Source organism: Drosophila ficusphila, unplaced genomic scaffold (assembly GCF_018152265.1).
Source record: "Drosophila ficusphila isolate 14025-0441.05 unplaced genomic scaffold, ASM1815226v1 contig_414, whole genome shotgun sequence".
In the NCBI taxonomy this organism is placed as follows: Eukaryota; Metazoa; Arthropoda; class Insecta; order Diptera; family Drosophilidae; genus Drosophila; species Drosophila ficusphila.
The window spans coordinates 238,404-460,067 of record NW_025064328.1 but is presented as its reverse complement, the minus strand read 5'-3'; the positions used below and the strand labels follow the sequence as shown (position 1 = coordinate 460,067).

At 40.8% G+C, this 221,664-nt stretch overlaps 14 protein-coding genes across 38 annotated transcripts; 9 read left to right on the top strand and 5 right to left on the bottom strand.

The window, feature by feature from the left end:
- Positions 1 to 1,553: 1,553 nt before the first annotated feature.
- LOC108095217 (5-hydroxytryptamine receptor 2A) lies at positions 1,554 to 59,219 on the top strand. Of its 3 annotated transcripts, none has more exons than XM_017196232.2 (11): positions 1,554 to 1,894; positions 26,214 to 26,883; positions 27,305 to 28,003; positions 30,902 to 31,035; positions 33,636 to 33,745; positions 46,100 to 46,289; positions 46,355 to 46,492; positions 51,867 to 52,103; positions 56,658 to 57,509; positions 57,852 to 57,973; positions 59,000 to 59,219. In XM_017196232.2, exons 2-10 carry the CDS (start codon positions 26,859 to 26,861, stop codon positions 57,948 to 57,950), a joined length of 2,484 nt encoding a protein of 827 aa, XP_017051721.1. In that variant the 5' UTR covers positions 1,554 to 1,894; positions 26,214 to 26,858; the 3' UTR covers positions 57,951 to 57,973; positions 59,000 to 59,219. The 3 variants fall into 3 exon arrangements, with proteins under 3 accessions (XP_017051721.1, XP_017051720.1, XP_017051722.1); XM_017196231.2 differs by having other exon boundaries at positions 1,554 to 1,898; XM_017196233.1 differs by lacking the exons at positions 1,554 to 1,894; positions 26,214 to 26,883; positions 27,305 to 28,003; positions 33,636 to 33,745 and having other exon boundaries at positions 30,963 to 31,035.
- LOC108095101 lies at positions 31,313 to 33,506 on the bottom strand. Its single transcript, XM_017196039.1, has 2 exons — positions 32,782 to 33,506; positions 31,313 to 32,455 (listed from the first exon to the last, which is right to left on the bottom strand). The coding sequence occupies exons 1-2, from the start codon at positions 33,430 to 33,432 to the stop codon at positions 31,313 to 31,315; spliced, it is 1,794 nt and encodes a 597-aa protein (XP_017051528.1). The 5' UTR covers positions 33,433 to 33,506.
- A 1,454-nt stretch (positions 59,220 to 60,673) lies between the features above and the next one.
- Positions 60,674 to 68,295, bottom strand: LOC108095234 (beta-glucuronidase). Of its 3 annotated transcripts, none has more exons than XM_017196258.2 (9): positions 67,976 to 68,295; positions 63,038 to 63,441; positions 62,597 to 62,909; positions 62,005 to 62,542; positions 61,803 to 61,946; positions 61,656 to 61,740; positions 61,423 to 61,599; positions 61,141 to 61,279; positions 60,674 to 61,075 (listed from the first exon to the last, which is right to left on the bottom strand). In XM_017196258.2, the coding sequence occupies exons 1-9, from the start codon at positions 67,977 to 67,979 to the stop codon at positions 60,909 to 60,911; spliced, it is 1,971 nt and encodes a 656-aa protein (XP_017051747.1). In that variant the 5' UTR covers positions 67,980 to 68,295; the 3' UTR covers positions 60,674 to 60,908. The 3 variants fall into 3 exon arrangements, with proteins under 3 accessions (XP_017051747.1, XP_017051748.1, XP_017051749.1); XM_017196259.1 differs by lacking the exon at positions 67,976 to 68,295 and adding an exon at positions 65,818 to 65,891; XM_017196260.2 differs by lacking the exon at positions 67,976 to 68,295 and adding an exon at positions 64,693 to 64,765 and having other exon boundaries at positions 63,038 to 63,387.
- A 604-nt stretch (positions 68,296 to 68,899) lies between these two features.
- Positions 68,900 to 72,877, top strand: LOC108095183 (exostosin-3). Its single transcript, XM_017196169.2, is given in 4 exon segments — positions 68,900 to 69,204; positions 69,412 to 69,537; positions 69,594 to 71,088; positions 71,091 to 72,877. Coding segments are annotated over 4 exon segments (2,910 nt in total). The 5' UTR covers positions 68,900 to 68,982; the 3' UTR covers positions 72,158 to 72,877.
- A 426-nt stretch (positions 72,878 to 73,303) lies between these two features.
- Positions 73,304 to 76,517, bottom strand: LOC108095184 (ankyrin repeat domain-containing protein 13D). 2 transcript variants are annotated; one of them, XM_017196170.2, is made up of 7 exons: positions 76,280 to 76,515; positions 76,022 to 76,154; positions 75,656 to 75,970; positions 75,275 to 75,591; positions 74,953 to 75,048; positions 74,151 to 74,893; positions 73,304 to 73,625 (listed from the first exon to the last, which is right to left on the bottom strand). In XM_017196170.2, exons 1-7 carry the CDS (start codon positions 76,370 to 76,372, stop codon positions 73,409 to 73,411), a joined length of 1,914 nt encoding a protein of 637 aa, XP_017051659.1. In that variant the 5' UTR covers positions 76,373 to 76,515; the 3' UTR covers positions 73,304 to 73,408. The 2 variants fall into 2 exon arrangements, with proteins under 2 accessions (XP_017051659.1, XP_017051660.1); XM_017196171.2 differs by lacking the exon at positions 73,304 to 73,625 and adding an exon at positions 73,658 to 73,910 and having other exon boundaries at positions 76,280 to 76,517.
- Positions 76,518 to 76,881: 364 nt separating this feature from the next.
- LOC108095185 (lysophosphatidylserine lipase ABHD12) lies at positions 76,882 to 80,634 on the top strand. Of its 2 annotated transcripts, XM_017196172.2 has the most exons (6): positions 76,882 to 77,021; positions 77,311 to 77,395; positions 77,703 to 77,736; positions 78,563 to 78,781; positions 79,115 to 79,233; positions 79,449 to 80,634. In XM_017196172.2, the coding sequence occupies exons 4-6, from the start codon at positions 78,696 to 78,698 to the stop codon at positions 80,477 to 80,479; spliced, it is 1,236 nt and encodes a 411-aa protein (XP_017051661.1). In that variant the 5' UTR covers positions 76,882 to 77,021; positions 77,311 to 77,395; positions 77,703 to 77,736; positions 78,563 to 78,695; the 3' UTR covers positions 80,480 to 80,634. The 2 variants fall into 2 exon arrangements, with proteins under 2 accessions (XP_017051661.1, XP_017051662.1); XM_017196173.2 differs by lacking the exon at positions 78,563 to 78,781.
- Positions 80,635 to 80,914: 280 nt separating this feature from the next.
- Positions 80,915 to 104,275, top strand: LOC108095193 (protein enabled). Of its 9 annotated transcripts, none has more exons than XM_017196198.2 (11): positions 80,915 to 81,060; positions 81,484 to 81,618; positions 91,916 to 92,033; positions 99,212 to 99,533; positions 99,595 to 99,827; positions 100,359 to 100,611; positions 100,771 to 101,520; positions 101,625 to 101,783; positions 101,840 to 102,061; positions 102,115 to 102,235; positions 102,298 to 104,275. In XM_017196198.2, the coding sequence occupies exons 3-11, from the start codon at positions 92,029 to 92,031 to the stop codon at positions 102,324 to 102,326; spliced, it is 2,094 nt and encodes a 697-aa protein (XP_017051687.1). In that variant the 5' UTR covers positions 80,915 to 81,060; positions 81,484 to 81,618; positions 91,916 to 92,028; the 3' UTR covers positions 102,327 to 104,275. The 9 variants fall into 9 exon arrangements, with proteins under 9 accessions (XP_017051687.1, XP_017051686.1, XP_017051688.1 ...); XM_017196199.2 differs by lacking the exon at positions 80,915 to 81,060 and adding an exon at positions 81,133 to 81,149; XM_017196197.2 differs by lacking the exon at positions 80,915 to 81,060 and having other exon boundaries at positions 81,075 to 81,618.
- Positions 104,276 to 111,535: 7,260 nt separating this feature from the next.
- On the top strand, positions 111,536 to 121,164 carry LOC108095189. The gene is given in 16 exon segments (XM_017196187.2): positions 111,536 to 111,714; positions 111,921 to 112,179; positions 112,181 to 112,459; positions 112,957 to 113,079; positions 114,020 to 114,121; positions 114,181 to 114,360; positions 114,828 to 115,037; positions 115,594 to 115,805; positions 116,330 to 116,747; positions 117,087 to 117,113; positions 117,342 to 117,542; positions 117,642 to 118,014; positions 119,154 to 119,253; positions 119,319 to 119,426; positions 119,572 to 119,727; positions 120,776 to 121,164. Coding segments are annotated over 15 exon segments (2,742 nt in total). The 5' UTR covers positions 111,536 to 111,714; positions 111,921 to 111,975; the 3' UTR covers positions 120,825 to 121,164.
- An 8,590-nt stretch (positions 121,165 to 129,754) lies between these two features.
- LOC108095129 (cytokine receptor-like) lies at positions 129,755 to 131,824 on the bottom strand. Its single transcript, XM_017196069.2, has 2 exons — positions 130,737 to 131,824; positions 129,755 to 130,680 (listed from the first exon to the last, which is right to left on the bottom strand). The coding sequence occupies exons 1-2, from the start codon at positions 131,822 to 131,824 to the stop codon at positions 129,867 to 129,869; spliced, it is 1,902 nt and encodes a 633-aa protein (XP_017051558.2). The 3' UTR covers positions 129,755 to 129,866.
- A 931-nt stretch (positions 131,825 to 132,755) lies between these two features.
- On the top strand, positions 132,756 to 187,014 carry LOC108095158 (mitogen-activated protein kinase kinase kinase kinase 5). Of its 6 annotated transcripts, none has more exons than XM_017196101.2 (15): positions 132,756 to 132,900; positions 133,441 to 133,806; positions 169,392 to 169,812; positions 174,623 to 174,721; positions 175,231 to 175,529; positions 176,266 to 176,353; positions 176,713 to 176,776; positions 179,589 to 179,627; positions 182,106 to 183,441; positions 183,655 to 183,781; positions 183,845 to 184,198; positions 184,844 to 185,287; positions 185,347 to 185,568; positions 185,633 to 185,759; positions 185,825 to 187,014. In XM_017196101.2, the coding sequence occupies exons 2-15, from the start codon at positions 133,681 to 133,683 to the stop codon at positions 185,922 to 185,924; spliced, it is 3,846 nt and encodes a 1,281-aa protein (XP_017051590.1). In that variant the 5' UTR covers positions 132,756 to 132,900; positions 133,441 to 133,680; the 3' UTR covers positions 185,925 to 187,014. The 6 variants fall into 6 exon arrangements, with proteins under 6 accessions (XP_017051590.1, XP_017051591.1, XP_017051589.1 ...); XM_017196102.2 differs by having other exon boundaries at positions 133,359 to 133,806; positions 183,848 to 184,198; XM_017196100.2 differs by having other exon boundaries at positions 133,359 to 133,806.
- A 143-nt stretch (positions 187,015 to 187,157) lies between these two features.
- LOC108095169 (ribosomal RNA-processing protein 8) lies at positions 187,158 to 188,453 on the top strand. Its single transcript, XM_017196133.2, has one exon. The coding sequence runs from the start codon at positions 187,213 to 187,215 to the stop codon at positions 188,278 to 188,280; it is 1,068 nt and encodes a 355-aa protein (XP_017051622.1). The 5' UTR covers positions 187,158 to 187,212; the 3' UTR covers positions 188,281 to 188,453.
- A 298-nt stretch (positions 188,454 to 188,751) lies between these two features.
- Positions 188,752 to 205,028, top strand: LOC108095168 (protein 4.1 homolog). 6 transcript variants are annotated; one of them, XM_017196132.1, is made up of 17 exons: positions 188,752 to 188,860; positions 189,121 to 189,356; positions 195,025 to 195,068; positions 195,369 to 195,565; positions 196,141 to 196,586; positions 196,647 to 196,799; positions 196,862 to 197,220; positions 197,899 to 198,020; positions 198,738 to 198,767; positions 199,183 to 199,345; positions 199,406 to 199,458; positions 202,271 to 202,837; positions 203,437 to 203,658; positions 203,765 to 203,869; positions 203,979 to 204,134; positions 204,362 to 204,472; positions 204,536 to 205,028. In XM_017196132.1, the coding sequence occupies exons 4-17, from the start codon at positions 195,419 to 195,421 to the stop codon at positions 204,599 to 204,601; spliced, it is 2,700 nt and encodes an 899-aa protein (XP_017051621.1). In that variant the 5' UTR covers positions 188,752 to 188,860; positions 189,121 to 189,356; positions 195,025 to 195,068; positions 195,369 to 195,418; the 3' UTR covers positions 204,602 to 205,028. The 6 variants fall into 6 exon arrangements, with proteins under 6 accessions (XP_017051621.1, XP_017051616.1, XP_017051617.1 ...); XM_017196127.1 differs by having other exon boundaries at positions 199,814 to 202,837; XM_017196128.1 differs by lacking the exon at positions 198,738 to 198,767 and having other exon boundaries at positions 199,814 to 202,837.
- A 6,753-nt stretch (positions 205,029 to 211,781) lies between these two features.
- Positions 211,782 to 213,570, top strand: LOC108095250 (protein windbeutel). Its single transcript, XM_017196278.2, has 2 exons — positions 211,782 to 212,221; positions 212,892 to 213,570. Exons 1-2 carry the CDS (start codon positions 211,946 to 211,948, stop codon positions 213,387 to 213,389), a joined length of 774 nt encoding a protein of 257 aa, XP_017051767.1. The 5' UTR covers positions 211,782 to 211,945; the 3' UTR covers positions 213,390 to 213,570.
- A 541-nt stretch (positions 213,571 to 214,111) lies between these two features.
- Positions 214,112 to 214,691, bottom strand: LOC108095110. The gene is given in 3 exon segments (XM_017196048.1): positions 214,112 to 214,201; positions 214,256 to 214,573; positions 214,632 to 214,691. Coding segments are annotated over 3 exon segments (468 nt in total).
- Positions 214,692 to 221,664: the final 6,973 nt, after the last annotated feature.

Here is a 221,664-nt window from a genome sequence, read left to right as displayed (position 1 = left end):
CTTTGCCCTCAGATGCGAGACAGGTGATTATGCATATTTTAAATGGTCAGCTTCCATCATCGGGCAACGCTTTTCCGCTTTCCCTCTAACGGCATGCTGTCTCGTTCCATTCATGTCAAAGCCTTTTTTAATGGCCAATGAGCCAGCGTGAAATCGGTTAAGCAAAAGCTGGGCAGACGGACGTTTGATATTGAACAGATGAAAAGCGGCAAATAAATTCATTATTTGGCTTGGCCCTCGATTTGTTATTGGATCTGCCGGCGCTGAAATTTTGATTACATTTTTTTTCCCGCAAATTTCTGTTTGCGATTCTGACAGTTTCCCATAATTGATTAATCATCGACAGCGGACAGAGAAGCGTGCTCTCGAAAAATAAAAACTATTTTTCTTCTTTGCGCTGAATATTTTTGGCAAGCATTATGAGAAATTGCGGCGAAGAGCCAGAAAATTCCAAATAAACGAAACACAGCGAGAGATAAAAGAGAAAAATGGGAAATGCATAATTATGAATTAGTTATTGGCCATTAAAACGGAGGAGGAACTGCAGAGCAGAGAAACTAAAAACGGAAGCCAAATACAGTGCGAAAGTCCAACTCAATTAGAAAGTGGGTATTTTAAATTCACTAACGAGCGGAGATTTCTTTTAGACAAATAGACAATTTAGTTTATTTATTCTCGCTAACTTTTTGTATTTTTTTCTATCACGCAAATTTGTGCCAGCATTTATGGTTTGTTTGTTTGTGGAAGTTTATGAAATTGTACTTGTTGCTCGTGCAAATTTTTTATTTGTACAATGTTTTACTTTTACCATATGTGACAGAGTTGGCAATTGGACAATACTACGAACCATTGTGTCGGTAATTTTGACTTATTTGGAGAGACCACAACTTTTATTTGTTTTTTTAATTTTGCGAAATAATAGCATTGAATACTAAGCTTATTAGATCAAAGATTTTTTCCAGCGGTTGAAGAATTTGTATTTAAACAAAGATTCCAATAAAAAAATAAAAAAGAAATTCTGCAATCATAACTTGTCAAACAAATGGAATAAAAATTCAAAAAAATTTTTTGGCCGCAAGAAAATTGAGGAGATGGGTAAAATTATTTGTTGCTAAGGTCGTTAAGTAATGGTGAAATAGATACACGATATCACAAAAATGTTTTGGCTTTATATACTGTTTAACTTATCAAAACTATAGAAGGGAAAATGGGGTGAGAATACCTGTCGCTGAGGCCGTCAAGGATACATGGTCAGAAGCGCCTATCAGTTGGCCGTCGAGCCTATCCCAACAACTGATAAGAAGGATAAGAGAGAGTGGGAGAGTTGCGAACGGCTCGCTCTTCGGCAGAGAGAAAGTCTCCACAGGGCTAAGAGAGCGCCATAACGGGACTTCGTGTTGGCCAGGAACCAGCGAAGCCACCTTCGCGCCTTGGCTATGACGTAGCTCTGCCGCGGCCGCTGCTGCTGCCTCTGCCTCTGCCGACGGCGGCAGCGGACGCTTGCTGCTGATAAACAGTTTTCGTTTATCATCAGTTTGTCGATGGCACAGCGCGCAACTGGACGTACTTTCGCATCTTGCCAATGGCATCAGCCCAACTGCCAGGCGACTGACTCGCGTTTGCCACTCCTGCCTCTGTATGGGTGAGCCCAACCAGCTTGTGTGTGTGTGCGGTGTCCCTGTGTGCGCGTCAGCGGGTGTGTGCGTTTTGGCCAACTTTAAACGCTCTTATCAGCGCGCGTGTGAAGCATGAGCTTGGTGCAAACAAAGTTTTGGCGGCATTTTCAATTAATGCCAATGCTAGCAAAAGCCAGCGAATATTTGACAAAAAACCCCATAAAGGAAAATTGAAAGCAGCTCTTTTTTGGCTTTTGGAAGAGGAGCAAAAAATACATGTATGTAAGTCAAAAGAAAAAATTCCATTAGCTGATCTTAACCAGATATGAATATTGAATAAGAGTACACATGCTGCAAAAATAAAATAAAACAAGTGAATAATCAAATAGAAAAGAGTACAATAAAATTTTCAGAAGTCAATGTGATGGTACGATAATGAATTGCAAAAACCTAAAGGCTTAAAAAAGAACCTATTTAATAATTTCAATTCATTCAAATTTAATGAAATTTTTTAATGAAAGACAAACTTGTAATTAGTTTGAAAGCCACAGGTAATTAAATAAAAGAGGGTCGATCTGCAACACAAAATAATAAGATGAAAACGCAATTAAAAGAAAATGCATTTTGCGGGAAACATAATAATTAAAAAAATGTTATTTAATTAATTACCTAACTAATAAGGCTTAAGCAAAATAAAAAAAGCTGTTGAATACAAAGTGAGGTAATATAATAAGCAATTATTCGTGGAGCTTTGTTAACAAAAGCAGAAAAATATAAGTTAGTAAAATATGCTTATCTACTTTTATAAGCCACGAAACATGCAGCGAAACTTTGAGCGAACCAAATCACAGGTAGTTCTTAGAAAAGTTTTTGGATAATGCAACTAGCAAAATATATCTGCAGAAATAAAAAAGAAGAAATAATTAGATGAAAATCTGTGAATCAGAAAATGCAAAAGTAAATATATTTCAATAAAAACCAGTGCATATATATTTGGCAAAATAAATAAAACTTATTTAATGAGCCTAAAATGACTTTGCAAAATTTCACGATACCGATGGCTTTTGTTATGTAGTTCTAATTTCGTCTGGCTGTGGATAGATTTCACTTTTACCTGGAAAATTTCCATGCATATTTGATTGGCAGACGCGGCGGTATAATTCATTCCACGAAATTTTTCCATTATTTTGCGGTTCAAAAAATTGCACAGCCCAACATGGAAAAAATTACGAAAAATGCGCTGCGACTTGAAAAGTCAAAAATTATGTAAATGCAAAACATTCTGTGTTGCTCTATGCATGTAAACAATTTTTTGCACCATTATGCGCCATCAAGTATGCAAAGATATGTTGTTCCAGAGCGCCGGGCTAACCCCCTCTCCCATCCAGTTCCATCCATCCACCAAGATCTGAAGGAGAGGGATGAGGCGATGGGTTGGACAGGTAGTCACTCACCTGAGTCGCAGGCTGCGGGCGGCTTTTGACATGCCAGCCAGCGTGTAGAACATCAGAATGTTTAGATTTATGTGAGCCAGTGACAGCTGCAGGCGCAGATCCAGATTGTCTGGTAGGTTTGGGACACGATGAGGATGTGGCCCCTAAGCTGCTCCCTGCTAATCCTTCAAACTGTGCAAATCACTTTTGGCAGTTCTCTGGTTCTTTGGCCCTCGTTCCCCTCCTCGCTCCTTTGGCCCAAAGTTGAAAGTTTTCTGTGATGTAATCGCATTTGCTCCGGCTGTCTCTTTAATTAAATTTAAGAGACTGACAAAAAAATAAGCAGAGCTGCCTGCCTACGGAGCGTGCAATATTTAACTTTCGAGTTTTGCATTCAATTCACGCACCAAAACTTGGCCAACACACACACACACACACACACACAGAAACTCACACGAGTTCTGGGAAACGGTTTCTTGGCTCGATTTTACTAGGAGATGGGCAAATCCCCGGCATGCTTTTAGTTGACAAAATATGCGCCTTTGGCGCTAAGTTTTTCTGGGCGACATTTGTTACTTTTATTTACGCACACGCAAGAACACTTAAAAAAATATATTGACAATTGTTATATAAATACTTTTTATAATACCTACTATCCACCTACATGATTCAACTCTTTTGAAATGGAATGGTAATTTAGACTTATGTCTCATTATATCAAATAAAATATCATCAACTTAAAGGAAACATCTCAATGGATACGAAACTCAATGGTTTCTTTTTCTGTGCAAATGTTCTCCCTCTGGCAAATAAGATTAACGTTTCAACTGAAGCCGTGGCTCAAAGTAGTGAGCCCCATAAAAAAGCAGAGAGCGGGCGAGACCTTAACCCATGCTATAACCCAAATATAAACCACAGTCAACGAGGCACACACATGCCCGAGGTGTTTCATTCATCATCAAGTGGCAAAGTGGCACGTTCCGCTCTCCAGCTCTCCAGCTCCGTCTTTATACGCATCCTCCATTCCCCACTCCACGAGTGGCTTTATGTGCAACTTTTCCTATATTATGCGAACAATGTTTGAAACTTTGCTGGCTGCCTGTTGGGTCGCAAATCTAATGCACAGACCCTTGGGCCCGGTTCCTCTCGCTCACTGTGCATAATTTAGGGTTTAAAATTTTTTATTGCCTACATTTGGGCGTTGGCTGCGGCAATGAGCCGAGTTTTACGAGTCAGTCGGTGAGCTGCATTAATCCCCTGCAGCCATCAAATGAGCTCAGCGTCCAACGTGCTGCGGCATAAATTAAACAATTGCCAGCCATGTGTTTGACCAGCGGCGAATTACGCATACGCCGCGTTGGTCGCCTCGCAAAAAAAAATCCCCAACAGATCCCACTTTCCGGCGGACAAAAGTTGTGACGCCTGCTTAGCCTAAGTCTGTTTCTATCCAGCCTAAGAATTGTTTTGTATTAAATTCGGTACTGACCCAGAAACTTTTAAGCAGCTTAAATGTTAATTAATTTCAAAAAACAACCAAATTTGTGGAAGTTTCGCAAATGGTAATGGAACTGTCAACGCTTGCGGGGTAAATTGTGTACCTTCAAGTGTACAAGATATATATTTTTGGTGCTGCTACATCCGACTCCATTAACATTTAATTTTCGCCAGCGCTCCATTTTAATGCGAGAGCCACTTCAACTTTGAGTTGGCTACGATGAAATAAATTACAATCAAATGGCTGCGCCACCCAGTGAAATGTGCGGCCGCAGCAGTAAAGTTTAATATTTCTGCCTTTAAAAGGGCAGAAATTATTAAAAAATTGTGCAATAAAGGGGAAAAGGACAGAAGGGAGTGGGAGTGGGAGGGGGAGGAAAAGGAGAAGGTCGACGAGTGACGGCTGAAGCGAGACGAAGAGTAGACATTAACCTGATGCGAAACCGGCAGCAGCCGAAAAATGTTTAGTCGTAAACATATTAAAAGCTACTTTGCATAAACTTGGCCCGTCAAGGATTCGCCTTCTTATTTTCAGAGACCCTGCTCCGCGAAGGGGACACATTGCCATTTGCGATTTATTGAAAAGGGAAAAGCGAACGGTAGCAAACGGCAGGAACCCATAAAATTCTCCGAAAAGGGGGAAAAATCGGAGGAAAGTCGGGGGGAAGAAGAAGAAGCGAACAAAAGAAAAGCCAAAAAACTCTGACGGCCGCTTGACGACCTGACGACGAGTCGTCAGTTAGAAAGGTGGAGCTCGTGGGTGGGGTCACCGCCATTCACTCTTTATTAGGCCGGCCAGCTGGCTGGTTAAAGGCTTCATTAAAAACCCATTTCCTGCACAAATGTTTTCGCCAAAAGTCCAAGTCCTAGATCGACGAAATGCATCGCAAGCGTTTCTGGAAAAAGGCCAATATACTTTGCATTTGAAAGGCAGCTGTCAGAGTGGCGAGCGAAAAACAAACAGTGCTGGCACTAGAATGCGAGTTTGTATTCAAGCCGACTATAAGTTGCGAAAACAATATCAAATTCCAGTGAATATCGATAGAAGACAGGAGCAGAAAAATTGGAATTTCATTTCATATGAATGCGGAAATAATTTGAAATTCTTAAAGAACTCTATAATATTGTAAAAATAATTTGTTCCTTTAAATAGCTTTGAAGGCTTCAAAAACTAATAAGCACAATAAAACTTGTAACATAATTTTTTTCCTTTTATGTTTTTTAAGTTGTGAAAGATAAATAACAAATATGATTACGTATTACTATATTCAAAACAGAATACATTGAAAAACCAATTAAAAATTATATCAGTACACACGATTTAGTACAACGTTAAATTACACTAAAGCTTATAACTGCGTAAAGTCCGACTTTATAACTTTACCATAAGGGCAAGTTCTCCGCAATTCAGCAAAGTTCGAGTCCCCCATTTTAAAATTGACTTTAAAGAGGGCCCGTATATACGTATATGTTTCTGTACACTAGGAGCTTAGTTGATCAAAGCGGCAGGGGCGTCGACTTATTTATATTTTGCGACGGCGTTTGCGTGTCAGCTGGTGTCAAAGCGCGGCTAAGCAAAATATTTACAATGCAACGGAGCGCGATAAAGTGGGGCGACATCAAACGTACGGAGGGGCCATCCCGCACTATGGATGCAAAGATAATGCCGGCGGGGCAGTGATCTGTCTGTGAGTACATAATCAAGTTTCAATTTGGAAACAACTCCGAGGAGTGTCTGGAATTTTAAGCATAGCTCGCAACAAACCGAATTGGCCTAGGACCTGCGTGTGTGTGTATGTGTGTGTCAAAATGGAAAAGCGAAATGGAAAAACACGGAGAAAAAAAACAATAAATGGAACTAGAATGAAAGAGCGGCAAAGCCAGCGAAATGTACACAAAAGGCTGCACTTGACAGGGGCCAGTGGCCGTGTGCCAGGATATGGAGGACATGGTGGAACCCGTGGACCCACACACACACATCAAAGCACAGGCTACACGCATCGATGGTCCTGCTGCTGTTCCTGCAACATATAGGGCCAGTAGAAACACCGAAAAAAACATATACGTGGGTTAATTATTCAAAAGTTCTTGAAAAAAGGTGCTACGGTTTATACATTTATACAATGTCAAAATATTAAACAAGTAAAAAGGTGTGTCATGGGTACCTTTTCAATGCAACTATTTTTTGTGCAAACGATCACAGTTTATTATAAAAAAATAAATCTAAAATAATTTGTTGAGGTAATTTCTTCAATTATAAAAAAATTTATTCATTCATTTCTTCATTTATAAAAAAAAAGATATAATTTCATTTATAGAAAATATAGAAGTTAATAAGAATACTTTTAATATCAAACTCAGAGCCCGTAATATTTTTATATAAGTAAAACTTGAATTATCTTAGCTTCTTTTCTTTTCCATAAAGATAGTGGAAAAAGATTTTATAAAGACGTTCATAAAGAAACCCATTTAAGTTATAACATATTTAAGACGCAAACAGTTTGCCTCTGTTAACAGTGGATTTAATTTGAGTTAATGACCCACCGAGGTTGTGTTTTTCCGCGTGCAATGTCCAGTTCATTATGCCACTGGAACAGTTTAATGTCGCTTAAAGGGGCGCTGCTGCCGCAGAAGAGCGCGAAACAAAACCGCAAAATATGGTGGAAAGAAGGAGAGAAAAGATGAGGGAAAGAGAGGGGAAAAAGGCGGATGCCTGAGGCCGTCGCAAGGGTTCTGGCTGCGGACAATGGCCGCTCCACATTGTGACTGGTTGGTTGGTTGTGTGTGTGAGAGTGTGTGTGCGACTGTTTGCATTATAAGCAATTTTCCATTTTTCGTTCCATTTTTCGGCTCTCCGCTCCTCGAAGTTTACGCCCGGCGCTTTGTTACACGCTGACAGCCGGCTACTATGAAAGCGAAACGTAATGAAAATGGCAACAAACAAAATAATTGAAATTTGGTTTAGCGCTGAGCATCCATGGCAGCACAGAAAACCATGACGAAAAAAACAGAACCAAAAAGATTGGCCAAATGAGAACGAATGCCAGAACAAAAGGCGAGCGAAAGGCAGACGGAGATGGCCAAAAGCGAGCGTCGGCTAAGACGGCTCTTTAAAGCCCTCAAAACGAAGGAAGAAACGAAGGCGGAAAAACCTCAAGCAATAAGCCAAGGCGGGTTTCCCTCTACCAAGCGGATAAAAGGCGGGGAAAATGAGGGAAAAGCGAGCAATGAGCAGGATGACAATGTCCTCGTATTGTGTGCAGATTTGTCAGTTGATTTTGTTTTTTCTTTTTTATTCCCTTTTTTATATTTCCTTTTTTTTTTGGATTTTTTCGTGCCCGTCGCTGGAGAAACTTCTTCGGCCGTTGCAAATTAAATTTTCCAATTCGCAACGCCCATTCTTCTGCCTTATTTTCTTCGCCTTCTGGCTTTGACTCCGACTTTGGGCGTATTCAATTTTCTAATTTCGTATAAATTTCCAGGGAAGACGGAATTATCTTAACCGCAAACAGCAAGACCTGAGCTTTGTCGAAATTAGAAAAGAGGACCACCGCCATCAGGAGTCTTAGGGAACTTCAATTTCGCACGTTGAGCGTAATATGCTCTCCAAAAGATAAGTCCCCTCGGGGTTCTTCAGGCAAAAATGTGTCCAATTTCTTTTGAGTTTGAAGGCAAATATGATACAAAAATATTTTAACCGGAGCAAAATATTTATCTCGCTACTAATGCGACTGAGTCCTTTTAAGGACCCTATCATCTTCAGACTCTTACACTGACGCACAAATGCAAAATGACAAAATAAATTCACTTCACTTCGTGCCCAATTTTCCGGCCAGCAACAAAATGGGAGCATGCCAAAGTGAAAGCTCTGCAAAACGAGATTCCAAAACGGATCTGCTGCGATTTGAACTTGCCCAACGTCTCGGCTTCCTCTGATTTTCCTCCGCTTTCGCAACGCTTTTCCGCCGCCCCTGACATCTCCACCTGCCAGCCAACACACATTTGCATTTGGATTTTCCGCTCCTGCCTCCTGTCTTTGGGAGTATTTTCCCATGCATAATTTAAAGCGTTGCCAGCTTTTCGGTTGCGGCCCTTAAAGAAAATCCTCGGATTGACCCACGTTCCGCATCTTCGACTGCGGCGAGGCGCATCTAAAGCCAGACCAATTAGTCGGGTATATATATAATTGATTCGACTAATTGCCGCTGTAACAGGTGCACGACCAGGGTCATTACAAATCCGAGTCTAATTGTAGCCAAAGGTAATTGCTTGTATCAATGCGAACATCTCGTGCTGCAGCTTGTCGGGCTAATTCCAGTTGGGCTGGAAAATTGGGTGGCCTCTCCACTTTTTTCTTCATCAGCTCGTCATCTTTGAACAGCGGCAACATTGCATCAAGCATGCAAAAAGTGTTTTTCGCTCTGCTTTTCCGTAATTTGGCACAAGTCTAGAGCCCAATGCTGTTGACCTTGGGTTGTATGTTTGCTAGTGCCACGCCTATTGAAAGGCAACCCACCGACCGCCCCGCAAAACCCACCGCCCCATAATCATCATCATATACCGAAATTCTTGGCTTGCCATCAAACGCAGACTTTTTAATGGAAACGTGTTTGTTTTACCAAATGTAAAATGGCCAAAAAGAGAAGAGCTCGTAAATTGCAATCCGCACAGAGAGTGCCAGAGTGAGATGGCAATATCTTATGTCTGCCTGCAGCATATGTCAAAATTTTATGGCCGCCGCACACTCACACTCACACACACGCGAACACACGAACACACACACAAAGAAAGAGTAAGAGTGGAGCCGTAAAATTAACAAAACTAGAAGCACAAATTACAGTAACATCATCCACTTTCCCTTGGCACTTTATCGTGATTCGGTATTGTTGTTGCTCCAGAGTTTGACGCTTCCCATAGTATATATATATACACATAAATATGCACAACTTTGCCTTCGATGTTTTATGGTCAACAAAACTTTTCGCTTTTTTATGGCCTGCCACCAAAAATTATGGCTGATAAATAAAGACCGAAAATAGATCGACAAGCGAAATACCCGTCTAAATGGGTGCGCAAGTATTTTTATTATGAGCGCTTAACTATGTGGAATTACATTTATCACAAGTAAGATCAAAGTTTTTATTAACTTCAGATCTAAGCTTAAGTTTATTTATTTTTGGTAAGGTAAAAAGTATACAACTATCCGAAGGTTTTTACCCAATCCTAAATTCTTCCTAATTTCATTTGATAGCTTTTATAATATTTCTTACGAAAAATAGTATTTGTATTTCACAATTTCTGAATTAAAATCCTCTTTCTCTGCCCAATATACCTCGAATTATTTCTCCTTCCTTCTTGTCATTAAATCAAAATTTATGGCGCTAAACTTGCGATCAGGTAAAGTTTTGTGTGACTTCAAAGTGAGCACTGCCATCGTCAACTGCACTGGCAAAAGTTTGGCTTTAATTGCGCCGCCAGGCAGCAGAGACATTTGAGTTAATTATGCCTCGATTTGGCTGCGAGTAAACAAAGTAATTAAAAAGCAAACATGCTGTTGATGATACTCGCACTCCTCCACAGACGGCAGACGGCAGATGGCAATTGTCGGAGATGCGCAGCGCCTTTCGCCTAACTTATTTATGTTGGCCGACGGTCGGGGCACGCATTAATGTTAATTATTGAGGCAAGTGACAATTTGAGTGATTTCAGTTGGACGACAAAGCAAACGAGCTGCGAGCAGCGAGCAGAAAAAACAATCAGAGGCACAAGCGCTGGATGCCAGGCCATGCCAGCAAATCATTTTGACCAACACTTTTTGGCTTTGGCCAGAGTTGGGGGAAGTGTCCTGTCATTTGTTATCTGCTCACTTTGACATATAGCTACAACCAAAAGCATTTTCCGCACACTCCAGCGCAGCCGTTCACGTTTTTTTCATACTCTTGCAAAGGGTATTGTAAAAATGGTTGGTTATGATATGTGAACTACCTTTTTTTCCGCAATCAAATATTTAATTGCCGCCCTTAGTTGGAAATTTGCAAAGGCGTGAATAGAGCAATGAAAAATTATACGGGTAAAAAAATAAAAACATTTCCACGAATGCAATTTAACGTTGAACGGAAGAAATATAAACTCGTTAATGGTGTAGCAAACCTTATAAGTATAAACAATAACAATAGAAAATAAATTAATATAAAAAAGTAATAATTCACAATGCTTTTAATTTTGTACCACAGTCTTTGGAGTCTTTAAAGAAATTCTTTTAAAATAGGAACTTATAAAACCTTAAATAAATTGCATTACAGTTTTTTTTTAGAAGAAATCCTGCTCGCGTGGCATTTGTTCCATGCCCGCGGGAAATTCGAAAAGGGCATTTGAATTTTCGGTTCCACGGAGTTCTCTCATTTTTGCAACGTTTTTTGTATTCTCCTTTATTGTATTGCGACAACGTGGTCGCAGCGTTTTCACGCGCAGACACATTGCCAATTACGCCCCCACAGCCCACATATTTCCCGCTCCCGCCCCCACACACACGCATACACGCACACCCATATGCAAGATTGATAGGGAGGAAGGTAAGGGGAAAATGGCAGAAAGCGGGGAAAAACGAGAATGAATCGTGAGAAATGTCAACACTGTGACATGGCAAAGTGGAAATGGTAATTGCGTGTTAATTGCTTTACGCGTTCCAAGTGCTTTCACCATTCGCACGGGCTTCCCACTTTTGCGCCTATATGTTACCTACACACTAACCCTAAGCCCCCCATTTTCCACATATCCTAGTGTGTATGTGTGTGTGCTTCTGGTAGCCAGGCAACGCAACTAATCAATCTGCCACTGCATTGCGTCCACGGGTCGAGATTCATCCATTTTCAGATGCATCCAACATCGATGCCTGCAATCGCAAATTGCGTTTGTCGGCATTGCTGTAACACGTTGCGTATGAGCAATGTGTGTGTGGCCATCAAAAGCAATTGATTTTCTAGTCGTGTCGAGGGAAAGAGTGAGAAAAACAGAGGCGAACCTGGTACTTTAATATTCAATCAATTCCGAGAATGTGAGCTGCGTTATGCACATTACTCATACGACGTGTGAGCGCAGAACTTTCGCAAGTGTTCGCCATTTCATCTGAATACTTCGTTAGGGCTGGCAATAATTTGATCAAGAAATTCGAGGAAGGTTTCACAAGCCCAACACAAGTGCATACAACACATTTCAGCGAATAATTTTCCAAAGGAATTCGGAATTCTAAGTGGCTAGCATTGCTACGCAGTTTTGCTTAAGAACACAACGAAAGTTTGTGGCCATCAATTTTTTAAATGCTCTTAGAACATAAAAAAAAAGGTATTAACACACTTACAATACATTTATTTTGTATTTTTGTTTATTCAACGTTAGTAAGCATATCGAAAAAAGATCTTGCCCAATAAATTAATACCACAATCCAAATCCACTAAATTTCATTGGCATTAACAATACAGAAATGATTCGGCTACAAATTCATTAAGTACATCTGTGATTAGCCGGGAGCCATTTGGTTATTGACTTGGCCGCTTAGCTTAACCCCCCACATTCCCCCATCCAACGACACACCTGAGGATATCATTTGGCGTCACATGTTGACATGTGTTGAACCAGTGCTCCCCTAAGAACGTTATGACTGTCAACATGTTTATTATTCACCTGTGCATGAGCACAGAGGCCAAGTTATTAAAACTTTGCCACATTACCGGCGAGTAAGATGATGACGATGGCGGATGAGAGGCGAAGTAGGAGCAACTGAGGACAAACAATTGGCAAACACATTTTGGTAGAAGCAAAAAATGTAATAAAAGTTCACAAAATGCGACGTGTTTGCTTAAGTATTTTTCAGTCGGCGGAACGGGAAGTGGAAATTCTACCGACTACCTTCGGCCGTGCTGATTGTGATAAATGCGACAAAGACATGTGTAAAATATGCTTCATGTGCGTTATTATTGCGTTTTATGGTCCTTGGGAAGGTTAAGGGCCCCCGGAAAAGCACACCTGTTTGTCCTGTGACAAACGCATTCCAAGCTGTCGCTGCTGACTTGTCGAAATGTTTTCCAAGTGTTTGGATATTTTCCCTTCGCAAAGATATTTCACGAACGACAGGAATTCGTTTTTTAATTATAAGTACTTCCACTCCATAAGTATTTCCGCTTGAGTGGGACTCTTGTGTGGATCACTGCGGTCTCCAGGGTGAGAAGTGAGCATTCGGTGGGCTGGCAAAAAGTCATCTATCCCCACGGTCACATAATCCATAACTGAGAGCAAACATCGGCGGGCAAAGCACACAGAACGTAATCAAAGGAAGCCTCAAAAAGTCAAAATAAAAAACACTGGGAAATAAACAAAACAGATTCCCTAGAGAAGAAACTCAGCAAAAAAAAACACAAAAAAACGGGAAAAGCAAGAGCCAAATTTCACAACTCGAATTGTTTACGCAAAATACTCGCACTCGTAATGCACACAAGCTCACAGATTTTTATATGGATTTTTATATACAAACACATAAGCCAAAGAAGACATAAAGCATGTTTGCCTGGCATAAACGCAGAAGTTAAACCAAAAAAAAAGAAGAGACACACACAGAAAGATGAAAAGGACGAGGAGCCAAACATTTTAATAATAGCAGAAAAGGCTGAATGCCCGAAAAACGACGCCGCGCCCAAAAGGCCCTTTCCACTTTTCAATGGGGACGGCTTGTTTATGATGGAAGCCCAAAGTCAATCCGCACCCTATACATCCTCATCCCCACTTAAATCCCTTTCCCTCGAAACCCTTTTTCTGTGTGTGATTCAAATGGTTTGTAGTCCGTCTTTTGAGAGATTTCCCGCTTTGGGAAGAGCTTTGGTCCAGCTGCAATTAAACTGAGAGAGTGGTAAAATTCCCACAGACCAAATACGAGCCTACCTTTTAAGCCTTTAATGCGGCAGCGTGCTGGAGTTATAAAGATTTTATTAAAAATTGATTGGCAGCTGCTCCTGAGCTTTAAAATGCCAAATGTTAATCTTAATAAAATACGCAAATATCACATTATTGCGAATATTAAATTGTAACGAAATAGCTTGCAGGCGAAGGTATTAAATGTGATTTATAAATTGTGAAATGTATTAAATTTCTCAATAATATTTAAAATATCAAAGGTTGTTACAATTTTAAAGCTATTAAAGCAGTTAATATTGAATTGATAAATATGTTTTCGATACTCCAAAAAAATGTGCCCATATAACTTACTCTTCCTCAACAAGGTTTAAACTTCATAATAGCCAACTTGTGACAAAAGTGAAGTAGACAAAACAAAAGGATGTTTAAATTGAAGCACTAACTGAAGCCCTTAGGCTTAGCTAAATTTTCAAAGAAACATGGACAATGAAATATGACAAATGTTCTTTTGGCTTCTACAGAATAATAACAAAGACATTCTATTTATTTCTTTGGTTTATTATTCAAGCTTCTATCTGATATGGCACATGTCGCAGTTCTTGGTTTGTTCAGTACCTGAAGAAATACTTTTCAAAGCTTTGAATCTTTTTTCCATATGCACATTTTTCAGCTCCCTTTTCGAGCATAATCAATTAAGCAAAGTGCACTCGACTGCGCGGGAAAAAGGCAACTGGTAGAGTAATGCAAATAAATGTGGCTGGAATTTAGCAAACGGCATACGCGGCGTATACGCAATGTGAGAGCCACTCTGCCCTTTTTCGACTTGCTTGCTTCATATTTCATTTGAATTCTGTGAGCATTTTTTGTTCACAGCACTTAAGTCTGCCGTTTCATAAAATAAACCATTAAAACGAAACGAAACAAGCTGAAGTGGGCGGCAGTCGCCCATTAATTGCATTTTAATTAATTTCTGTACCCCACTGTAAACTCCACAGTATGCTGCATATGTAATTACTGCTGCTGGAGCGTTAATTGCTCCGACCAGGTAACCAGCTGCGACTCTTAATGCACATCGTCTGCACTTAGCTTAAGTATATACACACACGAAGTGCACACGCCAGTTGTGTGTGTGTGAGTGGATCCATTTGGTCCTAAGTTAAAGTCAACTTTTGACATTTGCCATTTAAATCGCCACTGTCCAAACACAATGAGGTTTATTTGGCTCCGGTCTTGCACTTGGACTTGGATTCCCGGTCAAGGTCCCGACATTTCGCATTCATTGCCTTCAGCTCCATGGTCTCATTCTCCTCCCCCGCATAATAATGCAATTAAAACTGTCAAGCCAAGTGCTCGAGCAACAGTTGCAGCTGCAGCTGGCGGTCAGAAAAACAATAATCAGGTGAGCCAGGGTCAGAATCTGAGCTAAAACTAAATCCCTGGCTATGGAAAGGCCCAGCAGAACTGAAATAGAGCTGCAAAGTTGGCCAAAGCCTAGACTACTATCATGCTCTCCAGCTGGCCCTGGCCCTTGGCCACGTCGAGCAAATAAACAAACAATTAAAAATAAAAGCGCCAGAATAGGAACTACTAAGTGTAGGGGAAATCAACAGGGGGCTCACAACGAAGATGGAATATGCTTGTAAAAAAGGGGAAGTCATTTTATTTAAATTAAAAACTACAGGGGTTTTCTAAAGCAACTTTCATTCAATAATTACAAGTATTTTGTAATTACAGGTATTGCCTTATTACAAGCTAAATATATATTTAAAGTAATATTACCATTTAAGAAATATTTCTTAAAGATTTAATATAATTTGACACTAAACACGAAATATATTTTGATGAATAATACAAGTATTTAAGGCTTATCCAAATTAAGCGTGCTCTAAGCTAATAATAGAATTTATTTTGGGATTTTCCCTGCCCAATTAACAAGGTGATAAAACTAGTAATACCTTAATAAAGCGAGCAGGATAGTCGGAATCCCCATAGAATAAGTGTTGTTGTCTGTTGGCTCTGCTGTACTTTCGCTTTGTGAGTGTTTTTCTCCCTAGTTTTTTTTCCCCTAGCTCACCAGGTAAACAGAGAAGTGGCAGCGAACCACACAGACACAGGTGAATGTGTTGAGCCAGCGACTTAAAGTGCGTAAATGAGTAAAGCACACACATACAGACACCGGTGCAGGGGGCTGAAAAAGTGGGAGGAAAATGGGAAGGTGAACGGCAGGAACAACAACATAGTGTGGCGCTTATTATGCGTATACTTAACATTTATTTTTGCCAGACAGACTGCCTTTGCAAGTATTTGTGTGTGAGTGTAAGAGGACGTACATACACACACAAAGACAAAGTCACTGAGACAGAAACACAGATACGCGCACACACATACACATGCAGGGGCAGAGCATAAATCTCATCGTGCATTCATCAATGTCAAGCCGCAAGTTTGCTTTTCATTTGTTATGGCTTTGCTGCCTGTTGGTATGCGTGCGAATCTACGGATTTGTGTGTGTGCGTGTATCTGTGTGTCGGTTGTATTGTTTAGCACATAAAATGCCAGTGGCTGCATTGAAATTTTTACGAGAGTGGTTCAATGGTTTTGGCAAGAAAATAAAACAGTAGCACGATAAATTAAGATAACAACATGCTAAAAACTTTATCAAGAGGAGAGTGGAAAGCATCACTTAACATAATTGTTTTAAACTATTACCACTTTGGTTTATTGACATTTTAGATTTCCCAATAAGAGTAATAAAGGCACTTTACTGATTCTAATCCAACACACCTCGGTCAAGGATTTGCGGTTAAGGACGTTTATTGTTTCGCCATCGCATTTGGACCAACTTATACTTACTCTCGGTTATTTGCTGGCCAACACACACACACCCACTCACCAACGCCTTGAACTTCGGCTGGGAAATGGCCAAGGTGGAGTGATTGTGTATGTGTGTGTGTGTGTGTGCGACTAGAGCTCAAGCAATTGATTTGCATATGTTGCTGCCTCCCGGAATCCCAGAGTTCTGTAAATCGAGGCACACAAGTAACGTACAACAAGTGCAACAAAAATGGCTGCCTCTTAAAACTTCATGGCATTGGCAGTAAAAACGACAATTGCCGAGCGCAACTGTTCATAAACATTGAGTGCAGCTTTGCAACTACAACAACAACTACAACTACAGCATCAGCAAACAATGACAAGGCCATTCGAAGGGGGCGTCGAGTGGGGGTTTTGTAGTTGGGGAATGGGAGGAGCTGGCTGCACAAGTCGATTTTATTTAATTGCGCACAGCCACAAAATGCAGCCCCTCCCTGGGAACGCCCAATGTCCCCACAGCCCGAAGTAAACCTCCCCCTTTCCCCACTTTTGCCCAACCAATATTCTGGTTTTACGAGCGCCGGGCGCCAGATTCAAAGCAGCCCAGCTATCGCCTCCGTCGACATGAGCGCACACACATTAAGCAGCTCAGCACGGGTATCTCCCGCCGGACTACACTGCAAAATCGGGATTATGGGGATTAAGTATGGATTTATCATCCTTCGAAAGTCCATTCAAATATCGGGTATAGGTGCAGACGTAGTCTGTTAATCGGGGCTTTAAAATATTTCCTAAGCTCTCGGAAAGTTTACAACCAGAAAACGCAACGACATTTTTTTATGCGGATTGTAGGGTAACTTACGATTAAATACAAAATACAATAAACAGAATTTTGTGGAATAGTTTTTCTATACTTTTAAAAGGGTATTTTGATTTTGCCAAGAGAGAAAAATAAATAATTGGTAAACCAATTTTGCTATTGCTAATTGGTAAACTATTTTGTCTTCTTATAAATAGGTTGCTTATAAATACAAACAAAATGTTTGGCTTCTTATTTAAATATTTTTATAATTGGACAAGAAAAGGCACTTGAATTTGACTTTGATTTTATCATGGCTATTTTTATACCCAGAAAAAAGTTTAAGAACATCTTGACATGTCCGAAAATGACCCTTTTTTTTCTCTGCACCCATGATGCCCGAAATAAGTTGACAATGGCTGGAATTGAGCCAAGCCCCGACAGTTCTACAAGGGCCTCAATTTTCGCTGGCTACGATTTGCAATCGGCGAATCGGGGCGCCGGACTTGGGTACTTTTCTAAAGTGATTGTAGCTGGCTGCCCAGCCCTTCGGCTAGATGTGTAGATGTGCACTTAAAGCAGACTCTAAGAATTCCAAAGCAGAGAGGGCCGGGCATTACCGCTTTTCAATTTCAATCGCATGCAAATGAGTCGGGTCGATGGTTGATCTCGCTGGCGGCATTTGATGGCTTCGCACCTCCGAGTCAGGCGATTCAATTGAAACGTTTCGCAGCCAACAAGCTTCAAAACAGCCGGAAGCGCAACTCACTCGAGTCATTTTGGGGCCACCTAACCGAAAAACAAAAAAAAAAAAAAAACAGAAAAAAAGGAAGAAAAAAGCAGGAGGAAGAAAAACCTGAGGTCCTGGAAAAAAGTATAACAAGCAAGACAGCAAATCATTTGTAAACACTTGAGAGCACGAAGGGAGCGGAGAAGCCAAAACACAAATCAAAAGATAAACGGTCTACCGGGGAGGCAAAGATGAAAAATTGAATTGCCGGGCGGCAGGAGAGAGAGGGACATTGGTCGAGGGACCAGGACACGGGATCCCAGGACTCGGGACTCAGGACTCGGGACAGCATGTTGCGTAAATAAAGTGCGAATTTCCAAAAGCTGTGCAGACAAATGAGCGACCACTCAAGATGACAAGTGACCGTCCATGATCGAGGGCAGCGGCAAAGCGGGCAAAAGCTTCGAAAAGTGGGTGGGGGGAGGGGGGTAAAAGCGGGAAAGCGTGGACCATCAGCAGCTGCCCAGCGCCATCTGTTAGTGTCAAACATATGAGGAGAAAACGGGAGTGGAAAGACGCCTTCGGGGTTATGCCAATGAAGCTCTGTCGACCGAATGGGAGGGAACAGAAAAAACTTTGCAATATAAAACACAGCACCAGGCGAAGAAAACGAAATTCCCCAATAGCAAATTGAAAAAAATTCCTCAGAAGCAGAGCAAAAAGTTTGCCATTTTTCGGCGGAGAAACTTTGGGCTCTGCTTTAAATGTCGATAAAAGTTTTCTCGGACGCTATGGTAATAATATTTACCCCATACCCAGGCACCGTCCAGCACCACCCAGTACCACTGAGAACCACCCCATCAAACCCCATCCAGAGTAACAAGTCCTGCGGGCTGCTGTTTCGCTTAATCTGTTGGATTGCTATTTTCAATAACGATTATTAGCCGCATCCAGCGGATACAAGGAATCTCCCTCGGGCTCCGCTGGCCGTTCTGTTTACTGTTTATTGAAATATTCAACATATTTAGCCCGGACCGGCGCAGAAAACTTAATTAAATATATTAAAAGCTGATTAATAACAAAATGAAAATCAAACATCAGACCGCCGAAGGCAGAAAATTTCCTCATTAATATTAACAACTTAATTAAAGCCAACGCCACCCACATTTCCGCCCATCGAGTTGTCCAACGTCTGGGCCGATTATATTTGCAATTATGCAAAGTAGCTGCTAGTTGGATGCCGTTGCTGTTACTGTAGCTGTTTTTTCTTTGTTTTTGTTGCTGTTGTTATTGTTGTTGCTTTTGGTGGCCAAGGCTGTCAATGCGTGCGCAAAGTTTAATATTAATAAATTTTTAATCAAAGCCTCGCCGGGGCGTCAACCTGTGTGAAGTGGTTGCGGTGGTGCCGGCGGCGCTTTTAGGACTCAGTGGTGCTGCTGCTGGTAGTGTTGGTGGTGGTAGTGGAAGTGGAAGTGGTGGCAAGGTGTCTGACAAACCGCCTGCGGTGCAGGTGGCTTAAACGGAGGAAGCCGCCAGTTTCAGTCAGAACAGTGGTCAAGCCAATTAAGGTGGAGCTTTTAAAGCAACTAAGGAATTAAATGTTCTTTTAGGACTTCAAGAAAAGTCTGAGAACAGTGAAAAGAAATTACTATATGTGGAAAATGTAGGTTTAAATAAATGCAAGAATTGCTTAAGCTTAGTTCTTAAGCAAATAATACACCAAAAAATGTTTAAGTCTCCTCAATTTTATAAATGTATGCAACATTTAAACGAAGATAAATTCTTAAGCGTTTCTTTTCACTTTAAACTCGAATGTCTCGGTTCAAATAACTTATGTAACAGAACGTTTCTCAAAATATCGTGGCAGTAACTTTTGCTGACGTTTCCTGTGTTAAATGCAGATTCAATACCACTTTTCACCCCTTCAAAATCAAAGACCCCCGCCATTTGTTTCACGTTTATTTGCATGAGAAAGAAATCACGTCACACACGTGGCCGACACACAAATCTTTGAGCCGCCGCTACCTTTACACATACATAAACATCTTGGCACTGGCACACATACTCATACTCGTACATCTTTTTTATTTTCGTAAATTGTGCGCAAAAGCGTAAAATCATCTTTATAGGGGGCGTCTGCTGGGGTTTGGGGATCTCCTTGTCTGCCAACCACCTACGGAAAAGAGCTCACGTTTCCGAAATGGCGTAGCCTTTGAAGGAGTATCATCTCCTTGCAGGGGCGAACGCAGACAATAATTAAGGAAGGCAGTTTTATTCAAAAGAATTGTGATGGTGATAAGTTTTTGAAGCGGAAACTCGCGTATAAACATAAATTTAAGACAAAAACGCACACAGGCACTTCTTGACTACAATTGATTTGGGTTATTTGTTTTATTAAGAAAATCGTACTTATTAATCCTTAAAAATTACTGATTTATTTTGAACCAATTTAAATGTTTTTTCTGAAAGTTAATTTGTTTTAAATTGTTGATAGAAATTATTATATTATACATTTTTAAATAAATGCTATAAATCACCTTTTTAGCCGTTTTTTTTTATTAAAATAAAAACTAAAAAATGTGGGACACTTGGAGAAGTTCCCTAACCCCGAAAGCCCCTGCATTTAGTTGCACTGGAACTAATTGATCGAGAAGTGTGAAAAGTGGCCGCCACTCCCTCACAAAGTTTCAGATGCCTGCTGCATCATGCATAATGCAAAAAAGCGGAGAGCACAGATGCAGCTTGCAACATTACCTGCATATCGCAAAAAGAGAAAGTGCAGCTGACAAAAGGGGAAAACAGGGGGAAGTACAAAAAGCATGTCAAGTTGTGGCACATTTAAAATTTATGCCAGACTTTCTCACACTCTCTTTCCGCGGCGTCGGTGAAAGGAAAAGGGCTGGCTACTGGCACACGCACATGGCTCATAAATTTTTATTGTGTGGCAAAGATGGCCCACCCTCCCTATGAACCATGCCCACTGACTCCCATTCCTCACTTGGCTAACCAAAATAAACAAAAATCCCCAGCACACTTTTGGGAGCGCAAAATGAAAACGGAGAACGGAACGGAACGAAGCGGACAGGATATCTAGGATGGGGGCCCAAACACAAAGTAATGAAGCAAAGTGCCTTCGCACGCCATTCAGGACGAAATCAACTGGTCGAGAGCCGGAGTGCAGTTGCCAGAGTTGAGTTTTTTTCCTGTTGCTGTTGTTCTTGCTGTTGTTGTTGCTGTTGGTGTTGTTGGTGTTGTTGTTTTTGGCATGGCCCGGCGGCAAATAAATTCATTTCACTGTCTGGAAAACGTCAGGGCGTCGAGCAGCGCATCGGGACTGACGTATGGACGTGGACGGATGCCTTGGCCTAGACATGGTGCAGGAAGTGTTATTTAAATGCAGGATATTGTATGAGGAAATTTATTATCGTGCCGCCGTCCTCCTGACATTAAGGAAAATATTGAGATATATATACGGGCGGTGTGCTGCCGCTGGAGAACGATGCTCAAAAGTAATTAAAAGCCAACAATTCCGGGCAATATATTTTATTATGGGCCGCGGCATTGTTTCACAAATTCTTTTAATTCAAGGGTCCAATAAGCGACTTAAATTTCAACCGGCGTACACAGCTTAAATGTTTGATGGGCTTGTGGTAGCATGCATCAAAAGTTTTGGTTGTAACGAAATATTTAATCGAATTACAATTCCGTTTGATGGCCGACATGGACAACATTTGTTTTTAGCATTTGTTTGTTTTAGATACATATTTAAATATTTCACAGGCCAAACTTTAAGCCGACCAAAGTAAAAAACCAACGAGCAATTCTTTGTCTGTTCGATTTTACGGATAAAAAATTGAAATGGATATTTACCCTGAAATAGGAAGAATATTGGTAAATATGAAATACAAGCTTAGCTTGAATATTGGCATCAAAAAGTGTGGTTTTTTGCTAAGAAATAAATCATAAACTTCAAAAAAGCAATGCAATTACTAATAAATTTATTTGTATTTAAAGAACACAGAAAAAATTGTACGTTTTTTCACGCATATCATGCGGAATACTCTATTTTTTTTACATCCAGAGTATTTTTAGTTTCGACTTTTACAATCTGCATTCGCTTACCCCTTTTAAGTACACTTTTTTCATCTGTGAAGCAGATAAAAAATGCATTGCATATTATTTATTTCACGCCCGCGTTCAGAACATGAAATAAGCTGGAATTTAAATATTTGCATACTCCTATGTTCTCTTTTATTTGCATTGTTTAACATTGTTAGGACACGAAGGGGAAAAAGCGGAAAAAGATGGGCGAGTGACAATTTGTTTCTCTGGTGAAAAGCTTGCGCTTGAATAATTGAACAAAAGCTGCTGGCAATTGAATATTAATGAGCAATTAGCGGAGGACCCTCGACAAACACAAATAGCTACAAAACTAAGCCAAATGCAATTTGCATGGTCAACACTGCGTATGGGCAATATTTATGGGGAACGCACCACACGAAAGAGCCATAAAACTTGCCAAAGAGTTAACCAAGGTGCCAACACAGACTCAAGCGGTATAAATTATTTGCAGTAGACTGATTGGCAAAAGCAATTGCAGGCGGGCGGGTTGGTATTGCAATGGAAATGGAAAATGTGAAATGGGGAAATGGGAAACAAAACCGGGCTAGCAATCCAACTGAAGCTGTATACGTATACATAACAGCTGCAGCCGCAAAAGAGTGAGTGTGGACAGTCGGGCGTGGGAAATCGAGATGGAAAAACTAAGAGGAAAAACTAAAAGCGGTGGGTGGGAGGAGAATGGGTGGGTGGATGGTCGGTGCGGTGGAACAAGGAGGCCAATGAAACGGCCTTTCAGGACATGGGAACAAGGCGCAAACACTCGACTGCAAAGATAGAGAAAAATGGCGCATGAAATGAAGCGGAAATGGTGCAAAAAGGAGCCCAACAACAACAACACTGCAAAGGGGCAAAGCGGAACCGGAAGTGGGTCTTGGAATGCCAAGAAAGTGGCGGAGAGGAAGGGACGGTCGGTCGGCAGCCACTTACAGAGCTGAACTAATATGTACATTAGTATCTTTTGAATGCATGCGAACAACTGATAAATGTCTGGTCATGTCTGTATCTGTATCTGCACGCACACACATAGATACTTTTGTGTGTGTAAGCTTGTGGTGAATGAAATCGAGCGTCGCATGAAAAATGTATGCCATTTATTTTACTTTATTTTAGTTTGCCCCGCCGCCATCCGCTTGCCCCGATCCCTTTTCACGTACAGCAAACATCTGGCATTGGCAAGGGGCAAACAATGAGACATTGCTTTGGCTTGCATTCGGAAAACTGCACTTTGATGGGCCACACACACACTTTCGGATCGCACACATAAAGGCAGCAATTGTGGCATGTGTCAGTGGAGGAGGGTGGCTTGAAAAGTTCTGACAGAGAAGGTTAATTTGAATGTAGTTGTGGTACCCACATGCTGATATTGTTTGGTACATTGCAATTTATATTGTAAAAGGGAAACATTATACAAAATGAGAAAAAAAAATCGATCAAAAAAGGAATAATAAACTAATGATCAGTTTGTAAAATATTCGAATAACCAATTCAACAAGGTAAACCACTAATAAATTGGATAAAAATAACCAAAGTTGTAGGTTTAGCAGTGCACGGATCTGGTTATTTTCCTGCTAATCTATTTTTTCAAATTTGATTTTCACTTGCAAGTCCCCAATAATTACCAAATTTTTAAAACTTATTGAATGGTTTGGACTTGCAACTTATGCCACAACCCTCTCGTTTTAGTTATTTACTTGATTTATGACTTGGTGGGGTAAACAACCAAGGCAAAAAGAACGAGTGCCTGGGAACGGTTACCCAGCAAAAGGCGGCATCCACAACTATTGCATAGATAGGCAATTTTCGTAATTGCTGCGATGCGGATGCGAATGCGAATGAGTGGGTGGATCGGGGGGCGTGTAATGGGGATGGGGGGATGACATGGTCAGGGGCAGAGTGCGGTGAACCAAAGTTGATTTATAGCCGTGTGCGTCCTGTGCCGCTGCTTCAAAGGACACACTGCATAAATATGCGATAAGCCCGACAATAAAAAGCGAGTGACATTCCCACACACTCAAACTCGCACTCTCACATCGCTGACACGAACATAGATACAGAAACAGTTGGCATACACTTGCATAATGTATGCAGGCGACTGCCGGACAAGTTGCGAACCGCAACAAGTGCACTCAACATGGCCAAAAGGGGGGAGTGGCAAGAAGGGGATATGGAAAGGGAAGGGGGAGGGGCAAGGGGCGGGATCATACAGGTGCGGCTGGGTGTGCATTTAAGCGACATGTGTCGTCTTCACACTCAACTGCACTTCAAACGAACTCACCTCACGTAACCAAGTCCTAAACTCTGCGCCAACTACAGTGAATGCTGCCTAACCAACGTTGCTAACAATATATATAAAATATAAAATAAAAAAAGGTTTTAATATTTCATCCTATTTTAACTTATAATTTTTATGCTTTGCCTTTTTAATAAACGCTTCTCATTAAAAACCTTCTCTCTTGAGTCTGTTTATCCTTTAAAGTTTCCGTCCAATTATCTTTGAGCAAATTTTAATTATGAAGGTTTGATTTTTGTTTGAAAGGTTTTTAAAAAGTTTGACTTAGAAAAGTTTACCCGTAGCCACCTTGAACTGAAGTGGACTGGCATAAACTTCCGCATTAAATCGACTTTGAACTTGAAAGCGTTAGTTACACGGCCACTCGGAAAAGCGCATGCTGGCATTTGAAGGTTATTATGGCCGGAACTTTCTGAACGCACCTTGAACGAAGGCTTTTCTCTACACAGAAACCCCAGGTTGTTGCGTAATAAGGCCTCTTTGCTCCTCGCCTTCACAAAGTGATGAAAGAGGAGTTTCTTTTGTAGTTCTTCTCTTTTTTTGGAAAATTGCACTCACAGGCTGCCTTTGAAACGAAGGCTTAAAAGCATATATGTCAGAAAAAAGGTAATGCAAGTGGCTGCTAATAAAGTCAGGTGGAAATTCAAAAGGACAAGTAAGGATTCAAAAACTCTCAAGTACCAACAGTTTTTTCCTTGCAACAATTCCATAGAAAGGAAAGTAGACAAGTAAAATGTTTTTTAAACGTAAAGTACAGAAGTTTTCCATTCCAAAAAATGTTGGCAAAATTCTCCAAATACCCCTTTTCTTTAAACAATAAAACAAAGTACGATTTATAATATTGGGGTCCTGTTGTCAGATTTCATTCTTGTCTATCTTCTTTTATTTCTCCTCAAGGCTAGAAGAAGCCATATCATAGAGTTGGCAATATTCCTACTGCTGACCTAGAGTACGATCCTGGGACCAGGACTATAAACTCCATTGGCATTAAACATGCAACATTCTCGCTTTGGGTTTTATGGCGCCGCAATGTGTACTATAAGCATACACAACACCCACACACAGTTGTGGGTAAAATATTTTTCTACAAAAATACAACTAGAAACTTGAAATAATATTTTATTCTGCAGAACTAGTGAACCAATTAATATTATAATTACTTATCCAAAAAGCAAAAAAATACCCCTCTCTAACCCTAAACTCTTAAATAATATAAATAATTAATTGCAACAAAGACAAAACTGAGAAAGTTAAATATTAACTATTCAGCTCTTTAACACTGTTTTCATACTAAACTATAATACTTATATTTTTATTAGCAACTCATTTAATTACTAACATGTTGACCGTAGTTGTAAGCATACACTTGTAACTAAAAGCGATGACATTTTACCAGGACGGCTTCGCTCCTGGGTATTTTCCTTTCTTGCTCTTATTTTTATGCGTTTTAAATTTATTTTGCTGCCGCTGTCGCAACATGGGGACAATGAGTGGGGAGGAGGGGAAAAGCGGGGGGCGGAAGAAGAGAGGAGCCGTTGGCAATGGCGCCTGTCGCACGCACGCAAAACTTCCGCCAGTCACACACACACACACTTGAACACATTTACGCATACGAGTTCATGTGTGTGTGTGTGTATGGCCTGGGGCATAAAAAAAGGAAAAAGGAAAATAAAGAAAACAGCGCTTGGCTTGCCAGTCTTCATATTTATTTATCGTGCCAAGTGATTCTGTGTAATTGCAGAAATTGCGTTAAATTATTTAACAAGCGGGCGCAGCAGCAGCATTTCAAATTCATTTACACTTCACGCACATTGGGGAGAGGAAATTGAATACAATAAATTTCGCAGCCAAAAATGCCACAGACCTGCAGGAAATTATTTTCCACCAAACACAGGGGAGACAGCAAACAAACAAAAAAATGGGCAGCCACAGAAATTCAATTTGCTATTTATTAGCTAGTATTAGTAATCTGTGTACGAAAATTGATTGTATAATTGTGTTTTTATTGCAGAGTGCATACACCAGAAGGCAATCGGATGCGAAATTTACTTCAAGGATATGAAAATAGCACATCAAATGGGCCATAAACACACGACAGCAAACGGAAGAGCTTAAATAAACCAAAAAGAGTACAAAACAGCAGCAGCAGAAGCAACAAAGCCAAGTCGGCAACAATCAACAGCACAAAAGCAACACACTGCCAAAGAGAAATCTACCAAAGAAAAAAAAAGCAAAAAAAAAAAAAAAAAACACTGCACAAATAAGGGGAAGTCGGAAAGAAAAGTGAAAGCCAAAAGCCGAAATTGTAAACGCTCCATGTAAACACTTGAAAGCTCGTTAGGATAATACATCCTGCCCGGCACCAAGCACACGCTGGCACAAAAAAAAAAAATAGAAAGAAAGGGCAGCGCGGAGAAAGTAGGGAAAGTGTCACCATGCGCCGTCCCGCGTGTCTGAGTGGCCGCCAGCTGAAACAACGGCACCACGCCCACGAGCACCCGCCCACCCACACAGACACACACATGCGCCAGCAGGCCATTGCCATTGCCATTGCCGTTGCATAGTCGCGCTTCCGTTTCCGTCTACTCCTCATTTCCGCTGCGGCTGCAATTAAGCGAAGCAGAGCATCCCGAAAAACACACCGAATATCCACAAAATGGCGCACGAGACCAGCTTTAATGGTAGGTATCCATGGAAATTCTGGCAAATGGGCCATTAAATAGACATTTTATTTCAAGCTAAATTTGTGAGTCCTTAAGTGGCGAAAATGTGTTTCAACAACAATTAAGAGCAAAAACCCTTGCTTAACTATTTAGTGAATGTATTCAAATTCGTTAGTATTCCAGATAAAATATTTCATTTTATTATTTAAGTTTAAAGTATCGATCCATTTGCCTAAATCCACTTTCTTTTTATATACAATTAATAAACAGAAGAATGAGTAAAGCTTAAATTAAATACTACTCTTAGGGCATTTTTGGATTCAAGCAATTGATTTTCTTAAAGCAAGCTTTTTAATATTTATAAATATTTTCTTATTTTACTAAAGGCAGAATAAAAGCACCCCATTATATCAAATTCTATTTCTTTTTTTACAATCAGATGCGCTCGACTACATTTACATAGCGAACAGCGTAAACGACAGGGCCTTTCTGATAGCCGAACCACATCCGGAGCAGCAGGGCCTCGATGGCCGGGAGCAGGACGAGGAGGAGGAGGAGCAGCAGCTGGAGGACATGGCGGTCACGGAGGACGTCCAGCTGGAGGACACCAATAACAACAACAGCGACCGCTACTACAGTTCGGGTAAGAGACGCGGGAATTTCATTAGTTCCCTGGCGCTGAAACCACCGCCCACCGATGCCAGCACCACCACCACCACCGGTTCCCCATTGGCCACCGCCGCTCTGGCAGCAGCCGCTGCAAGTGCCTCGGTGGCAGCAGCGGCTGCCAGGATAACGGCCAAGGCGGCACACCGGGCCCTGACGAGCAAACAGGACGCAGGATCTGCGCCGGCATCCTCGCCAGCCCTTCAACTGATCGACATGGACAATAACTACACGAATGTGGCCGTTGGCCTCGGGGCCATGCTCCTCAACGACACGCTCCTCCTCGAGGGCAACGATACCAGCTTGTTCGGTGAGATGATGTCGAATCGCAGTGGCCAGCTGGATCTGGCCAACGGAAGTTCGGGCCTTAATTTGACCACCAGCAAGGTGGCCGAGGATGATTTCACGCAGCTGCTGCGAATGGCCGTCACATCGGTGCTGCTCGGCCTGATGATACTGGTAACCATAATTGGTGAGTACTCACTGAAAATCGAACAAATAAGACCTACACTCGAAAAATAAAATGAGTAAAGTAAACCAATATTTTAAAATGGCCCTGTCCTTATGTTAAAGGAAAACATATTTTTTATCCTAAAACCTCTGGCAGTTATTATTATTACTATACAAAATCTTTTAAACGTTCACTGCTCATAATTTTTTTAAGTAACTTAATAAGCGATTCCAAAACCCAAATCTAAGCTTAAATACCATTAGCTTTGTTTCTGAAAATAATCATTTATTTTATAATATTTTAAACTAATTAAACCTTGACTTCTAAACTCATTTGAAATATTATTTTGAGTGTAAGCCAAAGCCCAAACATAGACATAATTATTTCAGACCTCATCCCGGCCGAAAGCCCCCAAAGTAAATTCCTCGAATGCCAGTCTCAGGCACGCGCCTGCTGCCTGCCTCCAAATCCGTGGGGAATATGGCAAACAATTCAATAAGGAGGACCCAGGGGGAGTCGAGGAGGCGGGGCCGTCGGCTTCAGTTGTAGATAATAAAATACGCGTAACTGATATTTATGATACTGGCAGGGCATTTTATATTATTTATTATTGTTGTTATTATGGCTCAGATGCTGAAGCAGCAGCAAAAGCAGCAGCAGCAGCAGTAGCAGTAGCAACATCAGCTCAGTCTCAGTTATTAATAAGGCAGCTCAATGACGAGGAACGAAAACCGGAATGGGCGGGGCGTTCGCATTGGGAACAAGAATGAGAACGAGAACAAAAGTGGGAAAGGGGCCGTCTTTTGTTGTTGGCTACATTCATTACACGCATTTAGCCATAAATCCGATGGCAAACAAACCGGCATCCATCTAGGCAAAGACATGCCGCATTAAAATTGACAGTCAATCAATCAATCACAGTTCCCCGCCCATCGCATTCCAATTCCAGCGCAAAACTTTATGTTCACGTTGTAAAATCCAAAACAAAATGTATAAAAATCAGGCAGTAACAAATGAAAATGAGGCGGCAAGGAGGCTAAATAAGCAAAGCAGCCGGCTGAAATTGATTTCATTAAATTAAGTAGATTTCATTTCATCTCATTTCATTTAAAACGTCCAACAGCCAAACAGCACAAAAGTCAAGAGGCAAATAAAAATAACGAGCGCTGAAAAGTATGCTACGATTCTTAACTTCACTCCCAAAGGATCCGAGCTGATTTCCGCCCAAAGCCATTCACATGTCTCGCTTCCTCTCACTTTGTTTTCATTTTGATTTCCTACTAATTTCTGTTTATTTAGTTTTTCCTCTTCCGCCGGTCCTTTCTTTCTTTCCCAGCGATTCTGTCCCATTCCGCCTTTTAGTTTTCCTTTCCTTTTCGCTGAGCTTGTCTCGCTTTTGAACTTCTGCAGTTTTCGTCGCCGTCCAAGTGGGACGGCACCAGCATTTAGCATTTAAAAAGAAAATGCTAATGAGTCTTAATGCTAATTTTAGCAAGATTGCTTCACGCTTTTGGCCACTGTGTGCTGCACAGAAGAATATAAAAAGTATCCGGAACGAAATGTCGACCGTGGGGAATGCCTAAAAATATACGAATTCAATGGTAATATTTTTTGACCCACTTGTTATTCGTTTTAAAACTGATTCGGTTGGAACTTTAAGGGTAGCAATTATTTATTTTTGAACAAAATTGAGAAAATAGATTTGGGTTAAGTTTTTGAATTAAATGGTGATTTAAATTTTTAAGGCACTATGTGAGTAGAAAAAAGTTTAAGAATTTTGATTTATTATAATCTAGTAAATTACAATCTATGTTAGTCGTAAACGAAAGTACATTTAAGTATGTTATAGTTTTATTCCAGTCGTTTTTGGTTTAATTTTATTATAACCAATAATAAAATCACCAATATAAATCAACTTGATAACATTCAACTTGTTTTGTTTATCTTTCACTTAGTGTATACCTTTCCTTTTAAATATACCTTTTGGCGATTTAAGAACAAAAAATTGTAAAGCCTGAAACCATTTTGGGACGCAGTGAGTTGACCCGTGAGAGGACACTACGTGGAACTCAAAAACGCAAACAGCTGGCAGGCATGAGGCTTGTCTACTTGCCTTCACTTTGACACTCAAGTATCTAATTGCATGCGCCTTGCAAGTATGTGTGTCTGTGTCTGTATCTGTGTTTGTGTCTCCAGGCAGGTGGTTTGAGCGCGTGCAAGCCCTCCTGCCGTCGACTGTCGGCGGATTCAATGCCACAAATTGCATGTCTCGCACCTGTAGTGGCTGGGCTTTCTTTTGCAGCCTCAAGTGCGCCACAAGTAGTCGGTGACAGTGGCGGAAAAGCGACGGCGGAGGTAGTGAAAAAGTAGAGAAAAGTCAAGAAAAATAAGCGCACCGGCAGACATCAAAGGTGGTAGTTTCCCATACCCCCTTTCCTCCCCTCAAATCCCCACGAGAGCTCAACCCCCCAACGTCAATTTCACACCCTTCGTCCTGATACTGCGGGCTTTTGGCAAAGTTTACGACAGCGCGATTAGCTCATGTCGTTTATTTTGGCTTTTGTGAACTTTGTCTTTGTCTGCCAGCTCTGTTCGAGTGCAACTGGAATTGCAACAGTGCAATGCTGGGAGACAAGCTTAATAAGATTCCCATTTCATTGGTCGCCCCGCTCTCGGCCATCCGAGGAAGTTTGCCAATTCCGAAAAACTTTATCTGTTCCGCTGCGGTTCTTGGTTTCGTTTCGTTTCATTTTCAGTCATCAGCTGCAGCTCGACTTGAATCGAAAACTTTTTGTCTCGAGTCAATTTTCGCAATTAGGCTGCCGAAAGCCCGACAACACAAAAACCAAAACCCAACACCCAACACCCAATTCGATTTGCGCTCTTCATTTGATTAAGTTCAACCTTCGATCATTGCAGGCAATGTCTTTGTCATCGCGGCCATTATCCTTGAGCGGAATCTGCAGAACGTGGCCAACTATCTGGTGGCCTCGTTGGCCGTCGCCGATCTCTTCGTGGCTTGTCTAGTGATGCCCCTGGGAGCCGTTTACGAGGTGAGTAGAAGGTGTCCAAGAAAACAATGGTGGTGCAGGGATTTATTAAACATTTAACCACGAACAAGCAAACACAAGCATCCATTAGTAGAGCAAATATCTCCGTGCACATTTATTCAATAAATATTTTTGTTGCTGTGGCACAATAGCAGACATTTAAAACACATAAAGTATCTAAGGTAACATTCAATGAGTTAAAACTTGTAGCTTACACCAAACTGAGTTATTTCTTCAGGATATTAACAGTTTTACATATTTTATTCCCTCAAAACATATTTTACTTCCAATATATTTTCAAAAGCACTTCCATAACAAAAACTATTACGCTGAAAGTCAAGAGAGAAACATAAATTTTAAATATTGCTGCATAAAATTCAAATGTAAGAGGTTTGAAACTCCTTTCAGTATCCAATGGCAATGATTTCAAGTTTCCTAACTCACGGACCTTATCGAAACTCATTTGTAGCCATTTATGTGGGAGTCCGGACTCATAAACACTTAAAAAGTATTCCATAAAGACGAACTTTAGCGGCGACCTTGGAGAAATAGGAATTCGCATCTGGTGGGTTTTTGAGCAGAGTTCCTCGCCGGCGATCATGAGGGGTTTGTTATTCATTCGCTCTTGATAAAGTTGTAACAAGTTCCAGTTCGGCGTTCGTATTGCATAGGCATAGCTTTCGTTCAAGCTAGTGACATGGTTAAACATAGTCGACTGATTTACAACGACTACAAGATCCAGGAGCGAACTGAGGACCACGTCATTTTCAAAGGCCTGTAGAACAGATGAATCGTCTGTCATAATTTTGAGGCCACTCGCTCGAAACGTTTCCGCATTTGTGATCTCAGGCTCAAAAATACCGGTTGTAAGGGAGGTTGAAAATACGGAAATATTTGCACTTATGAGTAGTCCAACGAAGAAGAATATTATTACTTCCAAAATCTTTTCCGACAACGGCATTCGATTCAACTGCGCGGCGGGAACAGGAATTCCTAGGTAAAAACGAAAGGTGCTCAAAAGTGAATGAAAAAAATCTCTTCGACGATAGCCGAAGTACTTGACCAGAAAGATGCCCAAACATGAAAACATAAAAATCCTTTGAGCTTTTTGGGGAAAACCCCTTTCTACAAATCTGTGCAAAGGAATCCGTCTTCGATTCGAAACTACCAGGCAAATCCTTGAGTAAGCCACCACTGGACTATACTTAAGGCTGGAGTTGTCCACCAAATTGGCTATCACATCCACGGGCTGATCACTTGGCCTCAAGGAAATGTCGTCCTCGTATTTCTGCCGTCCCGGCATCACAATAATATCCATGGTGACATTTAGGTGGCGCATGAACTCAACCATCATCAATCCAGTGGTTCCGGACAAACTAATATTGCCACCGCCAGTCACATCTGCTTGTTCCGATGAGTTGTACTGCAAAAAAATCATTTTAGTGTTGTAGTATATAATACGTATATAATACAACTTACAAGTGACTCCCGTTTAACACAAACATGTTAAATTGCACATTATTTTGGTATTTTAGCATAATTATATGTAAGAGTTTAAAAAAACATATTTATGACGTATTTATTTGATAAATTTTCTGATTCTTTCCATACATTATTTTGGGAGAAGGCTTTTATTTTATGTATATTAATTAAATTGTTTTATACCAAAAATAAATTAATTTAAACGGAAACCATTTAAAATTTTCTAAACTGAGCCTTATAAAAAAAAAAAATAAAATTCACACTTACCCAAAAAATTGATGGGAAATCATTAACAACCTGAAGGAGAAACCTGTGGTTATCCCGTCGGATTGCTGTCGATAGGGTGGTTGAAAGGTCGACTGGACTGGTATGCACACCTCCCAAATAATAGTAGGACCACAATTCCAACTCAGACTCGCCGCGAATAATGATCATTGCCCGATCAAACCACAGATCCCAGCAAAGCTCGAAAAACTTTTGAATGGATTCCTTCTCAAATCTTTTTTCCACATCCAGCGGAGCGTAGATAAATATAAAGACCTTTTCGATATGACGAAGTTCCGGGTCATCGAGAGCGGCGAGTGTTGGATCATCGAAGCCAGTGAAGAGAACTACCGCCAACATTTCGGCAAATAGATATCGGTGTTTAACCGGTCCAAGATCAGATCCAACGCAATAAATGGGCAATGAAAACTCATCCATAAGTAGTTGTTGAACTGAAGGCCTCTGATCAAAGTGACCCGTATACAGAATAATGCTGTTAATTCCCATGTCCTCCTGCATTTGCTTTGCCAGATCGAACAATAAACTTATTTCGGGGTCCAGTTTGTGGTCCACTTCTGCGACTGGAACCTGAAGTTGGCTGCCAGCCAGGAGGCCAAGGAAAATTAAGTTCCGTATGCAGAGACGAGTCGCCATGGCTCCTTTTCAACTTTGACCCAAACTGAGCTGAGTTGACCCTTTTTAAAGCCTCGCAACCCTTGTTTGCTTTGTTATTAGAAGCCATTACATTTTACACTCCACACTTTGGGAGCATCAAATTTAATAAGCCATCAACTTTTATTGTCTATTTGACTAACCAGCTTTATGGCCACCCACTCCTCTCTTTTCATGCGCCATAGATCAGCCAAGGTTGGATACTTGGCCCGGAGTTATGCGATATCTGGACCTCGTGCGATGTCCTCTGCTGCACAGCCTCGATTTTGCATTTGGTGGCTATTGCCGTGGATCGGTAAGTAATTACTTAGCCACCCCTCGTTCTCAGTTCTTGATAAATTGCCCCAGAAGTCTGCTTGTAAGTGGCGTGTAAGACAAGGCGAGTGGAACCCCTCCCCGAATATATATAATATATAGATGTATCCGCAGTTATCTATGTGAAAATGTGGCAGCTTGTGTTTGAGTTAAGCGAATCAATCAATCAAGTTTTTAACATGTCAAATCTCTTTACAAATCCAGTAATGTACTGAAAAAAATAAACCTAAAGCTGGTAAATATCTTGTAGCAAAACCACAAGCCGAATGACGAATGCTCTGCAATCGCAGAGCTATTTGTCATTAAAGAAAGTGCCCCATTTATGGAGACTCATGCATGAAGTTCAAAGACACTTGAGGTTTCTCCGCAGTTTCTGTTTCCCATTTCCTCCTTTTTTCCCGCACTCAACTGCCATCCGATGGCTATATCAATTTAAAATACATATATTCTCTGCCCTGGCATATGGTAACCATACACATATGGGAACATGGCTGGCTGCATGCCATCAATCAATTTGCAGCAAACATTTCAATCAATCGATTAAAAAACAGAACGCAAAACGGCAAACAACAAAGAGTAAAAGTGGGGGCAGTGAAAAACGAATTGCATTATTCACTTGGAAAAAGCAGTGGGGTGGTGGCACTATGAACTCGTTGTCGATTCGAATGTCAATTTTATTGTCAAGCATCCAATGCCAGCTAATTTTCGTGCACTTGCCGCCAGTGACAATGGCAGTGGAAAAATGTTTTCCACCGCAGCGGAAAATGTAAGGAGGGGAGAGAAGGAAAAACGCTGGTGTGGAAATATAGTTGTCCTGGCTGGCAGTTTTATGGCCACTTAGCTGCAAGATTGGTGCAATTTTCCAATCGGCCCACACGGCGTGTACGTAATGCAGTTCGAATTGCTGCGACCCATGACACTTTGGCCTGTTGTGTGTTTAATGAACACTCAAATGCAAAGGCCGGAAACCAGTCACTCCCACTTCCCTTTCCACGGTCCAATAGTATACCTCACCCCCAAGGACATAGTAATTTCCAAATTGTTTGCTGCACTTGACCGGGTAATTCCGTTTTATTAGGAACAGGGCTGCGAGCCGCGGGTTTCCAGCTGCCGTTGGCCAATTCCCGCATGAGCTGAAATTATATGGTCGCATTAATTGGCTAGGCTGAGGGTCGATGCGGGCCAATTATTTGGCGGTTTCAATAAGAGCGACCGACCTGCCAACCGAGCCATAAATAATGCAAATCGCTTTCTTTACCGCTGCAATGTGGCGTATACGCAATATGCGGGGAGCAGCTTATTAAAATTCGACCGGGAGCAGGCAAAGAAAAAATGTGTCAATACGTCAATAGTATAATGCTCTCAAATAATCTAAACATTATTTGATAAAATAAATACAATACAAATTAAAAAAATATATTTTTAAGTTGGAGAACTAAATATGTAGGTATTTATAATTTTTCATGTTTCAATTCAAATTTTTTTCTCTGTAGAAAAGCAAATAGAAGAACTGTTGTTTGTATTTCTGACTAATTAATGCATTAAAATGACTCGAAACGGTGACGCATCTGTGAAATATGTTTAGAAACACTAAGTGGCATTTAAATTAAATTAAACTTCAATCAAATGTGCTTTCAAAAACTATCATTTTGAGCGTGGGCGGGGAACTGGTCTTCGGTCAGGTACAAAAGAAAAAAAAACCCCGAAAATTCCCGTTGATGCCCTGTGATGTGGCTGTCAATTGGCAAATTGAAGTGCTGGCTCCGCAAATTGCCTGTCAATAAACAAAGCCAAGTGATGCTTAGATTTCGCATGCATATCAATCAGCCGAAGCCCGGGCTTTAACATTCCGGCACTTCAGCAGAAAGAACGTCCCTATCGTTGGCACCTCGAAAAACGCCACTCGCCTGTCAGCTGGACACCGAAAAGAATGCCCAAGTCCCACTTCACATTATGATTGTACTCGTACTCCACTCGTATATCTATCTATACGTTGGACCAGGACCAATGGACCAATTCCATTTCTGGTCGCAAAAGTATGCAAATGACGAGGCATGACAGCAGCGTTGATGATTCGCCCGAGTGCCAAATCATCGTCAAGATAAAGGACCCCCAACTCAGGACCAGACTTTTGGGATGAAGATGACTCGCTTCCGGCTTCGGAGTTGGGGGAAACAATTACCCGAGCGAGGACTTAGGGGCACATTTTATTTGTTAGTTGTCACTAGATATTTAAAATGGAAAGACTTTGTTTTATCACCAAATGAAATGAAAATTAATGTGCTTTTAAGCAAGCAGCAGGCGCTTCCTGCAGGACGAAACGAGATGGGAGCAGTGCATTAATAAATTAAGTTTGTCAAATGGTCCCCGACTCAGGGCGCCCAAACAGGATGATAAATAGTTGCCGACATTCGACTATAATAATATTTGCAAGTATTTGCCGTTAGGACGGCCAAATCGTTGACAATGCGTTGCCGGAACGGAGGGGAGAAATGGTTAACATTTTCCGAGTTCATTTTCCATGTCAGTAATTTTTAAGCAATTAAGACAAAGTGCCAACAGTATTTACAGAATCTGGAGATCGGAGGGGTTACCGAAGGGCGAGTGGCAAATAAAACAAAGAAGGCGAAAAGGAGGAGCGGCTGAACTGAACAGCAATGCCAGGGAATTTTTCCTTTTAGTATTTGCTAGCACAATAAGGCCTATAGGTACACAGAAAAACAGAAACATTAACGAGTACATAAGGAATGCATAAATACGATTGGATATCCTTTTCACTTTCAACAAATTGTTTGCTCACTCATTATTTTACAATTAGGTAAATATAAAATAAGTTTTATTTATCAAAGTTATATTCTACAATTATTATCTTTTCTTATAAAATTTTATTATCCAACATGCACAATCAAAACTGCTAGTGGAAACATTAGCTTAGACTTTGTGAAATAACAAATTTGAACTTCCAAAATTTTTCTGAGTGTAATAAAAGCAACCGAAAACTGGGAGACCGCGCCGGCAAATGGCGCCCGGACATTAATCTTCATGGCACTGACCCAACGTTTCGGCCGATCCTGCCGAATTCTGTTGGCCGCCGGAATATATGCACATATAGAACAGGCCCTCGTGCACACACACACTTATACACTCATACACTCCACGCTCGATGTGCATAAATTTTATGGTCTGCATGCGGCTGACGTCATTATTAGTGGCAGCACACGAAACCAACTACAACGGCAACGGCAACGGCCTCACCGAATGATAAATGCCTCGCGGCTTTGCCTTCCACGTTGGTGGAAACCATTTAAATGGCAAGTTCTCGCAGCGGCCCAAAAGGCGGCTTCATCTTCTCCACACCCGAACCCAGATCATGGCACTATTCCGATTGCTGACTGCTAACCGCATTGACCAACAGTTTGTCGGCCATGTTGCTGCCGCTTTCGTGTTGCTCGTTCGCATCGCTGCTCATGTTGCTCGTATCGTTGCTACTGTTGTTGTTGCTGCTGTTGTTTTTGCTGCTGCTGCTGTTCACACATTTATGACATATTCAATTAAATTTCAATTAAGTTTACATAGTTTTTGTAAATATTTAACAATTTAGCACTTAAAACGTAATTACATGTTCATATTCGCTTCCATCGACGATGCTGCGGACTCCGAGTTGCCATCCTCGCAGTAATCGTCGATGTTGCTCTTGTTGTTGCCACACTCTAACCACAACTACGGTACAACAATAACGATAAAAACTACAACTGACACTGCGACCACTTCGTCCCATGTGCTGTGTGCCATGTGTAATTGTAATTGCTGTTGTCAGACGATTATTTTTTTGTTCGGCTTGGTCGAAAGCCAAGCACTGAATCGAAAAAAATCTGAAAATGGGAAGTGGTTAACATTTTCATGTAGCCGAATTTCCGGTCCAAGCAGGTTAACAATTTACTTAACTTAAAGGCTTTTCTGTATTAGATTTTATTAATAATAAACCACTTTCTTCTAATATGTTAAGGAAATTGCTTTCAAAGGAAATTACTTTTATATCCGAAATAGATTTTAAACGAATTAAATTTGCAAATATGTTTTAAAATACTATTAAACTTTTTTTTTAATTCCGCTGTTTTTGCTAATCGGTTTTAGGCATTTTAGTTAATGTTATTCAATTTGCCTCTAGGTAGTCATGTGGAATTTTTCTAGCTAATATTTTGATTCACTTAGGGCAAATGAGAAAACTTTTCGCCGCCACTGTGCACGCTCGGCTAAGTGCAAATGCACATTGTACTTATTTTACATAATTTTCATGCTGTCGCGTTGCGTTTTAGGCAATGGCTTCCGTACGCCAACCACCTCTGAACCCTTAACCCCTAAACCCCCACCTCTTAACCCTTGCAACCGCATTACCGCAACTTTCATGGACGGTGTGAAGAGAAGGGGCAACTTTTGTAATTGCACAAATGTTGGAACAATTTTTGGGACAACGGTAGCGGTCGGGCGGCGGACAAGCTCAGCTCAGCTGGCAGATTAGGGATTGGCCAGAACAAAAGCATAACCTTAATTAAATTGGCAGTTAAACAAACGCGTTTAACAGTATAATTAGTTTTCCTGGCCAACAGAGATTGAGACAAAGAGGTTGGCAACATGCAGTGACTACGCTTCATTTGCTTTACACATTTAATGTGTGTTATGTGTAATGTGTGTCTCTTCTCAAATGTTTAATGAGACAAAGTAGCAAGCTGGCGACGCAACACAGGGGCAATAACAACACAAACGGCAAAAGCCGAGGCAAACAAACGGAAAATCAACCGAGCAATAAAACCGGATATGTTACTAAGACATTTACGTTATCTCCTAATGCCTGAAACACTAAAACAAACCTACACATGCACAGGAAAAAAATAGGATACTTATAAAAATATTGAAATGGTTTTACAGTATTAGTACTCAGAAAATGTATTAATTATAAATGCAATATTTTAGGAATGTGATTACCAAGTATCAAAAATCTGTCCTATCAAAACTCATTTATTTTATTATGGGGTTTAATTATTTCAAACAAGTACACAAGTAATAAAAGCCATGTTCAATTGTTTAAATTCTTTCTGTGCACTCATGTGTATATGTGTTTTAAGATTGTATTAGTGTTACAACGACATTTGCAATGAGGTGTTTGTGACATTTAAAGCTGGGACTTCCTTTCTCCCCCACTCTCTTCTCTCCTTCTGATGAACTTGCAAACAGAGTCAAGTTCATAAAACAAACAAACCGAAATGGCTTTAAGTGCTGCCTTACGTGTGTGCGTGATTGCATGTGTATGCGTCAGTCTGTGTGTGTGTAAATTAGGGGCTTATTCCATCTCGATTAGAAGGGCTTGACATTATTCTAATGATTTATGCATTCGAGTGGCAACATCACAAAATGCCTCAATCAATATTTCCCAGCAAACACACGGCCATAAATGACCAATGTGTGTGTGTGTGTGTGCTTGGGAAACTCTTAATTATGCCTGGAGTTCGGCTTTTAAAGCTAAATGAAAGAATCGATTGCTGGCTTTTTGGGGCTGCTCAAATAACAACAAATTATTTGGCAATAACGAACGAAGTCGATTTCCAGTTCTGGGCAACTGTTTCCTCAATTTAATTGATTCTGCATCCGTTTCTGGAGAACTTTTCAAACGAAATGTCAGAGCAATTAGAAGACAAACTGCAAGAGACCGCAGAGTGTGTGTGTTTTCAACAATTTTATGAATATTTCCATTTAAACTGGCAAACCACGAAACCAAAATGGAGAGGGATACTGAGTGAGACACAGAAGCAAAACCCAAACAACCGCAGCCAAGATGAATTACAATTCTATAACTGTCACTGTGCGGCTAACCCCAAAAGTGCGTAATTTCAATTTGGCCAAGTTCTCTCGTTCGTTTCCACGTTTTTGCTTGTTTCGGCGCATAAATCAAAATAATGGCTACCCTGGGATGATTAATCAGTGCGAAGAGTAAATTGAATTTCGAATAAATCAAATCAAATAAAGGAAAAGTAAAAGGAAAAGCCAAGGGGGAAAGGCCACCTTGAAGGCGTGACCGAAGATAAATTAAAATTTTACAGTTAAATTAAAAGGCCAACCGAAGAGCAAATGCATTAGAGAACTACCAAAAAGCCTTTTCATTTTACTTTTGCCAGAGTTGCATTGAAAACTTTGTGGTTTTTATTAAGATATAAGTTACTGTGTGCGTTTGCGTTTGTATTTATTTTTGAGTTTAGCCCAGTTTGCCAAGCTAGCCATGTGATTAATGGTCGGTTTTCTGGGGCTCCTCTCGCACAAAACTTGTCCGGATTCAGGGGAAAACTTTGCCCGAAACCACAAGGACTTTCCCGGAACCGTAGCATGGCCAAAGCGAAACTCGAAGGCAAATAGCCAACTGAACGGGCCAAGAAGCCATCCAACCAGCCAGTCAGCCAACTGGTTAATTCATTGTTGCCCCTTGAACACGAAATTCCATTGAATCCCACCCGCTGATCCCCGAAGGAAACATGGAAATCCACTTTGTCAAGACTTTTGTCTTTGAATTGAACCCGGGGAAATGGTTTTCTAATTAGGGATTACATTTTCTCCTGACCCTCGGCGACCCTTGCCACATTGTTGCACCAGAAGCATTCAGCATGCAACATGCAAATTGCCGCATAATTATGCAAACCGGATTCAGGCGACGTCCGAGTAACGTCGACGATTAGGCTTATTAAATATAATTAAGTGGCCGCTCCGCGAAGTCTTTAGCCCGAGCACCGTAAACCTAATGGGCCACACAATTATGCAAATCGTTTGAATATGTTAAAACCTGTAATGGGCTTAACTTAACTTAATGGTCTAGAGCGATGGAATAATAAATTTAATGGCGGTTTTATTGATTTAAAACTATTTTCAACAAGTTTTTTGGTCTATTAAACTCAATTTAGCATAAAATATCCGTCATTATTTGGTAACAGAGAATTACTGTGATTACCTTTATGCAGCTATTAGCTATTTTTACAAAAATAATTTTTAGTTATTCAGAAATTGCACATTCTTGAAAATTGCTAGCTTAAACAGGAAGTTTATTTCGATCTGGGGTCCTGATTCCCAGGGCATTTTATGCTAAGCTTTTGGACGGGTGCATGCACCCAATTCAATGCAATGCAAATGAAAATGCGAAAAATAGACACACACACTGGAATAAAAAAAAGAAAAACAAGAGAAAAGCAAAGATTCAGACACGCATAAGGATTCGCAGGAAGCGCAGCAGGGCAGCCAGACAGTAATCAGCACACTTGGATGCACCCCACAAGCGCAAGGAGCCCAAGGATTCGCGGCGTTCAGGAGGCAGATGGAGGCAGGGGATTCCTTCTCGGGGAGCAGCCAGCAGACTCTGCCTGTCCTTTGTTTTCTTCTTGTAATTTACATAAGTTTTTCATGTGCCCAACGTCTTTTGTCTGCATGTGTGTGTAAGAGTCGTAAATTACAATTGCTTGCCTCCCTTTGGGGCACGCATAGGTTACGCACGTAACTCACACACACACTCGCACAGATGAGGACAAAAAAATAGTATATTACGTTTCTACTAACGTTAAGAGAGTTAATTACTAATGACATAAAGCATTGAGAAATATATAAATATAAATAATTTCGTTTCATTTGCTATATATATTTTTTCAAATCTGGTTTGTTTTTCACAACATTTTCTCGTGTCATAGGATTTAAAATAAATTTAAACAAAGGAGAAAATAATAATAGCTTTAAGTGACATTTGTCCGACCTCTTTTGTACCCAGACTAGGTTGAAGAAAGGGTCCTGTAATCAAAAAAAAGACGCATCCTGCACCAGCTGTGCAGCAACTAGAAAACTTTTACCGTGGCCCAGCACAATGTTTTATGGATAATTCCTGTTGCGTTTATTAAAAGAATAAACCAAAACTTGCCGCTGTTCTTTCTACTACTACGTACTATATGGGAAATTAACCGAGCTGAGAGAGAAAGTAGGAAACGGAAAGAGATGTAAAAGTTTATAAAGTATATATTTCAATAAGAATTTCAGACCGGAGGCGACGCAACAAGCACTTTGGCCTGCAATATTAAATTGTGCTGGCCAAAAAGAGCACTTCACTAGCAGAATGCGGTAATGCCGGCTGTCCATTTTCCCTGGAACTTGGCCACGTAAGCACGTTTTAAATTGAATTTCGCTGTGGGCCGGCAGCTTGTCAGCATAAGCGTCTCACTGAAAACCGGCGACCAGAGAAATGTGCCATCAAAACGAGGCCGAGTGGCAGTAATCCTTACGAGAAACAAAGCTACAACGAAAACGGAATAAGAGGAAGAAAGGAATTCAGGATGGAAAATTCCGTAGAGTAAACTTAACACCTCCAGTGGTCACATTAAATAAAATAATTAATTTGAACATTACTCATATTCCACTTTACTGCTCCAGTGCTTTTCATTATTTGGGTAAAATAAAAGAAATTTATTTAATTTTACATCTCATTAAAAAAAAAACTGATTAATCAGCAATCGCTCGACACTTTGTCTAATTTCCATATTAAATGCAAACGATGGCAACCTGAATGCACAATTTTTGCATGAAGAAACTGATAATACTAATTAGGAAAATTAATTTTTTATGTGCAAACCTAAAGGGCAATTATTTCAACAAATTTAACATTAATGTAGTTGTGGCCATTAATCTTCTTTTAAAGGTAAATACACACTATTTGTTTTTTTAAACACCAAGAATTTATTTGCCTTCAACTGCAAAATTCAACATATATATTTCATGTAGATCGATTAATGGCCTCCGCTGGCGTTAAAGAGTTTAATTACGAACCAGTTGGTTTCAAAAGAAACACAATATTTGAAAGAAAAAATAGGAAACCTATCCCTATCTATTGTTTACTCTAGCCATTGTTAAATGGGAAAGGGAGCAAGTAGTTTTGCAAAAATTTAATCATGCCACAGATGCCGCAGGGCTTAGAACAAAACAAAACTATTACCAGCACATGTGAGCCCATCAAGCCAACAATTTTCCGTTGTTCACAAAACAAAAACTCGACGACCAAAATGGGGCAGCCGCAGGTGAATAAAATCAACTTTTTGTTTATGCTTTTGTTTTTTATTCCCCGCTGTACGCTGAGCTGATTTCGAATGTAATGCAATCGATTAGCTGAGGGGAGACATCGATGAAATGAAAGCAAAAACCCCTTTTATATACGCAGAGAAAAAAATAAAAATAAAGCCATAAAGCATTATAAGCAAACAGCGGGCGACAGGCATCAAAAATGCATTGAAATGGGAATAGCAAAAAACACCATGAAGCGATCCATTGCGTAGATAAATATTGACTGTCACCACTTGACAATATATAAAATTTCAATTAATTATGGACAGCTTAAAAAGCCAATCGCGCTGCCTTTTGTTTTAAATGGATTTGTATTAATGAGTTTGTGGCCTGGTGGAAAATAATTTTCATTGCGCTCAACGGGAATTATTTATGGGATGATGATGGGAGAAAAGCTCTTTATGTTGTACATAATATAGCAAATAATTGAATTATTTTGCGCTCTAACTCTAAACAGATTTTCTAAAAAAAAGAGAGTGCAAAGTGATACTGCAAAAGATTAACCTACTCTAAAACATATTTTGCCAATTTATAAAATGGCATATGTAAAAAAATGCTGTGCACAGTGGGTTAAAAAACCCCATCACGCTTCACTTAAAAAGCACTCCCTCTACCATTTGTCGTTTTTCAATTTTCTCGTTTTAGGCAGCCATAAGAGTAATGACTTTCTTGTGTGCTAGGCGCGCAATTTTTAAATGCATTAAAAAGTGTTACACTCGAGTGCCGCACATTTATCACACACTTCGGCCCGAAAAAAAACATACTCAGGCATAGACGGGGCATAATGGAAAAATCACATTTAAATTGTTTGGCTCACAAATAAATTGTTATAATTCATCACTCAACTTAAGTTAGCGACAAACGTCGTCAGATACTCTCGCAAATTGATTGACTTCTATTCAATTGAATTTTAACGGCAGACGGAGCCGGTGGGCATATTTCATTCTATAACAAATTATTATCCGCTGCTCGTATGAGTTATATAAATTGCAAAACGGCAATACTTTGACGAAAGCATGACAGACACTTTATTAGGTTTCGCTATTAATTTGCATGGATTTTTCATTACGCATGCACGGCGTACACTGCGTTCTTTTGAAAAAGCCTCTTTCGGGAAAGTTAAAAAAGGAAACAAATACATAGATATATATTCACGCGGCGCACTGACAGCGAAATCACAAATTTCCATTAATTTTAAGCAGTCAATCAAAATTGCCGACTTGAAGTCGATTATATTATGCTAATGAATTCGGGGAGGAGAAGGCTGGCGGACTCTGAAGTTGTCCTAGACAGAGGGCACTCCGAAATGTACTGGAAGTAACCCCAGAAAATCAGTTTCATTCCAGGCAAAAGTCACCGGCCATCAGCAGTCGTCATGATTTATTGTTATTTATTATTTGCGCGGCCCACATGGCGTATGCGTGATGTAGGGGAGTCAGAAGGAATGGTTGATATAATACAGTGATCGGCTTATGTTTATCTTTTATATAACAATATAATTTAATGCAGATTTAGTCTGCGGAATTCCCGCAATTAAGTGACACATAATTGCTTTCACGCAGCACCATTAACAAATATTTATAAAGCTGTCATTTAAGTGCTCAATTGTAGACAAATTAAATTATGCTCTATGGCCGAAAGGGCACTCCACAACGGTTTACCCTTGCCACATACATATAGATCCCATCTATGGCTCATTTCGAGTGCTTAGTCAACTCATTTAATTGTTGATTTCAACTTACACGAGCGCACACACGAACGGGTAGACTTTCTCTGCCTTCTCGTCGAGGCAAAATAATATTTGTTTATGCAAATTGCATTTAATTAATACATAAACATGTGTTTGCCGTGGCTCCTGTCGATGTTAATGTTGTTTTTGCCTGCCACTTAAAGCTCTGCGGTCAGAGCGCGGTATCACGGTATCAGAAAATAAAGGAAACTGGAGCCATCGCTTGTTGGCATATGAGCAATTTTGGAAACTTGCGGTTTCTCGACGCTAATTCCCACAAGCCACAACACAGATGAGACATTTTTCTACGCTACAGAGCACTTTAAATTATGATAAAACAAACAAGTAATTAAGGATTCTGCTTTATACTCGAACCAACAATCTGAGGTGTTTGTTTTCTACCCTCATTTATCTAAATTTATTCGATAGGTCTTAAAGTATGAAAAACTTTAAAATATAATCCTATCCGTTTTGGTTGCTGTGTGAACACCATGGCTATTAGCAATTTAATGGCAGCATCATCAGCAGAAAGAGCACATTATACACAACGCTTCCAGAATAGTTCAACATATATAGCCTTTTTATATGTGTTCAAGTGTGTTAGAGACCACGTAACGTTTTAAAAACTCGTTTAGGAATGTTGTTCGGCGCAAACCAAATGGGAAACTAGTTTACAGACAAGCAGAGAAAGAAACAAGCGAATAGAAAATGCTCTCACCTCAGCCAGACAGCCATGAACAAAAATAGCCACTTCTAACACAATTTAAGCCAAAAAAGCTGGGATTAAATGGGCCAAAAGTAAAACCAAACACAGCTGAATGTGAGCTGAATTTTTGGTATCATTAAAGATGCTCTTAACCGTTCAGTTCGAAATGTTCTGTATCCACAGCCGTATCAATCAGTAGAGTAACCTTATTTTTCAACCTACACAAAATGGAAATTTAAAAAATGCCTCCCACATAGTCACACATACACTCGCACACACACAGCAACACACACAAAGAGCAACAACCATACGCAGACATACATAAAACATGTTTTGGCCCGCTCGGCAAATAGAAGGACCAACAACAAAGGTTGTTACAAAACGCTACGGAAAACTGTGAGACGGAAACTGAATATCGAACACGTTTCTTTACTTTGTCGCCCTGCCATATGGGTCTCTGCAATAGTGTGGGTGTGAGTCCTAAATATGTGTTTGCTTGCCAGCGCCTAGATTTATGCAGTATTTTATTTACACTTTTGCGGGTTCGGATAATGGAGTAACTAAGCGAGCATGTTTAAGTGGCCACAATTGTATAATAATTGCTAGGGGGGCTCAAATCTGTTTTTATTTATCAAGTTTAAGTTATATGAAACTGGTATTTCAATCATAAGTCTATGGCTTTAACAGAACTAATGTTTGATTACCCAAAAAAATTATTTACAACTTAAACTCGTAAACTCCTATAATAAATTTTACATTTTTTGCAGATACTGGGCGGTGACCAATATAGACTATATCCACTCGCGGACCAGCAATCGCGTTTTCATGATGATTTTCTGCGTTTGGACAGCGGCGGTGATTGTCTCCTTGGCGCCACAGTTTGGTTGGAAGGATCCCGACTATTTGCAGCGCATCGAGCAGCAGAAGTGCATGGTTTCGCAGGATGTGTCATATCAGGTAAAAAATATCTACGTTCTCTCCGTAAGAACCACTTATTATACTGACACCATCATGTTTTCCAGGTATTTGCCACCTGTTGCACATTCTACGTGCCGCTCTTGGTCATCCTGGCACTCTACTGGAAAATCTATCAAACGGCCCGCAAACGCATCCATCGTCGACGACCGAGACCCGTCGATGCAGCGGTCAATAATAATCAGGTATAGTGCAGGCTTCCCATTCACTTAACGTAATCGATTGACTGCCGTAATTGACTGGCATTTATGACACACGTAGTGCACTTCCCCCTTGTTCGACATGCTGTTTTCATTAATTAGCTGGGGAGCGTTACACATCTAAAATGTTGCTTTAAAATTATAATACTTTAAGGAGAGGAGAAACTTCATTGACTAAGAGCTTAAATTTTAATTTATTCCTCAAACTTAACGCTCAATATTTAAATTTATAGATGCTTAGATGAATTAAAAAAAACAATATTCTTTAATACATAAAAAATTTCGAATTAAATATGCACAAGAAATAATGATTAAACATGTTGGCTTATACTTTGAACCCTCTTTCTAAATTTGGTTACTAACCTTTTAATTTAAATTCAACCCAAGTCTCTGCAAAATGACGACCCTGTATTAACGTCAAATTTTGATTCCCAAGTCCAAGCCACAGCCTGGCCATTGCAATTACGACCTCGATCGCAGCAAACCGCGCCCATTTAGGCCACAAATTCAGCCGAACCACAGGGGTCAGTCAAATGCCAAACCGCAGGCAACGTTCTGTAATTTCTATGCACATGACTTGGGGCCTGACCTTATGAAATTATACTGTCCAATTTAAATATGGATAGCGTACTCCGCCGAACCTAAAGGGAATGTGGGCTGTAATTAGGCAGAAGCATCCAAAGTGATGAAATATGCATGGCAAAGGATTTTGGAATACCCAGAAGGAAAAAAAGGAGAAGAAAGCGGGGGAAGCGAGGCTTAAGTTAAGCATACGCCACGTGGACATTAAAGCCTTCTTGTCCGAAAGTTGAGCGATAAGTGGCAGCTTGTCTTGACTTGAGAGTGTGTCTGAGTGAGTGTGTGTGTGTGTATGGGAGTCCTTTGGCCAGAAGTTTGTGCCCTAATGCGCCAGCTGGTCAAACTAATACGCACAGGATGTGTTCGAGCAAAGTCTGGCCAAATTGTAATTTGTTTTCGCTCCGAAGAAAGAAATTTCAACAATTTCCAAGTTGTTTATCAACGAAATTAAAAACTAATTTTCGTTTGCCAAAGAATCTTCTGCCTGACTTTGCTTAACTTTTATCAAGCGATAGGGTATCTACGATTTCGTCTGCACTTTTTCCCGTTAGCTGACTTTTTCGCCGAAGCTTTTTATTTATTTTTTCTTCAATCTTGGGCTGACCTGCTGGCAAGCTGCTACTTAGCTTAAGCTTAGTGCTTACTAAATTGAAAATGACCATTTGACGTAAAAATGTTTGCAACCACTTACCAACACATGTGCTTTTACATACAGTGTTGGTCAATACAATAGAGGTATTTCGAATTAAGTTATAAGTTTTACCAGATCTAATACTTACTATTTTCTTCTGTGCAAAGCAGAAATTGCTAACAATGAGTTTATTACATTTTTTAGAAAGAAAATGTTTTGATATAATTCACACATTTAATCTAATTTTCCATTGTGATAATGAAGGATTGATTATCTAAATGAGCTATAAATTATGCAGTTTTAAACTTGTTTGTTTCAATTATTTCCTGATTGACTGCTATTATTTTGACCGCATCTGTATAAAGCCACGTGTGTGCATATAACACTGACTGACTAAAGCTGGGCGACTGAGATAGAGAGCGCTGGCAAAAAGTCATTGGAATCACAAATTCAATGCGCAAACAAGGCAAGTTGTCCACTATTTGCCATTCGTACACATGTCCTGGCCCATGTCCTGCCCCGATGTCCTGCTCCTTTGTCCTCCGCCGATGTCCGGCCCAATCCAGCCTCACGATGCGTGCCTTAGTTACATGTCAACACACTTACCCGCACACCCACGGCACACAGACACACACACACCCCGAGATCCACAGCCGCATCCACATCCACAGCCACACCCACATCCATTTAGTGCCACTCACCAGTCGGGTTCCCTGTCCTGCTTGTTGATTTTAGAATATATTTACCCTGCACACACATCTGATATATCCTTTACACCAGTCCTGTTGACCGTGCCTTCGATTTGAAAAGATTTCCCCGCCTTCCGAGGAATTTCCCGAACACGGAAAAAGGGCATTAGCCCTGCGACTTTGTTATTCATTGGTTTTATTTTTCATTCTCTGATAACTAAATGCTTTCAAATTGAAAATTGCTTTCCTGCTCCTTGACGAGGGTACACATTTTCTGCTAACCCGCTGCGTTTTTTTTTTTCTGGTGGGAAATGCCTTGCCCGGCATAAATTTTCAGCTAATTGCATTTGCATTCGGTATGTTTATTGGCAAATTGTTAAATAATTTGATGGTGCACAAAGCGGGCTAATCGAATTCACAAATGTAACTATCATTAGCCGAAAGTTGTCAGCCAACTAATTTTTGTCCAGAATGTAACACGCTGTTTGTATTTTTAATTGAAATGCAATTTTCATGCTGGTCACACGCACATTGATTTTGCAATTAACTGATGGAGGAGCGGTGGAAAGCGGCGGCCAAATGGCAATTAAGCGAAGCAGGTATTATCTGTAATTCAGCTATTGGCATTATGTGCGGACGAGCGGCGAGCAAATGTTATTAATAATCCAACATAGAAGGCTGATTTACGGACGAATGCCCATGGGCAGCACACCATCATCATCGCAATTACATTTGCAAGAGCATCTCGAATTGATTGCTACAGATATTGACACTATTTTCATAGCCAAACATGTGACAAAACAGTCAAGCACCCGACATCGCATGAGTGAAAAGCATATTTGGCCAACTCGCCATCTGCCATCTGCGACACACGGAGACGTGTTTGTGTCTGGGTAGAAAAGAGGGAAAATACTCGACAAAAAACTGAACAGCAAAAGTGCCAAGTGCCCTACATGGCTAACAAAATTTAAAATAAATAAAACATTCAACCTCCAGGAAAATGCTTAGAGTAGTGAACAAGAAAGTTATCTCTTTTAAAGAATACATTTTTTTTGTTTTGACTTGTTGATAAAACCCAAAAAAACAATTATTTCTAAATAAACCAAATAAATCTTCTTAAAATATTTTGGAAATCAACAAAGAAAAAAGAATTATAGTACAAAATTAAACATTTTTTAAAATACTAAACAGCTCTAGATAAAATAAATCTAAACCAAAATGTTAATTACTTTTAGGCAAAATGCAGTCTCTGTTTTACATCGGTTGAGACCGAGTTTGCATTTGATTTTGCTGTTATTTATGGTGGATTTATTTTAATTTTCTAGCTGCTCTGCCAGCGGGGCTCTTGCCCTGTAAAAGCCATAAATTTTGTTGCCCAGTGTAGTTAATACCACGGCATTCTTGTCACACTCAGGACCAACATAAATCGCATGAAAACACATTATTGAATACACACGAGCACACGCACATACGCAGGCATTTCTTTCGGAAGCCGAACATGTGTCTCGGAAAGAAAAACAATTAAATAAGAAAACAATTTACATAAATTAGCTAAAGTGCCAAAAATGGCTAAGGACTACAGTCGACGGACGGACGAACAGACGGGAATGAGTGTATCGTTTATGCAAACGCTTAAATACACAGAAAAACAGTCGGCTGACAGCACATCTGCATAAAATTCACATTGAGCCGAGGTTTTGTATCCGCATCCTTATCGTTATTGCCGAACTGCTGAAAAGAGAGCGCTTATCGCTCTTATCACGTGCATGTGTGTATTGGTGTGTGTGTATGTGTGTGTTGGCCATGTTTGCCTTGCTATTTAAGTAACACACAAGTGTGTAGATACTTTAGTTTTCCCCAAAGAGAACTTCACCAGCAATTGTTTTTTTTTTCTGCCACGACAATAATGGTTTTTCTCCATCACTTCCAACTTATCTAGGTGAACATTCAGTGAAAGGTTCCCTCTTAGCCAGGAATTGAAATTTAATACCGGTTTCGTGCTCTTAGCTTTAACCAAACTTGAAGTGTGGCTTGTTATTTATTAATTTCGAACAGACTTTCATCTCCCACTGGGATATCTCATTCTGACCCCCCTTTTCCTTCTGCCTAATTAAGCTTAAACTCTTCAATATTTAATAAGCTATCTGACCGGTCACCCCTTGAACTTTTCGCCCCAACTTCAGCAAACCCGCAAGTCACTTGACGAAGATTTCGGCCCTCAATTTTGTTTAGTTTTTGGCCCACAAAATGAAGGTCACACGCATGGGGCCATGCTGTAAACCCATTTAATACTATTTGCGCAAATATTCACACCATTTTTGGATCGCCATCGACTCGGAACCCTTTTTCTCGTCGTTGAAATTTCCGCACACGAAGGCAAAATCAGCATAATTTTATTTATTTAAAGCAATATCGACTTGCCAAAGGGTCAACAGACGGAGGCGAAGGCGACAAAGATGACGAGGCCGATGGCAAAGGGTTGGACTACTCAATTACTTTAATTTGGTGGGATTGAAGACGACAAAATTCCGCACACAAAGGGAATATATTTAGAAAAGGAGAAAGGCGAAGCATGTTTACACTGTGTTGAATTGTACTTTCAATACAATGATTTATTTTTGAAAAGCTCAAAATGCTCAGCAGTATTTATACATTTAAAGTGTTCCCAAGAATTTGTTATCATTTAAGAATATTTATATGTGAATAATGACTTTTTTGCTATCTTCCTATATTATTTAATTAAATGACATAATTAACAAACGCTTTAAAGGTCCTCTAAACACACTTGCAAATATTATGAATTTTAACAATTTTTAAAATAAACATCTTCTCCAGACGCCCTAATTAATTCAATGCCAAAAAATAGAAGCTAATCGAATTTTTGTTCAACAAACTAAACCCTCTGTGAGTCGAAGTTCATTGTCTCTGCGAACCGAATACTCTACCAAATCAGAAAAAAAGGGCTACGCGGCTGGGAAAAAATCAAAGAGGTCAAGCGCTGGGAGCAGTCAGACGTGAAATTTATTTGGAGCTGTCGGGCGGTCAGGCGAAGTGGGCCATTTGGGAGATATTCTTGGGTGACTGTAACAAATACACACAATTTATTTACGGGACGCAACCCACTTACATATGCATATGGTAACAGGAGAGCAACAACAAAAAAAGGGGATCGGATCGGATCTTTCGGCTCAGCCTGGAACTTTTTTCTGTTTTTTTTTTTTTTTTGGATATGCGTACAAATTGCGGTTTATTGAAGCGTAAGGCACAAAAAGCCGAAAATGTAAATTTGCCAACGCTCTTTTGTTATTCATTTTAATGCTGTGCGAAGAAGTATGAATTTAATTTGAAGTCATGCACACGGGTCAAAGGGCGAAAAATCAATGCAGACGCAACTAGAAGGACTCTATCGCCCCATCTCACTCACTTTTCTTACCTATCTCCATCTATCTATCTCTTTCAGCCGGACGGCGGTGCGGCAACAGATACGAAACTTAATCGACTGCGTCTACGGCTCGGCAGATTCTCCACGGCCAAGACCAAGGCCGGAAGTGCCGGGACGGCGGGCCTCTCAGGACCCGGATCCGGGGGCAGGGCTTTGGGCCTGGTCGACGGCAACTCAACGAACACGGTCAACACCGTCGAGGACACCGAGTTCAGCAGCTCCAATGTGGACAGCAAAAGTCGAGCTGGCGTCGAGGTATGTGCACAAAGTAGCGACACTTCAATCTAAAATTAGAAAGTTTTTGTTAAGTAATAAATATTGAATATTCCAAATACATACTTTATTTAAATCTTATATTATATTTTGTTTGTACTATGATTTTTAATTTAATTGTAATTATATTTCATTTCTAAATACATTTTTTTAAGTCAAGTTCTGTTTAAGTTTATATAGGTGATTATACAAGCCGACAAGTTTTAATTTTTTAGAAGTTTTGAATAATTATATGATAACACCCCGATATAGAAATATACAGCTTTCCAAGAACTAGAAAAGTCCGACTATTATGTTATTTTAATAAATTTTCGTTAAAAAGGTGTGGAATTAAATCATGAAATTAAAAATCTAGGGAAAAAAACGTTTATGCCATGAGCCGCTTTTAAGCTTTGCTTTTTAACAACAATTTTTTCGAGTGAACCATGGAAAAGAATGCGCATTTTTGGGTTTAAAACAAATTTCATAACGCCTGACATGTGCCCAACGATCTGGGGCTTTGCTTCCTGTTCCCAAAATGCACACGCACACAATAATGAAAAACACACACACAATCACAAAAACACACATACAGATACTGCTGGCGATAGGCTGACCGAAAATAAACCCACCAGAGTTCAGCTCATTTCTCGCTTTATTATGCGACTCCAACTACGATGCTACCGCTGCCCGGACGTCTTTTACCTTTGGGGGATTGAAATGATTTTTCCTCTTGGCTACCTTTTCAGTGGGCTTTCCCCTCCTGGGCAGCCGTTTCCCAGCCTTTTTTCACTCGGCTAATGTTTCATTAGCCCAGCTGCCGTCGCAGCAATATGCACTTGAGAATTCCTCGGGAAACATTTCCTGATAATGATCCAAGGGGATGCGGGGATGCGATTAACCTTTTCCTTGTCTCCTTGAGACATACTTCTTGCGGAGCGAATGAATTATACATATTTCTAGGCGAAAGCTTAAAGGTTTGACGACTCTGCCTCTTGAATTTTGAGTTTTACTGTCTCATAGAATATTAATAAGAGTCAACTCAACTTTTAATAAAGTAGAGAACGTGTTTTAATGTTGTGCACATGAATAATCAGATGTATACATTTCGAAACATAGAAGCTAAAAATAATAAGCATGTTAAGATCCATTTTACAAATACAATACAATGCAAATGTAAATTAACATTAGTCATTCTAAAACGTTTAAATTCTTTTTTAATATCTGAACCAATTAAGAAATAAATGGAAAATTGATAATTATGCCGCCTTGAGTGCTAGGATAAGAAGCCCACTCTTAAGAATAAACCCAAGCAATCCAGGCAAATTATCCGCCACTCGGCCAAAATGTCAGCGATAAAATGCAGGCAAAGCTTTCGGTTTATTGGGGGAAATCCCGAGGAAAGGGCAGATGGCCCGAACCCAAATTTGTATTTAGCCGCATTTTATGTACTTCAATTTTCGGCCAGCGATTTTATGGCTGAAAAATAATCCGAACGGGGCCACACATTCAATAATAACGCGTATTAAAGCGATGGGCGAAAGCAAGCCATAAAAAGGCAGAGCCGAAATAAATTGCTTGAACGTTTTGTTTGCATTGCTACAAGCCGGGCCAATACCTTTGCGCTGCTCGAAACGAGGTGGCGAAGTCAAGGCGACTGGCCAAAGGTCAGGGGGTCAGAGGGCAAGGGGGCAGAACGAAATCGCCAGGTTCGTGCCGGTTAAGTAATAGCAAAGTCAAATATAAGCTGTGACAAGGATACGCCTCCACCGCTCTTCCATGCAAAAAGCGAGACAGAGACAAAAGAGCACAAAGTAAGAAAACGGAGATTCAAATGAAAATACGAATGGAATAAACACCTGTGCAGGTCGAAGATTTAAATACTCTATGCCAGCAAAATGCCTTCAAAGAATATCTACAATTTAAAAGCCACTTCGTTTTTAATTCAATGCTTTCAGCACAGAAAGAGAAAAGTCTTTATTTAATATAAAGTCGGGATTAATCATTACACTTCCTGGCCAACTTGTCACCAAAGTCCTACCTCTCAATAAAGGGTATGAAAACAAAATAGCAACAGGAGCCAAAAGTCAGTTAGAGAAAGCAAGAGAGTGGGATGGAAATGGGGGCTTTGGGGGCCTTTGACTCCTTGACCCGTGGATTCCGATTGCGATTCCCATTCTGATTCCGGGCCCACCTAACAAGGCACTCAATACGCTTGAGTAATTGAGGAAAATATGTTGATGGCTTATGGCTAACAGCTTTCGTTTCCATTCGCTTGGCCAACAGAAACTCCCAGCCTTTTTTCCCATTTTCCCATCCACTCACACAATCTTGGTCCTGAGATTAAATATTTACTTGGGAATGGCTTCCACACACCTCTCTCTTTCGGTCGCTTTTCTCTTGGGCAAATAAGTGGACGGCCAAATAAATAAACAAACACACTTTTGCACGCATGGCCCAAAGCAAATATATAAATTTATTATAGTTGTGTGTGCGTTAAATATGACCGAAAAGTCACAGAAAAAAAGCGTCTGGCAGCAAATATAAAATCGAAACGAAACGGATACAAAATATCCGTGGATATTTGAGATTTTGGCTCTATAATTACAGAAGCGAAACGAAAATTAAGGGATAAATTACAACTTTTCCTCTTTCTTTTTTGCTTCATTGGATGTCCTACAGGTGCAATATTGCAAAGTCTTCTGTATTCCAATCTGCAGCCCCCTTTTCCCTATTTCCCCGGTGTTTTCCCATTGTTCGTTATTGTTTGGTATCTGTAAATTAAACTGCGTTCTTTGCTTTGGCAATCGGAAGCTTTGTTGTTGATTTGTCTCTGGCTTCGCTTTGATTTGCTGTGGCTTTGATTTGCTTTGCTACGGCGATACGTCCTTGCAACATATTAAAAATGCTCCACGAAGGACAAGATCGAATGGCTCGCTTTCATTGCGGTAGACAATTACGATTTCCAGGACAATGGCACTGCACAAATTCACAGTAGAGTGGACCTCAACTTAAATGAATCATGTCATTTCATACTATTATCATCATCATTAAGCATACCTACATTTTTTTACCCAAAATAAGTTATGTTGATTCTTCGTTTTTGTATAAATTATTTTAAGTCCATCGCTAAGAGGGCTTAATTAATTTTATCACAAGGCATTCCACTCTAATACAAACCCATATGTGGCCATGGCTTCACTTTTGTCGCTTTGTGTTTATGCACAATTGGCCAATGTCCATTGAATTTGATGTGAACTAAGCTCTTGTCCAGCGATTTATTTCGTTTACTATACGTATCCATTGTTCCCGGAACAGCAGATTTCACTCTTCTGAATTTGAATGTCTTCTCTTGAACACAAATTACATACTCAACACAATATGTTCCGAAATTTATGGTAGCATCACAGTCGTAAAATTCATTTGCTCTGGCCATTAATTGAACTTGCCTTACGTTCGTGCATAATGGTGATGGCAGAAAAATAACACCCCTAAGATCCTTTAATAGGATTTCCTTTATTCGATATTTACATTATTTGCTATTTAAAATAAAATACAATGTTTACAATATCAAAATAAAACGAAAAATAAAACGTATTCGTATAGTCAAGTTTATTGTTTATGTATAGAATTTGATCGCATTCAGATTATTATTATTCGAAACTATCGCGATACTTACACTTCCACTTCCGGTTCCATATACTTATTAACCTTATCGCCAGGAAAAGGTGCCAGCTGCGAAGTAGACACAATTTATCACACGTAAAGTTCATTTTAGCACTTTGCGGCCACTTCCGCCCGACGCACACCTACGTTCGGCCTCAAATTACAGGTGATTATGGGAATTTTAGTGCTAGACATGCCGTTAGCAGGACCGGCTCCTCAAATATGTACGTTACATCCGGCGAAATTGCCTAGCAGCCCTTTCGAGTGGCAGAGGTCTGATAAAAAGGCAACGGAGTGGGGGCCCAAGACCCAAATGGCCAACGAGCTTAACGAAAGTAAATATTTACACTCTGATTTTATTCATTTACCAAAATTTATGGCCCCAACGCCATGAAATTTGATGAGCAGTAAATAAATTTATGAATGCAATGCGGGTACTGATTTAAAATGCTAATTTGGCACATGAAACTTGGAATCCGCGGTTCAAAAATTGGACTGTATATAATATTATAGGCAGGCAAAATAGTCTTACTGGGATCAGGAATAGATTGTAGAAGTTGAAACAAATGTCACATTTTTTATTAATATTGAAAAGGTGTTGGTTCTTATGAAGTCTGCTAAAACTATTTATAAATCAAATATGTAACATTTTTATTCATTTCTTAACAAGTTGATTTTGAATTTGATATTGATTAAACTTACTTTTTTGTATTAATTGTTATTCATCTTTAATCCCATCTACAAACATTGGTAAAGTGCACATTAAGATTATGCTTGGGTAATATTTTCGTTTGTTAATGATTTTCTCGAACTAATTTTATCTAGATTAGCTGACTAGTTTCCCCGACTGCAACTAACTCGAGTGGCCTCCCACTTCCACTTCCATTGCAGGCGCCCAGCACGTCGGGCAGTCAGATCGCCACGGTGTCGCACCTGGTGGCTCTGGCCAAACAGCAGGGCAAGTCCAGCGCCAAGTCCGCGTCGGCTGTCAACGGAGCGGCCACCTCGGGCAAGGGGGACGACGGCCAGGAGCCGGATGATGGGGAGGAGCACGAGGAGAACGACGAGGACCGCGAGGACCAGGACCCCGATGAGCCGCAGCCCGCAACCGCAACATCAGCAACGCCAGCGGCAGCAAACGAGGAGGAGGACCAGTGCAAGGCCAATGGGGTGGAGGTCCTGGAGGATCCGCAGTTGCAACAGCAGCTCGAACAAGTGCAGCAGCTGCAGAAATCGGCCAAAACTGGTGGAGGCGGTGGGGGCGGGGCGAGCACATCAAATGCCACCACAATTACGTCGATATCGGCACTATCGCCACAAACGCCGACTTCGCAGGGAATCGCCACTGCTGCCGCCGGACCGATGACGACCAAAACCAGCACGCTGACGAGCTGTAACCAATCGCATCCGCTTTGCGGCACCGCCAGCGAGTCCCCCTTGACCCCAGAGCCACGCCCCCGACAGCAGCCGCCCCCGCAGCAGCAACAGCAGCAGCAGCAGCAGCAACTCTCGAGCATCGCGAATCCGATGCAAAAGGTGAACAAGCGGAAGGAAACGCTGGAGGCCAAAAGGGAGCGAAAGGCGGCCAAGACGCTGGCCATCATCACCGGCGCCTTCGTCGTCTGCTGGCTCCCCTTCTTCGTCATGGCCCTAACCATGCCCCTCTGCGCCGCCTGCCAGATCAGCGACAGCGTGGCCTCGCTCTTCCTCTGGCTGGGCTACTTCAACTCCACCCTCAACCCGGTAAATTGAATAATGAATGCCTAAGTAGCTGCCAAAGTGCAGCAGGCGGTTGCGGGAATTTAGCATACATATTTATAGGAACTTAAGCAGGGCTTTTAGAAAGGAATATTTATTGACCCCGATTATGATTTTTGCCTTAACCATTTTATACCCATCCGGTACATAACCCTTTGGGGTTATTTAAAATAAATTAGTTATACAGTCATCACGTTAAATCAACCTTAAAAGTTTATCTTATACCAAAGATTCGAATATAAAGATTCACGCTTAGATTTTGTTATAACTTAATTAACTGCAGGACAATTTACATTACATTTTATATTAATTGCCACCCCCTTGCAGGTCATCTACACCATCTTCAGCCCGGAGTTCCGCCAGGCCTTCAAGCGCATCCTCTTCGGCGGCCACCGACCAGTCCACTACAGAAGCGGGAAGCTCTAGATAGTGCATGCGAAGAGGCGAAGGTGATAATAAGCTTAACTTTCGTTTGTAAAATATTAGTATTATATTTCTCCTTATTCAAAAACCCCTACACAAGACAAAAACGCAGTATAAACATTAGCCTCAAAATAACTACAAGCGTTAAAAGTTCCTAAGCAAGTGAAGACTTCAATTTTGTTTACTATTTTCAAACCACTTTCAAAAGATAGAAGCATACATTGTTTTATTTTATAGTATTGCTAGCTTTCCCGACAAACATATCTTGTTTACAATTTAAAAAATCATTCTATTGTGACACAACAATGTCACAGTTTTTCTGCGTAACCATTTATGGTTATTGTGTTAGTCAATTTGGCCGGCGGCCATGGGAAACCTTTTCAATCGATTCGACGCACACGCAATTGCATTCATTTTATGTTATTGTCTCTGGCTGGCAAGTTTCAATTTCCAATGCTTGAAACCTGACCCGAAATAGATATTGCTTGAGTTGAGAGGAGAGGAGAAGATGTGGCTGCAGCATCTGAAGGAGTTTCGGGAGTTTTTTGCTGGGATTGAATCCATTGTTGGCTTTACATTTACAACGGGTGAAGAACTTTTGGGCCAACAGCGAAAGTTTTATCAGACCTTTATCGGACCTGTCATCTGCACGCTGCGATGTTGGTCAATGCATTAGAATTATGCCACATTACCCAGTTAAACACCCCCCGCAAAAAGCCATAGCCCAAAACCAAATCCAAATCGGGAAGTGGGTAGTGGGAAGTGGGAAATTTTATCTACAAAGAGGGCGCACAAGTTTTGAATAGTTACCATTTGCATTGCTGAAGGAAAAGCCATCTGCGTGTGGCAGCAGTTAAATCTTTGCCATTCATTCGCTCTCATTTCCAAAGGCAACATGAAAGTTAAATTAAGTAACATTAATTTGGAGAAATTTTGCTTAGTTTGGCGCCTTACCATTTCAATGAACTTTTCCGTGAATGCAAAAGTTTTGTGCCCCCTTGGAGCAATTCACACTTTGCTAATGAATCTCCCGGATTGCTATATCTTTGCAGACGCTTCTGCTAAACCGACAAGCGGATGTTGATCTAACCTCTTCGGCTATAACCAGGCGAGGATTAACGCATCTTGTATACCAAAGACGATAAAAAACAAAAACGAGGATGAAGGATCCGAGAAGGAAGTCACATAGCCCATAGTTATTAAGTGTGTAAATAGCGGATCGAATTGATGTTAACCTATGCAAATATATTCTGTTAGATATAGCTAAATTTATAGAGCCAAGTGGAGACTGTTTTTAGAAGCAAGAAGTGGAATTGTGAGGAGATGCCACCAGTAAATACAAAAGTATCTAATCAAAATAACTAGACGTATAAGCCACTACCGCATAATTGACATATAGAGCAATCTACTACCAATTTTTATGTGTTTTTCAACTTACCGTGAATTGTATAACTCATAACTACGTTAGTTGTTAGACTCTCTGTCTCTATCCTCTGCTTCAAGAACGGAATGGGGGACTAGATTGGGGAAATGGGAACCAAGGCATTGGAATCGTTATAACTGAAGCGAGTACTCGATTATGTATAGCCCAGCTAGAAACATTTAATGTGCGTATCGATCGACGGTCGAATATGCACCTTAGGCCTAAGCACATTTGTTGAGCATCGTACTAAACTGTAATATTGATATAGGATCTATAACTTATCGAACCGGTGGAAGCCAGTTTAAATGAAATTTAAACGTATTGTTAAAGCCACACCTAGGTAAATTACATTTAAAACTGTTGTACTATTACGTATATGTTTAGATCGGTAATTGTGTGTTGAGGATTTCTTTGAATAAGCTGGCATATTACGTAGCTTGTAAGTAAAACAGTTCGAATAACGTGTAATATTTGATGAGCAAACTACTTTCGGGAAAAATGGGTAAAACGTAATTAGCTAAACCAAACGAACACGAAAGAAAATACATTGAATAATGACATATATAGTATGTTAGTTAAGATTAGGCGGAGGGAAACTGCAAATATCACGCTGTTTCACCTTCAGTAAACTACCATGCGAACTATTCGAAAACCAAAATCAAAACTCTACGAAATCTTTAAACCGACATCATTACCTAGTCACTAAGTGTTCGCAGATCTGTCTATCTTTAAATACCAAATACCAATAGAAATAAAGCAAGTCCCACTGGAACCATACTCTGCAATAATTCGAACTGACACCCACACGATTTTCTAGCTAAATTTGCCGAAGGCAATTGCTTTTATTTTTTCTTTACTTACTTTTTTATTATCGGTTCAAACAAATTGGCGCGCATTTTGAAAAGAATTATTGCTTCGTATGCGAGTCGAGTTTTGGGATCTTTGCTAAACAAACAGCATAAGTTAAAATAACGAGATTACTATAAAATTCATTGGCTGCAACTTAAATAAAAATTCAACTTTCATGCAAGAAAGAAGTTTTTCTGTTTTATTTTTTAACAGGAAGGTATTCAGGTGTTGAATAATTTCAATCAGGGATTTTATGCAACTAATTTATTGCCATATCATATTGTGCTTTTTTTTAAGATTTGAAAATCCCGCCCTGTAAAAAAGGTATTGCCAGCTCAAAATTCTTGACGAGATATCTCTTGACTATCGTTTGCAATCGATAGTAAACCGCCAAACCTGCGGATTTTAAAACTACTTTTGCACAGCTTGCTCAATATTGCAAAATGTTAGCTCCTTCGGGTAAATATAAATAATGCACTTTGATTTATTATCTTACTCTTACAAATACATACAAAAATACAATCAGTTAAGGCTAAGTATTTTATATTGTACAAGGCAATGCAACGGAATGGAAATCGGGTAAAAATGCAATTCCTAGGTGGCAGCAACCAAGGAGAATCTTTTCCCTGGCGAGTAAGGTTATTTACAGAAGCCAAATACTTGGGTTGGTGTTAACATTTTTCAATTCATTAGGATATCAGGTCAGCGATGTAGGTAAAGAGATCCTCCGGGAAGCTGCATTGGTCCAATTCCCTTCCCAAGGCGAAGTATCTCTTTCGAAGGAGATGGGCAGCTGCTTTTGGCTGGCGGGCGCGGGTAAAGACGCCTTTCTTATTGCCGCCCACTCGGGTATAACCTGAATTAAAAAGGATGTATAAATATTGAAATCACTTAAGAAATTACTGATAAATAGTAACTCACTTTGAGCTGTTTTGAAGTCTGCAAAGTTCCAAACGAATTCGCCGATAAACCAGCCCTTTTTGCGGAGCTCATCAAAGGCCTTAAAGTGGCGGGAAAACACATCCGTTTGGAATTCCTCCGACCAAACATAAGCAGGTTGCTGACGACAAAAAAAAATATATCTCATTAAAAAACTGATATGAATAATCTCAAATAAATTTGTTAATTGAGTTCTCTAATATTTTCTTATAAATTGAAAAGCTGTTTTCAATGTTTTCAATCCCAATGCAGATCCATACTCACCATATGCAAACCCTCCAGAGTATCTGCTCCATATTCAGACATGATAATCGGTTTGTTGTAATGCTTGTTCCAGGCGACAGCTTCATCGACCACGTTTTGAGTCACCATGTCCAGACGTCCTGTATTTGAATACCAGGCATTATAGCGATTGAAGCTGATGATGTCCAGAGAACGGCCCTTAGAGAGAAACAATATATAGAACATGTTCTGAAGTGAATGCAAAAACTATTTACTGCCTTGTCTTGTGTGTACGGAGTGGCAATGGCAGCCGTAATCGGTCTGGAACTATCCAAAGATCGAGTGAAATTCGCTACCAATCTGCAAGATATAAAGAAGCAAATAAGTCTAAGAAACATCTATATAAAGTTAAGGGGACCCACTCAAAGTACGAATCTGCACTCATGCTGCCAGTTCGAGGTTCATTGGCAATGGACCACATCACCACACTGGGATGATTCCGATCCCTATGGATGAGTTGCTCCAGCGAAGATTTGTGCTTGCCCAAAAGTTCCTGGCTGAAGTTCCTGAAAAACAAAACAATAAATTAGTTAGTAGCACTTACATTAATTAGAATAACTTAACTCCGTATCCACACTGGGACATTCATCGATGATCATGATACCATGCTCATCCGCAAACTGCATCGATTCCTCGGAATAGGGATAATGCGAAGTACGGTAGGAATTGGCTCCGATCCACTTGAGCAAATTGAAGTCTCGAACCATCAAAGCATTATCCAATCCTTTGCCCCTGATATCAGCATCTTCATGGCGTCCGAATCCACGGAAGTAAACAGGCTTTCCGTTGATCAGGAACTGCTTTTTGTTCCAACTCAAGGTGCGTATTCCCACTTTGAGGCGATAGACATCTAGCAGCTCGTCGTTGGTGGCCAACAGTTTGATCTCCAACTGGTACAAGTAACCGGGATCGGGATGCATGAGGTAAGGCCACCAGGGTTTCACTTGGTTCACCTGCAGCTTGCCACCGAGTTTCCCATCCGACGTTGCATTAGCCACCAACACACCATCCTTATCGTACAGGTTGGCCTGAATGTGCAGGACATTATCGGCTTCGTTGGCAGCACTTCCATTCACGCTCACGCTATAGGAAACCTCACCAACTGTAATAGAGGAAATTGGTTAATCCAGGAATATAGTAGCAAGAAATATCCTACCTGTGGCATCTCCCGAAAGATTGGTCTTTACTTCAACTTCCTCAATGAAAGTGCGGGGTGTGGTGTACAAATGCACGCTCCTGTGAATTCCCGCATAATTGAAGAAGTCAAAGGTGTAGCTCTGAACGATGGTCATCCCTCCATCGTTGGGAACCTCCGTGATCTTTCCCTGCGGCACTGTTGTCTGGATCAGAGCATTATCGCACATCACGGTGATGCGGTTTTCAGCTCCGTATTTGAGGAGGTCAGTCACCTCCGCCTCGAAGGGCAGGTGGCCCATCTCGTGCTTCACTACTTTCTGGCCATTGATCCACTGAAAGAAAAACAAAAGAAAATGGTTCAGAAGCTATCATAATTTTTTTTCTTAAAACAATGCATTTCTTAACAAAATTCTGTAACAAGAAATGAATTTTATTGCCATTTCAAATTTTAATGACTCACCACATAGGCTTCATAGTGAACACTGCCGAACCGCAGCCAGATCCTCTGATCCTTCTCCCAGGAGCGGGGCACAAAGAACTTCCTGTCGTACCACACGGTGCCCACATGATCCCGCAAGTTATCGGTGGTTATGTCGTTATAGGAGGCGGGCACTGGCATCGGGATCGTCGGCCTGCTCTGGCTCAACTCCTTGGCGTACCACTCATCGCGAACTCCCTGCGTGGGATTCGCCTGGTCGGACCGCACAAAGTTCCAGATCCCGTCCAGGGATCGCACCTCCCGCGTCTCTGATTCCCTGGGATAGAGCATTCCGCGTGTCTGGGGCACTTCCTTGTTCACGAGGATCAGCGCTATGGAGAAGTGCAGGACATAGAGACCAGTAACCAGGGAGAAAAAGGAGAGAGCTGTGGATACATAAGTACATATGATGAATAAAATGTTGGAGATAAGTTAAATACGTGCGTGTGAATATAACACACCGATAATGGCGGTAATTATTTTGGCTATCAGGAATTTCCACCTCCTGATAAGCAGAAAAGCTCGATTATACAGCGACACGCGCGATGTAAGTGGGAAAATGGGAAAATATCGAACTTGGTTGAACATTTTGGTTACAGAAAAGTTTAATATACGATAATTGCACGACTGGCTACGCGAAGAGTCGAAATAAATATTAATGTTGCGAATTATAACAGATAGAACTATTCATTGATTGATTTTGCTGATAAGCAGACATCTTCATCAGGGTGACCAAAGACAAAATATCAAATAAAAAGTCTAACGGGAAAAGGAAATACTGCATATTAAATACATAACTGTATTTTTAATTATTTATGCTTAATTTATTTTCTTGTTTTCATCTTTTTTTATGCAATCATAAACAATTTTTGCTTTTGGCAATTTTAAAATTATAGTTTTTTAAATTCTTACTCGGAGACATTCAAAGAGTTTTGTTTTAAAAAAACATTTTTAATTATATACCACCTCCTATGGCCTAATGCTATGGCTATCGGTACATTAATGGCAATTCATTGTAAGTTCACAAAAAATAAAATAAATTGTCCGCATATCTTATCGCCCTTCTATGCCGTTTTTTCCTATTACCTAGTTATTTAATGTTGTCCAATGTCAGCTGCTTTATAGCGGTAAATGCTGTACAGCGGCGACATTTATACTTACTTCAACAATGGGTTTATCCGATTTTCAAAGTCGGCGGGCGAATCGAAACGGAACGAAGAGTATTGAATCAAGGGGAAACGGAAATGAAATCGTAAACTTTACTATATAAGCAACTACAACACGATCAGGACAATGGGCAAAACAAAGTGTCGAACAATGCGAATGAGCGGCATAAAGCAGAAGGGCGAAATCGGAGAGCCGAGCTTTCAAGGTGCTGAGCGAAAAGAGTGAAAGCACTTTTTCGCTCTCTCCCAGAAACGCAGATACAATCACAAGTTTAGCTACAGATACAACTACAAGCATGTGTCATCGTTCTCTGATTTTGTTATTGTTTTTATTCATGTTCTGCTTTACTTTTGTATTTTCTCGGCTTTTGTTTTGGTTTTGTTATTATGCAAATGTCGGGCGAATTGTTGGGCACTTTGTTTTGCTAGTTAAACACGTTTTCCAAAGAGAACGAAAGAAGAAAAACGAACATTTCAAAAACCGCCACAATCCCATAATACGCATGCAGCCAAAAGAAACCGAGAACTTTGCCCCCGTTCTCTCACGTTCACTGGTCGCCGGGAAACTACTTCCTCCATTCATTTAACTCGTCTCACATGTTTGGCCCCAGGTAATCAGCTGTCTAATCGGCAAAAGCTGTCTAGTTTTGGGGACACAAAGAAAAGCTTGAGGGAAAGCTCCCCAAATGCCAACGGTCGATATCACAGATCGATGAGCCATCGATTCAATTGGTTTATCTTAGGATAACCTGTTTTTGATTTTGTATTCCTCGTTTAAAATTTTAGTTTACTACAGGTAATATCTTAAAGTATTCTCTCTTGTTACTATAAGAATTTAAACTATTTTAAACACCGAACTGCACACAACTGAATCAGAAGAAATATAAACATTCTGGGAAATGGCTCATAGATATTGCATTTAAATTATTCAAAGCATTGAATCATATGATTATTATACTACTAAATATGACGCGGTAAATTCAATGAATTATCATACCCCTTATACTAAAAATAAGCGTTTTCATCGGAAAAATAACTCAAAATTGGTAGGGTGCTAATAAACAACGACTTTTACTCATTTAAGGCAGTTTCCATATATGATTCCTTATTCGAAATTTTAGCACTCGTAGTAAATTACCAAAATAACTAGTAAGTAAGGAAATTCCATAACAAATTGAAAATACAATTCAAGCATGCATAGATCATTCTCATGCTAGTATCCCTTTATTTTGATTTTCGATCTTACCAATAGCAATTAAAGACAATCCTCCCATTGCTCAATTAAATCAACTTAAGTTGCACCGCTAAGCTTGCACTTTTAATAAAGTAATAAGTAAGGTAACTAAAAAAAAAGATGTAAATTAAAAATTCTTTTCAACCGAAGTGTTATACCTTAAAAAAGAACATAAACTTTTTAATTGAGTTATGTATTTGTTAGGTTTGAATTATTCTTTAATTCAGTAGATAAGATAAAAACTTGTATTCATTTTTCAGTTCTTTGATATTTTGGGTTTTAGGGAAACACATTCTTTTGTTGATCAAAATGTGATAAGGCACTCTTTACACTTCGTTTTGCAATGGGAACACTGGACTTACACATGGCTAATAAAAATCACTATCCTGCTGCGATTCGACACCCACTGCTCACCGAAACCGACTGAGGGGACACTTGCACCGCTTGGGGCTTTTAAAGGCCCCAAAAACCAGGCGAAACTCCGATATTAAAATGCCCGGCACAGCGGGCGATGCACCGTTACGAACTAAATTAACGCCAGAATGGAGGGCAGTGGAGCCACTGCCACCACGATCCAAACCGATCCAATCCGAGCCAGAATATAATACTCGTACACATACATATCTAGAATCGACGCAGGGCCAAGTGCGCTTACCCCAAATTCCATATTTACGACACCTGAGACGGATCTTCAAATGCATGTCGACTGGCCGAGGGACCTAGATTTTTGGATCCCGAAACCCGTACGCAATTGTTTTGCCCGGAGAGAGCCGGTTTCTTGCGGCTACGTTCGGCGATGCGGCGTAACTGAATCCACTACGGAATCCCGAGTCCGGATCCGCGGAAGCCTATGGCGGATGTGCCATTAATGGGCGAGGCAATTGCGACCGCTGGCTTCTTGCCGCCGGCAAAGGTCGAAGGGTTGGGGTTCGTCCATCGCAGCGGGGTGGAGTGGGGGGTGGGGGCGGTGTGCGATGGCTGTAGGAATACACGCACTGAATGTGCCCCTAATTAAGCCCCCCTCAACCCGATAAGCCGCAGACGAAGCCCAAGCCGAAGCCGCTTGCTCCAAATCCACAAACACTCGTCATTCGGTGTCAACGAATCAGGCCTGACTACCATACAGTCCAGCTACAAGCACTTTAATTTAAAAATCCACTCTATGGGTTCCATATTTTGTTTAAAATAAACCTCGAGTTAAAATATTTACGGAAATCAAATTTAATCTCAAGAGGTTTGTATGATAAAGTTCTAAGAATTCATAAATTTGATTTTATGTAGCTTTTATCCGGAAATTCAAAAATACATAATAATATATACAATATAATAATATATATAATATAATAATATATATAATATAAATATAAAAAACTTAAGAAACTACAGATTGGAAGTTTAAACTTAGCAAAACCCCATTTCGAAGTAAAAATCTACATTTTTGACAGACAGAACATTTTGGGGAAATACTGCAAGCACAAAACGTAAACCTACATATAGTAAATTTATTTTACGCTGGTTTCACTGTACATAAAAAAGAGTGTACTAAAAGTGAGGAGGAAGGGTCTAAGTTTCAATTAAGTGTTGCTGGCCTGTTCTCGAACTGGAGTTTAATTAGTCTTGATTGGGAACGAAATGCGGAAGTTAGTACTCCCCCTAGTAAAAAAGTTGACAGATATTGATGGTTTAGCTGTTGATCCAAATAGACTCAGAACTATTTATTAATAGTCATAAAAACCAAAGTAAGAAACCCTTTGTACTATTTCTTAATAATTTAAGAACGACAAAAGTAAGAAACCTTTGACGTTCTTTGTTCAGTAAACAAATATGTAATCATTTTGATTTAAATATTATTATTTATTGTATTAATTTACAAGCGCATAATTTTCCCATTCGTTCAATAACATTTGCCTAACCTAATAAGGCCTAACAAAGGTTATCTGAAACTAATGATTCTAATCTCAATATTTTAAGATAACCTTTGTTTACTGGTCTGAAAAAAACTGCTAAATCTTACCCGAGACAATTGATATTTTAAAATTATAAATTAAAAAGGTTAAGGAACTTTAAACAAAGAACTCATGTGGTTTTGATATCTTATCAAATTGAAGGAAAGGTATTAAAAAGCAAATCATCCGCCAACAAAGTTTAGAAGTTAATACAATATATTAAAAATAATTGGAACGGGATAAATGCAAGTTCCCTTATGAACTTTAAGAGTACAATATTATATACATATTTATTAATATAAAAAAAGGTTAAGCAAGATTCAAAATAGTTAAGACCATTCAGACTTTAAGTAAACAATAATCTTATGACAATTCGCTGATAAATCGCACCTTTGAGTGCTAAATTTTAGGGTATCGGTGGAATGTACCCACGCTTATTGCCATTTTCCTAGCGTTTGGCTTTCACTTTCAAGGCCCGGCCCACAAAAGCAGGCCCAAAGCAAAGAAAAGAATCAATGGGCGAGCGAAGAAAGTGAAAATGTCACCGACAGTAAATATTTATAGAAGCGTTTACCCATTTTGGAATATTCCGTGCAGGATTCCGGCTTTTGATGGATGTGTCTGTGGGGTTATAATTAAATTCTGGTGTAGTTTTGTGCAGTTAGGAACTCTATCGGTTGTAATTAAAGCGGGAAAACGTCTGGTTAAAAGTTGGCAGTCATTTCGCGGCTATAAATAATCGTTTTAAGCGTTCTGCCGGTAATTAAACAAACAAACCAAACGACAACCGAACCGCAATCCACGAAACCGGCACACCGCTGATTAAGATGCGACTAAAATCGCAAACTATGTGTACTAAGTCGCGTTCAAAATCCGACTGACGCATTGGACCCGCCGTTCAACATAAACTGTTGATTCGCTGTTGAGAGCGAGCTCGTTGTGCGACTGTTAGCTGGAATTCCCGTCTTGCTTCGGCGGTCGTTTCAAAAATCTGATAGCACTACAATAACAAACAAAATGTTAAGCAACAATACACTGGACTTATTAAGGCACCTAAACTGCAATTACCTCTGAAAACTCTTGGCAGCTGGAATCGTTATGTTATCATAAATCTTGCTAAAATTGAACCGATGGAGTAGCAGTTTAAAATCATTAGACAATAGAATACTATTTTCATATTATTAAAATAAAATAAAAACTTAGAACTGTCAAAGGCGTAAATTTTAGATACAATTTAACATTTTAAACGATATTTTTTAAATAGCGATCTTTAAAGTCTTTATTAAAAAAAAACGCATGCTCAAGATTAACTAAGAGTAAACATTTTATGACCACTGGTTTATGTATGCAGTATGCAAATTTAGACAAAATAAAACACATCGAAAACGTAAGTAATTCAAATTTTTGGCGCGCTAAACTGATAACGTTTATCGGCGATAAGTATTGCCCCACATCTCACAAATAAATATCGAAAACGAAGAAATAAAAACGCATCCCTGGTCCGCGTTGCCAACTAAACTAAGCGAACTCACAAATAATTGTAAATAAATGCATTATTTTGGGGAGATCGCGAGCTGAGCCATGTCCCCGGCGTACGACCTTGACCGCTCCGATGAGGCGTACCACCCCCTGGACAGCGGCAAGGACGCCGGTGCTCCGAACTGCACATCATCCTCCGCCCAAATCCGCCACCCGATGGGATTACGGACGTCCTGGATGCGCCAGTTTCGTCGCTACAAACTGCCTGTGGTGCTCCTCATGCTCCTGCTTCTCGTATCCTGTTTGGCGTACCGAATCCTCAGCGTAAGTAATCTGGGTTCAGCATCTTGAGTAACCCGGAAGTGAACTGCCTTGCGGAACACAGATAACAAGTGGTAGCACCGCAACAGTGGTCATCATTTTAGAATGAAGATAACGTCAGAATTCTGTTTATAGCATTAATTTAATCTATTTAAATAGTTATCCAATTTCCTTGAGCCACTGCTCCACTGATAGCCCTATTTCTTTTAGGCTGAACAAGATGCCCCACCTTTGGATCTTCATCGCAGCTCACCGCTTTTGGATGCCTACGAGGATTTCAGTGCCATGAGAGCAGGAGATCTAAAAATGCGCATCGAGGAGATGGTTAGAATCAAAGTAAGTGCTTGAAAATTGTAACAAGACCTTCAATGACTAATGACCCTTTCAAACAGAGCACCGTGTCCGTGGAGCTCCGCGAATTGGAATCCCGTCGACAAAAGCTGCAATCGGACATCAGCCAGTACAACCAGAAGATTGAGGAGCTGAAACAGGAGCTCCTGAGGGAGCAAACGGAATTGGAGCGCCTAAAGATCTCAGTGGAGCAAGCACAAGTGGCCCAGCGGGAGGCAGTTCAACGGAATACCCCGGATTTGGCGCTACCTCGCTCACTTTTGCCCAACATGCTGCCCAGAAAGATAAATCCCATAACTGGAGGGATGGCAGCAAGCTGCGAGATGCACAATTGCTTTAACCACTCGCGCTGCAGTCTCACCTCCGGGTTTCCCGTCTATCTCTACGATCCAGATGAACACAGCGTGCAGAGGAAAGGGTACGATATCGATGGTTTCCTGAAAACCACACTGAAACAGACTTTGGGGTACAATGCCCATATTGTTAAGGATCCCAAGCAGGCCTGCATTTATCTGGTGCTGGTGGGAGAGGCTCTGCTCGAGCAGGATCTCCTGCGAAACAATCGCTATGCGGCTCAGGAAGCAGAGCATCAACAGCCCTCCACACCCAGTCATGCCAATGAGTGCCCAGTGGACATGCATCAGCTTTATAGCCTGCCATATTGGGGCGGCGACGGACGCAACCATGTGCTGCTCAACTTGGCACGCAGAGATCTCACCTCGTATCGCACGAATCCCCTGCACAAGCAGAACACCATGCGAGCCATCGTGGTGCAGAGTGCGTTTGAACGGGATCAATTCCGTCCCGGTTACGACCTGATTGTGCCGCCCATTTTAGGTCCTCCTGGGGGAGATGTGTGGCAGGAGTGCGCTGAAATGGTGCCGGCCAGAAGGAAGTACCTACTCACCTACCAAGGAGAACTGCGGCCCAAACAAAGTAGTCTGACTCCCCTGGATGCATTTATTCTCGAACACCTGGCGGATATGGCCAAAGGAGCTACGCAGGATCAGTTCGTTCTTCAGTTCCAGTGCATCCCAGCTACGGAGCAGCAGGAGGGAGACTCCCTGCCGGATTGGACGCTATGTGGCTCAGATTCCTCGCGCCGTCAGTTGCTCAAGGACTCCACCTTTTCATTGATTCTACCTCCTTTGAATGGGAGAGTCTCCTCCACTTTAATGCTGGCTAGAATTTACGAGGCACTCCGTTCGGGAGCAGTTCCTGTAATCCTTGGTGCTGATGAATTGCGATTGCCTTACGCCGAGACTCTTGATTGGAGGAGAGCGGCTCTTCTGCTGCCAAAAGCGAGGATCACTGAACTGCATTTTCTCCTAAGGGCCGTTCAGGATGCGGATTTACTGCTGTTGCGCCGCCAGGGACGTCTGATTTGGGAGCGATACTTGAGCTCCGTGCAGGCCACCGTGGATACGGTGATTGCAAGTCTGAGGGATCGCCTGGGGATCCCACCAAGACCAGTGCCATCAGTCATAGCGCAGAGTGTTTTCAACAGCACCTTTATACCCCTGAAATCCGATCCCCCGTTGGTTTGGATACGGAACCAGAGGAGTCCTTGGGCCCCATTGAACCACCATATCCAAGTCCCGCTTTCCGACGGAACTACACAATACTGCGGATGCAGGCTAAGGAAGCCTGGAACGATTGGTTGGATCCGTTTTACCTCTACCCGCAGTTGCCTTTTGATCCTGCGCTGCCTTCGGAAGCGAAGTTCATGGGATCGCACACTGGCTTCCGGCCGATAGGCAAAGGACTCGGAGGAGCGGGCAAGGAATTCGGAGAGTCGCTGGGTGGAAATTACCCACGAGAGCAGTTCACCATCGTGATGTTGACCTACGAAAGAGAGCAGGTATTGATGGATTCACTGGGCAGACTGTATGGATTGCCTTACCTGCACAAAGTGGTGGTGGTGTGGAATTCACCCAAACCGCCACTTGACGACCTACGCTGGCCGGATATTGGTGTTCCGGTGGCCGTGCTCCGGGCTCCCAGGAATTCGCTAAACAACCGATTCTTGCCCTTCGATGTTATTGAAACGGAGGCTGTGCTTTCGGTTGACGATGATGCCCATTTACGTCATGATGAGATCCTATTTGGATTCCGCGTGTGGCGAGAACATCGAGATAGAGTTGTTGGCTTTCCAGGACGCTACCACGCATGGGATTTGGGCAATCCCAATGGCCAGTGGCACTACAACTCCAACTACAGCTGCGAACTTAGCATGGTTTTAACGGGAGCAGCGTTCGTGCACAAGTACTATCTCTATTTGTACTCCTATCACCTGCCTCAAGCGATCAGGGATAAAGTGGATGAGTACATGAATTGCGAGGACATTGCCATGAACTTCCTCGTGTCCCACATAACGAGAAAACCTCCGGTGAAAGTGACCTCCAGGTGGACATTCCGCTGCCCGGGCTGCCCGGTTTCTCTCAGCGAAGACGACACCCACTTCCAGGAGCGGCACAAGTGCATCAACTTCTTCAGCCGGGTGTTCGGCTATACGCCCCTGCTGAACACCCAGTTCCGGGCGGACTCCATCCTCTTCAAGACTCGTATCCCGCACGACAAGCAGAAGTGCTTCAAGTACATCTAGTCGTAAAACTGAACCCCAAAAACCCCAATTCCGACAACGGCGGCCACTTCACTTACAACAACGAAGTGATCACCAGCTGAATGACTCTTAGACGTAAGTACTACTTATAAGGCTTGTTCGGGTCTTCACATATTCAATTTAGAATTTAGTAGGAAGGTCTAAAAAGTATGAAATGGCAGACCCTTTTCAATTCTAAAGGATTAAATAAGGTTTATAAAAAATCCTTTCCTTTTTTTTATAAATGTTAAGTGTCTGTAAAAGATCTATGTTTTTATTTTATAATGTTAACCAAAGAAGTGCAATACGAAACAGCCGACTTATTTTGTCTTAGAAAAATGCAATAACATTTTCGGCATTATTTAAATGAATTTCTAGGTAGAAAATTACCATCACAAAAAGTGATTACAAATCGAACAAAACTTTTAGTCTGTGAAAACCTGAACAAGCCCTTATGTATATACTCTGTTTTGACCTAAGTGTAGTCGCTGATAAGCCAGTGGAGATTATACAGCTCGCTTTAGTTTGAATCATTATTTTGCTTTGCTTAATATGGCTTTCACCCGATCGAAATCTTGGAAAGTAGAATTAGGAAACAAGCTGCATATCTTGATTAAATACCAAAACGAATTCAGAGACTTTTCTTGCTTAACTAGCATAAGTTATCTACCGATTTTGACTTTGTATATAGTGCTTAATAAACGAAACTATATCGCTAAGTGACGAAACCTTGTTTTTCTGATGATTATTTCCATATATTTTCTTCATTTACACAAAATGGTGACTGCTTACATGCGCATGATGTGAGAGTGGGTGTTGATTAGTATAAATTATGGTTAATGCTGATTATTGAATACAGATTAAGGACACGCACACATGTGGTCAATCGGTTAGAGGTCAGCAAAGTGGTTCTAACCGAAGCGGAGGATACACAGTATATCTTTCCCTTACCACACGCACTTAAATTTAAGACAGTATCTATCAGATACCAGATACATTTGCAAAAGCTACGGCTACGAGGACTACTTTGGATTTACGGTGTGTAGAGGGTGGATCCTTCGGTTGCGAGTGGACGAGTTGAGACCAGGCGACAGCTTCCCGCTTGTGTCCCGCTTGTATCACAATTCAAAACAAGGACAAGGGGCGGAGAAGGATGCGAGGGGAACTTAAAGTACTCGTATTATTTATACAACTTAGTCCGAAGTTTACACTAGAAATCAAAAAAAACTTCAATTTGGAATCGCTGGTTGGATATTAGTGCTCCTGCAGACTGAGCTTCAGCGCCTGTTCGATCATCTCCTGCTCCTGCTGACGCTCCAGTTCGAATTTCCTCTGTTCCTGCTGCGACAGTCGCATGGCCATGGCCAAATCCGGATCCACGTACCGGAATCCACCGTCGTCGTCGTCCTCGGAGGCGGGCGAACCACTCTGCGGATTCGCATGAGCGCCCAGCAGAGATTCCTGGAGGACTCTGCAATGGACAATGGAAAAAGGGCACAAGAACACACAAAGCTTGGATCAAAACTAGCAATACAAAAGGAGGGGAATGGTTTCTTTTCGCTACTTGAAGATCTTCTTCATGTAGCCCAAATCGTTTTTGAACTGCGCACCCGCCGAAGCGGATCGTCCACGTGTTTGTGGCTCCAGCTGGAGTTGCGAGTGGGGAAAGGATTGAGGATGGTGCTTGGGTGAGGGCGAGTACCGCCCGTATTGCTGATGGTGGGGCGACAGTAAGTGCGAGGAGAAGCGGTGGCCACTAGCATTACCATTAACAGTTGTTAGTTTCGGTTAAAGAACAAAATAATAACTGCCTTCGGAAACCGAAGCTTAAAACCCTTGCAGATTACCTCTATGAATTAGTTAGTGAACCAAATCAATGCCTAAACCTAGTACTCTTCAATGTAAAGGAAAACTTATTCCCTTTAAGCGCAAGTACAAACTGACCTACAATAAACTAACATTAATCTGCAAGGGGAAATATATCCCACCGACTTACCGCTGCAGCTGCTCATCATCCTCGGGCAGGAGATCGGATCCCACGACGTTTTGGCCCCTTAGCACCTCCCAGATGTCGACCTTGTCGTCGTCCCTGGCATCAACGCCACACGCTCCGCTAGTTTCCACCAAGCTCTGCTCTATGGCATACTGGAGCATATCGTCCTCATCGAGCGGAATCTGACGGCGGGCATCGCTGCCTCTGTTTGTATAGTGTGATGGGACATCAAAGCACCGATCGTCCACCAGGCAGGTAACTCGATCCTGCTCCTGCAGTGTGGACACGTGCTCCACTGGCGTGGTTAAAGCAAATACATTTCCAAATGTGATGCAAGCGTTGAGGACATGGAAGAGCGGAATTTCCACTTTGACGGGAAAACCGGCTGGCAGCTGCATGGTTATAAAGTCCCTCAGCTTGGACACATGTGGACTGGCCATGGTGGACATGAGGTCAAGAATGGGCAGCACCTGTTCCTGCAGTCGAATGGGGTGCTCCTCGGCTAGCCACAAGTTGGCCTTAAAGCGCTGCACCTTTGTGCTCAAATTCTTGGGACCGCCAACGTCCCTTCCGTGCAGATCCACCTCCGGAGTGAAGTACTCCTCCGGGGTGACAGAAGACTTTGGTGTACTGGTGCCCGATGCACAGGCGGATCCGCCATTGCTCTGCACTCCAGGCGCTGGTGAATTTCGGCCTCCATTTTCAGCTCCAGCAATAGAACCATCTCCCAAACGGGGTGATGGTGACTAGAAAGGATAATACCTTATTAGGTAAGGTGAAGTTGGTAAAAAATCATTAAACTTACGCTATCTTTCAGCGCTGCAGCGGCATCAGCGGGGGAAACATATTCCTCATCGGCGATTCCCAGAAGACTATGCAACGGCGTCCTAGCAGTTTTGTTCTAAAATATAATAACAAATCGTTAATAAGGTGTATGTGCATATAAAGGAACTTTATACGTATGCAAAATGAAAGTTAGTATTCAATTTTTGTACATTTATCATAGCTTTTAGCAACCAATAAGATAGCGAACTATCAGCAATTAGCAAATAACTGCGAAACGAAGGAAAGTTTCAGGGCTTATCTGATTGACACAGCTCTGATAAAATGTTTGCTGCAATATTTACCTTAATCTGCTCCTCGCTAAGGTGATCCATTCGCGTCTTGGTGACGAACTCTACGTTGCTGGCACCGTACACTTTGCAGTTGTAGCCGTTGATCACCTCCGATTTCTCGCTACGCCAGCCCCAAATGCCGCACTTGTTGCGCTCAAAGCTGATCTTGTCCATCTCGATGTTGTTGGTGATCACCGGAGCATTGAGACGAGCCCTCACAGTTCCCAGAGCTGGCGGAATAGCAACAATGTCGCCGATGTCGCTGCTCATCTCCTCCACCATCACCTCGCTCGTGTCGTGATCAATCTCGATCATAGTGGCAGTTTCTTCTGCAAGAAAAAATAAATACATGCCTATTTTTAATCAGAACGCAAAACAGTAAAATAAACCTACTTGCTCCCTTGAAGATATAGGAGCGATTGCCCCGTTGCCAAGTGTTGTTATCGAAGCCCAAGAGAGTGGTGTCTATGCGAACATTGGCTCCACGCTTGTAAACCTTGTAGGTGTCGCTAGGACACAGTCGCGACATCAGTGGCACCCAGGAGGTAAACTCCCACTTCATTTCGATATAGAAGTCGGGGGCGTCCAGTAAGTGCTGCAGCAGCTTGGGAACGTGCGTGACTCGCTGAACATGACGTTGGAGATCCCTTACTTCGATAATGGCCGTCAGGATGTCCACATCGCCGGTGCAAACGGCTTCCTGGACAACTAAAAATGGGGTTAAATAGGAATTTAATAGGTGTTTAGGGTACTACATACTCGACCATCCTTCGTGCTCGTACGTGGCATTGCACTTGGCCGCCAAAAGGCACTTAACACACGGCAAATTGGCCAATCTCACGGCCAGCATCAGTGGCGTACGTCCGCGGGGATCGATTTTCTCCTTATCGTTCTGCAAGGTGACGGAATCAGTGGTTTTCATTATCTCCCTGCCATGACATTTCCCCCGGAACCCTGCTAATTCAATTAGCACCTGTCCCCGGGGGCCACACCCACCACCCCCGCCCCTCTTTTCACCTGGTCGATGGCCGCCTGCAGCTGCTCCAGTTCGTTGTGCCAGATGTGCCAGTGCAGCGGGTACTCCGCCTTGATCTCCTCGACGCTCCTCATCCTGTGGCTCTGCCTGCGGATCCAATCGGAAAATGGATCTGCTCCGTCTGCTCTGCGGCTAAATTGCTAATTCTTTTGTTTCTGTGCTCCGTGAGAAAAAAAAAAACAAACCTAAGGGTGGAAGTCTGGTCACACTGAATGAAGGTTATCGATGACTTTTTATTGGCGGAATTCGTAAAAAGTAGGAAGTCGATACAACTCGAAGGGCGCTTTGCAAATTTACAAAAACAAAAATTTCTGACCAAATAACTTAAATTCAAATAAATAAGAACAATTTAACGGAACTTTCTTCTAACAGCAGTGACTTAAACTTCATTTAATTGCTTTGCGCTAAATGAATTTGTAAAAGATCAACGAAGAGGTTTAATAACCATAACTCGATTGCTTGCATCTCAAAATTTCACAATTTATATTAAAAATTCAAAGCTTTCACTAACGAAAATTAACATAAATTCCGCATAAACTATGCGATTGTGGGAAATATCACATTTGCCATCTCTAGCTACCATCGATAGTCAATAACAACATTGACAGCTGTTCGGCAGAAAATATTCCAGATCCAATTAATTTCTCGCAAAAAGAGCTCAACAAAAGTGTTTCCAGGGTTTTTAAGTTCCAAAAACAAGCTAAAGTTGCTGGCGCGTGAGTGGTAAGTTTGAATTGAACTACTGTGTTCCTCCCCTAATACAATACCAAAAGAAATTACATAAAAATGTAAACGTCAACTAAAAGGGGGGATTGTGGGTGTTTCCTAATGGGTTAATGAGATTAGGCGGAGTGAGGTGTTAAGTGGTCGACGTATTTAGTTTTTCACTCAGTTATTTTTTTTTTTTGCCATTTATTCAACTTTTTCAAAGAATTGGAATAACACCTGCCCCCTTTTGCCACCCCCACCCACCTAACTCTTATTTGTTTTTCACATTTTTCTATATTTTCAGGTCATCATGTTATTGGTGTAGAGATATTTATTCTACCGCAATTCCTACTTTTTATTCACCTGACGACCAGAAGCTCCCTTTTCAAGTAAGTGTAATTGCCAATTTATTCGTTAATTGGCCACAAGTGCATTGCATTATTGCATGTGTTGCGTGAAAAAAATCGCCCACTTGCAAAACTATCAGTTTGTCGAGGAACTTTGCTCAAAGCTCAACGCGCTTATCCGGCATTTGAAGTTGCAACAAAGAAACTGTGATTAAAATTTGCAAACCGGAAACGATTTTTCTCGCTCGATAGCAGATCGCCGATAACCGATCACGCTTTAACTGTTTGGCGGTTATTTTAAATATGATCGATATAATAATTCTCTTTCTCTGTTCTTTACTCTTTACAGTTATGCTCTTCACGCGCCGGCGACAACTTAAGAGGTGTGTTTTTTGTGATTGTGTGTTGTTTTCGGTCGCCTATCTGTTTGTTTCTCCCTGTTCCAAATTAACCGATCACCCGACGAATCCGCTTCCGTAGTTTTGCTTCCGAACTCCCTTAGAAAAGTAATGGGTGGGCAACTATTAGTCACTCTCGAGTAGCGCTCATATCTGATATCATTATACCGCCATTATCATTAACTCAATGTTATATGTCCAGTGAGGTGGCTCGGTTGTGTAGAAAGTGATTCGGAACGCAAGCGAAAGTGATCCTAGAAGAACCTAAAATTATTAAAAAGTAAAGTGCAACAACTTACTAAAAGTGATTACTACTGTCAAGGTATTTTCATGAAATTGTAGTATTCTTATCACTAGGTAATTATCTTAACGTTAATATTCATGAACCAATAGGATTCTTGAGTTTTGCAGATAATGAATAAAAAAGCGATAGTTTTTGGGGACTCGTGAACTGTTGGTTTCAAAATAAAAGTGTAGCGATAACAAAACTATAGATAACCAAATCATAAGTAATTTCGCGTTGCTTGGTAATTCATTCAAAGCAGAGTACTTTAACTATACTTGACTTGGGCTCTCCAATCATAAAAAACGAATCACCCAGTTGCTCGCCCTTTTCACCCAAACACTAAACAAAACCACTTAGTCAGCAGCTAACCTGGTGCAAAGGTCATTTTCCAAAGGAACAGTTCTCGGGTTCGGTTCGGTTTGCATGCGTCCCGCCTTGTGTATAATTGAACTTGAAATACAAACTACCTGATTTAACCAAGTAATAACCAACACAACTGTTTATCTCTCTTTTCGCCCGGGAAAGCTCCTCACAAAAAAACGCACAAAATCAGTAAATCAGTAACAATCAGTGTTAAACAGCTTTCCCCGATAGTAAAGTCTAAGTATCGCTAACTACATAATAAGCAGAGTAACGAACGGACATAAATACAATCGCAATGTACGAGCTTCATAATTGCCTAAGATCCGTTTTCTTTGCCACACTCATTCCCGGAACGATCCTACTTAGTTGGCTAACTGGTCTGTAAGTATCTCACGCTCGATTCGATGTTGTGCGCTTGTTTAACTACTTTTGTAGACCTTATTCGAAACCCATTCTTCTGATTTTTGATCTTAACATCGTGACATTTCCTTCGCGAATATCGCCGGCTCTGTTCCGTTCCCGCATTTCCGTATATATTCGCTTTGCTTGCTATCCGAATGTACATATAGTATAAACCCTGATATGTCACGCCCACACTTGCACCCGCTTGATTATCTTCCATTTTGTGTTGTCACTCAGTCAAAGCTGTAGTTTTTCCCACCCACTCGGTCACCCATTCACCATTCACCTCTCACCCATTGTCATTTTTCGCAGGGTGGGTCTACGATCTCTACAAGCATGTCTGCTGGTCTTCTTCCTGATATTCGTGATGCTGCCGCTCATCTTTCGATACTCGGTGACGCTTCAACGGGGCATCCTATTCCTTACATTCAGTAAGTATTCCAGAAAGTTGTTATCTTTCCTACTCCGGGAGTTCTTGTTGTTTAAAAACAAAACTATCAAAAGCAATCTTCCTTTAAAACTTCAAAAGAGTAATAAATTCAATATTAAAAGTAAAGCTTTATCTGTATTTAAGAAGACAGTTTGATTCTTGTATTTAATCTTTAAATTATATTCTAAACTTAATCGATTTTTCTTCTGATTGCAGTTAAGTACCCCAAAGGACTTGATCTCACAAGGCCGGAGAGCATTGGCTTGTATGCCACGCGCAACTTCTACATCACAGTAAAAGATCACGATGAGGACGAGGATGGAGTGCGACTTGGTGTGTGGCACGTTCTGCCTAGCAATGCTGTGCGTCGCTTTAAGCGTGAACTCCGCGTGGAGGAGGAAGTGGCCCAGGATCCCGAACAGCACCAGGAATCCTCGCCTGGCAATGAGCAAGAGCTGAAGGAGCTGGCTCCAGCAATTCGCTCCGAATTCCCAGCCGTGGTGCCCGAGAACGAGCAGCTGTTCTACGAGCGGTTGCTGCGGATGCCGGGAGGCACTGTGGTCCTCTATCTGCACGGAAACACAGCCACCCGTGGCAGTGGCCATCGATCGGAGGTGTACAAGTTGCTCAGGAAGCTCAACTACCATGTGTTCTCCTTCGACTACAGAGGCTATGCAGATTCTGATCCCGTGCCACCCACAGAAGAAGGTGTTGTGCGGGATGCCTTGATGGTGTTCGAATACATAGCCAATACGACCTCCAATCCGATCGTGGTTTGGGGTCACTCCCTGGGCACTGGAGTGGCCACGCATCTGTGTGCCAAGTTGGCCAGCTTAAGGGAAAGGGCGCCCAGGGGAGTGATCCTCGAAAGCCCGTTCACTAACATTCGGGACGAGATACGTCTGCATCCATTCGCCAAGCTCTTCAAGCACCTGCCCTGGTTCGATTTCACCATCTCGACGCCCATGTACACCAACAGACTGAGATTCGAGTCGGATGTCCATGTCCAGGAGTTCCATCAGCCCATCATGATCATCCACGCGGAGGACGATGTTGTGGTGCCATTCCACTTGGGCTACCGTCTGTATAGGATCGCCCTGGATGGACGAAATCGGTCCTGGGGACCCGTGGAGTTCCATCGCTTCGGTGCCAGCCTAAAATATGGACACAAATACCTCTGCCGGGCACCGGAGTTGCCGGGACTGATCCAAAAGTTTGTGGAAAACTACCGGGATGCCGTCTACTAGTCGCGTTTATTCCGGACTCCGGGTTACCCCTCCGAGCCCGTATTAATTTATGTATTAGACGATTATTCTAATTTAGTTTTTTACCGCCATCACTCTGACACGTTCTAAAATTTCCGCCCTGTGCAATCAAATTAAAGAAGTCGAAGAAACACGAATAAGGTTTTGAGTTTTAATGAGACAAATGTAGGACAAAATATTACAAAATAAATAAATTTAATTTCAAGAATTTAAAAATCCCGCTCTTTAAATTCGATGGTCCAAGAAGTCTCGGCTAACGGTGGTTGGGACACCCGCTACCTTCGGATGATGGTAAGAGCGCACAAGCTACGTTATGAGGGTGTACTCGCTAGGCAAGTGGAAAAGCATCGATATATCGAACATTTTCAAAACATCGATCCTATCGTTTGTAAGACAGATGTTTTTGCAGCTCTAATTTGGCCATCAGGTAACACTAAAACGGGCAACCGAAACGGAACGCAAAGCGGACACGGACTGTTTTTTCCGGGGAAAAACGCCGCCTTTCCTTTGATTTGTTTGGTGCTGTCGCGGAAAATGTTACCGATAAACACGAGCGCATAGCTGTGAGTGATTGAGTTAATAAAAATCAAAAGTAATACAACCCGAAAACACAGAAAAAGTTCGGGGTGTAGCAGAAAAACAGGAGCTAAAAGTAAAGGATATTCTCGGCTCGTGAAAAAGTGTGTGGATGTGTTTGTTTTATATTGTCATTACCAAAATTTAATCTATAACTAAAGTAAAAACTTTATTTCGCGTCGGAAGAGAGCCGAGAAAAATTGGTGTCTACTCCTTGAAAAGGAGTTTTTCGCTTCTTCCTCTCTCTCCCCTGCCCGCTCTAGCTCTCTCTCGTTCACTCACTCTGTAACTGTGTTTGTTTCCGTGCGTGTGGCCGTATGTGTGTGTGTTTGCGTGCTGAAGTTAAAAACCCCAAAAGTCAAGCATTTTAATTAAAAAATCTAAATCGCAATTGTTTTCTAAACCGCCAGAGAGTTGAAGAATTGCAATTTGCTCTCTTTTTCTCTCTCTCTTTCTGTTGGAAGCTGAAGAAGAAGCAGAGCAGACGCCGCACACCAATACCAACCCATTTTTGCTGTGGAAACGGAATCGACCAAAATGTTGTGGTAAGTTTTTGTTGTTTTGTGCCTGCTTTCTGCAAGAATTTATTTTTAATCCAGGAAGCGAATTCGATGGTTTATTTTCGATTTTATTTGTTTCGGAATTATTTCATGGTGGCTGCTGTTTTATCTTAAAACCCCATTTTTTGCCTATTTCCTCCTGCTCCTTTTTTCTGCTACTGCTTCTTCTTCCTATACAAACACGCCCTTTTTTGCGCACCTCTCCTTTTGCGTTTGTGTGTGTGTGTGCGAGGGCAGTTTTTAGATAGTTTCGCCAACGTTTAAATTCGCTTAGATTTGCGCAAATTAAGTGGGCCCTAAAAACAGCTGTCACTATTCCGGCAGCTTCTCCTTTTTTTCCTGCACCCAAAACCTGTTTTCATTAAATGCAGTGGCGGCTCGTAAGTACATTTTTGGGGGGTATCTTTTTGATTTGGCGAGTTTAGAACTTAGTTCCACCATTTCCGCTTAATATATGGTGGCAAACAATAACTTTTGTTGGTAACCTAAACTCCTAAGGCCCCCTAAAATTGCGCCCCTGATTTTATTACTTTTCTTGTGTTTGTAGGGGGGCTGGCAGAAGAAGAAGCAGCAGCAATAAAATGGGCAGCTGTTCTTTTTCGACTTTGCTTTAATTACTTCTTCAGCTCCCCTATCTCCCCGTTACATTTGTTGTTGTTATTCCTCTTGTTTTGGCTGCAACTGCACTGCTTCTTCTTGCGCTTCTTTCGCCGCAAAACAAACAAAAACCTGCCAAATAGGCAAAGGAGAAGAAGAAGAGAGAAAGGGAGAGGCGAAGAGAGAGCGCCAAAAAAGAGAGAGATGCGCAGATTGTGCGGGTGGGGCAACCTCGATTTTCCTCCTCTTCTTCGTGTTTGTTTGAACTTTAATTTATGCCATAGCTCTCCAGTCACTGCTTCCTCTTCAACACGCCTCCTGTGCCTCCCCTTTGCAGCAAACATTTAAATGTCAATGCACCAGCAGCCAACAACAAGAATAATAACAACAAACCAAGACTACACAACTCCTTTAGCCCTGAAATGGCAGCCAACTTGCCATGACTCATTTTTTTTTTTTTGGTTGTTACACTCGTTTGCCAAATAAAGCGGGCCAAAGACCCGACCCGCAAAGCACTAACAAACACAACACTCATAGGGCCCAAACCAAAACCAGTTCGCAAATAGGCACGAAATCAGCGTTACCGGTCAAAGTTATAAAACGGAAAAGTAACCCAACCCAATTTCAATAAATCTAATTACGCAAATACATTTCTTTTAAATTTGTTAAATTCAGAGAACAATCGAACCATAAAACTCTGATTTCAACCATGAAGTAAAATGTTTTCCTTATGTTGTTTTAAAAGTTATAAAATCTATACATTCATCATAATTGTTAAGCAGCAATAGTTTTCTTATTAAAAATTCATGTTTTTGTACATACATACCAATTTAAGATTTCCGTAACTGACAGTGCCATATGATTAATATCAGTTACGGGAAGTCCATTGCGCACAGAAATTTGCATACCATTTATTACCTACTACTTCCATCTTTTTGGCCCACTCTTCATTCTCCTATTCCCTCCTTCTTTGGTCTTTCCCCTGGGCCAACCCGATTCAAAAACACATGGCCGCATGCAACGCGGATTTCGAAATTGTTGCATTAGAACGGGAAAGGTGTAACGAACAGGGAGAGAGGCACAGAAAGAAAGAGGGTGTGACGACACAGTTATTTGAACACCGTTAGCCCAGTTTTCCAGCTGCTACTGATAAGATAAAAACTTAAGTAAACCCCGAAAAAAAAAACCATAACAAACAGACAATATGCTCCCCTTTTTAGTTGTCTTTTTTTGCTTGCCCCATTTCCATTTTATCAGCTTTTAAATGTATTACAGTCGAAATGCCTAAGTGAAATTCTTCTAAAAACTTTATAATTAAAAAAAACTTATGGAATACTTTTAGCCATGAAGATTTAACAAAAAATAGTAACTTAAGAATTCTATATTTCTCTTATCTAATACTTCTTATTTTTGGAAAAGATAAAATCAAAGGAATTGAAGCTATGTATACTGTTTTTAACGTGAAACAGGGAGATAACACTTCTTCCTCTGTTTACATTTTGTTGCTGTTGTTTTTGGCATTTTTACGATGACTAAAAGTTTGGTACGCAGGGTCTTACACAAAAAAATTTCCAGGTATTTCGGGCGAATGCATCGGAAAGAAACTAAACCGAAAAATACCTTACAATCTGAATCATCAACTGGCCGCGTCAACTTTTTGTTTTTGTGACTAACTTTGTGTCATATCAGGCAGCTTTAGCTTTAAGCAAAAACAAAGAGCGGAGAGAAGAGGTTCGTTTGTCGATGCGATGCATTGACCTCTGAACTCTGAAAGAGAAGTCTATAGCAAACCACCCACATGGATGCCACAACAAATCCAATTAACATTTCCGCATTGTTGTTGCCAAGGCCTGTCCACTTCCACATCCATTTCCTCCCACTCTCCACTCATGCCATCCAATCCAATCCATTTCAATTCAGTTTGCATCGGAATCTGAATCAGTATTTGAGTTATGGAGATGCGGGACCAACATGAGGAGCCCGGAATCTTGAGACTTGTTTTTTCCCTCTTCATACTCTATTCTACGTTACCGCTAGCTTCCTTCCACTTGGCCAAGGAAATGGCTCGTGACACAGTTCTTTTCTCTAATGACTCTATAACTAAACTCTATGGAGCAACAACAAACCAGCAATTGAATGTCCATTTTTCAATAAATCAATCACAACACAGAAAAAAATAAAGTTTTCTAATGAATATTTTTATAATATTTGTGTCTGTATCCTTTTAGATAACATTTTTATAAAATCAAAATACCTGGTTTTATTATTTGCTTTGTTTCTACCGGCAAAAGTTTGATACCAATATTTTTGTTCAATGCATTTAATAGATTTATTAAACGACGGCTGCATAATTCATGATCCACAGAAGCGGCGACCGGCAATCGGAATCGGATGTGTGGAACGTGTTTGGGTTTTCACATTAGAAAATACGCCTTACATTTTGCCACTCTGCCACGCTGACTAATTAATATCTTTCAGTTGGCAGGTTGTTGATTCAACCAATTGTTTTTGTTTATCTCTTTGGATTTGTTTTTCTGTTTCGCCTTTTCATTGTTCTACGCAAATTCAGGAAATGATTTGATCTGATTTAATTGGATACCGGCAAAATTATTTTGCATGTGACTCACATAAGCTGAGTTAGACAGATAAAATAATCTTATCTTGGATGGAATGATATCGCCAGCAAAAGGGAAGTGTGGGGATCGCGAGAAGAAGCTTAAACGTCGTGTCAAGCGACAATTAAGTAATAGTTAATGGAGGGAATTAGCGGGCCAGACAACAAGATACAGCTGACGGCGCAGAAAACGGGAAAGCAATGCAGATATCTCTACTTTAGATACTGTTGTACCCTGTAAATAAAAATAGAAGGAAAAATATGACACTGTTCCAGATATTGGAAAAAACGTGTTTATTAAAATAAGCCATATTACTTAAATATTTAATTAGACAAGATAAGTACAAATTCTTAAACCAATAATTGCTATTTTTTGGGGCAGAAAGTAATTTTTTTATAACATTTAACAATTTAACATATAACAATTTTTTATAACATCAATTACATCAAGCGATTGTGTCCCGGTCAACAACAATTTTATGTTTTTCAATAATAATGATATATTATTCTTTAATTTAAGGGGTAAACAATTACTGTATCGTCTTAACTTAAGCCTTATTTAAAGCTTGCTGCAATCGCAACGAGGAAAAGCGTCAGCCAACTCAGATTAAACTTGAACATTCTCATACAACTGTGCCATGTTTGCGTATGCATAACATACAAATGTGTATATACGATGAATCCGAGAGCTATATATGACATAAATGCAGATATAACCGGGGCGCAAACTGCACAGATAAGCGAAAAAGTCAGAAATGAAATTTCGCTTAAGTGGACAGCTTTCGTTGACTTTTTGATTCTTCTGCCGCAGAAGATTTGACAAAAAAGTGGCAGAAAAATGTAAGCCATGAAATGTGAGCCCGCGGAAAAGTTCTCCCGGCTGTAAATATACATTTTATTAGACCTCCCAGCCGGGACTTCACTGTAGTTGGCCATGGGCATCGCACTTCGTACTTAACCACGTTCTCCTCAAGTTGTTTGGCCTGGTAATTGCTCTGGCGTTTAACCATTTTTTACGGCCTAGATATTTTGCCACAACAAACAGAAAACGGCGAGCAGAAAAAGATGAAAAGCCAAGAAATGCATGGACCTAGCCCACAGTTTCACGGGTTCCCCATCTTCAGCTCGTCTTCTGGCTCGACTACTTCACGCTCTAACGCTTGGCTTGCTTTATATATGTATACTCATATATACACATACATATATCCCAACCCCCTTTTGGCAGATGCAGTGCCTTAGATATGCGGAGCCATATAATTTCTATGAGTTGCAGATTAATTAAAACAAAATTACGATGCCGGCAGCTAATTTACAATTGCTTAAAAATAGGCGATTGTGGGATGGTGAAGCTTTCTCGGTATTATCCATATTTTCTCAAAAGCATTCCATTTAACCCATAAACAAAGAGTATATTTTTGGACTCGTTTCTGGGAATGAGTATAAAAAAGCAGCAACGGCAGACAATTTGTTATTTTCCGTTTCAAGGTAAATTACGATGTGAAAATTGATCATGAAAATTGCTGATCAAGAAATGAAAGTGCGCAAAAATCCCTAAAAAAAATATGGGAATATCAACAATTCCCAGAGCCCCAAAATAATTGAATTCTGATGTAGGGGACTTTATGTGGCAAGATTTTTGAACATTGACATAAAGGGAGGCCTCAGAACACTGCAGATAAAACATTATCTTCAAATACGACGGCTTCCCTCTTGACTCAAAAACGGGAAGTGCCGCACTGATAAAAACCAAGTGAAACACAGTTGGGATTTGTACAGCAAAAGCATATTCGAGATTGCTCGGAGCTTAAGAAGTTTTTAAAGGCCATGCACATCTGTGACAAATAAATCCTTTCAGCTCAAAGAAAATCAAAACTCGAGCAAATTTTATTTATTTCATTTTATTTTAAATGAAACAAATTTAGGTAGACAAAATTCTGTAAAATTCCACTTCGATAAACTTGTGTAAAATTCCAATTTGGGAAGCTCCACTGTGCGATTCAATCCTATTAAAAACTATTCTTGCTATGGGAACAATTATTGTGAGACTGATATCCGTACAGCTTCGTTTGGTTGGGCGGTCGTGGAAACCGAATTCAAATCGTATCGAAGTCGCAGGCGAAGCTGATTGCAAAGTCAGTCCATTCCACTTTTCCCTTGATCCCCTTTTTATAGCCCCGAAGAGACCCCGCACTTTGCTCAATGGAATTGCAAGCACTTGAAGTGCTTCCGGTCTCTCGGTCTTCAAGTCTGAAGTTTCCAACCTCGGCAAAAACAACCAAAAGCGGAAAATATAAAATGCCAACAACAATAACACCATCGGCGGGAAGCGGAAAGTGGGTGGGGCTTTAGCCGAGGACCTGGGATTTGTTTTTGTTTTCAACTAAAAGCTTCCACAAAACTTCAATTTGATTTTTTTTTTGCCTTGACTGCAGTTTTTAGGATGGTTCTTGTGCTTCTTTTTCGTTTTCCCCGGATCTTTAGCGGTTTGGGGAATGGCTCACAGGTGGCGTTGCAGTCTTCTCTCTCGTTTCCTCTTGGTGTATCCGTCTCTTTTTTGCCCCTTTACACATTCCAATCTTCCTGGACAATTTGTAACTTGAACTCTTTTTGTTGGCTGCCATCCCGTTCTGCTTCTATTGTTATTTCTCGCTCAATTGCAGTGACTTTTCCCCTCCCCATTTTTCTCACTTTATAGCTCCCTTTGCACTCCCATTTTCAGGAATTTTGTATACTCTTTCATTAGAGTGCTTAAGGTTTCCCTTTAAGGTTAGTTTATTTTGTTATTAAACAAATTTTAATAATGATAAATAATACATGATAAAATCCTGTTCAATCCGGTCAAATTGTTTTCCGTTAATTTCACTATTCTGGTTGTTCTTAATAAATCTATATTATTTTTTAAACGACATCGTTTTTTGTATAGAGTATTTTATCTTCGGGTTGCCCAACTCAGCTGACTTGCTCGTTTCCCTTTAGATTATATTATGATTATGATATTTTTATGATGCTCCCCACTTGAACTTTGTGCACCGCCAGCGGATTGTGGAAAAGCCAGCGGGATTCTGGGTGGGTGGGGGTGGTGCTGCATTGTCACAGAAATTGTGGGGTCCACACTCCATTGTGCCTGTGACAGTGTAATAATTTAATAGACTTCCCTTTTGTAGTGGGAAATGTTTGACTTGATTCTTCGGTTTTTTTTATCAGCTAGTGAACACAAATTCCTCAACACTGACAACAGACAATTGAATCATTATTCAATAATTATCGCTGACAAGAAAAACAAAAAAAGATTTGCCGCGCTCCATTAACTTTACGCTTTCAAGCAAAACGCCGACCGAAAAAATGTATGTTTTCCAAATATGCCGGTGGTTCCACTCCCTAATTTTCAGCCACGAATCAGAGCGGAGATCGATATACTATATGAAATATGTTAAGAGACTATCGGCTGTCTAGGGTTAATTTTAGGCTAGACAGGCACGCCCATAATCGAAAGTCAGTGACCCACAAAGTGGTTGCCCCCCAAGAAAAACATGCAACAACTTTTGGCAAATTAATAATCTGCAGATACATTTTTAATTTTTAGCTACTGCCAAAGGCGAGCAGAAGAAAATGAAGAAGCCAAGAGGAAGATCATGATGATTATGATGACTTGCCGGTTGGCTAGCCATGTTTTTTGATATGCCTGGGAATTCAGGTCAACGGGAACAGCACAGCATTTCCCATCCCAAACTATATGTCTCATTCTTTTTCCGACCCATCCATCCATCAATTATCGCCAGCTCCTTTCGCAAATCGATCAATTAGAAATTTCTGTGCAAAGATCACAAGTACCGAAGTGCGACCCAAATAAGCAGTCAAATTGTGGAGTAATTCCATTTGACCAACACGTGTGCACAGGTCCCAAATCCCCAGGCCAAGTCCCTCGTCGGGAGTCCCGCAAATGAGTGAAAAAAAATGCAGACAAAGCCTGGCCCCAAAACCAGTTACCCTGGAACTCCCCTTAGGGGCCAAAAGGCAAAAAGCAGCAGAGGAGACAACAACAGAAATTACCGCATAAAGCGAGTGGCAACAAGACAAATGAAAGGGGGAGTTTTGGGGGCAGGAGAAGTTAGCCAGACTTAATGAGGATTCGTTGCGACTTTTATGAGCTGCAAGTGAAAAATGAATGGAGTTCACTGAACAAAAAAGGTGTTATAGAACAATATAAAAAATAGTTTTTTTTTTTCTACTTTAGTAATATTCTTAAAGTGTAAGTGTTGATGGGCACGTTTTCTCTATATTACATATATATTAATTACCTAAACAATTCATTTATGATATATTTTAAAAAGATTTTTTAAAACATTTTTGGTTCTGTGCAGTTCCGCTTACGGGTTAAAAGTGCAGGCTGGTGAAGAGGAGTTCAGGAGAACGTAGGGGCATTGCAGAAGGAGTTGGAGGAGCGTTGACTCAACGGGCTCTCCCGTGAATAGGACACAAAAGTGGTTACGTTCGGGCTGACAAATTGTTAATATCACGCGAGGAGGGAAATGAGTCAACTCCTAACCCACTGACATCATCGAAAGAAGTGGAGGAAATCCAGGAAAATGGCTTTAAAGAGGTGTATCAAGGAGGGTTCAGAAGAGTTCTTGGAACTGGAATATTGATTAAGAGTTACCCACAAATGAATAAGAAGTTTGTTTTTGCATTATTACTTAAAGAAAATGACATCGTTCTAAGAATTTATTGTCGTAAACAATATAAACATAAACAGAATTGAGTTCGTCAACCGATATGTTCAGTGGTCACCCTTCAACGGGGTTAAACATCGAAATTTAAACCGAAAACATTGAAAACGTCTAGCGAGTCACTCTATCTGCGAACTTTGATCCCTTCGAGAACTTCCTCCCTTTAATGCAGAGAGCCGTTCCAAAGTGTAAACTCTTGTCCAGGGGTTGCTGTCCCAAACCACCCTTGGTATTTTTATTTTATTTTTTTTTTTCGAGTTCTAACCTCCCTGCTTGTTGAGTGCCAAATATTTCACTTGTTTTTAATTTTTGCTCTTTCTCTCTCTCTTTGTTTGTTTTATTTTGTTAAGGTTTTATTTCGGATAATTGCCCAGGGGCATCATTTTCGGGGGTGTGTATTTTTTTTGGCAGGAGGAAGCGGCACATGTGTGCCTACCACCCACAACCACTCCCATTTCCCGCCCACACCTTAGACATGTCCTTCAAAGGCTTTTGTTTTGTTTTGGAGGGCGATACCGAGTTGAGCAGAAAGCCGATTACGGTAAAAAAAAAAATTCCGAGTTGAGCAGAAACGATTTTTGGACATAAAAAATGAACGTCCGAGTTGAGCAGAAACGATTTTTGCACATAAAAAATGAACGTCCGAGTTGAGCAGAAAACCGATTACGGTAAAAAAAAAACAAAAACATCCTAGTTGCGCATGAACGCCTTTTCCACATAAAAAACCAATGTCAGAGATGCCACAAAATCATTATTAATTAAATAATTTAATTTTTCAAAAAAATGGTTCTTTTTTCAGTTTAGTTTTTTTTTTTTTTGAAAAATTACTTAATAATCATATAGCATATGTATCTATGCAAAAGTAATTTTTCTCAAAAAAAAGGTTATTTTTTCAGTTTTTAGTTTAGTTTTTTTTTAGAAAAATTACTTAATAATCATATATGATATATGATTATTAAGTAATAATTATTTGCAAATAAATGAATAATAAATATGTAATAATTATATGAATAAGTAATGATTTTGACGCATCTCTGACATTGATTTTGCCCAACTCGGGTGTTTTTTTTTTACCGTTATCGGTCTTATGCTCAACTCGGACGTTCATTTTTTATGTTCAAAAATCGTTTCTGCTCAACTCGGATGTTCATTTTTTATGTCCAAAAATCGTTTCTGCTCAACTCGGATGTTCATTTTTTATGTCCAAAAAGAGTTTCTGCTCAACTCGGACAATTTTTTTCAATTTTCTGCTCAACTCGGCTAGCCCCGTTTTGGAATATGCGAAAATTAACTGGTAAAATGTTGGCCCATTAACAGGGGGTAACTCATTCCCTTCAAACATTTTCCAATTAAAAAAGTCACCCAACTCCCCCTTCATGTTTTTTTCTGCTGCAATGTTGCAACAACATTTCCGGGTACGAAAAAAGGTAAAACTACAAGTGCGTGCTTTTGAATGAAGGTTTTTCCAGGCGGAACTCTATGACGTAAGCAGTGGGTTTTGTAAGGGGAATACGCGGAGTGGGGAAAACTAGGTCAAAATTCTTGGCCCAAGATGTTGCCGCGGGGCGTGGCTGCGAGGGGCGGCCCAGATCTTCTTTAGAGCGCTGACCTGATTTTTTGCTCCGCGTCTAAAATGCAAATGCCTCGTTTCATTTTACTTTTGTTTATTGCGGCTTCCATTATGACTTGTGTCTTTTGTCATTGCCCAAAAACATGAAGAAAGAAAAAGTCTGGCAATTCGTTTCAGGTTGGCTCTAATTCCCAGTTGATTGTTCTGCGCTGGTTATTAATTCATCAGCAGAGCTTTCACTGCTGGCCATGGTTAATTGATGGGTTCTATTCCGGTGCGGTTTTCAAGGTTCCCAACTATCGATTTACCGATGGGAATCATTCTGAAGAAAATACGAAGTTTATTCCAGGTTCGTTGACCCTTCTGTTTTTCCCCTCACTCATTTTCACCTTTTTGGGCTGCTTTCAAAGCAATTGCCTCATTACGCAAATGCCTCATAAAATATCGTGTGCGATGTGGCCAAAAGCGATTTGGCCAATATCAATTCATAGTCATTCGGTCAGAAAAAGGACCGCAAGCACGGGCCGTTTGATTAGTTTACAATGGAGTTGGCTAAGCGGAAAAAGGGATTCAACTACTTTATCTGCTCCCCTCGTTGGCTAAAGGAAATTGGCAAACGGTGCTCGTGGCCAGGAAAAAAAGGGGGAAGATTCTCATTGATTTTCCCACCAAAAGAAGTAGTATCTGTGGGCTACACGTGTGCCTGCATTTGATTTACGAGCTGTAACTGTAATCGTATCTATATCTATATCCTCTTCTTTTCCGGTCTTGCAGATCTCATACTCTTGGAAAAGCCGAACTCTGGAAGCGAATCGCCCTCCACAGCAGAAAAACCGAAGAGAAACCACAGCTGAAGCAGCTAGGAAAACAGCAGAAACCAAATTGCAATGACGTAAGTTTACGTTTACACGGCCAGAACAGTTGACAGTAAATAGATACAATACTTACTTACGTATCTGCCAGATACAAGTTTTGTTTTGCTGTCAATCGCTTGTGAAGGACATTTCAATTAGGCAAACGACAATTTCTGACTTTCATTCAAATTGAGTTCAATTCACATACTATTTGCCGAGCTTCACATTTTCCAGAATTCTGATTGTCACCTTAAAAGTGCTTGTCTATGACATTTATGGGTCATGTTTTGACCCAAAGGTTTAAGTTTTAAGTTACGATGACTAAAATTATATCCATTAGGTGTTACATTTAAATAAGTAAGCGTCTTAAAATATTAATTAATTAATGGTTTAACATTTTCGTAGATAGCCAGATAATTTGTTAGTAATCAAAAGCTAGTTTCCCACTTGTATTCAATCGAGGTGTTATTCCCGGAAACTGATGCCTTCTGCCTAAGTTAATTTTACTTGACACCTCGAAATTGATGTCTGTGAAATTTATGGGTCGACCTTTTTGTAAGCTCGTTTGCCAGAATTTGTGGCGAACCCAAACCCAGATCCCTGGGGACGGGGGGTTAATTTTGGGGAAGTGGAGCAGCTCCTCGTTTATTAATCCCCATAATTTGTTTGGTCTAAAAGCGGGGAGCGGCCTTCCATTTGGGGAGTTTGCTTACTGAAAAGCTGGTAAAACACCATCCCCTCACGATAAATGAATTGTGAATAAGCAAAAACGTTGCAAGTTTGCGTTTTATTTAGTTCTTTTTTTTGGGTGTGTCATCATTAAAATGTTGTCTCCAAGGAAATCCGGTCAGCTTAGCCAGCGAGTGCTTTAAACTTAATTTCTGCGCAGCTTTTCCCCTGAATTTGTCCAGTTTGTTCGGGATCCCAGTTGAAATTCCGCCGCCCAATGGGTAACATTTGTCCCACGGAGCCGCTCGAGGGAAGTCTGCCGAATTGGTGAGGGAAAGATGCATCTGGCGCCTGTTTAATAAATGCATCTATCAGTGAAGTGCCCCCTAATTGATGCACCATAATTGCTGACTTATCGAGTGCATTAATCAAATCGAATTTCGGTGAAAGAACCGTTTTCAGAAAAAATGAAAAGAATACTCGAAGTTTGCGGCAAAACAGAAAAAGTTTTCTTCTTTTTAACGGCAACGAGTGAAACGAGTTTCGGTTTAGCGGGCATTATTTGTGTTTGAGTTTAAGTCACCATGAATGTGGATATACATAAGTAAATATGAGTGCCTCGTCGGAATAAAACTTTAATCCTTTCGGCTTCCCGCTTGATTGAAGTTGGTCTCAATAAGCTGAATGGATCCAAAGCTATCGTCACCTGTGCTGGAGGATAAGGAGCTCGGGGAGGAGGTGCTGGAGTGTGACCCAAATCCAGGCTTTTGTCGGGCTTTATGAGTGACTAGCATACTGGGAGAAAAGTCTTTAAACATTAGAAAAAAAAACAATTGCTTCAAAGTTTAGAGCATTAATATTTAAGAATCGTGAATGTGACAAAAAATATTTTACAAAATGACTAAAGTTTTATAAATTATAATTCTCGTCTCACAGATAAGGGAGTTATTTTTATTAGAGAAGCAATACATGTTTCATCTGTCTCATGAAGGTTTAAGTAAATACATTTTAAACCCTTATCTGCTGCTTTTTTTCGCTCAGTGCATTCCCGGCAGGAAGCGCTCCTCCCGTGACGAGTTTATCGCGCAGTGATATTCGATATTGATTGAGACCCCCACGTTTCCCCCAGCACTTCTTGGTGTTTGCCCAGGGCAAACTCTTTAGAGTCTCCTGACTGCCTGGCAACCTACTTTGTGTTGTGACTCCGACTGCTCACATGTGTGGGCTCTGTTTGTTTTTGTTTTTTTTTTCTGTTTTTTCCGTCCGCTGTCTGCCTGCGGGTCTTTATGGACAGCTATATGGATTATAGTACTCGCACTCGAGTTGCCCCTAGAAACCAGAGAAATATTTAGTTGCCAAATCATTTAAGCCGCGGCACACGCTCTGAACCAAAAACAAATCACAGAAACCCAACTTAACTGGACTGAGCCATTCTGACAGAGCCATTAAAGCTAGACGATAATCGGCTGGCTCAAATCAGAGATCGGTGAACCTCCAACAGCCTCTACAGAACCACTTACAAAAGGCCGCAATAATGTTAATTGAAAATTACGTTTAGGAATTGTTAAGGGGCAAAAACCGAAACAGTAACCGAGTCAGGAACACCAACTCAAATCTCTGAGAGTTGAGAGCTCCAAGTTGAGATATACAATTTTATATATGAATTTTTCATAACATGCTACAAGCGGTGCACAGCGTTTTCCTCCCTATTTCCCCGGCAATCTCCGCTTTTCGCCGCCAAAGAACAGTTGAAATGGAGGGAAAAAACATCGCAGTTGGGAAAAAATAGTTTTAATAGTCACTCGAGGGGTAAATATAAATTATTGAGCTCGTTTCTTAAGTAATTATCGCAGTGACGGACGGAACTAACTCACTGAATCACAAACTGACCGAATGACAAACTGACAAACGGACGGACTGAATGACCAACTGGTTAAACGACGATCACGAGACGTCTGTGCCGCTTTTAGATTTCCAGCATAAATGTCTCAAGCTCAACTTTTAAAGTGTCAAGCTTTTATTATATACACTTTTGATATTTTTAAGTAGAATCTTACTTGAATACCCCTATTACAATTGGCATGCCAAAAAGTCCTTGGACTCTACATTCACATAATATTATTCCTATTATTATTTAAATTCCAGATAAGGTTTACAATGTTTTGATGGCTATCAAAATGTAACCTCCTATACATATAATTTAAGTAATCTTACATCCTCTTTAAGAAGAGAATCGTGTAGAAAGAGAATAGTGTTTGTTTAATGGTTTCTATGCAGACCACTTCCCTTCATCTTTTAATTGTCATGGCATTTGGGAATCTTCTGCAGAGTCCGTGAGTCAGGTTGTGTTCCTTCTACCTGGCCATTATGCTCGGTTCTCGGGGGTCATTCCAGCTCAACAGCCATAGCACATCTCATCATTTCTCATTATTTTATTGACTTTGAAGTGTAATTATTTGCCTTTTAGACGAATTCAAAGCGCAGCAGCCGCAAAAAATGAGAGAAACATTCGAGATTGTGAGTCGATTCTCATTTTCTCGCTCACGTCTTGTTTGGCTCATTCGCTTTTTTTTTTTTTTTTTGTTGTATTTTTTTTTTTTCATTTTCCCCCTCGGCTTTGTTTGTGTGTTGGCCTCGACTAAGAGATCGTTTTGGTCTGAGACCCAGTCTCGATCTCGGTCTGGATCTTGGCGTTAGTCTCCAGCGGGTCTTGAGTGCGTTCGGACGTGTCCATAGATTGGTGGCTTTAATGTTCGGTGATCGGTGATCAGTGACCAGTGGGCAGAGAGCCAAAAGCCGAAGAGTCAAAGAGCCTAGACAAACATAAATTCGATATATCCGATTGATCGTTCGCAGGTTTCGCAGTTTGCAGTGTGTTGTTTACGTGTGGGAACGATCGTGGGATCTGTTTAGTGTCTGTGACGCCTCTGCAAATATTGGCCAACGGTTAATGGCCATGAAGAAGCTCTATGCCAAGACCTCGTTCACCAGCAAGAAGCCATCGAGTGCCGTCAACTCCTCGCCGATCTTGGCCTACCACCACCAGCAGTTGCCGGGAAATGGCCTGTGTGAATTTCAGGTGGCTCCTGGCCATTCCGGGGAGTTGATCCGCCGCAGCCAGAGTATGCATCACAAGATGTCGCCACCGGTCGGGGGTTTGGGCTCCAAGTCGGATTACTACAGCATCGAGGAGCTGCAGGAGTTGGATTTGCTCGACTATCGCCATCCGATGTACCATCATTACCAGCAGCAGGAGTTGCGGCAGCGGTACCACGAGCACGAGCAGTTGGTGTTGCAGTTACCCAAGGCTAGTCCAAAGCCAGGACCCATCTATGAGGCACCTCAGCGATCTCAGCAGCAGCAGCAGCAGGATCAGATGTTGTATGTACCAACAGGGACTCAAAGAGACTCACCATCATCCAGTGCAGCCACATCGATAGCCAGTTCATCTTCCACCCTAACTTCATCCCCATCCTCCTCTTCTTCTCTGATCTTTTCCACTTTGCGCAAATGCGTTTCGCCCTCGAATCCCTCGGTGAATCTGAACCACCAACCCTCGAGAACTCAACCCTCCAAACTCGGCTGCTCCATGTCGTTTTCAATTAGAACAACAACAACAACTACAGCATCAGCAGCAACAACACCATCGACACAACAGCAACATCAGCAGGCACAGCAGCAACACAAGCAACATTTATATAGCAACATACATCATTATCTACTACAACAACAACAACAACAGCAACAACAACAGCAACAGCAACAGCAAAAGCTTAAACAACATCACACATTACAGCGTCGGCATAATTCGGTCAAAGATAAATTCATTGGGGGCATTACAACGATTTTTGCGTATGTGTAACCCACTTCCCTAAGCGTCTGTCCTTGGGTTCTGTAATAAGCCCCCTATATTTCCCCATTTTCCTCTTTCATTTCTTCAGTCTCGGCACGTAGTATTTTGGCCCTGGATTCGAATGCGTTTCTCGGCTTGTTTCGATTTCTTTTTAGTTTTGTTTAACCGCTTTTCTGCGAGATCGGTCAGAAATCAAAGAACTCTAAAAACCCTCATCCACAGCCAGCATTACTCACTCCACATTGCTCTGCGTTTAATCATAATTATAATTTAACGCCAATTAAGCTGGAAAACACTTTCGTGTGCACACGAATCTGAATCTGCACCCAGCTGCAGCTTCAAAACTTGAGTTTAACGCACGAATAAATCCCCTGGGCATGGAAAATTTCACCTGCCACATATTGAAAACGCTCCCAGAGCATTTTGCAGTGGCTCAATTATATATCATCCCATTTTGTAGCCCATTTGTTGGGCTCTTTTCGATATTCGCTTGGATTTTCCAGACAGCTGCACAGCGGATAAAACTTATTTCAACAAAGTTGCAACCCCCTGAGAAACTTTGTTGCAGATAAAGCAGTACTGCAATTATGATTCATGCTAAAAAACTTTGCGAGGCGCATTATAATTGTGTATATACATATGATTAAACTGCACGTTATCTTTTGCATATATGTACTAAAATTAAAAAATAATGTACAGTTATAATGGCATAGTTTTCATTAGTATAAAATTGCAAGTTAATATTATATCTGAGCCAATGGATTTCCATATTTAAAAAATATATAATTGCTTTGATCACGTTTTTAAGCACGCTTTGCGTGATAAAATCAACGACACATTTTCTGGTGTAAGTTCAGATTTTTTTTTAGCAATTGTCACTGGAATGAGTCACAAAACATATTATCAATGAAAGTACTATTTATTATTACAGTACTAAGGTAATGACAATGTCTTAAGAAAGACAATTAAAGTAAATGAAATATTAACAAAACTCGTTCTAACCAATTCAGTTTATTTTTTCGGCATATTTCATTTCCTGTATACTTAATTTGAAACGTAGTATCCAATTTGAGAGATTGAAAGCTGAAATGATTCGATTGTAAAGGCTGAAATTTAAAAAATTGATTGACCGCTATTGTTGTGCTGTTTTCCACTGTGTGCGCAAAAACTTCACTTTCGTTGCCACGAACTCGATGCAAATCAAAGCCACAGAAGCGGGCAGGCTCATGCGACTTAGCTGTGCGATCAGTCGGTTGCTCGGTTGTTATATAAGGCCCTGAATCGGTGGCACAGCTGTGGCCAGAGTTTGGATTCGGATTGAGATTCGTCTGTCCGCCAAGTCCGTCCCACCGATCTGCGCACTCCATTTAAGTGCAAAACTACTCGCGGCTTTTGGCCGGGCCAAGTCTGAAGCGAGAATTCTGCGGACTCGACTCGTTTGGCGGCTGCTCTCTGTCATTATCTCTCTGTCCCCCAGTAACACACAACTCGGAGCTAACTGGGAGCCACGCCGAGCGCAACTTGGAGCGGTGCAGGCCAGCAAAAAAAAAAGAAAAACAACAGAAATAAAGTAAAGAAAAAAAAACCAAGCCATAGGATAGAAACACAGAGCCAAGTTGAGAAAAGGCAAGGCAACTCGTCATCGCCTTTGCATTTTTCCAATGAAGGCGTTCATTTGTTGCTGGCCATGTTTACTTTGCGGCTGACTTTAATTGTCAACTGTCTGCCCGGGGGAACAGAAAAATGCTAAAGGTTGAGAGCCGAGAGGCGTACGAACATACGTTCATATTAGAACTTTCATTAGAATCATTTAATCGGTCCGTGCGACTCGAGACGACGATCAACGAGCGACTGGATGACAGGTGTGTGAGCACACAAAGAAATGCATTGCACTTCCTGTCCTGAACCTGGGAGGGATTAGAAGGGGTAAATGCCACAGATCAAAGCCCTTACTCACTCGCATCGTGTGAAAAGCGTGGAAGATCACAGGCCCCAGTAAAGTGCTGTGGAGTGGAGTGGGATTATGGAGCAGACCATTACCATTACAGAGCAGATCTAATGATCTGAAAACGATTTCCTAATGCGACATTTTTCCTCGGAAGTCTTAATCGAGTTTGAAAAGTTATTTTAAGTCGGAAAATGCATTTCTTTGAACTTGTGCATTCTTTGGGAAGAGAGTTATTAAACTAATTAAATTCGTTCTAGTTTGCAGCAGTGGTTCGAAAACGCCTTCCTAATTTTCGTTGGGGTTCTTATAATTAAAAACAACTTTTACTGTTACTCTCATGAATTCACAAATTGGTTCTCATTTATTAAACTCGTTAAGTTTGGATACTTTATTAGCACAACTTCCGCTTGGCTTCCCACAATCTTTCAAGTTATTTAAAAAAGGTATTTGAATGACAAATTGGAGAGGAAAATGTTCTTTTTGACCATTTATTCCTGGGACTCTCCCATAAATTAAGTTTATAGAATGTTATTCCCAACAAGCTAAATCAATTAACTGTAATTCTAAATACTTTAAAGTTGTCCTCATATTTCTAATCTTTGCTCTTGTGGCGTGGGATTTTCTCTTTTCACCTTTACTATTGAATTTTCGGAGATGTTAATTTCCCATTGTTTTCCATATTCTAGATTCCTATACTCCATATAAATTACCTAACTAATCATTACACTCACCATTATTTCTTGCAGTGAGCAGAGTATTATCGGGGCACGGGCCTCTGTGATGGTGTACGATGACAACCAGAAGAAGTGGGTGCCCTCGGGCAGTTCGTCCGGCCTGAGCAAGGTGCAGATCTACCACCACCAGCAGAACAACACCTTCCGAGTGGTGGGGCGAAAGCTGCAGGATCACGAGGTGGTCATCAATTGCTCCATTCTGAAGGGACTGAAGTACAACCAGGCCACGGCAACATTTCACCAATGGCGTGACTCGAAATTCGTCTACGGATTGAACTTCTCGAGCCAAAATGATGCGGAGAACTTTGCAAGGGCCATGATGCATGCCCTCGAAGTAAGTACACCTTTTAAAAGATTCATGATCACATTACTTATGAGTGAATTTATTTTCTCAGGTGCTCAGTGGTCGCGTGGCGAACAATCCAGGTGGACCGCCCACAAATGGCAATGGCTACGAGGAGGACATGGGCTATCGCACGATGACCAGCGAGGATGCGGCCATTCTGCGCCAGAACAACAGCATAGGTGGCCATGTAACGCCCTCGGCCCAAACGCCCACCTCGCAGACAAACCAGAACAACATCCCCCAGAGCCCGCCGACGCCCCAGGGTCACCATCGCACCAGCAGGTAGGCCCCACTTCCATTATCTGTGTTGGATACGCGATGCTCATTATGAAGGGAATAACCATTAGCTCAGATGAATGAAACAAGAAGGGTTCTCCTGTCGAAGGTTTAAATCATTGGAAGCATTTATCATTTCAAAGAACAATTATAAAGTCATTTACAAATTATTAACAATGGATTATCATATATGTACATACTCAGTTCTAAATTGGTTAATAATCTATTAAATTAAGTTTTTGGAAAATTAGTTGGTTATTAACCCTGGGTTTTTAAAAATATATGATCCAGAAGCTCATAAGAAATGTCTTCTAATACTGCAATGAAAAACTACTGTAATTATTAAATGGTAGTAAGTAAAACTTGTAATATTAAATCACTAGTCAGTAAAATATAATTATCATGAAATATATGCATGAATTTGAACTTGTGCATGAGCAAAACTATCCAACACTGATCTTGGTATCCGTGTCTCATCACTCACATCACTCATTGATCCATCTCCATACCACGCCGAACGTTTGCTCACCCAAAAAGGAATTCCCTCAGCGCCCCACCGGCACCACAGCCCCAGCAGCAGCAACAGCAGCAGCAGCAGCAGGCGCAGCAGATGGGTCAGCCGGGATCGCACTACGGACCCACATCCAATGGCCTGCCGCCGCAGGTGAACTCACAGATTCCGCCGGCACCGCAGCAGCAGCCGCAGCAGCCACAGTTTCAGCAGCAGCAGCAGCAACAGCAGCAGTACCAGCAAATGGTCCAGGTCCAGGCGGGATATGCGCCATCCCAGGTGAGTGGCACATGCTATGACCTCGCCCCATCCCCCAGATTCCTCATGCGGTATTTCTGTTTCATTTCATTCGCAATTGGCTTGATCCTGAATCTCAATCTGAATATGAATCTCCTGAAAAACCCCCGAAAACCGAAAAACTCCCGCCCGCACCACCAGCAGTATCAGCAACCCCACTACGTGCTCTCCAATTCTAATCCCAATCTCACTGTGCACCAATACCCGACACAGCAGTCGCAGCAGCAGCAGCCGCAACAGCAGCAGCAGCAGGCGCCACAGCCGCCGCTCCAAAACGGTGGCATGTACATGGTCGGCCATGGCCATCTACCGAGCTCCGCGAGCGCCAACAGTGTCGTGTACGCCAGCCAGCAGCAGATGCTCCCGCCGCAGGCGCATCCACAGGCACCTCAGGCGCCGGCGATGCCGGGTCCCGGCTATGGAGGTCCACCAGTGCCTCCGCCACAGCAGCAGGCGGAGAATCCCTACGGGCAGGTGCCCATGCCGCCGCCAATGAATCCGTCGCAGCAACAGCAGCAGCAGCCTGGCCAGGTGCCGCTCAATCGGATGAGCAGCCAGGGTGGACCGGGTGGCCCACCGGCTCCCGCTCCGCCCCCGCCGCCGCCCAGTTTCGGTGGAGCCGCTGGAGGAGGTCCGCCGCCGCCAGCACCACCGCAAATGTTCAATGGCGCACCGCCGCCACCGGCAATGGGTGCAGGCGGACCACCGCCTCCTCCGGCGCCGCCAGCAATGGGAGGCGGACCGCCGCCGGCTCCGGGCGGACCGGGTGCACCGCCACCACCGCCTCCGCCGCCGGGATTGGGCGGGGCGCCCAAGAAGGATGATCCCCAGGCTGATCTCATGGGCTCTCTGGCCTCGCAGCTGCAGCAGTTCAAGCTTAAAAAGAATAAGGTAAATAATATTAATTCTTAATAGGAAATGAAAGGGTCTTAATTTAACTTTAATCTTTACCTTATTTAACTATAATCTTTATTAATTTTAATTTAATTTTACAGACCACCCCCGCTGCTCCAGAAAACAGTGGCAGCAGCACCTCCAGCGGAGGCAGCGGCAACTATGGAACCATCGGACGCAGCTCCAATGGCATGGCCTCCATGATGGACGAGATGGCCAAGACGCTGGCACGACGACGCGCCCAAGCCGAGAAGAAAGATGTAAGTATCCCCTAAAAACTCTGTAGGCCTTCTAATAAAATTGATAAATCCCTTAGCCCGATCCTGAGCCCGAGGTAAAGAAGCGACCCTGGGAAAAGTCCAACACGCTGCCCCATAAGTTGAGCGGAGGAGCTGGCAGCGGATCAGCTGGCAGTGGCCATGAAGGAGCGAATGGCAACTCGGGAGGAGCTGGAAGCAACACAACGAATAGTGGCGGAGAGTCCCCGCGACCAATGCGCAAACGTTTTGGCAGTGCCAGTGAAGAGACCATTCTCAAGGTGGGTAATCTCAGCCAGAACCACATAAGGGGTCTATAATGTCTTTTCTAAAGCAGGTCAATGGCGATGGCCTGTCGCTGGCGCTATCCAATGGCGACTTGGACACACTGAAGGCTGAGATAGTGCGCGAAATGCGACTGGAGATCCAGAAGGTCAAAAACGAGATCATAGAAGGTAGGTTACTGCTCTAAATAACATTATGTAATAAGGTAATAAACTTCTACTTCCCTTTTTAGCTATCAAATCGGAGTTCAATCGCAGATAGATCAAAACACTGTCACGGTAAACGCCAGAGGACATCAGTTTCATCCAACTCCCGCCACTGCTGTCGTCCCAAAAAAGGACGAAGATCAGGATCAGAGTCAGGAGTCAGGAAAGAAAATGGAGTCGGGCGTGTAATTTAAGACATTCGCGAAGTATTCGATGATCGAAGCTCGCAACATTGCCAGAATGTTGACGATCGATCGACGAGGCGATGGCATGTGCATAAATACGCATATTTATGATGCACTTGCTCTAGGTTAACACAAACATCTAGGCTAACACACCCACACACACACAAACAAATGCCGAGAAAAAGGAGAAATTTAGTCAAAGTAATTATATTTTAATGGGAAGAACTGCTTACCGACTTCTAAGTTATGTAACTTACTCTGTTGTACATTATTTTGCATAAGTCTATAAGCCAATTTTAGTGTGAGAACAAGAGGATTGCTTGCAATGTTCGGTATATCGTGATCCCCCCTCTCTTTCGTTTGTTTTCCAAACCCCACCTAAAACCCTTTTAGTTTGTTACGCTCCCAGGGATTTTCTATTGTTTCGTACCAAAATCAAAATGAACAATGTTTGTAATTAAACATAGAACGTATCTCTCTATATACAACCACAAAATCATGCATATATATACGGTTTAATATATATGGACTACTCATTAACCTAACCTAAAGGGAACTAGTATTACGACTCAAACAAAACGAAAACAATTCCACAAAAGTCATCCATCAAGGCTCCCAAAACAAAAGAAGAAAGAAAGCAAACTCTCCACGCATTTCCTTCAACAAAACCACAACATTTTCCTAAGCACACGATCTCATACGACTCAATTTAAGAACCAGCAAGTCTTCAGTAAACCCGAAATATATATAAAAAAAAAAAAAGAAACAGTTCAAAGCGGAATTGATCGTGGTGTTCAGGATTCAGACTTAGCTCGGGCAACTTAGCATTAGTATCACATGAATAATCCCTGCGATCCAGCGATCTATACGATCTATACAGCGAAATTAGAAAGCTAAATTAACAATCGACTGCTGCGTATTATACACATAAATAATACTTATAAATATTTAATGGAAAGCCACAAAATATTGTAAACTCCTCCCCCAGACTCGGCGGAAAAGCCGGTCCTGAACATATGCGTACCAATTCAACTTCCATATACGACTAAGACTAAATAGCGAAATTATTGAATGATATAGCAGGCCAAGCAAATCGGAAAATAGGTGGATCAGAACAGCGAGGATGAGGATGAGGAAGGACATGAGGCAGGATCAGAAGAAGGAGAGTTTAGTTCTTAAGGCATAACGAAGTGAAATTGTTTATTAAGTGGACAAAAATTTATTTATACTGAAGAGACAGAAAGAGAGAGTGGTAGTTGTGTATAATTCGAATGCATATATACATTTTAATTTTTTGTAATTTAACGATAATTTATATTGACTGTGCAAGGTTGCGTCGATATATGATTATATAGAGTATATGAAATACCTAGTTATATGGCGGCCACACACACGGTCCTGTGTGTATGTAAATGTTATGATTTTTGTATTTTTATATATGATCTTTGCATTGCGAAAACAATGGAAACAATTTAATATTAAACACACGTAAACTATTTTAAACGAAGCAAGTGGAAATCGATGCGCGTTGCAGCGGGCGCAACTTTTTATGTATTAAATTAAATATATTATACACTTATATACAACCAGAATATTCAATATACATACAAGAGATGTGGAAAAGAAGATAAAGCAGCCAGCATTGACTCGAGATCAAAATATATATTAAAATCAGCAACGGATTCACTTAGATCGATAAGGAGCATAAGTTATATAGCGGCGGCGATCGAAAAGGAATAGAAGCGCAGAAACATTATATGCATATTCAACAAAAGAACGTAAAGTGAAATAAACAAGCAACGTTTGTATGTAAAAACCATCACTGTGTTTTAATTTGAATTGGTTTTTAATTTAAGATTAAACGGATACAAATTAAAATTAAATTGAAGTCAAATATTTTCGTCTTTAAAGGCGAAAAGTGTTTTTAATCATGAAAAATTCTCTTAATTTGATTAGTTTTTCTGTTGGGTGTAGTTATGAAAGCATTAAGCTCATATTTATTATTTAAAACGAATAAATTAAACAACTATTAACACATTATTATATCCAGTAATCATATATATATTCAGTAGTTTACCACAAGTTGAAAATTCGCATAATACAAATTTGAAGACTTATTCTTTAGACTTGGGTTCAGTTTTATTCAAAATTTGTATTTTGACTGTTTTTAATGACTTTTGTATTTTCAAAAAAGATGCTTTTTTCTCCCGCAATCTGGCAACTCTGTCCACGTGCATTTGCGCACTCTAATTGAAACTCTAGCATTCTCAGTTAAGACTGTTAAGATTCGGGTGGATCTTTCGGGTTCTTTTTAAAAAATGTATCCTTTGGGAAATCTTTTGTTTGTCTCAAAGCCTTTAATATTCTTTTGTGAAAACTTTTCCTTTTTTTACCGTTTGGAAAAACCTTGTTCTATGCAGAGTTTCTGTTAACCAGCTTGAATAAGGCGCCACTAGCGGAAAAAATAACTGCCGAATGGTTAGTTCAGGTTCGGTCCGTTAACATTCGGGTGGCGCCCTCGTGTCTGGGGGATTCGACGATACTCTTTGTGCCATGCTCCAACATTTCTCTCTTGAAAATTCAACGAGTAAGGTTGGTTTTTCGTTCGCGGATGAAAAAATAAAATAGCGGCGGCAACATTTCTTATTGTTCTAGTGCCCATCGAAAAAGCAGAACCCCAAAAAAATTAAAAGAACAAAACGAAAGCAAAGTCGTTAAGTGCGCGCGTGTGTGGGTGTGTATGGGAAATTTGGCAACAAACCGCAAAAATATTTGTTGTACCACAGCAAAATATTTAAAAAGCAATGCAAAAATACAATTCAACATATAAACTGTGCGCGTGTGTGTATATGTGTGTGCTTGATTTACAGAAAACAATTTATTGAAATGCCTTACTTTAATCGAAATTAAACTGCACCAAAAAAGAGCGTTCTTCATTGATGCTGCAAACAGCTGATTGTTTGTCTCTCTTCGATTCTCTTATGCGGTTCTAATTGTTGTTGTTTGTGGCTGGGGAAAATTTAAATGTTGGCCAAGTTTGAATAGAAAACCACTAAATAGAATATGCGGCCCAGTAACGTGGCAGTGAAAACTAGTGAAATCTAAATTCTGATGCTACAATACAATGCGTCAAAGGCCTACGAGAAATCTACATAATTTGAATGTTATGATTTCTTATCGAAGACTCTGAGCATTAAAGCAGCTCAGACAAAAAACTTTTAAAAACCAGACGGAAGCAACCCACGACATTGAACTTAGCTTTTTTGAATACAGCCGAACTTGAATAACTTGATTGTAGTTTTTGTAATTTGAGCGGCCCACAAGTTCAGTTTTAATTTTTGTAGCTAATTCTATATTCTTTATTCATGCATTAAACTTTGATTTAAATGACAATCAAGTTAAAATACTCAAACATTTAAAACTATTTAAAAACAATACTATTTCATGCTGGAACATAAATTGTATGTAAATTCATAGAAATAAATGCAATAAATGTTTACGATTGAGTTTATGATGTTTGACTGTGTTCAACAAAAGCTTCACTGTTTCTTTCAATTTTAGTTAATTTTACGGAAGTTTGTAAAATTCTTCACACGTCTACTCGCATTGCCTCGCTTCCCTCTTTTTTCTCACCGCCCTGTTTCGCCATCTTCGCAACGAACAAAGTGACAAAAACACAAAAAGAGAAGAACAATAACAAACGAAAGAATTCCATCATCGCAATAAAAAAAAGACTATCTTCTGTCTCGCCTTTGCGAAACGAAAATAGAAAATCCAGAAAATTATATAGAAATATTAAAAAAAAATTAAAAACGAAACGGCATTATTTTTAAAATAAGAATAATTAGCAAAGTTTTGGTTAAAATTTGGCATAAAATCGAAATTCGTAAGAATATTATTAGTTAACGTGGCCTTAAAAAGTCGGTCAACCGTGTGAGTAAACTGCATAAAAATACAGAGAAAATACAATTTGTTTACTATGTGTGCCAAAGCTTTTCCACCCGTCACCACCCCCCAACTCCCTATCCTTTTCCTTTATTGATTTGCATTTCGCACAGAGAAATTGTTGGCCCTAAATGTTTGGCTCTGGAATTTATTGAAATTTGTTTTCGCCACACAACTCACGTGCCTTCCACACACACGCACACATAAATAACCATTGAATACTCCAAGGTTTTACGCTTCTTGTCACTAATCAATCACGGGGCATTTTCCTTTTTACATTTTCCCTAACACCTGAATACATGAAAACTAAGTCAATTTCGGCCGAAAATATGCAAAAACAGGGCTAGAAAAATAACACGAACAAATTACGGTTACGGTTGTGTATTTCCTTCGAATAATGCAATCCATTTCTATTTCCACGAACCACAAAAATTACTCTTCGCATCCAACGGATTATTCTACAAAAAATTTATCTGCAAATTGCGTTGTATGAAACGGTAAGTAAAACAATCCGGTTTCCCAAAAACCGCCCCATTTTACCACACATCCTTTCTGGGTTTCGAGGGCTTTGTATAGTTTGGGCTTGGTCTTTATTTTGGGTGTGTTCATAATGGGTCTATGAAGACGTTCCGGCGATCTTCTGCGCGATAAAGGGAAAATAGCGTGCTTGGCATCTCCAACCCTCGATTCTAGTTTCGTATCTCTCTCCACCCTTAGCAGCCACCCCAAAATGTGGAAACTGTGTCACAGGCTGTTTTCGTTTCCACAGCCAAAAAAAAAACTAGGCAAAGAAATAGGCTACACAGAAAAAATACATAATACATACTTATTTTTTAATTGTTTAAAGTTAAAGTTTTATAGAAATTTAAGAGGTTACAATAATCTTTGTCTTGAAATGTTCTACAACAAATGCTTCACAGAAACCACATAAAAACCATTTTAAATTATGACAAAAAATTGTATAGCTGTAATAATATCATTTCAATTATTAAAGACCTTTACAAAAGCCGGCTTAATTGTTTACTTTTCATAATAAAACATAAAAATATGCAGGGCTTGTGAAATGTGTGGATTCAAAAGTTCAAAAAGGCCTCAAGCCCTTTTGTGTAATATTTTTTTGTTTTTGTGAACTGATGCATTTTTTAACCCCTCTCTCTCTCTCTGTTACTCTCTTTTCTACTCTTTACTTTTAACGATTTCCTCTCTTATCCCGAATCCTTTGCCGGTCAAAGCTTTTCCTCTGAAAAGGAGCTTCCAGGAAATAAGAATAATGTGCTATAAGTAAACAAACATTGAGCTATGAACTGTGAATACCTTTTACGATTCTTCTGCGATTGAAATGGCACACAACCCGTTGACAAATCAATGCAAGTAACTTAAATTATTTAGAGTTGCCCTGGCAACCCTGGCCCTTAAACGGCCCTCCACACGCGTGGTCAAAACAATTGAACCGAGTTCAAATACCTTTTAGCCAAACGAGGGTAAAGAGAGGCCGAGCAAATTGACCGACGAGTGTATTTGCAGGCCAATCATCGAGAATATCCTAATACGGAACGAGACCAGGAGGAAAAATCAATAGGGAAGGGAAAGGACTTTTCTTGGGGGGAAAACCGTAATGCTTTCGGTCGCCTAGACCCAATTTGAAAAAGGCAAAAATCGATGGGTTCTCGGGACAAGTTTCAATCGATAAACGAGTTTACAAACAGGGCAAAGTCGACAGATTCCAAAGTTGTGTAAAATTGTTTTACTGCTTTTCTGGTTTTTACTGTTTTTCGAGGTGAACTTTGTCTCGCACAAAAGTAAAACACGCAACTGCCCCTTTTCCTTTTGACCTCTGACGTGGTCTCTCGTTGCGTGTTGACGAAACTTGGGATCAACCTGCGTATGCTTAATGTCATTAGCTGCAAATCTAACATACGCCCTGTCTGCGCTCGTTTGTTATTTCCTTTCGCGTTTCCCAAAATAGCCCAACCTTGACACTTGGAAATGGCAAACAAGACGAAGTTCAGTCGCATTTGATATCTGCGCTATAGAGCAATAGATTAATCGAGCTAAATTAAGTTGCAACTCAATTTGAGGTACTTCATGCACGAATGACTGATTAGAGCTTTCTTGACGGTGCCAGTGCAGTTAAAAAAAAATAATAACTAGTTTAAAAATAACTGTACTGTCAAGTTTCAATTATATACAATTTATTAATTGTACATTTCTATCGCATATCAAGCTATCAAAGCTGAGGTAATTTATTATTAAAATGCTTAATTAAAAACTCAAGATCAAATATTCCAAAGCACTTAATTCAAAACAAAATGATTGTTTATTAAACTTATACGTATATTTAAAATAGAAAATTATTATACGTATATTTAAAATACAAAATTATTATAAATAAAGTGTTTCTCTTTACTTTTTTAACTTGTTAAGTAGGAAAATATTCACGTATTGATAAATAATGAGCTTCTAATGTGATCACCACTCAGAATCTTAAGTTTTGATTTATTATGGTTATTGTGTTTGTGTGCCTCAAATCTAAAACACCGCCTTATCAATTTGAATAAAACATATAGCGGAAAATACTCACCGAAATGACATCACCGTTTGGCGGTGTCGTCATTTGACATATTTTATTGACCCATTAAGGGAGCACGAAAGATAGCCTGTTGCTTTCTTAGACTGAACTTTAATGGCCAGGTGCCAAGATCCATATCGCATCATAATACCCATTCATTAATAGCAATTAAAAGCGATAAATTAAGCGACTGTGATAAGATAATGTGACTCAAGTGCGAGTTCCCTGTCTCACCCACTTTTTGATTTTTTTTTTTTTTGTTTGACTTGATTCATATGTTTTTGGCGACCTTCAGGCCTGCGGTTTGTTTTATACCGATCGTCGACTTGCGACCAGATTGATTCGGCTTGGATTGGATTACCCAATCACTATTTTTAGCTCTGGCGTGGTAACGGAAGTCGTTTTCAATATTTATTCGCATTTGAATGTGATGATTAGCAATGCGCACTTTGTGTGCATCTCAAAGTGTTTGCACATCGAATACCTTGCCGTGAGTACTTAGACCTTTAAAAAAAAGTCTATAAGGTCTATAAGAAAATGCCCGACAGGTGACGTAATTTCTCGAGGCTTTCTTCTCGCCGAGAGGCGGGGGCATTCAACCCGCAACCTCTCACCTCTCGGAGGTGGCAATTAAAACGGAAGTACTGGCAACCTGTTGCCGTTGCCCAAGCTCATTAAATTGGAGCTTGGGAAGCGGGCCGGCCGAAGCCAGTTGGCCAATAGTTTGCATGTGCGGCTCATGTTCGCATTAATTAGCCGGGCCCAACGGCTCTTCTGGGAATATAAACTATTACCACATGAGTACATTTTGCAGAACTTTTTAAATTCACGGTTAAAAAGAGTTGATATTCTGGTTTGGAACTAGTTTTAGTACTAGTTGAAAACTTTCTAAATGCAAACAATTAATATAAATTGTATATTTATTCTAACTACAGAAGTAACATTTTACATATGTGTGGAGTGAGTTTAGTTGTTTAATTTAAAATGTTGTCTATTTAATATAAAATTTTGTTTGCATTTAAAGAGTACTTCGATGCTTTAAAACATTAGAATTTTATATTTTATTAAATGAACATAGTATTACAGTTGATAACAATGTATTTTTGTATAATTAAAAAAGTAAAAAATAAAGATAATTATCTTGAACAATTAGTGGCTTTCTGTAGCATCTGCCATGCTAATTATATGGTAATTTATGTTTTTCGTGTGACTTTGCGGAGTTTTTCCAGAAGATGTGGACACTTTTCCCACACGTCCGTTAGATCGCAGATCGCTGTCAATCAGGGGCGATGGGAAACATGTGTACTAAGGCTGCTGGCCGCCCAAAATGGGCGTGGCAGACGGCATTTTCCCCAACGAAAATCGTGTACTATGCCAATGGTTAAAAATACCCGCGAGTACTTGTTGCTCTCGTAATCGCCCTCTCACTTGCACCTCACCCCCCCTCCCCCCAATTTTCACGCCCCTCCGGATCGCCCTATTTGCGCCCACTTAGTGGCGAGGGGTCAATAGACGAGCCAGTGGCTGAGAATGCTCGAAAAGCGTTTTGTACTCGCTTGGAGAGTGGAAAAGCAGAAAAGGCAAGTGGAAAATCAGTGGCGCAGAAAGTCGAAGAATGTAGCGTTCACAGAGAAAGAAAACTTTGATTAATACGATTGTTTGATAACAAATTCAGATCTTAGCTGTCTTGCAAGTCTTTTAAAATCCTGATAAGATCAGCTAGATCCACAAAAATGAAACTTATAAAATAATGACCTTATCTACTCCTAAAAGTAGTTGTAAATTTTTTTTTAGTGCCCATCTGGCGTGCGTAAAAACAGCAACACGAAGAAAAAGAAACAAGATAAAATAACAAAGCAGCAATTGATATAAAACAGATAAACGCCAACATAATAGCTGCTTTGTTATTGTTTTTCTATTGCCAAAAACGCTTTGCGCATTTTCGTATTTTCGCGAAAATTCAGCATTGAATGGGACGAGGGCACGAACCGCACAATGTTTTAATATTAACTGCAACAAGTGCCAAGGGGATATTGTAAACGAAAACAATTTCTATTTTCCCCCAGCCATTTCGTTGAATGCCAATTCTCTCGAACAGTTTCTAATAAATCTGTGAAACACACAGAACAGCCAAAAAAAAGCGGAAAGAAACAAACAACGAAAGGAAGGTCTAAAAATATAAAAAGCAGAACAAACACGTTATAAACAATGAGATGAAGTCGTAAAAAGTGTGGCTCCTCTGCATTCGGCATTACGGCATTACGTCATTTCTTTTCCTTCTCTTTCGTTGCCCCAAAAAACGATGACGTCAATGGAACGTTGGGACCCAATAAGTGCCAAAAAGAATGGAATAGTTGGAGTCACGCAGAATATGGGAAACAAGTGTTCACATCACTGACACGAGCTGCAGGCGCCGGCGCAGTATCTTTCACTCTTATATATATATATATATATTCGTTATATAGAGTACTATATACAGTAGTATCTGAGAATATCTCTCGCCTCGGAGAGCGCAGATCCCAAAAGATACCATCGTATTTCGAACCAATTCAAAATGCGAGCAGTTCATTTCAGTTGAGTTCTGTTTCGGTTCGGTTCGGTTTAGTTCCGTTTTCTAAGATTTCGATTTTTTATTTCAGTTATTTATTTTTACTAAAGAAATATTCAGTATAATATATACACTTTAAGCCTCAAATATTTAATCGAATAAATTTACTAAATTTCCCGTGGATTGTGTGCTTTTTGTGAGTGGCTAGATTTTTCCAACGTTTCATATTTTCCCAAAAGAAAATTGTACAAGTTCTATAATTAGAATGCGTTGAGGATGGGGCTTTGGGGGATGTAGATCTTTAATGGCTGCCTCGATACACAAAATCCTCTCACCCTCTAAAATCTCGGAGAATCGTTCGCCGAATGAGAAGCACCCACTATATGAACTATATTCCCGCAGAACGACAATGATGATGACGACGATCTGTGGGATTAACTCGCCCTGGAACTGAACGATGGATCTAGCAGATCAAATCGATGACTATATCTGTTCGTTCGAGGGACTTGGTGACTTAACAATGGACTCGCTGGCCATCTTCATTTTCCTGTGGGCCGTTCTGGCCCTCTTCTCCGTTTGGCTGATCAAGCTGCTCTACCACAAGTATCTCAACAAGGACAAGGCCTCCAGTGCGGCCAACAGTCGCCAGACGAGCGTGGCCCCCCACCTCCGGATCGCCTTCATCCATCGCCGGCAAGACGGAGAAGCGTCTCTCGGAACCGCGCGACTTACTGGCCACCAAGAGCAAGGTTGAGGATCTATCCAAACCCCTGACCGGTGGATCTGGGGGACGAGGACGCTCCTCGGCTTCGCCACTGAATTCTGGAGGGGCTGCTGCTGGAGGACCTCGTCGTCGAGTGGTTCGTCAGAGTTCCACGGGACCAGAAAACCGAAAGAAGCGATATGTGGCACCACCTTCGAATGTCGTTGGTCCAGAAACAGTGAGTATATATTATTTATATATTGCTTAAAACGATATATTGCTCAGTTGGTTAGTAAAACGGAGTACCAGGCTTGTCAGTCGGCTCTTAAAAGTAATATTTTTCGAGTTAGTAATACTGAAATATTCGTCATATCCTGCTATGTAACCTACAAAAGATTAGATTATTAAGTTGTCTATTGCTCAAAAGCAATCTCAGTATGTTTTTACTATATGCATTTCCTTTATTTTAATAATTTTTCCCACCAAATGTTCAAACATTAAGAATGGTACATTTTTCGCTACCTAAATCATGAAAAAAATGCGTCATACATTGAAATATAATCAGCAAAAGATTCATTCATTAGGTTCATTAAGTTGCTTTTAAATGTGTTTCAATTATACAAAAATCTACCAATTTTACAAGTAACATTTAAAATTCCATTTTAACTATACCAACTGTTTAATAGAGAACTTTCCCGCCGATTTAAATCCTATCTAACCAACCTTATTCTTCAGAGCTCCGTCACCTGGACCAGCCAGGTGTTCCGCTGGCTCTATAGCGACCTGGTCATCGTGAACGAGCTGCTGATGTCCTGGGTAATTGCCATCAACGACACGCTGCGCAAATCCGTGGAGGAGGTGAGTCTCACTCAGAGAATGGTTAAATGACATCAGACAGCAGACACCTCGCAGCTTTGACATCACTCTTGGCCCGGGGCTCTGATGTCATGGCTGAGCCCGACTTGGTCTTTATTGGCCGGGCATTAACCTTTGTTCTTGGCCCGCCACGACATTCAACTTGAAATCGATGTTCAGCTGCTTGAGCCCCAACTCTTTCCCCTTCTCCATCAGACTGGCGAACTGGGAACTGGGAACTCGCTCAGCCGTAACTGATGTCGAAACGCGTTTTGTTTTCAGCGGCTTTTTTTCTACACTGTGTAGTCGTTGGGTGAAAGAGCTTATAGTGTTCATTAATAATTTTGTGACAGGTAAACAAAAAATATATTTTGTTTGCCTCTCATAACACGAGTGATAGTTAATTTTAAAGGTATACTAAATGGAAATTAATTTTTGGTTATTATTGCAGTCTACTAAAATGAAATATGAAGGTTAGATAGGCTATTATTGAAGTTTTTATTCGTTCTATAAATCTAAATTATCAAAAATATCTTTCGGAGGTCACTTTAGTAACCTAGTTTACTGATACACTTTTTCATAATTATAAACATTTTGTGAATCAAATCAAAAATCTACATAATGAAATATATGTAATGAATTTTGGGATTTATAAATATTTCTTTGCAAAATCCACTTAGAGGGTATCCATTGACTGGAATGCAGGATTTAAGCCGCGCTTGTTTTCCTCTGATTCGGTTTTTTATCGCCTTTTACGTGATCGGAGCCAGTCGGAGGCCAAGGTCGCCATTCAGTTGTTAGTCATTATCCCGTATCTGAGTCGAAGCCCCAAAAACGCACGCTGCTGAATTACGTAATTCGCGAATAATAAATCCAAAGATGAAAGGGGCTTATCTGTTGGGTTTTGTTCAATCAGTTTATATATTATTTTCCCCCTTTTTAGCATGGAGTGGCCGTCGAAGTGGTTCGAGTGCTGCCCGACAGCCCTGCCCCCGAGTTGAAAAACATATTCTGTAATTGCGATGAGAACAATCCCGCTGATATGGTAAGAAATCAATATATTGTCAAGTGGAGCGTTAATCACCCAAGAATTCCATATCACAGCTCATCACCTTTGATTGCGAGGCGATGCCGGTGCTGCAGGTCAAGACCTTCCGCCAGAAGGCTGGAAAGGTGGAGACCTCCCACTACAAGGTCACCGTGTCTAGGTTCCGCGCCCGCATGGCGATTCCCATGAACTACAACTCCCTCAAGGGTGAGATGCGAGTCGAGGGCTATCCAGATGTGAGTAAATAATTTAGGTGGGGTGAAAAGTTTGACCAAGAAATGTTGCCTACGTGTCATAGAATTTATATACGAAGTCCCTAGGGAACACATGAATAATTATAACATTTTTGTGGTCTTTAGTTTTTAAAATATTTGTAGATATTTTTTATCAACAATAGCATAGCTTTTTATCAGTACGTTATTTGTTATGTTATGTTATTTCTAAAAATAAAGAAAAACACATTTGGAATGCAAAAAAATGGAAAGTTATTGCGCTTATTTCAACTTGCTTACTTAATTTGAGTGATAAGTTTTATAATTCACTTTAAAATTTAGTAGCTTTTATTATCAGTTTTTAGAAACAGAAGATCAATGTTAGGGTTATCTTAAATAAAATAAAATTTAAAAATTTTTTAAGTAGAGAAGCATAATAATTAGCAGCTCAGAGTATTATAACTACCTAATAATTTCCTTTTCTTTCGTAGGTTCGCATTGCGATGAACAGCGTGGGCGCCATCAAGGCGATGGACCAGGACGAACAGCAGCTGCAGACGGTGATCAGCGACATCCTGTCGACGGCTCTCCGCGACACCGTCTACCCGGTGGACTTCTCCATCTACTCCACCTGCCCGAGGGCGGAGGTGGAGCCACTGGACCTGCCCGTAATCTATCCCGTTCACTATGACTCGCTGGCGGTGAGCGTCGGGAGCAGTGAGAAGCGGAAGGCTCCAGTATCTGTGTTTTGTTTCTTGTTCGAAGTATTCCTGTGTATTCCTCGAACACTCGCCATCGCTCAAAGAACTCGATTCTGAGACTCTCTGCACAGTGTTCTTACACACAAAAATCAAGACAAAAACCAACAAAAAAAAACACACTTCTCATTGCTCTCGTCCTCCTCTGTGATTTTATGAAATTCGCCTTTTCAAATCTATCTTTCAGCTCAGAATTCTACACCGCATTTCCCGTGTTTCTGTGTTGAGAATTCGTTTCGTTCCTTCTTTTGATCTCCTTGAAAGAAAGTAAAAAGAATTATCTTTTGCGCTCTCTCTTTTCAGGGCAACCAATACTTTCAATATTATTACAATTTCTAGTGTCTATCACGCATTAGTTCCTGATTAAAGGCGAATTTCATGAGCCCCCAAAAACCCCCGACTTTTTACTACTATCAGACCCATTTCCCATGAACTCTCGAATTTCTGTGTCTCTCGATTCACTCACTCATTGCATGTTGTCCTCCTACATTCCACACAGCACAACATGGAGCACCACATGGGCGCACTGGGACTGAGGGAGTCACAGCACATGGTTTCCGGCCGCCGGCTGCTGGTGAAGATCGTCAAGGGCGAGGGTATCAGGGATGCCCACGATCCCTACGTGGTCATCGAAATGGACGAGCCGGCACAGAAGAACCAGACGGGCACCCAGCGGGGCAGCAAACCCTTCTGGGATGAGCACTTCCTCTTGTAAGTTATATACCTATATATACTTTTATGAATGTGATTTTTAGGTTTTTAAGCATCGCCTCTTTTCTGCGTATCAGTTTGTTTTTTGGTGTTCCTGTCACAATATATAAATGTTTAACAAAAATAAAATGTTTATGGTCAGTTATTTGCTATGAGCAACTGAGTAAACAACATTTAACAAGGCATAATTGATAGGAGTCTTCCAAGTCAAGCAAACATTTCCATTAATAATAAACTAAAGGTTTTACAACTTGTAGTTGCAATAAGTTTTCTACAAACAAATTGTAAATATATATAAAAAATTTAATTTCTTATTTAGAGGTATTGGTTATCTAATCATATAAAAAGGTGTAGTTCATTACACAATAATAATTCAAAGAAAATTAAATTTAATTCTTTACTATAATTTAAAGGCTTCTTTACTGCTTTTTTTTGCAAGTAGTTATTTAAGATAAGGGGTTTTGCTATAGAGTAATACCTTTGTTTTTTGGTGAATAACCATTTGATTCCCCTCCTTTTCGTAGTGAACTCTCCCCCCAATCGGCCGAAATCCTGTTCGAGGTGTACGACCATCCGGTGATTGCCTCGGATCCGCCCAAGTTCCTGGGCCTCGGCCTGGTTGGAATCGATGAGCTGGCCGTGGGACCCGCCTCCACTCAGCTGCTCCAGTTACAGCCACGTCCCTATGAGACGCAACCCGTTTCGGGAGCCATCACCGTGGACTTTGTGTTCATCGAGGGCGCCGAGATCCCGGTGAATGCCCGGCCGCAGCGTCTGAAGGAGGCACTGCGTCTCAGCACGCCGGCCATCAACGAGCACATCAGGAACGGAGCGGACTTGGCGGATGCAGCCGTGAGAGCTCTGCAGGATGGAGCGCTCTCGACCACCGGAAGTGGTGGTCAGCCCAGCAAGAGCACTCTGATCATCCACAGTGTTCAGCGAGTGAGTGTTTCCTTTTTTTATTTAATAAGTTGCGGTTGTCAAAGTGGTTTACATAAAGTTAAAATAGATTTTATTATAAACTGGTGAAACACCTCTTCAGGTTTATTCTTTCAAAATATGTTAAAAACTGATACTCGCAGTAAAAAATATTTCAAAAACATCTTTCGATATAATTTATATATTATTGCACCCTCGATAATTCAAATGAATTGACAACCGTGATTTCAATCACTTTCCACACATTTCGTATCCTCTTATTACCCTTTCTATGGTTTTATAATTTCCTTTTGTTTCTCTTTACCTTTATTTCATTTCATTCCCGTCTCTGATCCCGCCCAGAATTCGAGCAGCCCGAATGCATTTAAGGTAAACCCCCAGACCAGGTCATCATTTCTTCAATCGTTCTTTTGAGTTATCTGCGTTACTGCGTCTCTAATCCCGTCCTCATGATGGTTTACAAGTCATGTAGGCTAATTAATGTTTAAGCCAAGCTAATACCAAATGTTTCTCGTTCTGTTTGCTCCGCCTAACCCCAAAAACCAAAACAAAACAAAAAATGCGCTTCTTCTCTAACCAAATCCTCGAACCGACCAGGTTGAGGTGAACAAGGAGGGTCACATCGAGGTGACCGAGGCTCCAACGGAACTGGACCAGGCCGTGGCCCAGGCCTTCGAGCGGGCCAAGAGCGAGCTCGAGCTGGAGGAGAAGGCCAAGGAGGAGAAGGCCTCCATTCAGCTGGGCGAAGCCCTCAACGATTCAGGTAACGGCACCGTCAACGAGGAAAGTACCGCCGAGGTGAGTAGTCAGAGTTCAAGGAGTTATTCGGCATGGCATGAAGTTTGGGTTAAGGAGCTGGAGAAGATCGCCCCCTAATAACTCTTGAATTAATTGCAGTTTGGTCAACCGAATGCCGCTTCTTCGCCCAATGGCAGTGGTTATCACAACAACTACAGTTTGAATGGCACTGGCAACACGAATGGCGCCGGATCGGGTGGATATAACAGCCTGCCGAGGAATGGGGGCGCCTCCCAGTTGGGCCAGCATTCGGTGGGATTAATCGAGGGCCATGACGTCGTCGACGAACGCGGACGGAGCAAAAAACGTAATTTCTTTGGCACCCTCAAGAAGCGGCTAAGTCGCTCGAAAACACGAACCCTATCGGCCGATCAGCCCAATAATAACAGTCATAAGTCACTATCAGCCACCAACTCGAATACAACAGCAACAGGCACCGGATTCTCGCGAACAGCCACCGGAACCCTCAATGGTGATTCTTCCCGTTCATTATCTGTCGATCGTGCCACTCTGTCCAAAAGCAATTCACTTGGTAATTACCACCCAGTCACAATCCTCCTCTCCGCCACGTGTCCACGTTTTTAACTACTTGAGCCCGGCTTAACGCACATTTTTTGGACTACTCCTGCATTCCGCTAGTAACTCCGCTGGGACGGGACATTCATCACATATCTCATTCGAGACCATAGCATTTCACCCTTAAATCCCAACTATTAATTGCTATTTGCACTTGGAAACTACTAATATTTATTTAATTTTATTTAGATTAAGAGTATTATGATGCACAGGGTCTATCCAAAATAATATAAAAGCTTTTTTAACTATGCTCTTGTTTCATTTTAATCTTTCACTAATAATTTGCCTATTTATTTAGTCTCTCCCTTAAAAATCTATTTTTTTTACTATACGTACTTGTAGTTTTAGTATGAAATTTTTAAATACTGATCTTGAAATATTATTCCGTCGAGAATGGAAATATATTTACCCATGATATTTCATTCATCGAACTTCATAAATACCTTTAATATTTACTGTAAATTGCTTTTCTCCCTAGAGATTTAAGTGTTCTAGATGTTGTTGTACTCAAAGCTTGACCTATACTATATTGTGATATCTGTATCTATATCTGTTGTCTGTTTTATCTTCTCTCCCCTAACACTTTTCCCACCAAATGCTAACTGAACTGTGATCCACAACACGAATCTGTATGTATTCCATGGTTCCTACACACGCACACTACTCTCAACAAAAAAACACTCAAAAAACGGTTAAATATTTTGAAATGTTTTGTAAATATTTGATTTTTATTCGGTTTCTGGTATATGAATTACTATATCTGCTTTGTATCGGTTCACAAATGGCCTTTTTACAAATCATTAATTCGACATGGTTTTAATTATTTCTCATACTCTTTCCGTTTTCTTTTCTTTTGTTTATTTTCATATATGCAAAATATGATTTGATGGGTCTTAACGGGTGCTTGGTTTGTGCCACTCTCAACTTGCCATATAAATAAAAAAAAAACAACACACTAAAAATAAATAAACGCAGGACCCCGCATGGGCATTGGTCACTCCATCACCGACCACTCACGCCGCTCCTCAATTTCAGAATCCTCGGCCATCTCAGGCTTCTCCTCGGCCAGCAACAAAACCTATGTGCACGAGGCATCCACCTTGGTGCTGGAGACCATCGAGAACGGCGTGAAGCGGTGGGTATTTCAGTTCAAATTGGAGCTATAATTAATGGAGCTATACTTACGATCCTTTCTTTTAGCCACTTTATTGTGCCTTTGGCCATCGCCCAGAGACCGCGTTGGCGTCGCAAGGGCACCAAGCTGCACATCTACAACGATCACACCTTCATCGCCAAGCACTTGAGCGGGTAAGCAATAAATTAAATGAATTAAAACTAATTAATACATTTAAAAACCAAGCTACAACCCCTTTCCAAACCCCTTTCTTCCTTTCTAGTTTTATTTGACTTCAAATTTGAATTTGTTGATTAATATTTTTTTTGTTTATTCCAGAAGCGGTCTGCAGTGCTCCATTTGCATGAAGTCCATCCCCCGGAGGCCAGGAAAACAGGGCTACGAGTGCCGAGACTGCCAGCTGATCTGTCACAAGCAGTGCCACATACGGGCACCCCAGGCATGTCCCAATCCCACGGTGCTCTCCATGGAACTGTAAGTGCATCCAGACCCCCGCCAGCTTGGGATTAATATCCTGCCCCTTGCTTCTGTTTTGAGGGAGCTGCACCCCGGCGAATACCCAATACTAATTTATTTATTTCATTTTACTTTTCTCTTTCCACACACACAAAAACACACACACACAAAATGCACGCACACAACCCCGAACAGAACGTCATTTCCGGTACTCACAGAGAGAGATCTGAACCTAGTTAACTAAATCCCTATTTTTTGTGTCCAACTATCTGAAAATTGATTCCTTTATAAAAAAAAAAGTCCTGAGTCCGCCAAATGCAGTTTGATATCTACCAAGAGCAAGTTTTTAATTTACTTATTCCTCGAAATTGGCGTCAGAAGTGGAAATTATGGCTTTGTTTCTCGGCTTTCGCTAGCATCCCAAATCATTGCACTTTCACCTCGCTTGGCCACTCGCTGTTTCACTTTCTGTATATTTCTCTATGGGCACTAATTTGAGCTCTTTTCCGATCGCACATTTTCACGAAAACACAAAAACCACCGAACCACCAAAAACCACCCACCACATGGATACAGGATGGCCAGTGAGGAGTAGACAAGTAAATCTCAGCGACATCCACTGCATCGTTAGCCAGTAAAATACCATTTTGTAAATGCTACCCAAGACTCTGACGCCAGATATATACTCGTATATTTCAAAAAAGAACATACGCAATCCTCCTTCGATTTGAGAAAAGATAACTTCAGGGTTCTAGATTCGTTCAGCTGCAGATTTGAGAGGTTCGAGCGATTTCCAGTTGGCCTTTGGCAACTGGGGAATCGGGGTAAGCAGCCACAGCATTCGCATGAAGTTTCTTGTTCTGCTCCACTGTGTTGTGTACTAAATTAACACTCTGTCGTTCAGTTTGGATCGCATTCCGATCGATACTAATGCAATTCCTCTTGAAGGTTCAGTTTATTCGTTAAGAATTGGCCTAATACTGTTTCAAGCTTGATTTTGTATTGTTTTATATCGTCTTCTATTGACAATAAGAATGACTTACTATATTTCGTTGTATTTTCACAGAACCAAACTTAACTCAGCTGCGGCAGACCGCAGTATACGGAAGCTGTGAGAGGGGAACTCCCCGCGAATCCCATCGGATCCATCCAGCCGAGAAATCGAGAAACCGGAAACCTTAATCGAATTAATATCCTAGCTAGATTATACGAAGGAGCTGTGCATACTATCTTCACCTGCTATGGAAATCCTCAAAATATTACGTTATTTATTTATACACTCACGCGAACACAAAACACATGTGCAATAAGTTCTTTGGATTCGTTTTAAACTCCCTACCAACGTGCTCGAGCCCTTTGATATTTTGTATTTTCTACAACACGAATAATAATTGTACAAAATAAAAGCGAACTAGGGTTTTCTTGTTTTTTATCAAATAAAAGGTAAAACAGAAACATCTGAGTTTTTTAAATCGAAAATAGCGTGTCAAAGGGTAATATTTAAATAAGTTTAGTAAGATGGTTACTATTTTATTTGTATAGGACACAAATGAAAGCATATTGCTATTATCTGGCTTCCAAAACTTGATCCCTTTATTTATTTGTTGGATTTTTTAAAAGCATAAATATTTATAGATTGTCCGTATTTTTATCAAGTATGTTTTGAATATGATGTGCAAGCCGAATTCTTGAACTGTTGCATCGTGTAAGGGTCTACATAAGAGCAAGTCTCTTTTTTTTGAACCGGCTCCGAAAAAGTTCCACTGGTCAATAAATGTACATCCACAATTGTTTTTGGGGCAACGCTACCCGGCACTGCGGTTTCAGCTGGAGGATCGGACAGTTGGGCTACGTTATTTGATTTGCAATTGACTATAAATAGGCCATCAGGGACGGACACCGCAATGTCTGACATTTTTCGTAATTTATCAATAGAAATGAGTACGAGGAAGAGCGTTAATAGGAGAAGCGCACCTCCAAGATAGTAACCCCACCTCCATCTGAAGGAGATACCTTTTGTGGCCCGTACAAATCTTGGATCATTCCATTGCATGCCACCTCCGGAGTTGTCTTTGTATCTGGCTGCCACTGCCACATTATACAACACCATAGAGCTATTGAAGTTGAAATGATTTTGGGATCCTTCTAGCACCCGACAACTGATGGGTTTGAGGTCGTCGCAGAACTGCGAAATGTTTGATGGAGCGGCGCACCAGGTGACTACATAACCTACAAGATCACTCTGGTACTCTGGAGATCGCCATGTGATAGTTAGGTTATCCGCATGGTAAACTATCTCCTGCGGCTGACGACTCCTTCCATGGGTCAAAACGGGCACCTCGAGATTGCCCTTATCTGCTGAGGGTCCTTTAGAATTCTGGCTCCAAACGTATACGAGCGAAGAATGTGTGGCATCCCAATCATCGAAAACCGCTGTGTTGTTGCTTAACAGGGACGCCGTTTTACTAAAAATATATGGTTAATTTGGAATTGATCGCCTGTAAACTTTATGTTGACCTACCCCGTTTGCGTCTGGGCGATATATGTAAAGTGCGGTTTGTAGAACTCCAGTTCCATCAGTTGGATCCAAAATACGTAGAGCTTTTTTTGTTTCGTATCGTGGAAGAATCCGTTGGGAACTATCTCCGGCGGAAGCTGGGGAAGAGTTCTGGGCATAAACTCAGAGAATTCACTCTCATTAGGCCCAGTAGGGTTGATAAAGCGACACCACAGAATCACCTTAAGGATTTGGTAATCAAAGAAAGGTGTGTCGAAGCATAATATCATCCCGGTGTCATATTCGACAATCCGAGGCCTATTAATATGATCGGTCTTTTGGTTCTGGAGTAGAAGCTGGGCCCAACTTTGAATACGTCTTCCAAAACGAACGCGCGTCCAATGTAGGCATATTTGATCCTTTCTTTTTTCAAGAATGGGGGATTCCGTTGGCCAAGAGGAAAGATTCCGATCAAGGTTGATTTGAAATTGCTGCATTTTACCGTGAGCCTCTATTGGAATGCTCAAATTGAGGGTTTTAACATTAAAATTTTCGTACTCGATATCAATAACCAGGCACTGCAACCATGTGTTTTTTCGCGGTGTTTCCCGACTCCCGACTGGCTGTTTGCTATCTAAATTCACGGAATATGTGTGCGACCACCAGAATATGGGATCTCCGAACCCACACCCTACACTCCTTGAATTATGCTGATTATGGCACTTCAAATATGACACTTTAAGCAGAGGCAGGACCCGAAACCACATATGCTTCACCATTACATCCTTCCAAAAGCAATATATATTAATATCTTTTTCTTTGGCCTTATTTACCCTGTGCTTGGCGGTAAAATTATCGACAATCTCCTTGTCAAGGTCAAGATCGTCTGACCTCAGGTGCAGATCCTCGGGTCGCACATCCGAGTGGTTGCACCTGCAGAATACATCGTGGGCACCGCCGGCGTAGAGCGTTTCATTAGAAGACCAAATATCCGCGTCGCACACTTTATTGGCACCGCAGATGCTGATTAGCTGCACCAGAAATACCAGCAACAAACCAGTGAGTTCGCCCTCCATTTCAAGACTATTCCATAATACATAATGTTATAGAATAAAAAATCTGTACAAGTTAGCTAAGGAATACAGAAGGTTGTACACCCTTGAAATTAAAACTGAAAATCGTAAATCGTATTTATTTTATTTCTTATTATACATCTTGCAAAACAACTTTTTTTGAATTTGTTTTTTACAGCATATGGTTGGTCGTTCTATTTTAATGCAAGTTAATATCAACCAAAAAAAAGTACTAGATCTAAAATTATATGCAAAAATGTTTAACAACAAAGTAGTTTTTTAGTCAGTTGTCATTTTTTTTTTTTGAAGCTATATGGACAAGCCTGACGATTCGTAGAAAGAATATTCAAGTTTCTGATTGAAATTGTCATATCGCATTTGGTTGTGAGGTCCCGAATATGACATAATCGGTTATCAGCATTCATTAAATATTATTTTGAGTATCATTACCATACTTTGACTGTTCTTACCCTCTGACTTCGAACTTTAAGTACGTTTTCCTTTATTTATTTAATATTTGGTTAGTATTTCTTATTATTATTATTTTTTTTACTTGTAGTTATCATTACAGAACTATTTTTACTTGTCCTCTGTTACCTTTCGATGATAGGAACAGTTCCTTATAATTTTCAGACTAATAAAACTTAAATTCTAATATTATGTTCACATTTCTGGTATAAAAAATATGATGGCACCAAAAATTATTATTTTGGGGGCGTAGCAATAGTGTGGCACCACATGCTGAATTTGATCATACATATAATACCTACCTACCTATCTTCAGAATACTTTAAAATTAGGAATATCCCGACGTTCAGCTGCAGAGTGAAGAGTTTCAAGCGATTTCCAGATATCCATTGGCAATCGCATTCCGATCGATACTAATTCCTATTGAAGGATCAGTTTATTCGTTAAAATTTTTCATAATACTGTTTCACGCTTGATTTTTTATTGTTATATCGTCTATAACTTTTATTGTCAACACGAATGACTTACTATATTTCGCTGACTTTTCACAATACCAGCTGTGAAAGGGGAACTCCCCGCGAATCCCATCGGATCCATGCAGCCGAGAAATCGAGAAACCGAGAAAGCTTAATCGAATTAATATCCTAGCTAGATTATACGAAGGAGCTGTGCATACTATCTTCACGTAATATGGAAAACCTCAAAATATTGGTTCTTTGGATTCGTTTTCAAACCATTTCTAACAATCAACGTGTTCGAGCCCTTTGATACTTTATATTTTCTACAAACACGAATTATAGTTGTACAAAATCTAAAAGAACGTTTCGAAGGAAAGTATTTTAATAAGTTAAACGATGGTTAACATTAAAATATTTTATTTGAGAGAACATTTTGCAACTAGCCGGTTTCCACAACTCTATGATTAATTACGAGTATTCCTATGGTTTTTTATACCCTTGCAGAGCAAAGGGTATTATAATTTCAGTCAGAAGTTTGCAACGCAGTGAAGGAGAAACCTCAGACCCCATAAAGTATATATATTCTTGATCAGCATCACCATCTGAATCGAAATATGTATGTACGTCTGTCCGTCTGTCTGTCTGTCCGTCTGTCCGTCTTTCTGTTTCTATGTAAACTACATAGTTTCTCAGTTTTGAAGCTATCTTGCTGAAACTTTCCCAAAAGTTGTGTACTTATTGCACGCAGTATATAAGTCGGAACGGGCCGGATCGGCCGACTATATCGGATAGCTTCCATACGAGAGAATGAAATAAAAAATTCTCACGCCTATGTTTTTGATCAGATCGTCTTAAATTCTTTCAGATGGAGTTTTCTAACTAAGTACTATTGAATTTCGGATACAATTTTATCAAAATCGGATAAGTGTATCATGTAGCTGCCATAGGAAAGATCGAAAATTCTATATAGAAATAATGGAAAAACATGAAAAGAAGCTAGCTTCGGCAAGCCGAAGCTTATATACCCTTGCAGTCATCAAATATTTCGAACAGAATACACAAAGGCTAAAGAACATTGAAGCTACGACGACTTTTCTATTATTTTTCCATATTTTTGACTATTGTTCATATGGCAGATATATGATATAGTTTTCCGATTTTGATGAAATTGTATTTGTTATTTAAGAGTCGTTAGAAAACTCTATATTCAAAAAATCATGATATTCTGATAAGAAATAACGATGTTATCATTTTATCATTTTATTTCCGTTAATTCTATATAGATTTTTTGATCTTTCCTATGGCAGCTATATGATATAGTTGTCCGATTTTTATTTTTTAACTACCCTTGAACTGAGAAAAAATTTCATAAAAATCGGACAACTATATCATATAGCTTCCATAGGAAAAAGATCAAAAAATCTAATAGAATTAACGGAAATAAAATGATAACATCGTTGTTTTTCATCAGACAATAATGATTTTTGAAATACAGAGTTTTTTAACGACTCTTGAATAAAGAATTGAATCAAATCAGGCGACTATATCATATCAAAAAAAGGTTATCGCTTCGACATATTTAATGACTGCAAGGGTATATAAGCTTCGGATTGCCGAAGCTAGCTTCTTTCCTTTCATGCATCCTTATCCCTATCGTGTGAGACTCTACATTAGAGCAAGTCTTTTTTCTTTGAACCGGCTCTGAAAAAGTTCCGCTGGTCAATAAATTTACATCCACAATTGTTTTTGGGGCAACGCTACCCGGCACTGCGGTTTCAGCTGGAGGATCGGACAATTGGGCTATATCGTTTGATTTCCCATTGACTATAAATAGGCCATCAGGGAAGGACACCTCAATGTCTGACATTTTTCGTAGTTTATGAATTGAAATGAGTACCAGGAAGAGCGTTAATAGGAGAAGCGCACCTCCAAGATAGTAACCCCACCTCCATCTGAAGGAGATTTCTTTTGTGGCCCGTACAAATCTTGGATCATTCCATTGCATGCCACCTCCGGAGTTGTCTTTGTATCTGGCTGCCACTGCCACATTATACAACACCATAGAGCTATTGAAGTTGAAATGATTTTGGGATCCTTCTAGCACCCGACAACTGATGGGTTTGAGGTCGTCGCAGAACTGCGAAATGTTTGACGGAGCGGCGCACCAGGTGACTACATAACCTACAAGATCACTCTGGTACTCTGGAGATCGCCATGTGATAGTTAGGTTATCCGCATGGTAAACTATCTCCTGCGGCTGACGACTCCTTCCATGGGTCAAAACGGGCACCTCGAGATTGCCCTTATCTGCTGAGGGTCCTTTAGAATTCTGGCTCCAAACGTATACGAGCGAAGAATGTGTGGCATCCCAATCATCGAAAACCGCTGTGTTGTTGCTTAACAGGGACGCCGTTTTACTGAAAATATATGGTTAATTTGGAATTGATCGCATGTAAACTTTATGTTAACCTACCCCGTTTGCGTCTGGGCGATATATGTAAAGTTCGGTCCGTTGAACTGTAGTTCCGTTAGATGAATCCAAAATACGTAGAGCTCTTTTTTTTCCGCATCGTGAAAGAATCCGTTGGGAACCATCTCCGGCGGAAGCTCGGGAAGAGTTGCCGGAGTTTTAAACGTAAACGGGTAGTAATCATCCGTATAAGGCCCAGTAGGGTTGATAAAGCGACACCACAGCTTCACGTTGAAGATTAGGTTGCCAAAGGAAGGTGTGTCGAAGCATAATATCGTCCCGCTGTCATAGTAGACAATCTTAGGCCACTGTGGAACGATCTTTCGGTTCCGGAACAGAAGCTGGATCCGACTTTGAATACGTCTTCCAAAACCTTGGAGTTGCTCAATGAGCATCCAATGTAGGCATATTTGTTCCTCTCTTGTTTCAAGAATCGGGGATTCCGTTGGCCAAGTCGGTACCGTTATCCGGTCAAGGTTGATTTGAAATTGCTGCGACTGCATTTTACCGTAAGCCTTTAATTGAAGGCTCAAGTTGAGTGGTTTCACATTAAAATCTTTGTACTTGATATCGATATCCAGGCACTGCATCCATGTTTTTATTTCCGGTATTTCCCGACACTCGACTGGCTGTCTGCTATCTAAACTCAAGGAATATGTGTGCGACCACCAGAACATGGGATCTCCGATCCTACTGAACCCACATGCTACAGTCATTGAATCATCCTGATAATGGCACTTTAAATCTGATACTTTTAGCAGGGGCAGGACCCGAAACCACTTATGCTTAACCATTACATCCTTCCAAAAGCAATATATAATAACATCTTTTTCTTTGGCCTTATTTACCCTGTGCTTGGCGGTAAAATTATCGACAATCTCCATGTCAAGGTCAAGATCGTCTGACCTCAGGTGCAGATCCTCGGGTCGCACATCCGAGTGGTTGCACCTGCAGAATACATCGTGGGCACCGCCGGCGTAGAGCGTTTCATTAGAAGACCAAATATCCGCGTCGCACACTTTATTGGCACCGCAGATGCTGATTAGCTGCACCAGAAATACCAGCAACAAACCAGTGAGTTCGCCCTCCATTTCAAGACTATTCCATAATACATAATGTTATAGAATAAAAAATCTGTACAAGTTAGCTAAGGAATACAGAAGGTTGTACACCCTTGAAATTAAAACTGAAAATCGTAAATCGTATTTATTTTATTTCTTATTATACATCTTGCAAAACAACTTTTTTTGAATTTGTTTTTTACAGCATATGGTTGGTCGTTCTATTTTAATGCAAGTTAATATCAACCAAAAAAAAGTACTAGATCTAAAATTATATGCAAAAATGTTTAACAACAAAGTAGTTTTTTAGTCAGTTGTCATTTTTTTTTTTTGAAGCTATATGGACAAGCCTGACGATTCGTAGAAAGAATATTCAAGTTTCTGATTGAAATTGTCATATCGCATTTGGTTGTGAGGTCCCGAATATGACATAATCGGTTATCAGCATTCATTAAATATTATTTTGAGTATCATTACCATACTTTGACTGTTCTTACCCTCTGACTTCGAACTTTAAGTACGTTTTCCTTTATTTATTTAATATTTGGTTAGTATTTCTTATTATTATTATTTTTTTTACTTGTAGTTATCATTACAGAACTATTTTTACTTGTCCTCTGTTACCTTTCGATGATAGGAACAGTTCCTTATAATTTTCAGACTAATAAAACTTAAATTCTAATATTATGTTCACATTTCTGGTATAAAAAATATGATGGCACCAAAAATTATTATTTTGGGGGCGTAGCAATAGTGTGGCACCACATGCTGAATTTGATCATACATATAATACCTACCTACCTATCTTCAGAATACTTTAAAATTAGGAATATCCCGACGTTCAGCTGCAGAGTGAAGAGTTTCAAGCGATTTCCAGATATCCATTGGCAATCGCATTCCGATCGATACTAATTCCTATTGAAGGATCAGTTTATTCGTTAAAATTTTTCATAATACTGTTTCACGCTTGATTTTTTATTGTTATATCGTCTATAACTTTTATTGTCAACACGAATGACTTACTATATTTCGCTGACTTTTCACAATACCAGCTGTGAAAGGGGAACTCCCCGCGAATCCCATCGGATCCATGCAGCCGAGAAATCGAGAAACCGAGAAAGCTTAATCGAATTAATATCCTAGCTAGAATATACGAAGGAGCTGTGCATACTATCTTCAACTGTTAAGGAAATCCTCAAAATATTACGTTATTTATTTATGCACTCACGCGAACACAAAACACTTGTGCAATAAACTCTTTTTTAAACCATTTCTAACTATCAACGTGTTCGAGCCCTTTGATACTTTAAATTTTTTACAAACAAGAGTAATAATTGTACAAAATCTAAAAGAACGTATCGAAGGAAAGTACAGTCGAGTCCCGAAAATTCGAAATGGCAAGGGGATCACTTTTTTTTACGAATTAGACGGGAATTCGATTTATCGAGATTTTTTCAAGGGAACAGAATTTTTTACGAATTATCGCGATTTTCGATTTAGCGGGGTACAAATTATCGGGATTCGACTGTATTTTAATAAGTTAAACGAATGGTTAACATTAAAATATTTTATTTGAGAGAACATTTTGCTACTAGCCGGCTTCCAAAACTGTATGATTAATTAAGAGTATTCCTATGTTTTTATACCCTTGCAGAGCAAATTTCAGTCAGAAGTTTGCAACGCAGTGAAGAAGACACCTCAGACCCCATAAAGTTTATATATTCTTGCTGAAACTTTACCAAAATGTGTGTCGTTATTGCACGCAGTATATAAGTCGGAACCAGCCGGATCGGCCGACTATATCGGATAGCGCCCATACAAGGGGTCAAACAAATAAAGGATAAAAAATTATTACGCCGTTGTTTTTCATCGAATTGACTTGATTTCTTCCAGAATTTTGAGATTAAATATTATCAAAATTGGATAACCCTATCATATAGCTGCCATAGGAAAGATCAAAAAATATATATAGAAATAATGGCAAAATAATCATAACGTTGTTGTTTTTTATTTCACGACCATGATTTTTTCAACATTGACTTTATGAACTACCCTTGAACCGAGAAAAAATTTCATAAAAATCGGACAAGGGGATATAAGCTAGCTTCCTTTCATGTTTTCTAAGTGTCTTTATGTATGTTTTGAATATGATGTGTATGCCGAAGTCTTAAACTGATGCATCGTGTAAGAGTCTACATAAGAGCAAGGCTCTTTTTTCCGAATCGGCTCTAAAAAAGTTCCGCCGGTCAATTCATTTACATCCACAATAGTTTTTGGGGCAACGCTACCCGGCACTGCGGTTTCAGCTGGAGGATTGGACAGTTGGGCTACGTTATTTGATTTCCAATTGACTATAAACAGGCCATCAGGGACGGACACCGCAATGTCTGACATTCTTCGTAATTTATCAATAGAAATGAGTAACAGGAAGAGCGTTAATAGGAGAAGCGCACTTCCAAGATAGTAACTCCACCTCCATCTGAAGGAGGTTTCTTTTGTGGCCCATACAAATCTGGGATCATTCCATTGCATGCCACCTCCGGAGTTGTCTTTGTATCTTGCTGCTACTGCAACATTAGAGAACACCATAGAGCTATTGAAGTTGAAATGATGTTGGGATTCTTCTAGCACCCGATAATTGATGGGTTTGAGGTCGTCGCAGATCTGCGAAGTGTTTGGCGAAGCGGAGCACCAGGTGACTACATAACCTACAAGATCACTCTGGTACTCTGGAGATCGCCATGTGATAGTTAGGTTATCCGCATGGTAATCTAGCTCCTGCGGCTGACGACTCCTTTCATGGGTCAAAACGGGCACCTCGAGATTGCTCTTATTTGCTGAGGGTCCCTCAGAATTCTGACTCCAAACGTATACGAGCGAAGAATGTGTGGCATCCCAATCATCGAAAACCGCTGTGTTGTTGCTTAACAGGGACGCCGTTTTACTGAAAATATATGGTTAATTTGGAATTGATCGCATGTAAACTTTATGTTAACCTACCCCGTTTGCGTCTGGGCGATATATGTAAAGTTCGGTCCGTTGAACTGCAGTTCTGTCAGTTGAATCCAAAATACGTAGAGCTTTTTTTGTTTCGTATCATGGAAGAATCCGTTGGGAACTATCTCCGGCGGAAGCTGGGGAAGAGTTGCCGGAGTTGTAAACGTAAACGGATAGTAATCATCCGTATAAGGCCCAAAAGGGTTGATAAAGCGACACCACAGCTTCACGTCGTAGATTTGGTTACCAAAGGAAGGTGTGTCAAAGCAAAAACGTAAGTCATCTGGAAATGTGTCAATCTTAGGCCACTGTGGATCGATCTTCTGGTTTCGGAGTAGAAGCTGGATCCGCCATTCAATATTACGAGCTTTGTATTTCCAAAAATTCCTATTCCACTCTAGGCATATATTTTCCTCTGTCGTTTCAAGAATCGGGGATTCCGTTGGCCAAGTCGGTACCGTTATCCGATCAAGGTTGATTTGAAATCGCTGCGACTGCGTTATACCGTGGGCCTCTAATTGAAGGCTCAAGTTGTGTCGTTTCACATAAAAGTCTTCGTAGAGGAGTTCAATATCCATGCACTGCATCCATGTTTTTTTTTCCGGCGTTTCCCGACACCCGACTGGCTGTCTGCTATCTAAACTCAAGGAATATTTGTACGATCTCCAAAACCTGGGATCTCCAATCCTACTGAAGCCACACGCTACAATCGACGAATCATCCTGATGGCGGCATTTTAAATTAGACACTTTTAGCAAGGGCAGGACCAAAAACAGTATTTCCTTCACCAATGTATCCTTCCAGTAGCAATAGTACATATTAATATATTTTTCTTTGGCCGTATTGACCGTGTGCTTGGCGGTAAAGTTATCGACAACCTCCATGTCAAGGTCAATACCGTCTGACCTCAAGTGCAAATCCTCGGATCGCACATCTGAGTGGTTGCACCTGCAGAACACATCGTAGGCTCCACCGGCGTAGAGCGTTTCATTGGAAGACCAAATATCCGCGTCGCACACTTTATTGGCCCCGCAGATGCTGATTAGCTGCACCAGAAATACCAGCAACAAACCAGTGAGTTCGCCCTCCATCTCATGACTGTTCCATAATACATAATGTTGTAGAACACAAAATCTGTACAAGCTATCTATGGAATACAGAAGGTTATATACCCTTGCAAGTATTACTGAAATCTGTAACTGTATTAATTATATTTTTTGTATTATTATTGTGAAATAACTTTTTTTCTATATGGCTAGTCGTTCTATTTAAATGCAAGCATATTTCTCGATTATATGGACAAGCCTGATGATGCTAATAAAAAATACAAAAAATTCTGATTAAATTACAATACAATCTGAAAGGGTATAGAAAAGTCTAATTGCAATTGGTTGTGGAGTCTCGTATACGACATAATCGGTTATCAGCATTCATGAAATATTATTTTTAGTACCATTACACTGACCATTTCTAGGCTTTGACTCCGAAGTGAGGTATTTACTTTGGTATTTATTTAAAATCTGGTTTTTATTCCTTATTGTTTTCTTTTTTTTATTTAATTTTTTATTTGTAGTTATCATTACAGAAATACTCTTACTTGTCCTCTGTTTTCTTTCGATCAGATAAATGTTTGTTATTAAGAATTCTCTGACTTTTTAAACTTTGATTATAATATTACGTTCATATATCTGGTATAAATATAAATTTAGTAGCACCAACAATTTTTTTTTTGGGGGCGTAGAAATAGTGTGTCATCAGAAGCTTAAGCTGGCCCTAAAAATTTATAATTATAAATCCTACTATCTTCAATATTTAACGTTCATAAATCTGTAATACATAAAATCAAATCTTGCAAAAAATCTTTAAAATTCGGAATATCCTGGCGCCAGTTTAAAGTCCTGCTGGGTGGCAGCGCTGTTCGCAGCTAAATTCGATATTTAAAAAAGTAGATATCGACAAGTCAGAGTTGCCACCGGGAATAACCTTGCTGTGCTATCGATAGCCAGACGGCGCGAGTGACATCGCTAGCGAGGGGTGAGAGGAACAACAACATTTGTGGGCTGCGCGTTGACGAAGTGCATGTGAAATTTTTCGTTCTTAGGACAATTGTTAATTATCTACTGGTCGGAATTGGCCCGCAATCACGTGTCCGTGTAATATGTGAACGGTGTGTAATATTTTACTCCTCGCAAAATCGGAGGTCGGATTGAAATTATAAAACTTGAAATCAGCAACAACAACACGGTCGGGCGACAAAGCGACACGCCTCGCGTTTTTGTTGTTGTCGCGTGTGTTGTTTTTTTTTTCGGCAGTCACTATTTATTTATTAAGTCAATTCGCAAAGCAAACAAGCTCGCCATTATTTCTAATAAATAATAATTAAAGTGCAGCCGAGAAACAAAGAAAAACAGCAGCTAAAAAAGAGAGAAAGAGAGCGAGCGAGAGAGGGGATAAAAAACGAGACGTTCTCTCACCTCACTCCCACCCCCGCGCTTTCTCCACCTCCTCCCCGTCCAACGTTTTTATCAAATTTGTTGTTGCTGCGCTTTAGTTGCTGTTTTTGTTTTCCTAGGTTTTTTCTGCGTCATAATTTGCGATTCTCTAATTTGGTGTGTGTGTTTTTAGATTAAGAAGTCGGGTATTGGAATCTGATTCACAGGAAAATTATACGAAGAATATATTTAAAATACAAGTTTTCAAAGTCCAGTTAACCTTACGTAATTGTGTGTGATTATAAGCGACCAAAATGCATCTCGATCCCCAAAAATCAGTTCATTACGCCTGCTAAGAGTGCTAAAAATTATCGCAAACCAGTATCAGCGGTAAAAGAGTGCGAAACAAGGTATAAGCGTAACAAGAATCGGCTGAAGGCGGGATCCAGAACAGGACTCGATCGGCTAACCGGAAGCGGAAACGGTAACGACAAACGGATACGGAAGCTGGCAAGATGGCCGCCGCCCACAGCCACCACAATGCCAATCTGCTCAGCTCGGACATCTCTCGCCGAAATCCACAAGACGAGTACGAGCTCATCCAAAAGATTGGCTCAGGAACCTACGGCGATGTCTATAAGGTGAGTTGAGATTTGTACAAAACACCGAAAATCTGTTCTTCCAAGTTTGTGCCACAAAAAAACATGAAAACTCTTTAAAAAAGCACCAAGCGAAAAGGAGCGTACGCCTGTGATTTAGAACTCTTACCCAGAATCCCTTTTTTATTTTAGCTCCCCTTCTGAAATTTTTGCATTCTTGCTACACTAAAAAACGAAAAGAGTAGTCAAGCTATTACTCATACGACATATTAAAGGCGGTATCTTTCAAAACTTAACAAAAAATTAAAGAAATTCTGGAAAATAAATGTTAGTTATGACATTTATAAAAAAATGTTTTTTTCTTGATATTTAATCTGCATAATAATATGTAAACCGATTTTTGCCAGTGCCACACTGCATGTGCACCCCTCGACCTTCCTTCACCCATTTTCAGACCCTCATTTGTACATCTGTTTGCCACCGCATGCTCCAAGATCCACCCACCCCTTTCCCCAAACACAAAAATATGCGCAATTTTAGTTTTCCATCTCCGCTCCGTTGGGTCGTTCTTTTTTACTCTCCCACTTCCATGTTTACTTTTGCTGCTCGTCGAATGGAAATATGACAAATGCCCCGAAACGCCGGAGAAGTTGCCCTTGGGCGGAAGGCGTGGCATCATGCAATTGTTGTTGTCAGGGGCGGGATTAAAGGGGGATAATGTCCCCCTATTTTGGTATTTCTTATCTGCAGACCAAGGGTTAAATTCCCCGCTTTCATATGGAATGCCTAACGATTCAGAGGGTTTCCTCAATTCGATTTATTGCTTTTTATGCTTTACCATCGTAATCTATAAATTATCAGCTCTTTGTCTGATTTCCATTTGATTAATTTCGATGAAATTAAAATGAAATAAATTTCTCATATCTAAAAAACCAATAAAGCTGAAAATTCAATTACTTTGTGCATTTTTGGAATGTGAAATTAAGTTAAGGCGCAATATTTTATTGAAATAAGAGTGCTATTAGATGATTTCATTATAACACATTTTAACGTTATTATTATTTTGTTCTTAATTATTTTAATTAACGACTTAAACTTTTTTTGTGAACCATTTGGGTATAACTTAAGGCCATTAGATGAGTGATTTTTGCTCATCGAACTGGCAGTTGTCTGATATTATATTTGATTCATTCTCTTCACCGAAATTTATTCGATAAGCAGCCACGCGCTTGCATTGATTATTGGGATTAGTTTCGAATGTGTTATTTATTTATGTTTGCCCACATCTGGTTTGGGCCCTCCACTCGTTTTGCCATCTGATTGGGTCGTTTTTTTTAGAGTCTGGTTCTGTGTTCTGCTTTTTTCTCTGTTCCATCCATGTGAGATGTGTCATGCTATAAGTCCAAAGCGCATGGTTTCGGTTTCGGTTTCAATCCACCCTTCCATCTCCATTTTTTCGTTCTGTAGGTCCCCCGATTTTAACTTCGACTTTATTTGTTTTCACATCGAGTTTCTCGGTTGTCAGGGAATTTTTCGATGCCACACAACTAGAGGGAATGCTATGGCATTTCGCTTCTGTTTACAAAAACGAAAAGTACGCCAAATGAAAAACAATTGCTTTTGGGATTATTTCCAGTTCGGTTTCCCACTTGGTTTACACTGAGTTTTGGATAAACCATAATTACACATATCGAGCACTTGAAGCGCAGGCCAATCGAACAATCATTTCATACTTTCATTGCCCCTTTTGCAACTTGTTTCGCGATATCAATTTACAATAGAAATTATAACAACGAAATGGACAACAATACGCCCTGTTGACAGGCTATTATAAATGGAATTGGATTTCCACTGCTCCAATTTGCTTTTCCCCGCCACCCTCATATCTTCCCCACTCACTCATTGCTTCTTATTAGTGCCACAATGATCCAAAATTGAGTGCAACTGCAGCAAAAATAAATGCACACTCAGAGGAAAATAATAAATATTTTAAATAAGCTTAATTTTCTGGAATATAAGATTCAAATTTGAATTAAAGGCATTACATTCAATGTATTTATCTTAGGTCCGTATTATTCTGACTCATTTTAAGTATAACGAGTATAATTAATATTTAATGTAATAAACTAAAATTATTCATCATCAAATAATGGTGTTTTTGTAAGCAAATTTGTTCGCATTTTTGTAAATATTTGTAAGATTGTCGTTATTATCGCGTCGGGTTAGAAATTTTATTATCAAATAAGATCAAGGTTTTGTAAACCTGCCTTCTCAAATAAAAACATTCATATAAATAGTTTATATAAGGTTTTGATTTTTGTTACTCTGCAGGAAAACTAGAAGAAAAATAAATAGCACCTGACAAGATGGGTGGGAACACTTGTGCTGTATGGAGAGTGAAAGAAAGGGGCTGTTGCACGGGGTTTTCATTACCGGAAATTCGAGAGCGAAACGCAAGTGGAGAAAAGAAAATAAAAGAAATATGGAATAAGTGAACTCTGCGCTTTTCAGGCGCACAAAAGGAAAAGTGCCAGGTTACCTAGAGTTATGCAATGAAAACTGGCACAAATACTAGTGCATAGACGCATACATATTTTATGCGTACGCTTGCCAGTGTGTGCGTTTTGTATCTGTGTGATTGCCTTTGCCAGGCACTTGACTTCGCCATACAATGTTGCCCATTGTAGTTGTTGTTGCCACACTTCAACAATCATCCTCGTCATTGTTGTTGCTGGTTTTATTTTGTTTTTGCCTTTTGTTATTGTTGTGCACGCAACACGCATGAAAACATGAAAAAATTGGCGCAAAGCTCTCAACAAAAGTGGGTGGTGGTATTTTTTTTATACATATTATTTTGGGGTGGGAGGTTAGAGAAAATTACTAGAGAAAAGAACGAAGTGAAGTGAATTTGAAGCAGCGCAACTGAAGTGGCGGGTAAAATGAGGGCGGGGCGGGGAAGGGCGTAGGCCAAGAAGGCGGTGGCGACGCTTAAGGAGGTCACGTAGGCGACGCATGTGTGTGGGCGTGGCTCAATGCGTTTTGTCTGTCTGCCAGTGTGTGTTTATGTTTGCTGATTTGCCGCTTGTTTGGTTTCGGTTTTCACACAAATTGCAATTGCAGTTCTTGGCAAACATAAAGCTCTGCTCGTCGCCTTGCCTTCCCTTCCAGCATAATGTTGTCATGTTCTATTGTTTCCCTGGCTAAAATCTGTGCAAAACAAAAACCGAATCTCAGCCAAATCATTTCGGCTAAAAGCCCAACAACTTTGTCAGCCTAGACAACAAACAAATAGCATAGGCATAAAGCGAAAAAGGGGTGAAAAGGAATCCCAAATCAAGACTAGCCGAAATATGTTTGCCTTGAACTAGGCGACGGGGAAAAAAACAAAGAAAAACCAGCAGCCAAGACAAATAGAAAATGTCAAAGGGTTTCCACCCCGCGATTCGCTTTGGCTACAGCTGAGACGAAAACCGAAAGATCCTCTGGATTTTGGTGGCTCTGGTGGGGGTAATATGCAAATGGATCTTGACACGCCCACCGCCAATGGGCGGAAAACAAACAAACCAGCGGGGAGACAGTTTCAACGCGTTCCCCGCATTTAAATGCTGAATGGCGAAACGCACAAAACGCAGAACTTTTCCTTGGCCAGGAAAACAGAGCTCCACTGCCAGGAAATTTCATCCGGAAACTACAGATTAGGTTTTGAAGTTTAGATAAGTTTGAAATTGCATATATAGTTATTTATTTTCTCCAGCTAATAAAACTTATCTTATATTAACAGTCGTAATTAGATATCTCCAGTTCATATTGGTCAGTACGTCTTAAATTTATTGGAAATGGCTTTGATATTTCTGTTAAATATAACTTAGTTATTTATGTAAGTAAACTGTTGAGTGGGATCTTTGCAATTTTGTAGTAAGCATTTTCAAGAGATCTTATATTTTTATTTCTAGAATTAGTAATTCCAGAGATTTTCTTTCTCTGTGGTAATGTGGGCTGAGTTAGGTGGCAACGGCAACCCTTAATTTAGCAACAACAAAGCGCCAAAACAAAACAAGTGACGATTGGGTTGTTAGTGGGGGGCTGAGGACCAGGAAAGTCAGGCGGCAGTCGAAGGGAGGGGAGGTGCCAAGGGTCGCCATGTTGACCCAATTCCGCCGTGGCAATAATTTGCACGTCTTCAACGGGCTGGAAAGGGAGGAGGGGGTGTTACCGGGAAATGTTGTGGATGGAAAATGAGTAACGCTGGGGGTATTTAGAGGGCAGTTCCGCCCGTCGACTGTTGCAGTGCTTTGTTGGTTTGTGGCTGCATTCTATCTCACTCCGCATCGTCCTATCTTTGTTTCTCCTGCTCCTGTTGTTATAGCCCTCCCATCCACTTCCCTTCAGCAAAAACAAATAATGCAACAACAACGTTTACAACAATTGCGATATGTTAGGGAGTCGTGAAATCGAGTTAACTACGAACACAGAACGTATTTCATGTTCGCTCATTAGCCTGTTCATTGACTTGCGGACATAAGCAGATATTGATTACCACACTGAGAGCTAGTGAAGCTATAAATCGGAGGTATTATAAAAACATTACCATGACTACTTTCCTAAAACAAATTCAAACCACTTGTGTTTCATAACAATTTGATAGGCCAATCATAAAACCTTCGTTATTACAAGAAATATTTACTTAAAATATTAAAAATATTTTTTCTCAGTTTTGAAACGAAATTTCAAACACACAGAAATGCAAAATCTGATGAAAAAAAACATTTCCTAAAAAGTTGATCTTGTTATTTATTTGTCACTTGAAGTTTACCTATATAACATAAGTAATAATTTTGACGAATTTCCAGTTTTATGATTACAAATTTGAAGAGCTAAATAAATATATAATAAATAAAATATCAGCTCAAACCTTAAACAAAATTATACACAGTGGAAGTGGGACTGAAACCCAAATATCTCATTTGTTTTAATGATTGCCACTTTCAATTGGATTGTTTATGTGCGGAGGTGGTTGTGGAGGGTAGAATAATTGAGTTAGAGCCTAACACGGTTAATGGTATCCGGGTGAATTAGGAAACAGGATCTGGAATAGAAATAGGAACAGGAACAGCAACAATTCGGTGCAATTAGCAGGAAGAGTGCCACCAGGGACACGTGTCCTCTACGCTCCACGCCCGCTCTACTGTTTCCACAAAGGAAAATCCCAGCAGAGCCAGCAGACCAGACGGAAACCCCTCTTCTTCACTGCGCTCGTTTATCTGGGATCCTTTCATGCCTAAACTAATCCACTCGCCAAATCAACTCAAATGCACGAAATTTAAATAAAAACCCAACTCCGGGGAACCCTAAATTCGTCCCTTTTTTTCGTTCCCCGCAAAACCCGAAAATCCCAGTTGTGCAAATATTGGGACTGTCTGTTGGGGAAGCCACGTCCCCGCACCCCCTTCGACCATTATCCTTTCGCTTTAAAACATATCAGAAATATTGCAGAGATCCCCCGCATCGCCCCCTTTTCACCAACATCAGCAGACGTCCCAAAAGTCAAATAAAAAAGCGCAAAATAAAAGAGAATCCTTCTCTAAATCGGAATATTTCTTTTTTGTTATTTTTATTTTTTTCCTTGCCGTGTTTAAAGTTGGGTTTTCCAACGGTGGGTCAAAAAGAGGGTTGGGCGAAATAGAGGAGGGTCAGTCGTAGGCAGACACTTGTCTCTTGTGGGCGTGGCTCTTTCGAATGCTCTTTGCTGGGCTTTGTTGTTTTGGAACTTGTCACTTGTCCAGGAAAGGGAGAAACACCACGACTTGTCTTTGGCACTGGGCCTAGGAAGTGGCAGCTGCTGCTGGCTAATTTCCCCACTGTTCCTTCTCTAACTGTGCTTTCTTTCTTGGCTACACGGAAAAAAATAGCACATGACTGATTTTTTGTGGTATATTGTGTTATTGTAAATATAATCAAAAATATTGATTTAACATGAGTTGGGCTGTATAATTTTGATTTTATTATTAGAGATATTTTTTTTAGTGTAAGCCCTTTGATTTTGTGTTTGACCCTGGATCCTGTGCAACGTCTAAATGTCACCATTCATCTTGCTCCGAATGTCCCTCCAGTCAGGAGAATAGGACACTGGGGTGATTCGTTTGCCACCCTGCGGTTTCTTTAGTTTTTCTCTTCATTTCCTTGCTCATTTCCGTTTGACATTTTCCTTGAATATTGAGCAGCTTCTTCACTCACTCTTGGTCTTATCCGATGGAAAAGTCTCGGGCGCAGTCCCATCAATTGGAAATATGCCAGGGAGGTGTGAGAACTGGGGGAAGGGAAGGGGTCAGAGTTAGGGGAAGTGTTTACAGCATTTCTAGCTCGTTATTTGGCCAATTTCGTAAAGGATTTAGCCGGGCTTCTTTCTGCTCTCCAGCACTTATACTGCTCAAGGTTTCTATGTATTTTCCATGGCTGTGCATGTGTGCATATGCGCTCGATGTGTGTGAGTGTGCGTATGTGTGAGGATGCCAAAAACTTTGTCCTTCATTATAACTTCTCCTTTTCGCTCTGACCCCGCTCAACTTTGCAACGTCAGAGTTTGCCATATTAAAATCATCATCAGCGGCATCCTAACATCCAACTTATATAAGAAGCTAAGTAAGAATAAATTGAGGCAGAAATAAAACTGGCAAATATTTCAGGCATGCCGTCATAAACTTGAGCCAAGTGGGCGTGGCAGCAGCAGCCTACACACATATTTTTTTTTTTGTATTTCGAGCGCCAAAGAGTTGCAAAGTTGCAGTGGCAGTTTAAAAAACACAACTGAAACTGAGACTTAAAGTCAAGCTGAAAGATGAAAAAGAGAGCTATCGATGTCGCGATGAATGCCGCCACGCCCCTTTCCCCCTTTTGCCCCTGGCCTTTCACAAAGTTCATTGCACTATAGCATTCAGAAAGAAAAAATCGAAATGGCCTACCAGTTCCAACAAATAAAATCTTTACATCTCAACTGCAACAAAGATTATACAAGTTTTGGCCTTAAGCTTCAAACACAATCATCAGAAAGCGTTTACATAGTAAATATAAAGGTAGAAATGTATTATCTTTTGATTGATAAAATAATACCAAGATAAATGGTCTTGTTGAAAATGTAATCTTACTAAATTACATTATAAAGTCCAGAAAACAAAAACCAAACGGATTGTTTTTTGTGTAGTGGCTAAAAATAATAATCCCCAGGCAAGTGACAATTGTTGCTGCTGTTGCTGTGAACAACTTGAGATGAAATCTTTGGCAGCAGAATTTGCATTCAATTTTTGCCACTTGAAAAAGTTGACTTTCCCGCTTTCAGCCTCCCTGTTGTATGTTCGCCGCGGGCAGCGAGAGATGATTAAAAACTTGTAGAATTATGCAAGTAAAATGAGCTACTTAACAAATGGCTGGTGGGTCATGAAGTACTCCAGCACCCTGGTAATCACCGGTCGAAAGTTGACCTGCTGTTTGCTGTTTTTGTTGCTTTGCATAATTCCATTAGCGTCTGAAAGTTGCTGGGGGAGTCGGAAAAGTTTGTGGCCCAAACTAATTCCCATTAAAATGTGTAATTCCAATTTACGGCGAGGAAAAGCAGTAGTTGCGGTTCCGGGAAAGTGCATGAACCACTGCTAAAAACAAAAAACAGGCAGGAGGTTTTTGGGTGGTGCAATCAACAGAGCACTCAGATATCTTAATCCGTAGATTCGACAAACACTCGGGTTGCCTAGCAGCTGTGAATCTAATTAGGAAATTCCGAGTACATCACTCGTCAAACGCTCAAGATAAACCGCATCCACTCATAATTCCCATCAGAGGCAGTAAGGTCATAATAATGATAACGACCAGGATGCTGAAGGGTCGACCGACCAGTTGACAAAATAATCAAAATAAACAAAAAAAAATAATGATTAACCTTAAAGTAATTTGCATAAACTGCGAGAACTCTGCAGGCACCGAGCATAATTAATGAGTGACTAAATCCCAATGGGCGGGGATAGAGAAAAGCGAAGTTAGGCGGAGAAATTCTGGGATGAGCGTTAACCGCACAACACTAAACTGACTTTAATTGAGGGAGACATGACGAAATTATTAAAATTATTATGACAGGCCGCAAAGAAGAAGAGCGAAAAGGAGCCGACCGAGAAGCGTGACGAAACTGTTGACAAACTCGAAATGGAAGATGGAGAGAGAGAAAGGGAGCAAGAATAAGAGTAGTAGACACAGAAACACAATTAAGCGAAATAATTGCGCTTGAAATAAAGTTTTTTTCCCGGGGATGAGAGCGGGCAGAATTACAGAAACAGAACGAGAAATGTTCTTTAGGTTTCATGTGCATCAACTTAGCAGAACAACTTTTGATATTTAAATTTTTTTCTTTCTCATAATTTGCCGTTAATTATCCGTAAATTATTCGTGAAAGAAAAAAATTTGCCGCTTAATTTTTTTAAAAAATATTGGGTGTTCTGCTAAGTTGATATCAACTTAGCAGTACAACTCACTAAAACTAAACTTTTTCAACTTTTTCTTTTACAAGAATTTGCCGTTAATTATCCGTAAATTATTCGTGAAAGAATCAAATTTGCCGCTCAACTTTTAGATTTTTTATTTTAAAAAAACCTAGAAGTTGATATCAACTTAGCAGTACAACTCACTAATATTCAACTTTTTCAACTTTTTCTTTTACAAGAATTTGCCGTTAATTATCCGTAAATTATTCGTGAAAGAATCAAATTTGCCGCTCAACTTTTAGATTTTTTATTTTAAAAAAACCTTAATGTTCTGCTAAGTTGATATCAAGTTAGCAGTACAACACACTAAAACTAAACTTTTTCAACTTTTTCTTTTACAAGAATTTGCCGTTAATTATCCGTAAATTATTCGTGAAAGAATCAAATTTGCCGCTCAACTTTTGGATTTTTTATTTTAAAAAAACTTTAATGTTCTGCTAAGTTGATATCAAGTTAGCAGTACAACACACTAAAACTAAACTTTTTCAACTTTTTCTTTTACAAGAATTTGCCGTTAATTATCCGTAAATTATTCGTGAAAGAATCAAATTTGCCGCTCAATTTGTATATTTATTAAAACTAAAAAAGTGTTTCGTTTTGTTAATTTAATTAGCAGGCCACCCCGAATAAAAAAAGACGTTTCCACTATTCTTTCGGCTTTGAAGTTACCGAATTTTATTTATCCGTAAATTATTCGTAAGAAAATGTTATGATTTTTTTCTTGAAATAAATAATTTTTTTATTTTATGTTTTCGAATAAATATTAGTTGATTTTTTTTCATACACTGCCCAAAATCACCCAAGAAAAATAAGAAATCATAATTGAGATTTTTGTTATATGTATGTATATTGAAAACTTGAAGGTTTTATTTTTAAATGTGTCGATCGACCGCTCATCAATATAAGACTCGTCTGTCACAGATTCTTGCAAGGATTTATTAAAATTTCTTTTAGTTGACTTTTTTCCAGTCAAAATGTATTTAAGGTCAACCTATTGTTTACTATGTAAGTACATAAAAAATTGCCACGATTCGGTGACGATTTGAGCAAGTTGATCGTTGTAGCAACGCTATTTTTTTTTCGGAGAAACCGCGTTTTTCACCGAAACGTGGCAACGCTATTTTTTATGTAGTAAACAATAGGTACTGAAATACGTTTTGACTGGAAAAGAGTCAACTAAAAGAAATTTTAATAAATCCTTGCAAGAATCTGTGACAGACGAGTCTTATATTGATGAGCGGTCGATCGACACATTTAAAAATAAAACCTTCAAGTTTTCAATATACATATAACAAAAATCTCAATTATGATTTCTTATTTTTCTTGGGTGATTTTGGGCAGTGTATGAAAAAAAATCAACTAATATTTATTCGAAAACATAAAATAAAAAAATTATTTATTTCAAGAAAAAAAATCATAACATTTTCTTACGAATAATTTACGGATAAATAAAATTCGGTAACTTCAAAGCCGAAAGAATAGTGGAAACGTCTTTTTTTATTCGGGGTGGCCTGCTAATTAAATTAACAAAACGAAACACTTTTTTAGTTTTAATAAATATACAAATTGAGCGGCAAATTTGATTCTTTCACGAATAATTTACGGATAATTAACGGCAAATTCTTGTAAAAGAAAAAGTTGAAAAAGTTTAGTTTTAGTGTGTTGTACTGCTAACTTGATATCAACTTAGCAGAACATTAAAGTTTTTTTTAAAATAAAAAATCCAAAAGTTGAGCGGCAAATTTGATTCTTTCACGAATAATTTACGGATAATTAACGGCAAATTCTTGTAAAAGAAAAAGTTGAAAAAGTTTAGTTTTAGTGTGTTGTACTGCTAACTTGATATCAACTTAGCAGAACATTAAGGTTTTTTTAAAATAAAAAATCTAAAAGTTGAGCGGCAAATTTGATTCTTTCACGAATAATTTACGGATAATTAACGGCAAATTCTTGTAAAAGGAAAAGTTGAAAAAGTTTAGTTTTAGTGTGTTGTACTGCTAACTTGATATCAACTTAGCAGAACATTAAGGTTTTTTTAAAATAAAAAATCTAAAAGTTGAGCGGCAAATTTGATTCTTTCACGAATAATTTACGGATAATTAACGGCAAATTCTTGTAAAAGAAAAAGTTGAAAAAGTTGAATATTAGTGAGTTGTACTGCTAAGTTGATATCAACTTAGCAGAACATCTAGGTTTTTTTAAAATAAAAAATGTAAAAGTTGAGCGGCAAATTTGATTCTTTCACGAATAATTTACGGATAATTAACGGCAAATTCTTGTAAAAGAAAAAGTTGAAAAAGTTTAGTTTTAGTGAGTTGTACTGCTAAGTTGATATCAACTTAGCAGAACACCCAATATTTTTTTAAAAAATTAAGCGGCAAATTTTTTTCTTTCACGAATAATTTACGGATAATTAACGGCAAATTATGAGAAAGAAAAAAATTTAAATATCAAAAGTTGTTCTGCTAAGTTGATGCACATTTAGGTTTCCATATGTGAGGGGAATTTCTGAGCTGTTTTTACACAAGGAAAAATTATTGATTGCTACTTTAAGAGCCTCTTATGAAATTGATAGATTAGCACTTGCATTAAAGCTGGAAATTGTATTTGTGTCTCTACAAATTCACAAATAAAAAGCAATTTTAAGTTAATCTTAAGTCCCTTTATAATGTTAAACCATTTGTAGAGTTGTATTTTCTGTGTATGGGCTTAATAGCAATTAGTTAATGGAGATAGTCCAAAGTCTTAAACAAGTTTCGGTACTTTAAAGCTTACTTTTTGCTATTCGCTGTTCGCTTTTTGTAATGTGCTTCAAAAGTGAAACAGAAGTGGAAAACAGCTGGGAACAACCATTAATGGGTGATGAAGAGGGTCTTTTGGGGGAAATATGTATGATGGCTAACACATTTGCCGGCCAAATTGACAAACAAGTCAAAGCCGAGGAATAAGAACCATAAAAAGCAATATCAGAAGAAACAGAACAGAAACAGAAAATAAAGAAAAAAGTTAACAAATGAGAGGGTAAAGTTGGTAGCTCTGAAAATGCGAGGAAAAAATATGATAAAAATGAAGTAGTCACTAAGAGCTAGAAATCACAATAGCAACAAAGGAGAACAAGGCGGAAAGAAAAGAATAAGCAGCGGACAAGAAGTGAAATGAGCCAAAGGAAACTTCAAGTCAAATAAAAAGTCTTTAGCAACGCTTTTGCCTCATCTAATAATTTATATGCCTTTGTCTGCGACCATCGGAGGGGGTTTCCCTCCTTTTCCCCAGCTTCTCTCTGTTGGATTGACTTGAGTTTTCCATGGGTCCATAATGAACATTGTTTGCCTCAAGTTCAAAGTTTGCGCCAGGGAAATGCGCTTCATTAAATCGAAAGAGAGGACAACGCGGCATGAGAAGAGTCTTCAGGGGGTCTGGAAAAATACTTAATTTAAAGTTTTGCTATTTTATAAATATTCTACTTTCGCTGCCGTCCTTTGTGTTGCTTTTTTCTTTTTGTAAGAAAAAAAAAGAAACTTCTTAGACATTTTTCTTAGAAGAAAATGTGGGGGGTTACAGGGGAAATGACCTTGAGCTAAAGCTGAGCTCAACGAAAAGATATATTGTGTGAACAGAGCAACTCTAGGCAATCCGCACTGATGACAGATGACGACCACCGAGCGTTAAATGATGATGAAGCGGCCCGAAGCGGAGCTTTAGTCGAAAGTCGCGCCGCTGCGTGAAAAGCTGAGTTTTCCCCGGGTTTGTTTTTCTCGCAGCTCCCTTCGTTTGATTTATGCCCTCAACTGCGCCGAACAGCTTGATGAAGTTCCTTTTCCAAAACATTACGTAATTTAATGCAAACCCCAAACTGTTGTCAAATATTTCACGTTGCAGGCAACCATAATAACGATTCTCGTTTCTGGCTGGGAAAATTCCTGCAGGAAGAAAAAATGCAGAGTGGAAACCGCTGACCAATATTTCACAAACAATGCCGAAACAAAAGCGAGAAATAAAGGGCGGAAGTTGCCTGCAGTTGCGGGCGTGGGGAAATGGAAAAGAGAATTTCCATCAGAGCTGCAGGAGGCGCCCAACCGCAGTTGCTGGGTTTTTCCTCGTTTCCACATCCCCAGCGGAGAATCCCTCAATTATGCAATTTTCTATTTTTCAGAAAATTGAAACCGAACTCCTAACTCCCTTTTTTTTGTTTGCCGGCCCAATTCTAGCACAACTCCAAGCTCAACGGACACGTGGAAAAGATTTTCTGATTTGAGTTTTTCTTTCCTCTACCTCCGCTTCCGGGATGGAAAACCATTTTTGGGTAGTGCTCAATAATGTACATATTGTTCGTCCTCAATCTTTGAGCCTCGATTGCTAATCTCGAAAATAAATGTTTTCCTTTTTGCGACAGGTAAGCTGTCCGCTTTTCCAATTCTATTCAAGTTGCAAATCAATTTCCCTCGTATCGCATTTTGTTATCAATTCTGGCTAAAACTAGAATTGGTATCCACACAGAGAAAAAGTCTCAATATTGGTTACTAAGTGTTAGGTATTTAACACTTATCGAAAAAACATTTATGGCGTTTAGATATTTATAGTGTCAAAGATTACGACTTTCTGTTAAGACTCAACCAACATTGTACTTAAAAAGAAAAAATGTCATTTATTATTATTTTCAACGAGCATTTCAATAAAAAATGTTAATCAGATTTTTATTACAAATATTCTATTTATTCTTAAAATTATTTTTTTTCGTGGAAAATGAATATAATTGCTAACATCTGTCCCCTTTCCTTTCTTCCGGAACATAAATTTTAAAAGCGAGGGAAAATGTTAACTGGCGATATCGACTTCTCCATTTGTTCTTCCCCCAATCTTGTCGTTGTTGTGGCGCCAAAAGTAAATAATAAAATCTTATGGAAATATCGCAAATGGAGAGAGTACTGGATTTGTGTTAAGCACTTGCCACTTTGTGCCGCCATGGCTGATAAATATTCTTGAAAATAGTTCAGCACCGACCGGATGGCGAACTTTGTTCTGGGCAAATGAAAAGTTTTCGAATTCTCCTTGGGCTTAATCTTGAATTATGAGTCGGAGGCACTTTCAATGAATTTATGGCAGCCAAGAACTGTTTGCTGTCTTAAAACGCAATAACCGTTAAGAACATCGGCTTCCCCCTTTACCAGTTTTCCGCCCTTTCGCTCGATCTACCGCCTTTCCCCTCTTCTAACGCATTTTGTTAGCTCACAATGCTTGGCACGTTGGTCAAATGGTCACGTTCCGTTTTGCCCGAGGAGTCGGCGGCAGGTGACAAACAGGTGAGCGGGCGGAGCAGGTGGAAAATCGGGGGGGTGGTGCTGTTGGTGGTGGTGGCTCGTTTCGAATGTGATTGATGAGAAGAGGAAGGCGGAGAGTGATAAAAGTTGACATCCGACAGGTGTGCAAAGCGAAAGGGAATGACAAAACGCGTGTAAAATGAAGAAACAAGTCGCATTTTCCGACCCAAAGATAGACGGAAAACGATAGCAATGGAAATGGCTCGTCAACTTTTATGACAATAACATTTTTTATGGTAGTAAGAATTCCGCGGCACAAATGATTTACCATTGAAAATGTAAATTTGAAATCATAGAAAACACTTTGGAGATAAGAAGTTCTTAGGTATTTGAATTCTAAATGTAATTTTTCATAGTTCTTTATGGTTTTTAAACCTGAATATTTTTTTATAAGTGGATTATAATCGGATACAATATTTTAGAAAGAACTTCTATAAAAGTAGTAAGTATATATGTTTAATGGGATTTGATAAATGTATCGGCGTGAGTCACGCTCTCATCTCAAATAGCGACGGCAAAGCCAACAAAGCAACAACAATTAGCGTGGCTGCCTTGATGTTATCTTGTGCTGCCTGTGTGGGTACTTGTACTCATAGTACAGGCGGGTGCACACGCATCAACATTCACACATGGCCTGGCAGAGCGGCCCGAAAGTGTGCCATTGGCAATCTCATTTAATGCCAGCTACTCCGCCCCAATCCTCCCCCCACTCCCCAGCGTGCACCCTCTTCAAATGTTATCGCTTGGCATATTAAGCCAGAGAGCAAGAACCGTGCTTGAAATTCATTCATTTGCTCATTCACTCGCTCCAGCCATTGAGTCACCGCTTACTTGAGAGCTTGCATCAAACACGGAAATTAGCATACGCTCAAGGGCGGGCGGTAAAGAACGGGTATCACGTTGATGATGATGATGATACTGGTGATGATGAAGAGAATAATGTTGACAAAACAACGTTTGCCATTTATATGTAACCCCCGCATTAATTGCGTTGCGTCTGCCACACGAGGCGTATGCGTAACTTTAATGCGCCCTGTTGCCCAAGAGATGAAACGAAACTCTTTGTTCGCCACACTAATATCGCATTATTATTCCTTGGCAGTTTGGTTTCCAGTTTGCTAAGCTGATTATGGTTTATTGATGACTACAGATCTTTGCCGGCCATTTCCGGCCTAGTTCTAATATCCTTCCTGTGTGTGTGCGTTAGTCCATCAATGACACTCACTTGGGGAAATCAATTCAATTTGTTATTCTAAACGTATTGGCTACATTTTGTGCATCTATTTAAGTGCACTGCACCGGAAAGTAAATGGAAGAGTACTTTAAACTTGTGGTTTCAAAAATAATTGTTGGCAACTAAATAAATCAATAAAGTCAAGTGAACCAACGTCCTGTTGATAAGCATAAAATTGGTTGGCTTTATTCAATTAAATTCACTGTTTTATTTAACACTTGTTTCATGTTTTTTATTTCGTTTTGTATTTAACCAATCAAAACTCTTCTTAAAGTCCAGTGTTTTTTTTGCGTGCATGTGTTCTCTTTGGTTCTTATAGCAATTTTGGACATGCATTTGCCAAAACATCGACAAGCCTCCTTCTGCCGCAAATTTGCAAAAATATCTTGAGGTGAAAGGTTCGGATTCATTCACCGTGACAAAGTTTGTAGTGCAAGGAGTGAATTTTGTAAATGCTCTAGATTTTCGACTCCTTCCCCTGCGAGGAAAGCATGTAAATGTAACGGGCAAGGACAAGGACCTTTCACCCCTTTGCGTGCATGTTGCCACAGGCCAAGTGGCACCCTGGCACCCAAATGAGATCCCTTACATACCCCCCATGCCACACACACACACACCTGGAAGGGGTTACCTTTTTTACACGTGTCTCCTGTCAAGTGCAGTGGAGGGGGGAACATCGACAGGAGGGTCCTTGAACGAAACCCAAGCCATCCCCTTGAATATTTGTGCCCAACTTGTTAATATTTCGACAACGTTTCGGGGCCAGTGAATTGAATGGAGTGGGTGGGCTTGGGGATGGAGTTTCCCCACTGGCAGGACATTGAAAATTCTGTTGGTCCTTTTTGCAGTTGAACTTTTCAATTTGATTGCCAACCGAAAGGCGTTAAACGGGTCCAAGAGCAGGTGGGCGCACCCCGATGACTAAAAGTAATTAAAGTATTTTCCCAGGTCGCTTCACCAAAAAGGGGGAAAGTGGGTTCAAAAAAAGGGGCGGGGCAAACTGCCGGGAAAAGCTCGCAGCTGCTGCAAATGATATTCAATTTGTAGGAAATGTTTTCTAGGCGGGTGGAATCAAAACAACAAAATAGGAACTAGGCTAACAGAAAAACAGGCCGAAAGTGAGGGGGCGGAAAACATAATATGCATAAAGCCAATGGTCCGTAGAGTGGGACAGCGATAGTGGACTGCTTTGATGGCTCCATTCTAGCTTCCAGCTTGTATTTGTTGCTGTTCCTATGAAAACTTTTGCAGGAGGAGCAAAAACTTTGCCCAGCACTTGACTGTATCTCTGTTTTTTCCTTTTTAGTGCTACCTTACCTTGGAACTTGAAATGCGAAAGGATAGCGAGGTTGACTTTACACAGCAAAACCTTAAAGTACCTTAAATTTTACATTTACATATAAAGAAAGTACTCTTTATAATGCCTTTACAAGATAGCCAAAATTAAATATGCTAATTTAATAAATTCTAAAGTATTAAAAAAGATAATTATAAATAATTCCAAAATATCTTGATCTCTTAAATGCCTAAACGATAATAATCTCTTCCATTAAGTTTTGAATTATACATATTTGGTTAATGCCTAATTTTAGTTTAGAACTTTAACCTTACATGGGAAGGACTGAGCTTAAAATTATTATTTTTGTTTAAATTTTGTTATCTGTTTTATGCTGATTATTATTTTCTGTGTACTGTAGTCCGATGAATGCAATTTGCTTAAGTGTGCGGGCAAGTTGATACTTTTTGGAGCTGGCTTACAGATGATAGATGATAGCCAACGGAAAAATGAAACGGAAACAGAACGGAGATGGGCACTGGGATTGGTTTTGGCTAATTGAATTGTGCGTTGTTGCAGGTTGGCCAGGTGAACTTGAAGGCAGTGTTATGGAGCAAAGTATTGCCTAATTCCGAACAATCTAATTGGAAACTCGCCGAGTCCATTCCAAGGGTCAAAGGGTTCACCGGCTGGCTGAAAGGGATTCTATGATTTCCCAGACTCTTTTCACTTTACCTCACATTTTTGATGTCCCGACAAAAGTTTGTTGTGTGCGTGTGTGTCCCTTTTGCTAATCGTTTATTTACGAGACAGTGCCGGAGCCGGAAAAGCGTGTCTGGGTTCGGTCGGTTGGTCCTTTGAGCCAGGCAATTAATAAAAGATGAACTCAATTAGTTTAAAAGGCTTACCATGATCGAAGGCCATAAGCCAGCAAAGCATGGGGCGGAAATTGCCACCAGAAACGTTGACAAATTGCACGACAGGAGAGTCTGTGAGAAAGAGAGTTCAATTAAAAAGTCGCCGCGAGATCCTTTCATCGAACTCATTACAGCTTGTTCTTCTCGTGCTTCATTTTCCATTTCCGCCATGCAATTTTCCCTTCTTCCCTCTTTTTTTTTTGTGGGGCAATTAGGGAGCACAGGAGCTTGTGGCCAGCCCCGAAGTCCTTTTACTGACCATGTCCTCACAAAGGCCAAAAATGGAAAGAGAGAGGATGCCTGGGAAATCTTTCATCGCCGAAATTAATTTACTCCTCTTGCAGTTCTCCCTTTTCCCTTTCCCATTTTCGTTTCGTTTAGGTTTCCGCCCTGCTTTTTCGAATGGTTTCTTTTTCCCTCTTTCGATTCGTTTTTCCACAATTTGCCGCAAATTTCCCTGTTGATTCTAGGAAAACTCATTGAGGGAAAAACGACGTCTTAGGTCAAGGAGTAAGTTCTTGATTCGAGTTTGACTTTGTTTTAATTATTTAATAGAGTCTATATGTGTTGATTTAAAGTCCGGTTAAAAAAATTTTCAATAAAGGTAAATTTGCCAAAAGGATGTACAAGTTGATATTCATAACATAATATGTCATGCGGTTTATAAATACTGTTTGATTTTAAAACAGCTAGTTTTAGAAAACATCTTGTTGAAAACTATTTTTCCGCGTGTAATAAGAAATGCATACAAGAATTAAGACCAGCATAGATTTGATTCTGATTTGCATGGAAGCTGGACAAACTTGCTTTCATCGTAAAAAAAGTAACGCTCATTGAATTTTAAATTCGGCTTAATTAAATTTGCAACTTTTTGGGGCCCATTTGAACTGTATGGTCTAATCGACTGAGGAGGCCGGCGGCCAGGACGCCGAGGACTCTTCGCTGGCAGCGCTAATTGGGTAAATCGGCTCGGCTCGGCTCTGCAAAGTTGGCCCGGCTCAAAGGTATAATTTGATTGATGCGACTTCTGATCCGACGCCCTAAGAGCTCCATCCGTCCGTCTGGCCATCAAAGCGAACGCTCCGAGGCGGAAGCGTAAGTTTTAATTGCTGGTCTGACCAGTTGGTGGCCGTAAATCAGGGAGCGGGGTCCAAACATCATGCGAGCTGCTTACCACTATGTTGCATAATTTACGAGCTCTAGGGGTTGGCTACAAAAAAAAACCCAACGAGGAAATGCTAAAATCGATAAAGAAATGGCGGAGAAGCCACTCTTTGGGGCCCCAACAAAATGGGTTAGAACGGAACTGTATTAATAACGCAAACGAAGCTCCTCGCTAGACAAACGGCTGAAAATGGAACAGGAAATGCGCGTCCTGCTGGCCAGGAAGGTAATTTTGCACGCGAGCCCAGCTCCGAATGCCAATAACAATGAAGGCACCAGAGCAGCGGGAACAACAGTCTGGAATAGGTGAACACTAATGGCAGGAGTACATAGGAAAAATGAATAAAATATATAAAAAGCAGAGAACTACTTCAAGACATCATAAACTATTTTTGTAATTACACATTTTGTTATACAGCTCACATACTTCAGTTTTATTGCACTTAAACCAAAATCTTAATTTATTTTAATATAAAAATCTTTAAAATAGGATTCTAATTAGTTCTAGTATAAATATGTTATCTATACGAAATTTCTTATTAGTTTTTTTTTAATCTTGGCTGTTGTTTTTTTATGTGGCTTATTTAAAAAGAATATTTAATAAACAACCAACCTTTTTTTTCTGTGTATAGTTGAAGAATGGAAACGGAACTGTGGGTGGTTAAAACGTTGCTGCCTGGGACTTGAAACTTTTCCTCCTCTAATTGATGGCAGGGACGATGAACTCCTAGAAGAACAATGGATTCTGAAAGTGCATGAAGCAGTTGGCAGGCAATGCAGTCTTAGTGATCCAATCCTTGAAAGATGATGCCATTCTTAAATTTACAGATAAATTAGTGCTCTCTTGCTTGCAACTTTTATTTGCCATTGGCAACAATCGAAAAACTTGCTCATTGCATTTTCGGCGGGTACTAAAAGTTGCGGGTCCTTTGGGTTGGGTGGGTGTTTTTTAAATCGTTTGGGAAATGTTAGCGTTCCATGCTCCCATGATTGCGGTTTCGATGTAATTAAGTGCGACACTTTAGTCCCTATTTCAACGGCGCTGTTCTAATTTCGCCGCAAAATAACTTTATTTACATGTGTCTGCGTGTGTGATTTGTCATCATTTGAGAGACAGAGAAAAGGGAGTGAAAGTCAGACAGCTTCTGTCTGTTCTGCGGTGGCGTTAGTTCTTTGTTTGAGCTGGGTACCCTCCTTCCATTGCCCCCCAGTTCCCCCAAATTGGTTGGCTTTTCACAATGGCTGGTATTCCCGTTTGTGGACACTTTTAAATGACATTTTTGCGTAGTTTTCCGCTGACCAATTCCCTCTGTTCCTTCATTTTAAACCGAGTTTTTAAGCTTTGTTCGCTCTACATTTTTTGTGTTTTGTTTGTTTTGATCCGTCTGCATGACCATTTCTACTAATTTTCCAATTGTTTGAAAAGTAGACACGCACGTGAGTGGTGACAGCTTGAGAAAATGTCCATTTAAGTCATGTTCACTTTTGGAAAAACTAATATATAAACATTTCCGAAAATTAATAACCTTTGTTCAGTTGTTTTTAGCTCCAGTAAAAAGGAACTACACTATTTTTTTTGTCATAACCACGTCATGACACGAAATCAAGTGCACATCTCTAACTAACATACAACCAGGATATTCCCCTTTGTGTGCTGCATACTTTGGGCGAACAAGTTTCTGCGGTTTTTCCCCTTTGTACCCTTTATTTTAACGTATATTGAAATTGAGGCTAGTCGTTGTTGTTGTCTGTTGTTCTTGTTTCTATTGCTGCTGCCGACCGATAAGACAATTTAAAGTTTTTAAGTGGTTTAAGTGACGATCCCTGGAGCGTCGATTAGTATAACGTCCTTTCGAAACTTTTTGATAATGATGAACAGAAAAAGTATGGACTGGGTGGATGGAATTTATGGAACTCGCAATCAATTGAAGCTCAGCATATGGCGAGCAATGCGAGAAATTCGTTCAAACAAATAGCTGGCATAAAAGAGGCAAGAATTTATCCGAACTCAACTCCGCTGTGATTCGCTTTCCTCTTTTTTTCCACTCATCCAAAAATAAAATGCGCACAGCGTAAACAAACAGTTGGTTGTGCCTCAATGTTTTTTCTCTTTGTATGGCAAAAGGGGGGGGCCTATGAAATAAAATTTGTTTATATTGAAACCGAAGCGAGAAAAATATGCAAAAGGTCGATGGGCCTTATGTCTATGTGTGTGTGTGTGTGTGTGTGTGTGTGTTTGATGGATGAGGAAAATGGGGAGCACATTCAGACACTTGATGAACAGCGCGAAACGTATGTAATATGTAGAAAATAAGCCAAAATTCGAGGAAATCCGAGGAAATCCAAGGAAATTTCGTTGCCCTAATGGAATAATATTCAACCAACTGAGGGCCAATTTAGCAAATATGTTTTCCCGAAAGCCCCATACTCAATTTCACCTTTACCTAGCTTATTAGAAAAGTTATCGTTCAAAGGAAAAAAAAAAAAAAAAATCAATTTACCACCATTTTTTTTTGCTATCGTTACAGGTAAGCTGAAAACATCAAAGTGGACTTGGGGCTATTCTGCACTGTCCTCTACCGAGTATCCGAGTTTAGAGTCCATAGTCTGCTCCTAATTATGCACTTCAAAGGCGGCAAATTCGACGATCCAAATTATTTGAACTGCGACCCGAAAACTGCATGGTAAAGTGGGGAATTCGCAGGGGCGTGGATAGTAAAACTGAGCAGCCGAGCAGCTTAATTAAATTGCAATTTTCCCGCCGGCGACCGGCGACAACCAGCGTCGATGGCAAAGTCAGCAGGAAACTGCAAACGGACAATGGGAAATGGTGGCGCGGAGGGTATAGGGAAATGAAAAATGGAAAATGGGGGACAAGCGCTGGGGGCCCAACGCCCGGCGACGGAATCGCGTGAAAATTGCAAAAATAACAACAGCCAACTGAACTAAAAGTTGCCCAAAACAGCAGCAGCAGCAGCAACAACAACAACCTCAGTTGAAAGGGGGGAAAATTCATTATTTTCCCGAGGCAGGAAAAGGGCATGAAAAATGCAAGAATTTTTCAGCAATCTAGGCAAACTCTTCAAATAAGAGTAGTAAACGTAACTTGATGATGAGAGCATATCAGAATGAGTATGTGCGATACTTGCCATAACGATGAGTTTTTTTCAGCAGTTCTTCGGAATTTTTTGAAGGGCTTTGGGCCATAAATCCACCAGCAAACCAACTCAATCTCAATCAAGTCTTGTCGACAAACTAATTTCTCTCTCGTTTGCTTTGTTCACTTCAGCTTCCCACTTTTCCACTTCACATTTTTCCGCTCTTGAGCTCGCACGCGTTTTATCGCTTGATTCTGTGTGCCAAATCTACGAGAAGCAGTGAAAATAATTAGAATATTGGCTCAATTGTTTGGAAAATGCGAAAGGGAGACAGCGAGAATGAGTGCCTGATAATCAGCATAAAAATCGATGAAACGATGGGCTCATCCATGGGTACGATAATGATGTGGCTACTTCGATGCTGATGATGTGCATTCTCATTTAATTGGAGGTTTCTTCTTCTTCTGCCTCGCAAATGGGCCTAGTCAAATGTGTGAAAAATAATGTTGCGGCTTTCGCTTAGCTATCACCCCTTAATATTTTTTTCTGGTTTCTTTGTTGGGAAAAGAGAAAAGCAAAAGAAACAAATCGCTGCCCCATAAATCAAAGGCATTTCTCTGGGCGGGACAGCCGAGATAAGCGCATTTATAAATAAATAAATTTATCTTGCCAACCCACGGGCAACCACTGAATATTGGGGGTATTCCGGCCTTGTGGCTAATTGAATTGCCAACCGATGGGCAAGGCCGACTTATCGACTCTGACATTTTTTGGGCAATCCTTTTTTATAATTCATATATAAGCTGCGTGTCCTGTCACTGCTCTGCAAACAATATTATAAATGTAATAAAAACTGAAAACATTCGCACAAAACAATCATAGATTGCAGTCAGCAAAAATTTTTAACTTGCTGTTTGAAAATTGGAAATATCAACGAATAAATATATTTGCAAAATTGACTTACACATAAACAAGTTTAAAAAATTGAAATGTAGTTAAGTTGTTAAATAATTTTAAAAATCAATAATGATTTTTGAGCAAAATAATTGTTTTCTTTTGTTGTAAAAGTTCCTCTGCTTCGATTTTAAATCGTGCAATCAATACATAATAATATTCGATAGGGCTTAAATTTATGGTAATTTTTCTCCCATTTACGACACTTTTTTCGACACTTTTACTTATCCTGGAAAGAGAAAAAACAAAGACAGAATTCGCTTGCCTGCGTGAGCTTTAAATATTATAGCATACTTTTCGGCGCCAGCACTTTGTCGTGGGCGTTCGTGCGAAAATCCTTGGCGTGGCGAAAGAGCAAAAGGCAAATGTCGGACACAAGGAGACAGTGGCAAAGCATAGGAGAAAGCAGGGAAAAGAGAAGGGGAAAAACGAAGACGAAAAGCACATACAATGACTCGCAGCTACTTCAATATTTACGTAATAAAAAATTCAATTTAGCGAAAGTTTTAAAAAACGATGGAGCAAAAATTGGCAACGATGCGGATGTTGGAGGTCTGCTATACGATAGGATATCGCATGGCAACGCTCGGGAGCAGCTGCATCATCGACGGCTAATGCGGATGCCCCTTCCATCGCACCTTGGAGATCCTTGGAGCACATCAATTTCAGTCCCCAAGACATAAATTCGATTTGCAAGTGCAGGGCAAACATCTCCCCCGCAGACTACCGCCAATGACTTCCTTTCGCCCCCAGTGTCTCTCGATCGATTACAGCCGGATAGCCGGATAGTTTTTCACCCACTGAAATTGCTGGGGGATTGGAACCCCTGGTTTCCCTCTCTACACAATCCGCTTACCCCGCCGGTTGCTCAATTTTCAGCTTGAAATGTAAAAAGTAAACTACGCAAAATTTGAAACTGATTGCGCCTGAAGCGAGTGACAAACACGCTGAAGGATGGCTGGTAGAATTCACACTTTAAAAAAATGTGTTTTTAATAACATCCTTAACACAATATTCTTATATATTATTTGAAAAGCGTCAACCGTTTAAAGGAAACATTTTAAACACTATGTCTTATATAAAAGTTACTACATTTTAAAGACTAAAAGTATACTTTTCAAGTATTTAACGTTTTACAGAATCTTCAAAATCATGTACAAAAATTAAAAATTAATTTTTATTTATATTATATTTTCAAAAAAATTCAAACCTTAAATCTTAAACAAAACAAAGATTTTCGAGTGCACTAACACTCGCAGAAGCTGTGTCATGTCTTGGCTTCCACTTTGGCTGAGATTTTCTGTTGCTCCCTTCGCTTTTTGCCGAGAAGTACAGGAAATCCTTGAGACTTGAACACATTTGCAACGCTCTAAGGATGGCTGATGGGCAGCTGAGAGGGAGGGGAGTCAGGGCTTTAACTGGCCTCAGAATCCCACTCACTCACTCGGTGTTGTGTCGAATGTCTGCGGAATACATGGCGAAAGCGTAATTCCAGACATTCCCCATTTCCCCGTCCGACTCATTGGCTGATAAGCCATTTATGATTATAGCAATTGATCGGTGACTCGGTCCGTCCATCAGCCTGCGATTGATGATTACAACACGAACAAATTGCGACGCGACTGCCTTCAGTGCCAATAAAAAATAAGTAATAGGCCAGGCGGCATCCGATGAGCGTGTGTATCTGCAAGATACACATTCGCAACTGCTGCTGTCGATTGGTCAGGCGGTAAATAAATTAAATTTCCGCCACACTGTCATCAGGTGGAGCGCGGCCCAGTTGCCCAGCCCATGAATATTTCATTGGGTTCTCGGGCTACTCAATCCGCTCGATTCCTTCCCTTTTGCACTTTGCTTTATTAGCTGGAAATTTATGGCGTATTTTGTATTTCCCGTGCGGCAATTGCATTGAAGTCGTTTCCCCCCTTCGCCAGCTGCTGCAACTACTTCTGCTACTGGAAATTGCTTATCAATTTATGCAATGGAGGTGATAAATTTGTGCCCCGCCTGCCTGCTTGTTTTCGACAGCAGTTGGGGGATGCAAGCGCGGAGTTTATGCAACCGCAGCTGCTGCCAACCGGCGGTTGCACTGACCCAATTCCTTCAAACGGCCCAGGACGGGACTCTTGTTGGCCGCTGCCTCTGCTATCCCGCTATTTTTGTAGCTGACCGCAAACGCATCGCTAGACGTTTTTAGCCCGTTTCTCTGTTTTTGCCGTCCACATTATTGTTGCCATTCCGCGCTATTTTCAGCATCCCGCCTCTCGCAAAAAAGATAAAGAGCACACCGAAAGAAAAGCAAAGAAAATGTTTGCATTTAATTTCCTACTGTCAAAACAAAAGCTTTTCCTTAAATTTGATAATATATTAGGCCGGTATTCAGGACTCTGATTTATCATAATCCTCTTGAAACCTTAACAAGTTTGGCAATGGTTTTCTTCTTTAATGTCGTTGGTATTAGCATACATAAAGGTCTTTTTATTACATTTCATAAAATACTTAAACAAGTAAATGTGTACCTTTAAAAAGTATCAAATTGTTTTGATTTTTTCTGTGCACCAAAATGGAGAGAGCAGATAGTGCCACAAATTCCTAGTCACAACATCATCACCATCAAGACATTCAATCGCAGCTGATAGTTGCTGGATAGGCGAAGTAAGTAGGGGATTCTGTGATACAGCTCCACACCCCGCAATATCGTAAAGAACGGAGTGTGAGAGGTTTCAGTTCAGACACTTAGAAACGACAGCAGACAGAAAAGCTACACTTTAGTTGGAAAGGTGGGCGACGGAAACGAAGAAAATTGCCAAGAGAAATTATTTTAATTCCATCAACATCATGACAAAGGACGACGCAGCTGGGGGGCGAGCAAGTTAACGGGCGAAGTGGAGAAGTGGAAACCCCCAAGAGCTCCCGCCAAAGCATTTTCATTAGAGTGGTTTTGGCCCTAAGTCGTCGACCTTCTCGTCCCTCAGAGCAGCAGGCAGGCACATTCATTTTGTGCGCCAGTTGGCTTTTCTCGGAGGCGTAATCCTCGTGCGATTTGTAGTTTAATATGCATGGGAAAAGCATAATTTAATTTACATGATTATCCGGCGGGATCGTGACCGTGCTCCTTGGCCATATGCCTGTCACATCTTAAGCCTTGCATTGGGCAAACGCAAAGGGCGGAGCCTCCGGGAAAGTCGAAAAACAAGAAACACCTTCATTTCACACACACACTCTCCCCTTTCCTCTTTTCCCTTCTGTTTTCCACGCACATTTCTTGGCATCGGTTTCGGTCTTGGCCCGGCTCTAACCTAATCCCCGCCTATATCCTGGGGCCTGCTGGATTGTTGCGTGCGTGGCCAGGATTTGGGGTCAGCAATTTCATTTGTCCCTCGCTTGGCTTAGTCTAATTTGCCGTCTAATTGAAGCTGGACGCTGGCAAATAGCCCTGAAAGCTTCTCGGTTCGGGTTACCTCAGATTACGAGAAGGAAATTGTGTTGATGCCTGCCAAGAAACAAGGCATTTCTGTTTGCCCAAGATTCCTTTTAAATAATATATAAACAACACTACGGTGCGTACATTTTTGCCTAATTAAGGAGTACCTCATAAAGATGGAAAACCAAAAACTTTAGTTTTTCTAAACCTATAGAATTTCGGTATATTTATCAAATACTCTGAGATGGTGATAACATTAAATTTTACTAGTGATTTGTGTTAAGAAAGAAACTTCTAAAACAGAGAGCTCATTCTTTCACTGATGTTTATATGTATTTAATAAAAATCTGGTTCCAAAAACGAAACAATTTTCACTGAAGCGCTTGTGCAAATTTTCTTCTTTTATGCCAACTTTCAAGGAAAACAGTAATAAATTTATAAAACTAATTAAAATTTTGACGCAAGAACTTTTGCATTTGAAATGTTAACACGGCTTGTTTTAAAAAAGATACATTTAATTCGTGTTATTGAAAATAAAATCACCTTTACAAAAGTTAAAATAAGTGTATTGTGCAAATGTAAACAAAGTTTTTACAAAAAATTGTTGTACAGTTTTTTCCAAGTATGCATATGTTAAATTTATCAATACTAATTTTTCAAGCCAGTTTTTTATACCTTCCCGAGTTCAGTGAACGCTTTTTATGGCCAAATGAATTTTCGCACAGCTAATCATCCATTTTACGTTCAGTTTCCATTTTAAATACGGCAGTGCGGTCGATTTTTTTTTATGGCGCGGGCCATAACGACAGCTACAAAATAATGGCGCTAAAAGGCAAATTTGTACACGCTACCCTTCGACAATCCGCCCTTTGCAGTCCCCTTAAAAATGGAAACACATGCAAAAATGATTCATACGCCACGTTGTACCACCAAACCAGCTGCTCGTAAAATAAGGGAAAAATGGATAGAAGTGTTTAGGGGGATAAAAAGATAGCTGAGAATAGTTGGGGAAAGATCTCTGAGCTCTTGCAAAAACAATAAAAAAATGTTTTTATGCGTCGCATTTAGCTGTGAGTACATCCCCCTCCCCTTCTACTTTCTCTACGCTCCCCTTACTTAATTCGCAGTCGCAACACGAATTCACTATAGCGACGGACATCCGGCGGGACGACGCCTAAAAGCTGGCAACACTTAGCTGCAGGAAAAGGGGGCGTGGCTCTCCTGGCAAACTTTAATTCATGCAACAAAACTGAGCCACTTGAATCTGTTTTAACTATCCACCTAGCATTCTCCTTCGTCCCCAGTCACCTGTAAAGTTTCTTGTGTTTTCCCCCAAAGATGTGGACTTTTGTGAGTGTTTGTGTGCGTGTGAGTGTGTGTGTGTATGTGCTTGAGGTGTCACACGAGAGAGTTGACACAGGCGGGGGGCGTGGCACTCGACCAGAGCAAATTAGTTTAGCTGAATGCAAAATGTGCGACAACTTTGGCTGACTGACTTAATGAGGTGCAGGTTAAGGGTTCGCTTCGGCCATCCCATCCCACCAATTCAAAGCTCATGCATTTATGCAGCGGGTTGAAAGGTGAGTGAGCATGCTCCAAGAAAATAGTCAAAGAAAACACAAAAATCCTCTTAGAAAATAGATGGGGAAAACATAAACACTCGAGTGGTGGCAAATGACACAGTTTCATATCTTTTTGATGAAGTTGAGACCACCGCTTACAGCTTATAGCTTATTTTTGCTGACCAGCAGCACAGAGAAGCATTTCAGTATCAGTTGCCTTTTATTGCAATATCAACAATAATAATAAAGTTAAAGAGTATCCTCTGCTTAAGTGATAGAAACAGAATTTTATAAATTGTATGTAACAGAAACCTTTTAGTAGTTTTCTCTAATCTCATTTATTGACGTTTTTAAAGAAAAAACGTGTTATTAATCAGTAATTAGTAATTGATGATGATAATTCATTTTTTTAATATTTAGTACTCATGAATAATTTAACGAAAGTACGTAACAGTCCGCATTAGTAGTTTAAATGGTAGGTAAAACGCTGATTGATAAAAGAAACATTTTTTCAAGTGTTCTTTCCGCATATGTGGGTGAAGGTTGACAGCCTACAACCCTCAATGTTGTCAATGCATAATGTTGAGCGACTAAAGTAGCTCATGCATAAACCAGTTCGTTAAAAATTTTGTGGTCTCCCTTGGAGGAAATAAGGGCTATGATAAACTTTTATTCTGATAACTAACGGCAGGTGCAAGTGGGCGTAAAAAGGCAAAAAGGTTCTCTCGTTGCCAAGCGTAGACATGGCGTATACGTGATTTGCCTGTGTTATGACAAGTGTAATAGATACAGAGAAACAGATGAAGGGGTTTCCCCTCCATGACCTCTACGTGAAAAGCGATAAAACTTGTCCGCTGCCTCTTCTCTTGATTGCCACTCTCGACCTTGTTCGAGAACTAATTTAAATTTAAATGATATTGTATTTTCAATTAGCATTTTCTGCGCCGGAGAAGAGAGGTTCATCGCACTTCTCTTTCGCCCACTCATTGAAAGTCCGAGTCGGGCACTTATTGAAATTTATGAGCAAAGCTCTCAAAATGAAATTAAAGCGCTAATTTTGAACCTGTTGACCGACGCGAGCCAAACAAACATTCCGTCGAACAACAGCAAACCCCTCGGAATATTAGCCCTAATATACGAAAACGATACGCCCACCAGCTCCAAGATGGAGCCGCGATGCCCCGTCTCTCCAATGGTGAATGGTAGATAAATGGTTGCGATGAGGTCGTCGAGAATGATGTGCAGAAAACGCTGGAAATTAAAAGCAAATAGCACCAGCTAGACAGAGCGGGTGGAGAAGTGAACAGAGATACAAAGTAGTTACACTACAGAAAAACAAATTGTGTTGTAAAAAATCTCTTAATTTATCTCTAAAACCCAAATTTAATAAAAAACATGAAAAGTAAATAAAGTATGATGGAAGTCCCGAATGATTTTTGGACCTGTTATTTTAAAATATACTTCTAAATTCATATTAGAGTTCATAAGGCTCTTCATGTTCTTTGAGTAAAGTAGCTCAAACCTTGGAAATAAGTACTCTTCATAACAACTTTTCATTGAGATTAAATTTTTATATTACAGTTAAGACACCATATCAATTATGTGTTCCCAAAAAAAGCATGAATGTTTTTTAAAACCGAATCAGATTTTTTCCTGTGTAAATACGGTTGCGATGGGTCAGCAGACTAAATACTTTCGAGTGGATGGGGGAAGAATGAAGGAACCGCTTTAAGCAACCAAAGCTTGTTTGAACTGGCGCTGCACGAGTGGAAGAGAGGAGGGGGAGGGGAGGTGGATGCCATGTGACACATAAACACAAAACACACTGTAAACGAGCAGTAGAAGTGCAAAAAAGATGGGGACTGTAGAAGCCATTAATAACTGTGAAACGGTTAATCAAGAGTCGCTCAAAGTGGAGCAGCACCAGAGGCGTGGGTGGATTAGGGCAAAGAGGGGTGGCACCGATTGCCCCACTGACCAGGACAACAGTTCGAAGGACTCGCATGCTTCTGAATGGAAAACTCTTGTCCGAGACAGTTACATTTCGTTGCAGCGAAAAGCCATTAAAATCTAAATTGTGACTTCTACGTGACCCGCTGTCGGCACTGGAAAAAAAACTTCAGCTCAAACGAAGCAATTTTTATGCTGACAGTTCAGGGAAAATCACATTATATTTGCCAGAAAATCTACGAGTATGTTCCATTTAAATCAGATTAAAGCAGATACATTCGCAAACAACATTAAGACTTAAAATGGGCTTCTGAAAAGTATAAATATTTTATTTTAATTACTTTTTAAAAAGATTAAAATTTATTGTCTTTGTGTGTTTCCCCTTCCTGAATTTTTAAAAAATTCTGTTTCCTGAGCTGTTAAGTGGAAAATAAAAATGGCAGCTGTGTCTGCTCGTTGGCTCGCCATTTTCCCATTTGGTTCGCTGCTCACATGCAAATCATAAACAATAATGGATCTAATAACGCAAAGTCACGTGGGTGTTGGGCAACAAGGACGCTGACGGAGGGTTTGGGGGGTACTAACCTCCTTTGTTAATGACCCCGTCAAAAGGGTTCAAAGCACTCAGCCGCCGAGGGGTTAAATGGACATTTAGCGCTTTTTCTCTGACAATTTGGTTCCTGTATATTCTTCTTTTTTTCATTCCCCTCGCGTCGTTTTATCTTTGTTGTCTGTCAGGCCGGCCCCTCCTTCGGACTCTTTCCAGTGTCTGGTTTTTCTGCGTCATATTTAACTCGTTTTTATCTGGCGTCGCGTTCAAGTGTACGCTCATTATGAATATTATCGCACGGCAGCAGACAGTGCCCACTTTTTCGCGCCCACCGCTTTCCCAGCATATTTTCTTTTCATTTTCCGCTCTGCGCGGCCTTAAACTGTTTATTGAGTGTCAGCGATAACAGTCCGCATATTTCATGGTGGAATGCTAAACAGAAGTCCGAATGTGGATAATCTCCTAATTAAACCAAAGGCATTTTCAGCTGCAGTTTGTGCAAATGCATTTAATCGCGGTGGTGGGTTTCATGCGGGGTCGAAATGCGGCACAAAGAAATTTTGGTTCATTACCACCCAACCGGAAAAGGGAGCATTGGGATTGGGATTTCCCCTTCCCCGCTGACACATTCTAAATGCGCGAATAAACAATTTGGAAAGCTGACATAATGCCCGCATTAACCGACAAAACCGACAGCGAAAAATGGCAAATATTTGCGGCGCAAAGTACTCGCACTCGTGTGGCAAACGGGGAACCGAATTCGGGAAACAGAAAACATCACTAAAAGAAGCAAACCCAAATAAGCTGAGCAAGAAAAAACAAAACTGAGAACGAAATGCTGTTCTATATTAAGCGTGGGTGGGCGGCGTGGCGTACGAGTGGGCGTGGCACTGGCGAACACTGAATTTGTGCGCTGAATGGAAATATTGCACAATTTTATCTTTATTGCTCGCAATGCCGAATCTGTTGGGATAGTCCCTTGAACAAAGAGCTGAATTCTACAGAGACAGATTTATGCACTGCTCGAATGTCGTCAATCTTAAATAATGTGAGAAGTCTTGGTTTTGGCTAGATCTTTCTGATAATTGATTATAGCTATGGAAAAAGTATATAAAAAATGTTTTCAAGTGGGCAGTAAAAAAGCCTTTTAAATAGGTATTAAAATAAAGGAATATGTTAACACAAATTATTCATTGCCACCATTCTAAAGTTTATCAAATGAAAACCCTAAGGAATAATAAATAAAATACATAGATAGGGTTACAAAACTGTCTCATTATTTTGTTCTGTGTAGTTTGGGTTATCATTTCCCCACACAATTGTTGCGGAGGCTCATCTCTATATCGATTGAACATTTTGATTGATTGATTACCGCATATTTTTTGGTCAGCCGCTGCACCATTAGCCTTTTGTCTCGCCCAGTGACAAATTCGTTCAATTTCCCGCCCATTTATTATACCGCTTCCCCTTCCGGCTTTCCGCAAAAGAGGAAAAACGCTCGTCAAGATGCCAGCGTTTTCTATTGGCAATGACCCAGACCCCGAATAGGTTGTCTGCCACTTGAGAAATTCCCTTAGCCATTCAATTTTTTGGCATTGCGTGAAAATTGCTTGAAATTGCGAGCTCATCGATAAACTCGAGTGGCTAATATGAGATATCGGAGCTGCTCAAAAATAAAAAGACTCTCAAGTGCTTCGTCCGCCGTCAAGTATTCGTTTATGGAGGAGTGCTAAATAGGAGGTGGAACGGCGCGATCAATAACGTAATTCAATTTCAATTGTACGTGAGCAACAACAAAATGCATTTAAATTTCTCAGCAAATTGAATTAAGTTTGCGATTCGGGATGGTAGCTCGACCTTTTCTCGAATTAAATCATAAATTATTTCCGTCAAATGCAAAACAAATGAATGTGGGTCGAAGGGACGACGGAGGGAAACAGAAACGTGCACAATTTTAAGCTGTACAATTTTAAGCTCTTTTCATTTCGGGCCGCTAAATGAATTTCCCGTGGCAGCCCTGAAATGAAATTAAGCCTGCGTGTCCAGCGTCCAATGACCCACGTTTTTCACAGCGTACCAAACACATTGAGTATTATAGAGTTTCCAGTGTTCCATCATTTTCAATAAAAAAAAGAAATAAAAAAGTTGGAGTTCCATTATTAAAACATCGTATTGTGTGAAACATCAAAAAAATTATCATTATCTAGCAAGAACCAGCTTAATGAGAAATAAAATAAAAATATCTATACAGCATTTAATTAAAGTATATCTGATACTTGGGTTAAGTAACGAAATACGGTAATGCAATTTTCTCTTTTGTTTAAAGCTTAATCAGTATTCAATGAAAAGAAATGAAATGGTTTTTGTGCAGTATAAACCGCAAAAACAGTCAGTTTCATATAAATATAAAAAGTTTCTACCAAACATATATATTTTGTGGCATATGAATTTATTAATAAAATAAATGTGAAAATGTATAGAGTAGTCTTGAGTCTAGTTTATTTCCGAATACTGTCATGTGCTGGATCGTTATTTTCCGGGTTCTTTATAAACATCACATTTTTCCGTCAGCCCATGCAATTAGCAAACAATGCAGGACTGAAAATTCGAGCTTAACGCGTAATATCCATTACGGTCATAATGTGAAAAGTAGGACGAAAAGAGGAAGGGGGAGGGGGAGAGGGAGGGGGAGGGAAAGGGAATGGCGAAGTAAACCCTTTTCCCAATGCGAGAAGCCACAGGAAGGAGAAAGAGAGGTAGGAAAGGAAGGATATTCTGCTCCTGGGTTCGCTGGCTTGCTCATGCATATGAGCATATGTCGGAAATTGTAACGATTACATGCCGGACACACACATACATACACACACACATGTAAACACGCACACACGCAGGATAAGGCGGAGCCACCCACCCACTTAACATCCAACCGCCCACAGATGATCGCCATTGATTGCTTACATCTCGGGTTGCGTGAAAAGTGTAGCATACATTACAGAGCAAATTTGTTTTTCCTTTCACATATTTCCATAATAATTACCCCATGGAAATGACCCCTTAATGTCCATCGGACAATGATTTAATGCAATTTTAATTAAAATAAATACGTCAAGTGCTGCCGGAATCAATCGCCGGCCGAGTCATGTAATTGAACCTGAAATAAGTCATTAAAAGTTTGTTTGCAATGACTTTTGCAGTTGCACTTGCCACTTGGCACTGGGCAAATCCGTGGAAAATGTTGAGAAAGACGTTGACGACGTTGGCGCAGCTCATTATAAATTTGTTGATGCTGCATATCTTGGGCTGCAGGATGGTTGGATGGCAGGATGGTTGGATAGTTGGATAGTTGGATAGCAGGATGGAAGGATGGCAGGATGTGCTGCGCTCGCTTCCTTTCAGCCATCGAAGCAGAAGCTCAGAAGCTTCTTTCCCTTTTGGCTTGTGCATATCAGCAGCTTTTTATGCTTACCGCAGCTTGGGAAACGAGGGCGGAACTTCTTTTCACCCCTCAAAGCCCCGCCCCTCCCACTTTTTTCCCCTACTGCCAGCTGGTGCTGCCTCAACACATTTCATTTTCATCTTTGCTCCCGGCAGCCGCAGGGAACTTGTCTAAAAATCACGCATAATTTATTTACCATAAACAAGATGAGGAACAAGAAAAGCCGACGATGGCCGCCTGTCAACTGGAGTGGGAAATTGGGAGAAAGAGATAGAGGGAGAGATAGCAGTACCTCTGCCAGTAAGGGATAGCAATAAGGGCTGACAGAGACCTCCTGCTGAAAAGTATGGCTTGGCATTTTGGATGCCAGCCCAGATTGCAATAAAAACATCAAAAATGCAACAATGCAGCAGCAGCAGCAGGAGGAAAATGGAAAAAGAGGGACAGCTCGGCAAGGACAAGCAATCAGCTGAAAAAACCAGAGAAAATAAACAAACTAAACACGATTGAAGCTGCTGCAGTGCAATAAAAATCGCTTTATCTTCATTAAGTCGAGCAAGATATCGTTGCAAAAAAAAAAAACGAAAAAAATAACACACACTCTTACACCGAAGACAAACAAGCAAGTATAAGAGGGAAAGAGAGAGCACGAGCTACCGCATTGAATAATAAATGCAACGAAAATAAAAATAAGAGCTCCTCTGTGCAGGAGGAAAAGTGGAGAAAGCCGAAAGGAGAAAGAGATGGAGGAGAAAGCGGCGTGGGCGTATAAAGTACATGAAGCAGGGATAAATGGTAGAATCATGTACACGTACAAGTAAACCCACACACACACCAACACACACATACACTCACACAGACTTACATACATAGACGTCAAGGATAAAGGTAGCCGGATGGCAGGTGAAGGGCTGAAAGTGGATACCACATGCATTGTTGTCACTGTGTGGGTGTGTGTGTGTGTGTATCTGTGTGCCGCTTCAACTCCAAGTCCTCCAAGGACTCTCCCTGACCCCTCGCAACCCCCGAAAACCCCCTCCCCTTCCCCCTTTTGGCTCAAACACAAACGAAACGAAGCGTTGCGAAATTATTGCAGCGAGCTGCGAAGCGAAAAGCCAGTTCTTAACTGGAATCCACTGGTCACAGCGGCAACTTCCTGGCCAAATTACATTTGGGCTTAATGATCAGGCGTACCGAATTGAAACCCACTCAAAGGCCATCATTGTAATCTGTAATTTGAGCATTCACCTTCGATGATTACAAGTGGATTTGCTTAAGTAATATAATACAGACTTCAAGAGTTCAAATATTACAAGCAAAGCAAATTTATAGTGTCAATAAAATTAATCGAATTACATCCTTGCTTGATTAGTAAATGAGCGGGAAGCCGAATTGAATGCAATTTAATTGATAATTAATTGATTTTTTAGTTAGTTGATAAAAATGAATTTGGAAAAGATTACTTGACAATTTTGGTAAAAAAAACACTATATTTTGAATGGTTTAGACAACTTTCTATCTATTTTGAATAATATTCCGTTTTTTCCTTCTCTTCTACTTACTTTCCATACTTATCTACTTTTTGATACCTTGTTTTTTTATGAAGCTATTTAGTATGCAGTTTTTCCCCGTGCACTCTTAAAATCTCAATTTTTCATAGCATTTTTGAAGCAACCATTACTTTTCTATGCATAATTATTCACCATTCAGCTCTCAGCGGCGAGCATTAAAATCAAACCCGATTTCAGTTAGCCTCCTTGCCTGGCAGCCTTTTAATATTCCTTGCAGGCACTCGCAGGTTTCCGCTTGATGACGCCGACGATGATACGGATTCCTCATGGGAACGGGATTGGATGTGAATGAGGGGATTGAAGGGGCGGGAAGGGAGGCAAAAGGGTCTCCTACCTGCGGGTGATTGTTCTATGCAAATAGTATGAACCGCTGGCTGCCCGGGAGGTTGGGTGGTAAATTGTGAAGTGGTTACAATGCATTTTTATGTGCAAGAGCGCGCGCTAAAAATTTATTGAAAACGAGCTGGAATATTTGCATGAATGAAGATGAACAGAGAGGCGATGCCCCAGATGCTGCAGGTGTGCAGCCAATCAAAAATACCTTCCCCCATAAGCTCCTACCCACCACCACATCCTTAAATTCAGAACCATTTTTATTGACTTTTTTAAGAGCTGCAAAACTGACTCAAGGCAATCTCCGATTTCTTGCAGGCGAAAAGGATACAGAGCAATGAGCTGGCCGCCATCAAGGTGATCAAGCTGGAGCCCTCCGACGATATACAGATCATTCAGCAGGAGATCATCATGATGAGGGACTGCCGCCACCCGAACATCATCGCCTACTATGGTTCGTACCTGCGACGGGATAAACTCTGGATCTGCATGGAGTTCTGTGGCGGTGGCAGTTTGCAGGACATCTACCAGGTGACTGGTCCCCTCACCGAAGTCCAGATAGCGTACATGTGCCGGGAAACCCTCAAAGGACTCGAGTACCTGCACTCCATGGGCAAAATGCATCGGGACATCAAGGGTGCGAACATCCTGTTGACTGAGTACGGCGATGTCAAGCTGGCGGACTTTGGAGTTTCAGCGCAGATCACGGCCACAATCAACAAGCGCAAGAGCTTTATAGGTAAGTGAATTAAAAAATATAGAAACAAATACTGAAGGGTAAAGAGATTCTACCCAATATATGCACAAAAATAATTATTATTGTTTTCCTACGAGAATCCTTTTATTGGAATGAAGCAACATAGTATCAAAGCTTTACCAGATTAATTTTCACAACCAAGTAAACATTGCTAAATGCCTTTTCAGCATTTTTTCTAAGCAGCATAGACACCACTGCGAAATCGCTCAACATCAAGGACACTCGCCGACGAAGTCAGAGTTCGAGTTCGAGTTCGAGTGGCAGCCTTGGGAAAGTTGTGGGCGGTGCGGTGCGAGGTGTGCTGTCACACAAAGTGTTTATCATTATGAGATTCTGTTTCTGTTTTGTGTGCACACCGAAGCGTCAAAGCAGAAAAATATGAGTAGAGTGTTCTGACAGCGGCAACAATTGCGTTTAACGCTTCTAAATGCTCCTCAAAGCGAACGAACAGCTGTCAGAAATGACAAAGCACAAATAACCCAAAATAACACAAAAAGGAAACATGAAAATTAAGAAGGGACTGGAAAATCAAGTATACGTCCGAGTGGTTCCAAGTCGAACCGTTTTGAAATGGTCAAAAGCCTGAATGGAGTCTCCAATTGAATGCAATTCAATTAGGAGTAGCATTATAATGGCTCCTGCAAGGAATTCTCAAATATAATCAAAAAACGATGGCGGTTCCAAAGGGAACAATTCAATTTGCAGAATATTTCAAATGCAGGCGAGGTACAAAAAAATACCAGCAGCGGGGAAAGAATTGGACAAAAGTAGCCGACCAGCAGGTGGCCAGTCTGGTTCCTTTGTTTGCCATCCTTCTGGGAAATGGATGGGAGTTTCCACCTCCCTTTGTTGTCGTCTGAAAACCGAAGCACAAAAGCAAATAATTTTTTGAAAAATGTCCCAATTGGAGAGTCGTCGTTGTCGTCGTCTTCAGTTTGGTGGCTACTTCTTTTGTGGGCTGTTCGGCTTTCCCAGTCCTATTTAACCTTTACCGCCCTCCACTTCAGCTGCTTATTTTTGTCACTAATAGATTTCAGCTTCTCCTGCTTCCTTTTAGGCTTTTCTGCTGCAATGAGCAGCGGTAAGCTGCTTTCCAAATCGCAGCAAAGGAAATCTCGTAAAAATCTGGGAACAAAAAGAACCCACAAATTTCTTCATTGAAAAATTATAGCAGAATTTTGAGGAATTCCGAAAGTAACATGGTTGTATAAAGTTCTAAAAGATATGTAAACTGCTTTTTTAAGCTGAGATTCTCACCCCGTATTTCAAGGCTTGTTTAAAATTCCCGCCTGGGGCTTTAAGCTGATGATGCCGGGGCAACGTGCAGTATACGCAATTTGAATGTAAATAGCAACTTATCAGTCACAGGCCATGTGCGGTAAAAAAATAAAGGATCCCTGCAAGAGGGTGTAGTTTGTCATGACAACTTGCAATCTTGCGACGAGCAGACGAAGCTGCGATGATGATTTGCATGAGCAAACATTTTTTCCGTCGTCATCTCATCGCAGGGACTTTCAACTTTGAAGACTTTGCAAATGAGATTTTGCGGTTACGCGGACCACCAGTTAAAACCCTTAGAAGTTCCACACAAAAACCCACAGGCCCCGCTGTCCGCTCACAATTAATTATTTCAAATGCCTGGCTCTGCACTTAATTAAAATTCTCACAACCCTTCATTGGGCCGTTGACACTCGCCAGCTAATTAAGTTATGACAGCTGGCTCTTCACTCTTCGCCTCCTTAATTTGGCCAAAGAAAGGCGAAGGCGGAGCTTAGAGAGTCCTGGCGCTAATAAAAACCTAAAACCAAGTTAAAGTTCATGACGTTTACAGTGAATAGCGGAGAGTGGCACATAAAAACCGGCAACTGATTTGATTTCATTTACGCCAAATTGGATTTATCCCACTCCGACTAAGCAGTTTAATTTTTAATACCGTCTTTTGTCCTTTGCGTTTGTCGTAAAAGCGCAAAGCTGTCATAAAGCAAGCTCGTAGCGCTAATTTGATTTAAGATTTATTTGAATGGGCAAGAAGGAGTCAGTGTGTGTGTGTGGGTGTTTATGTGTGTGTGATTAATGTGCTGCAATTTGTGCAGCGAAAAATAGTAAAACAAAATAGCAAAACTAAGGGTTTGTAGACAACTCCAAGTTGAACGACCTTGAGGTTGCTCTGCCCTTTGTTTCGCCCTGTTCTTTGTTGCCACTTTTGGCTGCATTTTCATGACGTTTTCGGGCTGAGCGAGCATCTTTTGTGGCATGTCAATGTGGCGGAGTGTAGTGTGCAGCGGCAGTGGCACTGACAGGGCGTCGAGGGGATTGACGGGAGGCCTTCTGGGTGGTTGGATAGTCTGGGATCTCCCCACTGTATCCCCATGTTTGTGGGGAGTTGTCAAACAATGTGACGTCCGCTTACTGTTATCACTCCAAGTGCTCTTCGCTCCAGCCTCCGTTTGCCATTGTTGTGTTTGTTGCGACTTCTGTGACAAATGTGGTGATAAGTACACACACACCGACACACACCGACACACACAGACACACACATTTTTATCCATCTATCCTGAACGTCTGCATAGGAGCTCGAGGTCAACCACGGGTCGTTTGTACCTCATGCATACTCGAATGTACATGAGTCAATTGCTGAGTTTTCATCGATTGCCGGAATGACGGCGAATCTTCTTCTGATCCCAGATATGTCATTTGTTTGTGGTTGGTTGCATATTTTCAGGCGAAGTTAAATCGCACACTGAAAAAAAAATCCTTCTAAAAAAGGATAATTTTTTGCTCGATTATAATATGTTGTATAATTTGTACGGTGCTCAAAAATTTTTTTTAAATGTTTTTTTTTTTAACAGTAGAATAATTAAATATAAGAGAGTTTGCTATTATTATTTTTTTTGAGCTCCCGTAATTCTAAACTAACAAAATATTTTATTAACTTACGTTGGGTAAAAAGAAAAACTAAGAGCCAAATTTAAATTTTCTTTGGCTGATTTTTGAGTTTCTCCATTTTTAAAGTACTTAAAAGTAGCTGCGTCATTCTCAATGAATGGAAAAAAGACCTGACTCTTTAAAATAAAATACTGCTAAATCACTCCATTTAATTTTTTTACATAATATGCTAAGCCGAAATGCTTGCTTAACATTCCTTAACTCTTAAGTTTGAAGGCTTTAAATTGTTACCTTCTTCGTGAGTCGGTCCGTTCTGTCGCTCGTTTTTTGAGGAGTCTTGTTCAAGGAATGAATAATTTAGCTGCTTACAATCCTAAATGTTCTAACCCGAATGCTACTGATCCCTCTAATCATGAAGTTTATTTATATTACCCTTGATATCTCGGGTGATAGTATTTCTCAGTGAGTTTTTGTCCTTGAAGCCCAGAAAAACAAAGCTCAATGCCAGCAACAAAGACGGAAAAGAAGGAGTCTGGGGGAAATGCGAGAGCCAGAGGTTCCGGGGTGGCGACAGACTGACGCTTTTATTATTCAATAAAAAGGTGCTTACGTTTGTGTTTAGTGTCATTAACAAGTCAATGGCAACACACGATGAGCAGAAGCTTCCACCTCGCTGGCTTTGAGCCGTACCGCCCACTCACTCCGCCCCGCCCACAATCCACATTTGGCTCATTCAGCCGCAGTTATGCCATAAAGATGAATTTGCGTATGCGAATGCGAATGAGTGTGCGCGTGCGGGATGTCCTTAATGTTTCCCAGTCGGCGAGTTGACGGAAATGCGTCTTGGCATTAAATAGATGCAACCTAAAAGCCTGCCTGCCATCGTTTTTTTCCAGCATTTGCCATTTAATTCCGCCGGCTGTCTTCTTTAATTCCAGTGTTCTCTTTTCTTTTTTTGTGCTCTGCTCCTTTTTTTCAGCAATTAACAAAATGATACTTGACTGGCTGTTGCTGCTGTCACTTTGTGGATGAAATTGCTTTCCCCCCATCCGTTCGTTTCTCTGTGTGTTATATCAGTTTCCCTGTTTGTGCACTTGTTTGTGTTGCCCTTTAATTAAAATGCATGCGAAAGTTCAGGGAATTCGCATTGCTCCGGTGCTTTCAATTCAGCCTCCGTTCCGCATCAGTTTGCCGGATCGAAGCTCAAACAAGAGCGGAAACAATGATGAGGAGGTGGCCCCCGGGGCGAGACCGAAAAACCAGTAACTTAAACTTGGCCGACGTATCAAAGAGCCCGCCCGGCATCAAAACCTGATTTTCCACCTTCGTTGTGGTTTAATTAAATTGAAAATACAATTAACTGCCACGACGACGACTTCTCTTCTCCACTTGTCAAGTGAGAGGAAAATTAATTTTCTCCGGGCGCCATCCATCCAGGGAAACTACTCTAGCAGATGCCGTAACTATGCCGTAGCTTGGGCTGCTGTTGCTGGCGCGGCAAAATTGTTGCCTCGTTGCAACATGGCGTATGAGTAATGGACGCATTAGCCTCACTCCACTCCTTGCGACGGTCATAAAACGTGCGCCCAAAATGAAGCGCAAAATGTGTCGCAAATGCCTTTGCCACTCCCCCGGATTTGATTACCTTTTCTCTGCATAATTCAGCAATTTGTTTATTTGCACAATTGTCACATTGACGCGTAAAAAACGCTAATTAAATTAAAAAACATCGCTTGCCGGGCGAATGAATAAATGACAACCAACATAATCGGCAGCAATGAAATTAAATGTGTGAATGTTGCATAATTAGCTGGGTCAGCAACTAAAAAAATCCGGTTATTGATAGCCGGGATATTCATTAAATCAGTCAATAAGCTGTTTCTCCTTTTTATTCCATCCATTTTAGGCACGCCATATTGGATGGCACCCGAAGTGGCGGCCGTGGAGCGAAAGGGTGGCTATAACCAGCTATGTGATATTTGGGCCTGTGGCATAACCGCAATTGGTAAGTCCTCCATTTAAATACTATTTAACTAAAACCTTCCTGAACAAATAATATTTAATTGCACGAAATTTCTATAATTTTCATGAAATTTAATATTATTTAAGTAGCTTTACATATTCGAATTTCATTTTCTAATTTACAATAAATCAACAATTAATAATGCAGTTTTGGCTCCTTGCTTGCTCGGCAATAAATAACTCAAAGAAAACTTAAAGTACAATTTTCATCATCCAATAAAATAAATCATAAATCATGCATTAACCCAATTTATAAATCATGTGAACGGAATTCAATGTATTTATAAATTGATTTTATCTCAAGCCTCAGGAAGTTTCATTTATATATGTACATCGTATTATGTTTTCCCGTCATAATTTGATTAAGACAATAATGTAAATACTTTTTAGTTAGTTTGATGCAAAGATTTGTCCTTACTTATTGTAGTTTGTTTGTAACCACAATGAGATTAACGATTACTAATTCCTTATTTGTTCTACTATCAAATACAGAGCTCGCTGAGCTGCAGCCACCGATGTTCGATCTGCACCCGATGCGGGCCCTCTTCCTGATGTCGAAGAGCGGCTTCAAGCCGCCGACACTGAACAACAAGGACAAGTGGAGCCCCACGTTCCACAACTTCATAAAGACGGCGCTGACGAAGAACCCAAAGAAACGACCCACCGCGGAGCGCCTGCTGCAGCATCCCTTCGTCCAGTGCGAGATGTCCTTGCGGGTGGCCAAGGAGCTGCTGCAGAAGTACCAGAGTCCCAACCCGCAGTTCTACTACTATCTCGATGGCGATGAGGAGGTGAGTGGCCGCACTTTTTCCTCCCCCGTTGAGGTAATGGGGTCAGATAAGTGTGTGGGGATGGCAGGCAGGCAGGCAAGCAGCCACTTGGCACCTTTTGCGTAATTTATTTACGCTTTTAAAGAAGACAGCAAGGCCAACAGGAGAAACTTTTCTCAAGCCAAAGCTAAAGCTCTCGGGGAAAACATTTCCGCTCCGGTGCGTTGCAGGATTGGTCAACAATTTAGTGCGCCATTAGGCACTTTTGGGTTGGTTGGTTGCCTTAAGGCTAAGTCCTCTAGGGCGACCTAATTAATTGCCCGCCAAAGTCGGTCGAACTAATGCAGCTGTCTAGACAACCGGGCTTATTTAACGACATTTGCAAATACGAAATCAAATTTCAATTTAATAGGCTTTGCAGCAGGGACAGCAATTTTAAAGAGACTTTCATGGGCAAACGGATGCTGTCAAGTCATAAATCTTCAATTTGTTTGGATATTTTGCAAACTTTTGGCAGCCGGTGGCAAATAAGTTTCCCTGCTTACTTTCCTAGCCGTAGATATTCAAATTTTACTTAACTTGCTTTCTTCTCTTGCGAAAATAACGCATCACGCTCAAAAATCCCAATATGATTTTGATTTATGAGATTTTATCGCAGTCGGAAACTTTGTCACCGACTGAGTGACGATGGTGGGGGAGTTCTTACCCGCCCTCAAACTGGGTTTAAAAGTTTCCTGTTTTCTCTTCTTTTTTCCAGTCTGTGGCCAGTGTGCCACAGCGCATTGCCAGCAAAATGACGTCACGCACCAATGGCGTGCCAGCGCAAAATCACACACTAAAAACAGGTGAGTTTGGATGATTAATAAGTTGAATGCAGCAAACAGACATTTAACAATTCATTTTGATTTTGTACAATTTTTGTATATTTATTCCTGATTTATTAATATTTTTATAAATTATCTTATTTAGAGCTAAGCATACTTACATTAATAGTTATTATTATAAATCTTTTTTGAAAAGATTTTATGTTGTCTAAAGCCATACACAATAATATTGAATACTAAATTCGGTAACCACACCATTTCGCAATAAAAATATCTATCAAATATCTATTTCTCTGCTTTTAAAACAACTTTGTATATGATATCTAAATATTGTTGTAGGTATAATATTTTTATAATCCCCATTTTCTTTTTTTCCCAAGGAATGACGACGAACTCGACGTGGAACGAGCGATCTTCTAGTCCCGAGACGTTACCCAGCGACATGTAAGTGCAGTCGAACCTTTTCCTAACGCTTTCCTCTGCGGTTTGCCTGGACCTATGCTACAGTTTTGTCTATGGTTTTTCTTACTTGCGGGACGGATTAACTCCGCTTCAGTTTTGGTACTTCGGTTTCAGTTCTCACACTATCACACACACACAAACAAACACAAAGACACTCCACTATGTACACACACTTGTAAACTAAATGCAGCCCGCGGATTCACCAGCTTGAAAATCACCCAGCATCATTTTGGGAAAATTTCCCACAGGGAAAGAGGGGGTTCGGTAAAAATGCATCAGCCATTGGTCAAAACCATTAGATAAACAGTTTTACAGCCACTTTTCCGTTTTTCTCTATCTTTATATATTTTTAGTCCCAGCGCCGAGCGATCGAAACCGAAATTGAGCGGCACCCTGATTATGAACATGTCTTTAAGGTTAGCCAAAAGTGGGCCATAATCCAGATGGCAACCGAATTGCATTGCATGTTGCGCTTTTTATGCTGTCCAAAAAAAATTCTTAAGGCCGCAGCACGCGCGCTGTGTAATTTGCTCAAAACTTTAGACTTGTGCAGAAGCAGAGTCAATTTTTTTTTTAGCTGCACGTTTTCCGGGAGCTGGCTGTGTGTATGTTTACTTTTGTATTTCGCTGCATTTTCAGTGTGTACGAGTATGTGTATGGCTGCTATACACGCTTGCGCTGCTTAGTTGCCGCTACGTGTTCGCCCCGGCAACTTGTGAATTTTTCATCCACTCCACGGACGAGTGCGAGTCCCATTCCCAGTTGAGCCCTATTCCCAGTTTCGTTCTCGGATGTATAATTGCAACCTGGCTTGCATGATTCCCTTGGCGGGCTTCAAAACTTGTGGGCTATTTAATTGCCAGCCAGAAGTAATTACGTCAGGGCGGGAGGGCCGCCGACCAAGTGTGCTGCAACATAATAATAATAAGCAGCTTCAGTTCCCGGATTACAGCGGCTCGGAAAACACAAAACTCGCAAGAAAGGCAATGAAGAATTGGGTCTGCAAGAACAACAACTAAAGTAGCAGCAGCAGCAGGAGCAGCATCAGGAGATAGGTGGCAGGACTTGAAACTGAGAGTAGTGAGTGGCGGGTTCCATGGGTTCCTTGGGGGTGCAGCAGGAAAAGTTTCCCAAGAAATCAATTAACGCAGCAGCTAACTAGAGCGGGAGCAAAGGATAGATGGATGGCACATCAAGCATACGCCCCGTGGCACGCAACTGCAGATAGAAAATGTTGGCCAAAGTAACGAAGTATCGAAGTAACGAACTAACAAGAACGCAAATTTTCTTAAAATAAAATCAGAGTTTTTTAGAGAAAAGCTGAAAAGTTTTGAAGTTTACTATTCCCTATAAATAATAAGACCAAAAAAGGTTTTGGTTTATATGTACTTATAAAGATAAAGTAACAAACAAAGAAGTTAACTTAAAGTATACCTTTATTTTTAAATATGGGAATTTGAAACCATACTTAGGGAATTATATTTAAGTTAAGATTGTGTTGATGTAAATACTTTAAAATTGAATTGAAATTAATAGGAGATACAAAGCAATTATAAGTACTAGGACCAGATTCTTCTCAGTGCAGGCTCTAGATGGGGCGCCATTTGTCATTTTAAATGATTACACATTGTGGGCTGCTGATGGAGGGGATGGCACGTTTAATAAGCTCCTCCAGCGATCGGAGGCGTTGGACGATGATGCCGGGTGGCATGAAAGGCAACACTTTGCGGCAGCCGCCACTCGACTGGCGTCGCAGACAACAAAGCCGAGTCACTTTGTCTATATGCACGCGAGTGCTCCTCCATAACGAGAGGCTCCACATTTCATCCCCAACCAAAGCGAAACGCGCCTCATTCGAATTCTGATGCCCAATTTTATTGAAGCCATAAAAACGGCTGCGCCAATTTCTATGTACTGAGCGCTACTTACAAGCGACTTGCTGGCTAAGTGCCACACCCCCGCCCCCATTGACTACGCCCCCGGCCACGCCCCCACATCCGGTGCTTTGTGGCGCCCGAAAAGTTTCTCCAGAAGCTGCTGGCTCGTCTTACGCCTTTCTCCTTGGGGCCGCTCGACCGTCATGGTTAATTTCATTTAAACCGTCATAAGCAGAAAGTACAACAGGAATTTATTTTCGCTTTTTGTTTACGCTGCCATTGTTTGTTTTTTTTTAATATTTTTTTTTTTGCGGCAAAAACTCTAAGAACAAAAAAAAGGGGGGAAATTATTAATTGCCTAGGCGGGAGGAAAAAGATTAAGATGGGTGAAAAAGCGGCAAGAATGCTACATTTTTTAATATCCCGTTTTATGGGCCGCTTTCCAAGTGGGAAAATGGGCTGCGCCAGATGACATTAGGGAAAATTATGAACATGGCAAATTAGCTGATGCGTTTAATTGGGCGTTAGAATTTTGTGCTGCCTCCAGCTTTTCCACTCAATCCGGAATTTACCCTTCGTAATGGCTTTAAAGTTAAGAGGAAAATAAGTTTAATTTTTAATACCTAAAAAGAGCTGCAGGATTTCGTAATCTGATAAAAACACACACAAAACCCCGTTAACACTCTCTGATATTTAAAAGTATTTAAGATTCTTGATGCTTTAACGATCTGAAAGTAGCTTTAGTTTTCTATTTGGTCTGCCAAATAATTTTTCTAAACTAACTTTGTTACTTTTCCTACTTTTGTATTTTGTTCCCTTTCTTTTTTTTCTTATTACAAACTTAACACAATGAAATTTTCTGTTGATTTTATTTTCCTTTTTTTCCGTATCTTTGTTTTTGTATTTGATTTTTGTAGGAGCCTCTTACAATATATTGATGAGGAGCTGAAGCTAAGGTAACTACACCCACCAATGTATTCCCTTAGAACCGAGCTTTGGCTCTCGGTGTGCCCATCCCTCAAACAACCACCCCTTTTCACATAGATAAGACTGACCCACACTAACCCTATCATAACTCATACTTTACACTGACTAGCACACCCATTTTTACACAGAAAGATAAGAATATTGGTCTTTAAACGAATACCAAGGGATTCGATATTTTAAATTGTGTTTTAACAAGCCACAAAGTTCACACTAAATTCATCTTAAACGGGAAAAGAATACTTTTATTCTTCATGAAAAACATTGAAAGACATGTTCCTCATTCTAGAGCTCACTAAATTTTAATATTTGTTGTTTATTATTAAGTACCTCACTATGTTTTTCTGCATAAAAACTTTTCACTTTGATTTAGTCTTAAGTTCATCTCGCCAAGGGTATATGTTTTTGGTTCCTTTTTGGCCACCTTCTCATATGCATACACACCTGCAAATGAGTGTGTTTAATCCTGGTAGCCGTCAGATACAAAACCAAACCCACACACGCAAACTCATCACCACCGGAGCTGCTGCATCATTATCATTATGAACCAGGAGCGGCAGCTCATCTTGTGGCCACCTTGGTTTATTACCGGCCATCTGCCCTCAACCCATATTCCCAAAACAAAAAAATAGCTACATTTTCATTACGTTTTTTTTCCCCGTTCCGTTCTGCGTCCATTTAAACAATATTAAGTTACGGTTGCTGTTCTTCCTTCGTCTTATAAGTTAGTTCTACTTGTTCCTCGCACGCATTCTTTGTTTGCCCAACTTCTTTTCGGGCGGCCTTTGTTTTGTCGGTTATTGTCTGGGCGAGGCTTTGTTCACTTTTGCCTCTTATTCCGCCTGAACTTCTGCCTTTGTCTATCGATGGACGACCATGGAGGAAATGCCAGGAATTGAGAAACAGAGCAACCGAATAGAAAATAACGAAAGAACGAACGCACGTTGAGCATACGCACCGTGGGACGTCCGAAATGACCCCTTCTTGGATGGCTCAATTATTTGACCGAACGAATGGCAGAAGAACAGCTCTCAGCTCTCCGCTCTCAACTAATTTATACAGTACAATTGGTTTATATTTCTGGGCAGAATTTATACACCGATGGGTCGCCATGAAATGCGCTCGATTTGTCCTTTGCCTTCGGACCCTTTTTCCCATGTTTATTGTTTATTTATTTGATGTGTGTGCAAATGACCGTCACATTGCTTTTATTGTTATTATTATTATTGGCCAGGCTCTAGTGCAAACAAGTAATGCCACACGTAGTCCGCGTGGTCCAGTGTTGATTTGTCCATCTCAGGACCCCGGAATCTCCCCCCAAATCTCCTAAAATATGCAGCATTATTGGCCATCGCAGTGATTGAGGAGATTGTCGGGTGGGGAAATCTTGTGGAGCCTAAGCTCTTTTTGCCCTAGGGCCGGACGATTGAAAAAACACGATGGAAAACAAATTGCAATTATGCTAACATCAACTGAAAATTCACGAAACTAATTCGGAAAATGGGATTCCTTTGGTCAGATTTTCCTCTCACTCCGTTTCCCTTGGCCACCAGCTGCTGAGATTTTCCAACAAATTCTGTTTGTTTTTGCTTTATTCCGCCTCGTTTTATTTGGGCAAAATTGCTCGCATTTTGTTTTTAGAATTAATTTTCCAAGCTTTTTTTCTGCTGCTGCGATTTTTTTTGTTTTGTTCTTTACATTTTTGCTGCTGTTTTTGTTTATTGTTTCTGTTTTTCTTCTCCGGCTCTTTTCTGTTTCTGTGCATTCATGTGCGAGGCAATTTTCTATTCAAGCATTCGGCATTTTCATTTGCGTGTGTGAATGTGTTTGGATGTGTTTTGTGTATCTTTGAGCATTTGTGTTTTGCATCTCATGCATAATTTATGGCCTTATATTAGTTTATTTATTTATTTATAATGCTCGCAATGAAAGAGCAACTAGCAACCCAACCAACTAGGACATCCAGTAAGTGGGCTCAACCGACGGGAGGCGGTGGCAAGTAATTTCATTAAAAGCGTAATCCGCTTAACACTCCACTTTGCCTCGTTTTGCGGTTTCCCGCGGGAGTTTATCAATTCGATTGCATGCTACAAACAAAAAAATAAAGTAAAAACAAAAACACACAACTGGGAGATCTCGACACACTGCATGCCACACACGGCCAGGATGAGTTTGGGGGTCAGTTCCTGCCTCCTCCGCCACACCACGAAACTCGAACCCAAACTCAAACTCAGACACTTCCCAACCAATCACGCTCTCACCCAAAAAAAACCCCCCGATAAAAAAACAAAAACAGAACCGAAAAGCTATATAGCCATATAGTGATTTATCCCCTAACGATCGAAGAAGAAAGCTCAACATCTCGGCTATCTTTTCTCTCTCTCTCTCGCCTCTCTTCTCTTGTTCTCTCACTCGTGATTCCCTCCGCTTGTCTGTGAAACGCTCTGCAGAGCGACCTTGCCACTGAACAACGACACCAAAGATCCACTCGCCGCCGAGTGCAGTTGCGCCTCCCACAATGGAGGAGGGGCCACCGGGGGAGGAGGAGGAGGTGGAGGAGTGTCAGGCGTTGCAGGCGGGGCAGCCGCGAACGGCAGCAGCAGCAGTGGCAGCAACAGCGGCAGCGGAGCAGTCGGCAGCACCCATCATCAGCACCATCAGCAGCATCACCACCATCCGAATCACCCGCATCAGCATACGCAACATCAAATGCAGCAGTCGCAGCAGCAGCAGCAAGTGGCACATCCCCTCCAGCAGCAGCAACATTTGGCGGCACAGCAGCAGCAACAACAGCAGCAGCAACAACAACAACACCTTCATCATCATCCAATGAGCACGTCCATATCGAGCGGTTCGATGACCGCCAATGCCAACTGCATCAGCTCCTCCGCCTCGCTGGCCTCCATGCCGGGTCTCAGTGCCTATCTGGGAATGGGCACCCATGTCGCCACCAGTGGTGCTGGCGTCGGTGGTGGTGGCCACATGAACCACATGGGCCTGGGACTGGGCATGGGCATGGGCGGTGGCTTGGGTGGCTTCACCCATGGTCTTGGCCTTTCCAATTTGCGCACCACCAGCATCGATGCCGATGACGACGATGATCTGGTGGCTGCCGATGTGGCCATGAATAATGCTGCTGCCGCCGTTCCTGGCAATGGTATCGTTTCCGGTTCCGGTTCCGGTACTGGTTCCGTTACCGGTTCCGGTTGCTCCGCCTCTGCGGCGCACTATCTGCGGTACAGCAGCAATTACCGATCGGCCGCCGCCGCACAGGCATCGCAGGCGGCCCAGCCGAACGCCAACTCGATCTCGATCTTGAACAATTCGAACAACGGCCATGGCCACGCGCCGATCTCATCTAGCATCTCGTCCTCTGCGTCATCAGCTTCGTTTTATAATCGCCTCCTACTCCTCGATAATTCCAGCGGCGATGCAGTCGTCGGCGGCAACGGCGTAGGCGGCGGCATCAACAACAGCAGCAGCGGCAACGGCGGTGTGGCAGGTGGAGGTGCCACCAATGGCCTCCTCGACAAGCACGATGCGGCGGCGGAGGCAACCAACCAAGCTGGCATCAACCAGTCCATCGGCGATGGCTTCTTGCATTCCAACAGCTCGGCGGCGAATTCGGCCGTGGCAGGATCGACTGGATCGAGGGACAATGACGGACCCTCGTCGAGCAACTCATCGCATCTCTACCAGAATCTGCTGAGGAGCAGCTCTGGGGAATCGCCGGCGGGATCCAGCTCGGCGGGCAACAACTGTGATTATCGGCACGAGAGCAACCAGGTGAGATTTTGGGGAGAAAACTGTGAGTTAGGATACGTTTTGTGTTTTATCCGACACTTAAAAAAAAATTTTATTAAGTTAAATATTTTTAAGTTCGTCGACTTTCTCAAATTACTGGCCAGTCCAACTTTCACCCCTCCCCCTTGAAGATTAGGATCCTCACAAAAATAAACTAGGTTTTTTTACTAACCGCTTTCGATTTTGAATCCCCAGAATGGACTAGAGGACTCGCCTCGACGCCACAGCTCCATGGATCAGCTGATTGGGGTGCTCGAAAACCTGGGCAAATCCTCGAGGACACGCAGTCTCAGTGATGGCGGAACTCAGGACGATGACGAAGGTAAGTACACGTAAAATACCCTGAAAAAAAAATTAATTTATATTCTTTGTCTACAACAAACAGCAGAGAAGGAAGCGCAACCCGATTTGCTGAACAACACACCACCGGTGCCACCGAAACGATCCCACAAGCGGCGACACACGCCCCCTCGACCGATCTCCAATGGACTGCCACCCACTCCCAAGGTGCACATGGGCGCCTGCTTCTCGAAGATCTTCAACGGCTGTCCACTGCGGGTGCACTGCACCGCCTCGTGGATCCACCCGGAGACGCGGGACCAGCACCTGCTGATTGGCGCCGAGGAGGGCATCTACAACCTCAACATGAATGAGCTGCACGACGCGGCCATCGATCAGTTGTTCCCGCGACGCACCACCTGGCTGTATGTCATCAAGGATGTGCTCATGAGTCTGTCAGGTGGGTACACTGAAACAGTTTTATTTATAAAATTTATAAAAAGAAACTAAAAACTCGGTGGTTTCAAATGAAAATCAATTAGCAAATATTGCTCGTATTTTTTATGTAAAAAGTTTAAATTGATGAGGTCATTCGAAATACTTTATTTTATTGCAGAACCTAGAAATATAAACTCAGTAATAACGTTTTTTTTAGGGAGTTGTTAGTTGTTTGCAAACACATTCTAATTTAAAATGTTTGCTGAATGAAAATAGTAGATTTCTCGTAGGACTTAAATGAAATCCCTTTAATTTGCTCAAATAAATATTTAATTGATTTACTCCAAGTTTTATATACATATGTATGTTTATATGAGTGGCAGAACGCAACTTGATTCACAAATGCAAAAACAGCAAGTTGGTTATTTGCTCACATTCTAACATTCAACATGTTTGGCTTATACAAACAGCAATAGTCATGTTGTACTGAAATTAAACCGCTTTGGTTGGGAAAAACCATGATAAAGTAATATTAAATTGATTCCTTCATAAGCCAAATGTTTGACGTACACAAATAATCACCTCTGCCACCCAGAATCCCCTTCCTTTGATACCTAAATGATTAACTTTAAAGTACATTTTGTAAACATATCCTCTTCTCTTGCAGGAAAATCCTGCCAGCTCTACAGGCACGACCTGGTGGCCCTGCACTCCAAGCAGACGGTGCGCTTCTCGCTGCACATGAACAAGATCCCAGAGCGATTGGTGCCGCGCAAATTCGCGCTGACCACCAAGGTGCCGGATACGAAGAGCTGCACGCAGTGCTGTGTGACGCGGAATCCATATAATGGATACAAGTACCTCTGCGGAGCGACGCCCAGCGGCATTTTCCTGATGCAGTGGTACGATCCACTGAACAAGTTTATGCTACTGAAGCAGTGCGAGTGGCCAGCCATCAGCATTCAGGGTGGCGGTCATGGCTGCGTCCAAAACGGCCACACGCCCGTATTCGAGATGATTATCACGCCGGAATTGGAGTACCCCATCGTTTGTACGGGTGTGCGAAAGGCCATGAACGGTTGCCTCAAACTGGAGTTGATCAACATGAACAGTGAGTGCTGACACCCCTGGAATCCATAATGTGGTTTTAATGGTTTGAATTCGATGCAGGTGCCAGCTGGTTCCATTCGGAGGACCTGGAGTATGACGCCATGGCCACGATGGTGCCGCGACGCGACCTGCTGAAGGTGGTGCGTGTGCACCAGGTGGAGAAGGACGCCATCCTGGTCTGCTACGGCAATCTGATGCAGGTGGTCACGCTGCAGGGCAACCCCAAGCAGCACAAGAAGATGGTATCGCAGCTCAACTTTGACTTCAACGTGGACAGTATTGGTAGGCAATGGTTATGCATATCAAGAGAAATTTGTTTCTAATTAGGTAATTGTATCGATTGCAGTTTGTTTACCGGACAGCGTTTTGGCATTCCATAAGCACGGCATGCAGGGAAAGTCGTTGCGCAATGGCGAGGTGACGCAGGAGATCAAGGACATGAGTCGCACTTACAGGCTGCTGGGCAGCGATAAGTAAGATGCTATATTGTTAAGACTTGTATAGATTTCTTATACTTATTTTTATTCTTGTTTTTCAGGGTTGTGGCGTTGGAGAGCCAGCTGCTGAGGACCGGCTCTTTGGGCAGCGAGGAGGGACACGATCTGTACATTCTGGCCGGACACGAGGCCAGCTACTAAGCTGCGAGGCGCCCGCTTAATCCACTGTTATATTTTAAATATACTCCGGTACACGCCACACAAGTTTTAAGGGCAGCCGCCACAGCCGCAGCCGCCGTCGTTGTCAACTATTAACTGTAATTTAATTACTCGTAGGCTAAGCAGTGATTTACTGATTATAGAGGACTAGAGAGAGCCAGTTGAATGTCGAGCGTTCGATAGCTTAGATTAGCGCAATTTTACCGCACCTAGAAGAGGCAGCCTTCGAACAAGGGATCCACACAACCACAAGCACACCGATGGGGATACTCGGCCCGATTCGCTATCTTTCGATCTGCCGATCACTCGATATATTAGACGTATGCGTTAGCGTCTGCGTCTGCCCGATTCCGTTGTAGCTATATTTTTGTATTACAAAGAAATGCTTTAATTTATACAACTAACTTTAATGATCTACGGTAATTGCTACGGATAGTTATGTTAGAGATTTGTGTACACGCCTCACAAAGCCAATAGATACGTTTCCAAATAGTCATTCAGCAGGAGGATCCAATTATATATACACTAACACATGCAATTATCCAGAAGATTCGAGACCCACTAAGGCAATTAGAACTAATAAATACTTTTTAGTCTATAGCAATTGTAAATCGCAACGTTTTTAGCTGGTTAAACTGCATTCGATTGGCTCAAAACCGCAACGGAAATTAAGTGAGGATGATGGAACGAGAATGGGGGGGAGGCGATTTAGGATGATACGGTTTGTTGGGAAACAAAACTAGCTAGTAAGACTTTTCTAACCTAGTAACACGAATTAACAAGAAAATTAAATGCAAATTAAAGGTCTGTATCTGTATGTTAAACAAGTAAACTGATTGTCATAGTTACGGTTCTAGGCTAAGCTAGGCGATGAAAACAGACAATTTTCCGAGCAGCACTTTTTCGTCGATTGAGTTGTAAAAATATTCTACTAGACCTTAAGTTAACTAGTTCATACGAAGAAGCAAAAAACCGAAAATTACAAACTAATACGGAGAAAAGCAAACAAATAAACCCACAAAATTGTTAAACTCTAGTTTAGTGCAAGAATAAAAAGTACGTGAAAGAGAAATGTTGTTTGCTGCTGATTTCAAACGTTTGTATATATTTTTTATAAATGAATCATATTTTGAATTTCCCGCCCTGTTTGGTAAACGCGCTAGGGTATTGCTCACAATTGCGTTTGTGCCATTTTCAAAAGGCGTTAATGCATTTGGTTGACGTTTCACGTGTTTTTTTTTTGTTTACAATTTTTTATTAAAAAGTGAAGATGTTCGAAGTACCGCCTTGGGAGGCAGGAGCCGAAATCATTGAATTTAAGCCTGTGAATGCATCAGGAAATGCAGTTGCCGGCGCCAAGAAGCAAAAGAAAAAGAAACCTAAGAAGAAAAAGGCAGCAGCTGAGGAAGCAAATCCAAAAGTGAACAAGACACCGGGAAACTTCAGCTATCGGCAGGGCGGAGGACCTCTGGCTCCGCCTCCCGAATCCTCTGATGATGATGACGACGAGGACGATGGAATCCGGGCTATGCGCAAGGTCAAAGCCGGAAGAATCGAGAAGCAGCGACCACCAGCGCAGGCCACAAAAGGTGGCAAAAAGGAACTGAAACTAAAACCGGAACTGGCGCAGGCAGCGGTGGAGGCCATGGAGGCCACCAGCTCGACAACACCGGCAGCCAATTCACTGGCCAGTAAACTGCAATCGGAACTTCTGGGCGGACGTTTCCGGTACATTAATGAACAACTATACTCGGTTCCGAGTCGCAAGGCGGAGGCTCTTTTCCGCCAAGATAGCTCCGCTTTCGAGGCTTACCATGCTGGCTATCGCCAGCAGGTGGAGAAGTGGCCCACCAATCCGCTTAACCGCATCATCAAGACCATCAAGAAGGTGCCCAAAACAGCCATTATCGGCGACTTCGGCTGTGGAGAAGGAAAACTGGCGCAGTCCGTGCCTAACAAGGTTTACTCAATGGATTTGGTGGCTGCTCGTAGTGACATCATTGCCTGCAACATCACCAATACCCCGCTGCAAGCTCAATCTCTGGATGTGGCCGTCTACTGCCTCTCTCTTATGGGCACCGATCTGAACGAATTCTTCCTGGAGGCAAATCGAGTGCTCAAACTGCACGGCAATGTCTACATAGCCGAAATCCAGTCGCGTTTCGAGGATGTCCGCGAGTTTGTGCGCTGCTTGAGTGCCTGTGGATTTGATCTGGTCAAGAAGGATGTGGCTGTTAACTATTTTTACTTCTTCCAGTTCAAGAAAATGCGCCACGTGCCCAAGACCACCAAGCTGAAGGCTTTCTCCTTAAAGCCTTGCCTGTATCGAAAACGTTAAATACTATGTCCTGTTTCAGTTGACATACCAAACTTCTAAAAATTCATTTTTGGAAATACGGCTTTTACTTGGAATCTGAGACGGAGGCTGCCCTTATAGATAGTCATTTTTATACATTAAATAAATGTAGAACACACCGCATAATAACGAAAATTATAACTAAGTCGTTTAAATGTTTTTTATCAATTTCAGGCTTTAAAAAGAGAAAGCTTCAAACAACAACAAATATCTCTTAAAAAACTGTTTTTTTAACATTCAAACATTAATAATTTTTTTGTGGATTTAATGAAAGAGAACAATTCGGTTTGAAGAAGAATTTAAGTAAATAAATTCAATTAAATAAGCTGAATCTAAATTTTGCTGTTGCTATACTCGTTTGAAAATAAAACCGAACCGTTCAGATGAGCCACCGGCGTTAGCCAGCACTGCGAGCAACCACTTGGTGGTTGTTTCTCGGCAAAACGCAGTGGTCTCAGCCCATTTCGACTCAAATCGAGGAGCGGAAAGCGAACCGCCTCTCCGGTCAAATTCAGTACCAGTTTGCTCTTCGTGCCCAGCACATCGAATATTTGTGAAGACGGTACGTTTTTCGATCGCGCTCCCAAAAATTCTGAGCAGAAGCGTTTTGCCAGGAAAAGTGGAAAAGGTGGCGAGCGAATAGAAAAGAAAAGCGCGCAATTCGCCAGTGTGTTTATAAATAAATGGGAATATAATTTATTAGCAACCACTATTCGCGCGATTTTCGCCCACGCCCACCCCGCTCTCTATTTTCCCCCACCATCGCCCCCGCTCTGCGTTCTCTATTACTCACTCAAAAAACTCAACGTAAATTTTCAACAGGTATTCAACGACGACGACGACAACAACAAATTGTCTTTTTTCGCGAACGAATAGAAAAAAGTGGCAAAGAATTTGTTTACTAGTGTGAAAGCGTGTGAGTGCAACAACAGGGAAAAGTGAAAACAACACAAATACAGCAGCAAAAGTATCTAACGGTTTACAGGCGCCGCAAAGTATTCCCCATCTACGTATCCTTCCAGTGGATTAAAAAAGGATTCTAGAGCCGACTTGTGTGGGTAAGTAACTTTTTTGGAATTGCGCCATAGGCTTAGTTTTTTTTCATTTGTAATTTTTTTGGGCTGTGGTCGGGAGTTTTTTGTGGCTTTATGTTTTCGATACAAACACAAGCGCAGAATGACTTGGGCAGAATGACTTCATAGCAGACACACATACGCAGAGTTAATTGAGAGTAGCTTTGCGAGAGCCAGAGAGTCGCAGTGAGAGGTAGAGAGAGCCGAAGTCACTCGGTCGGCATTTGTATCGGTGTATTTTTGTATCTGTGAGCTGTCAAGCTTTTCGAGTGTATCTTTTGGCACGATATTCTTTCGACTTCTTGTTTTGTCAACTCGACCCCTATTGTTGTTGTTTCTTTGCCGTTGCCTTACTCCAATTTTCCTTCTTCTGTGTTTTCCTCTGTTGTTTCGCATTTCGGGGGAGGGTGGGAAATTCTTATTGGAATCGTGGTAGTCAAGGAAACGTTCCACAACACGAATCCGATTTATATGTACCTAATAGGTACTTATTTTAACCGCAAACGGTTTACTTGTGCCTAAATTCTTAAGAACATTAACATAGTTATAAAGCTTGCCTCAATAGTTACAAATGTATCTCAGAAATGAATCTGATACCAAAAGATACAAAAATTTCTCGGAAATAGAAATAATCATGGTCACGTACCTTGGGCTTACAATGTAAATTAATCTCAAAGGGGCAACAAATTTAACATAAATGTACGCAGTTACAAGGGCCTATAATTACAGCTGTAGTTTGAGGCTTAGTTACATATACATTCTCATATTTATCTCGCATCACCGCTTTTACAACTTAAGATACATGTAATAAAGTTATCTTAAAGCTGTTACTCGTTTCACCAAATGTATAAGGAAAACACTGTAACCAAAATACTCGTATGTATCCAAAAGCCCCGTCACTCCAAATAAGGGCGAATACCTTTATCAAACGACAAAAGTCTAGCAGCTAAGCATTTTCCGGAAACGATTCTTTTGTATCGTTCTCGGCCTAAATATAATTTTGGAATTTTGTCGCATTCATATAGCGTCTAGTTTCATTGGCCAAATCCACAGCTGAAATTCCCCCAGATTTAGACGTCACTGCTCCGAAAATAGAATCGATCGACAGAGCGAGCAGGTTTCCGAAGCCCTTATCAGAAGTTGAGCGTTTTTTGCATTGGCATTTTTTTTGTGTTTTTGTTTGATATCGGTTATGGCAAACAAGGACGGCTCTTTATCCCTACCACTAGGCAGCATGGTTAGTATGCGGTGCTGCGATAAGATAAGGCCACCACAACAAAGGCCAGTTATGAATGGCAGGTGACTGGTTGCGAAGTTCCTCTAGCCCCTTCACCCCTCAGTCTGAGTCATGACACGATTTTCACCATCCCCGGAAAAACTTGGGGCGTTGACTTGGCAACGAAAAACTGTTCTTCGAAAGCCGCCGTTTACGTGGAGTTTCAGTTTTAGTTTTTTTTCTTTTTTCCGGGAGGTGTGGGCTTTGACCCAAATAGTAGCTAACATTAACATAAAGACTTCTTCGGGCCAGTCCCATGCAAAGTGTGAAATGAGAGAGGTTGAGCTTGCATTAGAAACCGGTTGCTGCTGGCCAAGAAGTTGGCTGCACAGCAGACAAACAGATAAAGCAGCCGAGCAAAGCAAACGCGGGAGTGCCATCGACTGAAATGCTAATAACTGTACAAACCAGCGAGTGGAAAACTATACAGCAATACAAATCCGGAGAGTGAGAGCGAGCGAGCGAGCGGGCTAACGACTTGGCAGCACGCGAGCATGGCTTAAATACAAAAAAAGAGTCCGAATCAGAGCCAGAGCGAAAAAAACCTGAATTCGAATTCGAGCGGGGAGCGTGGCCAACTAGGTGTGTCTTTGAGCATTAGAAGCTCCCCAGAGAGTCGCTCGAATTCTCTCGACTTCTCTCTGGGAAAACAGAGACTAAGCCTGGTTTCGTTAAAGCCATTTTCCAGCGTGGCCAGATCGTTGGCAAGATCTCCAAAATGGGATACTCATCCCATAGAGTATCTTAAAAATGATGTGTCGTCTGTATAGTCTATTCTTAGATTGACTTCCAGGCGGAAGATATTCCACCCTCCTCCATCGAGGGGGGAAAAACCAATCTAATCTGTCAAACAAACTCAATCAGACGGAAGGCAGCTTTTCCATTTCGCTTTGAGCTACTCAGTTCCCCTCGAATTTCCCCCCATTCCCTTGGCTTTTCCCTTTTCTATTTTTATTTGTTGTCGCATCGATTTTTACTTCTGCGGATGGGGCGTCTATAGGTCTATGATTAATGTGCAAAGCGCTGAAGTGGACAAAATTCTCCTCAACGGCGGCTTATTTGTTTACTTTCTCCCCCTTCACGACACTTTCCCCCTCGTCGATGTCTCGGCAGAAATCAAATCGCGATGTGCATGTGGGTGCGGCAATACTACACAGAGATAAAACTATAAAACAAAAATACTTGAAAATTTAATAAAAGGTAGCTCTTGAAAATTCATTAAATCTAATAAATGTAAATGAAATCTAATAAATTCCACCTCATTAAAATAATAAATATTTGTATGTCATTCATTCTGCTATTAATTATCTCACTTCCTCAAAAGATAGTAGCAGCATTAATAAAATATTTATTCAATGTACCATAACAATTTTTACGATCACTTTTGCAATTATAATATCTAGGAATTTTAATAAGGTTTATCATAGCTAACATTTTTGTAGTGCAGACAAAGCAGCACCGCTGGATGCATTTAGAGTTCGTTGGCCAGGCGGAGAGCCAAATGCTTTAAATAGCAATTGACAAGCGGTGCCTCGGTGGTGCCTCGGTGGTGCGGGGTGGTGCAGATGGCCGGTGCAGGGCGTTTGTGGGTGTGATTCACTGCGGTTGTGTCGTACTGACAGATCAGAGTGGTAATTAGTCAAGCGACACAGTCGGCTTCTTCCATTGAGCCGTCACTTGAGCTGTCGAAAAGTGTCATCTAGTGTCCAGAAACCCGTTTTCCACTTCGAGTGGCTGTGGTGATCCACTTCTGGCTTGAAACTTAGTGGTCATTGCTATCTCATGGTTTCGAGTGCGAAATGGGAACGGATCTGGCTTATTGCGATAAGCGGGTTCCGAGTCGCCATCCTCGACTGCAAGGCGGTGCCACTCCGTCGATAAGTCTACTCTATGCATTTGCAAAGGCGAAACACCACACCCTCTAATCGTTCCGTATTGATTGACCCACTTTCCCACTTTAGCACTCAGTCCAGAATGCGCGAATGTTTACGCATTTCCCACTCCATATTTTCTTGGAAAATAAACAAAGCAAGATGGAAGACCTGTGTGTTCCATAATTTCATTATAAGCAAGAACATTAAATTTTCTTTGCAGCAAAGTAATTGGTTCAAGAGGTCAAGTTATATCTCTTTAAACTTTCTTCCAAATTATATTAATGTAAAGTCCATGCAAATTAATTAATATATTCACTTATCTATCATAACGGAAACTAAATCTTGATGAAACGTAACAGCTTCCCTTGCGGAAATGCTGCCATGTTTATAAACGGATGCGAAGTGAGTTTTAGGCAAATGGCCCGTCAAAATCGCTCTTGTATATAATACATTTTAAATGCGATTTATTGGCAACGCTTCGTTGGCTTCAGAAAATGGCAAGTTTGAAAAGTTTTGTGCACTTCACTGCCGAGGGAAATTAAAGCGAAAGTTCACTCACAATGACTACAGGGAGTCCAGTAAATATAGTAAATATTCATTAGGGAAATAATCAGAGTGTGGGGATATGCGAACCCAGGGGAAGTGACGCCACCGCCAGGTGACCTAAGTTGATGTCAGAATAATAACTTGATGACACATATCCACATCGTCCCTCACTTACTATACACAAACCCTGGCCCTGCCCCGCCGCCAATTGAATTTGATTTAAGTTGTATTAAATGAAAGTTAATTAAAGGGGAGCAGCCTGCACCCAGAGTACTTGTTCCCATTCCGATTCTCAATTGAAACGACGCGATTGCCATCTTTTGTGCTTCTGCCTTCTGTCCGCCGACAGAACTTCGTTACTTTCACAATAGTACCAGATATATAAACACACTATACGAGTATGTACATATGTCTTCTTGGGTCGTCTGTTATTTCTCTCATTTTGGCTCGGACATATTTATTCTCGCCTGGCCAGCAATAATGTAACGAAAAGATTAGACGCACGCCACTTGATGAATTTCACCTCGACCTCCTTCAATTGAGGCGAATGCGCCTCAAATGTTTTTGGGTGTCGGCGGCATCTCTTGCAAAAATATTTCTATAAACTCTCGAAATAGCACCCGATATTATGCCTTAGCAGGCAGCCTGATCCGATGATGTCATCGAAAATACATCATGAACGAGCGATTGCCTCCGCATTGTAAAAAAAAGCTACGCTACGCTATCAACAATTCGAGCGATTAAGTTTGTTTTGTTTTGGTTTGACTGGCCGACCAATTTGTAATATGCTACGGCGAGATAATGTCGCTGATTCACCGTCGATCTTAGTCAAGTGCCCAAAGGCAACATTCTCAAACACTCGAGCCGTGCAATTTGGCAAGCGAAAATAGTTGCAGCCGCCCGTCGATGATGTCAACATTGCGTATGCGCAACCTTCAACTATGGGAACGATCACAGTGGCAAAGTAATGCTATATGGAGTCCATATACACATGGTCCGCTAGAAAGACGAGAGAATAAATAAAATAATATAAATTAGATGTTTGTCTGCTTTTCGGGCTTTTCGGCGGCGTTCTGGTTCTCAGCATACATATTTCGTGTGTGTTTTTGTTTAATTTTGAACGCACGATGACGCCACCAGAGTTAATTCGCTTTTTTTCGGGGTCGTGTCCGAAACTGAAACAGTATTGTACCGCCATAGAAGACTTATATTATGTAGATATCAAGAAGAGCCTGGCAAACTGGTTCGTCTAGTTTCCACTCCGTGAATCGATACGATATAGCTCCCAATCAATTAAACACTGCTAGTAAATTGAACTCACTGCGCAATCGGTCATTGCATCTGCGATCAATTGACTCTCGATCCTCGCACGTTAACCAACCCCTTTCTCAATCAACGTTGATTGAAGGCTCTGTTTATTCGCTGGGTGGGGCAACATCCGTGGCAAAACGTCGATAGCTCTGTTTTGCGAAAAGATTAATTTTATGGAATTATTCCCCCGATTTCCAGTGCCGCTAAATGGCGACCGGCAGCGGAATCAAATTTGAACGGAAGGGGATAAAAGCGAGAACATGACGCTGCCTCAACTTGCCGGCTTATATAACCCACATACATATACATATATATCTATATATATATTTGAAAGACTTATGTCACTGCCTGAACTTGAATTCAGATCTGGAACGTGAGCTGGCAGCGATCACTTGACTTTTCGGCTTACACAAAGGACTTTTAAACTTCTGTTCGGATTCCCATCTAAATTTAACCACTTAATTACTGGGGCATAATTTGTATTCACTCTGCTTAATAATGGATCTGTGAAATCAGACTGTTGTGCGGTTTATGGCCATCACATTGTAATCGTTTCCGACCTGAAAGTTTTTTTACTATCTGCTTTCGCTAGTAAAATGTTAATTCAATTTGCGGTTCAACTTTTAATGGACAATTTCTCTTGCAGCTCGCTGGAAATCATTGCCTAAGAAATTCTAGAGCTCTTTGGAAGTAAGTACGCAATTGCAGAGTGACATCATGGCTGCGGAACAAATGGAGGAGGGAGTGTCCACATCCTGGCTGGGAGTCCTGTTTTCTGTTCGTAGGTTTATTTGCGCAATGGCGCCAGGGAAATTGAGCAACTATACGGAGCTTAATGGCGTGTTTTATGCCTCGACTTCAGACATCTAATGAGCGATGGGCGCCCACACACGAATTCAGAAATACACGACTTCCGAGGAGTGGGAACTTCCGGCCATTTGACTGGGATCCAGTGCAATTTACTTAAGTCTCCAATCCAATCGCTTGCAGCCTTCTTCTCCAAACTGCCGCTGGCGTAGTCCGTAGAATCCGAAGCCAAGATGCCGGCGGAAATTAAGCCATCCGCGCCCGCTGAGCCGGAAACGCCGACCAAGAGCAAATCCAAGTCGAACTCCTCCTCGTTCTCGAAGGCTGCTCTGGCCAGAGTCACCCTGCTGGATGGCTCCCTTCTGGACGTGTCCATTGATGTGAGTATCCGAGGGGGGGAAACAGCCTGGAAAATTAGTCATAAGCTAGGAGGTTTTTCATTTGTAATTACTCACATATGAGTGGCTATCACAGCACACACTGAAGTTTTATTTTTGATAGAATTTTCTTGTTGAAAATTGGCACAGTCCATTTTTTATTTTTAAAATCTATTACCTTTTCAATTTTTTTTCTAACAAAGTTACTTAAATGGTGAAGCCGTATTTTATTTAGCATTTACTACTCTTTTTTAAACCATTCATAAATATTTATACAACTTAATATAAATTGAGACACAAGAACTTATTGATTGTGATAAGTTTTTTAATTCATTTTTTTTAGTTCAGACAAGCAGACATAATATTTATTTAAAAGTATTTGGTTATTGCGAGAACTTTACGAAACAAGTTTTATTAAGGAGATAAAATTATCTATTATGAGTAAATAAAGTCTTAAACATTATACTTAGATTTTTCTCAAGAAGTAAAACAACATTATGGTTTATCATTGACGTACTTTTATCCGAATTTTTTTTAACCAAATTTAACCATATCTAATTAAAACCCCTCCCCCACAGCGCAAAGCCACTGGTCGTGACTTGATCAACTCCATCTGTGCCGGCCTGAACCTCATCGAGAAGGACTACTTTGGCCTGACCTACGAGACGCCCACAGATCCGCGCACCTGGCTGGATCTGGAGAAGCCGGTGGCCAAGTTCTTCCGCACGGACACCTGGCCGCTGAACTTCGCCGTCAAGTTCTATCCGCCGGAGCCGTCGCAGCTCAAGGAGGACATCACGCGGTATCATTTGTGCCTTCAGGTGCGCAATGACATCCTTGAGGGCCGTTTGCCCTGCACGTTTGTCACCCACGCTCTGTTGGGATCCTACTTGGTGCAATCGGAAATGGGTGACTACGATGTGGAGGATATGCCCACTAGGGCTTACCTAAAGGACTTCAAGATCGCTCCAAACCAGACGACTGAGTTGGAGGACAAGGTCATGGATCTGCACAAGACCCACAAGTATGGAAAATATTCTGTTTGTTGGAGTTAATTAACTTATGTTATATTTATTTTTCATAGGGGCCAATCCCCCGCTGAGGCTGAGCTACACTATCTGGAGAATGCCAAAAAGCTGGCCATGTACGGCGTGGACTTGCATCCTGCTAAGGATTCCGAGGGCGTGGACATCATGCTAGGAGTTTGTGCCTCCGGCTTGCTTGTCTACCGCGATAAGTAAGTATCAATGGAATAAAATTTATTACAATTTATAATAAAATATATTTCTTTTCATAAAGGTTGCGCATCAACCGCTTTGCCTGGCCGAAGATCCTGAAGATCTCGTACAAACGCCACCACTTCTACATCAAGATTCGTCCTGGTGAATTCGAGCAGTACGAGTCCACCATTGGCTTCAAGTTGGCCAACCATCGTGCAGCCAAGAAGCTGTGGAAGTCCTGCGTGGAGCACCACACCTTCTTCCGGCTGATGACCCCCGAACCGGTCAGCAAGTCGAGGGTGTTCCCCACCTTCGGATCCAAGTACCGTTACAAGGGTCGCACTCAGGCGGAGAGCACCTCTACTCCCGTGGATCGCACTCCTCCCAAGTTCGACAGGACTCTCTCTGGTGCTCGTCTCACTTCTCGAAGCATGGATGGTAATTGCAACTTCGAAAAACTTGAATTACTTTTTTATGAGATGCTTGACAAGCACTATTTTGAACTCAGTGTCTTTCTGGTTTCGAAACTATAGTTCTAATAACCTCAAAAGACATACATTTGGATCGTGTTATTAAGAAAACTAAATTATTATCGCTTATCAAGTAAAACATTGGAACTATGTTAAGAGTTAAATACAAAAAATAATCATTTATTATTGTAATCATAATAATTGAAAACATTTGTACCTTAAATATTTAACTCGTGTAATCTTTGTTGGTTTTATTAATCATGGTCTTCCAATCTTATTTAAAATATTTCAAGGTTAGTTCACAAGGTTAAACTTATTTTTCTCAAATATCAAAAAAAAAAATTGTAGTTACAATATATTCTAAATTATTTCTTACGTAAAGATCAAGTCTCTTAAAATCAAAAATCAAAAAAAAAAAAAATGTAGTTACAATATATTCTAAATTATTTCTTACGTAAAGATCAAGTCTCTTAAAATCAAATTTATGTTCTATTCTTAAATTCATTTAATTATCAACTTTTATTAGCGTTTATGACACAATTCTCTGTTAATGAGGATTTAAGGCTTAAAGATTCAAAATAATTATTTTGGCATAATCTCTTTTGTAATAATAGCGAATCTTAACTAACGTTTTGATACTTTGCAGCCTTGGCCCTGGCCGAAAAGGAGAAGGTGGCCCGGAAGAGCAGCACTCTGGATCACCGCGGAGACCGAAGTGCTGATGGCGATGCCCACAGCCGCAGTCCCATCAAGAACAAGAAGGACAAGGTAACTCATCCAGCCAATAACATAATAGTGCCTGACGATACCTATAGCTATAGCTATTGAGATGAACATGTTTAACGATGATTTTCGGAGTTAACCAGAGTTTTTTGTACTTTCTTCTCGGTTTGTTACTAACTCACAACCAACCACTCACAAACCAAACAACCAACCAAACAACCGAACCAAAACACACACATCCATCCACTCTGTGCCACTGAAATGACTAATGAAATGATGTGCTCGTAATGTTAACCCATCCGTTCCCTAAAAAACACACGCCTTAACCCTTGAACAACACTAACCAGTTGATGCGACAGTCGAGCACCGGCACGGCTTCGGCCTCCTCGCAAAGTTCCCTCGAGGGTGATTACGAGACCAACCTAGAGATTGAGGCCATCGAGGCTGAGCCCCCCGTTCAGGTTAACACTTTACTACCTTACAAAAAACCGAAGCAAAAACCAAAAAATCAAAAAGTATCCAAATCGACTCTTCTACGATTTATCCTTACTTATTTTTATCGGCTTTGAACTCTGCTTTTCGAATGTTGTGAGCTTACGTATGAAACGATTTGATTTGAAGTCTCCCCGTTTATTCGTTTATTTGTTCAACTCAGGGCCTCTATACCTTAAATATTTAATGGATGCTCTGAACATATTAATTTATATACTTTTTTGTTTCATAACCAACTATCCTCTAACCTGATAATCTGATATCTGATAGAACCCGAACGAGCTGTACCTTGATCTGATGGTAATTTTCTGTATAATGACGAATGTCAAACAGTGCCGTCAACTGTCTGTTAAATGTGCATTCATTATATCTATCTTGAATACCTGACTTCACTTTTTTTGAGTGTTTATTTTAAGTTTGATTTGATTATTTTGTGGCGTCCTGTAAACGTTCCATTTCCCGAGCTGTAAATACCATTGAGGACCACACAAGTACAGTCTACACAAAACATGCATTGGCACTGAATTTGCGACTCTACTAAAAAATGTACCATCCATTATACTTTACCCATTTCCTTCATTTCGTTGCTTGTATTGTAAATATGTATTGTACAACTCCGCCATTTTGTAGCATGTTGGCTTCTTCGCCCCAAAAATCTGTACTTTGTAAACTATATTTTCAGAATTTTAACGGAGGTATTTTTAATTTTTCTCAGGATGCGGAGAAGGAAGCCAAGTTGCGCGAGAAGAAACAGAAGGAAAAGGAGGAAAAGGAGCGCAAGGAGAGGGAGAAGCGCGAATTGGAGGAGAAGAAGAAGGCCGAAAAGGCGGCCAAGGCAGCACTTGCTGCAGGAGCCGCTGCAGGATCGGCTGTTAATGGTAAGTCCTTCCTTAAAAATGAATTTCAATAGTGAACGAACTTTTAATATTTTATCTTAGGAAACGATGATCTTAACGACTCCAACAAATCGGACAAGTCCTCCGGCAGACGTGTAAGTATCCTAACTTCTATTCCCCACTTAAGCTAGTTTATAGGTTTTTAGACCTAAGTCTAGGTGTACTAAGCTAAGCGATAGCCCCGCACTGAATGCGCCCGCCCTCGTGTAAATACCCCTAACCCTCCTCTTTCACCCCAAAAGAAAACCCCCACCTCACCTCACTTAAGTTCAACCCGTAAGTTATGATAGTTTGTAGTGAAACCCAAAATTAAAGTATAAGTTTACCTCATTGGTTGTATGACATTTATAATTTCATTTTCGTTAATTTTTCCCTCCCAATTCTTTTCGTTTTATGTTTGAACTTATCATTTGAATCCCGAAAAACAAACGATCCATCGACGATCCACAGGGCGTTGGCATATTCTCCTCAGGTCGCAAGAGCAAGAGCGGTTCTCCGTCCAAGGACGGCAAGGATAAGTCCGGAAAGGAAAAGTCCGGCAAGGACAAGGACAAGGAGGTGGGTCGTCTTGGTCTGGTCGTCACTTCGGGTCTGGGCGATGGTGTTGAGGATGAACACCTAGATGAAGCAGCCAGAAATGCTGCCAAGAACCGAGGATCCACCACACCAGGAGTCACCAGGCAGTATGAGTATGCCGTCGATGAGGATGGCAATGCCAGTCCCACAAGGAAGTCTTACACGCCAGGTGGCTTCCGCTACGATCAGGATCCCAACTCGAGGAAGTCCGGTGCCGATGGACAGGAGCAGCTGTCTCCCACATCGCAGCAAAAGAAGATTGGCCTGGCCTTCAACTATGCTCCTGGCAATGAGAATGCTCTGAAGGAAACTGCCGAGAAACTGAAGGCAGGACAGCTGTCGCCTCGCACCAAGGATAAACTCAATCGCGGCCAACTTTCGCCCAAGTCGAGGGCCAAGCTCCTCCAGGATCCCCTGCTTTCGCCAACCACTCGTGCTAAACTCCAGGGAAGTGCTGTGGATGCTGCTGCCGTTCCTCTAAGCGATTCCCAAAAGAGATCCTACTCGCCAACCAAGGGACCCCAGGGTTACTCCTCTGGAGCTCCGGGAAGCTACAAGCCCATCACAGATCCCACGGCTGACTTCCTGGAATCGCAGCGTTACAACAGGGAGCCTGGTTATGTTGGTCCTGCAAAGCCTACTGTGGCTGCTGGAGTTGCTGCTGCTGCTGGAGCTGCTGGTTCCAAGAAGCCTGGTTCTCCCACCAAATCCGGATCGGGAGCTCCCGGAGCAGCTGGTGCTGCAGCAGGAGCAGCAGCAGGATCCGCAGCAGCAGCAGCGGCAGCCAAGCCGAAGAAGAGGCGTGTCAAGATCATGGTCATCACCTCCAAGTTCGATCCCTCGACCAAGCGCATCGATGCGGAGAACGGCAGCATTGAGCACTCCACTGGCATCCTGGATCCCGCCAGCGGATTGATTGACACCAAGTACGGTGTGATTGATGCCAAGAAGGGAACCCTGGAGGCCCTGAACACCAAGACCGGTAAGAAGGAGGTCTTCCAGGGCGACATTGATCCCAAAACGGGCAATCTCCACTTGGTTTCTGGAGTGGCGGATCCGAAGACGGGACGGCTGGATGATTCGCTTGGTCAGATCGTTTGCATCACCCCACAGGATAATCCCGTAGTGGAACTAACAGTGATCACCAGTCGCATTGATCCCGCAACAGGAAAGATTGATACGGTTAATGGGGATGTGGAGCGATCGCTGGGCGTCCTGAATTTGGACACCGGACTCCTGGACACCAAGTACGGAGAGATCAACACCCGCACCGGCGAACTGAAGGCAATTGATCCCAAGTCTGGAAAAATTGTGGTTAGCAAGAATGTGAAGGTGGATCCTGGCACTGGACAGATTACCATTCTGGGTGTGGTGGATCCCAAGACGAATAAGATCGATCCGAACCAGGGTCGCCTCATCGAGGTGGGCCAGCAGATTGATCCCATTGTGGAGGTCACCTCGCTGGCGGGCAAGTTCGACTCCAAGAGGAACATCATCGATCCCAAGACGGCGCAGGTGGAAACCTCTGGAGGTCAGTTCGACCCGAAGGCCGGCAAGATCGATACCAAGTACGGACAGATTGATCTCGTCAAGCACACGATCACCTTCAATGACCCTAAATCGGGCAAGACGGTGACCAGGGACATCAAGATTGAACCCGCCACCGGACAGATTGTGCTGAAGAACCAGGTGAATCCGAAGAACAACAAACCAGACAAGGACTATGCCAGGATCATCTCCCTGCGAATCGTGCAACAGCGTGTGGACCCTGCCACCAAGGCGCCCATCAGCCAAGTCAGTGCCTCCAAGGACAAGGACATTGTGGTGGACCCGAAGTCCAACCAGATTTGGGTGCCCACCGGAGCCACCGATCCAGCCACCAAGGAGCAGCAGTACATTTCCAGCAGTGTGGATCCAAAAACGGGATACGTCATCACCATCTATGGCTACCTGGATCCCAAGACCAACGAGATCAAGAAGCAGACCAAGCTCGACCCGAACACAATCAAGATCGAACCCACCTCCGGAAAGATATACACCGCCACCGGGGAGGTGGATCCCGCATCCGGGGAGCCGCTGTACGCGGCCACCCAGGTGGATCCCGAATCGGGCGAGGTGTACACCAAGTTGGCCCGTGTCGATCCCAAAACGGGCAAGATCGTGATCGTGCGCATCCTGCTCATCTCGAAGACGGACGAGCGCGGTCGTCCGGAGGAGATCGATCCCTCCACCTGCGAAATCGATCCCGTCTCCGGCCGTGTTCTTAAGTTCTTCAATAAGACCGTTTATGTTTACAATATGATTGATCCTGTCACCGGTGAAATCGTGCAGGTGGACCCCAACGATCCCCGTTTCGCTGGCGCCCGCACCACGGTGACCCACACGATGACGCTGACTGGAGAGATTGATCCCGTGACCGGAAGGATTAAGAGCGAGTACGGAGACATCGATCCAAATACGGGTGACATCGATCCGGCCACCGCTGTCACGGATCCTGTGACTGGAAAACTGATCCTCAACTACGCCCAGATTGATCCCTCGCACTTTGGAAAGCAGGCACAGGTGCAGACCACCACGGAAACGGTGCCCATCACCCGACAGCAGTTCTTCGATGGGGTTAAGCACATAGGCAAGGGCGCTCTGAGACGCGATTCCGAGGGCAGTTCCGAGGACGACATGACCGGCCAATATGCCACCGATCCGGCCAAGGACATCGTGATCAATAGCTCGGCGGCGGCGGCTGGAAAGTTGGGCAAGCCGGTGAGCACGCCCACGGTGGTGAAGACCACCACCAAACAGGTGCTGACCAAGAACAACGATGGCGTGACCCACAACGTGGAGGAGGAGGTGCGCAACCTGGGCACGGGCGAGGTCACCTACTCCACGCAGGAACACAAGGTTAGCAGGGGACACTGTCCTCCCATCGATTAGTCGGGATTTACTTTATGCAGGTTCTAATAGAATTCGATCCGATTATAAACGAAATTTTAAATGTTTGTAAAAGGCATATTTGTCTGTGATTTAAATCGGTTGAACTTCTTCACATTTTCGTGAGTCCATATCGTAAATTTTTAGAAATCATTAAAATCTTGGAAGTGCTAATGTGTTAGAAATCTAAACAAACCTTCCTTTTAAAAATATTTAATATGTTCAATTATGAAACAACACATAAATTCAATTTTTCGGGACTTATGAACACTATACGTCATATTTGAAACGAATAAGTTGTATGGTCGTGTAAATTTAAATCCCATGTATGAAATCACAGATATTTTAATCGAATACCGAATTCTATTCTAAAACTGGATAATTCTCTTTCTGTCGCTTTTTGTGCTTCGCCTTTAAAGTTTCGACCTCTTTAACTCTGCCTTTGCCTAACTTCCGCCAGTATCTGTTGTTGTCAATGTTGTATTTAGAGCTTTGTTAAATGTTTAAAAGTTTTTAATGCTGTACGCACTAACCCACCGACCAACCACTTGCCACTCCAATCCACCCAGGCTGATGCTACACCCACCGACCTGAGTGGCGCCTATGTCACGGCCACTGCTGTCACCACCCGCACCGCCACCACGCACGAGGATCTGGGCAAGAACGCCAAGACGGAGCAGCTGGAGGAGAAGACGGTGGCCACCACCCGCACCCACGATCCCAACAAGCAGCAGCAGCGTGTCGTCACCCAGGAGGTGAAGACCACGGCGACGGTGACGAGTGGCGATCAGGTAAGATGATCGCATGGCTGCACTTTTATTCTTTTGCATGGTTTGATATCTATCTATCATTTCTTTTTATTTGTTGTTGTGTTGCATTGCCGTATGTGTTGTGTAGTATCAGAGAAGGGACAGCGTTTCCTCGACCAGTTCCGGTGATTCGGGCACGCCCATCGATGGACCCTACGATGGTGCCAGTGTGGTGCGCACATCAGACAACCAGGTGGGTCAGGCATGGCACTTTTTGCAGTTATTATCTATCTTAATACATCAAGATAGTTGTACACCAAAGGGTTCCTTCGTAATGCTAAAATTCTTGCTTTTCCAACCAGAAATCTCCGCTGTATACGACCTCCGCAACCACTGGACCCCATGTGGAGAGCACCCGCGTGGTTCTGGGTGAGGACACACCCGGCTACTCCGGACACGGCGAAATCATCTCCACCCAAACCGTGAGCAGCAAAACCCGCACTGTGGAAACCATTACCGTAAGTATTTTAGGGAAGATAACCCCCTGATTCTATTCGAATGGGAAGCGTAAGTAAACAAAGGTAAACTTACTTGTATCTATCTAAAATACTATCCAAAAGATATTTCCTGTAAACGTTTGCACCACACTGTAAATTTCATGCTCAGTCCCTTGTTCGAATGGGTTCAGGTTTTAATACTGTAATATAATACCAAATAATAATAATTTATATATCTTCAAACACAGTACAAAACTGAACGCGATGGCATTGTGGAGACTCGTGTGGAGCAGAAGATAACCATTCAATCCGATGGAGATCCAATCGATCATGACAAAGCTTTGGCCGAGGCAATACAAGTACGTGCCATTATCTTTATTATAATAACATACACTATAACCCCTTATTTTATTTAATAACAGGAAGCGACGGCCATGAATCCGGACATGACAGTCGAGAAGATTGAAATTCAGCAGCAAACGCAGTAGATTTTACAACTATTTCTAAACACTTCAGAGGATTTTCTAAGTAAACTAGCACACACACTCACATACACACACCCACACATGAACACCAGCCCACGCATAAGAAGCACTTGCAGTACACCTTTTTTACAAGCTATATCTAAATATATAATATATATACGACCTCGAGCTGATGACCCACATGACATAACAATAAGAAAAAAAAAGATAAAGAGAGATCAATTCCCAATTATCCAAGTTACCACTACCGTCTACGAGAAAATGCATCCACATGTTTATTATTTTTATTACAACTGTTGTTTATAATTACTTTTTATTACGTATATTATATATTGAATGTGCAAGGCAACGTTGAAATGAAAAACTCTATATATTGTAAACCACGATTGCATTCAAATACAAGAATAAAACCTAAATGTACACACAAAAACCGATTGGGCGATTTTACTCGAAAAAGCTCCCTGGGCATTCGCACTTTCTAAAATTGCCACTCGTCGTCGTTTTCAATAAGCCACGGACCGCTGAATATTTGATGAACCGTTCCACGTCGACCCAATGGCGATAGAAATCAGCAATCCACCGGGGTTTGAACCACTTCTTTCCCCTTTGGCTTTTTGCACACAACGTCATCGCAATTAAGTGAAATTACCGGCCGAATAGAACACAAAATGAACCCATTGCTGACCGTCCAAGCACATGACCGGCGATAAGGACCCTGCATTAACATGAAATCCAATTCGCAATTGCAGTCCCCCCCTTTTTTTTTTTTGAGGAGGGGGAGGTGGAGCCTCTGGGACCCCGACAACTCGCCAGTTGAAAGCGGGGTAAAACGATTGTAATGCAATATTTATGGCCCCCAGTTGCCCAGAATCAAGTGGGAAGGTCGGGAAGGCTCCCCGCTAATAATATTACGTTCTGTGCCAGGAATTTCTCTTCGCTATTTTACACCCTGTACTTTTTAGACACAAGGGTTATACCGAAATACATACTATATACAAAATCAATAATCAAATATTATTTATTGTTTTCCCATTTAATGGTGTATTTATTAATATTCTAATGAAATATATTTTATATTTGTGTTTTAAGGATTTAAATTAAATTGTTGCCAATAGTTTATAGTTTTATTTGAAACAATGAAGATATAAAATTTAAAAGAGAAAATCATAAAAAAACTTTAAAAGCAATTGTGGTTAAGCATTAAGGAAAAGCTTGTGGTTGTGTTGGACTATTTTATATTGCATATTATCGTAATTCCCCGAAGTTTAAAAAAAAACAGAAAGTTGAACATCAAATCTAAATTCAATTGGTACTCCAAAGTCGGGTTGCAATCAAATGGTATTTGTTACCATTTTTTGTGTGCAATTTTTAATTTGCCGGCGCAACATGCAAAAAAATGTCAACTTGTGGTTAAAATAGAAGAGAAGTCGTGTTGAAGGCTTTTTTTTACGGAGGGCGTTCGGGTGGAGCGTAAAAAGCCGTAATTAAAGTAGAGCGTACAAGGTGACTGACTAATGCATTGATTCGTAGTTTAGATATAAAGCGCGCTCTCTGGCGATAAAATGCCAACCGAAAGGCGTTCTCATGCTGAAAATCATGCGGTCAATCCAACCGTCCGTCAATCAGTCAGTTAGTCATTCAGTCCGTCAGTCAGTTCACCCGAGGTTGCCAAGAATTTGCACCTGCATGTCTATGTCCCTGTTACAACTTGTGGCACATATGTTCGAGTGTGGTATATCCACCCCAAAGGACACGATAACTGCATTCAGCTCACACGACTCATGCATTTTTTAAAACGCGCGGTTGGAAAACGCTCTTGCGAAAATTTCATTGCACGTTTGCGGCTCTGCACAAAAAGAAAATCTATAAATTTCAATTAGTTACTAGAGTTTCACAGTTATATAAGTTTAATAAATAATATTGTATTGTATTAGGCTTCAAAGTACTCAACATTATGCAATCCTTTAGTGAAATTTGGTGAAAAGTAAACTATATTTTGACGAGCTATATATAAAGAATTCCTAATGAGCTATATATAAAGAATTCCTAATAAAAGCAGCAAGTGAAATCTAAAATAATACCATTTATCTCTTCTCAAGTGAATTCTAAAGAATTTTAAATATAATTAATACGTCATTTTAATTAATTTTCTCTGTGTTGTTTTGACGAACCTACTGCATATTGCATGTTGTTGTGGTCACTCGGAAAAGTTGTGGCAAATTATTGCATCAACTTTGGCCCGTTGTTTTAGTTTTTTGTTGTTCTTCAGCGCTGCAACAAAGTAATGGAATATCTAAGTACGGCCTGGAACATTAACCCCCCGGAATGCATCGATCCATCCATTCGCTTCCTAATCCCCAGCTGACATCCGCATCGAAATCAGTGCAAAAAATCAAACGCAGACCCGGCAATTTCAGGCATTTGCGACACGACGTCGCCAATTAGATTTGATGACCGCTCAAATGTTATAAAACAAAAGTCCAGGGGGGCGTTATCGTTCAAAGCGAAAAAGAATGTTTTCAAATGTCATGCGAATTGTACGATGGTTCGGCCCCAAAAGGCGGGAGCAATCCAATTCTGGCTCATGAAACTGCAATTTGCATGTCTGTCTGGTGGAGTCGCGAACCACCCACTAAAACCACCCACAAAAACCACCCACTGCCCACCCACTCGGTTAAGTAATTGCTGCCCCACCGGAAAATAGTCAAGCAACAAGTAGAGGTAATTATTGGGAATATTTGCATGGGCGGTAGCTTTGGGAAAATGCAGCTTACCCTTCTGCCAGCTCTGCATTTGTTTGTAAACAAATGCCCTAACCCCGGATAGGATGGGTTTAGTATCCCGACGCATTGGAAGTCCTTTTGCTCGGAGCGATGACAGCACATGCGCATTTTGAATATCCTTTTGTAAGTGTTATACCAAGGTTCCCCTTCGAAAAATCCCTGGGGTAAATGGTAATCAAGAGAATGCCCAAAAATGCTAGATAAAACGATCCCAGCTAAGAACCATTATCATATTTTAATTAAGCACGTTAGTGACATTTTAAGTTAATGTCACGAATTGTGGATTATTTTTAAATAAACTCAAAAAGAATCCCCTAACTAACTAACTTAAAAAATATAGTATATTTACTGAAAACAATCCTTCGTTTACTTTTACTTAATTTAATTTACTTCAATATAATTTTTCCAATCATAAAAATCAAATGACAAATAAGTTAGTAAATATTCTCGAATACCTTTTTGCTTTAATCCGTCTGTGGAATTATGCAACATTTTACTCAATAATACAATTCCTTATATTGCCAACAGATATTATCGCTAGAAAGGTAAAGTTCTGTTTGTAAAACCCAATTAAATCCTCAAGCTCGAATCACCTAAATGACAACTTCAGCTAACTCCACTCCACTTAAGATACATGCTTTTTTGGCTAATTAATAGGCCGTATGTTAATGGAACTTTCCGTCCGAAAAAAAGGTAAATTGGTCAATCGCTCAAGAAATTATCATTAGGCCGATTGTCAGTGAAATATGTCGAATGAAAGCAAACGAACATATTTGACTTGCCCGGCAGTTCCTTAGACAAATATTGAAAAAGCGTAATTAGCGCAGAGCACATAATAATGCACTCGAGTGATTAATTAGCCAGGACAAACCATTCGAGGTTATTGGTAAATCCATTTTCGAACGAAGCATTTTTAAAAACCATGTTCAATTCACTCTCAAATTCTTAGCACGCAGTTGGCATAAAAGTGGAATAAACAAATTTGCAATCAAATTGGACCAAAGACCAAAGCGAATAAAAGGCCGATGGCTAAACTGACCATTTCAGTTTATTGGGTGCACAAATATTGAAAAGAAATTTGCGCTAAATGCCTCGAATTGCCAAGGCTGATAGCCACACGTATCGAAATGGCAATAAATGCAAATGAAAAGCGATAAAGACGATATCCCTGCCTATTGCTTAACCTCACTCTGTCCACCCTTAACCCTCTCTTGAGTCGAGAGCAAGGGTTATGGTTATGAACTCTCGACGGGTTAACCAAAATAGCATTTCAATAAATACCAATTATGATGAACACTGCCTGCTGTCCATTTAGCCGGGGATTTCGACTTTGGCAGTTTCATTTGGGCATGCGAATTATTGTTTGGAGTGGTTTTTTTTCAAGGGGGTGGAACATATGGCCCTTTTCAGGTGGGTCATTCGATGGCCCATTTTTGGAATTATGCCATGGCATAAAAATTTGATGAGCTTCAACTTCACAAGTGCCTGGGCAGCAATGAAAAGTTTACAATAAACGAGAACGGGAAAATTCCAGGCTACGAAATTGCGTTCTTACGCAAGTTGGGGAGCTGAAAATTCCCTTTCCTCTCTCCATCCAAACTCCGTATATTTTCTATCCAAATTGTCAGTTGGCCAGTTGGCTACAACATTGCATGTCTTGGCATACGTGGGCCATGAAAAATTCATGGTCCGCCTTCATTGTACTGCCACATAATTAGACTGCGGCTGCCAAAAAATAAAGGTGATCCTGAATGCATGATTGTTGTTAGATATCCTGGAAATAATGTTGCTTAGAAAGAAAACTTAAACGACTGGAATCTTAGTAAGTTATACTGTTTGGTTCGCTATTCATTTATGAGATATTTAAATCATTAATTCTTATTCTTAAAAAAGAACTCTTATAAAAAGATAACAATTTTTAAACGATCCTAATTAAATTCAAGAAATGAACATAATGTCTTCAATGCATTAAAAGTATTATGACATTGAATGAGAATCATTTAAAAAACTTGACAGGTGCATTGTTTTTTTTGTTGATACATACTTAAATTAAATTCCCTGTCCAATATACCCCTTCTACCCAATTTACTAAGAGGTATCCAAATGGAGCACCTGTCCAGCGGGGGGCGATTAGCTTTGTCTATTGGCCGTTGTCCCGAACCCAATAGATGTGGTCTATAAAAAACAATGCCGCAATCGTTTGATTTCCCCGCCAAGATTGCGGTTGTTCCAGGTCCTGAAATTTGCGCGCTTATCACCTTAATGTCGATTGCTGGGTACCCTACCCCCCCTAACCCCCCAAAGGGCCAGGAGTCGTTTCGCGTAAAGGTCATTGTGTTATTAGTGCCACAGTCCCACGACTAACGTAATAGCAGCACAATTTATATTATTAATGCCCCACATGTGGGATCCTGCCACTGGAAGAACCGCAGGACTTTTGAAGGTTCTTTGCAGCCACATTCACATTATTATTATCGTTATCATTCTAAATATAAGCTTTGCTTTTTATTTTAAAACCTAAAGATTTGTTATTGGATTCGATGAGGAAGTAGATTATTACAAACGCGTGGTGGCAATGTGTTAAAAATAAAAGGCTCGTCACGGCAACTAATTGAAGGCTGGGTGTTCTGGCTTCCACCCACTTTTCTTTCTTTTTTTGAAGGGCCTTCAACTGGCGGTGTACTTAGCAAATTGCTTGTCCTCTGTTGCATAATAAATGGAGTGCAAACACAAGTGCGCCATGAACTGAATACACACCGAACTTGGACTCCATTTTTTTGCGTTGCTAAAGAGGTCAGCATTCAAAATAGAGCAGCGCCCCCAACCCAAATAAGTTGGTAATTTTCGGGCCTTTGTGCGATTGACACACGCATGTCAGGCCCCATTACTGGATCTCCATCAGGCATTACCCCCCAATTCACCCCCACCCCCTTTTCCACCTGGTTTCAGGTAATTCCCTATTCGAAATTGCGCATTGCCTTTGCCTTTGCCTTTGCCGGTTTTCATTGCACCTGACGCACCGCCCAATCGAAAAAGGACACACGCCCACCCATCAGAAAAGATAATTTACCAGTCGGCCATATCGATCGTGTGAAGCTCGCAACGCTTTTCCATTTTCTCCTTCCCGAATTGCGTGCCGTGATGTTCAATTTTCCGTGGAGTGGACAAACGAAACCGCAAATGGAAAAACTAAACCAACTATTTTGGCTGCCATTTGGGGGCGGGGCACTAACCATCGATGGGCGGCGGGGTGGTAAGGGGAGGGTCCAAGGTGGCCAACATGTGTGCCGCACACATGAATTATTAATTGACAATTGCCGAAAATGTCCATTAACCAGCACAAAGAAGGAGGTGGATGGTTGTGGATGGAGTTGGTGGGTTTGCTGGTCAGGGGAAAATTTCAATTTCTGGCTAATGAAAATTATGGCAAACGGGGTTAGTTTTTCCATCCACTGGCAGGTGTTTTCTTTTCTGTTAACTCCCTTTAACCGAGTCGATCTGCTATGGTAATATGTGAGCAAAATCATTTTGTACAGAATATAATTTAAAGCACAACTCAATAAGTTTAGGATCTAAGATAGATTTATACTAATTTATGCACATCTTAACTTTTATGATAAATAATTGTAAGTAAAAACGTACTTTGCTGACACACAATTGCTTAAAAACAAAATAAACAAAATTTTTAAGCATTGCAACTTCTGCACACACTACTTAAAATCCTTTACCAATGGTAACTATAGATATATCCAAGTACTTTTTTCTTACAATTTTTGTTTATGCCCTTTGCTTTATTTAAAATTATAATTGCCGAAAAAATTTTAATAAAGGAGTACCAAGTGTACCAAAAGAACTGATGTATTTTTGGGAACGGAATTTTTTTTGTTTTTGAAATAATTACTTTCCCTTTAAAGAGTATTAATATTCCGTATTTCCCGAACAAACTTAAGTACAGTTGCAAATTACCACTTCCTGTGGCCTTCGCTGGCACTCTCATTTTCAGAATTCGCCCAATTGCCCGGCTTGATGTAGCACGCTCTATTGGCCAAATGATCGCTATGCCCGAAATAAGTTTTCTATCAGTACGGGCATCAGTGTTTTTTTTTTTTTTTTAAATGAGATGACAATTATTTGTAGATTTGAACGCAGAGCTCAAAAACGAGGAGCACACGTCGAATAACAGGCATTACATAATAAATCTCCCTGCGAGCGTTACAATAGAGTCGCTGCCGAATCAGCTGAACTAACAATTCGAGTTGGCCAACAGAATAGCCGGTTTTTGAGTGCGAGAGAGCCACCACTTTACTGACGTGTCATTCAACTCGATCGAGAACCCGAGAAGCCGAGAACTCCTGAAATTCTGAATTTCTGAGAGGCTTGCTCACTCACCTGAGTTCGCTAAGGCAACCAAAACAAATTGAGCTGAGCGAAGCGGAAAGTCGTTTGAAAGCCAGAAGAAAAACGTTTACCAACTTCTCCGCTCTTCTCTTGCTTTTTAGCCAGTTCGTGCTGACAACCGGCAAGAGTAAGGTCAAGTTCAGAAGCCTCTGTTTTTGCCACGAAGATGATGCGGATTTTAGTGACTCTGCTTCTGGCCGCCTTCCACTCGATCCCATCCACGTTGGCCATATCCTGTGCTGGTTGCGTGGATCTGGATGAGCTTAATTTCCAGAAAACGGTGGAGAGATTTCCCTACGCCGTTGTCAAGTTCGATATCGCCTTTCCCTACGGAGATAAACACGAAGCCTTTGCCGCCTTTTCGAAGGCCGCTCACAAAACCACGAAGGATCTGCTTATTGCCACCGTGGGCATCAAGGATTATGGAGATCTGGAAAACAAGGTAATTTTTGGAGAATATATATATATTAAGTAATTAGGCAACTAAACCTGACAAATAATTAATGAGTCGGCACCGTTAACGTTCTGTATTCATCGCTTATCAGTGGCGGATTTACCATATAGGCAACATAGGCAGCTGCCTAGGGCGGCAAATTTCGACTGTTAACACTACATAAAATACTATGTACTTTTGAAAATTAGGCTGCAGTCTAGGGCGGCAAAATCAAAACTGCCTAGGGCGGCAAATTGTCTTAATCCGCCCCTGTCGCTTATATATTCAATTTCTCAACTTTTTGTAATAATAACTAATTGCTTTATTGAACCTTGCCAGCAAAACGTTTTTATATATAGTAAGATATTTTTCGTAACTGATTTAACTTTTTGGCAGGGTTCTATTTCAAATAATTTTTGTCATTTGTCGAAACTATTTCATGAAATAATTAAATTATTAATCAACAAAAAGTTTTTCTTAGGTTAAGCATTTTTAAAAATTAAAAAAAAAACTTTGTTGGTAAAACTATGAAGTAGCTAAATTTATCAAAATATCTTATCTTTGAGATTATATTTAAGAAAAACTTTTATATAAATTACGAAGATAATTACGGTTCATTTTTGTTTGTTGTTGTATTATGTATTTTCATTAACGAACATTTAACATTTTTTTATTTCAGGCCCTGGGCGATCGCTACAAAGTTGATGACAAGAACTTTCCCGCCATTTTCCTGTTCAAAGGCAACGTAGATGAGTACATCCAGCTTCCCAGCCACATGGACGTAACTCTGGATAATTTGAAGGCCTTTGTCAGTGGCAATACACCTCTATATATTGGTCGCGATGGTTGCATCAAGGAGTTCAACGATGCCCTCAAAAACTATGCCAATATTCCCGATGATGAGCAACTGAAACTCATTGAGAAACTGCAATCCAAACAGGAGAAGTTAACCAATGCCGAGGAACAGCAGAGTGCCAAGGCCTACTTGATCTATATGCACAAGATCCATGAACTGGGATACGATTTCCTGGAGGAGGAGACCAAGCGACTTTTGCGTTTGAAGGCTGGAAAGGTTTCGGATGCCAAGAAGCTAGAGCTGCTGAGAAAACTTAACATTCTGGAAGCCTTCCGAGTCCACAAAGTCACCAAAACTTCGCCCGAGAAACAAGAGCTGTGAACTTGTCGAAGTGCATCTGTTAAATCTGTAAACATTATAATCTTTAATGATATTTACATATGCCGAAGTACTGCGGTCAAATGTTAATGCACAATAATTCTTAATGTAAACCAAATTTCAAGGTATTTTTAAAGGTATTTAAATAAATAAAATATGAAAAAAAAAAAAATATTTACCGAAACAGTTTTAGCGCAGAACATTTTGTTACCATCATATTAATGTTTAGATGAACAACTTTAAGCTTAAGAAATGAAATATTCATATTCATTTCATTTCCCAAGTATAATAAGAAATGTTGAAAGAATGAGTCTTTTAGTGGATGTACAAAGAATAAATCATTAAACAATTTCCGGGCAGTTTTCATTATTGGCTACTTAAGAAATATTCAGAAAAAAATTGTTCAAAGGGCTGTCAAGCATGAATTTCAATTAAAAACTGCAAAAATCATTGCTTTTTGGCTTATATTATACTCTTCCGCAATAACTGATCAGTATCACACTCATTATAATCAATTGCCCAACATTATAGAAAGGATATTATTTGCGGTATTGAGGCGAAACGTTAATCAATAACTAATCACATTTTTATAACAATTTTATTCGGATCCAATTCTAAATGCTTTTCCCAGTCCATTTTTTCGCACCGTTTTCCCCCAAGGAAAAAACTTATTGGGTTTGGAAAAAAATTAATAAAAATTTAAGTTTTGTATGACATTTTTCAGCTCAGAAATCCTCTACAAAGGTGAAATATGTATTTACGCAGAATGGAACAGGAATATCAGAGACATGTAAATCGCTTACCACCCGCAATCCCTACAAAAATAAGAGAAAATAAAACTAGCGAGAAAATTCTCTTAGCAATCTTACCACATAAGGACAGGTATGATTTAAAGTGGTGTAATCCTTTATAATATTATAAAACATATTAATAACTGGATTATTTCTTTTTCGCAAAAATGCACAGGCATCTATTGTGATATCATATAAAAAAGGCTTATATCCACTGGCCTTTTTCACCATTTGTAGTTTGAGGGATACATTGTAGGCAGGATGAAAAAATGTTGCGTTTACATGTAAGCTAGTCTTGATTCGCGAATAAGCCTTCAGGCGGCAATAGTGAAACTGTACCCAAGTTTTGTTTTATGTTTGACAGACAACATTTGTCAATTTTAAGTAAGGTGCCTCCTGAAATATTTTACAAGACTTGCAGAAAATATTAATTTTAATAACTAACACAAATTACACTGCAAATGAAGAAAGCAACTTCCAAGAATATTCCAAAGATAATAGCGTTAGAGTTCATGACTGACTGAACTGGGAAAAAAGCAACCACTGAATTCAAATGTTTGAAAAATTGTATTTTGGGTAGCATGAGGATAATTTGAAATAATCGTTGTGAAATTTGTTTTTAATCAGATGCATATAATTTTTCAAATAATACTAGTTTAAGTAGCTTTTTTTGGCAAATTGAGCGTTATATAACCATGAATCATACATTTTTTGTAGAATAATTTTTCCCATGTTATCCTTATAATGCCAGCTTTAAGGCAGAAGCCCAGAAATTATTTTGGTTTTTAATATTATTTATTCAAATTTCCATTATTTGTATTGTTATTATCATGTTAAAAATGTTCTAAATTTTGTGTTATGAGCATATTTTTCACAACAACGATTTTTCTTTTAATTTGTAGATGTAATTACCACTTTCATGGGTAAAAAACAGTGTAATTGATGAGCAGCAATTTTTTGATTTCATATATTATAAATTGGTAATAATTATTATAATTAAGTAAGCAGTCATTTATAGTTTATTGTTACAAATACTCTAGGTTTCTCTAGTGGCCAGTTAAATACATACATTGCTACTGGTCAGCCAATTTATTTTATGATATCCTTTTTATTTTAGGTAGGTACTATTTGATTTTAAAACTTTAATGAAATGTTTATTTCTTTGTGAATTTGGTAAGTACATATGTAGTAAATATAAATGTTTCTATCTATTATAAGTATTTTTTCAAAATTGAATAACTTTTTCATAGTTTGAAACTTAAATTTTTTGTTTGAAGATATTTAGACTGTTTAAAAGTATGCAACAGAATTATTCCCAAATGTATCTGCATAAATTGTTTTAATTCAATCTTAACATACTTATCGGATGAACAGAGTACGGTTTTTATCGGTTAGAGCTTTGATGGAGGGGAAATACCCCAACCCCCAAAAAAGAAGGCAGAGTGTTATACAAAATGCACTTGGATGAGATGGGGAGACCAGGCCATCCCGCTCTAAAGATCGTGCCAGCAAAAAAACGAAGCTTGCCTTGTTTTTTTCTTTTTAAATATGGCTGCGTTGGCCCTGCAGTTTTCTCGAATGGTCGATGGTTTGGGGCCTTGGGGAGCCAAAGGGGAGGATCGGGGAGGGGGGAGCTGCTGTTCTTGTTGGTTTCTGCTGCTGGTGGCGCTGCGTCGCAAATGTGTGTGTGAGTGTATCCGTACCCAGCGGGAAAAAACCTGTGGAAAATATGCTATTTTCCAGTGGTTTCTTCATACAAGCGGAATGTGGAAAATCCCCTTTACCCCTTACAAATCTGCCGTCTCTCCTTTCAAAATACACGGGGGTGACACACAAAAGTAAGGGGTAAAGCGAAAAATCCAGTGGACCTAAAGCTGCTGAATGCAGGGCAAAATCCACTGGATTTTTCCCTTCCCGCTGAACAAAAACCTCCTTCTTTCGGTAAAAACCCACCCCCGAAATCGGTCCGAAATCGTCTATCCCTTCCCTACGCCTGCTAAAAGAAGTAGATTTTCATCTATCCCTACCCCTACGCCTGCTAAAAGAAGGGTATCTACCCAGCGGGAAAGTGAGAAGTAGGTTTTTATTTGACTGGAAAACCTCCTTCTTTTAGCAGGCGTAGGGGTAGGGATAGATGAAAATCTACTTCTTTTAGCAGGCGTAGGGAAGGGATAGACGATTTCGGACCGATTTCGGGGGTGGGTTTTTACCGAAAGAAGGAGGATTTTGTTCAGCGGGAAGGGAAAAATCCAGTGGATTTTGCCCTGCATTCAGCAGCTTTAGGTCCACTGGATTTTTCCCTTTACCAGGGGCGGACGCAGGGGGGTGTCCGGGGGTCCGGACCCCCCAAAATCTCAGACTTTTTCAAATACCCTTACAGCACACGGCCTTTCAACCTTATGAACTACAATTTTTTTGATCGGACCCCCCAAACGAAAAAATTTTTCGACCGGACCCCCCCAAAATTTTTTTCTGCGTCCGCCCCTGCCCTTTACCCCTTACTTTTGTGTGTCACCCCCGTGTATTTTGAAAGGAGAGACGGCAGATTTGTAAGGGGTAAAGGGGATTTTCCACATTCCGCTTGTATGAAGAAACCACTGGAAAATAGCATATTTTCCACAGGTTTTTCCCGCTGGGTATGCATGCTTGTATCAGTATCTGTATCTGCTGGCCGTTTTTCGGTGCGTTGTGTTTGCGTTGTTATCGCTCATTTTCACTTTAATGTAATTTTTTGTGTGCACTCTTTGGAGTTTGCTCTTTTGTGCACACGCTGAGTTGGGGCCGCCATATTTATTTCTGTTCAAAAACAGCACACTTGAAAAATTTCGTTGTATTTTAATTCTAGTAGTTAGTTGTGCTATTAGCATATGTAGTTAATTGATATCACTGTTTAGTATATTGCACTAGATTAATTATAAATATAATAGAACTTTTTACTATTTTTCTAAGCATTTTCATGAATAAATTTAATTAATCAATAAAACACTTTAAGCAAATTGGTATAACTTCTAATTTGTCAAAGTATATTTAATAACTGACAATCAAGAATGTTTAAGTTACCACCATTAAGTCAGCTTCATAATTTTTAATAAAAAGATATACATATCTTTAATGGAAAACTTTAAAAATTAGAAATAAGTTAAAGAAACATATTTCACTTCAGGAATTGCCGATTGTTAAGTAATTTGAAATCTTTCAATAATATCACAAAAGCTGGTGCAATTATTGTAATAAAATATCTGAATGCTTTTTCTCAGTGCAGCAATAAACGCACTAAAAAGATGCGTGCCGTTGTTGTTTCTGTATGCGAAAGTCAATGAACTTTTTCGGTGCTGTCTACGCATTTTTTCGGCTCCGCTTGTTTGCGATAACTATTTGGGTGCATTTTATTGTGTATTTTGTACTTTTTTCGACAGCGGATACACACACACGCCCGGGGGGAGCAAAACTGAAATTATTTCGTTGGGAGGGGAAATAGTTTCCTTATCGCTGGCACCCCACAGTAAAAATCACAATCAACGCCCGCTTTTGGCGATTTTCTTGACTTTCCTCGAGCAGCAACCTTTGACCCGCAGCTCTCACAATTGGCAAGTAAAAAAGCGGAAAACTCAATTGGAAAATCCGCATTCTGCTGGTGCTGGCGAAAAACTATTTTCACACACTCGCAACCGCAGATTAAATTATGATCTATTTGCTTCAAGGGAAAAGTGATGCAAATATTTGGGTTTCCATGCAAGTGCATCCATCTCTGGAGATCAATCAATCTGGAAACCCTTTCTTCGGCCTGGGAAATCAAGAAAAAACTCACCCACGCAGAAATCGAGTACTTTACCTTTCCCTGATTTCTTCCCTGCCCCTCGGCTGATTATCCATTCACCCCATTTTGTGCACCTGGCAAGTGCGCAGTTGTGTTTTTTTTTTTTTTTAAGAGTGCGTAAAATGTGCAGACAGGACAATCAGGAGCAGCAATCTGGAGCAGAGGGAAATTGAGAAATTTATTGTCGCCGGCGAGACCGAAAAGTCATCATTAAACGCAATGTTGCAGGTCCGGCCAAAAGATCTCCATCTCCATCCCATCTCGATCTCCACCTCCATCTTAACCATCCGGGGACTACCTGCTGCGAGATTTACGTTTATGCATTTCATTTTGTCGTTTTGTTCGTTCGTTTTTCGATCGTTTTTTGGCCATAAAACAGGTTCAGGTTCGGGCCAGACTCTTACTTTATCAGCCGCTGCAGATCGCTGCACATTTGAAATGTGCATCCCAATCCCGACTTTTATTCCCATTCCAATTCCCAGTTTCAACCCAATCCCGATTCCGATCCCGATCCCGGTCCCATTAACATTTCCAATCGCCGTCTCACTCCGTCCGCGATTCAACACGCCTACAAGTTGTCAACCCATAAGAAGTCACAAATACACTGGGAACAATCTAAGAAAATTAACGAAACTGTTACGTAAATTTACATGCTCTATTTATTAGTACAATAATAAGCTGCATACTTATACCGGAATTAAAACTACTATTTAATGTTGCCTTTTTACATATTGTAAACTTTTGTAGATTATAATTTGCCTTATGGTAATCCAGACTTTTGTAGATTAATATTTGCCTTATCGTAACCAAACAAAATCTCGATTTATAACCTTGTAGTTGTATAAACTAATTTTAAAGCATCCATTTAGTACATATAACATACTAATAAAACTTTAAACTTATTTTTTCAGAATTTCAGACTGAATCTAGTTTTCAATTTTTGTGCTAGTGTATGAAATCAATCGAAGAGGACGGGGGGCAAGGGTTCGCGGCGAGGTCAGGCCTTAAACTTATAGCCATACTCGGCAAATGCACAAAGTGTGTAATCCCCAACCCCGACGATATGGAATCTGGTCGGGCGGACTGACTTTCGGCCGATGCCATGATGCTGGGCCAAGAAAACCATTTTCACGACTCCGATGATCGTTTTTTATTTTGTTGTTGTTGCTTTTGGTTTTTTGCGGCCTCTTTTTTTGGTAGTAGTGGGGCCAAAAACCTGCACAGGTAGTCCAGCTAACAGCTCTTAACCCGATTTTCCTCATCGCGTAATGCGTTTTTCGGTCTCGGACACGGGCTTTGAGAAAAATGTTTCATTTTGAGGTTTTTGCTTTCCTCCAAGCCTTCTTTGATTGCAGTTTGGGGCAGCTTCACATGGCTTAATTGGTTAGAAAAAGGGGGCGGGGAGGTGGTGGTTTTGTGTTTTGGTGTCTTGGGGGCGGGGCAGCGTCTTGGTCGATTGGCGTTTTGGGCCGTCAGCGTCATCGGCCATTGCACCGCATGCAGATGCGTTTTTGGTGCCCCAAAGTCAATGACTCTTGAGGCATTTTCCGTGGGCCCCAAATATCCGCTTGACAGATTTACACACGAACGGTTATAAAGGCACAGAACTAAATTGGTTTATTTTAATTAATTAAAATGTAGTGTTTGGTAATATTGTAAAAAGGTTATTATCGGTGTTTTCATAACTTATTTTAAAGCGGAAAACTTTATTTAAGTATAATAATTTATTGCTAATATTGTTTTAAGGTAAATTAAAGGAAATTATATTAGGTATTGCACAGAACTAAATTTGTAAATTCAAAATGTTTAACAAAGTTTTTGTTAATATTGTAAACAGATTATTATCTAATTCTTTTAGAGCGTATAACTCTTTATAAATTTGTTATTGCTAACATTGCTAATATGTTTGTAAAACTTCCACCAATATCGCAGCTTTAAAATGTTTTAAGTTCATATGGGTTTTGTGGATATTATCTATTTCTTTATTTGCAATAAGTGTCAGGGAAGTTAAACCATGGATTGATTTAAGAGTTTCGCCTGGGAAAGCGGCGAAATGCAAACCGCCATAACCAAACGCATCGCTGATTAGGATTCATGGGTGATCTGATAGCACCAGCATGGCTTTTCGGTAAGGTAAACAACCCTTTTTCCGAGAGCTGCTCCCAAGAGCTCCTCTTGGCTGGGAAAAGAAACGACCTTCCCGCTGACCCTCATCCTCTGATGGATCATAATTAATGTCAAATAATTGGCGGAAATTTGTTTGCCATTTAATTGTTGGACTTTCACCACTCACGAAGCACGCTTCCCCCGACTCTTTAGCATTTCCAATTTATTTTCACAATTTCTCAATCAATTCCCTTTATTGACCAAGATGCGGGCGCCGCGAGCTAAATTGGTGAATTGCAATTGCAACACTTTGTAGTCTTCGGACTTTGCGTTTTCCCACTTTTCCAGCGGGTCATTGACTCCCCGTTTCATTTGGGTTTTTATTTCGGAAGCGGCGCGAATAAAATAAGCGAGGGAATAGCTTTTCCGCCATTCACAACGGAAATCCATAAATAGTGCGTGTGTGTGGGTGTCCCGCTCCCACCCAAAAGAAAAACACGGAAAAGTAAATAAATCCCAGACAACCTGCATCTTTTTGGCCGCGATCGCTATCACCGATCGCCTTTGTCCTTTGGCCAGTATTCGCGGCGTTCCCACAGAAATGGATTCCTTTGTTCGCATACATATATTTTTATATCAAAATCGAAATCAGAAAAAAAAAAGTCAGGGTCGCAACAATAGGGTCCAAAAGAGGCAGCCAAAGTCAGAAATCGCTTAAGGTTAACACATCGCAAACAATGAAGGAAAATCGGGGAGCGGGACAAGTGTCGCGACCACGACGAGGGTTAAAGAAAATGGAAAACCTGTTTGTATCATCTCGTATTTTGTATCTCTTCTAGGCTGGACAGCCTGTACCTGTTGCCCCTTCAACGTTCAACGTGTTCCCTGTTTCGATTCCAAGCCCTATCCTAATTGAGGGTTGGAGCTGAGTTTCCACGCCATCCACGGATGCTGCTGAGTCAGCGGCAATTGCTAAAAAATAAATAACATCAAATCGAGAATCGCCGAGGGATCCTGAGAGCTGCAAGATCGCGTAAGCATCGGGGATCGAACAATTAACAACTGCAGGTCTGCAGGTGCCGAAGACAAACAGCAAAAGTCACATACTCCAAAACAGACGGCGCACAATGGCCACAAAAAGTCAGTAAGAAAAACATTAGCCAAAGGCAAGGGAAAAGGCAATGGGAAAAGGAAAATATAAAAGTCTGTGGGGGAAGGGAAGGGGGGAAAAAGGTCCGAGGAAAACACACAAAGAGGAAAACTCGGCGACGGGACATGCGAGTGCACATTTTCGTCTATAAAATTTATTCGCATTAATCGCCGTCAGAGATAAAATTAACGAAAGAATGGACAAGGACGTGGACGTTTGGCCGGGGTGAGAGGTCAGGGGTTCGGAGAGGGGGAGGGGATTGGGATCGAGTCCTGGGATGATAAGGCAACATTGACACCTTGGCCAAGCAGGTAGAACCTGCTATTGCCGGGCATCCTGCGTTCCACGATTGCGTGAGTCGCCTTTTTGTGAGTGCCTCGTTCTAAGGAGCAACAAATTCGCAGTCTGGGAAGA

Excerpts from the sequence above, each read along its gene's own strand:
- LOC108095217 (XM_017196232.2), top strand. The coding sequence starts at position 26,859 with ATGGCGCACGAGACCAGCTTTAATG. Across the intron at positions 46,290-46,354 it reads CGCAGGATGTGTCATATCAG|GTATTTGCCACCTGTTGCAC; the intron begins GTAAAAAATATC and ends CATGTTTTCCAG. Across the intron at positions 46,493-51,866 it reads CAGCGGTCAATAATAATCAG|CCGGACGGCGGTGCGGCAAC; the intron begins GTATAGTGCAGG and ends TATCTCTTTCAG.
- LOC108095101 (XM_017196039.1), bottom strand. The coding sequence starts at position 33,432 with ATGGCGACTCGTCTCTGCATACGGAACTTAATTTTCCTTGGCCTCCTG. Across the intron at positions 32,456-32,781 it reads ATTTCCCATCAATTTTTTGG|TACAACTCATCGGAACAAGC; the intron begins GTAAGTGTGAAT and ends ATTTTTTTGCAG.
- LOC108095234 (XM_017196258.2), bottom strand. Across the intron at positions 61,947-62,004 it reads TGTCCCAGTGTGGATACGGA|GAACTTCAGCCAGGAACTTT; the intron begins GTTAAGTTATTC and ends TTTGTTTTTCAG. Across the intron at positions 61,741-61,802 it reads AGTGCAGATTCGTACTTTGA|ATTGGTAGCGAATTTCACTC; the intron begins GTGGGTCCCCTT and ends TATATCTTGCAG.
- LOC108095184 (XM_017196170.2), bottom strand. The coding sequence starts at position 76,372 with ATGAGGAGCGTCGAGGAGATCAAGGCGGAGTACCCGCTGCACTGGCAC. Across the intron at positions 75,971-76,021 it reads CGAGCACGAAGGATGGTCGA|TTGTCCAGGAAGCCGTTTGC; the intron begins GTATGTAGTACC and ends CCCCATTTTTAG. Across the intron at positions 74,894-74,952 it reads CTGCAGCGCTGAAAGATAGC|TCACCATCACCCCGTTTGGG; the intron begins GTAAGTTTAATG and ends TATCCTTTCTAG.
- LOC108095185 (XM_017196172.2), top strand. The coding sequence starts at position 78,696 with ATGTACGAGCTTCATAATTGCCTAAGATCCGTTTTCTTTGCCACACTC. Across the intron at positions 78,782-79,114 it reads CTTAGTTGGCTAACTGGTCT|GGTGGGTCTACGATCTCTAC; the intron begins GTAAGTATCTCA and ends CATTTTTCGCAG. Across the intron at positions 79,234-79,448 it reads CATCCTATTCCTTACATTCA|TTAAGTACCCCAAAGGACTT; the intron begins GTAAGTATTCCA and ends TTCTGATTGCAG.
- LOC108095193 (XM_017196190.2), top strand. The coding sequence starts at position 95,615 with ATGGCCATGAAGAAGCTCTATGCCAAGACCTCGTTCACCAGCAAGAAG. Across the intron at positions 99,534-99,594 it reads CCATGATGCATGCCCTCGAA|GTGCTCAGTGGTCGCGTGGC; the intron begins GTAAGTACACCT and ends TTATTTTCTCAG. Across the intron at positions 102,236-102,297 it reads CAAAAACGAGATCATAGAAG|CTATCAAATCGGAGTTCAAT; the intron begins GTAGGTTACTGC and ends TTCCCTTTTTAG.
- LOC108095129 (XM_017196069.2), bottom strand. The coding sequence starts at position 131,824 with ATGGAGGGCGAACTCACTGGTTTGTTGCTGGTATTTCTGGTGCAGCTA. Across the intron at positions 130,681-130,736 it reads ATCGCCCAGACGCAAACGGG|TAAAACGGCGTCCCTGTTAA; the intron begins GTAGGTTAACAT and ends ATATATTTTCAG.
- LOC108095158 (XM_017196101.2), top strand. The coding sequence starts at position 133,681 with ATGGCCGCCGCCCACAGCCACCACAATGCCAATCTGCTCAGCTCGGAC. Across the intron at positions 169,813-174,622 it reads CAAGCGCAAGAGCTTTATAG|GCACGCCATATTGGATGGCA; the intron begins GTAAGTGAATTA and ends CATCCATTTTAG. Across the intron at positions 184,199-184,843 it reads TGTGCTCATGAGTCTGTCAG|GAAAATCCTGCCAGCTCTAC; the intron begins GTGGGTACACTG and ends CTTCTCTTGCAG.
- LOC108095169 (XM_017196133.2), top strand. The coding sequence starts at position 187,213 with ATGTTCGAAGTACCGCCTTGGGAGGCAGGAGCCGAAATCATTGAATTT.
- LOC108095168 (XM_017196127.1), top strand. The coding sequence starts at position 195,419 with ATGCCGGCGGAAATTAAGCCATCCGCGCCCGCTGAGCCGGAAACGCCG. Across the intron at positions 197,221-197,898 it reads CACTTCTCGAAGCATGGATG|CCTTGGCCCTGGCCGAAAAG; the intron begins GTAATTGCAACT and ends GATACTTTGCAG. Across the intron at positions 202,838-203,436 it reads ACTCCACGCAGGAACACAAG|GCTGATGCTACACCCACCGA; the intron begins GTTAGCAGGGGA and ends CAATCCACCCAG.
- LOC108095250 (XM_017196278.2), top strand. The coding sequence starts at position 211,946 with ATGATGCGGATTTTAGTGACTCTGCTTCTGGCCGCCTTCCACTCGATC. Across the intron at positions 212,222-212,891 it reads ATGGAGATCTGGAAAACAAG|GCCCTGGGCGATCGCTACAA; the intron begins GTAATTTTTGGA and ends TTTTTATTTCAG.